General features: G+C 37.4%; 2 protein-coding genes, 2 long non-coding RNA genes and 3 pseudogenes across 13 annotated transcripts, besides 7 other annotated features; 3 read left to right on the top strand and 4 right to left on the bottom strand.

The window, feature by feature from the left end:
• On the top strand, positions 8,104–8,754 carry RPL13AP14 (ribosomal protein L13a pseudogene 14; annotated as a pseudogene).
• Positions 32,616–32,675: a silencer, noted in NCBI's record as "silent region_16156". NCBI's record gives its function as "represses an Ori minimal core promoter by ATAC-STARR-seq in GM12878 lymphoblastoid cells {active_cell/tissue: GM12878}" and the evidence as "EXISTENCE:reporter gene assay evidence [ECO:0000049][PMID:35858748]".
• HAPLN1 (hyaluronan and proteoglycan link protein 1) lies at positions 34,260–117,310 on the top strand. Of its 7 annotated transcripts, XM_017009051.2 has the most exons (6): positions 34,260–34,326; positions 79,778–79,827; positions 81,566–81,691; positions 102,291–102,662; positions 110,450–110,752; positions 113,330–117,310. In XM_017009051.2, the coding sequence occupies exons 3-6, from the start codon at positions 81,592–81,594 to the stop codon at positions 113,617–113,619; spliced, it is 1,065 nt and encodes a 354-aa protein (XP_016864540.1). In that variant the 5' UTR covers positions 34,260–34,326; positions 79,778–79,827; positions 81,566–81,591; the 3' UTR covers positions 113,620–117,310. The 7 variants fall into 7 exon arrangements, with proteins under 7 accessions (XP_016864540.1, XP_016864542.1, NP_001875.1 ...); XM_017009053.2 differs by lacking the exon at positions 79,778–79,827 and having other exon boundaries at positions 102,294–102,662; NM_001884.4 differs by lacking the exon at positions 79,778–79,827.
• Positions 51,572–51,667, bottom strand: RNU6-620P (RNA, U6 small nuclear 620, pseudogene; annotated as a pseudogene).
• Positions 69,097–69,249, bottom strand: RN7SKP295 (RN7SK pseudogene 295; annotated as a pseudogene).
• Positions 172,813–283,371, bottom strand: VCAN (versican). Of its 4 annotated transcripts, NM_004385.5 has the most exons (15): positions 283,092–283,371; positions 271,527–271,602; positions 264,643–265,017; positions 261,395–261,569; positions 261,184–261,311; positions 242,719–243,012; positions 232,806–235,766; positions 212,847–218,108; positions 209,465–209,578; positions 207,031–207,144; positions 201,593–201,751; positions 200,077–200,159; positions 182,555–182,699; positions 174,953–175,135; positions 172,813–174,808 (listed from the first exon to the last, which is right to left on the bottom strand). In NM_004385.5, the coding sequence occupies exons 2-15, from the start codon at positions 271,594–271,596 to the stop codon at positions 174,681–174,683; spliced, it is 10,191 nt and encodes a 3,396-aa protein (NP_004376.2). In that variant the 5' UTR covers positions 271,597–271,602; positions 283,092–283,371; the 3' UTR covers positions 172,813–174,680. The 4 variants fall into 4 exon arrangements, with proteins under 4 accessions (NP_004376.2, NP_001157570.1, NP_001157569.1 ...); NM_001164098.2 differs by lacking the exon at positions 212,847–218,108; NM_001164097.2 differs by lacking the exon at positions 232,806–235,766.
• On the bottom strand, positions 185,960–192,900 carry LOC124901021 (uncharacterized). Its single transcript, XR_007058847.1, has 2 exons — positions 191,683–192,900; positions 185,960–186,953 (listed from the first exon to the last, which is right to left on the bottom strand). It is a non-coding gene; the product is annotated as an uncharacterized LOC124901021 (long non-coding RNA).
• On the top strand, positions 192,801–223,763 carry VCAN-AS1 (VCAN antisense RNA 1). Its single transcript, NR_136215.1, has 3 exons — positions 192,801–193,084; positions 220,942–221,016; positions 223,699–223,763. It is a non-coding gene; the product is annotated as a VCAN antisense RNA 1 (long non-coding RNA).
• Positions 199,769–200,968: an enhancer, noted in NCBI's record as "BRD4-independent group 4 enhancer chr5:82849966-82851165 (GRCh37/hg19 assembly coordinates)". NCBI's record gives its function as "activates an origin of replication core promoter dependent on BRD2, P300/CBP, MED14 and CDK7 cofactors, and independent of BRD4, by STARR-seq in HCT116 cells {active_cell/tissue: HCT116}" and the evidence as "EXISTENCE:reporter gene assay evidence [ECO:0000049][PMID:35650434]".
• Positions 278,473–278,995: an enhancer, noted in NCBI's record as "OCT4-NANOG hESC enhancer chr5:82771939-82772461 (GRCh37/hg19 assembly coordinates)". NCBI's record gives its function as "activates a minimal SCP1, AML or CMV promoter by ChIP-STARR-seq in naive and primed H9 embryonic stem cells {active_cell/tissue: H9 hESC(naive and primed)}" and the evidence as "EXISTENCE:reporter gene assay evidence [ECO:0000049][PMID:30033119]".
• Positions 278,996–279,518: an enhancer, noted in NCBI's record as "OCT4-NANOG hESC enhancer chr5:82771416-82771938 (GRCh37/hg19 assembly coordinates)". NCBI's record gives its function as "activates a minimal SCP1, AML or CMV promoter by ChIP-STARR-seq in naive H9 embryonic stem cells {active_cell/tissue: H9 hESC(naive)}" and the evidence as "EXISTENCE:reporter gene assay evidence [ECO:0000049][PMID:30033119]".
• Positions 280,298–280,517: a silencer, noted in NCBI's record as "silent region_16155". NCBI's record gives its function as "represses an Ori minimal core promoter by ATAC-STARR-seq in GM12878 lymphoblastoid cells {active_cell/tissue: GM12878}" and the evidence as "EXISTENCE:reporter gene assay evidence [ECO:0000049][PMID:35858748]".
• Positions 280,548–280,637: a silencer, noted in NCBI's record as "silent region_16154". NCBI's record gives its function as "represses an Ori minimal core promoter by ATAC-STARR-seq in GM12878 lymphoblastoid cells {active_cell/tissue: GM12878}" and the evidence as "EXISTENCE:reporter gene assay evidence [ECO:0000049][PMID:35858748]".
• Positions 282,070–282,942: an enhancer, noted in NCBI's record as "H3K27ac hESC enhancer chr5:82767992-82768864 (GRCh37/hg19 assembly coordinates)". NCBI's record gives its function as "activates a minimal SCP1, AML or CMV promoter by ChIP-STARR-seq in naive H9 embryonic stem cells {active_cell/tissue: H9 hESC(naive)}" and the evidence as "EXISTENCE:reporter gene assay evidence [ECO:0000049][PMID:30033119]".

The raw sequence follows: 288,358 nt of genomic DNA, 5'->3' as shown, positions 1-288,358 counted from the left end.
CCTTTGTGGTCTTCTCTGTATTTCCTGAATTTGAATGTTGACCTGCCTTGCTAGGTTGGGGAAGGTCTCCTGGATAATATCCTGAAGTGTGTCTCCCAACTTGTCTCCATTCTCCCCGTCACTTTCAGGTACACCAATCAAGTGTAGGTTTGGCCTTTTCACATAGTCCCATATTTCTTGGAGGCTTTGTTCATTCCTTTTTATTCTTTTTTCTCTAATCTTGTCTTCACACTTTATTTCATTAAGTTCATCTTCAATCTCTGATATTCTTTCTTCCACTTGATGATTCTGTTATTCATACTTGTATCTGCTTCACAAAGTTCTCGTGCTGTGGCTTTCAGCTCCATCAGGTCATTTATGTTCTTCTCTAAACTGGTTATTCTAGTTAGCAGTTCCTGTAACCTTTTATTCAGGTTCTTAGCTTCCTTGCACTGGGTTAGAACATGCTCCTTTAGCTTGGAAGAGTTTGTTACTATCCTCCTTCTGTCAATTCATCAAACTCATTCTCTGTCCAGGTTTGTTCCCTTGCTGGCAAGGAGTTGTGATCCTTTGGAGGGGAAGAGGCATTCTGGTTTTTGGAATTTTTCAGCCTTTTTGTGCTGATTTTTCCTCATCTTTGTGGATTTACCTACCTTTGGTCTTTGATGTTGGTGACCTTCAGATAAGGTTTTTGCATGGTCATCCTTTTTGTTGATGTTGATGCCGTTGCTTTCTGTTTGTTAGTTTTCCTTCTAACAGTCAGGCCCCTCTTCTGCAGGTCTGCAGGAGTTTGCTGGAGGTCCACTCCAGACTCTGTTTGCTTGGGTATCACCAGTGGAGGCTGCAGAATAGCCAAGATGGCTGCCTGCTCCTTCCTCTGGAAGCTTCATCCCAGAGGGGCACCTGCCAGATGCCAGGTGGAGCTCTCCTGTATGAGGTGTCTGCTGACCCCTGCTGGGAGGTGTCTCCCCATCAGGATGAACGGGGGTCAGAGACCCACTTGAGGGGGCAGTCTGACCCTTAGCAGAGCTTGAACGCACTGCTGGGAGATCTGCTGCTCTCTTCTGAGCCAGCAGGCAGGAACATTTAAGTCTGCTGAAGCTGTGCCCAGAGCCACCCCTTCCCCCAGGTGCTCTGTCCCAGGGAAATGGGAGTTTTATCTATAAGCCCCTGACTAGGGCTGCTGCCTTTCTTTCAGAGATGCCCTGCCCAGAGTGGAGGAATCTAGAGAGGCAGTCTGGCTACAGTGGCTTTGCTGCACTATGGTGGGCTCTGCCCAATCCCAACTTCCCAGCAGCTTTGTTTACACTGTGAGGGGAAAACCGCTTACTCAAGTTTCAGTAATGGTGGATACCCCTCCCCCGACCAAGGTCAAGTGTCCCAAGTCAACTTCAGACTGCCAGAGGAAGGAATGGTTCTGTCTTGCTGGGGTTCCAGGTGCCACTGGGGTATGAAGAAAAACTCCTGCAGCTAGCTCGGTGTCTGCCCAAATGGCCACCCAGTTTTGTGCTCGAAACCCAGGGCCCTGGTGGTGTAGGCACCCAAGGGAATCTCCTGGTCTGCAGGTTGTGAAGACTGTGGGAAAAGTGTAGTATCTGGGCTGGATAGCACCATCCCTCATGGCACAGTCCCTCATGGCTTCCCTTGGCTAGGGGAGGGATTTCCCTGACCCCTTGTACTTCCCAGGTAAAGTGACACACCAACCTGCTTCTCCTCACCCTCTCTGGGCTGTACCCACTGTCTAACCAGTCCCAATAAGATGAACTGGGTACCTCAATTGGGAATGTTGAAATCATCTGCCTTCCGCATTGGTCTCACTAGGAGCTGCAGACCAGAGGTGTTCCTATTTGGCCATCTTGCCTGAACTCCGATGATTTTATTCTTAAGTACACAAAATACCATCACTACAATCACTGGGATAATACTGCAATTGCTGTATCAATAATCTTGCATATTAAATTTTTATATTTATAATTTAGCATACAATAGTCAATAAATAAATTTTTGAAAACGTTATTATCATTAATTGTTCCAAAAGGATATGTGTTAAGAATTCCTAATGATAGCATCCTTTGAAACCTTAAGGTCTGCTACAGTCTATAAAGCCAGGGATGTGAGAACCTAGGACTCTTCTGACATTTTCATAGTGTTTTCAGTTTTTGTAAGTAGTCATTTATGACAAAACGTAATAAACCATAAAAGCTGTGCTGTGGTGGCAGTGGTTTCATAAAACTGCCTCAACAATGAAATTAGTAATATACTGCACTGTTTGATAGCATGTCTTTTTCAGATGTTATCTAAATGCAACTTTCAAAACCCTGGGGAAAAAGACATTACATTTTAATTTTATGGGTGAACTACAGTAGGTTCAGTATACATTAATTGAAATTCCTTTGTGCTTGGTCAACATGATAGCCAATGATTATCCAAACTTAAATTTTTTTAAGCTTGTCTTTTTTTTTCTTTGTAAACCAAGGAAAGAAAAAATGAAAATATTATGTGAACAAAAACTTAGTTATAAGGATGATCATCAGATATTGCTTACACAGGAAAAAATGGAAAATATCATACATGCCTCATAATGGGACATGAGTTACATGAACTAGGGTACAGCCATATATTGAAATATACTATGCATCCATAAAACAAATGCTACAAAATATGTTTATCATCTCAAAAGGATGTAATTATTTACTGCTCAGTTTTAAAGGTCAGGTTAAGAAAATATTTGTGCTTATATACATAATAGGTTTATACGCTATAAGCCTTAAACATATTAAAAAAATTAATATGACTAACAAAAATAGTAGAAAGGTAGTTCATAGGAAGTGGGAAAATATATGTGCACCAACTTCCTAATCTTTTATAGCAGTATTTAATAGATACTTTTCAGAGTTAAAGTTTTCTGACTCGCACTGTTTTAAAAATATTTCACTTTTATTTTAGAAGCTTTTTGCAAAATTTGCAGGAATAAACTGCATAAAAACTCTTTTTATTAATCCCTCTCTGAAATATTGCTTACTTTTATACTCGAATCTTTTAAATTCATGTTTTCTTCTGATGTTTGTAATTCAACTCAAGGTAATATTGTACTGATATGCTGCTATACAATCCCTGCTAAAGCATTGGTCATAAAGCAATGAAAAAGACCAAAAGATAAAAGATAAATAAATGGACTGTAACTACATGCAGAAGTAGAGCTTCAAACTAGCATGAATGTACAGTTTAACAAGGAGATGACAGCTGAAGTCCTGAAAGGTGTGTAGACTGAGGACAGAGAAGTTTGAAGGTTGTTTAGTTAATAGGTGGAGAAACCCAGAAATAACTCTGCTAGCAGGAGCCAAATGTTTCTGTATTTCACCGAAGTAAGAAATGCCTTGATTCATTGATTATCCCCTGGTTTGGGCTAGAGGATAAAAAATAGTTTGCATAGTACCAATGAGAGAGCAGAAATAAAGGGAAGACAAATTCAGGAAATAATAAATGCTTAGAAACAAAACTCCGTATCACTTGCAATTCAAGGAAAAGTGAATGAAACAGCTTGGCTAAAGCTAAGCATGACTGAAAATCTGTAGGGAAGACAGGGGGTCTATTATGGAAGAAACTGAAAGCTAAGTAGAGTAGTAGACTTTAACAAATATGAATAATCATGGCTGATTTCTAAGTTAGATTTTGAAAATATTTAAATGGTATAAAATACATCAGAAGTATAAAAGAGGAAGTGAAGAAACAACCTTTCCAAACAGCCTACTATAGTCCGGGCACAGTGCTCAGTAATTTCTCATTTAATATTTATAACAACTCCATGAGGCATATATGACAATTTTCATTTTACAGATGAGGAAATTAGAGCTCAGAGATGTTATTAAAAAATAACATACCTGCTCCAAGTAGGGAAGAACAGACACTATTAAGGGACTGTTTAGGAGGCAGGCTTTTAGAATGATAGAGTAAGGAGATCCAAAAATTCACTTCTCCATAAAAGTAATTAAAACATTGACAAAATTGTCAAAATCAACTTTGTCAGAACCCTGGAAATGAACTAAAGGCTTGTAAGAATTTAAGGAGTGTTTACTCAAGGTAAATGCCTAAATTTTGGTAAGGACAGCAAGCTTCTGTGGTGTTTTAGCTTCCCCTATTTCCATTCCTTACTTCCCAATTCTACAAGAGTCATGAAAATCAGCAGCATTATAACCATGGCAACTGTGAAAACCATCAGCCTAGCAGCAACTTGAGGAAGCAGACTAGATTTGGATCTCCTTAAAAAGCACTATCCTTTGAAAATTGCTTCTAGTTTCTCTGTCTGCCAGCTCTCTGGAAAATCTCCATTCGCAGGGCTTTTCATTATTTGACTTGACTCAAAACTCCTTCAGTAGGAAAATCCCTATTCATAGAATCTTTGTCAAAAATAATTAGCCACAATTGCTAGCAGTGCAACTGCCTTAAGTAGTGATACCAGTTGAAGAAAAGAAGAGGCAGACCAAAAAAAACTTAAAAAGAGTATCTGGGTAATTAAATGTCCATAAGGGTCTTGGAAGACCTCCAACATATTTCTGGGAATCTAGAAGGCCATGTTTATGTACAGGGATTGATACATATCGAGGAAAAACACAGGTTCACCCCTGGCTGAACCTGAGATCCTGAACAAAAAGGAAATGAAGACTAAGGCAGAGTTGTAAACTGCCAAGGCACAGATAGCCCCTCAGCAGACTGGAAACTTATTGGATAAAGGCAATTAAGGAAATAACTGTGTAATCATTAGCTGATCATTAAGCTAACTTATCAATGACTTCGGTGGCTTATGATAGAGAATAGAGAGTAAGTCCAAGAAGGACATTCAACAAAAAAATAAGAACAACAACGATAAGAAACAGCAACAATGATCCAGCAAACGACCAATGACAGCAACAATAATCGTGTATGGTGATTTAGTTTCCAAAGATATCAAAGTATATTATTTAAAATATTTATTTTCCAACAAAAATTACAGGACACACAAAGAAACAGGAAAGTTTGGGTGTGGTAGTACAGTTCTGTAGTCTCAGCTACGTGACAGGCTGAAGCAGCAGGATTGTTTGAACTCAGGAGTTGAAGGCTGCAGAGAGCCATGATCATGCCACTACACTCTGGCCTGGGTGGCAAAGTGAGACCCTGTCAAAAAAAGAAAGAAGGAAGGAAGGAAGGAAAGGAAGGAAGGAAGGAAGGAAGGAAAGGAAGGAAGGAAAGGAAGGAAGAAAGAGGAAAGTATGCCTATAAATAGAGAAAAAGCCATCAATAGAAACTATCCATAACAAAGCATAGATGTTAGACTTATTAGACAAAGCTTTTAAATCAGCTATTATAAAAATGCATAAAATCTAAAGGAAGCCATATCTAAGGAATTGAAAAAAAAAGAACTGTAAACAATGTATCACCAAACAGAGAATATCAATAAAGAGATAGTAATTATTAAAAAGAACCAAAGATAAATTCTAGAGTTGAATAATACAACAACTAAAATAAAAAAATCATTCAAGGGACTTAACATTAGATTTGAGTTGGCAGAAGGAAGAATCAATGAACTGAAGATACGTCAATTGAGATTATTCAGTCAGAGGAACAGAAAAAGACATGAAGAAAAATTAGTAGAGCCTCAGAGAACTGTGAAACATCATCTACCATAACCACATTTTAAGAATGGGAGTTCAAAAGAAAAAAAGAGAGAGAGAAAGGAGCAAAAGGAATATTTGAAGAAATAATGGCCAAATATTTTATGGTCATATGTTAGATTATAAAACAAATTTGATGAGAAACATTAATCAAAATGTCCAGGAAGTTCAGCAAACTCTAGTAGGATAAACTCAAAAATGGCCATGATAATAGTCAAACTATCAAAAAACCAAAGATAAGAGAATATTTAGAGCAACTAGAGGAAAATTAATTGTCACCTACTAGGGATCTAAAATAAGTTTAACAACTGAATTCTCATCAGGAACCACGGAGATGAGAAGTAAGTAAGATGACATAGTCAAAGGGCTGAAAGAAAAAAAAGGTCAGCCAACAATCCCATATCCCTTAAAACTGACAGGGAAATTAAGATGTCCCTAGACAAACCAGATCTGAGAGAACTGTCACCAACATTCATGTCATGTAAGAAATAATATGCTGGGTGCAGTGGCTCACGCCTGTAATCCCAAAACTTTGTGAGGCTGAGGCAGGTGGATCACTTGAGGTCAGGAGTTTGAGACCATCCTGGCCAACATTGTGAAACCCCAACTCTACTAAAAATACAAAAAATTAGTTGGGCGTGGTGGCAGACACCTGTAATCCCAGCTACTTGGGAGGCTGAGGCAGCAGTGGAAGTTGCAATGAGCCAAAATCATGCCACTGCACTCCAGCCTGAGCAACAAGAGAGAGACTCTGTCTCAAAACAAAAAAGAAAGAAAGAAAGAAATAATAAAGGGAGTCATTCAGGTAACAATGACAGGATACCAGATGGAAATTCAAATCCACATTAAAAAAATAAAAAGATTAAGTAAAGGTAACTACATAAGTAAATATAAAGATAATATGAATGTATTTTTGTTTTTAACTCTCTCCTCCTATATGAGTTAAAAGATAACTGAATAAAGCAATAATCATAAAGCTATGTTGATAAGCTTATAATTCATAAAGATGCAATTCGTATAACAGTAATAGCAAAAAGGATTGGAGAGAGTGAATCTATTTTGGAGCAAAGTTTTTTTATACTATCCAAATTAATTTGATAGCGATCTAAACTAGACTGTTTTAAGTAAAGGTGTTAATTTGTAACTGTCTAGGCAAACATTAAGGAAATAACTAAAATGACATAAAGACTCAGCAAGGAAAAGAAAATGGTACACTAGAAAACATCTATTTAAAACAAAGGAAGGAAGAAATAAAAGGGTAGAGAAACAAAACTAAGACACATAGAATGCAAATAACAAAATGACCAGCATAAATCCTACTTTATCAGTAATTAAATAGGTTAAACACCCCAATCAAAAGGTAGAGATTAGAAGAGTAGATAAATGGCCTACCTATATGGAATACCTACAGAAACACACTTTATATTTAAATATACAAATAGATTGAAGTGAATTGATGTAAAAAATATATGTACCATGCAAACAGTAACTAAAAGAGAACTGGTGTGGCTATGCCAATATCAGACAAAATAGATTTTAAAACAAAATTTGTTACTAGAGAACAGGAGGGACATTTTATAATGTCAAAGAGTCAGTTGATAAGAAACACATAACAATTATAAATTTATAAGCACCTAAAAACAGTGTCCCAAAATAAATGAAGCAAAACTGACAAAATTAGAGGGAGAAACAGACAGTTCAACAATAAAACAGATGGAGACTTCAAGATACTACTTTCAAAGCATAGAATATCTAGCAGAAGTTCAACAAGGAAATAGAAAACTTTAATAACTACAAGCTAACCAGACCTAACAGACATCTATAAAACACTCCCCTAAGCAACGCATTCTTTTCAAATGCGCATTCTCCAGAATAGACCATATGCTGGACCACGAAACAAACCCCAGAACATTTGCTGGAATTAAAATTTTAAAATCATATTTTTTTAGCCATAATAGAATTAAATTAGAAATCAATAACAATGAAATTTAAGATATTCAAAAATGTGAAAATTCAACAACACTACTAAATAAGCAATGGGTCACAGATGAAATCACAAGGAAAATTTCACTGGAGAGGCATAAAGAAAAACACCGACACTACAGCTTATGTGACTCAGCTAATGCAAGTGCTTAGAGAGAAATTCTATGCTGTGAACACGTGTTAAAAAAAATAAATCATGGGAGGCCGAGACGGGTGGATCAGGAGGTCAGCAGATCGAGACCATTCCGGCTAAAACGGTGAAAGCCCGTCTCTACTGAAAAATACAAAAAATTAGCCGGGCGAGGTGGCGGGGGCCTGTAGTCCCAGCTACTCGGGAAGCTGAACGGCGTGAACCCAGGGGGCGGAGTCTTCAGTGAGCCGAGATCGCGCCACTGCACTCCAGCTTGGGTGACAGCGAGACTCCGTCTCAAAAATAAACAAATAAATAAATAAATAAATAACCAAGCTTTCACCTTAAGAAATTACAAAAAGACTTTCCCAAGCGGCTGCCGAAGATGGCGGAGGTGCAGGTCCTGGTGCTTGATGGTTGAGGCCATCTCCTGGGCCGCCTGGCGGCCATCGTGGCTAAACAGGTACTGCTGGGCCGGAAGGCGGTGGTCGTAAGCTGCGAAGGCATCAACATTTCTGGCAGTTTCTGCAGAAACAAGTTGAAGTACCTGGCTTTCCTCCACAAGCGGATGAACACCAACCCTTCTCGACGCCCCTACCACTTCCAGGTCCCCAGCCGCATCTTCTGGCGTACTGTGCAAGGCATGCTGCCCCACAAGACCAAGTGAGGCCAGGCTGCTCTGGACCGCCTCAAGGTGTTTGACGGCATCCCACCGCCCTAGGACAAGAAAAAGCAGATGGTGGTTCCTGCTGCCCTCAAGGTCATGCGTCTGAAGCCTACAAGAAAGTTTGCCTATCTGGGGCGCCTCACGAGGTTGGCTGGAAGTACCAGGCAGTGACAGCCACCCTGGAGGAAAAGAGGAAAGAGAAAGCCGAGATCCACTACCGGAAGAATAAACAGCTCATGAGGCTACAGAAACAGGCCGAGAAGAACATGAAGAAGAAAATTGACAAATACACAGAGGTCCTCAAGACCCAGGGACTCCTGAGCCCAATAAAGACTATTAATTCCTCAAAAAAAAAAAAAAATTACAAAAAGAACCGTAAACTCAAACTAAACAAAATAGAGAAAATAATAGAGGATAAAAATAAATGAAATAAAGGATAGAAAACATTAAAGAAAATCCAGATAATCAAAAGTTAATTATTTGAAAAGATCAACAAAATTGATAAACTTTTAGCTAGAATGACTAGTGTAAAAAGAAAGAAGATTCAAACGACTAAATTCAGTATGAGAGAATTATTAGCCTTACAGAAATAAAAGGAATTATGAAAGAATACTGACTAATATGGCAACAACTTAGATAATTTAAGTGTATAAATTCCTGGTAAGACAAAAATTACTGAAACTTACTCAAGAAGTAGGAGATCAGACTCAATCTATAGGAATTTAAATGACTAATTTTAACACTTTCCACAAAGAAAATCATAAGCCTGGATGGCCTCACTGGCAAATTCCTCCAAACATGTGAAGAAGAATTAATAAAAATCAAACCCTCTTCCAAAAAATAGAAGAGGAGGAAACACTTTCAAATGCATTCTGAGGCCCGTATTATTATCATACTAAGACCACGTAAAGACCTCATAAGAATAGAAACTACATGACAATGCCTCTTATAAAGATAGGCATAAAAATTCTCAACATAATACACGCAAACTGAATCCAACAACATATGCAACAGATTTTGCACTGTGACCAAGTGGGATTTATCCTAGGAATGAAAGGTAGCCTTAACACCAAAAAGCAATTAATGTAACATAACATATCAATAGATTAAACAAAGAAACTATATGATCATTTCAATCAATTCAGAAAAATCATTTGACAAATTCCAATGCCCTTTTTATATAAAACAAACTCTCAACATGATAAAAGAAACACTCAAAAAACTAGGAATAGAAGGGAACTTCCTCAATCCGATAAAGAGCATCTACAGAAATCCCAAAGCTAACCTCAGATTTAATGGTGAAAGACTAGAAAATTTCCCCTTAAGTTCAGGAAGAAGACAAGTATGTCCACTCTTGTCACCTCTACTCAACATTGTACTAGAGGGTCTAGTCAGGGAAATTAGGCAAGAAAAAGAAATAAGACACATTCAAATTGGAAAGGAAAAAGTATAACTATCTCGACTAGCAGATGACATAATATTGTATTTAAAGAATAGTTGCCAAGCTCATTCTTGTTGTTGGCATAATATAGTTCCTGGCAGTTGTAGAGAGGTTCCTGTTTTCTTGCAGGATTTCATCCAGAGACTGTTTTTACCTTCTAGAGGCCTCCCTCATTTCTTGCCGTGGGGCCCCTTCCTTTTTCAAGGCAACAACAGCACATCAAATCTTTTTCATGCTTTGAATTTCTTGACTTCCTCTTGCATGACAAGCTGGGAGAAACCTTCTGCTTCAAAAAAGGCTCATGTGATTAGGTCAGGCCTAACAAGGTAATTTCTCTATTTTAAGGTCAACTGATTTGGAACTTTAATAACATCTGCAAAATTCCTTCACAGCATGGAAGGAATTTTGGACCATGAGACAAACCCCAGTACATTTGCTGGAACTGAAATGTAAGGCAGTACCTAGATTCATGGTTGCTTGACTAACTGGGAGAAGGTGTGTGTACACCAAGGACCAGGAATCTGAGGAGGTGACCATCTTAAAATTCTTCCTGGCACATTAGACTTTCAACAAACTGTCTAAAGTGTTAGAGCATTTGTAAATGTGTGTTCAAAAAATTTATCAGTACAAGAACAGAGAAAATGAATGCCAAGCTGCATCGTGGATATGCAAAGATGAAGAGTTGATCATTGCTATAGTACAGTACATAATGTGTAATGTTAGAGTATGGTACAAACAGAAGGTGGCTAGAATATAGTGTGACGTGGAAAACAAGCGAAGGAGCACAGAAAGGTAAAGACCAGACTTTTATGCCATATTAAAGAGAGTAAGCTTTATTCTGCTGGCAATGGGCAGCCGAGAAACAACACAGATCATTTCCTTGTACACAGATTACTCTGATAAGAAGAATCCACCCGGTGCGGCGGCTCACACCTGTAATCCCAGCACTTTAGGAGGCCTGGGGGGGCGGATCACAAGGTCAGGAGTTCGAGACCAGCCTGGCCAATATGGTGAAACCCCATCTCTACTAAAAATACAAAATTAGCTGGGTGTGGTGGTGCACGCCTGTAGTTCCAGCTACTCGGGAGGCTGTTGCAGAAGGATCACTTGAACCCAGGAGGCAGAGTTTACAGTGAGCCAAGATCGTACCACTGCACTCTAGCCTGGGCCACAGAGTGAGACTCCGTCTCAAAAAAAAAAAAAAAAAAGAGTAAGGAAGAATGGATGCTGAAGCCTGGCTGCCTGGGTTTACATCATGCCTCTGTTCATTACTAGCTCTGTGATCTTAAGTAACGAGTTACTTAACCTCTCTGCACCACAAAGTCTTATCTATAAAAAGCATACAATAAGATTACCTACTTTATGGGGTTGTCTTGGGGATTAAATGAGTTGATAGGTAAAGCACTTAGAACAGAGGCCCATACAGAAATGCTACTTAAGGGTCTGCTATAATCATCATCATTGAAAGAGTAAGACTGGAAAATTGAGAGCATTTAGAAAGCTTTTGAAATAATAAATACATGATGAAGGCAGCAGCAGTAAAGACTGAAGCACCTAGCACAGATTGAGAAATACTAGGAAATAAATTTGACTGGACTTCGATATGGGGAAGATGCAATAGCAGTTGAAAATGATTCTTAGGCTTTCTGGTTGAAGTGAATGGGCAGATGGTGATTTCATAAGCCAAAGCAGAAAAAAAGAAGAACACATTTGTGATGGCGGTGGTTTGGGTGAAGATGTCCTCCTTGGACATACGGACAGATAGATGTCTGAAAATAAAAGGCTGAAATCTGAAGATCCAGCTTTAGGAGTGATTGACCTATAGATGGTAGATAAATGAGATCATCCAAAAAGAATATGGAAAAAGCAAAGAGAAACAGACCAAGGATCAAACCTTAGAAAGCATTAAAGGGATGGCAGAAGAGGGAAAACCTGCAAAAGAGACAAAGAAACGGCAGTCAGAGATTTATAACAAGGAGAGAATATCCTCATGAAAGCAAATAGAATAAATAATTTTAAAAACATATAATGTGATCCTTAGTACCAAAGCCTACAAATATGGACTGAAGAGTACCCATTGGTTTAGAGTTGACACTATAGATGCCATTAATATCCCCCATGAGAACAGTAAAGTGGATGAGGCAGCAGCCAGGCTGCAGCGGCTGAACATTAAAAGGGTACTGCTGAATGAAAGAAGCTACTGTAAGATTCTAGAGCAATATCTGGGAACGGTGATAGAATTTGGACCAAAAAACATATAAAGAAAGAGGTCTGTCTTAATGTGCAAGAAGGAAGCTCAAAAGCTGGGTATTTAATTAGTTCTGCCCAGCATAGCTTGTCTGTTAAGTAAATTATCTGGCACGTAGTACTTAAAATTCTCCACAATTATAGTTCAAAGAATTTCTCTAATAACGTAGCGTTAACTTCATGTGAAACATAAACTACTTATGATTCAAATCTTCTAGGAGAGAAATAGGCTCAATAAAATGTCACTTTTGTTATAGATCAAAGGTTTCCTTTTATAACATATTTGTGCCAGTGAGACAGATATCTCTTACTACAATTGGGAGCCCTCAGGGATTTTGCTTTTGTATAATTACCCATAGTTTAACACCTAGAAGGGTGTTAAACTGGTGTCTCCAAAGACATCTTAAGAATTTCTGGGTCATCATTAACTCTAAGATCATTCCTGCTTGATCAAGCTTTTGGGGAGGAAAGGGGTGTTCCCCTGATGAATAACGGCTGATATTTATTGAGCAGTTTGTCAACACGGTATGGGTTATGCTCTCTTCATGCATTAGTTCATTTAACCGTCACATAACCCAGCAGTCAGGAGCCATTATTGACTTCATTTTTATAGCGGATTACAGTTCAATTTAGGGAGGTTAAATAACCTGCCTGAGGATACAACTAGGGGTGGGGAGTGCCCAGATTTGAATAGAAATAGCCACAATCTGTACACTATGGTTTGTTCACCCTGGATTCTCCTCCACATGCACACCATTCATCCATTCAGTGGAGGAAATGTTTGGTTAAGAAAACAAACAGATGGTGATGGTCAAAGGGTACAAAGTTTCAGTTATACAGGATAAATAAGTTCTGGAGAACTACAACAGAGCAAACGCCTATAGCTAACAATATCGTATTGTAAGTACTTAAAATTTGCTAAGGGGGTAAATCTTAATAAAAATAACAGAAATTGACTCAAGTTCTAAGTGACTCAAGAGCCTGAATACTTATTATGGGAATAACTCAAGTCTATTATTTCATTTTCTTCTTTCCTGATTGTGCCTTCTAGCCACTGCAGAACACATTTTCACCTTTGCCAAAGAGAAAAAGGAAAATAGAAAAGGTGAACTCAAAATAAGAAAGTCAGCTGTAAGTAAAATTATGAAACAAGCGAAATCTGTGCCACTCCCAGCTCCATTTTCCTTTGCTTCCTGGCTTAGGTAAATGAGCAGATGGTGATCCCATAAGCCAAAGCATCTCTTCTGACAAGGTCTCATTGCTTTGGCGGCCTTTGGGTTGCTAAGCAACTCTCCTTCCTCAACCCTATGTCTGTCCCACACATCACTGCTCATCAAATTCTAGCCCTGTCATCATATTCACTCTATAATCAAAACACATAGAATATATTAATTTTCCATGTTCCGTGGGATCTTATGTATTTCAGGGATATTTCATTTTTTCTTTTCTTTTTCTTAAACTTTGCACATATATTCTAATCACTGATATTGTTTATTCCCCTCCTCTCTTACTCTCCCTGAAAAAGTACCTCCTAATCCTTACCTGAAGCTAAACAAATCTTCTTACAGGTTTATAAGTTTTTTTTTCTCTCAAATAGACCATCCTGGCTAACATGGTGAAACCCCTTCCCTAGTAAAAATACAAAAAATTAGCCGGGAATGGTGGCGGACGCCTGTAATCCCAGCTACTTGGGAGGCTGAGGCAGGAGAATTGCTTGAACCCGAGAGGCGGAGGTTGCAGTGCGTAGAGATCACGCTACAGCACTCTAGCCTGGGCAACAGAGTGAGACTCCATCTCAGAAAAACAAAACAAAACAAAACAAAACACACACAAAAAAACTCTGCCTATTCAACAAAATAATAGCACATTGTATGTTATTTTACTAATGAAAAGGTTATCTTTCATATGGTAACCCCTAACTACAAGTACTGCCCCATAAAGGGTAAGTCATTTTCTTTTTACAACTACCAAAATAAGTAATCTTAAAATGCCCCCCTACCCCCGAGTCACATTTAACAACAACAACAACAAAACAGCTCCAGTGACAGGCATTTAAAATACTGTGGTAGCTAGGTGGGAGCTATTTTTGAACAGGCAGATCTCTTTCGGTTCCTCAAATTATACACTAATGTTGCCTCCTATTCTGTTTATAAGTAGGATCATCCCAGTACAAACTAACTCAATACAATTTCTTATTAATAGATTTGAAAGAATATTTGTGAGGAGAAGTGTGGAGAAAATGAAAACTCTTCTTTCTCAAGTTTCAATGCCATTCAAAGTTTCAATTAAGGATATTCTGGACAGAAATTCAATTTTAATGATGGGGTTTTACCTTTTAGATTATTTTTGGACTTTTAAAGTAAAACTTTATTTTTTAAACAATTGCCAAATATTGTCAACAACTTATCATGCCTCAAGCACCAAAGACAAAGCAGTGAATTAAAATGGATTTACTAGCTTAAGCTCTACCAGAGAAGACAAATATCAAAGCAACAGTAAAAATAGGCCCTGCACAGTGGCTCATGCCTGTAATCCCAACACTTTGGGAAGCTGATGTGGGCAGATCATTCGAGGCCAGGAGTTCTATACCAGCCTTGCCAACATGTCAAAACACCATCTCTACTAAAAATACAAAAATTAGCCAGGTGTAGTGGCGCATGCCTGTAATCCCAGCTACTGGGAAGCTGAGGTACAAGAATCACTTGAACCTGGAAGGCAGAGGTTGCAGTGAGCTGAGATCGTGCCACTGCACTCCAGCCTGGGCAACAGAGCAAGACTCTGTCTCAAAAAAAAAAAAAAAAAGAAAGAAATATAGCTTCAGTTGTTCTGTCATATACTCCCTAAATATTTTGAACTTCTTGACATTGTATTTGTATTCATTCCTTTTTTTTTTTTTTTTTTTTTTTGAGATAGAGTCTTGCTCTGTTGCACAGGCTGGAGTGCAGTGGTGAGATCTTGGCTCACTGCAACCTTCACCTCCCAGGTTCAAGCGATTCTCCTGCCTCAGCCTCCCAAGTAGCTGGGACTGCAGGCATACACCACCAAACACAGCTAATTTTTTTATTTTTAGTAGAGATAGGGTTTCACCATATTGGTCAGGCTGGTCTGGAACCCCTGACCTCGTGATCCACCCACTTCGTCCTCCCAAAGTGCTGGGATTACAGGCATGAGCCATCATGCCAGGCCAAAGCTATATTTCTTAAGAGGAAAAATGTAGTTATCATTACCTCAAAATCTATTACAGTTTCCACAGTGTATTATTTCTCATATGAAAAATACTATAAGAAAATAACAGAGTAAAAGATAATTGAGAATCTTTTCTAGTTCTTGTTTATCCCTAACTGTACTCCTAATTATAAAAAAATGACTAGAATGAGGTAGGTAGTGATCTTATGTATTAAAAATATAATAGCTTAATTCAGTTTAAAATATAATTTTGTAGAGACAAATTCAGAGACAGCATAAGCAAAAGTTTTTTACTATCTTGACAGGTTAAGTGGATGATTTTTCCCAAAAGCTAGTTCTTTAGTGCAAATAAAACCAGAAATGATTACAGTTCTTTTTGCCTATGTACTGGAAAACACTTCTTAGGAGGACAGAATCAAATGATGTCTGAGAAAAATAAAAAAAAAAATTTATCTGGCAAGGCAATTAAGATTCTAAAATTACTGCCCCATTGTAACTTTCTCTAGCATCTATGATTCATGGATATAAAACTTCCCTTGAAAGGACATGTGTTGTACTGAAAAGGAAGATATAAAGACTTCTATAGTGAATGATTTTACCAATATATAAAAGAATACACACACACATGTTTCAAGTTTAATTATTAACTTTGTCTCCAATGCATGACAAAGAATGAATAAAGCAAATAAGCCCATAATTTTTTATGAATATTTTGATACAGGAATATAAGCTAAATTGACTTAAAACATTAAGAGATTATTGTTTATTTTATTGATCCATTAATCGTGGCTACCCAATTCATGGTTTGAGGTAAAATTAACTTTCATTTTGGAATGAAAACAACAAAAACCTTACCCAAAACAGTCCTCTCATCAAAACACTAAACAGAAACAAAGCTTTAGTCTATCAAAGGATCAGGTATATACTCCTAATACACCGAATTATTTTACTTCAAAACTTTTATTTATACCCTCTGTTTCTGCTGAGCTATATAGAAACTAGGGAATATAGTAAAATATATTTTTAATGAAATAGCATGTATTAAAAGCTCAAATTAAAAGTGAAAACTCAGTAAGGCAATGGACACATTTAGGGTTTTTTTTAATATAAGATACTCCAGTTGAGGGAAGGAGCTTCTAAATTCTCTGCACACCAATAATAATATCCAAATGATAAAAAATACTCAAATAACACTAAACCTAATAGCTGCAAGAAGATCCACAGTCATCAAACCATAATACAGAAGTTTCAAGTATATTTTTTACTCTGCAAATATTTGTCTATCATTTTATAATTTTAGATACACAGGAATGAAGCAGAGTGACTGACTATGAAATTGGAGTACAACATTCCATTAGGCAGAGGCCTATTTACTTAAGAAAGTTTTCTGCATAGTAATTTAGGTAATCAAAAAATGTATTTTAGGAGTTGCCAGAGCCTGGTGAACAACTATATTGAATCAAGTTGATCTAAAGGTAGTTTCTTCTGCCTCCAAACAACTTAATTAATTCAAAGAGCAAAGAATGCTATTCTCAGATCAAATATAGTAAAGCAGTGTAGATTTTAACATCTAGGTCACAAAATCAAATACACATCTTGGGTTTTTTGAGCTCAGCTCTCCAGAAAGCCTTGTCAAAAAAGTTTTTGATAAAAGAAATGCTATATTCAGAGCTAAGACAGTATGAAATAGCCTTATGGGCATGTGGATGTAGACCCCTGCAAAGGGGAGGAAGGGTCAGCGAAGGCAACCAAGATGCTACCACAAAAGAGTGAGATTCAAGTAAGAACAGGATATTTAAAATGAAAAAAAAAAAAAAGAAGACACAGGTGTGAGAAACATTCTAGATATCCTTCTGGAGACAGGATTCTGACACAGCAATTCCTAAGTAATAGGATAGGTTAAGCATTTGCATGGTGAAGCATGAAGATGTTAAAAGGAGAAATTAAGAGGAAAGAAGGAACGACTAAAGGCCATAAAATGAGTCGAGTCCCAAATCAAAACATATTGCGATTTCTTATAGAAGATAAACCTGACTTTTTAATGATCACCATTCTCAGGTGCTGGAGAGGACATGGAGAAATAGGAACAATTTTACACTATTGGTGGGACTGTAAACTACTTCAACCATTGTGGAAGACAGTGTGGCGATTCCTCAGGGATCTAGAACTAGAAATACCATTTGACCCAGCCATCCCATTACTGGGTATATACCCAAAGGAATATAAATCATGCTGCTCTAAAGACACATGCACACGTATGTTTATTGTGGCACTACTCACAATAGCAAAGACTTGGAACCAACCCAAATGTCCAACAATGATAGACTGGATTAAGAAAATATGGCATATATACACCTGGAATACTAGGCAGCCATAGAAAATGATGAGTCCATGTCCTTTGTAGGGACATGGATGAAGCTGGAAACCATCATTCTCAGCAAACTATCGCAAGGACAAAAAACCAAACACCGCTTGTTCTCACTCATAGGTGGGAATTGAACAATGAGAACATTTGGACACAGGAAGGGGAACATCACACACCGGGGCCTGTTGTGTGGTGGGGGGAGGGGGGAGGGATAGCATTAGGAGATATACCTAATGTAAATGACAAGTTAATGGGTGCAGCACACCAACATGGCACATGTATCCATATGTAACAAACCTGCACGTTGTGCACATGTACCCTAGAACTTAAAGTATTTTATATATATATATATTTTCTATATATATATATTTTCTATATATATACATATATTTTCTCTCTCTCTCTCTCTCTCTCTCTCTCTCTCTCTATATATATATATATATATATATATATGATAAACCTGGACATCTGACTTGAAGTCACTTCCCAATTTCTTCATGCTAACATATATACTCTACGGTTTTAACATGATTCAGCTCAACAAATTTGTTTCTACCTCTACTTGAATAAAGCACTGTGCTTGGGATGAGTTGGGAAGCAGTGTTGGAAGATCTAAGAATGAATTAGATATGAACAAGCAATATGCTCCTAGTGTAATGAAACAGGCCAATAAATACCTAGCTAATCAATTGAACTATACTAAGTTCCATAATATAGATATAATGACCGCTTAGGTAAAAAAATTAACTCCTAGCTACATTCTAGAAGACACACATCAATTGAAACTGCATTCTAAGTTTTCCAACGTGAAGAAATGGGTGGCTGGGAAACTTCACAGACCTATCAGGATACCAGAGTGACTTTGGAACAATTCTTTAATCTCATTAGACTCAGTTACTTTATTAATCCTTTCCCACGCTGCTAATAAAGACATACCCAAGACTAGGTAATTTATAAAGGAAAAAGGTTTGATTGACTCACAGTTCCACATGGCTGGGGAGGCCTCACAATCATGGTGGAAGGAGAACGAGAAGCAAAGTTACATCTTACATTGTGGCAGGCAAGAGAGCATATGCAGGGGACTTCCCCCTCATAAAACCATCAGATCTCATGAGACTTATTCTCTACTGCAAGAACAGTATGGGGGAAACCACTCCCTTGATTCAATTATCTCCACCTGGTCCTACCCTTGACACATGGGAATTATTACAATTCAAGGTGAGATTTGGATGGGGACACAGCCAAACCATATCATTCCTCCCCTGGCCCCTTTCAAATCTCATGTCCTCACATTTCAAAACAAATCATGCCTTCTCAACAGTCCCCCAAAGTCTTAACTCATTTCAGCATTAACTCAAAAGTCCACAGTCCAAAGTCTCATCTGAGACAAGGCAAATCCTTTCCATCTAGAAGCCTGTAAAATCACAAGCAAGTTAATTACTTCCTAGATACAACAGGGGTACAGGCATTGGGTAAATACACCCATTCCAAATGGGAGAAATTGCCCAGAATGAAGGAGCTACAGGCCTCATGCAAGTCAGAAATCCAGAGGGGCAGCCAAATCTTAAAGCTCTGAAATGATCTCCTTTGACTCCATGTCCCACATGCAGGTCACACTGATGCAAGAGGTGGGATCCCATGGCCTTGGGCAGCTCTGTCCCTATGGCTTTGCAGGGGTACAGCCTCTGCCTGGCTGCTTTCATGGGCTAATGTTGAATGTCTGCGGGTTTTCTAGGTCCACAGTGAAAGCCATCAGTAGATCGACCAGTCTGGGGTCTGGAGGTCAGAAGCCATCTTCTCACAGCTCCACTAGGCAGTGCACCAGTGGCGGCTCTGTGGGGGTGCTCCAATTCCACATTTCCCTTCTGCACTGCCTTAGCAGAGGTTCTCCATGAGGGCCCCGCCCCTGCAGCAAAATACTACGTGGACATCCAGGTGTTTCCATACATTCTCTGAAATCTAGGTGGAGGTTCCCAAACCTGAATTATTGACTTCTGTGAACCCACAGGCTCAATACCACATGGTAGCTGCCAAGACTTGGGGCTTGCACCCTCTGAAGCCACAGTCTGAGCTGTACCTTGGCCCCTTTTAGCCACAGTTGGAGCTGCTAGAAAGCAGGAAACCAAGTCCCTAGGCTGCACACAGAAGGAGGGGCCTAGATCTGGCCCAGGAAACTATTTTTTCCCTCCTAGACCTGTGATACAAGGGGCTGCCTTGAAGGTCTCTGACATGCCCTGGAGACATTTTCCCCATTGTCTTGGAGATTAACATTAGGCTGCTTGTTATCTATGCAAATCTCTTCAGCAGGCTTGAATTTCTCCCCAGAAAATGGGTTTTTCTTTTCTATTGCATCACCAGGCTGCAAATTTCCCAAACTTTTATGTTCTGCTTCCTCTTCAATGCTTTGCCTCTTAGAAATATTTTCCGCTAGATACCCTGAATTATCTCTCTCAAGTTCAAAGTTCCACAGATCTCTCAGTTCCACAGACTGGAGCAAAATGCTGCCAGTCTCTTTGCATAGCAAGAGTGACCTTTACTCTAGTTCCCAATAAGTTCCTCATCTCCATCTGAGACCACCTCAGCCTGGACTTCATCATTCATTTCACTATCAGCATTTTGGTCAAAGTCATTCAACAAGTCTCTAGGAAGTTCCAAACTTTCCCACATCTTCCTGTCTTCAGAGTCCTCCAAGTCTCTAGGAAGTCCCAAACTTTCCCACATTTTCCTTCTTCTGAGCCCTCCAAACTCTTCCAACCTCTGCCTGCTGCCCAGTTCCAAAGTCACTTCCACATTTTCAGGTATCTTTAGAGCACTGTCCCACTCTACTGTTACCAATTTACTGTATTAGTCTGTTCTTATGCTGCTAATAAGGACATACCTGAGACTGGGTAATTTATAAAGGAAAGAGGTTTAATTGACTCGCAGTTCCATATGGCTGGAGAGGCCTCACAATCATGGCAGAAGGGGAATAAGAAGGAAAGTCACATCTTACATGGTGGCAGGCAAGAGAGCTTGTGCAGGGGAACTCCCATTTATATAACCATCAGATTGGGGGTGGGGCCAAGATGGCTGACTACAAGCCACAGTGATGGCAGGCTCCCACTGAAGAAAACCATAATAAGCATGTGAATCCTTCACCGGCAACCAAGGTATCCTGGTTCTCTCATCAAAATTGACTAGAAGGCTGGCATGATCCATGGAGAGAAGGAAGAGCAGGGTGGTGTGGCGGCCCACCTGAGAGCCACACAGGGAAGGGGAGCCCCCTACGCCAGCCAAGGGAGGTGGTGAGTGAGCACACTACCCAACCAGGGAAACTGTGCTTTTTCCACAGAACCGTGCAACCCACAGATCAGAAGATCCTACTTGTGAACCTACACCACTGGGGACTAGTGTCCCAACCCCAGAATGCACAGATTCTTACAGCCTCTCAGAAGGAATCTCCTTAAGCCTACTGAACATTCTGGGGAGGCGCCATCAGCACAGGCTGCGGCTGGCTGCTGTCTAAGCCCTTTGAGCTCCTTGTGGGAGGGGCACCAGCCAGCACTGGGACTCACAGCTACCTAACATGCTAAGCTCCCTGGACAGGGGGAAGGGTGGCACCTATTTCTATAGCTCCAGGCTGTGCTTTTCCCCTGCTGGAGCCAGGGAGACTGAATGGCTTGGTCTTAAGTCTTGTCCCCACAGCCCAATACACCAGCTGTGGCAGTCTGCAGCCAGAGTGCCTCTTCAGGCCCAACACCAGCCCATCCTTCCTCAGTGGATGGGGCTTCCCTGCAGGATCTCCAATAACTCCAGCCAGAGGCTCAGGAACAGAATTCCGATCTCCCTGGGCCTAAGCCCCTAGCAGGAGGGGTGGCCGCAGTCTCTGCAGACCAGCAGACTTAGCCACTCTTCATAGATCTGAGGAATCTGGGAAGCCCAGATGAGTGGGTTTTCTCCAGTGAAACACATCTTCTCCACCAAGGGACAAAGTGCTTTGTTAAATGGGCCCTGCTCCCTGTGCCACCCAACTGGGTGAGACCCTCCAACTGGGGTTGTCAGACACCTTATACAGAAGCAATCCTACTGGCATCACGTTGGTGCCCCTCGAGGTCAGAGGTCCCATAAGAAGGAGCAGACACCCATCTTTGCTGCTCTCCAGCCTCCCTGAGTAACATCTCCAGGCACAGAGCGAGGTCAGTCAGAATGGCAATTATTAAAAAGTCAGGAAACAATAGATGCTAGCAAGGCTGTAGAGAAATAAGAACACTTTTACATTGTTGGTGGGAGTGTAAATTAGTTCAACCATTGTGGAAGACAGTGTGGCAATTCCTCAAGGATCTAGAACCAGAAATACCATTTGACCCAGAAATCCCATGACTAGGTATATAACCAAAGGAATATAAATCATTCTACTATAAAGACACATGCACAAGCATGTTTATTGCAGCACTATTTACATATTTATTGCAGCAAAGACATGGAACCAACCCAAATGCCAATCAATGATAGACTGGATGAAGAAAATGTGGTACATATACAGCATGGAGTACTGTGCAGCCATAAAAAGGAATGAGATCATGTCTTTTGCAGCGTCATGGATGAAGCTGGAAGCCATCATCCTCAGCAAACTAACACAGGAACAGAAAACCAAACACCACATGTTCTCACTCATAAGTGGGAGCTGAACATGAAGAACACATGGACACAGGGAGGGGAACATCACACACCAGGGCCTGTTGGGGGTAGGGGGTGAGGGGAGGGAACTTAGAGGACAGGTCAGTGGGGGCAGCAGACCACCATGGCACATGTATACCTGTGTAGCAAACCGGCATGTTCTGCACATATATCCCGTTTTTATTTTTAGCAGAAATAAAGAAAAAAATAAAAAATAAAACCGTCAGATCTCATGAGACTTATTCACTACCACAAGAACAGCTATTTATCAAAATACTAAAGCATTTACTTAGATCATTTTAACTTTTTTAAAATTTTTATTTATTCACTTATTTATTTTTGAGACAGTCTCACTCTGTCACCAGGCTGGAGTGCAGTGGCATTCTCAGCTCACTGCAAACTCTACCTCCTAGGTTCAAGGGATTCTCCTGCCTTAGACCCTCAAGTAGCTGGGATTACAGGCTCCTGCCACCACACCCAGCTAATTTTTGTATTTTAGTGGAGATGAGGTTTCACCATGTTGGCTAGGCCGATCGCCGACTTCTGACCTCAAGTGATTTGCCCACCTCGGCCTCCCAAATTGCTGGGATTACGGGTGTGAACCACTGGGCCCGGCAACTTATTTTTAATTCTAAAAAAATTATCCTTCTTTTTATTTGTTAGGAAAGAGATGAGGGGAGATAAGGAGAGCTTAGAGTAGAGGACATCAATAGGGAAAAACTTCATAGAGATCACAGATTCTAAAGTTACCAACAATTGTTTTCCTGAATGAGCTGAGAGACAGTCACTCCAACTTTGCCTCATTTCAGTAGTTTTCATGGACCCAAATTACCTGCTTTAAACTTACAAGATATTCAGCAGGTACTTGTACCAGCAAGCATTCTCTATCTGACATTTAGGTCAGTATTAGGGAAGAATTACTGTGTATTCAGCCGTGAGGGTAGCAGTAATTAGGCACAAATGGAGAAATACTTCCTCTTTTCTTCTGTTGCTCTTAGAGTCTTCCTTCCAGCTCAGCCTTTCATGTCTTAATTTAGCTATATGTTGGAACAGCTAGACCATGCAAAAAAAAAAAAAAGAAAAGAAAAGAAAAAAAAAAACCACACAGATTTCCAATTTACAGTATAAGCAATTGGCTGGACAAGTCTGTGAAACGAAGTGTTCAAGATAAATGTGTGTAAGGCTATTTCTACATCCACTATTGAAAGGCTCCTTCCAAAGTCCTTTTACTTTGTCAGTACTTAAAACAAACCAAAAGTGAGCCTTCTGGTGACCTCAATGCAAGAAAGATATACATATATGTATGTACATAGAGATGTAGATATGTACCTTAGCTATTCTTTTAAAAAAATACTATCTCGCCCCTGCCTAAAACTTGGATGTAAAGAGAGAATTGTGTATTTATGGAGATATTCAGAAAAATTAGATATTACCTATAAAGTTTAGCATAGACTTATATGTGAAATGTCAAAACCTTCTAGATATTTATAGCCAAACCACTTAATTCAAAGTTTACTAAGAGGTATGTTCTTTTAAGTATTTATGTTAATATTTTCTTCTAGTAGAACTGTTCATAAACTTGGAACTTTACTGTCTCCCTTTCAAAATTCTTCATCACAAACTTCTGATACATATATTTCTGTCTTTCTTTCTGCCTTTTTAACAACTCTGGACTATTTTCTATTACTTCCAAATAATCAAAGCCCTATCCTTCAGGCTTTCTGAGCAGTCTTGCCGTATGCCAACCTTGATGCATTAGCTAATTCACCCATTTTACCATAAGAAGATCTATATATAAATCACTCTAGCCCAATTAGACTTGACAAACTTTTCTCTGAAGGTTTTAAGAAAAAGGAGCAAAAAGAAAATGCAATGAGGACTAAATTTACTGATAGTTAGAACTACTTTAAATTTAGAAGAACTTTATAAATATAAGTGAAAAAAGTCAATATTCAAGTGGCTGATATTGTAATCCTAAAACAATAACCCAATTTTGTTGCTAACCTCAACCTAGCTTTTTAAAAGAATAAACATTTTACTTTTGTTGATTAACATTTATACAATCATATTTATCAGCCAAGCATGGAAGAAAAATATGTATTATATTTCTTTTAATTCTATGTGATCAATAACAATGGTAAAATTATTAATCAACTTCTGATGATTTATTATTTATGCCTTTGGCTGTTAGATGCAAAACGCTCTGAACTAGTTTGTTCAATAACTAGCTTTCTTCATTTATTTTTCTTTTCTCTCCTGAATATAAAGAATCTCATTGTCATCTTCAAAGATAGGAATAAACATTTTTTGATCAGCTTTTAACCACAAGGCTGTGTGCTACAAACTGCAGATGTAAAGATATAATATCTGCCCTCAGAGAGTTTATGGTGCACCCAATAAAATAACTAAATACATGAAAATACAAATAAAAATACAAGGCAGTATAAAAGTAGCAAATGGTGTTCTAGATAGTAATGTGAAATTGTGAGGGAGAAGAGGGAGAAAGAAGTTTCTTTTTTTTTTTTTTTTTTTTTTTTTTTTTGAGACGGAGTCTCACACTGTTGCCTGGGCTGGAGCGCAGTGGTGCCATCTCAGCTCACTGCAACCTCCGCCTCCCAGGTTCAAGCGATTCTCCTGCCTCAGCCTCCCAAGTAGCTGGGATTACAGGCACCTGCCACCACGCGCAGCTAATTTATTTTTATTTTTATTTCTCGTAGAGAAGGGGTTTCACTACGGTAGTCAGGCTGTTCTCGAATGCCTGACTTTGTGATCCACCCACCTTGGGCTCCCAAAGTGCTGGGATTACAGGATTGAGCCACCATGCCCAGCCAAGAAGTTTCTTAATATCAGGACAATCAAAGACAGCATGACATAAGCAAGTGGATTTTAAGTGTTCTCACCACAGAAAAAGGATGCTTCTGTGAGATAACCTGTGTATTCATTGGCTCAATTTAGCCCTTCTACATTGTAGACATATGTGAGGACATCATATTGTACACTATAAATAAGTACAATTTTTATCCTCTAAAAAATAGATGTTTAAAATACAAAACCTTTAGAAAGCAATGCACAATTAATATAGATTCAAATATTTAATACTCTATCTTATTCAAAGGTTGAATCTTATTCAAAGGTTGAATCTCCTGCAACATGAAGTGGGTTTCATGGCAATCTTATAGGTGCTTAATCCTTGTAAAGACAATAGTTCTTTCCTATCCAAAGGTCTCACTGGTGAAAGTAATCAGGAAGAGCAATAAACCAGCAATGGCTGAATGGAAAATAACTTATGAAACACTAGTTCAGAAATCACAGAAAGACATTTCACAAAACACAAAAATGCATAGACCAAAGCCACCATTAGCTCTTCTAAATCAGCCAGTAACTGCCTCTATGACACAATCCAACCAAGGGAGGAGTCAAGATAAAGACTCAGGCTGGGCACAGTGGCTCACGCCTGTAATCCCAGCACTTTGGGAGGCTGAGGCAGGAGTTCAAGACCAGCCTGACTAACATGGTGAAACCCTGTCTCTACTAAAAATACAAAAATTAGCTGGGCATGGTGGTGCACGACTGTAATCCCAGCTACTCAGCAGGGTGAGGCAGGAGAATTGCTTGAACCCAGGAGACAGAGGTTGCAGTGAGCCGAGATTGCGCCACTGCATTCCAGCCTGGGCGACAGAGTGAGACTCCTTCTCAAAATAAAATAAAATAAAATAAAGATAAGATAAGATAAAGACTTGGGCAGGAATGGGGAAAGATAGGTAAATGTGTTTTTAAAAAAACTACATGAGTTTTCAGGAATGAATACATATGGTGACGAGGGAAAAACGTTTATGTAAATTTTAGAAATTCCTTCAGTTAAATTGTATATTTCTTAAAATAGAAATAGTACTAAGCAAGACCAAGAGGTTGAAGATCACTATGGCATCACTAAGAACAAGGAGACTGTCCAAAGGAAGACAGTTATGCCCAACATTTACTAAAAGTGGGCCATTTCTAATTCTGAATCCTCAAAATGCAAGAGCCAAAGAGGTTGCCAAATTCTCGGGATTCTTCCTAACACAAATATAATTTGCCCCATTGACAGCATGAATTTTAAAATTTAGATCCTAAGACATTTCAAATTTCATCGAAGTTTAAAATGTGCCAGTCTGAACAGTCACCACTGAGAAAGCTCTTCAGATTCAGTGACTACAGTTTATCCTAAGCACTTTTTTGGCATATCTCATTTTTTGTTCTGGCTGCTCCTATGCATTAATCTGCATGAGTGTGTCAATAAGAAACACTGGATTTTATTGAATGAAACACCAAAAGTAACAGGAATAAGTCTTCGAAAATAATTTGGAGTCCCTCCCTAATGAGTAGACTTTTGCCCCAAATCTTCCCATAATAGTCCCAATTTTGTTAAGGGTTTCTTTCTTTCTTTCTTTTTTTTTTTTTTTTTAAATTATTATACTTTAAGTTCCGGGATACATGTGCAGAATGTGCAGGTTTGTTACATAGGTATACACGTACCATGGTGGTTTGCTGCACCCATCAATCCGTCATCTACATTAGGCATTTCTCCTAATGTTATCCCTCCTCTAGACCCCCACCCCCTGACAGGCCCCGGTGTGTGATGCTTCCCTCCCTGTGTCCATGTGTTCTCATTGTTCAGCTGCCACTTATGAGTGAGAACATGCAGTGTTTGGTTTTCTGTTCCTGTGTAAGTTTGCTGAGAATGATGGTTTCCAGCTTCATCCATGTCCCTGCAAAGGACTTTAACTCATCCTTTTTATGGCTGCATAGTATTCCATGCTGTATATGTGCCACATTTTCTTTATCCAGTCTATCATTTATAGGCATTTGGGTTGGTTTCAAGTCTTTGCTATTGTGAACAGTGCTGCAATAAACATATGTGTGCATGTGTCTTTAAAGTAGAATGATTTGTAATCCTTTGGGTATATACCCAGCAATGGGATTGCTGGGTCAAATGATATTTCTGGTTCTAGGTCCTTGAGGAATCACCATACTATTTTCCATAACAGTTGAACTAATTTACACTCCAGCCAACAGTGTAAAAGTGTTCTTCTTTCTCCACAGCCTTGCCAGCATCTGTTGTTTCCTGACTTTTTAATGATTGCCATACTAACTGGCATGAGACGGTATCTCATTGCAATTTTGATTTGCAATGCTCTAATGACCAGTGATGATGAGCTTTTTTTCATATGTTTGTTGACCCCATTAATGTCTTCTTTAGAGAAGTGTCTGTTCTATCCGTCACCCACATTTTCATGGGGTTTTTTCTCGTAAATTTGTTTCAGTTCTTTGTAGATTCTGGGTATTAGCCCTTTGTCAGATAGATAGATTGCAAAAATTTTTTCCCATTCTGTAGGTTGCCTGTTTACTCTGATGTTAGTTTCTTTTGCTGTGTAGAAGCTCTTTAGTTTAATTAGATCCCATTTGTCCATTTTGGCTTTTGTTGCCATTGCTTTTGGTTTCTTATCAATCTGCTCCCAAACAGACAGAAATGCATATAAGGATCACTTACTTGGATTGATTGTCATCAATAAGGGAACCATATTTGATGTTGTGAAAGAAAGATATTCATCTACAGTGATGATTCACGTTCCTAGAACCACTTTAAAAACTCTAAGTTAAGTAGAATTGGATTATTCTGCAAGCACACAGGAGAAGGGTTAATCATTTGCCAAATCACTCAAACTCTGCTACAGATGACCACAAAAATGAGGACAATTCACTTTGTGCACTAAACTGTGCGGGGCACTAGAAATGAGATAAGTAGGGAATTGAACATTGAAAACACATGGACACAGAAAGGGGAACAATACACACCAGGGCCTGTTGTGGGGTGGAAGATGAGGGTGAGGGGAGGGAACTTAGAGGATGGATCAATAGGTGCAGCAAACCACCTTGGCATATGCATACCTGTGTAACAAACCTGCACATTCTGCACATGTGTCTTGTTTTTATTTTTAGAAGAACTAAAAAAAAGTAAGAAATGAGGTAAGTATTAAAAGTTTGGCCCTTGAGAAGTTCATACACACAGAGGAAGTTTTACCTTCAAATCTCTACCGTTTCTGAGATTTGGAAGAATTTACGTAGTATTTGGTATATATAAGTTTTCATTGTCAACAACGCAGAGAAGCATGGATAGATCTGTGTTTTAAAAATACCAAAGGAATCGCTGGTCGCGGTGGCTCATGCCTGTAATCCCAGCACTTTGGAAGGCTGAGGCGGGCAGATCACGAGGTCAAGAGATTAAGACCATCTGGCAAATATGGTGAAACCCGGTCTCTACTAAAAATACAAACATTAGCTGGGCGTGGTGGCACGTGCCTGTAGTTCCAGCTACTGGGGAGGCTGAGGCAGGAGAATCGCTTGAACCCGGGAGGTGGAGGTTGTGGTGAGCCGAGATTGCACCACTACACTCCAGCCTGGTGACACAGCAAGACTCCGTCTCAAAAAAAAAAAAAAAACACTGAAGGATCTAGACTTTCTAGGTAACATGGGACAAGGAAAATATTCCAGACTTTAGGTTTGATCCCAGCTTTTTCACTCCCTACTTGTATGACCTTGCATCTCAACTTCTAAATAGTGACATGAGTGCCATAAACCTTCAAATCATATCTATGGGAGTACCTACTGAGTGCCAGGTACTGTTCTCAGTGCTTGTGATAGGCCAGTAAAACCAAACCAACCAAAGATGTCTGCCCTATGGAGCTGACATTCTGGTGACCCTTACTTATTTTTGTCTTCTTTTTTCCTATATCTTTTTTATTTATATATTTTTTCAGTTGTAATTTAAACAGAAAATAGAAAAAAAACCTGAGACCAGTGTTTTCAATCCTCAGATTTGAAAAATGTTAATATTTTGTCATTATGTCAGGTATTTTAAAAGAAATAAACTATTAGAAAGTTCTGTTTTAAAATTCATTGTAGCTACAAACAGAAACAAAAAGCTGACAAAGGAGATGGGACTGAATCTGGGTCCTATTGCAAAATTAGTAAAATCAGGACAATAATGAAATACTTATCAATTCATTGAAGAAATGAAGGAAGAGTTTGGATGTTCTGGACAAAAGAAACACACTGAGAGAACAATAAATTACAAGAAAGATAATGGATGATGCTGTGAACCCAGAACCAATTCAATAGACCAACATAGGGACAAGCAGGCGCTTACTTCTTAGGAGCCAAGGATATTTATCACTTGGTATGATGGACTCATTTGGCCTCAGTAGCTTCTGGAACAGCTCTGCTCTTAACATTTGAACAATTTATTGCCTAATTATTTAGCATGCCCTTTTGAAGAGTCTGTCTGCTGGACACTTTCTGAGAGTGAGCACAAAAAGTGGGCTCTTGGAAAGTCATCCCTCCCCCTCATTGCATTAAAAGCAAAATAACCTTTTATCAAATGCTTTGTGACCATTTAGAATATTGAATTTGTATTTTAATCATCGAGTTCAACAGGAATATAGCCAGTGGGAAGGACTTAATTACAAATGGTGTCTTTCTCATGGCTATGCCCACAATCCCAGGAGGTGCTTTAATGAAGTTCTGAGCCCTCAGACAGGAAAGGTCAAATGGCTTTCCTCCCCCCAGTACCTCCAAAGTGCACGAAGCTGAACCTTTATCCTAGCAGATGTTCAATCAGATATAATGTCAGCCTGAGGCAAAAATTCCAGGAAACAAGTGCTCAGAGGGAAGCAATTCTCTGGAATTTAGTGGATAACAGCAGCCTCTTTTGGAGTTTGAAGAGGAGATGAATTTAGATAATCCCCTTTTGAATATAAATGTATATTTTGTTACGAGTGTAATATGCCAGCAGGCATACTATTCTGCTTGGGAATTTATTACATATTAAATATTCATGATATTGCAGATCAATATTTTTTTAAAAGTTGAAAATGTTCCTGCTACACTTATGCTACACACATATTCAAATTTGTATAAGGTGAAACCAGCTGAAATTGCTTTTTGGTAGGTCAAAAAAGGTTGAATATTCCATTTTATCTGGTTCAACCTAATTACTCAAATTGTGTTACAATTAGCAAAAGAATGCAAAGTTACATTTTATAACACCATTTTTTAACCTGTTTTTCATTCTTATAAAATACTGTTGTATTACATTAAACATCATTTCAAAATATGCTGTATATATTATATATAGAATATTTTGATATATAATTTTATATAATATAAATACATCAGCATATTTTGAAATAATATTGTTTAACATCAGATTATTTAATAAGAATGAGAAATAGTTCAAAATATATTATTGAAAAATAAAAAAAAGTTTGGTTTTTCTTGAAACTTAAAAAAATGGCTTATTTGCCTTCTCTAAATTAAAAAAGCAAATAAAACAAACCTCAATATGCTATGTGTTAGGGAAAAAAAAAACTTTAGCAAAACTAAATTTAAAAGAGTTTGATTAAGCAAAGAACAATTCCAACAGTCTCCAGAGGCAGAGCAGGCTCAGAAACTCCAACACAGCCACGTGGTAGAAGGTTTATGGGCAGAAAAAGGAAAGTGAGGTACAGAAACCCCCGGACTGGTTATAGCTCCACCTTTGCCTTATTTGAACAGGGTTTGAACAGTTGGCCACATGTGATTGGCCAAAGCTCAGTGTTGCCACAAGAGCAGGCTACAGTCTGTTTACAATTCCATTCAGGTTATAGTTCACAATGTACAGAGAAACCTTTAGGCCAAACTTAAAATATGTAAGAAGACAGCTTTAGGCTAACCTTGATTTAACAAAGGAAAGATTTGAATTTCCACATGACTTACTAATGTTAATAAATACAGGAAATCTTCAAATACAGAATACTTTTTTGATATGGTTTTCTTTAAGAAGATATTTTGGTCTTCAAAAATTATTTTTACAATTTATATCTTTGTAAAATATTTAGTCATGAAAATAGAGTTGTATTTATTCCTGCATTTACTTGATTTGATTTTTTACCATGGCTTATTATAATGCCTGTGCCCTGATGAAAAACTATAAGGGCTAATCAAAGTAATGTATGCCTCCATAAAGCACAATTTGGCTGAACATTAATTAACTGAACATAAAAATCTTTTTAAAAGACTCTTAAAGCTAATTCCAATGTAAATTTAAATAACTAGAAAACCATGTGAACCCCAAAACGAATGGAAAAATGTATATAACGTCAATTAAATTAAGCCTGAATAACACTTCAAATACACACTATTGATAGGTTAAATATTTGTGATTAAAAAGACTGGGGATCTTTAACAAAGACTAGTAAGGAGGCAATGGGGAAGGGAAGGCTGGAAATAGGGGAGGATCAGGAGGGACAGGATGACTCAGAGGTAAGTACCTGTCATTATTTCTGGAAGTCTATCTCAATAGTTGCGGCTATACCTGAGATTGAAAAAAAATCTAGTGTAGCTCACCATGGTGTGACTAAGTTGCAAAATAGATTGTCTTGGGTGGTTATTAAACAATTTCAGAAGAGAATACATTAAATTATCTTAATGTTGTGCCGGAATAAGTGTATAGAGCAGACCACAAAATAGGGGAACAAGTGCCAGCCATGAGCCAGCTGATTTGATTTACGCTCCAGGCAATCGCCAGAAATTAGGTTGTTAAGCTGAGGGAACAAGATCGGTATTTAAACTGTCTTTATATGATATCATAGCCACACACCACCAGCCTTACCACCTTTATGGTGCTTTAATATAAAAATTGGATATTTGTTTATAAGTCTAATTCGTTTATGTTCTTTAAAATACACACCACCCTGAACGTTTACAAGAAATATGAATAGCATAAAAACCCTTTGCATAGTTGAAAAGCCGAGATGTATCTTATTTTTATTGGCAGTTAATGTAGAGGCCTATATAACAGCTGCCTCAATAGCCACTAGATTAGGGACATAAAACTGCAAAACCTGTTCCCTGTGCGGGAGGGGAAACAGAAAAATAAGAGAAGCGCCCTCACCCAGGTTTTGGAATTCCAAGAAAGGTGTTGAACGCCTGATGAAGAATTCATTTTGAATATAACTGTCTTCATTTAGGGAGGGTGTGTGAGTGTTCCGTTTGTCTTTGAAATGAAACCTTTCCAAGAGGCACGTGTTGATTTACCAAAGACAGAATGGCAAGGGGGAGCCCAGAGGCAAGAACTGGTGAAATCTCTCAGAAGACGCGGGAAGAAGCCTTTTTTCCCCTGCAATCTCTCCCGCCTCTCTCCAGAGTCCAGGAGGAGGCAGTCCCCGTGGCTTAGGCTTTATCTTTAAGACAATAGCGCCGCTCGCCGCCACCCGCGCGACTCGGATCGGGCATCCCGGCGGCCGCACCCCGCGCGCTGGCTCATCTGCACACCGGCCACCTGCATTGTCGGCCAGAGCCCCCGTCCCGGCGGCTTCCCCAGCAGCTTGGCTGCCCCTCAGGTCCTCCCATCCCACCTTGCACCTCCAGGACGCCCTGGACCCGCCCATCCTCCTGCCCCACTAGCTCATCGACTTACGACTCCCTCAGTCCCTACGGCCCACGGAACCCTCTCCCCAACCCGCGCCACAGCCCGAGCGGCGGCGGCGGCCTTAAGAAGCCCGCAGTCCCGCCCGCGCCGCCCCGCCGGGGCCGGAGGTTGGAGCCGGGAGCACGGCCGCGAATCCCCGCACGTCCCCAGCGCTCCGCGACACCGGGCCCTGCTCGCTGCAACTCGGGGACGGCCTGCGTCTCGCCTCCACCCTGGCCGCGGGCCCCTCGAGCTTGTTTGCTTGTCCTCAGTCCCAGGGCCAGCCCCGCTCCCTCCTCCCGGCTGCTCCAACAGCCGTTTGCTTCCTGCGGTGTGTTTCTTTTTTCCCCTTCCTAGACTCCATCAAAGGTGGCTCTGTTATTGAAATATGAAGCCATTTCCTCTCCAAAACCCTTGGTTACTCAAGGCGGGAATCAATGGACCTATATACTCTCCCAGAAGTTATAAATAAACGTCTATTTGTTCAGGAGGCGTTTTCCCGCGTGTCCCAGCATCTTCCCCACTGGTTATTTCAGGGGTGTGTGTGTCTGTGTGTGTGTGTGTGTGTGTGTGTGTGTGTGTGTGTGCGCGCGCGCGCCCTGTGCCCATCTGGTTCTAATCCTGGTTATGGATCCACAACCCAACCCCACCCATCCCGTCTCCCCCTCGCATTCCTCGTTCTATAAATAAATCCAGGTTCTTTGAGCTCTGTCATCCAAGGATACAATAGCAGTTGTTTGTTAAGAGAAATTTAAACTCAACACCAATACTGAGTCCAGTAAACCAGAAAATATGCTTCTGGTGATTTGGGTGGAAGGCCATCTCCAGTTTAAGAAGCTTTATGTGCCACTATCATCATTGTCTGTTATCCTTGATCTCCTTTGGTGAGGGGAAGGCGGGAAAGAGAGGACCTCTCCGACCCTTGGATTTTTCTTTTAAGCAGAGGCTAATAAAACAAAGCGCAAACTGACTGTCCTGAGGAGTCTGCTCACACCGCTGCCCCGCAGATCATTCCACAGACCCCTTGTCCCATCCCTTCTGGACAGACCCAGGACTGATGAGGGTTCGGGTTCGGGAGGTGTGGTGTGGTGGGGGCTTGTGTGGCTGTAGCGGCCGGCTTTCCTAAACCCCAGAGCGGGATACTCGGGATCTGAGCAGAGGGGAAAGTCATCTAAGAGGCTGCTGCTTTACAAGGTCTGGGCACAGAGCTGCCCCTCCCTTCCTCCCTGAAGTTTGCATGAAGTGCACATTAGGCTGTAATTAGGGGATTTGGGAGGAGAACTTTCCTGGTGACGCTTTGCTTTTCTTCTGCTCTTGGTGAGAAAGTGCCTCCTTCTTCCCAGGATCAGGACCTCTGCCATCCAGCGCCACAAAGAGACATTCTGCACACACACTCACACACGCACACACACACACACTCTCACACTCGCCCAGAGACAAACTTAAGGTGAGGAGAAAGAGCGCTAGCTTCACTTGATCTCCAGCTTCCAACTTAAGCAGAACTTGAGAGCATCCGAACTCCTGGATTTCAGGACAAGGTAAAACTTGCAAATTGTTTCCCCCTCTTTTGGTTATACCTTTGTGCCTTTAAGATTTCAGAGGGCAATACACATGCAATGTATATATACATTAAACAAATTTTATTCTTTTCTTTTGAGTTTAGTTTTCATTTGAATTTAATATGACACCTCAACTTTTAAAAAAGTTTCATATTGTCGGATAAAATATTTCACTACAATAAACAGGCTCAGTCTAAAAATGGAGAAAGAATTAACTCTAGTATCTTAGCTTCTGCTAGTGCTCCTGTAAATCTGGTAGGGTCATGGTTTCCAAGTGGTGACTTTTCTATCTGTATCTCAACAACCATTTTTATAGCACCTGAGATGAAACAAGGATAGTATAGGCTGAAGGGAAAGGTGAGGAATGGGAATGTCCAGCCAGGCTTATGAATTTTGTTTCAGAGAATATATAGGGTTATGTGAAAAAGAAAGTTACTTTAGGCATAGGTAATACCTGTTAGATTAATAATCTTAGAAATGTTGCCATTTTTGGCCCAGGCTTCCTTCTCCAGCTAATTATGAACTTAAGATCATAGAATGATGATGCATTTCATATATACAATGATGTTGATGGATAATTTGAATGCACTGAAGAGAATTTATAGTCATAGTTAAGATTACTGTTAAAAGTTGCTTAAAGAAATTATTTGTATGTTGAGACTGTTCCCCACCAAAAACAAACCTAAACTTGTTTGGGCTTCGATTAAGTAGTTTTCTTCCATTGAATGTGACTGTTGTGTTCAAAATAAGATGGCTTATTAATTTGAGAATAAGTTGCTTTATTTTCATTTATCACTGGAAAAATACACACAGTGGCCAGTACATTTGGGAATTTTTAGGGTGGAAAGTGTTCCTGTACATGTTCCAGTGTGATGTCATAAAATCAAACATACTGGCTGGCTTCTTGGAAGCTAATAGTTCTTAAGAAATTAAGGCTGTGGATTGATTTCTAAATGAATGTAATATTTATTCATTACAATTGTAGTTTCTGGTAACTATTTCTATGTGATTATTTCTGTGTACTAAATTTGCAGAGATTTTATACACATTTCAGTCATTTCAGTATTTTAATGGAATGGGAATATTGTTCTATCAAAAGTATATCATAGTAGTTATCTTTGGAGAATTTTTAATGTGATATGATTCATAATTCTTATATCAGTTAACAAATTCCATTTACCTACAAAAATGAAAGTTTCTCTTCCATTCAGTAAAATATAATGTATACCAAAGGACTCTTCAGATATTAGCTTTAGTCTTTAGTCACTTTTATACCACCCATTTTAAAAAATTTAATTGTTTCAGCTAAGAAATGAATTTATACTTTTGTTGATGACCTCTTCCACTAAATTGGAAACAGCTTAAAAACAGAACTAGATAAGAAGTAATTTTACTTAAGGCTAATTAAATGAACAAGAGATAACCAACAACCTCAACAGACCACTGCTCTACAGGAGGAATGTACCCAGAGGCCAGTATTCTCGACAGGAATGCCTTATGGGCCTGGGCTTTCTATGAGAAACAAGAAGGTGGGGAAACATTATGTACTTATTTATAAAATGAGCCATTTATTTTCAGCAAGGCCCTGTCTCTCAGAGGAATGACTGACACTGTAATTTAGAAGTACTGAAGAGACTTTCACAGAGAAGAATCAATTCATTATATCCCTAGTGGTTTCACTTCCTTTTCCTTCCTTTGGGAGCAAGTAACACATCCAGGATAAATACATTCAGAGTACACAGAAAGATACTTTATGAGTAAACGGTCTACTAAACAATCCTGCCTTTTAGCATCTTAGGTGTGGAATATTGGTATTTTCTGAACAGTTGAAGAAGTCCTTTGAATCTTAAGATAGCAATGCACTTCATCTTTGTAAAGATGAACAAAAGTTATATTCAGAAAATGACTCCCTTCCTTAGAAAATACTAGTTTTCTTTTTCATTTCTTTTTGCCCCATGCACATTTTATTTTTCAGATTGCATTTTTAAGATCATGATCTCTCACCAGTTAAAATTCTGACGAAATACCAGGCAAATTTGAAAATAATTTTGATAGTGCTTCAAATTAATTTTCTGACATCCTGCAGCCATGAGTAGTAACCATAGTACTTAGTCTATGTCATTTAAGTGTACTTAGCCTGTCATTTAAAGGTAGCAAAATGCTGTTGGAAGAAGTAGGAAAGGATGGAAACCTGAATATACTTAGGATTTTAATCAATAGTGTTTAAGGAGGATTAGAGGAAACAGCTGGTTAAACAATTATTAGGAGTAGAGAGGACGAGGTGGTATAAATTAATAATGCATCTCTTTATTTACACTGAATGGGAGGGTCTGTGGTGGTTAACTGTGTGAAGCATGGTCCCTGTGTGCCACCTAGTGGATAAGTCAAAGAAGGCTTTCTCACCGGCTTCTTAAAATACTCTGACTCCCTCGGTTGACGTTTGTTGAACATTAACTACACGCCAGACATTGGGATAGGTGCTCAGGGTAGAAACTAAAGCAAGTGATGTTTATATAAGTTAAAAATTAAGGTACAACTAAACAGTTTATGAAATCCCTACTGGTTGTATTTAAGATCACTTTACTCTTTGTTGGATACTTTACCATTAACTTTCCGCCTCCACAAGGATATAGCTTAATAACTGCAACTCACTTCTAATATAGGATTTGTTTTAGACAGACAGGTCATGGAATTGTTCAAGGACTGGTGGAAAGAGTTTGACCATCTTAAATCACTGTTCCTGAAATAGAAATAAATTTCTCTAAGGTTTAATGTTACTGAATTTAGTTGGGAAAATAACTACTAGCTTAAAAGGTTACCACACAGCTGCACATTTTGTTTCATATTCTTTGATTTTTTTATTAAATTGGAAAGGATAGTAGTACAAGTTGTTTTTGAGTAATGAGGTCTATTTTATAAAATATTGCTCTCAAACACTAATAATTAGCATGTAAAACAACTTCATCTATACTTGTTGTTCACTTGGAGTTTTGAAGCAGGAACCTGGCTTCCATGAAGTTGATCTAATAGAAAAAAAATTCTAGACAAAAACAATTACATGGAAAACCACCACTTGAAGGAAGCATTAAGATACCATAGAAGATTAGTCCATTTGAGTATTGCACTGAGAGCTTTAAAAACCTTTTCTTTAAAAGATATACGAATTATCACTCCAACTGGCTCTTTGCAAGTTATGTGACAATTGCAACAGTGATCAGGACAATCAGCATTAATCAATACAAGTTGTGAAATTCATATAGGAAGGTAAAATGCCTCAGTAGAAAAAAATGATGAATTTGTTACTTGGGGAGCTTTGTAGGTGTAATCCAAAAATAGAGTTAGGCGTGCTGTTGTGGAATGGAAGTTTCCTCTTTGGAAGAGTTTGGTTTTTGTATGGCAGGGAAACCTACACAGTGAAAGAAGGAGACCCGCTCATTAAGTTGTTTTTCATTAATATCACAAAATTATAACCTGTGCTGATTGGAGGTACTGTTTGGAATTAGCATCATCAATTATATAAAATAAAGCAGATTATCTTAATCTTTATTTCCAGTAGATCATTATCTACCAGGAAAAAAACACATTCTGTTAATAATTTCATTGGATCATCCTTGTGATTTAGAATGAATTGCATACTCATTCTAGTGAGAGAGCTAGTGAGAGACTGCCTAAAAGTCAGAGGTCCTTAAAGTAGAAGTTTAATCATAACTTTTCTAGTTTTTGTTTTTTTTTCCTTGAGATGGAGTCTTGCTCTGTCACCCAGGCTGGAGTACAATGGCGTGATCTTGGCTCACTGCAACCACCACTCCCCAGGTTCAAGCGATTCCCCTGCCTCAGCCTCTCGAGTAGCTGGGACTACAAGCATGTGTCACCATGCCCGGCTAATTTTTGTATTTTTAGTAGAGACAGGGTTTCACCATGTTGGCCAGGTTGGTCTCGAACTCCTGACCTCAGGTGATCCACCCGCCTCGGCCTCCCAAAGTACTGGGATTACAGGCATGAGCTACCATGCCCAGCCTTCTTTTAAAGTTTTCTGCCATGTTACAAGAAGTTTTAATGATTTCGGATGACTTAAGGATACTAGACAAGAACAAACTTTACAAGAGAAAACCAGCCAAGCTCTCTGAAATGGTCTGATGCTTATAGTTATATTGCCTTTGCTCCACATAATAACTTCTCCCACTGATAGAGACATGGAAGGAGATAGCTGTTATTAAGAGTTTTTAGCTATGTGTCTCAGAGATAGCCAGAATTTAAGTATCAAATGTTGCTGACTATTTTGAGACTCCACTGATTGTTTTACGGCTTAACAGGGGTGACACCTGAGATCAGGGTATTGCTACAAGACCAGGAGACTATTTACAAAACAAAAAGAAAAATTCAGAGTAAAAATAACTTGGAAAACTTACTAAAGTTAAAGGGCTGGTTCTCAATCTGTTTAAGACAACAGAAATTTTCCCTTCTGCCCAATCTAACATCCAAAAAGAACACAATTTACTCTACTGGTTACTAAATTCCAATTACTATAATATCCAATTAAATTAAATAATATTCAAATTATGTTTATGGTAAGTCTAGATTTCCCTAAGCCTTTCACAAAGTCTTATGGATATTCCTTGGTTTTGTCTTCATTCATACTCTGTGAATTTTTTTTCTCATTTTCGCTCTGTTATTTTGAATTTGGAGGATCACCTCATTTGATCATTCATTTATTCATTTGTTTATTCAACAAAAATGTATTGAGCACTGGCTATTTACCAGGCACTGTGCTAGTCCCATGTGATCCCCCTCATTTTACACTATGAAAATCCATTCTAAAATAATCAGAAAGTCAAAACTGATGTCATAAACCCGAAATGTTACAAGGTCCTGAAATGTACTTTGAGTAACAAAAATAACCAAAAAGTTCTGGCCTCATAGTTTTGGTATTAAGAAAATTTTGAGCATGCATTTTTAAAAATTATTTTCCCTTGTGTGCAAATGCTGAGCTGAGTGGATAACAGCTTTGTTTCTTGGCTGTGTGGACACAGATGGGCCTGGAAAGGCAGTTCTGACACTCCAAAACCCCAAGAGGACTAGGGTTCCAATAATATGTCTGCTTGGATGGACAGGAAACACAAAAATGCATTTGCACAGAATTGTTGTCCACCAGTATGAAACTAAAGTTCAGATTAAGCAAGAATGATTTAGTGCTTACCATTTGCACCAGGCAGGCACCACGCTAGGTGTTGCATAGTAATTGGCTCAAGGAGTTCACAAACCAGTGGAGGAGACAGATGGATACGCATCATGAATCACTAGTAAAATTTGCCAAGTAGGTGAAATTTGCCTTCCTAATTTCCTGGCTCCCTTTCTTTGCATTTACCCAAGCCTTCTAACCCCTCTATCTCATAAACCGAGACTCCTGCTCTCTACCCCTGCATCCCAGAGGATCTGATAGTTCTCTGGTTTATTGATTTCTTGACTACATTTAATTGTGAATGAGGTTCACTCATGCATTACACTTAAGTGTGAATGAGTTTCACTCATGCATTTACAATTTAAGTCCTTTATTTCTTTAAAGTAAATGTTTTGTTTTCTGTAAAAAGAATTTTAAACATCTGGGAGCCTTCCCATCCTTACACCAAAGGGTGTAATTAAGCCTCATTGAATCCCCCAAGGTCTTCAGTCTCTCAGTTATCTCCACTCCCTGTGTGAGAACAGATGGATTCCCTCAAGGCCTGTTTCCTTCCAGAAATGTGAAGGACCATGTTAACTACTGGCTCCTTTCAGCTGAGCCTGATCAACCTGTTCTTCCACCTCCCCTAGCGCTTTAGCCAGACAGATCTCTCTTCCCTTTGCCCCAAGGGGCATCCAACATCCATCCTGTTTTAACATTCCTGTTCACTTTGCCTTAATCTCTGCTCTTGATCCCCTCAGCCCTTCATGACAGTGCTTCAACTGTGGCCCCTGGACAGGTAGCGCATCCATAGCTTCTTAAGTTCTACAGTTTCGAGCCCTTATGCCACCCCAAATATCCAGGTTTAGTGGGAGGGAGCAGTGAGAATCCACATACTTGGTCCAAGAATTCCTCAAAGTCGTGGAGATGAAAAAGGAATATGCATAGGAGAAGCACAGGAATCAGCCATCATGTTGAAAATACGGGTCAAAGCCAACATCTTTTAAAAATATTTTCTCAGGTATGTAAGTACAGTAAAATTGGTTTCAGAGACATTTCAGTGTTGATGCTGATCATAGCTTCTGGAAAACTATGAAAAAAAAGAAAACAGTGAAAATCTGCTTTGGCTTTATAAAAGTGACATGAATCAGAGTCATTTGTTTAAATATCTTCTCAGTTTATGTTTAATTAGCATAATCATAGCCATATTTTATTAAGTATTTCATTAATTTATGTAGTTTTTTTTATTATACCCCATTAGATTATGCTACCATCGTTTGGTGCTCTTGTAAGCTATTGTTCTGGTCTTACAACATAAAGATGTGCTCACAGCCTATTAAATTTCTAGGACTGATGACCCTGATTTAGAGAGGTGATTTCCTTTCGTGTCTTTCCAGTAGCCTAGAGGAGAGGGGTCATTAGCCTGCATTATTCAGCTGGCTTGGAGATACGAATGCCTGACATCCTGTTGCCGCTGTTGGTGTCCAGCACAGTGCAGAACATGGGGCTTCGGGGGTGTCCTGACTTTCTATCCCAAGTGCCTATATTTCAGATGTCTGAATACCTCCAAACCCAAACCGTTCCCCAGCTCTGTTTTTGTTTCCTTATGTCTCTTCTTACCCAGCAATGTTGTTAAATTTATAAACTCTTTTAAGATGTAAATGATAATCACTACAGTATAAAATTAATCATGTAAATAAAATTAATTGTTAATCTCAGTAAATCTCTAAGGAAAGCAAGACTGGAGGTGGAAAACCCATTCAGAGGTCATCAAAACAGCGTAGGCATGACTGAATGGGATGCATTGACTGGATGTGGACGAGAAGTCTGAGATAGTGTGACTGTTTTAAGGATGGATGATTACCTGAGGAGGGATGCAATTGACTAAGATTAGGAATATAGGAAGAATAGAAGTTTCTGGGAGAAAATGATTAGTCTAATTTAGGAAGAAGTGCCAACAGGACAGCCAAAAACTCATAGGAGTTGAATGCACATTTCTTAAGTACATGGGAGAAGTCATGGCTGGAAATGGAGATTTGGAAGACTCTGGCATTAAAATGGTAGTTGAAAATCATCTGGAAGAGAGAAGGGATCGATCATCCCAGGGATATACTAAGGGAGAAGCAGTTAACCAAGAACTGAAACCCAGGGAAGAATTAGTAAGAATGAGTTTTGACATGATTAATGCATGAATTTAACTTTTTATTTTATTAACTATAAATATCCACTCAGTTGGATAACAGCAATGTTTATTAATCCTTACATCTCACAGTCCTAGTCAGTCCTCTGCATATAGAAGGTGCCAGACATGTTTGTTGAATTAAAGGAAATTAAAATGGTATTTCCGTGCCTTGAAGCTCTAATGACAGATTTTCATAATGATAACCCTGAGTAAGACCCCAAAATGTCTAGATTATAGTTGTTTATTACATTTTGTCCAATACCGAACTAACTTTAAATATATGTTGCTGCATTTTGTTGTTTAAAAATCAGTAATCAATGTGTGGTGTAGATGGTAATTCACCAGAGTACTTGATTAACCATAGCCCATGTTGTTTAGCTTACCATATAAATGAGTTTGCCACAGAATGCAGACTAATTCAAGTCTATTTATAATTCGTTTTCTAATTCCTTGATTCTGAAGGCTTCTAAATCTTAGGTCAGATTTGTAGTCCATAATCCTGGATTTCTCTGGACTTCTCAGCAACTTCCTTTTTTTTTTTTTGTCCAGGTTCTCCTCCCTCCCCTTATAGGACTGCTTGATAAAATACAAAAAAAAAATTCAATCATTCAATAACTTTAAGTATTACCCCAATATTTCATGGGACATATTTATACCAAAAAAAATTCTTGTTTTTCTAAAGTTCAATTTTAACTGGATATTCTGTATTTTTTTAACTAAACCTGACAACCCTATCCCCTACTTAAAGTTACTGTAACTAGAATATGCCAACAAAATTTTTTCATGAAATTTCTGAACACTCTCCTTCTACAGGCCAATGAAAAAAGTCACAGATTTTACTAGCGAGATAAATATATTAAAAAGATGATCTAAATAAAATTTTTGATCTAAAATATACTGATCAAGATGCAAACTTACAGAGCATTTATAACTATGACATTATATACACTATGTGCTAATAATTATCCTGAGAATGCCATCAATGTATATTCATGATCATGTTTTTTATTCTAGCTAAAATATTTTAAAATAATGTACATATTAGAAAATTAAACTTTTTATGTGCTCCATTTTCAAGTCAGCAATAACGATAAAACAAAATAATCATTTTTAAATTAAGGACCATACATTCAGAAAAAAATATATATAATATACAACAGGTATAAATTCTAACTGCAGAATACCTGAAAGGATCTTGACCCTTGTTAATTACATGTTATATTGTGCTTGTGCTGCCACCTTGTGACACTTTGAGGTATTACCCAATGTAAAAGTCCAGCTTGACCATTTGGTCAATGTTAACATGATTCCTCATCCTTACATGATTAATATTTTCACTTTACCTAAATTGCTGTATAATTTAATACAGAGAAAGTAACTTCAAGTATGTAATGCAAATATTTTCTGAGTCTGTCTGCAAATTAGTATATCATTCTTGAGTCAATCACTAAATTATAATTTATTCAGTACTGTCTGAATTTGTTTTATGGATAAATTTAGTTGTGTCTGTATGTGTGTTCAGTTTACTTGACCTTTCAATCTGAATTTCCCATAGCTTCATGAACTTAACATTTCCAGAATTGAGCTCATTATTTTCCTTTGACCAAGCCTAGTTCGTGTCATCTCTCTTTATATATATCAAGACAATAAAATGTGTTAGTCAAACCAGAACACTTTTAAGAGTCAAAGGGGATGGCTTACTAATCATGATAACAAAAAAGGCATAAACAAAGACCATCCCAAGGAAACTGGTCACTTACATATAATTTAAAAATAATTATAGTACCAATCACCCAAACTAGAAAATTTGTTGTTCTCAACTACGGGTCCAGGGCAGTGAACTGGAATCTTTATCTCAGATTTTCTTCATTCCTCCTACCTATTCATTCCCTTTCATCTTCACTTCTTTCTTTCTTGTCCATCATGCTTGCCAGCGTTCTCCATGTCCTTGTTCTGTTGTTTGCAAAGGGATCCAAAAAACAAAATCTTTTTTCATGATGAATCTAACTGCCCCCGTCCTCCACACTTGCTCCAATTTTCTGGGAACTGCTAAGAAAAGTAAATATCACCCTGCAGAATGGGACAACTTTAGAACTTTATGGTATTTGATGTCAGCTGTATCTTTCATGCTTTATGGCAGTTCTACCATATTTCTTAAAAGTCCATTGTTTCTTGAGCCCTGTAGCAGATGTGCAAGCCTCTCTAATTCACATGGAAAATAGAAGCCACCCTCTCACTGTCTTGCCTAAAACTAGCCTCTGGTCTGTACCCCCAATGCATTATCTCTTTTTTCCTTTTTGTAGAATAATATTTTTTTAAATCTCCTTTACCTCGAAGAGCCCAGTGTGGATGTTGCCCCCGAGCTCTGGATCTCATTTCCTCCAGTTTTCTTGGATAAATCTCTATTTATTAGATCTATTCTCTCTTGTATTATCAACCTCTCCCACTCTGGTTATTTTTCTTTTTTTTTCTTTTTTGAGACGGAATCTCTCTCTGTCGCCCAGGCTGGAGTGCCATGGCGTGATCACAGCTCATTGAAACCTCTGCCTCGTGGGCTCGAGCAGTTTTCCTGTCTCACCCTCCAGAGTAGCTGGGACTACAGGCGCCTGCCACCACACCTGGCTAATTTTTGTATTTTTAGTAGAGACGGGGTTTTGCCATGTTGGTCAGGCTGGTCTCGAAATCCTGACCTTGGGTCATCCACCCGCCTCTGCTTCCCAAAATGCTGGGATTACAGACATGAGGCACCGCCCTCAGCCTATTTTTCTTATTGGCATTTCATCACAGTCAAATCTTCTTTATCTTAAAAACATAAACCTTTTCTAATGTCACATACCTTCTGTCAATCTTTCTCCTTTTCATGAGAGCCACTTTTTTTTTTCCTGAACTACCTATGTTCACTGTCTATCCCCTCACCCCCATCCTCTCCTCAACTTACTGTAATGAGCTTTCTCCCACAGCTACTCCATTGAAATGCTCCTCAGCAAGGTCAACAATTACTTTTTTTCAGTGCTTTTTTTGTGGCATTTTAATACTGGTGACCATGTTCCCTTCACAACAATCTCTACCTTGGGCTTTGTGGCGTCATTCTTTCCTAGATTTCAGGCTTCTATGGTTAATCTATCTCAGTCTCCATTTCAGGCTTCTAAAGAGAAGTCTACCGGCCTCTTGGCTGTTTGTATTTCAATGGCTTCTGCCCAAGATGCTTGTCCCCACCCTACATATTCTCCCTGTGCACTTCCATCTACGTCCATGCATCACACTGCACTCAGCTATGTGCTGGCGACTCCCACATCTTTAGATCTATCCAGTGAGTGTCTAAACCACCTGCACTAGCACATCTCACAAACCTGTCAAATTCCACAAGTCCATAATGAAGTCTTTTTCTTTCTTCTGAATTTGAACCACCCCAATTTTATCTAGTTTAGTAAATAGCACCATTTTCTCTCCACTCCGTTTTCAAAAACAGGAACATAGGAGTCATCCTATGGATTCTGTCTCATAAATATCTCTCTCCATTAGCATAAATCCTGACCTTCCTTATCATCCTCTCTTACTGAATTCCTGCAAACCTCACCCATCAGTCTCTATGTCTCCCATCTTGTTACTTTCTAATTTATTCCCTCACACTGAAGCTAGAGTCACTGTTCTAAAGTGTAAATATGAAAATATCTCCCCACTTAAAGTGCTTCAATGTCTTTTCATTGCTGTGACAATTAGGTCCAAATTATTTTAAGTGATTTGCAAGGTTCTTAGTGACCTGGCTTGAGCTCTTAGCTGGAAAGCAGCCTCATCTAAACTTACCCAATACAGTATGTTCACTCTCTGGGTGATGGGATCAATAGAAGCCCAAACCTCAGCATCATGCAGCATACCCTTGCAACAAACCAGCACATGCACTCCCTGAATCTAAAATAAAAATGGAAATTTTGTAAAATAAATAAATTAATTAAATAAAATTACCCAATATACTAGCTGACAGGATTCAATGACCGAAAAAGCCAAGATAGTAAAACAGAAAATAGAAATAGACCAATAGGAGATGTAAATATTAGGCTTTTCAGACATAGGCTTTATGTGATTAATATGCTTAAGAAATTAGATTATTTTTAGGAGAGCATTTTGCCTTTTATTTACTGTGTAAAAAGAACATTTGCCCAATATGAAAATAGGCAATACAGAAAAATACAAGCACACTACTTACACATTTAGTTAGTTGAATTCCAGATATCTCTGTGAGTTTAGAGAAATACATGGCTAGAAAGATAAACTGGGCTGAGCACGGTGGCTCACGCCTGTAATCCCAGCACTTTGGGAGGTCTGGAGTTCAAGACCAGCCTGACCAACATGGTGAAAACCCGTCTTTGCTAAAAATACAAAAAAAATTATCAGGGCATGGTGGCACATGCCTGTAGTCCCAGCTACTCGGGAGACTGAGGCAGGAAAACAGCTTGAACCTTGGAGGGAAGGTTGTAGTGAGCTGAGATCACGCCGCTGCACTCCAGCCTGGGTGACAGAGACTGTGTCTCAAAAAAACAGAAAAAAAGAAAAGAAAAGAAAAGACAAAAGATAAACTGATAATTTTTAGATGTTTTATAGAAATGTTTTCATACTCCTCCTGCTGTTTCAAAGTGTAAATATTTTTAATGTAGCAGAAGGAAGAGTATCTACTATGTAAGTAAAATACTTATTCTAATTTAGAATCCTTTTTTTTAACTTTTAGTTTAGTGGATACATGTAAAAGTTTGTGATATAGGTACTGGTGTCATGGGGGTTAGTTGTACAGATTATTTCATCATCCACATACTAAGTCTAGTACCTAATAGTTACTTTTTCTGCTCTTTTCCCTCTTCCCAACCTCCACCCTCAACAGACCCCATTGTCTATTGTTCCCTTCTTATAGTTCATGAGTTCTCATCATTTAGCTCCTACTTATAAGTGAGAACATATAGTATTTGGTTTTCTTTTCCTGTGTTAGTTTGCTAAGGATAATGGCCTCCACCTCCATCCATATTCCCACAGAAGACATTATCTTGTTCTTTTTTATGGCTGCATAGTATTCCATGGTGTATATGTATCCCATTTTCTTTATTTAGTCTGTCATTAATGGGCATTTAGGTTGATTTCATGTCTTTGCTATTGTCAATAGAGCTGCAATGAATATACGTGTGCAGGTATCTTTATGGTAGAATGATTTATATTCCTCTGAGTATATCCCCAGTACTGGGATTGCTGGGTGGAATGGTAGTTCTGCTTTAGCTCTCTGAGGAGTCACCATACTGCTTTCCGCAATGTTTGAACTAACTTACATTCCCTCCAACAATGTATAAGTGTTCGCTTTCCTCCACAACCACACCAGCATCTGTTATTTTCTGACTTCTTAATTATAGCCATTCTGACTGTGTGAGATGGTGTCTCATTGTAGTTTTGATTTGCATTTCTGTAATGACCAGTGATATTGAGCTTTTATAACATATGCTTGTTGGCTGCATGTATGCCTTCTTCGGAAAATTCTGTTGACGTCCTTTGCCCACTTTTAAATGGGATTGGTTGTTATTCTCCTTTTTCTCCTGTAAATTTGCTTAAGTTCTTACAGATGTATAGTTTGCAAACATTTTCTCCCATTCTGCAGGTTGTTTACTCTGTTCACAGTTTATTTTGCTGTGCAGAAGCTCTTAAGTTTAATTGGATCCCATTTGTCAAATTTTGCTCTTGTCGTGATTGCTTTTGGTGTCTTTGTCATGATATCTTTGCCTGTTCCTGTTTCCAGGATGGTATTGCCTCGATTATCTTCCAGGGTTTTTACAGTTTTTAGTTTTACATTTAAGTTTTTAATTAATCTTGAGTTGATTTTTGTATATGGCTTAAGGAAGAGATCCAGCTTCAATCTTCTGCATATCGCTAGCCAATAATCCCAGCACCACTTATTGTATAGGGAGTCTTTTCCCCATTGCTTGTTTTTATCAGTTTTGTCAAAGATCAGACGGTCATAGGTGAGTGGTCTTGTTTGGGGACTTTCTATTCTGTTCCATTGCACTATGTGCCTGTTTTTGTACCAATACTATGCTGTTTTGGTTACTGTAGCCCTGTAGTATAGTTTGAAGGTGGGTAATGTGATTCTTCCAGCTTTCTTCCTTTTCCTTAGGACTGCCTTGGCTATTTGGGTTCTTTTGTGGTTCCATATGAATTTTAAAATAGTGTTTTCTAGTTCTGTGAAGACTGTCACTGGTAGTTTGATAGGAATAGCAATGAATCTATAAATTGCTTTGGGCAGTATGGTCATTTTAATGATATATGGATTCTTCCTATCCATAAGCATGTGAAGGATATTTTTCCATTTGTTTGTGTATTCTCTGATTTCGTTGAGCAGTGTCTTGTAATTCTCACCATAGGAATCTTTCACCTCCCTGGTTAGCCGTATTCCTAGGTACTTTGTTCTTTCTGTGGCAATTGTGAATGGGATTGTGTTCCTGATTTGGCTCTTGGCTTGGCTCCTGGTGGTGTATAGGAATGCTAGTGATTTTTGTATGTTTACTTTGCATCCTGAAACTTTGCTGAAGTTATCAGCTGAAGGAGATTTTGAGACAGAACTATAGGGTTTTCTAGACATAGAATCATGTCATCTGCAAACAGAGATAATTTGACTTCCTCTCTTCCTATTTGGATTCCCTGTATTTCTTTCTCTTGCCTGATTGCTGTGGCTAGGACTTCCAATACTATGTTAAATAAAAGTGGTGAGAGAGGGCATCCTTGTTTTGTGCTGGTTTTCAAAGGGAATGCTTCCAGCTTTTGCCCATTCAGTATAATGTTGACTGTGGGTTTGTTATAGATGGTTCTTACTATTTTGAGGTATGTTCCCTCAATACCTAGTTTATTGAGAGTTTTTAACATGAAGCGATGTTGAAATTTATTGAAAGCCTTTTCTGCATCTATTGAGATAATCATGTGGGTTTTGTCTTTAGTTCTGTTTATGTGATGAATCACATTTATTGATTTGTGTATGTTGAACCAGCCTTAAATCGTGGGTATAAAGCCTACTTGAACATGATGGATTAGCTCTTCATGTGCTGCTAGATTCAGTTTTCAAGTATTTTGTTAGGGATTTTTGCATCAATGTTCACCAAGGATATTGGCTTGAAGTTTTTTGATGTTGTTGTTGTGTCTGTCATATTTTGGTATCAGGATGATGCTGGCCTCATAGAATGAGTTGGGGAGGAGTCCCTCCTTCTTGATTTTTTGGAATGGTACAAGCTCTTTCTTGTACAACTGGTGGAATTTCACTGTGAATTCATTTGGCCCTGGGCTTTTGTTTTTTTTTTTTTTCGATTGGTAGGCTATTTATTACTGATTCAATTTTAGAGCTTATTTTTGGTCTTTTTCAGGGAATCAGTTTATTCCAGGTTTAGTTCTAGGAGGGTGCATGTTTCCAGAAATTTATCCATCTTTTCTAGGTTTTCTAGTTTGTGTGCATAGAGGTGTTCATAGTAGTTTCTGATGGTTGTTTTTATTAATATTTCTGTGGGGTCAGTGGTAACATCCTCTTTGTCATTTCTAATCATGTTTATTTGGATATTCTCTCTTTTCTTCTTTATTACCCTAGTTAGCAGTCTTTCGATCTTATTAATTTTTTCAAAAAACCAACTCCTGGATTTGTTTATCTTTTGAGTGTTTTTCTGTGTTTCAGTTTCCTTCCATTTAGCTCTGATTTTGATTGTTTTTTGTCTTCTGCTAGCTTTGGGGTTGATTTATTCTTGCTTCCCTAATTCTTTCAGTTGTGATGTTAGTCATTAATTTGAAATCTTTCCAACTTTTTGATGTGAGAAATTAGTGCTATGACTTTCCCTCTTAACACTGCCTTAGCTGTGTCCCAGAAATTCTGGTATGTTATGTCTTTGTTGTTATTAGTTTCAAAGAACTTAATGATTTCTGCCTTATGCATTATTTACCCAAAAGTCATTCATGAGCACGTTGTTTAATTTCCATGTAATTCCGTGGTTTTGAGCAATTTTCTTTCTTTCTTTTTTTTTTTTTTTTTTTTTTGTGACGTTTCACTCTTGTCACCCAGGCTGGAGTGTAATGGTGCGATCTCGGCTCACTGAAATCTCCGCCTCCCAGGTTCAAGTGGTTCTCCTGCCTCAGCCTCCTGAGTAGCTGGGATTACAGGTGCATGCCACCATGCCCAGCTAATTTTTGTATTTTTAACAGAGACAGGGTTTTGCCATGCTGGCCAGGCTGGTCTTAAACTCCTGACCTCAGGTAATCCAGCTGCCTCAGCCTCCCAAAGTGCTGGGATTACAGATGTGAGCCACTGCGCCTGGCCAAGCAATTTTCTTAGTCTTGACTTCTTTATTTATTGCAATATCGTCTGAGAGTGTGTTTGGTATGATTTTGCTTCTTTTGCATTTGCTGAGCATTGTTTTATGTCTAATTATTGGCTGAGTTTTAGAATGTGCCATCTGTTGATGAGAAAAAAATGTATATTCTGTTGTTTTCGGATGGACAGTTCTGTAGAGGTCTATCAGATCCATTTGCTCCAATGTTGAGTTCAGGTCCTAAATATCTTTGTTAATTTTCTGCCTTGATGATCTGTCTAATACTGTCAGTGGAATGTTGAACTGTCCCACTATTACTATGTTGGAGTCTTATGTCTCTTTGCAGGTCTCTAAGAATTTGCTTTATGAATCTGGGTGCTCCTATGTTGGGTGCATATAAATTTAGGATAGTCAGATCTTCTTGGTGAATTGAACACCTTATTATTATTTAATGCCCTTCTTCGTTAGTTTCTGATCTTTGTTAGTTTAAAGTCTGTTGTTCCAAAATTAGGATTGCAGCTCCTGCTTTTTTCTGGTTTCCATTTGCTTTGTAGATTTTCTTCCATCCCTTTATTTTGAGCTTATGGGTGTTGTTATGTGTGAGGTATCTCTCTTGAAGGCAGCATACCATTGAGTCTTGCTTTTTAATCTAGTTTGTCACTCTGTGCCTTTTAAGTGAGAAATTTATCCCATTTACATTCAAGGTTTGTATTGATATATGTGGATTTGATCCTGTCATGTTGTTAGCTGGTTATTATCCTGACTTGTTTGTGTGGTTGCTTTATAGTGTCACTTGCCTGTATATTTAAGTGTGCTTTTGTATTAACTAGTAGCAGTCTTTCCTTGCCATACTTAGTGCTCCTTTCAAGATCTCTTGTAAGACAGGTCTGGTGGTAACGAACTCCCTAAACATTTGCATATCTGAAAAAGATCTTATTTCTTCTTCACTTAGGAAGCTTAGTTCAGCTGGACATAAAATTCTTGGTTGAAGATTTTTTTTTTTTTTTTGAGACTGTTGCATATAGGCCCCCCAGTCTCTTTTGGCTTGTAAGGTTTCTGCTGACAGGTCTGCTGTTAGTTTGATGGGCTTCCCTTTTCTAGGTGACCTGCCCTTTCTCTCTAGTTGTCTTTAACATTCTTTTTTTTTCATTTTAATCTTCGAAAATCTGATGATCATGTGTCTTTAGGATGTTCTTTTTGTGTAGAAACTTGCAGGGGTTCTCTGTATTTCCTGAAGTCAACTATGGCCTCTCTGGGCCTTTCCCAAAACTTGCCAGAGAGGCCAACAGACAAGTTCAGGAAATACAGAGAACTCCTGCTAGATTCTAGGATGATATCCTGAAATCTGCTTTCCAAGTTGTTGGCTTTCTCCCCATCCCTTTCAGGAATGCCAGTGATTTGTAGATTTAGTTTTTTTACATAATCTCATACTTCTTGGAGGTTTTGTTCATTCTTCTTCGTTCTTTTTTCTTTATAAGTCCTCATAAGTCTGACTGTCTTATTTCAGAGAGACAGTATTCAAGTTCTGAGATTCTTCCCTCAGCTTGGTCTATCATGCTGATAATACTTATGAAAAATATGGAACACTTTACTAATTTGTGTGTCATCCTTGCGCAGGGGCCATGCTAATCATTCCAATTTTAGTGTGTGTGCTACTCAAGCAAGCACAGAAATTAGATATTAAAGTAGAGAATTTTAAAAAAGAACTGGAAACTACAAAAAAACATTCAAATGGAAATCCTAGAACTAAAAACAATGTAATGACTAAAATTAAAACTCAGTACATGAGTTTAGGAAAGTTTAGAAACATTGAGGAGATGATTAGTAAACTCGAAAATAGGTCTGACAAAAGTAACCAGGCTAAAATTGGAGAGAAAAATGAAACTTCCAGGAGCAGGGGGCAGTGGTAGTAAAAGACATGTGAGATATAGAAATAGGCATCTCAGATGGAGTTAACGCAAATGGGGCAGAAAAAATATTTTAGCAATAATGTCTGTGGCTGTCCAACAAGTCACAGATTCAGGAAGCACTGCAATGCCCCAACAGGATAAACACCAAAAAGTAAAACACCCACACCCAGGCATGGCATAAGAAAATTGCTGGAGGCCAGATATGGTGGTTCACACCTGCAATCCCAGCACTTTGAAAGGCTGAAGCAGGCATATCTCTTGAGGTCAAGAGTTCAAGACCAGCCTGGCCAACATGGCAAAACCCCATCTCTACTAAAAATGCAAAAATTAGTCAAGTGTGGTAGTGCATGCCTGTAGTCCCAGCTATTTGGGAGGTTGAGGCGGAGTCTTCAGTGAGTTGAAATTGCTCCGCTGCACTCCAGCCTGGGCAACAGGGCGAGACTGTCTCAAAAAAAAAAGGAAAACTGTTGGGGGAAAAAAAAAGAGGGCATATTGAAAGCTTCCAGAAACAAAAGACACTAGACAGACTAACGAGTAAGAAAATCAGCTAGTTGGAAAATTTCCTTTTCTTTCCACTTTAAGAAATGCCAAAAATCAGTGGGTTGGCTTGACTATGTTCTGAGTAACCCTTATCTTCATGGCCTTATTTCTCTGAGAGACCAAACCCTTCAAGCCTAGAGGGATTATCAGTGTGCCTAGCTCCCTGAAGATGCTGTGCTGAGATAAATTTTAGTGGGGACTCAGTTCCTGCGTCTTTTGTAGATGCTCTACAGTCTTATTGCTAACAAGACAAAATTCTGGAAGCAGTTTGAGATGTTCATATCCATCTTTATCACTATCTAATGTGATTTTAAGTTATAAAAAGAAAAATGATGACTGAAAAGTTTATAATTTATACCGGATATTTGACAATGTTATATCTATTTTTTTAAGCCATGAAAGGCAGGCCAAAGTAAAAGCCAAATTTATCACAAAGATTTCAATCATTAAAATCTCTCAGGATATCTAACTTCTCTTCCCAAACATTTATGCAGTTCTACTCCTCTAATTCTGAGCTTACACACTTCTCTCAAGCAGGAATCCCTTATCATTTTATCCCTCCCACCTGAAACATGGCTCATGCTTGCATCATTCATGTAACACTTCCTCCCGGTAACCTTGCATTGTGCCACTAGCTGGAATTAGTCACTTCTTTCTCATTTCTCTCTTAATATTTTATTCGTACCTCGATTACTTCATATAGATTTTGTGTGTGTGTGTGTGTGTGTGTGTGTGTGTTTTTGTCGAAGTCTCGCTCTGTCGCCCAAGGTGGAGAGCAGTGGAGCGATCTCGGCTCACCGCAACCTCCGTCTCCCGGGTTCAAGCAATTCTCCTGCCTCAGCCTCCCAAGCAGCTGGGACCACTGCATCTGGCTAATTTTTTGTACTTTTAGTAGAGACGGGGTTTCACCGTGTTGGCCAGGCTGGTCCTGATCTCCTGACCTCAGGTGATCCACCCGCCTCGGCCTCCCAAAGTGCTGGGATTACTGGCGTGAGTCACCGTGCCCCGCCTCATATACTTTTTCATGTGTTGAATATAATCAACTGTTAAAATGTCTTTTATTTATTTATAGTGTCTTTGTTAATGAGTTGTTTTATCCATCTTTACATCCTTCAAAATTCTGAGCTGAAAGGTCAGATTTGAAACTGTAGAGATCAAAGGACCAAATGTGTTCCAAACACCCACCTACTCTCAAATCCCCTGTGTAATACAATAGGCAGATGTTTGTTGATCTGCCTAAACACCTGCGGTAGCAGAAAGCACTGTGTACTTCACAGGGCAATTCATTTCACTTTTAGATGACTTATTAGGAAATTCTTCCTGACAGTGTGCAAAATTTGATTTCTTGACTTCCACCCACTTGGTCCAGTTTTGCCTTGTGAAGCTACACGAAATAAGTTTAATAGCTTTTCCATATTTGGGACGTCTATTTCTAAATGCAAAGCATTATGTTTTTCCTGCAAAATTTTGTTATTTTTGTCACATCGTTCCAAATTTTGCAGATGGTTCTATTCTAGCTCTCAAGTCACATTGCAATTAGTCTAGTATTAGCTTTACAATCCATATACAGGCTTTGAGCCTTGGAACTATAAGACTAAAAGGAAAACTCTCATTTATATTAACATCACTTGAAAGTAAACCTCTTGACTGATAGTGTAACAGAATTACAGAAATTAATAAGATAATGTCCTTGTCACTGGGAAGGTCTCCTTTTATTAAACTAATAGCTAGTGCACCAGAGATAAGGAAAATAAATGTTAATGCAGAGTTGAAAAACTTTATTTTGAAAATAGAAGGCATTAATCATCTGCACTCTTTTACTGTGTCCTTATTTCATTACATATGGTTACTCTTTCAAATTAATTTTCAGAGAGCAGAATGAGAGGAGCCTTGTGCCATCGTTGACTATCTGCACCCTTAAACTGATAGATCATAGCAAAAATTGAAACCTAGCTTAGTCTAATAGTCATTATGAATGGTAGTGCATTAGCTGCCTAAAAGTAAAAAAAAAAAAAAAAAGTTTGAAAGGAGAGTTTGAGACATAAACATTTAAAGGAAAATACCAATTTACTGTAATTGGTATAAAACAAAATGTGACCTTAATTTATATTACTATGTATTCTTGGCAATTTTTTCTCCTCATTTGCAAAATTTTCTCCTTTCTCTATTCCTCCTTGCCTGCACCAGATGACAGTGTCCATGGTGAGGATGAGAGGTGAACAGTATGTGACTTCTGCATAATAATATTCTAAATTTTGAATCATGATGGATATTGCTATAAGCCAGTAACTGTCACCTCAAACTGATGGGTGGGAAAAGGGTCCTTCAGGCATGACACATTGGCAATAATTGGAAATCCATTCTTTTCTCTTTTAAAAAGAAAAGTCTTTATTTGTATGCAGTATCAGAGTAGATACATGTAATTTTTGTTGTGGTGGTGGTGGTGGTTGTCTTTTTTTTTTTTTTTTTTTTGAGATGGAGTCTCACTCTGTCACCCAGGCTACAGTGCAGTGGCGCAATCTCAGCTCACTGTAACCTCCGCCTCCTGGGTTAAAGTGATTCTCCTGCCTCAGCCTCCCAAGTAACTGGGACTACAGGCATGAGCCACCATGCCCAGCTAATTTTTGTATTTTTAGTAGAGACGGGTTTTCACCATGTTGGCCAGGATGGTCTCCATCTCTTGACCTCATGATCCAACCACCTTGGCCTCCCACAGTGCTGAGATTACAGGTGTGAAGGTGTAGTTTTTAAATAAAACAATTGTTTCAGTTTACCAGCAGGAAGCATTTTGGTACTCTGCTTTTAATGTTAAAATAGAAGTGTTGTTTGCTTCATGCTCCTATTGTTATCAATAGTATAATTGGTTGTTAAGCTTATTATCAGAAACTATGGAACATGATTGATTTAATATTCAGTATATCAGAAATCAGGTATTTATTTGTTTACACATTTCATTTATGTAGCAGAATGTTCCCGTGAATCACAAATCTGAATTTTTGGCATATTGGTGAGCAGGACAGGAAAATTAGATCTGAATGGGTGGTAAAACCTTTTTTATCATCTGGGCTCTGATACACAATTGGAAAAACATGTAAGCATACATAAAATGCCTTATAGTATATTGACTGTGGAGTTTAGATCTTAACATAATTATATTCATGCTCTGGGGAACATTTATACCTTTTGATTAAAGATCTCTCAGTAGCAGAGCAGCTTTCTAACTAGCCCGCAAGATTTCTGCTAGAAGTAAAACAGTAGCATCCTAGGCCGTGGTGATTTACAATCTGAACTGTACATTTCCTTCTTAAGGACACCTTTGCTGGAAGGCGTCATTCAGGGTGAGCAGCCACTATGTACATTGCCCTAACAAAGTGGAGTCACTATATAGTTTTAACAAACATTCTGGACACATTTGAGAAAAATAATCTCCTTCAATAGTTGTTTGATGGTAAAGTACACTGCATTTAATATTTTATGTTTGTCTATTTACATTTTCAAAGCCTCTTCCTTTTATGTACTCTTTGAATGACAAAGCTCACTTTTTACTGCCTTAGCACCTTTTTTTCACCAGTGGTTAATAATTTATACACAACAGTGAATTTGATGTTAAATATCTTATATACTAAATGGGAATTAAAAACATATTTAACAAGTTTTTTAAAAATTTAAAATAGCATATTCTCTGCTAAAAATATTATACTTCTACTTAATCAAGAGATGCTGCTCTTTAAATAGAATTGAGTATCATGTATACGATACCGTATTCGAAAAATTTTGGAGAAACCTTCTATATCCATGCTGATGAAGTTCAAATTCATTTCACTTATTTTAGAGATTATACTATGGGGTCAAGTAGGCCTGAATTTAAATTCCAATTAAGATTTTTACTGTGTATCAGTTCTGCACCTTGTGCAAATTACTTAAGCCCTGAGTTTCATTATCCATTATAAAATAGAATTTTTGACAATATTTGCCTCATAGTGTTTGTAGCCAAGATACTGCCAAGATAATATATGTAAAGCACCATAGAAAGTAATGAACAATTGGCAGCTATTTATATTATTTTCATGAACTACTACTAGGGGAACTATAGGTGGATTTCTTATAATAATAATGGCAGAAGAATTCATTAAAGAAAACACTGATAGATTTAGTTTCATAAATTCTCATTAATTCTAGACATAAAAACCAAAAATCAAAATACAGGGAAATTTTTTAACATATGTCACAGAAAAAGAAGCAGTATCTTTAATATGCAAAGAGTTTTTAAAAATCGATAGCAGATTTTTGACAAGAGTACCAAGAAAATTCAGTGAGGAAAGTATACTCCTTACAAAGCAGGAAAAGAAAAAGAAAAAAATAACATACAATGGAGCTCCAGTATGTCTGGCAGCAGACTTCTCAGTGGAAAACTGAGATGCTGGGAGAAGTAGACAGACACAGACATAGAATGAAGTTGGACTCTACCTCACATCATAAACAAAAATTCTTTCAAAATAGATTGAAGACTAAATATAAGAACTAAAACTATAAAACTTTTGAAGACAACATAGGTGTAAATATTAATGACCTTTGATTAAGCAGTGGTTTCCTAGATGTGATACCAAAAGCCACGCAACCAAAGTGATATTAATAAATGAGGCCTCATTAGTACTTCAAAGGACAATATCAAGAAAATAAAAAGACATCCCAAAAGATTGGGAGAAAAATATTTGCAAATCTTATGCTAGTATATATCCAGAATATATAAAAAATTCTAATTCAACAATTAAAAAATAAACAGCCCAATTAAAAAATGGACAAAAGATCGGAATAGACATTTCTCCCAAAGAGATGTACAAATGGCCAATTAGCACATCAAGAGACAGTCAACATCATTAGTCATTAGGAAAATACGAGTTATACCCCTAATGAGATATCACTTCATACCCACTAGGATGGCTATAATGAAAAAGGCATACAATAATAAGTGTCAGTGAGGATGTGGAGAGTGGAGAAATTGGAACCCTCATGCATGGTTGCATGAACATAAAACAGTGCCGTGCTTTGGAATACAGTTTGGCAGTTTCTCAAAGAGCTCAACATATAGTTACCATATTCCATCGCTTGGTAGATAAGGCCCAGAATTCAAAAAATATGTTCATACAAAAACTTGTGCATGGGTGTTAATAGCAGCATTATTCATTAAAGCCCAAAAGTGGAAATAACTCAATTGTCCATCAACTGATGAACAGATAAATAAAATGTGGTATCTATATAGGTGGAATGGAATAGTATTCACACATAAAAAGAATGAAGTACTGATACTTGCTACAGAATGAACATTGAAAACATTACGCTAAGTGAAAGAAGCCAGGCATAAAAGGACCACAAATTATATGATTCAATTTACATCAGTCAATACATCTGTCTCTATGAATTTGCCTATTCTAGATGATTTGTTGAATCATCTAGAATAGACTCATTGAATCATCTAGAATATTCATTGAATATTCATTGAATCATTAAATTCATTGAAGTCATTGAATTCATTGAATCATTTAGAATCATTTAGAATGGCATCCATAGAGACAGAAAGTAGATTAGTGTTTGCCAGGAATCCTGGTGGGGGAGGGAATAGGGAATAACAGCTCATAGGTACACAGTTTCTTTTACGGGTGATGGAAATGTTCTGGAAACAGGTAGTGGTAATGGTTGCACAACTTGAGGAATGTACTAAAAACCACTGCACTGTATGCTTAAAGAGTGCATTTTATGATATACAAATTACATTAGTTTTTTAATGTTTCAAAACTCAGTAACAACTAATAGGCAACAGTTAAAATATGGCAATTCACAAAAGGAGAAATGTAAGTGACTGATGAGCATGGACAAAATTTTTTTATGTCATTTGTAATTAGAGCAAAGAAAATTAATACAAACATAAGCCTACCAAATTTTTGTCTATCAAATGTATATATTTAAAATTATACACAGGCAAGAGTATTTTCTTTATTCAATCTATTGGTAGAAATAAAACTTGAGAACTTTTCTGAAGAGCAGTTTGGCCATATGAATGAAATTCTTTTTAAAATTTTGTATCTGATCTTTTTGTATACCACATTGCAAATACCATACTCTCTTAATTACTATAACTTTATTATAAATCTTAAAGTCAGGTAGCACAACTCTTTGTGCTTTCAACTTTGTTCTTTCTTTTGTAAATTCCTTTTCTAAAACATTTTGGCTATTCCAGGGAATTTACATTTACATATGAATGTTAAAATTACCTTGTACCTTTCTACCAAATGTGGGCTAAAATTTTGATTTGAATGCATTGAATTTATGGGTCAGCTTGGGAAGACTGAATCTCTTAATAATATTGAGCCTGTTTTATGAAAATACCATATCTTGCCATTTATTTATGTCTCATTTAATTTATCTGAACATGTTTTTTAACTTTCAGAGTACAATTTGCATATTTGTTGGCTATTTTTCCCTAAATATTTTTATGCTTTGGTATATGGTATTCTTTAAATTTCAATTTTTGATTATTCATTGCCAGTGTATAAAAATATAATGATGTTTGCACATGGATCATATATCCAGCAACTTTTAAACTTAGTTTATATGTTACAGTAGCTTTTTTGTAGACTTTTTATGATTTTTCTGTGTAGACTGTCATGTTATCTGTAAATAAAAAGTTTTAATTCTTCCTTTCCAATCTGTTTGACTTCTATTTCTTTTTCTTGCCTTAATTCCACTCTCTGGGAACCTCCACTAGGATGTTTAAAGTAAATGGTAAAAACGTAAATGCTTGCCTTTTTTCTGGTTTTAGGAATAAATAATTTAGTCTTTTACCATTAAGTATGATGTTAGCTGTGGGTTGAACATAGATGCCCTTTATCAGATTGAGGAAGTTCCTTTTTATTCCTTTATTAAGAGTTTTTAGTTGGAGTGGATGTTGGATTATGTGAAATACTTTTCCTGTATCTATTGAGATGTTTATATAAATACATATAGATATATATTTATCTATATATAAATATATTTATCTATATAGATATATATCTATAGATATCTATATAGATATATATTTATCTCTATATATATTTATATAAACATCTCAATAGATACAGGAAAATAGATACACTAAATATGTATATATATATAAATCTATTTAGTGATCTATCTGTTTTATCTGTTGAGCAATCGATTGATTGTTGTGTCTGTCTTTCTATCTCTTAATGTAATGAATTATGGCTGGGTGTGGTGGCTCACACCTGTAATCCCAGCACTTTGGGAGGCCGAGGCAGGTAGATCTCCTGAGGTCAGGAGTTCGAGACCAGCCTGGCCAACATGGCGAAACCCCATCTCTACTAAAAATACAAAAATTAGCTGGGCGTGGTGGCATGTGCCTGTAATCCCAGCTACTCGGGAGGCTGAGGCAGGAGAATTGTTTGAACCCAGGAGGCAGAAGTTGCAGTGAGCCGAGATTGCGCCACTGCACCCCAGCCTGGGTGACAAGAGTGAGACTCCATTTCAAAAATATATGTATAATGAATTACATTGATTTTCTAATATAAAGAAAACCTTAAATTTCTGGGATAAACCCCATTTTGTATTAATCCATTTTATATCTTTTTGGATTAGATTTGCTAAAATTTTGTTAAAATTTTTACGTTTATGTTTGTGAAGGGTAATTGATTTGTAATCTACTTTTCTTGAAATGTTTTTGTCTGATTTTGGTATTGAAATAATGCTAGCCTCATAGAATAAATTGGGAAATATTCTCTCCTCTTCAATTTAATCTAAGAGTTTGTGTAAAGTTGATATTATTTCTTCTTTAAATGTTTGGTGAAATTCCGTGAAGTCACCCAGGCCTGGAATTGGTTTTGTTTATTTTTTTGTTCATTTTTGTTGTTATTCATGGGAATTTTTAAACTAAAAATTTGATTTTTAAAAAATAGATATAGGGCATTCAGGCTATTTGTTTCTTGTGTGAGTGGTGGCAATTTTTATCTTTCAAAGAATTTCACCATTTCATTTAACTCACTGAATTTATTAAAACAAAGTTTCATAATATTTTCTTATTGTTTATTTCTATAGAATTGATAGATATTATCTACTTCATTCATTATATTGATAATTCATATCTTTTATATTTTATCAGATTAGCTTGTATAGAGATTTATGAATTATATTGATCTTTTCAAAGAACCATCTTTTGTTTTTACTTATTTTACTCTGATATTATTATTTTTTTGTTCTGCTTACATTGGGTTTCATATTCTCTTCTTTTTCTAGTTTCTTAATGTGGAATCTGAAGTCATTGATTTGAAACTTTTCTTCTCTAATACGTGTTTAGGGGAATACTTTCTAAACTAAGTATTGCTTCACTGCATCCCAGAGATTTTGATATGCTATGTTTTAATTTTTATTCAGTTTAAAATAATTTTAATAGCCCTTTTGATTTTTTCACTGACCCTTGGGTTATTTAAAATTTTGTGCTTTAGTTTCCAAATAGATAGAAGTATTCCACATATCTTTTTGTTTTTGATTTCTACCTTAATTCTATACTTAGGGAATATATTTTGCCTCACGTAAATCCTTTTACATTTCTTGAGAATTGTCTTATGACCCAGAATATAGTTTATCTTGGTAAGTGGTTGGTATGCATTTGAAAAGAATGTGTACTTGCTCTTGTTGAGTAGAACATTTTATAAATATTAATTAGGTGAGGTTGGTTTACAGTATTCAAGTCTTCTATATATTTTCTGATTTTTCTGCTTACTTGTTCCATCAATTGTTGATAAAGGGATGCTCTAATATTTTACAATTCTATATCATTTTGCTTCAGGTATTTTTGAACCTCTGTTATTAGAAGCATACATTTTTAATGTTGTAATGTTCTCCTGATAATTGGACACTTTATCATTATGAAATTGCTCTCTTTTCCCCTGCTGATATTTTTTATCCTGAAATCTATTTTGTCTGATTTTAATATAGTGTCTCTATCTCCCTTTTGGTTAGTGTTAGCATATTATGTATTTTCCCATCCTTTTACTTGTCATATATTCTTGTCTTTCTTATTTAGATTATCTTAAAAAACATATAGTGGTTCTTTTAAATCCAACCTGACAATCTCTGCCTTTCAATGGAGGTTTATAGATGATTTACCCTTAATTAAAATATTGATATGCTTGGCTCTGAATCCACTATCTTGCTAATTTTTCTATTTGCCTCTTCTGTTCTTCATTCTCTTCCCTCTTCTTTTTCTATCTTCTTTTGAAATAATTTGAATATTTTCCAAAAATTCCATTCTGTCTCCTTTGTCGGTTTATTAGTTATGAGTCTTTGTTTACATTTCTACTGGCTGCTTTAGGTTTTATAGTATATACCTTAACTTTTCACAGTCTATTTTCAGGTGATATTTTACTACAGTAGTCCTGCTCATATCTGCAATTTTATTTTCTTTGGCTTCAGTTACCAGCAGTCAATGACAGTCAGAAAAGAGGTGAGTATAGTAAAACAAAATATTTTGAGAGAGAGAGGCCATACTCATATAACTTTTATGACAGTATATTGTTATAATTGCTCCATTTTATTATTGTTAATTTCTTACTGTGCCTAATTTATAAATTAAATTTTATCATAGGTATGTGTGCAGAGGAAAAAACACAACATATGTAAGATTTGGTACTATCCACAGTTTCAAACATCCACTGGGTGTCTTAGAATGTATCCCTTGAAGATAAGGGGGACTACTATACTTCATGTAAAGTATTAATATAAGAACCTTCCAATGACATATTTCTATTACCCTTAGACATGGTCTTTGTACAAATGTTGTTATGCAGTTGTCATGCATTTTGCTTCTAAATATAAAACCCCACCGTACATTCATATCATTTTTACCTTAAGGTTTCAATTATCTTTGAAAAACATTTACATAATGAGAAAAATGTGCTTACTTATAGTTAGTATAGTCAGTGCTCTTCATTCTTTGCATAAATCCAGTTTACCAACTGTTATCATTTTTCTTCTGCATGAAGAAGTTTCTTAAATATTTATTTCTGTGTAGGCTATTGATGAATTATTTTAGCTTTGTATGTCTAACAAAGTCTTTATTTGCCTTTGTCTATGAGACATATTTTTGCAGAGTAAAGAATTCTAGGTGGACAGTTTTCTTTCAGTACTTTAAAGATCTCATTCCACAGTCTTCTTGCTTGCTTTGTCTCAGACAAGAAATCAGCCTTCATCTTTACCTTTATTCCTCTGTGAATAATGGGTCTTTTTCTTCCTTTCTTTCAGATTTTCTCTTTACCACTGGTTTTAAGCAGTTTCATTATTGAGGGTTTTGGTTTAATTTTCTGCATGTTTCTTGTGCTAGAATATTTGCTGAAATTCTTGGGTCTGTAAGTTTGTAATTTTTATCAAATTTGAAAGTTTTCAGTCATTACTTCTTCAAATTTTTTTCTGCCCCTTCTCTCTTTTGGAGACTCCAATTACGTATGTTTTGGCCACTTAAGTTGTCCCACAGTTTAGTGATGCTCTTTTCCTTTTTAGTTTTCAGTCATTTTTCTTCTCCCTGCTTCATTTTGGACAGTTTTGATTATTGCAACATCTTCAACTTCACTCATCTTTTATCCTGAATTGTTTAACCTGCCATTAATCCCATTCAATTTTTTTTTATCTTAGACAATGTCATTTTCATCTCTAAATGTTTTATATAGGCTGGTTGTAAATGTCTTTTTCATGCCTCTATATGTAACATATTCAATAATTCTTCTAGCTTCTTGAACATTTGAAATATAGATATAATAGCATTTTAATGTTCTTATCTACTGTTTCTATCATCCGTATCTACTATCATTTTTATAATTTCTGGGTCTGCCCATTGACTAAGTTTTCTCTTTATTATTATTATTACTATTATTATTGGTATGCCCTGCTTCTTTGTAAGCCCAGTAGCTTTCTGTTGGATTCCGTATGTTTTAAATTTTACCTTGTTTAATTAAGGCTGGATACTACTTATTCCTACAAATATTACTATACGTTGTTCAGAGATATGGTTAAGGTACTTAGAAACAGTTTGATTCTTTCAGGTCACTCTTTTAAATTTTGTTAGGTGGTCCTAGAGCTGTCTTAAGTTTAGTATTACTTTTCCCTCCACTAGCGAGTAAAGATTCATCTTAAGATTTTAAACCTTCTCCAAGAATTATGAGGCTTTTTAGACTGCCTGTTGGAAACAGGTGCTATTCCAGTGCTGGGTGAAGACTAATCCTTTAGGATCATTTTTTCCTTAGACTTGGATAGATTTCTCACACATATGCACTGGTCAGTCCTTAACTGAATATTCTAGGAGAAAACTCTAAACATCCTAAGTTAACTCTGTGTCACTCTCTCCTTTCCTCTCATTTCTATTATTCTGCCTTGCAACCTCTAGGAACCGTCAATTTTCAGAACTCTTGGCTCTCAACGCCTCAGCTCAAGTTTTTGAACAGGCTCTAGGTAGGTTCCTTCTTCCTGTACTGTATGAAAACTTTCTTTCGGCAATAAATTATATGACTCACCTCATTTGTTTTCTAATAATCAGAAGTTACTGTTCTTTGCCTGATGTCCAATATCTTGAGTGTCTGGTTTTTTCTGTATTTTGTCCATTATCTTTTTAGTTGTTTGAGACAGAAGAGTAAATACTGCTCATCTTACTTCATCTTGATCAGAAACAGAAGTCCTAGGTGGTTTTATTTTCATAGTTTTGCTTTTCTTCATTTTTCTAGTTTCTCTAAAATAACACATGCATTCATATAAAACTAATAAAAATATGCGACTTATTTTAATAAAATACTCAGGATAGTATTAAAGGACTAGATTTGGTAATTGATCATAATAATATGCCTGAATATATAATCACCATATAAATAGTTTTCAATGTCTTTAACAATATTGAAATTATGTCAGATATTTTTTTCCCTAAGGAAGAGAAAATCAGGGGTGCGCAAATTCATAAATTAGCAGATAAAAATGGAAAGGCCTTATCTGAAAAGAAAAATATGTGACTCTTTAAATATATAAAACCCATTTAATAAACCATAGCATGTTACAATGAAATCTGTGAAAATAGAATTAACATATCTCCACATATAAATTACCCCAATCTTACTTATTCTAGATTCCAACATATTTCTCAAAGAATTGTTCATAAAACCTTTTAGTTCCCATTTACAGATGTTTCTCCCGTGACCAAACAGCTAATTCTGTGCCACTTCAAATAACATCTTACACTTTCAACAATCTCAGAAATACATCACACTACTAAAAAACCTGTTTCTACATCTGTAACTTTGGCTTTTATGATCGCCTTGGGTGGCTCATTTTTCCTGGAATTTTCAAAGCCCAGATTATAAAACAATCTTTCTGAAAAAGGTATCAGAAATTAACTATTTTTTGCTTTGGTTGTTTGATGGGGGGAAACAGTCTAGGGTATTTTCAGAATTTAACATTGTCCTTTGCATTATATCCAGCACAAACAGATATGACAGAGGAGTACTGATGCCAGGAATGTGTCCCACGTAGCCTTCCTATTTAAGTAAACTGAAGATTGCCTCCTCAATTAGTTGAAACTTCTGGGTGGTCTTCCAGAAAATAGCTCTTTGAAGAAAGCAGTGCACTAATAATACTGTAAATGTAAAATAACATTAGCTCTTTAGCTTTGAAGCTAAGAAAGAATGAATAGCAATGAGATATTTTGTTTGTTCATATAAAATTTCCTATCTCTGACCCTTCAGAAGGAAAAATTCTATATAAATCCAATGAAAAAATTTTAAGTTTATATATTTGGGTTTAGAATTAGCCATTAATTTGGGGCATGTGTGTGTAAACTATCTGATTTGTTTACTTTTATAGGTGCATGCACACACACACAAACTTCTATAGTAAAATCACTGTATAATAAATTTTAAATAACTGGGGGTATGTAGTAAATAAAAAAATCTCTCCCTTTCTGAGAAAATTGGCCATTATTTAGCCTATTCTGCACATTTGATTTCACTGTCAAGTCTAAAATCACCCCATATGTGCCCTTGATATTATCATTCCACTGCAGCCTGCCCCAGGCAAAATAGTGAAGTTATTGAAGTTGGTTTTGTGGGCACTCTAATTCCCTTCCAGAGACTCCTTTTTCCCTTGTATTCTTCTTGTCTGGGGAGTGAAAAAAAAGTTGTAGTTCAGTTATAAGGCCTTTTATTAATGAAAATGTTCATTTATGTAGCTGCCTATATTTCCAGGGAAACATAGGACAAGCCAGTAATATTAGTAATCTTCATTATGCAAATGTTCATAACTCTGATTTTCATTAATACACGAGCTATGTGTATGTAGCAGTTTGGCAAGGAGAACAGTCATTATTTAGGTGCTCAGCATATTCAACTTTGGTCTTAGCTAAATCCACCGATCCCTAACGCTCCTCACCCTACCCTTCCAAATAGGAAGAATAGCCAAAATAATTTTATCATGAAAAATGGAAATTTCCTACAAACAGGAGCCTAATACTTGGGATTGATTGGTCAATGGACTGAGTAAATTTAAATAAGGTAGACTATGCACCTATTGTAGGCTTTGCAAATCCTCCAGGCAAGTTCATTCTAAATGGAATTTTGCCTGTGCAAATACAATGCATGTACTAAGAATTGTACTTAAGCCTCAATACGGAGCATTGAATTTAAGTTCCCAAGGTTCTGCTCAGCCTCATCAAATATGGACCAAATGGGCATTGTTGACAAATGCATATTGACATGGTCTTCAGTTTAGTTTTCTTTGTTTATGGCTTTATTAGAGGAATTTTTAGTAGCTCTTTCTCACTGTACATAGCAGAGGGTGATAGAAGAGTTCGTTTTCTGTCCACCGTTTCCCTGAATGCATCATTTTCTAGAGTTATTGTCTCTTCTCTCTTCAGTCTGTATTAATGTCTTCCATTTAAATAAGCTTTCCTCAAATACTCATTCTCCAAAGTGAAAAAAAAAAAAAAAAAAAAAAAAAAAAAGAATCAAAAGCTGCATTTGGCAAATACTAGCACAGGAAATTTTCCAAAATCGTGAATGCCCACAAAAGAGGTCAACATCCATTTGCTTTTCATGTGCATTTAATTATTGGAAAGAATTTGATTTGGCAATTACGCTAGTGTTTTGAAGCAACTTCATTTTACGACTGAGAATGAGGACTTCTTAAAGTGGGGACTGTGCCAGTCAGCTCATGCCAGATCTATTGTGGGTATTGAAAAGTTTAACATGTGAAGAGAACTAAATAGAGAATGGCAGGAGCTCTGCTGCTACATCGGGATATGTGGAGCCTGGTGCCTCATGAGAGGCAGCCAAAGTGGATGGTGTGTCAGTGATCACTGGGATGACTCCTTGGACAAAATAGTTCTCCCATGCCTAAAATGTACACTATAGAAAATAAACCTTTAAGTCAAAGGCATTAGTGGAGAAGCAAGAGAGTATCAGAAGACTAAAGGCAAAGAAAATGATGGTTTCAATGGGAGAGGATCAGGAAGGAGCTAACACTTGGGTCTGACCAGAAATCCTGAAAGTGTAGATGCATGCATAGCTAGAATGTCCTGGATACCAGAGTGTTCTAAAAAGAGAAAAGACAAAAAGGTTGAGACAAAGGAAGGAATGGGCAGATATGAAAGCAAATTTACCTCATCCCACATGGCCTATTTTGTGTCATAGAAATTCTTGTCTATCCAATGCTTATATCTTAAGAAAACCAAGAGAGTCAAAACAGCCTTTTGATGTTTCAGTACAAGAACAATAACTCAGAATGTTCTATATAAATGCATTTCCAGAATTTAAATATGCTAACACCAAAGAGCAAAAACAATGGGATATTCCATCCTTCTGATACTCTCATTTTCCCCCCAATATGTAAATGAAGGAATAGGATATGTTAAAATGTTACAATTAACAGATATAACTTGCAAAACAGTTATGAAGAAATTTTTTCAGCATATGTGCTGGAGATACAAGGATTAATAATACAATGTGGACATTACTCTCGTCAAGTCAGTTGCATTTTAATTAGCAAAGTTGAGTATCTCATCACATTAGTGTGACACCAAATGCTGAGATTCAGATTTAAAGAGGTCATTCCTTGTTTAGATGCTATAATGGTGAGAGATATTCAGGGACACAGATTCCATTTTATGTACTTGCTCCTAAAACATTGTTGAATGAATGTTTTGAACATGATGCCAGCAAGTAGCTATTTATATTGTTTATGCATATGCCTGAACAGAAATTTATGCTCTTGCTGAGAGGCTTATTTTGAAAAGACCTTCCTAAACTATCACTAGAAAATGCAAATTGTGGTCAAGAGGTTCGTAACTGAAGACTACTGTATTCTCCTCCATGAGAGGAACGGCAGATGTTTCCTTAGGCCATTCACTATATACTGAGAGAAAATTTGCCATTTTTTGCAGTTTTTAAAAATTGATTTTGACTACACCAGCACTGAAATTAAATGAATCATTTTCTTTTCCTGATTTCCTGTGGATTTTGAGGAGAGGTTTGCTTTATAAATACCACTTGCTCTTCCTTATATCAGTTTTGTTTTACATATTTCGTAATTTTTGAGTGCATTTCCTTTTGTTTTATATTCCAAAATACCTGTCACCTTCACTTCCAAACAGCCAGTTCCACCTATTAACTTCTGTTATTGTTGTTTATTTTTAGCAATGGCATTTTTACAGAATAAAAATTCTTTCCTTGAAATTCAGGAATGGAGAAACAACACACCCTTCCAGATGTAGAGGAAATAAACCTTATCCTGCTCTTGAACTCCCTGAAATTTAAGTGACCTTCTTTTGTTTTCTGTCACTTTGCACCCCACCTGCTGTACTGTCTACTCCCACCCATTGGCCCAGCAGTGCAGATTTAGAGAACTTTTCTAAATTCACTTGCTGCCTCCAAAACGGCAGGTGGGCGGCAGGTGCTGGGGGCTATACAGTGAAGGGGATGAGATATGTGTGTGTGTTTGTGTTGAATTTGATGTATTACAATTTTAGTCAGCATTAGCAGAATGAAAAGGTGGCATGGCTGTCTCTGAATTAATTCATCACTAAAACATACTATCTGAAGTTTAGCGACATTGATCCTTCTTACTTTATTGTTGCTATCACTATTGCCAACTAAGATAAGAATGAACATATGTGGATTTCACTAACTTTGTCTCTCAGCCAAACCAAAGGAAGTTTCCATAAGCCTGGCAAGAAAGGACAAGCAGAATTCAGAAAGCCTCACTAGAACTGATTCTATTTGACAGGCTGGTCTTGTTCCCTCTTCTACCTTTTCACCTCTAGCAACAGCTGTTTCGTTGTTTTACCTGTCATAATTTTCTCCTTTTAAGACAGGTAGGTTAATTATGCCAGGAGTGGATCAACGGGCACAATTCTTAGGCAAATTTTAAATTAGCAAGTAGGAAGAAATGAGATCGGTAATTTGACCTCAAGTCTTGACATTTCTTTTTTTTTTTTTTTTTTTTTTGGCTACATTTTATATCTCTAATTGTTGTTTTGGCTCCGTCATTGGTGATAGTACAATTTCAAATAATCTCCAGTGTGCCAGGGTAGAGAAATTTAGCAGGAAATGACGGTGAAAATCAAAAGCACATATGCTTTATGTTCTCCTACAAATGGACTTCGAGAACTTGTGTGGAAATACTTGCAAGAAAGTATAGATAGTCATATGCTCTTGGCCAAAAATGGTCCTTTTCTATCAGAGTACGTTATTCTCTTCAAATAAGCAGCACATATTTGGAAGATTTGCCCTTGACAAGTTCAGATTGAGGCACCGACAAGAGAGAAAAGGTCACACCAATCAACTCCAATAATGGAGTAACTGAGTTCCCTTAGTAACTACTTCAGACAACTCCAGTTACCTCTAGTTCACTCTCATATACAGCTATGTTTAGAACTACAGAAACGCCAATCTCCTTATTCATTCATTGAACACTCACGAAAACTCAAGATTAGAAGGACCAATAAATCCAGGAGTATAAAGACTAATAAAATATGGTCCTTGTCCTCAGGAAGTTTACACTTTTGTAACATTAGCACGGGGTCAAAATGTTTTAGATGCTTCATTAATAGTTTGAGAATCAAATGATTTTTTTACAGTTGTATGAAATGTGATGATTTATTCAATGAGTTGTGTGTGTGTGTGTGATGTCTAATATCTAGAAGTTTGCAGCATATAGTTTTACAGGTTGTGTACTGAACAATATCTAGAAGTCTGCAGCATACGGTTGTGCAGGTTGTATACTGTGCAATTCTGGAGGCTTCCATTTATCCTGCAGTGTGCAGTGCAAAGCCACAGAGGCATACATAGCATCCCTGAGCTTCTACAGTGTGTCAGAGGACATAGTAGTAAACATAGTTTCTACCCTCCTGGAGCTTGCATTCTAGTAGTTACACATGCAGACAATGAGCTGGATTCTGCTATCAAATCCCATGCCATTTTTCCAGTACCATTTTAAAGTATGTGGCTTGACAATCTTTTGATATAACCAATTATGAAAATGTATTAATATTAAATGTAGAAATGATTACACTGATCACTGAATTTATAACAATAGCTATGTTAATCTGCCCTTACTAAAGAATGAGTGAGAATCCAATAGCTAAAGGCTAACCCATTGTATTTTGAAATCTTTATATTTTATCTCTATAAAAAATTGGAAGTCTTTAAAAGTGTGTTCTACATGCATCTTCCCTAGTAAACAGAGTATGCATGTCAGATTGAGAAGATCCCTCTTTGTACTGTGTACTTTGTACACAGTTATATCTTCTTATGAGGTATGTAAAGATAAAGTAAGTAACCTGCAGTGATGTGGCACTGGTTGGAATGCCTGATTGCACTAGGAAAAGTTCTCATTAATTTTATGTTCAAGGCCTTTTTGTCTTGCCCCTGACTCCCTGTCCAATCTCACCTCCAGCCACTCTACTATGATCACCCCACTCTCCAACTACACGAGCTCCATGTAGTCACACAAGCAGGCCAAGCTCCCTCACAGTTCATATGATTAAGCAGCAATATCCTTTCCCCTCTTCTCTATCTCCTGTTTGTCTTTCAGCCCAGCTGAACGATCACCTTTCTGAAACCGTTTCTATATCCTGCCAGCCAGGCTGGGTTAGGTGCCTGCCAAGCCTGCCACTCTGCACAGTTTTAGTGGGCACCATTCCGACTGCATGCTGGAGTGCCCCTCTTCTTTTTCCAATAGTATCCTGAGTATGCCTATATGCACTTGCCACCCTGTTCTTTTATATTGCTTCCCAGCCTATCTTGAGGGTACCTGCTTTGGGATCTGAAGCTGAGCCTTATTTCTACTTGCCTGGTGTAAGGTGGATTCTCAATGGATAATTGTTTGAATGACAGCTTCATTTGGCACAGTACATAATTTAGGTGCCCCTGAGATATGTAAGGCTGGAATTTCTCTCTTTGGATATGCTCAGATTGTTCACTTAGCCTATCTGGTGTTGTTTTTCCCTATTGTAATGCTTATCCTTCAAGTCATTGCTCCCATTCTCAGGGGCCATGCTGCTGGTCTCTTCGCAGATGTTCATTACCACTAAAGAACACTACTCCTTGGCCTCTTTTCAGTTGCTATCTTCCTCCTCCTTCTGCCCCCTCCTCCTCCCCGCAGTCTGCTTCTCCCTCTTTGTTTTGCTCTTGTTCTTTTCTGTTTGCTTCTCAGCAGTAGGGGCCCTGTTTTTTAAACAATTGCCTACTGAGAATGTACACTGTTAGAAGTCCATCTCAGATCTACATTCTATTTCCCATGACATTTATATGGTCAGTATTCTCTCAGTATTTGCAGTACTGTGCTCACTAAGACTTACTTTGAGGTGTGCAGTTATTACTAACCTCTGAGAGTGATGACTGGCAGCTGTGTATGTGAGGTTTTTCTACAATTTTTAGATAGCAGTTCCTTTTTGAAGAAGTGCACAATGTCACCACTTCCCTTGCTTTCCAGGTTCTGTATTTTTAGGATTACACTTCATCATCCAGATCTAAATGTATCTGTGTACCTGCTAAAGTTAACGAGGTATAAGAGATTATTCAAAGGTCACATTATCCTCAGCTGTAGGCACATTATCCTCAACTGTCATTTGCCCAACACTGATGAGAATTCCAGTCTTTTATGTAATTGCTCATGGCACTACCATTGCTTTCTGTGAAAATTATGGAAGAGAGAAGCTTAGTTTTTCGTAGCTGCTCGTTTCCTCTTAACTTTGTTAGTACTCACCCAGGAACTCTGCCACCTCTACACTGCCCTCACTACCATAATACTTCACAAAAACATGATCACATTTGAAATGGAAACAACCTTGGGGAACTTTATACTGGTAACTGTAATGATGGGAATTTGGAGACCAGGTTGAAAGGGAGGATCTGTGAGAGAGACGTGGAGCTGGTAATTTTGTAGTATTTAGAACAATGTAAAACCTGAGACTTTTTATACCCAGCTTCCCTCATTCTTAGGACAATAGTGCCCATATTGTTATGTATTTTACTCATGTATATTTATTTCATTCTGAGTCAATGGAAAGCTTTGATACTTATATAAAAGTTTTAAAATCTTTTGTTCTTCATAAAAGAAAGCTACAAATTATGTAGATATTTTTGAAGTCTACAGCAGTAGTTTCTAGCTAAGATTCCATGCCTATAAAGAAAGTTGATTAAATGATTTTATGTGTTTTCAGGATGAACAAATTCCTGAGCCAAAGAAGTTGTAAATGAGAATTATTTAGTTTTAAAAGCTTAAAAAACACCTTCAAAGATCATTATAATTTAAAAACCTATTAGGATGAATTATTGGGCTATATCCTGCATCACAAAACCAATTTGGAAACTCAATTTAATGAGCTTAGAGGTCAATATTTGCTAAATTAATTGGAAGATATTGTATTTTCCCTTTTTTGAGCTGTGTAGACACAGCCCTTTTGGCTGGAACACACTTTGTTACTTATATACCAATGAACTGAATTCTGATGAGGTCATGTTTTGACGTAGGATGGGGACAAATAGTAAACTTTCGTAAGGATCTTGGAAGATACCTGAAAAGACTCAGCCAACGGAGATGAGGATTGACTGCATGAAGTGCATTGGAGAGAACAGAAGTTTCTGCTGCTAAAAACCATTAATATATTATTTTTATTTTTATTATGACTTAGTATAACTAGGTACCACAGTAAATCGATGATCATAAAACTTTTCATTGTATGTAGTACAAAATCAGAATTGACACATATTTAAAAATCTTCCTATGCCTTCTCAGAGTCTGGTGACTTTTTAAAATATGTGTGAGTTGCCTGATTCTTGTTGTTCATTAACTACTTTAGAATGACACATGGGATGCAGTGGTGAGCTTAGTGTTTTTGCAATATGTAGAAAACTTTTTACATATTTGTGATGGCACCAAAGCTGTCATGTAGATGTTTTGCGGTTGTATTTTTAGATCCAACGTTAATGAAATGTTTAACTGACAGCTGTTGAAATTTTGAACTTTTAAAGAGATTTAAAATTTTAATGAAATGGAATCTTAAAATATTGTTTTGCTGGCTCAATTAAAAACAATTTCAAATGCATTTAGTTGAAACTGACGTAATGATCGATTTCCTACCCATATAAACCCTAGTGCTAGAAATCTTATTTTAAAAACTCTTGTTTCAAATTATAAAACCTGTAACTAGGAGGTTTGTATTCATTTAGTTGTGTGCATATGAGCACAAGAGTCTAAACTCATTTTTATATAACCTACATTTAAAAGCAGTCCTAAAAATTCTAAATTCTAAATTTCCTCCACCACGCCTGACCAATTCTGAATTTCCTAAAAATTCTTAATTTTGTTTGTACATTATAATATGAAGAGGAGAGTTATTCTATATATTTCAAATGATGTATAGCGTGGGCAAATAGGGAGACCTCCTCTCTACAAAAAGTCAAAAAATTATCCTGGTTTGGTGGCAGGTGGCTGTGGTCCCAGCTACTTGGCGAGCCGAGGTGGAAGAATCACTTGAGCCCAGGAGGTTGAGGGTGCAGTGAGACGTGATCTCACCACTGCACTCCAGCCTTTGTGACAGACAGACCTTGTCTCAAAAAAAAAATTCATTAATTAATTAATTAAAATAAAATGATGTAAAAAAGTAATTTTAAATGAGAGTTGTTTTATTTGTTTGTGTCCATTTTTTATTTGTGCTTGATAAGAAACAATGAGATAGCAATCTAAGCTGTTGATAATTCCCAGAACATTCCTTTAGAATGTTTCAGACAAAATTATACATAATTGGTTACAAGGGGCCTTCTGATGGCTTTAAAATGCCTCCGTTTAGGTTCCTTCTATTTAAATTCCAATTCACTAGGGAATAAGTCATGTATACATTTGTAGAGTTCTTAATTTAGTGCCAAATTCCTTGTCAAGATTCAAAATTCATTTACTATTACTGATCATAATAATGAGTCATTCGATTTTATACATTAAGAAAATATTTTAAAGGTCTAATTTTATATTATTTAATACAATGCTTTGTTATTGATGTTACTCAGATTTTTGATCACAGAATCAAGAATGAGTGAATTTATAAAATGTCTTTCCTATATGAGTATGTCTAACAAGCATACCCATTAAAGAGTATTTCTTATAAAGCCAATATATCATGGCAGCATTTAGCATATTAAACCACAAAGAAATTATGAGTTAGCCTGAGAAGTGGCAGTACTGCTTATTTATATTCTGACAGATTTAATTATCTTTTAATAATTGTTCATGAGGTGATTTTATTTTTGATGATCTTTGTGTATAATGATAGAATATAGATGTTTTCTTCTTCAGCCTATGAAGGCTGCATTTTTAATAGCATCACAACATAATATTCATATTGGTTGTCTAGTTTTTAGTGTTCTAGGGTAAAATTATGATTTTAGGGCATAAAAAATAGGATCAGTTTTCCAAAGATAAACACAGGGGAAGATAAGACGTTTATTTCCTTTTAATGTCACCATCATCATCAAAATTTATTGCTTAATATTTATTTATTGACTTCCTCAACTATCTGGTCCGGAAACAGACTATTAATTATGGAACACATGCCCATAAAAACCTATATGAAATCTCATGTAACTGAAAAATTTTTTAGTAGATAGTGAGAATACCTACAGAAACATGCTAAATACTATCTATAGGTATTCCAGACTTTTAGTTACTCAGAGGCAAGAAATATGTGGTCCCTGCATTTATTAGTATATATATGTACTGCTTTCCCCATATACCCTAAATATTTGATTAAAGGCTGTGGACATGAACATTATAAACACAAAATATGACATGTGCTTTTGCTCAGATAGGCCTTTTATATGTGTTTTAGAAAATCAACAAATAAACAAAACTATTGCAGAATCCACTTAAAAAGCTGGTTTTGGAGAAGTCTAACCCCCATCTCAAGCATTACCTAAAGCAGGTTCTAAGGGGCCAGTGAGCAGCCTGAGCAAATGCACTTCGATTAGGTGAAAGGTTGCTGAGTTTGTCTCAAACCCTGTCAATATTGTCTGAGAGAGAGAGCTAGCAAAGAGCAACAGCCAAAAACAGTAAGTAAATTGAATTGCTACTTAAACAAGCATTATTGATATTATCCCTTTAAAAATCCATGAATTTATCTGCTGATGAGGACAGTCCTAAAATGCAACATAAGTAGAAGAGACGATCTGATATCTCCAGTAAGAAAACATTAAATCATAATAATAACAACTAACATGGAGCTTGGACATTTGACGTCAACTCTTTTAATTGACAGATAAAAAATACTTGACCCTAAAGCAGTTGAATCACTTCTTCATGGGTCACACAGCTAAAAAGTGGTAGATAAAGAAATGAAACTAAATTCTACCTTTCCTCCATTGTACCCATTGCCATATTTCCCCATCTATCCAGGATAGCTCCAATTTACATGTTACTGTTTTCCTAGTATAGTTGTAAGTAGTTATCCTGCTTACTCTGTGCCTGGTTCGATGATAAGTAATCCTATGACCACGTCAAATATCATATAATGTAATAAATATGAAATATAGGGAAAAGAGAAAAGAATAAATTATGTAAGAGCGGGTCAGAAAGATTTGGAGGTGATGAATGGATAAACAAAAGCAAGAAAGTAAAACAGAGAAAGGTTAGAAAGAGAATAGAAAAGTTAGGGGAAAAACAGGATAGAAATAGACTGATTTCAAAACATCGAGGAGAAAAAGGAATATAAATTTTTCGTAAATTTAAGAATGCAGGTTCTGAGACATGAGGATCCTAAGTTCAGCCTCCCATGTTTTATACGCATGGTACAAATTCATGATTGAGATTTCTGAGATCTTTAATTAGAAAAGAAGCCACAAGTAAATTGTAGAAACATCTACAGCTAAGTGATACTCCAAAAAGCAGTCATTTTAAATGATTTGCTCTAAATCTAAGCAGTTTGTATGTAAGTGGCTAAGGTATTCTTAGAGATTCCTTTAGCAGTAACTGCAGGCATTGGCAAGCCTAATAAATATTAAACTGAAATATATGTCCTTATATCACTCAAATATGTTGGTATATATTGCTCCCATAAAAAACTGGGAAGTCTATGGCTGACTTGCTCATTTCTGTTTCTGCCACTGGATCTTTTTCTCCACACCCTGCCAAATCTTTGCAAGAAAAACTTGATATTAAACTCCATAACAAATATTGTTCTTAGAGAAGCCATGTTAAGAAATTCTTGGATCTGAGAACTATAGTTCAGTATCCATTTTGTGGTGACATTTTATTTCTTTAAACTTAGAAGCAGTATGCCAAATATTCACCATTTATTATTCATTTGCTACTTTTTTACTGCCCTTCCTCTTATTTTTGAGTGGCCTTTTCTTCCTCTTTATTTCACCTCTCTTACAATCCCCTCATATCTTCTTCCTGTTTTCTAATGCATTTCTACCCACTTTCCACCCATCGATAATTGAGCCCATAAGGGCAGTCGTATTGGCTTCAGAGAAGAGCAGTGGACCCAGAGTGATGCTTTGAGGGACCTGCACTGCCAGTCCTGCTGAAATCATCCAAAGTCCACAGCCAGTGTTAGATATTTCCTAGACCGTCAGTAAAATGACAACTATCGTAACCTTACAGAAAATAAACCACGGCAAATCATCTTTTATAATGACAAAATATATTGTTTAAATTGTTAACCATTTGTGGATGAGAATCTTTCTGATTATATATTTTTCGCCTTAATTCTTATAAATGTAGCAACAATATAAAGAGTTTGTAAAATAAAAGGAAAATACCCATCTGCCTATTATTTTTAGAAAATAACTAATATGTTATATGCATTCATTTCCAGTGTTTTAAAGTAACATTTTTAATTAAAACACACACACACACACACACACACACACACCCAAACTATAGATAAAAAGGAAAATGAGGAAAAGTAGAGAGGAAAAATGAACATAAGCATGGTGTTATTTCCAAGAATTGGGAAGTCTCAGAAGCTCAAACCCACACCCAGAAGAAGAACGCCCAGTAATCTTAAAAACTTAGCCCAGTGGGTCTCAAATTTGAGCATGCATCAGGATCACTGAGGGGGAAGGAGACTGCTAAATACTGATGGCTGGGCCCCATCCCCCAGAGTTTCTGATTCAGTGTATCAGGGGCCCAAGAATTTCCATTCTCTAACAGTTTCCAAGTGCTGCTGCTGCTGGGAAGTGACTCCTGAACTCATTCCAAATAGCAGTTTTATGGGAGGATTTATCTGTCTCTGAGATGGAGATGTCCTTGATTCACTATTTTTCTTACATTTATCCATAACGATCAATCAAGTTTGAGGCAGTCCTTCCCAATTTAATAACAATACCTTAGTGTTTGTGATTTGTATACTTGTTCAAGAATACTTTCAAACCAGGGAGACATTGTCATTATTTCTATTTTGTAGGTGAAGAAATTGAGACCTGTTGTACTGGTTGTGAGACCTGGAATAGAGCTCACTTTTCTTCCTTCTGGTCTATGATTTTTCTCAGTTTGTCAGGTTGCCAAAGGATCAGACCCAGGCTAAGGGAACAATAGGCTGCCCATGTCCAGACTGAAAGCTCACCACAATGAAAAGGTCTTGGCTGGACATCCAGTCCATGGCATCAGAAAAGCTTTTTAGCTGACTTGGTAGCTTGAACTTTCACAGAACTATGCAATATGACAAGGAAAATTCCAGCTTGCATGAAGCATTAAAGGAGGTGCAAGACTGGCTAAGAGAGAGCCGACAGCACTCGTCAGGGGACCCACGACAATGGTAATGGTAGTTGGGAATGCGTCTCTGGGGTAACACTGCCCAGACTACCAGCTCCTTGTTGTACATGCTGGGTACCTCACCACCCTAAGACTCCACTTCTAGAGCTGTAAAATGTGTCTAACAACATACTTACCTCAATTGAGTTGTTCTGAGAAATGGCAGTTCAGGAAATATGTAGTGTTAGCTCTCAAGGCACATGAAGTAGCACACATGCCTTTCACTTGGTTTGATCTCCCCATTACCTAATATGATAATGATAATGTAGTAGACACTTAAGAAATAGCAGTTGACCATCTTGGTATTAGACTGTTGATATTAGTATATCTGCATTTCTATCAAACTATTACTCTTTCACATTGGATAAGGTATATTGCTTCCAAATCATGCTTCAATTATCAACAAAGCAGGACTGTAAAATTACATTCCTATTATCTGTCTTTGACTATGAACATAGACATTTCAGTTTGGATTCATCTTGAAGCTGGCTGATCGAGCATTAAGATTTGTAAGGCTGTGAAAAGAGACCTTCAATGTGTGAATTGCAGGTGAACTGAGAGCACTAATTCAGGAGTTGATAATAGCTGGTTGTGGAAAAGTCTCCCCGATTGTCTAAATTTTAGCTCATATCAAAAACTGCAAATTTTTACCTAACATACCTAGACATTAAGAGGAGGCATGATTACAAAATGCAAACAAGCAGGACTCAGATTTATTTACTCACATGACCACCTACTATGTCTGAGGTGTCCTTTTCTACTGGGACCAGCACTTAGACCCGTGGCACAGCCCTTGACCTCAATGACCTCAGTCTGGTGTGCAGCACCTTGTTTTATATAGCTTATTGCTCAGACACCTGAAGACTGTGACCCTAAAGTATACTTTTCTAGTTTCATGTCTACTGGTGAGATGGTTGTTGTGCTTACCAGAGTAACAAAGATAATTTCCATTCTCACCTCCCTGGATTGTATTGAATCCAGCACAGGGTACTCTAAAGTATTCACTGATAGAGGCCTCTAATCACAAGTTACTGCAGATGTCCAATATACTTGAATTTTTCAAAGATGGTATGTATCTATCTTTCTGTGTGTGCGTATCTCTGTGTATGTGTGCGTATCTCTGTGTATGTGTGCGTATCTCTGTATATGTGTGCGTATCTCTGTGTATGTGTGCATATCTCTGTGTATGTGTGCACACATGTGAACCACCAAGACTTTGTTCATGGTACCAGAGTGATATAATTAATGAGGCAGGGCAAATCATGTTAAGAAAAATACCACCTGACTGCCTTCTCAATATGTAAGTCTTGGGAAAAATGTTTATATTCATATATAACACAAGTCAAAGTCTTAAGATCATAGTTGTAAGTTAAAGAGCTTGAATTTAAAAAGGCAACAAAAGACATAACAAATTAAATTTGCTTGAAGGCAAATACAGACTTTGCCACTTACTAGATGTGTACCTTCCAGCAAGATTACTGTCTGTATCCCAAGAAATGGAAATATTTGTCTCACATTATTGTTCTAAGGAATCCATGAGCCATTGCAGACAAAATGCTGCTTATAGTGCTGGCGAACAGTAGACATTCCATGAAAGGTGTTTTTATCATTGTTTATTCCCCATACTCCCTCACAAGCACTCAAGACGTTTACAATTTTAAATTAGGTTGTTGGATAGTCAGTACTTTAACACATTGGAATGAACCCTTAGTAGTATAATTTTAAATACTATGGTATGGAACTAAAGGAGATACATAGATAGATGTGTCATATATTTTTAAGACGAATGAAATTCAAGATGGTTGCAGTGGTAGGATAAACAACTCTAACCTAGTGTGTGTATCATATACAGCTCCCTATAAATTACACTATACATGACCACACTAACGTGAACATTAATTTAGCAAACTCTCCACCTTTGCTCATCTTGACTCCTCATCTAGAATGTCTCCTGTGTTTGATTGTTAAATTATACACCTTCTTTATACTCTCTCCTCCACAGCGCCCCTTCTCTGATTCCTGTAAACAAGCAGAGAGCACATCACAACTCTGGTACTGTTTGTCTGTTGTTTCATATTTGTGTTTACAGTTATCTCAATTATATTCCAAATTCCAAAAGGCCACCTTTATATTTGTTCACCCAAAGCACAATCCTGGGCTGAAAATAGGTAATATTTTAAACTGTAATTTTGTGGACAAAAGTTAGTGACTACAAACAACCAACAACAACAACAAAAATAAGCATTTCAAAAAAGTTCTTAGAGGAACAAGGAAGTGAACTTCTGAAAATAAGACTAGTAAATCAGGTAGAATTTTGAAGCTAACATTCTTGGTTTCCTTGACAAATAAATTTCACAATTTGTTTGCTTATCTACCATCTTCTTTATGTGATATAATGAAGAAAAAGAAAAGATTTAAAGCAAACGTGAAAGACTAAAGCCATCAGCATCACAGTAGTGCAAATCTTCACAGGGGAAAATACAGAGACATGTTTCAGTCTCAGAAGAGACTTGGGGACCTTCTGTGAATAAGTGAATTAGGTTCTGGAGTAGAGGCTCTCCTACAAGGACCTCCAGGAACAGACTCAGAGCTCTTTAATAAGTATCCCAGGGAGTCAGGCTTTCTTGGAAAAAACAAATTAGTGTGAGAAGCCAGTACTGTGCAATTTCAGTTTTAAAAATAGCCGGTATTGTCAAGGCTGCTGTGTGCATGAGAGAAATAGAAGGTCCTTGTTAATTTTCGTGTCAGCTTCCACATTAAAACCAAGAAGCTCCACTGAAATCCTTGCCTGGCAAATACTGCAAAGGTTATAAGGTTCGTATCACTTAGAATCACTTTTGGTTCTTCCAATGACAAACTTTTGGGAGGGAAGAGGTTATGTCCCCTTTTATCACATTGGTCTTTCAATAAAGGACAGGCAAGTGATGGCTCTGCCTTTTTCACTTAGGACCAGATCTGTGCCTCCCTGTCTGTTTCAGCTTTTCATTTGCCTAATTGCCCTGGGAGGCTGGCAGGGACGTTCCCTGCAGCCGTGGATCCGCTGACTGCAGAGACCCTACCTGGCACTCTAAGTTGGTGCGTCAGCATTTTAGGTTGAAATGAATGAAAAATCAATCAGGATGACTGCAGTGGTAGCGTGCACAACTCTAACCTAGTTTGTTCATAATTTTCAACTATTCACCGTAGACCCAAGCAGTATGTAAGATGGTAAGTGAATCTGTAACAAATGTGCTGCTTCTGCTTAATCGGGCACTTTTTTTTGGTCCTCTTTTCTATTTGGAACAAGCAAGTCTAACCTTCTTAGGAAGCCACATGTAAAATGAATGACGATGTCAAGTTTCATGCAAATATTATTTGCCCTGGCTTTAGATTCACTTTCTAATTAGACCAAGTGATACTCATATACAGACATAACACATTGCTGTTTTATTAACTTATGTTGCAAATTCAGAGGCTTACATTTTTTTAAGAGTGTGTATGTTTTTGCCACATCTCTTTGTTACTTGCTGTAATTCTCTATCCAAACTACAGTGTTTTAAATTTCTAGATTTACAATTCTGCAAAGATAGAGTTAAACACTATTTGGACTCTGGCTACATGATGGTAGCAGGAATTGTTCAAAGCTGCCGTCTTCGGCTCTTAAAGGCAGCTACAGTAACTTTCTGAACAGATTGGGTTAAATATTTTTACAGACCCATTCTATGATGATAAGGCGGTAATAAGTTGTGCAGTGCAACACTCCAAAGGGTTCCAAATCTCACAAGCCTCTTTGTATGTGATGCTCTCGCAGTGAAGAAGATTCTTTGGGCTATAAAGATGAAGAGTCTACTTCTTCTGGTGCTGATTTCAATCTGCTGGGCTGATCATCTTTCAGACAACTATACTCTGGATCATGACAGAGCTATTCACATCCAAGGTAAGGAAACACAGCTTCTCTTATCAAAGCCTAATTAATTTTAAGTTACTTAGAGTTGAGATGCTGGGCTAGTGTTTCTTAATTTTAGTTCTGCTGCATTGACTTTTTCTTTCCCTTTCTGCTAATTGGTGAACGTGTTCCCTGGCTTTTAAACACTATTGCATTACAGTAGAGTTAAGAATTGGGGACAATTAAAGTTGAGTAGCTTAAGAATGTCCAGCTGCAGTGAGTTGGTATAATCGTTCAAGGCTGTTAAGTGCAGTTGCTATCTTCAAGTAAAATGGAGGCCATAAAGTTCATTTAAATGCAAGTCAGAGAGAGAAAATAGGAAGTAAAACTTAGGATATAAGGTCATTCTGTTAGAGTAACTGTTTAATCATTAAGAGAAACAATATAAATAAAATGAAAATTAGACAAGCTATTGTCCAGGAAAAAGTAGTTTACCCTATTATAATCTGCTTCAGTTAAGCTTTAGCTCCTATAGACCAATACATTGCCCCTGCACATTTCTGTTCAGCTCAGCTGATTCCTAAGCCTGAGAGCTGTAGCAGGATTTGAGGCTGCAGTACAATGCAGCTATTTCCTCAGTCCCAGCTTCAGATGAGGGACATCCTGCATTAAGAAAGCTGAGACTTATGCAATAAGAGGAACAGTTCTTTCCTTGCCCTTGGATGCTGAATAATTAAAAAAGGAATTATAGAACTTAACAGTTTAAGCAGATGATGATAATTTTAGATAAACTCCATTGGGGTACCAGAGGCATGATAAGTTTGCTAAGAGACATAAAACTCTAAGTTACATCTTCAAGGTCAAAAGCGTAGCCTCAGTAAACTGCATTCACTGTGAAAAGTATGACTTGTGAAGGTCAAATGATAGTGTAAATCTGTCTAGAAGTATTTTCCTGTACGTATTATGACTACCAAAATAGAATTCTGAATTTGTCTATGTCTAGCTATTTTAGACACATCTCTTTTAGTTTTGTTTGCTTCCAACAGCTTTATTTTTTTCTCTGTTGAACTGAGAAAAGAAATTGTAATCATACATTTTACTCTGCAAGCTGCTGACTCAGCTGTTTCTGTAATATATAGTAGAATCAGAGCTGTTTCCCAAAGACCATATGATATTTACACATAGAGATTTCTAATGAGGAATAATACCCTTTTACCTTCTAGTGACAGAATTCTAGTGACAGAATTCAATTCAGCCAAAATAGTAATACCTAGTCGTTATTAATAATACCAGTTTTATACCCAATGCAATAGAAACTTAAGCCATGGTTTCAAGTTATTAGATGACAGATACCAAAGTTGTATTATGAATTGTGTACAAACCATTTAATGAAAATTGCACTCAGAGTATGAGAATAGTGTTTTAAAAATGTACTAACATTTGAAAAATTACTCCTATAAGTCAGACTCAAGTTATCTCAGGAAGGAAAACTTCTGTTACTCCAGCCTTTCCATTCCCATCTCCTCTGTTGAAACTTAGTGCAAGGGGATTTCTGACCCAGAGTATCAGGATTATCCAGATTATTTGCATACACTGTCCACATTTTTAAAAAGGCTTGATAGTCCACTTCATTTTAATTGTAAATTCATATTCTTAGAAAGTGCAGGCTTGCCTCGAAGAGTTGCTAAAGAGCTTTCAAGTAATAGAACTATATTTGGCTTGTGGAAATTTAATGCTGAAATGTGATTTGGGTCATAGGATTATGATGTTATGCCCGTAAATGAAATACCTGTTCTCATTACTTTTTTCCCAACAATTTTTTTGTGATAGCATTCAGATTGAATTTTCAAATCCCATAGTTCTTCAGAGAAACTGCTTCCAAGTGACCTTCCATAATTCCAGCTGTTTTTTATAATGCAAAAATAAATCAGGTAGCACAAGAATCAACAAAGCAGATTACTTACTTGCTTCGTTACTTACTTGAAATACTGCATATTTTCTTATATTTAAAACTTTTATTTATCAAACATAGCCCAGAAGGAATTTTAGGGAGCTGAAATCCTCACAAATTTTTTGAAGAATTTAGTCAGATGATTAAATTAGCTATCTCAATCTCAGATTCTTGAATGGTACTGATAAGCAGTATGAGCTTCTGTTAGTGATGGAAAATAGTTGAAAATTCACGTTGCTGTAAAAATATCATTACTCTCTCCTATTTTTGATTAGATTTCTATTTTTGTACTCCAAGTTCCCAAGGTCTGAACAACATTGGGAAAATTGTGCAAATCAGCCTCAACTTTTTGTTGGCTGCCTTGATGCAGAAGCTCAACATTTTAATGATACATTTTTGAGTTCCATGTGTATGGGTTAGCTAATTGTTTTTCTGAAGCCTCCTCATAATTTTGTTGTGGGAGGTTTTATAGAGATATAGACACACACAAAAAAGTTTAATCTGGATATTAAAAAAGAAAGAAAGAAAGAAAGCCAGGCATGGTGGCTCATACCTGTAATCCCAGCACTTTGGGAGGCCGAGGCGGGTGGATCACGAGGTCAGGGGTTTGAGACCAGCCTGACCAACATGGTGAAACCCCGTCTCTACTAAAAATACAAAAATTAGCCGGGCGTGGTGGCAGGTGCCTGTAATCCCAGCTACTCAGGAGGCTGAGGCAGGAGAATTGCCTGAACCCGGGAAGCAGAGGTTGCAGTGAGCCGAGATGGTGCCACTGCACTCCAGCCTGGGCAACAGAGCGAGACTCCATCACACACACACACACACACACACACAAAACAAAGGTAAAAAGGCAGATGGCCAGGAAAGAAAATAGCAAGTGTAGACCCCTATGCAAGGTATTTCTAGTGAAAAACATTTCTCTGGTAATGAGAAAGAAATCTCTCCCAGCTTCCCATGGAAAAAGACTTAGCTTTAGATAAAAATTTCACACACACTAATCCATTTCCTTTAATTTTTCATTGAAATAATTTGATCATACAGGAAAGCAAACTTCATTTGTCCACAAAGTCTACTAAAAATATGCAATCAAGATATTAGCTTGTATATAACATACTGTCCTCAATGTAGGCAATAGTTATGTTCTCAAATACCTCTACAGGAAGAGGGGCCACTGTTAATATCCTCTCTATACACTAAACTAATGGATTTTGTTCCTCATGTCACAATGTGGCTACTTTACTTTACTTTTAAATCCTTTGAAACTTGAGACCATTAGGAAGAGTTTTACATGGAGTATCAAATCACACAGAAAGAATAATATTTATAATATTTGTATCAGGTCCAAAAACTTTTGTGTAGCCTTTCAACTACCATAGAATTTTAGAGATGATGAATACACTCTTCAAAATACAACTTTTTAGAAGACATTTACAGATAACAGAGAAATTTTATGACCATTTGCCTATTAACCAATATGCAAAGCAAAATAGATGAACATGTAACTACTTGACCTTATCAAGGTCAGAGTCAGTGCTTCCTGCATTTGGTGTTCAAGCAGAGGTCTTCTGATGACAAGTTTCAGTCTTTCCTGTAATGCCACTAACTAGCTTAGACCTTGGAAAATTTACTTAATCTCTCCAAATCCCAGTTACCCCTCTGTAAAATCAGACCTAATGCCTGCTTATTCAATAGAGCTTTGTGAGAATTAAATGAGATAATATGTGGAAAGTGCTTAGTACAGTGCCTGGTTCCCAAGAGCCAATACTTATCCAGGTGGTTGTTATCATTATGTTTATTGCTTCCTCCCTGTTATGGAAAATTGATTTTTAAATAGAAAACAGACTACAAATACTGGTCAAAAAAATTCATGCTTTTCAAAGTACATTTGTTAACAGAACATATCATCACCTTAATTCTAATAAAGTAAACATTTTATAAGTTCTTTTCTTTGCCTTCTTTAATTTCACAATTTAAAATGTCCCCATTCATATTATTACTTTAATTTTTATTTATTTATTTATTTTTGAGACGGAGTCTTGCTCTCTCGCCCAGGCTGGAGTACAATGGCTCAATCTTGGCTCACTGCAACCTCTGCCTCCCAGGTTCAAGAGATTCTCCTACCTCAGCCTCCTAAGTAGCTGGGATTACAGGTGCCTGCCACAGTGCCCTGCTACTCTTTGTATTTTTAGTAGCAGCGGGGTTTTGCAATGTTGGCCAGGCTGGTAATTCCTGACCTCAGGTGATCAGCCCACATCAGCCTCCCAAAGTGTTAGAATTACAGGTGTGAGCCACCACGCCCAGCCTCCCCAGTCACATTAAATATTATCTGACCATTTTTACTTTCCTGGTAGAAACTAAAGTTCTCCAAACATAAGTAATATTTTCCCTTAATGTATTTACTATGTGAGCACAGATCCGCTACTTTAAATTTTTGTAAGGCAGAACAAGAGGAACTCCCAGAAATGAAAACTGTGTCCTTCTATTTAATAAGTAAAAGTAATTGTCACTTTTGTCAACAAATAAAACAAGTAGATTTACTTAATAAGGAATTGCCAGAAGTTTATGTCTGTAAGTAGAAAAAAATAAAGTCTATCCAGAACCGCTGGCAGAAGTGCACACTCCTCTCTCAGCTTCACTATTCCTCCTCCTGCTGCGTGTCCTGAACCTGCCTCCCCTTCTTCAAATCTGGTTCAGTCCTCACACGGACTTCCTGCTAACATGCCTCCCTCCCTCATCAGATTGTCTCTCAGCTTTGTAACTAACTCCAACTATAGAGCAGTGCCAGGCACATAGTAGGTGCTCAATGTATGTTTGTTGAATAAGTGAGTGAACAAATGAATGATGAAGGTAATGAGATACTTCTAAATTGTCACTACCATAATGAGCATTTGTTAAATGCTGTGACATCGCTGGCATTTAGCAGCATGTGACACATTGTGTGCACTTAATGAACATTAGCTAGATGACTGCTTTCACTCCGTAATGTTGGCATCAGCTAAATCATAGTTCACACAATTTAAGAACTTAAAAGGACTTTGGTAGCGATTGTCTAGACCAATCTTCCAATTCGCGAATGAAGAAGTCAAGACTCAGAGCTTTGCATTGCTTGTCCCAGGCTACCTGGCTGATAAAAGTCCGTTTATCTAGTTAACCCCTTCCTTTACTTCAAATCTGAGCTTATTTCTCACCTTTTTAATGAAGTCACCCTGACTATTGCAATCTGTCCCCCTCTGGTATCCTAATCTCTCTCACCCTTCTTTTCTTTCTCTCTGTAGCACTGGCTGTATACTCTACTTATTTTTATGTAATTGTTTGTCATCTGTCTCTACCACAAGAATATTGAACAGCTTCATGAAGGCAGGAATCTTTGTGTGATGCATCCCAGTCACATAAACCCAACAACTGGCACATAGTAGGTGATCAATACATGTTTGCTAAATAAATCCAGGACCAAAATCCAGTTGTTTTTTCTAATCAAGTTTTGGTTCAGCCTTTCCAAATCCCAGGGAAATATTTTCAATTCATGGAATGAGAAGCAGCAGATGAACAAGAGAATTATGAATTTGGGTTGCAAATTTTGTTTGGTCTTGTGCATGGCTCCCACATAACATGCAGCATCTGATACTCCATGAGAGTCCGCCAAAGACAAGTTGCAGCAATCTTCCTCATGCATGTATGCATCTTTGAAGAGTATTGGATTTACATTTGGTCACTGAAATGCTATCCTGTTCCTTATGTAATAACTGCAGATTTGGGATTTGGTGGTACAGAATGTATCACAAGGAGTGGGTGAATCTAATAATGTATGATCACAAACCATCTATAGAGCCAAAGTTTAATGGGAGAACTGGATACATGTTACTCTGTCTTAATTTTCTCTCTCCCACCTAAAACTTATTTAAACTATCTGAGTCTGTTTGGAAAAGCTACATCAATTCATTTTCGTCTTTTTGAGGCAGAATATCTTATTTGCAGCCACCAAAGCAAAATCTACAAATACCAGGAAAAATATCTACAAATATTTTATAAATCACAGGTGGAAATATACTTATATATATATAGTTAATAATTCTGTCTAAAAACTAATAGCTATAAAACATCAGAGAATTCCATCGTGGAATTATAAAAATTAGCACATCATCCATATTAGATGACTAAATCTTAAATTTCTTATCAATTTACAAGAGGGCATGAAACCAAAAATGAAAATAAGAACACACAGCATTAAACATAGGCTTGCCATTTGATCAAACTTGGAATATCACCATATTAATATAATAAATGAGCTCAAAAGTAAAGAACAAAAGTATATATGTAGGAGTATACATACATATGTAAAAATGCTCATATATTGCACCCATGCATATACACCTATAGACAACTTATTTATTCAACAAATGTGTTAGGTGCTTATGTAGTGGCATTAGGGATATGATGACAAAACATACAGTCTCTGCATTCAACAATTTATAGTCTAGTGAGAGAGACAGTCATTACTAAGAATAAAGAGCTATTAATCATGGTAACAGAAATATATATTTTCTTACCAACTTTGCTTCTGTCAGTAGGCATAATTGCTAGCCCATGTCCTTGTCTTCTTTGTATTTGTGTGTCCTTTTGAGAAAACAGAATTCAGCCATTTGCTGAACATTGGCCACCTCCATGCAAAACACTGGGTTATTCTCTGTGGAAATATAAACCATCTCCTCAGTGTGTTTACTGACAATATTATCAAGGCAACAAGCAAGCAAGAAAAAATAAAATAAGTGTTAAATAAAGGTGGAAATGTAGAGAAAAGAGTAAGTAGTTACCAAACTAAAAGAGCTTATTATTTAGAACTTTGAACTATATCCATTAAATTTTTAATCACTTAATAGAGCTGAACTCATAAAATACATCTTAAGAATATTTCTAAACTTGATATTGAAAAATCTAGAATGCTGAATTCTATGCTATTCTGTGAACTATTAAAACAATACAGTTCTATAATATTTCCAGGTATAAAAGCTTATATTGAATAATCTTTGCAGGTAGTAACAAATCCATACTAAACAGACATTGTTTTCTCTGTTTTATCCTTTGTGCTGAAATCAGCATAGTATGTGTGAAGCCAATGATTGTTTGGAAACTCTCCCAAATACCAAGAAAATCCTATTAAATAGTGACGCCTTTCTTTTTGGTTGCAGCTCTACAAGAACCTTGACTCAGCTAAAGCACTATAGCTTAATGGCTTAGTATTACAGTGATTTCAACATGTTGATTCTCTGATTTTACCAAATATCAAGAAATAATAGCTTTAGATTTCTTTATTGATTATGTTCTTTAAGTGGAAAGTGGAAAATTACCATTTTGGAAGAGTCTTTTGGAATACAAACACCAAAATGCTAAGAAATTAAAATATTCAATCAAGAGGTTATCAAACTAATAGTATCTAGGGAGAAAATGAAATCGTTTTTAAAGCAATATTCTTATTTCAAAATGAAAACATTAAAAACATAGGAAATTATTTGAAATAAAATTACTTCAAAAATATTTTGTGTATTTTGTGTTGCCACAATACACTAGCCCTAGACTTGTCTGCCTTCAAGAATGATTATCAAGTAGTCAGTACAAATAGTATCATTTTAATCTTGGTTTAATTCAACATGTTGGTTACTTGACTTCACTGTTAGTCAGTGACTAGTCACCATGTCTAAGGTGTGTGGAGTAATATTTACATGCTCAGGGATTGTGCTGTGGAGTATACTGAACAAAATAAGTTAAATAAGAATTCTCTCTACCTTTTCCAAACACTGTTGACTCAAAAGAAAAACAGACATTTTGGATTTAGAAAACCCAGAAAGGCCATAATCCATCATGTATAAAATGAATGAAGTATGTTAGAACAAGAAGCATTTTACTACAGTCAAGTATGGAGATTAGGTAAAAAAGTAGGAACAAAGGAGAGTCCTATCTTATTTCTAAAGAGGGATTGAAAGTTTAAAATAAAAACGCCTTTGAAAACATACCCTTGAAGGGAGGAGATTTCCACTTCTAGCTGATTCTATTTGAAATGCTGCTTCCCTCCCTGCTTTAGCTTGTTCCTGGAAAGCATTGGAAATTATGTTGTCTTTTTGGCTCAGAGTTACTGAAGGGTAGAGAAAGAGCAGGTGAAAGGAAAGACATGTAAGTCAAAGATATGTATAATGTAGCCTTATACATTACAAGATATATGACACGAATATATTTTCTTTCTAGATGACTATATTTGTTCAGAATGATTTCACGATTATCTATGACTAATAATATTGCTGGCAAAAAATAATGAACACTTTTATACAAGGCTTTTTATTCTCTTTTTTTTTCTTTTTGGTTTCTTCAGCACAGAAAGGTAAATTACAAATTTTTAAATTTTCAAATTTTCTTCTCCAGTATTATATGGGTTATGAACAATTCTTACTTTCTCTTGAAAAATGTTGTCAATTATGCTGTCAGGTTTTAAATCTCCAAAAATCTGCATATGATTATTTTCATATCCTCATTTTGATTTGTCTTTTATCACAGTCATTAACAAAGGGTCTTAATTAAGAGCTTAAAGTACCAAAGTACTAAAAAGCTGATTAGATAGATAATGCTTCCTTTAAATGTTTCCGTATAAACAGAATACCTTATTCTAAAAGATGCATATGGTAACAGCATTTTATAGACCTCCCACAATATATTAAAATCAAAGTGTGTTCTAAAATAAAGCTTCCTGAACTTCGGCCTTTTTTCTTATAACTCATTATTTGGCTTATGTACATAATTGAATAAATAAATGAAAGCAAAATTACATATAAATAATAAATATAAAAGTTTTTTTTGGAAGACACAGTGGCTCACATCTATAATCCCAGCACTTTGGGAGGCCGAGGGGAGCAGATCATTTGAGGTCAGGAGTTTAAGACCAGCCTGGCCAACATGGTGAAACCCTGTCTCTACTAAAAATACAAAAATTAGCCAGACCTGGTGTCTCATGCCTGTAGTCCCAGCTGCTTGGAAGGCCGAAGCAGGAAAATCGCTTGAACCCGGGAGGAGGAGATTGCAGTGAGCTGATATTGTGCCACTGCACTCCAGCCTGGGTGATAGAGTGAGACTAGGGCTCAAAAAAAAACAAATGTTTTTAAGGGAAAAAAAGGTTGTGAGAGAGCACTGAGGGGGCAGTGGGCCCAATGGCGTTCGTTTGCCATTGAGGACGAGTTTGGGAGGTGCCCTCTAAGCAAGGACATCAAGCTGAGATCTGAATAATGAGTGGGAGACGGTCACATAAAAAACCAGAGGCAGAGCATTCCAGGGAGAAAAAGTAGAAAATGCAAATTCTCTGAGATTAGAATAGGCTTGATGCTTTCAAACCGAAAGAAGCCCAAGAGACTGCAGCCTGTCAGAGGGGAGGTTGTGCTTTCAGAGAGTAGGCAGGAGGCAGACCACAGTACTTTATAAGTGGTCCAGAGTTCAGAGTTCAGACTTTATTCCAAAATCATTTGAAAATGTTTAAAAGGTTTGTTTGAGCAAAGGGTGACATAATGTGATTTACATTTATAAAAGACCATGTGAATAATGGATTACGGTGGGCCAAGAGTAAAGGTGAGGCTACCTTTTAGGAGGATCTTGAAAGTTCAGGTGAGAAATCATGGTGGCAGGGACCAGGATGGTAGCAGTAAAAAGGGATGGAGATGAACCAATTTGAAAAAAAAAAAAAAAAAAAAGTGAAGGAAGAAATGGCAGCAATTACTGATAGATTGGATGTAGGAATTAAGGGAAACAGACACCTCAAGCTCAGCTGCTAGAGTCTGGCATGAACCGAAGGATGGATGATGGAGGCATAAACTAAATTGAGAAAGACTGGGAGAACAGATTTGGGCGAGGGAGGAGGGACTCAAGTTAGTTATTTGTCATTCAATATAGGACCAACAGGAAGATGGGTTTACTAGTTTCATGCTCAGGAAGAAGTATAATGCAAGAATGTTTTGGAATCATCAGCACATAAGTGGTATTTATAACTATGGGACCAGATGAGATCACCTGGGGAGGGGGAATATGCAGATAAAGGGAAGGAGATGGACCTAGTATGAGTTTTGAAGACCCTCAATACCGACAGGTGGGATAAAGGAAAATGCAGAGGGCACATATTCACTTCCCAGAGTCTGAACCTTGATCACTGATGTGTGGAATTACTTTTCTCATATGATTTTTTAAAATTTTAAATTAGTTGCAAGCATTTGGACATAAGAGATTTTTGCATTAAAAATGTATTTCTAGCCTCTGTTGAAAAATCCAAAGGCCTGCTATTTTTCAGCCTTCATCCTCTTAAGACAGCATCACTGGGAACCTGTATCTGCTGACTGTTTAGAACGGGGCCTGTGCTCCCCACAATAGGTACAGTCTTTTCCACTCTTTATCATCCTCATCATGTCCAGGTGCTCTCTTCACTCCCCTCAGCCTTGCCCACCTGGGCATTTGTGTTTGACTTGCCTTTTGTTTTGTTTCAGCACTAAACTTATTACCTGACCCATTGTAGGCTGTTGATTCATGTTTATTAGATAAAAAAATCAAAGTTCCTTTTTATCCTCTGTTGCCTCTAGGATTGACTCCTGTGATGGGATTATTTCGACGTCTTCTTTACTAAGTGAAGACATTAGCCTTATCAGTATATACAACCAACAGTGTCATTCTACAAATTACAAATTACTTAACCTCACACTTTACCACAAAGTGGAAGTGGTCTGAATGGAGACAAGTAGAGTTGAGCTCTATGCCTTTACCACATCAAGGCACATTTCCAACAATTAAGGAGTGGTAGATAATTACAGCCTAATGAAGAAGAATGACTCATGCTAATGTTTTCGTTTCCCCATATCCTTTGAAACAAACCTCTAATATAGTTAAACTCCTAGAGAGTATGTTTATATTAAGAATGTCACTCAACATATTAGTAAAATATTCTAATTTTATTTCATTTTCTTGTGTTCTTTAATCACTCTATAATTATGATAACCTGGTTTGTGTTTTCTAGGTCTAAAACATAAGCATTAAATGCTAGTTATTTATCCATAAATCTTTGATAACACAGAAAAATTTAAATTCTGAAAATTATTAACCAGAGCAGACAACTCTAAGTTGACAAAGATACTAAGATTATTTTTACTTCTATAACAAGTTACATCAGAATTAACAATGATAACAACAGTAATAAATTAATATTAACATTTAAAATCACTTACTATGTGTATTTCTCATAAAAAGTTCATTACCTGGGTCATCTCATTTAGCACTCACCATAAGATGATATAAAGATGGTTAACCAGCTGGGCATGGTGGTTCACGCCTGTAATCCCAGCACTTTGGGAGGCCGAGGGGGGCAGATCACCTGAGGCCAGGAGTACAAGACCAGCCTGGCCAACATGGCAAAACCCCATCTCTACTAAAAATAGAAAAATTAACCGGACACGGTGGCGGGTGCCTATAATCCCAGCTAAAAGATGGTTAACTTCCGAAATTGAGAAAGGTTACATAGCTTGTCCCAGGTCACATGGTTGTTAGGTGCTGAGGATGAGATTAAATTCAGGCAGATTGGCTCTTGTGCTCCAAACCCATACATGAACACACAGCAACATCAAAGCCTTTTCATGGCATCTTTTGCATGATGCAATAGGTAAAAATGGTCCCCATTTTATTCCATTCAATTTATATAACTACGTTTAAGAAGAAATAAAATCACTAAGAGAAATAAAGTTTGGTCTTGGGCTTTAGAGAAGCTTTTCTGGGCCGGGTGCCGTTGCTCACGCCTGTAATCCCAACACTTTGGGAGGCCGAGGCGGGCGGATCACGAGGTCAGGGATCGAGACCATCCCGGCTAACACGGTGAAACCCCGTCTCTACTAAAAATACAAAAAATTAGCCGGGCGGGGTGGCAGACGCCTGTAGTCCCAGCTACTTGGGAGGCTGAGGCAGGACAATGGCGTGAACCCGGGAGGCAGAGCTTGCAGTGAGCTGAGATCGCGCCACTGCACTCCGGCCTTCGCAACAGAGCAGGACTCCGTCTCAAAAAAAAAAAAAAAAAAAAAAAAAAAGAAGCTTTTCTCACAGACCACCATTGTGATTCTTAACAGGGGTAAGAGGAACAAGGAATGGATGGCAACTGCAAATATACACATTCCACATCCACCCCAAATACAAACTGTCTGAAACCCCCAAGGAAATAGAGGAAGGGGCAGACAGGAATTGAATACTATAGATACAGGTAGATATAAATGTAGATATAGATGGATAGATATAGGCACAGGTATAGATATAGATATAGATATAGATGACAAAGACATAGGCATAGGTGGAAAGATAGTGATGTTTGTTTAAAAAGGCTTCTAGAATAGTAGTCCTGAAATGCACTCCTGTCTTGCTAAGAACCACTAGATTAGGCGATCCTCAAGAGTTGATGAGATGTGAATTTCTCAGGAACCAACACTTTCTAGGAACTGCCTTCTGGAAGAGCACGGTAAAGAAGACAGTGTAGAAGATAGACGCTGTTTTGTACACCAGGCACATTTTAGACATGTAAATATTTGCTAGTAAGAGTCTACACCAGCTGGGCACTCACTATAGGCCAGGCACCAAGCTAAGTTTTCAATGTGAATTACTTCCTTTAACCCTCACAAGAACCCAGGGATGAAGATGACTTACTTCCATTTACTGATGAGGAAACTGAGGTACAGAAAGGTTAAGTGACACAATGTAAGAGATATAGTCCATATGCTTAACTAATACTCTATAACTGCTGAGAAAAGAAATGAAATAATGAATGTGGAAAGGCAGAAGCCACAAACAACTTTATCAACAGAACAGAGTTAAACTTCCTCCTCACACTTTACTTCTTCCTGCTAGAAAAAAAAGATTAAGAAAAGAGAATTAAGAGGAGACAGAATATTTATCAGGATATTATCAGAGTTTCTGGTGTACATCTCAGAACAGTGATTTTTAAACTATGTTCAGTTGACTTCCTAGAGCTCCTTGGGGCCTCGTGATGCCCATCTCAAGCAGAGAGGCTCACGTTTATAAGATTACATGGAAAAGGTTTGTCTTAGATATCCTTTGCGGGGGCAAGGAATTCCACTGTTCTTGAAAAACTTTTTTTAAACATTGCCATAGATAAACCTCCAGGCTCCAAAATAGTGATAGAATTTATCTTCATTTTTTTACTATGAAACATGGATCATAACATAGTACCCATTCATGATCAGCATCACTCAAAACAGTACTATATTTTGGTATTGAGCAGTTTCCCATCACATAATCCATTTAGCTCTAAGGAAAGAGAAAATGATGGATTTGGTCAATACCTACCAAATCATAGCTTCCTGGCATATCACATGTGATAATGCAGATCTCAACAGGAAGGCAAAACATGCCATTTGAGAAATTATAAAAACACAATTTAGCTGTAGATTGATAGCAAAGAGCAGAGCATGAAGACTACACAGTGGGTGCAGAGAAGGTAGCCCCTGGCAGGGTTGGGAAGTGGGCTGGATGGGAGGAGTACAATCTCGTAGCCTGTGAGACCAAAAGGCAGGTCACAGATGATGAAAAACAGCACCAATCACTTTATATCAAAGATCTCCACTTATCCTATTTTCAGCATTAGATTTTTTTCCTTTATGGTTCAAAACCAGACAACAATTACTATCTTCAGCAATAGTATCTTTAAAAAATAGGGAAATGTGATACCATGTATTTCGTGTTTTAAATACATGTTTAAAGATAACATTTTTAGTAACACAGCAATAGGTATACTGAGAAAATATAATCCTTCAATTATAATAATATAGTATAATTATGGCTACCAGCTTCTTGTGTAGAGAGACTCTAGATAAAAGGTTCTTGTCTATTTGTTAAATTCCCTCAACTTCTACATTTATTTTTATAAGATTTTTATTTAGTTTATGCATGGGTGGTACATTCACATGGTTTAAAATTTTTTAAATATGGAAGTGTACATGTGAAAATCTCCCAAGCCTTCCTCTACACACTTTTCCCCACAACTTCTCATAGTCTACCAAGGCTGTTAGTTTCTTGTGAATACTTTCAGATATACTTTATGTCAAACTACACTACACAAACTTTTGAATTCTCATAAATGGTAAGAAGCACACATACTCCTTTGTATCTTCAGGTCAAAGTTTAAACTTCCAGGTGAAAGCAAAGATGTGCCAGAGAAAAATTCCAGATTTTTTTTTTTTTTAAGATGAAGTCTCGCTCTGTCACCCAGGCTGGAGTGCAGTGGTGCAATCTTGGCTCACTGCAACCTCCGCCTCCCAGATTCAAGCGATTCTCCTGCCTCGGCCTCCCAAGTAGCTGGGATTACAGGTGTGCACCACCATGCCTGGCTAATTTTTGTATTTTTAGTAGAGACGGGGTTTCACCATGTTGGCCAGGCTGGTCTCAAACACCTGACCTCAGGTGATCCACCTACCTCTGCCTCCCAAAGTGCTGGGATTACAGGCATGAGCCACTGCACCCAGCTCCAGGTTTCAAATTCAAATAAAGTAGGTGAGGGCACAAGGCAAGAATGAGATCATTTTTCTACTACCTTTCTTACCGTCTTCCTTTCTAGAGACTCAAGATCCTCTGCATTCAATAATAGCTGGGGAAGCAAGCTAAAACTTGGTCTCTGATAAAAGTAATGAACTCTTTGAAAGAACAGTAAAGGCTGGACGCGAAGGGAGAGGGTTAGCATGGATGGGGGTGGGCACCTGGAAAGGTTTCTGATGCGATCTGATTAGACACATTAGAATCATGACCAAAAGATAGGTTCTTCTGACTCCAGGTGAGCAGTTTCAGGAGAAATTAGATTTCTTCCAGTCTTAAGGAAACAAAATAATGATAAAGTTAAAGGTTAATAAGTGAGGCACTCTTTATTTTCTAAATTTTGTGTCCTACTCAAATGTAATGTGTAAAGTACGAGAGACAAATGTTTAAATTACGTATTCTACTTAAATATGGTGTCTTTAATGTACATAACTGTTTTTATAAAGTGTTTTCATTTTAGAGAGGTAGTGTGGTGTGAAGCAAGCTCAGATATCCATGTTTACTGCCATAGCCAGGCCCAAGCTGTATGCAGCACTAGTATATTTCAGTCATAGACACTTATTGCATCAAGCACTATGTTGATGCTGGAGAAACAACATAAACAAGGCAGAGTGATTGTTTGCAATAGACCATGGTAAGCACAGTGATGGACACAAATCCATCCTGGCTGCTCATTCTCCTGCAGGCTTTGGCTACCCTAAGGAAAATAACAGCTTCCAAAGTGTTAGTATTAAACATCCAAATCTGCCAAAGTGTTAACAAATGTCACAAAATAAAGAACTGTTTTTAAAACCTTGTGCATTTTTTTTTCAAATAATTCATTATGGAGCTGACAATTGAGTCTATGTCTATCAGTTTGGAATGTCAGAAAGAAATTAACTTTCTGTTTGGGATGATGAAAAAGTTTTGGAAAGGGGTAGTGGTGATGGTTGCGCAACAAGGTGAAAGTAATTAATGGCACTGAATTAAACATGGTTAAAATAGCAATTTTTTAAATATATATTTTACCACAATGGACAAAATTAAATGATGGTGGTAGAGTATTTTCTTGGAGAGATTATTTTTAATGTTCTTATTTAGCCATCTTAAATACATTCCCCAGTTGGGTTTTTTTTTTTTTTAATTATTATTGATCTAGGAAATCCAAAAGTCTCGAGTCTAGTTCATCCATACACCAGTGGAAAAAGTAACCAACATCAAGCCTGGCTAGCTTGCACCATCCTCAATTCATTTTAAAAAGACAAACTTGTTTTTTAACATTGAAATTTTGATTTGTATCAGGGAGGTTCCCAAGGGCTTCACTTTCAAAATGAGTGGTGTAAGGACCATGAGAATGGAGGGATGAAAAAGTCTTTCTAATGGGAAAGGCTTTCTAGAGAGGAGCGAGGAAGCCCCTGACAACCGATCATCCCTGTCTTTCTCCAGGAGGGCTCCCAATTTCATGTAATGTCATTGTTTCCCATGATGATTCATAAAATGTATAACTACAAATGACCTAAGTTTAAGATATGACTTTGTATGGATTAAAAACAGAAACTTTGTGGCTCACGCCTATAATCCCAGCACTTTGGGAGGCTGAGGCAGGTGGATCACCTGAGGTCAGGAGTTCTAGACCAGCCTGGCTAACATGGTGAAACCCCATCTCTACTAAAAAATACAAAAAATTAGCAGGGTGTGGTGGCACGCACCTGTAAACCCAGCTACTCGGGAGGCTGAGGCAGGAGAATGGCTTGAACCCGGGAGGCAGTGGTTGCAGTGAGCCAAGTTGGTGCCATTGCACTCCAGCCTGGGCAACAAGAGTGAAACTCTGTCTTAAAAAAAAAAAAAAAGAAAACCAAAAACACACACAAACTTTGATCCATAGCACCCTTTCCTTTTTTCTATCACCTAGATTTCTGCGGGTATAAACCGCCAAATAAATTTTTATGCTTTTAATAGGACTAAGAACAATAGGCAGTGGTCCAATGTCATAGTTTTAAATTGTTTTTCTCCAGTTGTGCTTGTCCTATTGTTTAAAAGTCTTCATCTAAATTTCATAGCAAGTGTAAAGATCAGTTGTTTGCTCATGCCATTGCTTTTATTATTTGGTGAAACTAAATGATGTCCTCTGGATTTCACAGCAGAATTTGTAAGATAATAACGAGGCCCCAGCGGTTCAGTGAGTCCCCATTAGTGTTCTCACCAGGCCCTGCAGTTTCCCCTGGAGACAACTCTGAGCTTTGAAGGGCATCAGATCTTTCAAGTCATTGTCACTAATGGAAATGGGGAATTTATTTACTTGTAAATTGCACTTTAAAAAATTTCAGTCCCCCACTGGACATCTTCAATTTCCCCAATTTCAACATACAGCCTCATTTATGGACAAAATTAAGCTCTTCAACACTATGCAAGTGTTTATGTGCACCTTTTCACACTGAAAGGAAAAGGGGAAATGGACACTTGTATGCTACATAGTTTTATTTATTTTGCCATGTTGTTTTTTTTTTTTTTAAAGCAATACTCATTCTAATGATCAAGGTTTATTTTTATCTTTTGCATTTCAATTGCTATGCCACAGCCTGCTAATCAAACAGTTCTTTTTTTTTTTTTTTTTTTTTTTGAGACGTAGTCTTTCTGTGTTGCCCAGGCTGGGGTACAGCGACACAATCTCAGCTCACTGCCACCTCCACTTCCCAGGTTCAGGCAATTCTCCTGCTTCAGCCTCCCGAGTAGCTGGGACTATAGGCACACGCCACCATGCCTGTCTAATTTTTGTACTTTTAGTTGAGACGGGGTTTCACCATGTTGACCAGGCTGATCTCGAACTCCTGACCTCAAGTGATCTGCCCACCTCAGCCTCCCAAAGTGCTGGGATTATAGGCGTGAGCCACTGCACCCAGCCCCAATCAAACAGTTTTGATTTAAACATTAATTTCAAACTGATCCAGGAGTTTAAATCCAATTATCAGATTCAAGACTTTCTCTAGGCAAAAGTGTGCAAAGTTTGTAATCAACGCCTGTGGTTCCCTTTCCTCTGTCTTCACTCCTTTCATTTCCCTGTCTAATTCAGTGTGTTTCCTGGCTGGTCTCTGTGACGACAACCTGTGACATAGCACCTGATGAGAACTGCAAGCTCAAGATTCTCATGAGGTAGACTTAGCAGAGTCCAACAGCTAAGGCATGGGAGAGCCTGCAATAGACCACTTCTCCAAAATGCTCAGAGCTGTGTAATCTGAAGTGTAGATCTTCTAAAAGCAAACAAACAAACAAAAACATTATTCTCAAGGCCATGTTGGAGGTTTAGCCTAAGGAACCTTAATGGCCTTAGTCACTAAATATGTTACATACCTTTGCTAGGGTTCTTTGAATTTCAGCCAGAGACTTCTGGCATCTATTACTTCAACACACACACACACACACACACACACACCCCAAAGTGAATGAGAATGGTAGAATTTTATACATTTCGATAGGCTTGTTAAAAAACTATTTTGGGTGAGGGTCAGTGGATGTTTGGTGCCTGCTTAATTTTCAACATTATACCACACAAGTCATCCTCTATTCACAATGCTGGAGTAGAAATAAAACAAAAACAAAATCAGAAACCTACACTTCTAAAATACTGCAAGATGGTTTACAGTTAACCACAGAAAAAAATTAGAAGTCTGAGTCCCTTATACCAGAGTTTTGATCTTTGCCTTAACCCTTTAATTTATAAAACATTTAGACCTTGTGTTCATTCTGGAACAGTTTATGATTAAACTAAACCTCCCAAATTTCCAACTCTCCTATTTCCAAGTCTCACAGGTGGCATTTTATGTATTTACTTTTTACTCCACATGATTCAAAACTTTATAAATAAGTGAAATTATGGAAGACTAATATATGACAAAATTATGCTCTATATTGGGCAGTATCTTAGTTGGAAAATACTGTGTAAAATCTATGCAGTAGGAACAGTTTAGTAGTTAGTGTACACCTCGTATTGGTCAGCCATTGTCCTAAGTGCTTTATGTGTATTAGGTTAATTGTATATTGTAGGTAATAGTATCTGTAATTCACATATAAGGAAATTAGGGCTTAGAGGCTGCACAACTTGCCCAAGGCTACAGAGCTAGTAAATTGAGGAAGTGAGGTTAGACCAAGGTCTATGTCACATTAGAGCCCTTGTTCACAACTGCTATGATATCCTCTATGCCAGTGCATTTAGGCATTATTTTTGATTTTGAACTAAACAACTGAAAGAATAATGAAACTGAGACCTATTTTAGCTATGTGTCATATCTAAACTATGTTTCAGTATGGGAAGGCCCAGCTCCTGGAGTGTTCCCACACACCACCCTTGCCCCCCACAAGATACTGGTGAGGAAATGTTCCCTATGACCCTCAGGCATTACTGAGAAATCTTAGTCAACAGCACTTTTTCCTCCTCCTAGAAAGAAGGCACTAGAGATGTTTCAGTAGAAGTTGGATGCAGGCATTGTGGACATTGTAAGGAAAAACTTATATGTAGGGTAGAATTACATAGAGTTATGTTTTATATCTTGAGATTCTATGGTCCTAAATAATGAGATCAAGAATGGAATATAAAGGAAATGCTTAATGAGCTGGATTTGTGATTCCTCTTAACTAAGTAATAAATGAAGCCATTATCCTCGCATTTCATTATCTATTCAAAGTGAGGGGCATTGATGGCTTTGCTAAACTTTTCAGCTTTTTGAGGCTTGGGACTCACTTATAAATGAAATGATATGCTCATTAAAAATATTAATTCTGATTGCTATATGATAAAAATAGAGATGCTGTGTCTATTTTTTGGATACTTTCTATTTTAAAATCCAAATCCTATATTTGCCATTCAATAACTGTGTGTCTCAACATGGCTACTCTTCCCAGTGATTTGGACATCTTAAATGATTCATGGCAAAGGATTATTCAACACCTATCTGCCCAAGGCAGGAGGTCTGCAGAGTTGTGTGAAGGGCAGCTTTGGTAGCTATTAAAAGCTGTGTATAGACACAAAGATATCCGTATCCAGGAGCTCTTATGTCACTTTCTCATTTTCATATCTTGCACATCCTCAAGAGACACTGTCAAGGTCAAAAGCACAATGTGCTAGCCAGGGGGAAACCCCAGAGAAAGCCAAAATCTGAAAATAACAGCTGGTATGTAGAAAACGGCAGACCTGCTGACTTGGCAGGCTCAGGATATTGTGGTGCTCTTTGGAAGGCAATAGAGTCCTTGGAGGAAGGACTTGGAGGAAAACAAAAGGACAAGGAAAGGAAAGGTGGAAGTAATAAGATAACTGCAAAACAAGACATAGCAGAAAGCAAAGAGAGAGAATAGAAGGATATTTAAGGGAGTAAAGAAGCAAATAAGTATTTGGTTAATCAGAAAAGAAGTATAACTTTGGATACGTTTTTAACATCCAAATTTTGAGGAATACATTTCAAAATCTTCTGGAATTTGTCGAAAGCATTTATTAAAATTACCTTTGTCTAAACTTCCTGTGAAAACAAAATACATATTTCCTGAAATATTTCAGAAGAGCCTAACACAGGTGTATATTTGACTAGAAGCCATAAATGTGAGGATATTCTGAGTTCTTTGGCCAGAACTGTACAATGAAAGTGAATCATGTTGCTTCATATTTTGCCTGTAAGTACAATATAAACTTCTTGTATTAGAAAGCCCAGCTGGGTTTACCTTACCTTGAAATGTTTGGGTTTATATTGACGAACCCATCATGCAACTCTCTCACTTCTCTTGGTCTTGTTTCTATATTTTTGATATTTAAATGTAGAAGAAAAAATTGAAACAATAATAAATAGAATTTATTATGAAATCATTGACCTTCAGATGACTATGGAGTTTTATATCCAACATTTCTTACTGACGATAATGTAACTTCCTCCCCTTTGGTTTAAAAATGACTACTTTAGAGATACCTTCTAGTTATTAGAGGTCCCTTTCTATATGGTTCAAAAGAGATTACGTAGAGAAGCTAACCACTCAAAGCTATCCTTTGTCAGATATCCTATATATGTGATATATTTCATTTTATGAAAATGTCTGAAAGTATATTAATAGTTATTTTCTTTTTTTTTTCCTTTTTAATTATAGCAGAAAATGGCCCCCATCTACTTGTGGAAGCAGAGCAAGCCAAGGTGTTTTCACACAGAGGTGGCAATGTTACACTGCCATGTAAATTTTATCGAGACCCTACAGCATTTGGCTCAGGAATCCATAAAATCCGAATTAAGTGGACCAAGCTAACTTCGGATTACCTCAAGGAAGTGGATGTTTTTGTTTCCATGGGATACCACAAAAAAACCTATGGAGGCTACCAGGGTAGAGTGTTTCTGAAGGGAGGCAGTGATAGTGATGCTTCTCTGGTCATCACAGACCTCACTCTGGAAGATTATGGGAGATATAAGTGTGAGGTGATTGAAGGATTAGAAGATGATACTGTTGTGGTAGCACTGGACTTACAAGGTATGTATCTATAAGTCATGTTCAACGTATAAATGGTCATTAATAGTTGCTTTTTTTTTCATGAAGAGTAATGTCTAGTGGTTAACACAGTAATAAAGTGAAAAACCAAAGTCCTTGCCTGGCATCTTATTCTTTTGTATTCTACAGTCTGCCTATGATTCCAGCTTTCATGTTTGAAATGCATACACAATGCTTATGTGCAAAATTGAAGCTATTTGTAACTAGGAGAAACGTGCAGTGGAACTGAATTAACAGTTTTCAGATACTGCCTTATGTTATTCAAAATCATCTAAATTCCATTATATGGTTATTGAGAAATTCAGACTGTGTACTTTTTTTATTTTGTTTCTAAAATTATCTCAGTTTCAAAATAATGGCATGTTTTGTAAAGGACATCTGCTAACTAAAATATATGTAATTGTATTCTGTAAAATGACTGCAAAACCTTAATTCAACAAAAAAGTAATCTCTAGCTTTCTTTAAATATTCTTCTAAAGAAGTGATTTTGTAATGGTTCAGAGTCGCTTAGCCATACGGTCGAGGCATTTTGTGGGAGAATTCTATTTCTTAAATATGTAGGCCATTCAATAGGTTCAATAACCAACATGTGTACAAACCTGTACAATAAAAAGTGTCCTTGCCATCCTTGCCTCCCCTCTGCCCAATGTCCACCCTCTAGAGACCCTCCTCTCCTTAGTTTCTCATGGATCACAGGACACCTTATTTTTCGTAAATTTCAGCATTATTTTATACTGAAGGGTGGATTTTGGCAGCATTGAGAGAATGCTTTCCTTCCTTATCTACATAAAACTCTAAGTGTACGCTTGCTAGAAGCTCCTTTTACCCCTGAGGACAGATTTGTGTCACTATTTGACCTTTTGAATCCCATACAATCCTATCACATATATGGAGATTTATTTGCTTTATACATCTAATAAATTGCACAACATCGTAAAGTACATTTTTGTGACCTTTCGTTGTCTCTCATAGGTAGTTCTTGGCCCCTGAGTACATGCCACTTTTGCTTTAAGTTTTTATTGATTCATATTAATATCCATGAACATTGGCATTATTCAGGATGGAAGGAGTTGACTTAGAGAAGACAGTAGGTCATCAAATATTAATTGAAACTATTTATCAAAGGGGCATGGAAGGTTGGAGAGAGCCTTGAGCTAGTAGTATTAAGAGGCTTAGGTTCGCCTCAGCTCTGCCAGTATCAGTTTTGTAACTGGGGCAGATCACTTATCCTTAAACAAGTTTGAATTCTATTATCTGTTGTTACATTTTCTTCTAAAACCCTATGTTTATATAGCAAAATATTTCCTAAACTTAAGTAATTCACATGCAATATTTACTGTCTATGTTTATTTTACAAAATTAAACTCTAAATAAAAAGAAACCAGTATAACTTACCAGAAATACAAGGAAATAATAAAAATAAATACAATAAAATAAGGTCACTGTTTTAAAGGAGCTTCAACCTATGTTACAGTATAACGCATTATAGGGTCAAATCAAGGCTCCTCCAAGACACAATTAGAGATGCTGAAAGGGGACTAAGAAAATAATTTTTGGCGGATCACAAGGTCAGAAGATTGATACCATCCTGGCTAACATGGTGAAACCCCGTCTCTACTAAAAATACAAAAAATTAGCCGGGCATGGTGGCAGGCGCCTGTAGTCCCAGCTACTCGGGAAGCTGAGGCAGGAAAATGGCGTGAACCCAGGAGGCAGAGCTTGCAGTGAGCCGAGATCACACCACTGCACTCCAGCCTGGGCGACAGAGCAAGACTCCATCTCAAAAAAAAAAAAAAAAAAAAGAAAAGAATTTTTTTCTCCTAGGCTCTGCACCATTGCAAATCTCCAGACTCTCCATGCTTAGGGAACATTCCCTGCCATATAGAATATATGCATATGAGCTAAGTAAATGTGGTCCAAGAAACCAATTTAATTGATACATATTTTTACAGGTGCTGTTTTGGTGCCATGAGATGGAAAGAATTCCAATCTTTGCTCTTTCATTCAACAATCTTATAGTCCATTAAAGATTCTCAAATAATTTAATGAAATAAGGCAGAAGTCAGTAAAATAAGTAGGCACAAACAAATTTCTATAATCATATGTTCTATTTATTTTGTTCATGTTCAGTCAATCTTCTTTATAGATGAAGCTTAAGACAAACACCTTTTCTAAGATAACATGGCTAGCTCTAGTAAGAGCTAGAGCTGGAATTTGATACCAAAGGTATTGCATGAAGCCTATGCTCTACTCCACTGTGATTTAAGGGTTTGTAAGAAGGAGAAATTTTCTTTTGGTAGAGGAGAGGCTTTAAAAAAACAGGAGCATTCAGCTGCTTCAGGCTTTAGAAAATTCTGAAAGTCTCAAAGTTATTGGAGCGATAAGCTAGGACCTGTCCTGTGCTCGTGGTAGCTGTTAAATCTGCCTCCTCCATGATGTTCTCATAGCACCTTATGTAGACTTCCATTATAGCTCTGATCACATTTTGTTTTGTAAATATTTGTAAACTTCTTTGTCTGTTAAACATGATCTACTTGAGGACATTCAAGTGCCAAGAACAGAATTCATGCTCAGTAAATAGTTTACAAGTAAAAGAATGTTTGATACAAAGTGTTTAAACTTTCAAATACAAAAAAGGGTGCATGCAATGTGGGAGTCATGGAAACCATTCTTAAGAAAGAGACACGGCCGGGCATGGTGGTTCACGCCTGTAATCCCAGCACTTTGGGAAGCCAAGGCGGGTTGATCACTTGGAGTCAGGAGTTTGCGACCAGCCTGGTCAACATGGTGAAACCCCATCTCTACTAAAAATACAAAAATTAGCCTGGCATGGTGGTACGTGCCTGTAATCCCAGCTACTCTGGAGGCTGAGGCAGGAGAATCGCTTGAATCCAGGAGGCGGAGATTGCAGTGAGCCGAGATCGCGCCATTGCACTCCAGCCTGGGTGACAGAGCGAGACTCCGTCTCAAAAAAACAAACAAACAAACAAAAAAAAACCAGATACTTGATTTGGACCATGAATGTAAGCCTTTCAAAAGGTAATGAGCATGAAAAAGCAGGAGAGAGGGCATCATAGATAAGAGAGAGAAATTACTCAAAGCAAAAATGTGAACAACAGATACCACCGACAGCATTCCAGCTTGCCTGCATTAAGTCTCACGTTGGTGGCAGGGTGGGATAAGAATGTTTAACTTTTCATTGTCGCTAATTTCAAACATTTGGAAAAGTAAAAGGAATAGTGTAATGAATCCATATATCATCATCCAGCTTCAAAAAGTATCATGATATAGCCAATCTTATTTTATTTTGCTTTCTTACTCCCACTACCACTGAATAATTTTCAAGAAAAACTCAGATGGGATATTATTTTGTCTAAATATACTTCAGAGTAAGATGAGGATTGATATTTCAAAGTAAATTTACAACAAATTCAGATAGCCACAAGAATAAAATAAAAGCCATAAAAATAAAATTTGAGAAAACTTGACATAAGCTAAGGACACTCTCCATGTATTCTGGGATAGAAACTCAAGATGCAGCAGATTATATGCATAAGAGTTTGAAATCTGTGCTGAACCACACACGGCAAAAGACATACCTTCTGGTTATCACTTATTAGCTCTCGTTCTCATTTTTAACCTTTTTCATTATCAATGACATCCTTACATGTGACTATCTACCAATCAGGCAGTGGTACTCAAACTCCCTGTCAGTCTTCTAACATGCACCAAAGGGCCAGGGAAGCATCTCATTTTAAATGCCTTGACTGAGCTGCTTTTCCAACTGTAATTGCACATTATCTTTAATTGAGTTGGTCCTTTAATACCAGCTTAAATGCTATTTACACTAAAGAATTTTACTAATTAGAAAAAAAAATTCTTCATGTAGCCTAAATTATATAGCTCCTATTTGTATTACAAGCTTTTATTCTGCCTTGGATTCAAGCCATATATATATCCAAACTACATATATTTATTCTGTCTTGGATTCAAACCATATATATATATATATATATATATATATATATATATATATATAGTCAAATATAGGAAGAGGCCACATCCATACCTATATCCTAGAGTACCAAGCACAGTGCCTTGCTGTTAGTTGTTAAGAACTGTCCATATAACCATACTGACAAAAAAAAAAATTGTAAATCCTCAACAAAGACTGACCTCCATGTGAGTTGGAATTAGATATGGAAACACGGCATTTTCATACAGAATCTTGGAGAGGGCAGAGCCCTCTGACTGCCACCAATTACCTACCTAGAAATAGCAGGCAACAAGCAACAAGCTTTATACAGATGTAACAAAAGAGTGTCACTAGGAATTTAGGAAGAAGCTTGGACTACAGAATCAGCAATTCAATTGAGCACAGCAATCAATAAATACACAAATAATGATATGAAAAACATGACATTTATGCTTCCAAACTTCCATTGTATTTATCTTCCATTGGTGAAAATGGGGCTAAATATACAAAATTATAGTCTGAGAACTATCAGAAATAGAAACGCAATTTCAGATATGTGCATAGCACTGATAAGCACTATGACAGGCACTAAGGAAGGTAATATTATTTATGCTACATGGTCGCTGCCTTTTTATGACTAGAAATATTTACTTTATGTAATTATTAAAGCTTACTTTAACTTTTATGTGTCCCTTTTGATTATATTTTGACATATAAGTATGGAGGATAAATTAGTCAGATATTCCTTGGACAATCATACCACCTTCTTTCCCATCCATAAAAGTTTAACTTTTTTTTATTTTTGCAACATTGGATAAAAGCAACCATTTGCTCCAGAATTCAGCTGTAAGAATTGCACATTTTTTCTACAGAGCCAAGAAGGTTTCTGCAATTGGATGTTAAAATCTTAACTAGCCAGAAGTATAATAAGTAAACAAATAAAATACTAACAATAATGAAGTTCCAAAAATGGCCCTGCTTGTAAGATACATCTTACTGTTGAAATGTGTATGTGAAATTTGTAGAATACAAGGAAAGTTTTAAAACTTTGAGTAAAGCATAGAGCTTTACCTTGATTTACTTGGAATATGTTCTTTCCAGCACATCAAACAGTAATTCAAATTTGTTAAGTAAATCTTTTGAGCTGATACAACACTTAGTTGACAATTCTTACAATTGAAAAATACTAAAATATTAACATAAGTTTCACTTTGACCCTAAAAAATGATTGTATGAAATTATGTTGAATTTGAAAACAACTCAAAAATATATAGCACTGGATGTGGAACTAAATCGTATTTAAGTAATGTTCAGTGGTTAATCAAGGACAAATTACTAGAGAAAAACTTGTCCCGATGTTTATGAGAGTCCACCAAAATACACTACAGTGAATTTAAACCTGAAAGATTTTCCAGGTCTTTAAAATTAGTATAAATTAAAATATTCTGCATTCTCCAATGTTACCATCTTCAGCCATTTTGGAAATGGAAGTCAACCCCACTGGTTTCTTTCTCTCCTCAGGTTGAGATACTTTGAGATTTTCTGTCACTTAAGATCTAGCTAAAAGGAATCTCTACTGAATAAATCAAATATTTTCCTTTTCATCAGCACTCCCAGGGTTGCTGAGGAAAGAGGATAAAAGATATGAGGGACCAGGGCACCATAATAGTTATTTCCCAGCACTCACTGGGTTCCCAGCTCAGTGCCTGGGCAGAGCCCTCCTTAGATAGAACCATCTCCAGGCCTTCCCTCACCCCTCACCACAGGAGTTAGTGGCAACCAAGAGAGGCTTTTACTCCTTCCTTTTGGCTCTGATTCAGCTTATAGATCCTTCAGCCAAGAACCTGAGAAGGCAGAATGAGATCAGGAAGCCTTCTTGGGTCTCTGCCTTTCATGGATGGTGCCAGCTGGATTGCCCTACAGAGACAAACGTGTCCTACCGAGGCCTTCAGTGGATGTGACTTGATTTAAGGCCATTGAAATTTCTTCTTGTAGAGTCTTCTAGGACAATTTATTAAAGAAATATTTCTGTGTACTGGTTATGCTATTAGTGAGTTTGTACATCATCTTGAATAGCGTCTGCAGTCTCATAAAATAGCACATGTGCTATAACTCACCAAATTACTGTGTCAGTGGGACAAATGTTTGCATTCCAGATGCCAAAATACTAGTTATTTCTAATTATATTAAAAAATTCAAGGCAAGCCCTTGAATAATGATTCAAAATTACTTATCTTTTAATAACCATGGGAGAAATACTTTGACACATTAGTCCTTTTCAAAGTCCAGCAAGTGATGCAACTTTGCTTTCTTATGTGGTAATCCTTAGCCTTTAAAGAAAATGGGCAGAGTGTTGTGAGACAGCTTGGTCACCTCCCATAATTATTTGACCAAAAGAAATGTTTTGGAAAGCCATACACCTTCCTAGGCAAAATCAAATACGAAGTCACACTGTTTACATTTGCTAAGGAACTTTTGTCCTCAAAATATTTAACTTAATTATTTGGCATTAGTCAATCAATGGATGTCTATTCTGTACCTACCTTTTACAGGACAAGCTTAGGGAAGTTTTTTTTTCCTGTTTATAATAAAAATGTTTCAAACCCCTTACTTTCAGTTTGCAATATATACATGTGGAAGTTGAAAAATAGTAATGGAAATACTTTTAAATGAAAGCCCTTGTTTTAGTCCTGCTATTTAAGGGCAGGGAAAAAAAATAAGATTAAGGGCTACATTAAAAGTAAACATGCAAGAGTACCATGATGCTTTCTATGGAGGCGTGCCTCACTGTACAGATCTGTCTTATTAATCTGAAATAAAGTTGTTTAATTATTTTCTTGTTAAATATGCAAAGGAGTCCACTTTAGCAGGGGTATCCAATATTTTGGCTTTCCTCGGCCACATTGGAAGAAGAACTGTCTTGGGCCACACATAAAATATACTAACACTAATGATAGCTGATGAGCTAAAAAAAAAAAAAAAAGAAAGAAAAAGAAAAAAGAAAATCACAAAAAATCTCACAATGTTTTAAGAGAGTTTACAGATTTTTGTTGGGCTGCATTTAGAGCTGTTCTGGGCCACATGTGGCTCATGGGCCATGGGTTGGACAAGCTTGTTTTCACATTTCTCCAAATAAGAGTCCCCCCTAAGTGAAGGTTACTTATCTGCAAGTTATTAGAAGAACATGTAAAAAGTTATATATCTACATTTGAATAATTTGTTAATATGCTTGTTTATACATTTAAAAGACTACATAAAACTAATTACTAATTATATAGGAAAAACACTAAGAAAAACATTGTGAATTTTGATAAGTACCTCTCTTGGAGCACTACATCCCCTCCGCTCTTAGTATTCAACAATGACTATTTCTATATTTGCCACCAACTCTTAGTATTCAATATTGACTTTTTCCCTAGGTGACAGAGCTCAGTAGTAACCCATTATAGTGTTAGTAACTGGCAGCAAATGGTAAGTTCCTGGGGAGGGCTATTTGGAAACTGTAAACTGTAGACAGATCTCTTCAGAAAGGAGAATTTTAAGACTTGAGTTGAACTCTTAGCTAAAGCAGTAAATCACTGAAGTTATAAAATTAAAAAGCTGATCATGAGATGCTCAGAACTGAGAGGCTGCTTGAAGGGGAAAGGGATCATGAGAAACAGTTGCTAGTTGACGAAAAACTACTGTCTCATCTGATGGAGGGTCTGTTAGGTTTTTCACCAACTAGGTGGCATTTGCTCAGAGTTGTTAGTTTTGGGGCTTCTAACAACTCCTTGCTTTCTCCTTTGGACAGGTGTGGTATTCCCTTACTTTCCACGACTGGGGCGCTACAATCTCAATTTTCACGAGGCGCAGCAGGCGTGTCTGGACCAGGATGCTGTGATCGCCTCCTTCGACCAGCTGTACGACGCCTGGCGGGGCGGGCTGGACTGGTGCAATGCCGGCTGGCTCAGTGATGGCTCTGTGCAATATCCCATCACAAAGCCCAGAGAGCCCTGTGGGGGGCAGAACACAGTGCCCGGAGTCAGGAACTACGGATTTTGGGATAAAGATAAAAGCAGATATGATGTTTTCTGTTTTACATCCAATTTCAATGGTAAGATAATAACTGTACTGCCTTCTTTCCTATCTCACAGACTATTCCATACTATAACACTACACTTGGCTTTTAATCTTATCTTCTTAGAAAAACAAACAAAAACAAGCTTTGAAGTTTTGCTGTAGTTTAAAAAGATATAAAAAGTTCTTGAGTGTCATAATTTTTAAATATCCACACAAGTCAAGCAAAAGTACATATTCCCAGTACTCCTACGTTTTATTTCATCCCATTTTTATATGAAATAATTGAAACTGTTATGTGGCTTGAGGTCTGTTACCTATTGTCAAAGATGATGCTGCCAGTGTGTGCCCTCCGTAGGATATGGTTCTGTCAATCAAAGTAAGCGTGCCTTCATTATTACCCATGCTCTCCCTCTCTCAATCACAATCACATATACACTTATTCATAGGTGATCAACAGAGCTCAGGACAAAGTGGGGAGTAAGCAAGAAAAAGAAAATAGAACTAACTCTCAAGGTGAAAGCAGAAGGAAAGGTTGCAGCAGTGTTGATGACTGATTCATTTTATTCATACACCTCTCAGCCCTTCTCTTGCTGTCTTCAGAACCAGCCACATCATTTGTGCAGCCCGGTGTAAAATGAAAATGTGGGCTGGGTGCTGTGGCTCACGCCTATAATCCCAGCACTTTGGGAGGCCTAGGCAGGGGCACTGCTTGGGCCCAGGAGTTTGAGACCAGACATGGCATCATAGTGAGACCCCATCTCTAAAAGAAAAAATAAATAAATAAAAAGAAAAAAAAAGGAAAGAAAATGTGGAGCTCCTTGTTCAAAACTGTTAAAAATTTTAAGATGGTGACAGCGGAACATTAAACTAAATGCAGAGCCCTTCTCCGTGTGGGGCCCTGTGTGGTGGCACAGGTCACACACCCATGAAGCAAGCCCTGGCTCCATTATTTATATTTGAGGTCCCTGGTGACATGCTTTGGGAAAAATAGAAAGAGATTATGGGTCAGGGGTCAATAATCTTTTTTTTTTTTTTTTTTTTTTAAGACAGGGTATCACCCTGTCTGTCACCCAGGCTGGAGTACAGTAGCATGACCTGGGCTCACTGCAACCTCCACCTCCCTGGTTCCCAAATGACTCTCCCTCCTCAGCCTCCTGAGTAGCTGGGACCATGGTGCATGCCACCACGCCTACTTAATTTTTGTTTTTTGGTTTTGTGAGTTTTCTTCTTTTTAATGTAGACATGGGGTTTCACTATGTTGGCCAGGCTGGTCTCCAACTCCTGACCTCACATGATCAGCCTGCCTCAGCCTCCTAAAGTGCTGGGATTACAGACGTGAGCCGCTGTGCCTGGCCGACAATCTTTTTCTGTAAAGGGCCATATAGTAAATATTTTTGGCTTTGCTGGCCATATGGTGTCTGCTGCAAAGGCTCATTGTAAATGTGTATGTTGTAGCACAAAAACAGCCATCAAAATACTAAACCCAGAGGGAGATGGCAGCATTCCAATAAAACTTCATTTACAAAAACAGGTAGGAGGCCAATTTTGACCCATGAGCTATAGTTTGCTGAACTCTGGTGTAGATGATTGTACTTAACCTCTAGTTAATATTCCAGTGGCCACTACCCTTTCTCCAAATCACATCATCTCAGTCTAGAAAGAACTGGCAAGCATTAATTTATACTTCAGTAACCTATATCTAATGAGGGTCAGGGGAACATCATATTACATGTCTAATCAGGCAAGAGAGTCTGATTAGATTCGACCTAAAACTAAGATGTATAAGAAAATCTTCAGTCCATGTGTATTTATCACTTTCAGTCAGTTGAAGTCATATTTTATACATTTTACACATACTTAATACATATTGAAGGAATCTCAGTAATTAACACTATTCAATAAGTGATCGGGACTAATTTGTCTTCCTAGTGAAATTGAGAAATAGTTAGGTGTCAGGGTTTCAACAAATGGAAGTTGAAAAAAATAAACAAATTTGTCTTCTTTGCTAGTGAACCAACACAGACTAGGTTTACATTCTAAGTACGTATTATCTGTGGCAAGTGACTTCCTGTATTTTACGCATTTTCATACGTAGTCTTTGAATGAGAATAATGTCTAATTGATACCTGTAATGAAAAGGACTTGAGGGCTTTTGATTTTTTTTTAAATGGACTTTTATGTCAGGAATGTGTTTTGATCCTTTCACATTCAAATTTTGCCTCTCCAGAAACTTGTGCTGGGGTTCAGTCTTGTACAGCTAGAATTTAAATAGCCCTTGCTTTTAACATGGAATTCTGTCTTCTCTAGTGCCACAGAAGGGCTCTTTTAGTCACTAATTAGCTAACAGAAACTGCATCTGCCATTTCCCTTTTCTTTTTAAAGCTATAAAAGGGGCATGTCTGGACACATATTAAGGGGCAAGGGAAAAAACTAATTTAATGGAAGTGACGTAGGGACACTATATTTAATTGACATTTCTATGTTCCCAAAATTTTACAAACATTGCTCTATATCCCCCTTCATTGAGAAACACTTCCGTTTTTGGCTCTTTCTATCTCTGTGTGGCTCAATTGAAGACCAGCCCATTGACTCTGTCTCCTTTTCTCTACAGGCCGTTTTTACTATCTGATCCACCCCACCAAACTGACCTATGATGAAGCGGTGCAAGCTTGTCTCAATGATGGTGCTCAGATTGCAAAAGTGGGCCAGATATTTGCTGCCTGGAAAATTCTCGGATATGACCGCTGTGATGCGGGCTGGTTGGCGGATGGCAGCGTCCGCTACCCCATCTCTAGGCCAAGAAGGCGCTGCAGTCCTACTGAGGCTGCAGTGCGCTTCGTGGGTTTCCCAGATAAAAAGCATAAGCTGTATGGTGTCTACTGCTTCAGAGCATACAACTGAATGTGCCCTTAGAGCGCATCAGTTTTAAAGTCATTAAGAACATGTGAAAGGTGTTTTTTTTTTCCAATATGAACTCATGCAAGTTACCAAAACTGTGATAACCCTTTTTTACTTACTGTAAAGAGTCATTTTCATAAAGATCAATTCATTGATTTGTTTTTTGTAAAGCTATCATTCAATATATATTATAAATTAATATAAATTTAAGGGAAGCTCTATGTAAGGAGACTTAGAGCCAAACTGTTTAAGCTGTATCATCCCAACAAAGTATCCTTTCATGAACGGGGCATGCAATAGCTTAAGAATTGCTAGGATTAAATTAAGGAAAGTAAAGCTACTCAGAGCAGCAGGTTCCACAAGCACAAACTTTACACATTTGTACAATTTTGAAATGCACTACAATAAACAAATTAGAGCAACACATTTGAAATACAGGCTTCTTTACATAAACTGAGAGGTTATACAAAACTCAGTTTCACAAGGGAACAATCTATACCTTTCTAAAAGTTAATATTTCAAGTCTCTAATAGGCAGAATATTTTACTCTTTAAAATCCTGCCTTTCTGACCAAAAAAAAAAAAAAAAATTCATATGGATTCCAATCCATAGTAACAAGCACAGTTAAAACTCCTCAATAATCCCATTTATATGAAGCATGACACATAAATAAGCAGATAATATTTAACCAATGAAAAAGACTTCTACCTTCTTATAATTAAAATTACACATGTCTAAGAGGAATTGTTTTATCTTTTGAGTAGCTTTACCGAGTTGTATTTAAATTCTAAGGGCCATTTGCTAAGCAGCATTTAGCATCTACTCAGGGCAGTTATATAGATAAACTGCTGGACAGAAAAATTGTAAAATTTAGCAGCTTGATTTTCTGTTAGCCTATGAAATGTTATTGTCCTATAAAAATAACTTTAAACTGATTTAATATTTCATATTTACATTATATGAAAATCAATTACATTATAAAAGGAATCCCTAATGCAGAAACAAAGATGCAACTTTCAAAATTCTTATTATTCCTATTTGTATATACACGAGAGAACCCAACCAGTGCCTGTGTTTGGGGGGAAAAGTCAACAGTGTAGTTCTAAACCTTATCCCAAACAGAAAATGTGGTTAATGATGTCACTTTCCTTGCTGGTCATCATTAGGCTTAAATTAAATGCTGAAGCTGTCATCAAAGAGTTTACACTAAAATCTTCAGGGCTTTAAATAAAAGGTTAAGTCCAGCTTCCAAACACAATTTTCCACATTAGCAGCTCCAATCTTCTTAAATAAAGCTCTGTTTTCCTATATTTTTATGACTGCTGAGACCCCACAGGGACCAATATTTGTATTCAAATTACATTTCATGGTTTCCCATTGTTTCACAATGAGTTCTAATAAATGGGATTTACTATAATAATCCAAGTATGACATAGCCGGTATGCTTTCATGAATGTTTTTATGTAGATTTTCCTCCCATGAACATGAGTAAATAAATCTGTTTCCTGAATGGATTGTGGTTGCATTTAAAGCTCTGTAATAATTCTAATAAATTTACTCTATAGAGTTCTGTGTGTGGAAGGTATAGAACAATTGGAAGTCCATGAAACCATAACTATAATCATATATTATTCAGACAAAATATTGTAATAAAAGTAGGTCCTTTCTTTCATCAAAAACATATCTGAAAATTTTCAGATGCTTTAATATTAAAAGATGACAATGTTATGTATGCACATTTTTAAGTTAGGTTGGATATGCAAACTGTACAAAACTATAAATCCAAAGAGTTTGTAAAGTTTAAACTCAAACACTGGTGGTATAAATAGAACTTGCACTTCTAAATTAAGGAAGATACCTAAATGGTCTAGGATGAGATGATATATTATTTAAAGAGGGGACTATCTCCCAAATAACAACTTTAACACCTCAAATATGGGGGCTAGCTCATTGAAAGAAGTCCATACTTGAACTATTATTATGTATGTTCCGATAATTTTGTTGAAAATACAAGTGGGAACAAATTTCTATTGAAGCAAACATCTAATTTTCAGTTATGTCCAGAACTCTACTTTATAATGTTAAATGTAGTAGTATTTCTTAACTTTTAAATACTTACTACTATAGGAATTGGTGCTGATCAAAATCTCTGGAGTGACTGTTAGCTGATTAAAATCTATACCACTTACACATCATTTTTCCATTCGTGTAAAAAACAAAAAATCTTAACACAGTGAATACTGCTGAGCAGAATTTTTTCTTCTCATTTTGCTCAAAGGACCAGAATTTCCATGCCCTTTATACTCATACTTGAATGAGTCTTTTTAATGTTCTCATTTTGCTGTTTTTCCACCAAATGTCTATTTTCCTACTTCATTCCCCAAGATGTCTCACTGAGCAGGTCTGAAAAAGAAAGGTTATTCTAATACAATTCCTAACAGAAAGTTGGTACAACACTGGCTAATTCAGAAATCGCTCCTCAGACTTAGATTCCAAGAGTATCAAAGAGATTAGATGGGAGGCTGGGCCAGGAACCCTTGTTTTAATGTATTTGTCCATAATTAACACTGGTGACCATATAAGGAACAAAGTATATCTGCACATTTCACTGAGACATCTACATTGGAAAACCCAAACAAAAAGAAGCAATTCAAATAAAAAGACAACATAAGAACGAAAATAAGTTGGTCACATTAACACTGGAAGCCATCTTTAAGTGAGTGCTGTCATATTGTGTCACAGTAATTTTTAGCCAAATATGGCGTTTGTAAATTTAAACTTTCTCTCATGGAAAGGGGGCTGGTACCTGTCAAAGTGTTATTTTATGCAACAATATAGTCACTTTTTATTTTGGCAATTAGAAGTAGACTCAAAGGAGATTACAATTTGGTTGCTGGCAGCCATTCTGGGTTTCTTGATTTTAGTACTCCAAAGAATATGGTGGTCTCATGGAGTAGCTGACCACTAAGGAGGGGAGGATTAAAAGGGAATCACTTATCAGTTTTTAGCATAGGATGCATTAAGAAATATCAACGGATAACTGACATCGTTTTGTTAAGAAGTTAACTGTATCGTAGCTCACTACTGCCAGAGCGGCAATGGATGTACAACGAAAGAGATGAAAAATACAAAAGTTATTAAGCCACCTGATTAAAAGAAAACCAATATTTAAAGGCATTTAATAGATATCAAGTATAACTTTGAGGAGAAGAATCAATCTGTATTACCAAAAAAAAAATGTTTTGATTTTCTGTAAGATACAATGAACTGGTACATTAAAAGTCAATTTTGTGTTACTGCAGTATCTTTTAATTCTTCTGAGTTGTAGAATCTTAGCTATTTTTCTTTGTGTCAAACTCTGTCAATACATTATTTCCAAGAAAGGCATTTAATTCATTCTTGTTCTGATACATTTGACTTCAAATTGTAAATACGTACAATTTTCATTTCCTAGTACTCTTGCAAAGTCAAAAAAAAAAAAAGAGCATTTATATGGTGTCGCTAAATCAACTATAGTATTATCCCAAAATATATTGACTTTTTTCTCTTTGTATATGACTCAAAGCATAATTAATTTTGCCCACCAGTTCAGCAATCCCAGAAATCTATTGTGTTGTTGATTAGATTAACACATTTTAAATGCTTTATAACTTAATCATGAGTGCTGAATTAAAAAAAGGTTTTTCTTTTCATACTTAAGTTCTTCTCTTTAGCACTTTACACTCCCAATAGCAAGGAATATATTTTGCAATATTTCCACCCCTACTCTGGATTTTCAACATAAAAAATAGTTTCTGGATTTTTCTGATATACAGAAATGAATTCTTGAATGCAAGGATCTATTGCTGGTGCAATGACTTGAACAGAAACACACCTAAATGAGTTTGTCATTGATATTCAAATAAAAATGTACCTTAAAATTTTTCCCATACTTACTTGCAATACATTAATTGCCTTGGAGAAGAAAAAAGTCCAAGGATAATATGAAATTAAATCATTTACTTTTAGTGTTTCAGTTCTTACATAGATGGACGATATCTTCACCTTGCCAGCAATTTTTGTATATTGTGGCCTGGTCATATACAAAACTTGCTTGATACTAATATTGAAGGATCTTACAGAGTTTCATAATGTTAAAATAAAACAAGTAAACTATTAAGATGTGATGTCCTTACTTTCCTACAGAGTGACAGAGCTTAATATTATAATAAGACTATTCTTGTGCAGAATGGACCCTGTCTATGATGGTAGATGTATAAGAGGAGTATAAAAGCCAAGACTATTGGAGAATATGAGGGAGAAAATGAACTAAGAAGAAACTGACACTGGAAGTGTAAGAAGATATTTCCTTTCCTATCTCTACTTCTTGGGCCCTCCATTTAGGATTATTTAGAGGCATGTCTTAAGATGGTTCCGTAGTCTTTGCTTCTCAGTAGGTGGTATATTCAGGAAGATAATAGCTTCATGCCTCAGCTATTAAAAGATGGCTCTTTAATTTAGTTGGTGTCAGACAGCAGCCTGAGCTCCATTTATTCAGGAGAGTACCCCCAGGGAGGAGAGAAAGCTCTGATTTTCTATTACCTGACAATGAAGCTATTGGCTTTAACAACAAATGTAAGATTCTTGGATAGAAATAGACTTCTAAGAATATTGTATCTTTATATTTTTCTTTCAAAGCAAGGGGCCCAATTGCCAGCTTTTCATCTGTTGGAAATATCTGGGATTTTTAAAACATTATTTGAAAAAAATGTTTCTTTGATTTTAATCAATGAAAATTCTGCCTGCCAAAATTCATATATATGCAGAGAGCAAAGAAAGATAAAAAACAAGTGAGTTTGAGACTTTAGAGACTATGAAAGGTCCTTCTTTGAAGATGCTGAGATTCTTGCATGTGAATCTAAAAACAAAACCATTTATTATTGTAATAAATAAACATGTTCATGTGTAATGATTGCCGCAAGCCCAGGGAAAAGATAAATAATGTCCTTCATGGTTCTTCCTGTGCTCAGAGTTCTGCCAAATTGAACATCCTTTCTCTATGGGAAGATGCTTGTTCCTGTGATGAGAGCCAAACTTCAAGTGGCTGAGAAGCAAATTCTGCTATTCTAATAGAATGCCTTTGAAGAGCCAAACTTTCAGTTCAGTGTACATGAACATTCAGTAATCTGTTAAAGCAATTGTAGTCAGCATATTGGAATCACTTCGGAATCTGCAGAAAAATGTGGTCTGAGTCCCTCCCCCACAGATTATAGTCAAGTGTGTAACGTGGACATCAGGATTTTTAACCCCCACGCCCTATTCTAACGTGACTCTAACGTGCAGTCAGGGGTGAGAACCACTGGATTTAACTATTTTAGGGACAAAAAACAAAGCTATTCCACAGATATATAATTAGGTTGATATTTATGACTCACAATTTAAACAATTTAAAAACTCTATAATTGGTTTAAATTTTATTGAACTTAGAATATTCTTCAAGCATAAATATTTAATTGCTTTGATTTGCTTTCTTTTCTAGTGATAGTTCCGATTACATTAGCAAATATGTATCTAATAAATTATGTGCCTACCCTATTATTGTTACTTCTTCAATAAAAACTACTTTAAACCATTTATACTATCAAACCCTTTCCCATCTAAAGTACTGAAATGTAAAGGCTATGACAATAATCATGTAAAATATTTTGGGATAAGAATTTGAACTCCACATTGAAGTCAATGGCTTCTGAGATTTCAATTATATCTCAGAGAAAAAGACTTGAATTCACTGTGAGGTTTCCATTACCAACACTGACCCTCAGACAAAAAACAAAAGCAACACAATGCTAGCTAGGTAGAAGATTGGGTGGGAGTGTGGAATGGAGAGGAAGACAGAGAGAGAGGGTAGAAGGAGGAGAGAGGAGAGAGAATTCTACCCTTGTCCTCAGTAAGGATATATGATTTGATTAAATTAGTTTACCAAATACCAGAGACAACTGTTTACTTCTTAAAACTCTAATACTATATGTTACATAGAAAATCACTATTGTTTTTCAAAAGCATATTTATTTTATGGCATCATGAAGACATGCATTACTTATTACTTAGCAGCAACTTATTCATAATGTTAAAGATATTGGACTGTTTATCATTGGAAGACACAGTTCAATAGAGTGGTTCCAAGCATAGACACTAGCGTGATAGTACCATAGTTCAAATCTAGCCCTGCCACCTACTGTCTCCGGGTAAATCATTTAACATTTCTTGGTCTTGATTTCTCCATCTAAAAGTAGACATATTAATATTAATGATATCATTAATGCTTGCCTGATACCATTATAAAATTTGAATGAGTTAATATATTGTGGTAATAGCTAACACAATACCACATTTGTGCTAAGTATTTTATGTATACCATTTATTTAATCCACTTGATACCCTGTAAGACATATTATTGCCTTAGTTTTCAAAATGAAGAAATTAAGGCCCAATCAGGATAAATGACTTGCCCAAGCTCACATGGCTTCTCTTAATAGCAAAGTGAAGACTTAAGTCAAGCAGAGGTTTCAAGGAATTGCCCTCTTAACCACTGTACCATACTTAACCTCATGGAAAACCATGGAACTGTTCCTGGCACATAATAAGCACCCTATAAATATTAGCTGTTATTATGTTGTAATCTATATATAGATTTACAAGTCAGATCAAAAAACAGTCCTCAGTTTTCTCACCCTAACAAAGAGGATCAAAATACATTATAAGGTTTATTTTCTAATAATTAAATAAGATTATTTAAAGATAGAAAATTCATTATCACTTATCATTACATACTACCTCAAAATATGTTGGGTTTTTTTACTATTTAAATCTTTAATATATAATTACTTAAATTTTTGTTTGCATATGTCCTTGGTCAATAAACCAAATTATAAGTTTCTAAAAGCATAGACTACATAATGTTATTTTAATAATTCTTCAACCTCACTGCAAGGGCGGCTAGCATAGTGCTGTCAATGTAGTTTGAAAATTTGTATTTTCTTATAACTGAATACATATTTATAGAAAAAATATTGAAAAAATCAGATAAGCACAAAAAGAAAATGAAAATTTATTATAATTCATAATCCAAATATTCAAGGGACAAAACGACACAAATTTTGTTTTAAAATATCATATTTACCATTATATATGTGAATAAATCATAGTTTTTAATCAAAATTAGATCATCATACCCAAAGTTTTAGGAATATCACTTATAGTTTTCTTAAAGACATAGTTTCATACATTTCATATTTTCCAGGATTGATTAATTAATTTAGCAAGTGTTTAATTAAACTGACCTGTGGATATGGTATGGCTATTGGAGTCTGCTATAACTCACCCTGATACAGGTGAAATATATGAACAGTAAAATTCAATAATAAACTTCTTTAAATGTTGGATGATCTCACTAGGAGGTATAGCCTAATAACTCCTTCAGCCATGACCTAGATTCCTGAATTCTGTGGCTCTCCTAGAGAGCACAGAGGCACAGGTTAAGGCCCGGCATTGGTGCCGGGAGACTAGGGCCTACCTTCTTCCTACTCTAGTTTTAGAGTACACAAAGAAAAGACACGTAGCTAAAGACGCAGAGGCTTCGGACAAGCACACTTCTATGCGGAAGAAATAAAGTCCTATTTTGTATCTTTTCCACTGGGAAGACTAATTCTAAAGAAAAGGGTAATAAGCAAGTATCTTACCAAATTAAAAAGGATAAATATTAATTAAAGAGGTGCACTAAAAATATAATAACAGTTGTCACCAAAATATAGAAAACTGATGAAGTATGACAAATTCACTGAGAGCTGACTTCATTCTAAGGGTCAGAGAAGAAATTTCAGACATCAGGGTTTTGATGTTTTGGCAGGAGAGCACTGTTCAGGATGTGCTCTGGAAACTTGAAAACTCTTGGGCAGGTAAGCAGCCGAACAGTGCCTAGAGACTGCAGCCTAATGCTGTAGAAAGTCCTTGGAGAAAAGCTATCTCTATGACAGCTGGTTTACGGAAATGCCTACATCATATTAATGTAAAGGCAGAAAGGTGTAATAGCTTTCCTTATCCATCATAAGGATCATGGCTGACACTCCTATAACAAAAGGCAATTTAACAAGGGAATAGCATAATACATTTATTTCATCAAAATTTTATGTGACATGGGAGCTTCCAGAAATAAAGATCCAAAGACCCAAGGGAAACTTATCATATGCTTAGGTTTGATAAAAAACGGATAACTGTATAGAAATGTGATTGGACAGAGGGTATGATCTAATGGTAACAGATCGAGGCTGGAAACCCTCAAGGCCTGTCTGTGCAGATTCTTCTGGCTGTGAAGCTTTCCTTCCTCCTGGGTATGGGGCAGGACCCCGCTGGAATGAGATTGTTGAGGGAGAAGGCACAGAGTGACCTTTTGAGGTTTTATGGTTTGCTTTAGGGAAGAGGAAGACGAATTCCAATTTCTATTACTCACTTCAAGTGAGAAAGAGGGACAGGAGACAGGAGGGCAGGAGGTCAGAGAGAGACTTTGCTTCTGAGGCTGTTTCTGAGGCCTTCTAATCTCCTTTAGTTCAAAGTACTTAGCATACCAAAGAATCATACTTTGGCTTATCATTTTCTGTAATATTAGCTAAAGCATTACTTCACAAGACAGTTTTGACATGTAGTATAAATAAATTCCCTCCCATTTTGTTTGGAATAACGCAAAGATAAATAGAACACTGGAAATATAATTAAAGCTTATTCCTTTAAATATTTAAAGAGAGGTAAATATTTAATGGTGCTTTACATACAGAAGCCTTAAAGAAGTCCAGAATTTATAAATATACACTATTGATTTGAGGCTCTGAAGGACTCCATTCTAATGCAAATAATCAAAATAGCAGTTTTAAAATATGTGTTGTCCCATGGAATACTATGAAGCATAAAAAAGGATGAGTTCATGTCCTTTGCAGGGACTTGGATGACGCTGGAAACCATCATTCTCAGCAAACTAACACAAGAAAAGAAAACCAAACACCCTATGTTCTCACTCATATGTGGGAGTTGAACAATGAGAACACATGGACACAGGGAGGGGAACATCACACACTGGGGCCTGTTGCGGGGTGGGTGGCTAGGGGAGGGACAGCATTAGGAGAAATACCTAATGTAGATGATGGGTTGATGGGTGCAGTAAACCACCATGACACGTGTATACCTATGTAACAAACCTGCACGTTCTGCACATGTATCCCAGAACTTAAAGTATAATAAATAAGTAAATAAATAGATAAATAAATAAAATACGCATTGTCTGTATGATCTCTACTATGCACAATCAATTAATATGCCTGAAGGCCGGGCACGGTGGCTCACACCTGTAATTCTAGCACTTCGGGAGGCCGAGGTGGGCAGGTTGCCTGAGCTCAGGAGTTCAAGACAAGCCTAGGCAACATGGCAAAACCCCATCTCTACTAAAAATACAAAATATTAGCTGGGTATGGTGGTGTGCACCTATAATCCCAGCTACTCAGGAGGCTGAGGCATGAGAAACGCTTGAACCCAGGAGGTGGAGGCTGCAGTGAGCCGATATTGCGCCACTGCACTCCAGCCTGGGTGATAGAGTGAGAATCTGTCTCAAAATAATAATAATAATAATGATAATGATAATAATAATAATATGCCTGGAAGGAAATTCATTCAATATATCCATCAAATATATTTCCCTCCTACTTCTAAAGTGTCCATTACAAAGATGTATTCTACAACAATTATTTAACAAATAAATGTACTGCAATACTAGAACATTCTCATTGCAGCCTAACAATTTTTTAAAAACTTGGGGGGAAATATTCCAGATTTGACTCTATAATTTCTTCCCTACCATATCCCATATAACTAACTTTCTTTCTTTCTTTCTTTCTTTCTTTCTTTCTTTCTTTCTTTCTTTCTTTCTTTCTTTCTTTCTTTCTTTCTTTCTTTCTTTCTTTCTTTCTTTCTTTCTCTCTTTCTTTTTTTTTTTTTTTTGAGTCTCCCTCTTTCGCCCAGGCGGGACGGCAGTGGCGCTCTCTCGGCTCACTGCAAGCTCCGCCTCCCGGGTTCACACCATTCTCCTGCCTCAGGCTCCCGAGTAGCTGGGACTACAGGCGCCCGCCACCGCGCCCAGTTAATTTTTTGTATTTTTAGTAGAGACGGGTTTCACTATGTTAGCCAGGATGGTCTCGATCTCCTGACCTCGTGATCCGCCCTCCTCGGCCTCCCAAAGTGCTGGGATTGCAGGCGTGAGCCACCGCGCCCGGCCTTTCCCTACCATATCATTTTCTATTCCAGTTCTACCACTGTAAAAGCCAGCCTAGATATCACTTGATTAGGACCTGAATCATCAACACTTTCTCAAAGGAGAGCCGTGGACATTTTGGACAAAATGATTCTTTACCATCTGAGACTGCCTTAGCTTTCAAGACACTTTAACATCCCTCACTCCTCCAGTAGCTCATTGCCAGTGATAACCGAATTCCAATCATTGTGACAACTCAAAACATAGGACACACATTTCCCTACATCCCCAAGATACAAAATAGCACTTTTCTGGAGAACTGCCTGAGTTTTTTTATTATAAAGTGAATGATGAAATAGAAGGGGACTAAAGAAGCTATGATGCACCCCAGTGGAGCTTTATTACATCCGCTATGAGGTGGCCACAACCAAGCTCCGGCCTTAATGTCACCAGAGCCAGATGGGCATACTCCTTCCTAAACCAACCACCCACTGTGGGCTCCATCAAGGTTGAGCTTCTCCAGGAAGTGCCTAGGTATTTTAGCTAACCCTAATTTCTTATTTATTAGCAGTTCTTTTACCAGTGCCAGAGATTCGGAGAGAAACTAGCTCATCTCAGCATTTACCTCATTGGTTAATATTATTTGCTGATTAAACTCATTAGTGTGTGTAAGTGCTTCTAAGAGTGCTTGGCACATAGTAAGTGTCTGATAATGCTATTTTCATCAGCAATCATGAATTATTATCATCATCATCATCTTCTTCATCATTATCACCTTCATTACTTGTGATTACCTTTGCAATCACAGTACATCAGATAGCAATTTTGTACACAGTATATCACATAGCGATTTTGCCCAAGCCTGGAAGCTTATAATAAGTATATCATGCTCCGCACAAAGCAAGGTATTTCTTCTTCAATAAGGTGACCAGCTTAAATAGTTCCTGCTCGACAGTCAAAATTTGAGGCACGGTAAAAGTTCACAAACATTCATTGAGTTGCAGAACAAAATATAATGTAAATTTCAAGTTACACATACTCCTTTGGAAATTTTCTGTATTGGCTAGATTAAAGTTTTTTAATATACAAGACCAGTAACATTTGAACTGAAAATATTTTCTTCCTAGCTTAGCAAATCCTCTTGTAGCAAGTGAAGCTTTTTTTCATTAAGATCCTCCCTCTAGGATTCAAAATTAGAGTCAATATCTCAAAATTATTCACTGTCAATTACATACTTGAAAAGTTTGAATTATCTTTAAATGCTAATCCTATAACACAGCATGTGGCCTGTGTTGGTATAGTCTGCAGTTCCTTAGTGAAGGTAAATGCAGTTTAGGTAATTAATGAGGTGGGGGAAGGTTCTTACCAATGGTTTTAACAAGATCTAAAATTGGTGTTTGCCAGACATCCTACTATAAACTGAAGGTGAGCTGTGTTCTGGCATAGGACTTGGTGACTTGCATTTTGATACATGACATCTCTGACATAGAAATGTTACTGGAAAGGGATCCTTATCCAGACCCCAAAAGAAGGTTTTTGGATCTCTCACAAGAAAGAATTCAAGATGAATCCATAAAGTAAAGTGAAAGCGAGTAAAGGAATAAAAGAATGGCTACTCCATAGGCATGGCAGAGCAGCACTGAGGGCTGCTGGTTGCCCATTTTTATGGTTATTTCTTGATTATATGCTAAACAAGGGATGAATTATTCATGCCTCCCCTTTTTAGACCATTTAGGGTAACTTCCTGATGTTGCCATGGCATTTGTGTGTTGTCATGGCGCCGGTGGGAGTCTAGCCCTGAGGACCACCAGAGATCAGTCTCTTTGCCATCTTGGTTCTGGTAGGTTTTGGCCAGCTTCTTTGTTCCAACCTGTTTTATCAGCAAGGATACAAGTCTTTATGGCCTGTATCTTGTGCCTCCCTCCTATCTCATCCTGCGACTAGGAATGCCTAACCATCTGGGAATGCAGCCCAGTAGGTCTTGGCCTTATTTTCTCCAGCTCCTATTCAAGATGGAGTTGTTCTTGTTCAAATGCCTCTGAAAGAAACATCACAAGTTTCTTGAGATGAAATATTGTACATAGTTCTCTATTTCCTTCATAGTTCCAGCAACATGTGCTCTCATTTACACTACTCACTGTAGACTTTCCATCAAGTTGCAGCTTGATAGCTGAAGAGGTGTGTCTGATGTAATTGTGAAAATAATTCCACAAGCAAAAATTAGGTTTGTTATTTGTCATCTCCAGACTAATCATAAAACACCTCAAGTTTCCTTTATAGGAGTTTCCTTTGCATGAGGAAATTAACTACTGTTTCCCTGCAAACTGGCAAATGAGAAAGATTACACACAATGCAATTCTTGTTTTTGATTTTGTTTTTGCTTCTTTCTGGCTAACCTTGGAGCAGAAGACTCTTTGGATAAATTTATAATACATTTTAGAGGTGGGAGAGTTTTAATTCAATTATTAACAAATATTTGCATCCTTTTAGTTATCTCTGAAGAAAAAATATCACAGAGCATAAGGCTCAAAATAAATCTATTAATTGGTCCTTTGTAAGTGTCTGTGCATAGTTTGGGTTACCACATTTTATGTCCCAGTTTAAAAGTCATTCAAGTTCAAATTCTTTTTGGTTGCAAATATGTTCAGGATTCCTGGGGAGTTTGTGACTGAACCAGATGGCCGGCAAATATGCAGACTTCCACCTAATCTAATATTTTTATCTTAAGATAATTGAGCTTCTCCTCTTCACGTAGCCTTCAATAGAAAGCAAATTGTGTAAGGAGAAAATATTATTGATGCTTATTCAGGTTTTATTGGGTGATTTAATATGAGTTAGCCTTAGCAAATATGGAAAGAAATTGGGATCATAAGATAAATTTCCAAGAACACAACTCAACTTGTCCCTAGCATTCTAAATAAATGGTTAAGTGGAAATGAGTGTAACCTGTTTTAGTGGAACCTGTGAAGGCCCACAGATTTTAAAACACACCAATACTTCAGACCAGCTTTGACTGAAATATTTCCTAATGGGTCTAGTTAAGTGATGTTATATATTTTGGCAGTTCTCAAATTATTTTCTGCCAACTCACAAAGAACAAACAATACAGCAATTCACATTGTGGTAGAATATTATTTTGAATTATTAGTTTGTGTCTTTTCTACCAAATACCGATTTTGTTCATTCACCTCTTAAGGGCTTCCTCCCCCAAGTTTTTACGGGCAGATACAAGTCACCCATGCAGAGCCTATGAAGGAAAGCTAAGATATTCAATTCTTCAACAGCCTTCCAGTCTAACAGGAGGTACATAGATTCAGATGCATGCTTGCAGAGGGAATTTACTGCTCTCCAGGACTAGAAAAATGATGCACTGAGTGAGAGGAGAGAGAACAGGGGGCTGCCGTGTGAACAGAACTCTGGATCCCCATCAGTGTTAGGGAGTGGTTTGTGTGCTGAAGCAGCACAGATTTGATGCCCTGTCAGGAGCACCAACTGCCAGCATTCAGCCCCCTGCCTACTCATCAACCATCTACCATGGTTTGTACCAAAAGACTCTGCCCAGCCCCTTAACCGACATATCCCGAACAGTGGAGAACTTGTATTCCTTGCAGGAGAGGAGGAAAGCCCCTTCTGAATTGTGAGGGAGCACACAGCCCCTGTTTTACTCTCTTTCTCAGTATACATATGTAGTTAAAAACAAACAACAAAATACACCAATAAGGGAGGCTCAAAATGTAATGAATACAGTTATTGGCTGCAAATGATGTCCACCCTGGCACTTATGGACTATAGCATAAATTTGGTTTTGTTTTTCTGTACAAGTTCTATGAAATCCAGTTCAATTCATTAAGCACTTTTTGAGTTTCTCCTATATGCCAAATGCTAAGGACACTGCTACAGCTGTGATACAGGGAGAAAACCACTGCCACAAATTGCAGCTGGCTCTTAATATTCATGAAAATTAGTGGCTAGAAACTGTAGCAGTGCATAAAAATCTCAATGTGTCCAAATGGTCCTTGCCAACAGAAAGTCAAAGAATCAGAAAAATAACTTTCTCCATACTTTCATCTTTTGAATCTTTTCAGTGGAACTGAAATTATATAGCAAAACACCATGGCAAGGAAGACTTGGAAATGCACCTGTAAAAAAAAATATTTCTAGTTTTCAATATACAGGAAGGCAACACAGGTGATTAAAATCAATATTGACTGCCAAACCACCATAGCCAAAGCAAGCCTTCCTTTTGACTACTCAACATAGATGTACACCCTTCTATGTATACTCAAGATGTATATTTGCATACCTGTTTAGAAAAACAACAACAAATAGCATCAACAACATGCTCCCACCAATATTATGCAAACAAATATGCACTCATTATGCTGTGGCTTCTTTCTGTTTCCCTATCTCTTACTGGTCAAAATTCACCATTTGAGGCATTAACTCCCCCACACTTCCAAGTTGTACTACTTAGCGCCTCTGGGCAGTCACTGGGGAGCCAGATATCATGCTCCAAAGCAGGTTGCTTCAATTTAGTTTGAATATGGCGGGAAAAGTAGGCTTCCCCTTTGCCCTCATTCAAGGAAGGGTGGAAAGCATGCAGGAGTTGAGATGAGACAATGGTAGTGATGACGAGACGGGAGCATTCCATTGAGCAAACAAGTGGGACGGGTGGGGCCAAGAAAATCTGAGGAAGTACATAAACTGGATACAACCCAATTATCTATTCCAGTGAGGATGAGTTGCTTCCCCCTCCATAATGGAACCAGGTTGCTGGTTGGTTCTAACAGCTTATAGTTTCTTATTAGCGGCTCAGTATTTCTCTCCACTGTTGACAGACTTAAATTCACAGTGATGATAGCCAGGCCAGGATTGGTGAAAGCCCAGGTTGTTGAACCCAGCATAATCTCCACTCTTGCCACCATGATGTCTTTGTTGATAAGTCATTGATCAGGCACCAGAATAGTAGGGGGAGGAAGCTAAATAATCTGAATAGAATGGGCTATCCTATCCACCTGGTTATTAAGAGCCTCCTTTGCAGTGAGTTTACTTTTGTGACATTCCCATGAACCACTTGTGAGAGGTTTATTCATATACTGATTTCCAAGATTCAGGGGCTATCTGGCCTCTGACTATCTTGACCTATTCATAGCCACAACCCATAAAGCAGTGTATGTTCATATGTGTGCTTATATTATCTTCCAGCAAAAAGGAAAACCAGAAAGATACATAGATGAACATTTGCCCACTGAAAGGATTTCGTTTCCCTTCTCTGCTTGGGAGCCACTCTTGAATAGGACTATAATACCATGACAGTCCACTTCTGTCTATTTCTGGTACAATCACCTATAAAACAGACATAAATATTTTCTTCCTTAGTAAATGTGTCACAAACATTGACTGAGGCAGGGGTGGTAATGCCAAACAAATGGTTGCACTGGGTGGCTGAGCCATCTACTTGTATAACTTTTTCATGCCTTCAAGACCTGTCTAAGCCCAATTTCCTATATACTCCTTTCATTTAATGATGGCTTGATCCAATTCTATGATTTGCTGAATCAGAAATACGCAGTTCATGAAGAGTATTTCAGGCCACATAGATACTTACAATCCATTAGTTATGAGTTCAGTCTCTACCAGGACTCTAAAACTTTATAGTTTTATGTACTTCTCATTAAGTGAATTGGAGCAATGCACCCAAATGTGGGATATATTGCTCCCACATGCTGTGTCCCTTTCGAATAATAAGGAGTCTAAGGTATAAGAACTCATGTTTCACTTTGGAGAGACTATCTTTTCATGCCTTGGCCACTGGACTATCCTGAAACTTCATTTCAGTGGCAGGTATCTGAATTTTTATGTGATTATATTTCACCCTCTGCTATGTAAATGTCTTACCAAGGGGTCTAGGATGTTTGTTACTCTCTGGCTTACCATGAATGTCAATAATGTCCTAGGAAGATGCCTCGTGTTATGGAGAGGTGATCAATGTCTCTGTGGACTGAAATATGACATGGACTCAGACTATTTGATGTAGCCCTGATGTAAAACGATGAAGATGCACAGTCTCTGTCAAATAAAAGAAAACTGCTCCGGCAAGCTCAGGTTAAAATAAATTGCGGGGAAGTCTTGCTAACTTGATAAGTGCTTATCAGGTGCAGGGTTCTGTTGATTATTCTAGTGAAGAAACTTGGAACATCAGCTGCATCTGAAGTCACTTATTTTATTAAGCTTACAATAATGCACTGTTATTTAACAGAATCATCTGTGAGCTTAATGAGCAAAACAGGTGAGTTAAATGGTAATGTGATAGGACTTACCATCCCAAAATCCGTCATACCTGGAGTTTCCTCTGGAAAGCTCCAGCTGGTGTGTTTTCTGTCCTTACCTAATACATCTACATAGCATGCCCACTTTAAGCCTTGGACCTCATCTTTTTCCACTAGTTGTTTCAGCAGTTCTGACACTTACACTTTACTTAGTGTGGGCCATTATTTTTCCCAAACTTGTAAGAGCTGTCGTTACAGAGTGTTGACAGTATCTCCCAGGTCATTGTCAGGGTGTTGAATCTTGTATCATAGGAGGCTGTTCCCGTGTTGAAAAAACTATCTCTTACTCAACTTCACATTCTACTCTCCTTATACAGCATGCTCAAAATCCTGCCCAATTCATCAGGTCCCAACTCCTACTGGTATATGTCAGCTAAGTCCCATAGCTTCTTCCAGGTACAGAGCTTTTCCTTCCATAGTACACCCCGCACTTTCCTAGCCAGGTTATGTTCTGACTCATCTTGGCAATTGATCCAATTTCCACTAGCAGAGGTAGAATTGATGAAAGTACATCATTTCATCAAACTCCACTCTCAAGACCCCATGCTTTCCCTGTGCTGGCCCAGACTTTGACACACAGACTTGCTGGGAGTAGAATTTCAACATATCTTCTCTGAAGCTTTGCTACTCTTCTAATTAAGTCCTGAGCCTGATCCTTAGCTTTTTCTGCCTTACAGTAACAGAAGTGAGAGTTTCTTTATGTGCTTCCAAGGATATCTCCTGAATTTCACAATTTACTTTTGATTGATGATTAATTACTCTCAGTTTTTCTTTGTCTTTCTCTAATTCATCAATGGCCCCCATCAGCAGCCATATCTTTTCATGGCCCTTATTAGAATTTCTCCCTGAATCTGAAACACCTAGATATTGTACCCACCAGTGCATTTCTTTCACCAAAATCCAACCCAATTCACCACAAATGAAAGTCAACAATGCCAGTATGACAAAAAGGTCAAGGTACCACCAGGCTTGGTGTCTGGTAACAGCCCAGTCTCTGTTTCCAGAATGGTGCCTTGAACGTTGTGTCCTTGGAAGGGGAGGAACGCTGTTCCTCACATAGCAGAATAGCAGAAGGGGGTGAACCCACTCCTAATGCCTTTTTATTGTGGCATTAGTACATTCATGAAGGCAGAGTCCTCATGACCTAAACATTTCCCATTAGGCCCTACCTCCCAGTGCTGTTGCATTGATGATTAAGTTTCAAGCACAGTAGTTTTGGAGGGGATGAACATTCAAGTCATAGTACTGGCTTCTTTCACTTAGCATAATATCCTCAAGGTTCATTCATGTTGTAGTATATGTCAGATGTTCCTTTCCTCTTAAGGCTGAATAATATTCTATTGTGTGGCTCTACCACACTTTGCTTATTCATTCATCTGTTGATGAACACTTGGGTTGCTTCTACATTTTAGCTATTGTGACTAATGTTCCTATGAATATGAGTGTACACATATCTTTTTGAGACCCTGCTTTAATTCTTTTGGGTAAATACTCAGAAGAGGAATGGCTGGAATAATCCAGCTGGAATAGAATGGCAATTCCTTTTTTTTTTTTGAGACAGAGTTTTGCTCTTGTTGCCCAGGCTGGAGTGCAATGGCGCAATCTTGGCTCACTGCAACCTCTGCCTCCTGGGTTCAAGCAAATTTCCTGCCTCAGTGTCCCGAGGAGCTGGGATTACAGGTGCCCAGCACCACACCCAGCTAATTTTTGTATTTTTAGTAGAGGCGGTGTTTCACCATATTGGCCAGGATGGTCTAGAACTCCTGACCTCAGATGATCCACCTGCCTTGGCCTCCCAAAGTGCTGGGAGGCAATTGCATTTTTTAATTTTTTGAGGACCTGCCATACTGTTTTCCATGGCAGCTGTATCATTTTACATTCCCACCAACTGTGCACAAGGGTTCCAATTTCTCTACTTCTTCATCAACACTTGTTATTTTCTTTCTTTCTCTTTTTGTTTTTTAATAGTAACCATCCTAATGAGTGGGAGGTGATATCTACCTTTTGGTTTTTTGATTACATGAACTGTCAAAATCTTGCAAGTCTTTTTGTCATCATTCTCCTCTCAAGTCACATTTTGTATTTCTTCCTGGGTCTTGCTGGAACCTGACTCTAGATATAGATTTGTGTAGGGGAGAAAAGTAGAATCTTTTCTCACCCGTCCAATGCAAGTTTCATGGCTGACACTCCTATAACAAAAGACAGATTAACAAGAGAATAGCATAACAAATCTATTTAATCAAAGTTTTATGTGACAAGAAATCCTATAGAAATGAAGACCCGAAGACCCAGGTGAAAGTATTTTTATGCGTCAGTTTGATAAAGAACAGACATTCTTGTATAAGTATGATTAGACAAAAAGGGGATATGATCTAGTGGTAAGAAATTGGGAGACCCTAGTCCGACTCTTCTTTGCCTCTGTATGTTAACATTCCTATCCTCCAGGTATAAGGCAGGACACCTGTCAGGCGGGAAGGAGTAGAAGGTCAGGGAAACATTTCTGCTTCTACATTTTCTCAGTTCCTTCAGCTTAAAATTCTCAGTATGCCAAGATGCCTTATTTGGGGGTAGGGCTTCCTGTACCCCATCATTTGGAAGCAATGAGAGATAGCAAAAGGTAGGCCGTGAGAAAAGTCAGCACTGCCTTTGCAGCATAACCATTTCAGATAAGGTTGTTTCAGGTTACCAGGCAAGCAGGACCAGCTTCATGCATCAAGAAAGGAGATGCTGCTGCTGCTGCTGGCAGAGGAGGTGCTGTGGGGACTGGGTTTGGGACACTCAGTATGACCCAAGCTAATATAAATGTTTCCTTCCAATCCTATTTTCCTCCTTCTCACCCACAGAAGAGATCCAGTAAATTTGTAAATTCAACTTTTTTAATCATCAGCAACTCCCTGGTCTTATGTTAGGTGCAACAGCCCTGTGGTTATCAGAGATAAAAAATATATTTTAAGATACTCCTGATCCTCTGACCATGCCTTGAGCCAAAAATTAAAAATTCTGGTTTATAAATTTTTTTCTCTGCAGCCCTGCAGAGAAATCAGAAGCAGCCAGCCCTGTATCATCATTCCTGTTATAAGGAATACTATACAATTACTGTAGTAATATCAAAAAAGCACATCTGCACCATCACTGTTCAGAAATGCAATGCCCAAATGAGGATTTTTGTGACTTCCACAGAGTTAATTTACCTTCATAATTCATTTTATAGGTCAAATGACTTGTTTTTCTAGATTCTGAAACAAATAAGCCATGATAATAAAATACCTTAAATTTTAACAGCTCTTTTTTATGCATTCTCTTCAAACAAAAATATAAAACTATGCATTTACTCAAATAGCTTCATGGAATAACTATCAACACCTTGAAGAAACAAGTATTTTAAGTAAACAATTTCTCTATCAACATTGATGAGAAAACTAATTTTTTTCATGTGTACACATTTTTTAAAGTGTTGAGAACAGGAATACTTCCTGCAGTTACAAATTACATTATAAACCTTTAGTGTTGACAACAACATCATGATAATATAGGACTGCTGCTCCTTGTGAAATGCTGAAAAAATGGGCTTATAAGGTTAGCAGTAATAGATACAAAACAAATTTGCTCAAGCAACTCAAGATTAGGCTACAAAGAAAACAATTTTTAAAAACCTGATATGTGCCAAGATGCATTGATTTAATCACTTTTAAAAATGTGACTACTTGGATAATTTTTATTTATTATATTTTACCTTTAAAACTCTTTTTTAGAGACAGGGTCTCACTCTGCTGCCCAGGCTGGAATGAAATGCAGTGGCTCAATCATAACTCACTGCAGCCTCGAACTCAAACTCCTAGGCTCAAAGGATTCTTCCACCTCAGTCTCCCAAGTAGCTTGGATTACAGGTGTGAGCCACAGAGCCCAGCTTTATACCATCTTTATGTAAAAAGTGTTTAGCATTGAGTGCCACATACCAACTGTCTAATTGATCTTTTTGAACTAACACTGACCTAGTCTTTGTCTTTAGGAGAAAAACATTTCTAAACAAGCTAGTAGGGTTCTTCTACAAGGCAATAGTTTTGATTATAACTAAATTTTGTTAGGGGAGGATGGTAATATTTTGAAATGTATAATATCCTATAATTTTATGTGATGAGGTTTATCCACAATTTAAGACAACTGTATTTCTACATAAGTAGTCCCTGGATAAAAGTATAAGTTATGATTTCATATTTAAACAAGAGAAAGCTTTGTAGAGAGTTAAACTGCTAACTGGTGACGTTTATGAACAAAATGTTTTTAGCTAACAAAGTAAGGGATACAACTTAACAATATAAGGGATACATAAAGTTTTAGAAATCACAGTAGAGCACCAGCATCCAAAGTTAATTGGTTATGACAAGGTGTAACGTTGAACTAATAAATTGCTTTTTAAATAGCAATCATAACTTGCTGTATAAAAGGTAGGATAAAGACACATTGAACCACTATGTGAAGTTATTTTTTTAAGTCCAGAAATGATTTCAAATGGATTACCAAAAAAGGAAAATAAAAACCAGAAAATCACAGTTGCAGAAAACCTCTAAATAGAATTCTTTAATCCTATGAAGCCTAGCTATTATATATATAATTTCTTTATTTAATTGCTTTTAAAATGTGACTCTATATGATAAACATTCTGATTAACATTTTAACATCATAAAACTGTACTTAAAGAGATAAAGTGTTCTTTATCAGTGTCAGAACACTTACATATATTTTTATTCTTTTATCTTTTGCATACACCTCCAATAACCAAAGAAAAGTTTTGTCTTAGCAATTACACAAAGGCTTGGGGGTACACAACAGACTCCATTAACCATCTTTGTGAGCTAGAAAGACATTCAAAGCATGACAACAAAACTTGAAAGTGAACCTTAGGAATATCTATTCTGAAATGTCTTTGCTATGTGTCCTTCATCCATGCCACTACTTTTCTATTGTGAATCTCTTCTCCCCTAAATCCCTGTTTATTCCTAATGCACAACCACTATGCCATTTTTTCAGTTGACTGGCTCCAAGCTCTCATCTTTTACCCCAAGCCATTTCACAGATTATTTCCCTAAATACAGACACCTTCCTCTTTAACAGAAATTCCACTGCCAGTGGCTACAATAATTTCTTCAACCCAGTACCCAAGCAAAAATCTATAAAGATCTACCTAAATCTAGTCAAGTTCTCTACACTTGGACCTTAAAGATATCCCTGTCCTTCAAGGAGATAGGTTTGGAGAAAGGTTCTGCCCAGGTTTTCTTCTGCCGTGACTTTAAAGTCTGGATTGTCTGCTTCTCCTCTTCTGTGTCACACACTAGCCTGCGCTGAATGTATTACATCTTTGTGTTAAGGTTTATATACCAAAGATGGAGAAATATCTTTCAGCCATTATTAACACGGTTCAGTTTTTCTGGTAAAAGTCTGTATCTAATATATCTAGAGGCCTGTGAAGGCCAGACTCTTAAGAGGTTTACTCTCTGGTAATTCTTATCTGCAAATGTACTTCCTGGGGCTTTCTGGAAGGCTTTTTCTCTCTGTGGCTCTACTGGTCACAATTTCTGCAGTGTATTGTAGGCTTTTGTAGGAGAAAAGCTACTTCCAGATGGTGGTTCCCTCAAAAACCTCCCCACATTTTTAATAAATCCTACATTCTGTCATTCTGTGATATCCTATAAAACATTAACACATATCCTGCTTCCTGCAAGACCCCTGGGGTTTCCTGATTTAAACCCATGCACCAGCCACATGCTCAGACAAAATCATCAAAGTAACAATGGAAGAAACAAGTGTCATCATGAAAGACAACTAGTAGATATTACTCGGCAGAGAAAAAGAAAAACAAAAACTAAAAGGCAAATAAAACATCAGCCTATAAAATTTTTAATCTTTATCATGAAAAGGGCCTTAGGTAAAACCCATTTTTAGAGCAAAAACCTTTCCACAGTTACTCTGCCCACTAAACTTAATTCAGTTTTATTTTATCTGCACCTCCCTAAAAATACTTCAGTTCTGCAAATTAAAACAATGATTCAAATGTAGCCCCTTGAACAGTGATAACAGACACATTTATCTTGCTCCAATAGCCAATTTTCGGATACCTGCAACCTTATCCTAAGGTTCTGATATAAACAGTATATTAGAAGTCCATTTAGTAACTTTATTTGACAGCTAAACTAGCTCTAAAAAGCCCTGGGCAAAGGCTTCTTTCACAGAGTGTTGTAACATACAAACAACTACGATGTTTAGTCTCAGAATTGGCCTGTAAGCTTTGCCCTCAGTACTGTGTTTATCAGTGAAAATAACATGTAGGCCTGTTTGCAAAAGCACTTAAGATGTGCTCAGAATGAAGTGTCTACTACCATGCTACTTATTAAAATATAATGGAATTATGTGAAAGTCACCTTTTCAAAAATAGTCATTTTACGTTTGACCTTTATCAGTGCATAATAGGGTTTCATTAAGAACATAATTACATGACTTAATCCATGTGCACTCTGCACAATGCTCTTCACAAAACTCAGGAATCTTCCTGACAAAATAAGCTGAAAGAGCCCAGTTTAAATAACAAACAGAAATGTTTAAGGATCTATATTCATGATGCCTTTTTAAATGTTCATAGAATTGAATAATGTATATAACAAATTTAATTTCTGGCAGATTCCTGTCCTCTCTCATGCCTCAGGGAACTGTTTCCATCTCCAACTTGAACTTGGACCTGTATTTCTAGGCCTCAGATGCTGTACTCCTCAGTTCCCGAATGGTCTGTTTCTGCTCAACTTCTGCCTTCCTGTCTTCCACAGCCTTGGAACTGCTTGGCAACTTAGCAGACTTCTACCCAAAGTATACTTTCTCTGCATAGGCACATAGATAAGGATGCAACACACACACCACACACACATGTGCACACACACACACACATGCCCATATATATGCGTATATGATTTGGCTTGATGTCCCAGGTCATTCAACTGGGATCGTTCACATGACTCCAGTGTGACCTTCCAGTCCCAGGTCCCACCACACCTACATTCACCTCAGGCCTCAGAGATACCAAAACTAACTGTTTGTATTAGTCCACTTTCACACTGCCATAAAGAAATACCTAAGACTGGGTAATTTATAAGGGAAAGAGGTTTAATTGACTGACAGTTCCACATGAACGGGGAGGCCTCAGGAAACTTACAATCATGGCAGAAGGTGAAGGGGAAGCAAGGTACGTCATACATGGTGGCAGGAGAGAGAGAGAGTAAAGGAGGAAGTGCCACTTTTAAGCCATCAGATTTCTTGAGGACTCACTATCACAAGAACAGCACAAGGGAAACCGCCCCCATGATCTAATGACCACCTGCTAGGTCCCTCCCTCAACACATGGGGATTACAATTCGAGATAAGATTTGGGTGGGGACACAGAGCAAAACTGTGTCACCGTTGCTTCCATTTCTGCCAGGAATGTTCTTTCCTACCTGTTTTCCCTATAAAACTCACCAAGGACTTTCCAGACACATTTGAATGTCACCTATTTCAACAGGTTTATCCTAACTTTCCTGGGCACATTTAGAACCTCCTCATCTATCCTTCTTATAACTCTCCATGTTTAATTCTTCATTGCTGCTACTGTAGTTGTTTTTCTTTAACATTATCTGCCTTCCTGTTATATTATAAGCTCCTGGACAGCAGAAGTCATGCCTAATTCTCTCTTGTATCACCAGGCATTGCACTGTTTGAAAATGTCATTTGAATTGAAATGCCTACTATATAGGCATTGAACTAAAAGATAATCCTCTCAGTCAGTAGTGAAAAAGAAAGAAATATTTCTGCTTTGAAATCTAAAATGCTTACATAGAACCATTAGTGTGTGAAAGTAGTGTAAGTGCAATGAGAAAAGCAGGAAGAAAACAAGTAAATGGAATTAAGAGTTGGATAAACCATCTAAGTCCTGCAAAGTATGACTTACTTTGGAGAGGCATCTGGGATTTTGCTGATAGATAGGATCCTTTTCCCAGAAAATATCTGCCTGTGCACACGAATACACACACACACACACACACACACACACACACACATCGTTAAAAGTTTTGAAATTCATGGACTCCAGGATGAAAGCTTTTGTGCTACTGTCCTCAGACCATTGATTAAGAACAATGCACCTATGGAAATGGTGTGAGAGGACAGAACTCTGCAACACAACAAGCAAAGAGCAAGCTGTAGGAGAAAGTGAAAGGAAAGCAGCGCCTTGGACCACAATGGCTCAAAGAGCTTTTGTCCCAGTGTTTTTTTTTATTTGTTTGAATTTTATTTTAAGTTGTATCTGGTTTCTAATTACAACTAGCTGTTGAGGCAGTGTGGTTTTGTTGTTATTGCTATTGCTTCCTTATGAGACAAGAAGATTCAACTGATTAAAGGCCTCTCCCTCTTTTACCTCTGAAGGTGAAAGAGCTGAGATCTTGAGGAGCAAGTCATTCTCAGGTGAAATGTCTAAGGTGTAAGGTAAGGAGCAGTACAGAAAGGGCAACGATTGTGAGAGAAAAGAGGTGGGATGTTAAGCTCATTTTCATCACTGAATTCAAATTTGGAGGAGTTTTACAGTCTTTATATTATTTTGATGGAAGGAAGATTGAGTAGAAGCAAGCATACAAGATGGAATATGGAAGAAAAAAAACTTAAGCTAATGAGATACAGAATAATGTTAAAATTATATGAAATGCTTAACATAAGAAACTACTATTTAGGGAAAATATGACATGTTTGCAGTTAGAAATAAAAATATGTTACGTCTGCAGATGACAGGAACCACTGCAAGGAGTAGAATGTTTTGATTCCAGTCACTGTAATTCAGTTAGCCCCAGGGGTTCTTCTTGGCTCCATCTAGTTTGCTAGGACACATAATTTTTCTTTGAGACTGCCAAGAATTCTGCTTGATTTTCATTATTCTAACAACATAAACAATAACAGGACGTTATCATTTATTTAGCACTCCCTCTTTGACAAAGGCTGAGCGGAGAGCTGCCTTCATACGTGATTTCACTTAATCCTCACAATCACTTCATGGGAGAGGTGCCATTATTACCTTAGTTTGCAGATGAAAAAAGCAGACCTTTGAAAAAGTGTTAACTTTCTCGAGGTCAAATAGCTGGTGAATTCAAAGATGAATGGATTCCTTCATTGTCCCAGACACACTGACCTGGAAGGCAGTTACAGACTTTAACTGATGGTTTACCTACTTAAATTGAGACATAGAGTCTGAAATGTAAAGTGATTTTGCTAACACTATGGCAGACAAAGAAAACATAGCCTAGCAATCAAAAGAAATTTCAAAGTAGCTCAGGTTCTATATTTGAGCAATGCTTCTTAAAAATCCCATTTCTCCCCTAGCCCTTCCTTCCCAACCTGTGGCCGCTTTGGTCCTTTCTCACCCGAACTCTCCTAAAAGACTCCTTTCTCAGTCCTAGCCGTCTGCTCCTCTAGCCCTTTCCCTTCTCTTCTCTCATTCAGACTTTTCACCATTCTCTTGATTGTGAATCAAAAAAAGCCAACTCTGCAGGACATCTGTGAGAAGATAGATATATCACCTTGAGACAGAACATCACCTCCTGGCACCAGACACACTGCTTGATAGGCTGAGCACATGCTGATACTCAGGACCACTTCCCCCTTACACCAGGTGTCTTTGGTAAGGATTTTTGGACAGATTTAAGTTGATAACTTTTCCATTGATTAAGAATCTCTAGTGATTTAGTCAGCCTACTTTTCCTGGTGCAGAAAGGGAGACACTCTTATATATGGAGATTTCCTGATAGATGTAAATTTCTCTAACCAAAGGATAACATTTTGGAACTACTCCTTAGTCAGCAATTTCTCAAAATAACTAGCTCAAAATAATCCATATGCCAAAGAGACTTATTTGGGGTGGCATATCAAAACTGGCTCAATTGTCCCATGGAACTAATGTTTATGTTTTTTTTTTAATAAACATAGAAATTGACTCTCCCTGGTTTTAAAACTTGAAACTTAAATTTGTCTTGCTCTATTTCCTTCCTCAGGAAACCAACCCTCCAGCAAAAACTGCAACTCCTCAAATCCAGACAATGAGAAGCCAGGCCCCTCATCCATCTTGATTGCTTTCTTACTTGTTTCTGATTCCTGTTTTCTCTGAACATAGCTATATTCCTTCCGTACCATATAAACCCCAAATTTAGTCAAGTGGGAGAGACAAATTTGAGGTTTGGCTCTCACTTCTTCAGCTGAAGTCCCCCAAATAAAAAGCCTTCTTCCCTGGCAATACTTGTTGCGCTGGTGATTGGCTTTCTGTGGGACAAGCAATGGGACCTAAACTAAACCCCTGGCTTTTTAGTAAAAATATTCTGGTCTCTTACAGTCATATTTTGGGTTAGTGTATTCTGAACCACATCACCAGAAAAAGTGAAGTTTTGACTTAATAACTATGTGGAAAACTAAGAGAAACACATTTGAGGGAATCATAATGGCATTGATTTGGGACATTGGTTGAGCTTTGGGGATGGAAGACTTTATTATTTCTGTGCTAATTAGCTACTCCCACACGTGGATGAAGAACTGAATTACAGTCCTTTATTTCTTCAACTAAAAATTATTGGTGTCTACTCTGGATCAGCTACTTTAATAAGGATCATACAGAGATGAAAAGGAGAGGGCAAAGATCAGCCGTAGTTAAGTTTGACATTAAGAACTCATAGTCTGGGAGTTAATACTATAAGGCAAGGCGGCTGATGTATGCCATAACTAAGGTATACACTGAGTCATAGTATAACAAGGTGTAAGGGAGTATATGTGTGTAAGTGTTGTGAGGGTAGAAAGGGGGAACGACTTTCCATGGATGGAAGGAGTATTTTGTTACTGACATCATTTAAAATTGTACAAGCACAGTGATAATACAAAGCAGGCTGACTTCTAGTCATTTTTATTATAGTTTTTAAATTCTCCACAGACAACGTACCCCTTTGTTACCTGCCCAGGACTGACTGCTCTTCTCCAAACCCCCTTCCATCTCCCATACCCTTGGTAAGACACTGGTATTAAGTGCTCTATGAGCAAAATAAAAGAAGAGATTGATTTTTTTCTGAGAAAGCTACAGATAAAATAACAGGGTCATGGACATTTAAACTGGATTTTGAAAAGAACTGAGTTCACCAAGTTAACTGGAATTAGAATATAATAAAACATTATTCCCTACTTTTGTTTTTGGAATCTACTGTTTTATGTACAGTAGCACTGTTTGTTTATACTTGTAACCAGTATTTCCTCCAGCTACATCAGCTAAAAGGTGTCCCAGTTTTGCTTCAAGATGAGAAGAAAAACCTTGAATGTTACTCAAGTGCAGGTTGGTTTCTCCAAGAAGCTGACTTTGAGGGAGAGCTTAGCACATGGACTGTTTATTAGGGAGCGCCCATGTAGGAGAGGAAAAGGAAAGAATTAGCAGAGGAGGAAGGCAGGCTATCATACAGGACAGGTAAGCAGCCTGTCTTTGTCTGTTTGGGCTGCTATAACAAAATACCTTAGACTGGGTAATTTATAAACAACAAAAAATTATCTCTTACAGTTCTGGAGATTGAGAAGCCCAAAATCAAGGCACCAGCAGATTTGGTATCTGGTAAGGGCTCTCTGCTTCGTGATGCTGTTCATAGATTCTTGCAGTGTCTTCACAAGGTATAAGGCCAAATGAGCTCTCTTGGGCCTCTTTTATAAAGGCACTAATCCCATTTGTAAGAGTGGAGCCCTCATGACCTAAGCACTTTTCAAAGACACCCACCTCTTAATTATTACATTGGGAATTAAATCTCAGCACATGAATTTGAGGGGATATATTCAGACCTTAATATTCTGACCCTGCACCTCCAAGTTCATGTCTTTCTCACATGAAAAATACATTCATTCCAACAGCCCCAAAGTCTTAACTCATTTCAGCATGAACTCAAAAGTCTGAAGTTCAGAATTTCACCTAAATATCAGCTAAATCAAATATAGGTGAGACTCAAGGTACAATTCACCCTGAGGTAAATTTCTCTCCATCAGTGAGCCTGGGAAATCAAACAAATTATGTGCTTCCAAAATACATACATGGTAGGACAGGCATAGAATAGACATTCCCATTTCAAAAGGAAGAAATTAGAAAAAAAGAGAAAAGGTTAATGGGTATCAAGCAAGTCCAAATCTCAATAGGACAAACATTAAATCTTAAGGCTGGAGAATAATGTTCTTTGACTTGATGTTCTATCTTTTGGACACACTAGGGCAGGAATTGGAACCTCAAGGCTCTAGGTGGCCCTGCTCCCATGGCTTTGCTGGGTGTGGCCAATACCACAACTCTCATGGGTTGAGTTTTGTGCATGTATCTCTCCCAGAGTGGAGTTGCACCCAGCTACCTCTACTGAGCTGGATTCTTGAGGGTGAGTCCACTTTCACAGCTCCACTAGGTATTGCCCTAGTAAGGAGTCTCTGCAGCGCCCCTGCCTCCACAGCTTCACTAGTCATTGCCCTAGTGGGGACTTTCTATGGTGACCCCATTCCTGTGTGCAGTTCTCCACCAGGGACCCAAGACTCAACAGGGCATCATTTGAAATCTAAATGGAGGTAGTAATGCTGAACAGCTTGTGCATTCCTCACATTTTTGGAGATGGCATTGAACATATGCAGCTAAGGTTTACCATCTCTGCCCTCTAGAGAGGTGGCCTGAGCTACACTTAAATCAGCTTGAACCACATGGTATGGTTAAGGAGTGCTGTGCCAGAATGAGGGGAGCAGACTTTAGGCAGCACAGGGTGAGCACCAAAGCCCCACAGGCACTGAAGTCTCCTTTTTTGACATAATTCTGTCCCCAAGGCCTTGGCACTCTGGGCCTGTGATGAAAGTGGCAAGCCCAGTGATCTCTGAAATGCATTCAGGGTTATTCTTCCATCATCTTGATAAGTAGCATCTGACTTCCTTCTATCTATACTAATCTCCTTATCAAAGGTTAGGTTGACTACACCCTTGGTATTCTGTCCTGAACATGTTTTTTGTTCTTTACAACATGGCCAGGCACAAGTTCTGCTTCATTTTTATTATAAATTTAATCTTCTCAAATTTTACAATAAGCAGTCAAGAGAAGCCATATTGTACCTCAACAATTTGCTTAGGTAGTTGTTCCACCAAATATCTTCTTTCATCAGTTAGTTCTACTTTCTACAAAGCACTAGGACATGAACACAATTCAACTAAATTCTTTGCCACTTTATAACAAGAATCACCTTTCCTCCAGTTTCTAATAACATATTTCTCATTTCCATCTTAGACCTCATCCAAATGGCTTTTACCATCCATAATTCCACCAACATCCTGCCTGCCATCTTTTAGGTAATCTCTAAAAAGACTGAGGCTTTCTCTACGTCTCCCCTCTTCTTCTGAGCCCTCACCAGAATCCACCTTTATGTTCCATGTATAACAATGCAGGCTTTTTGTAGCATGCAGCTCCAAATTCTTCCAGCCTGTATCCATTACCCTGTTCCCAAGATGCTTCCACATTTTTAGATATTTGTTACATCAGCACCCCACTCTTGATACCCCTTTTCTTCTTAGTCCATGTGGGCTGCTATAACAAAATACCTTAGACTGGGTAATTTATAAACAATAAGAATTTGTTACTCACAGTTCTGGAGGCTGGAAATTTAAAGATCAGGGCACCAGCAAATGTAATGTTTGCTGAGGGTTCTTTGCTGCATAGATAGCACCTTCTTGCTGTGTCCTCATGTAACAGAGGCTAAACAAGTTCTCTGAGGCCCCTTTTATAAGGGCATTAATCCCATTTATGAGGGTGGAGTCCTCATGATCTAATCACCTTCTAAAGGCTCCATCTCTTAATACTATTACATTGGGAATTAAGTTTCAAAATATAAATTTTGAAGGGACAAAAAGATTCAGACTAGCACAGCTTCAGCTGATTCCTTGAGGAGTCCTGGAGTTCAAATGGCCCTTCAGAGTAGTCCCACATTGTGGTGAAATGAGTCTGAGCCTTTATATAGCAGTCAGTCATTGGATGTGGGCTGCCCTAGGAAGGATGTGTCCTTGGGCAAGATGTGAACACCTGGAGCACAATCACTTCCTCAAGGGATGACACCTAAAGACCATCTTCTGAGCACTTCCAATAAGAGCCATTTCATGTCAATCACATATGTCTCCTTGTCTTGGGGAAATTGCTCTGTTCTTTTGGACACTTGTCCAGGTACACAGTGCTGTGCCTGTACTCGAATAATCTGTGCACCACCACCTTGCCAGCCCATGCCAACTCTGCTTCCTTTAGAATCCTCCAGTCAGGCCGGGCGCGGTGGCTCACGCCTGTAATCCCAGCACTTTGGGAGGCCGAGGCGGGCGGATCACGAGGTCAGGAGATCGAGACCATCCCGGCTAAAACGGTGAAACCCCGTCTCTACTAAAAATACAAAAAATTAGCCGGGCGTAGTGGCGGGCGCCTGTAGTCCCAGCTACTTGGGAGGCTGAGGCAGGAGAATGGCGTGAACCCGGGAGGCGGAGCTTGCAGTGAGCCGAGATCCCGCCACTGCACTCCAGCCTGGGCGACAGAGCGAGACTCCGTCTCAAAAAAAAAAAAAAAAAAAAAAAAGAATCCTCCAGTCAGGGAGAGCCCTGCTCTTCATCCAGCATTTTTCATGTTTGTAGGCACCAAGAAGATGCTTATCATGAAGTATTGTTTATCCTGGAGTATATCATAGCTGTCCTGAAGGGCTTAATTCTTTTCACTTTTTGTCCTGCTCACCATTCTAGAGAAAACAGCTATTTCCTCTCATTCATCCATATTCTTGATTTCTTCAACATTTGTTCCCAGTATAAAAGCAAGTTCTCTACCTGAGGACTATTGGTACATACACTAATATGGTCACATTTAGTTTTTGGATATTCATAGTTTTTTTTGTTTTTTGTTTTTTGTTTTTGAGATGGAGTCACGCACTGTTGCCCAGGCTGGAGTGCAGTGGCATGATCTCGGCTCACTGCAACCTCCACCTCCCAGGTTTAAGAGATTCTCCTGCCTCAGCCTCCCGAGTAGCTGGGACTAGAGGCACGCACCACCATGCCCAGCTAATTTTTGTGTTTTTAGTAGAGACAGGGTTTCACCATGTTGGCCAGGCTGGCCTGGAACTCCTGACCCCAGGTGATCCACCCACCTTGTCCTCCCAAAGTGCTGGGATTATAGGCACGAACCACCAGGCCTGGCTTGTAGATCATTTTTTTATTCTCATGGGCACTAACCAAACATCCTTTTGCAACAGGTTTGTCTATAGAGTCTCAAATGATCTGAGCCAAATGGACTATGATGGGAAAGGAGAACCTTGTGTTCATTTGATAGGGTCAGTTATTTTAGGTAGAGAGTTATCCAATCTGGTATCACTCCACCTCCTGGAACTGTTTACCAGAAAAATACTGGATAGGTTAAATTCCACTAGAGACCCTATTAAAAATAAAGTATGTTCTATAAAGCAATTTTAGAGATCCAAATTTAATATGTAGCAACAATCTTCTGGCAAAACCCTGTACTTTAGTAAAATTGTTTCCCTAGGGAAAGCTTTAATGCTATTCATTACCTAGTATATAATTCTATTTATTTTCAGCTTTATCTGAATTAATCTGGAGGGTGTTTCCTTCTACTTTCTCTGTTGGCTTCTCCAATGATACTGGTTGAGAAGAGGGTGTAATGAGGATAATAATCTGTAATGGGAGGCATCTTCAGTTCTGAGTATAGACATTTAGAGATGTCAGACACAAGGGCTCCCAGACTTGAAGACTTTAAAGACCAGAGAATTAAAAAAAAAAAAAAATTAGAACACCATAATAAAGCTGCCAAGTTTTAATTTTTCCAATAAGAATATTAAAATAAAAACTTCTTCCTACTAATATTATCATTTCATAAAATAAAAGACATTAACATAAAACAAATAATTTTGAAAGGCCAATTCTTCAAGGTAAATATCTTTAGCTACAGGAAAACTCACTACATGTCTTTGTGTTTCTGATTTCACTACAGTCCACCTTTCTGCATTCTGCCCTAACCCACTGTTTTTGTTTGTCATTTCTTTCCTAGGCCTTAGCACAGTCCCTCACATGTCATAGGTCACTATGGGAACCACTTATCAAGACAATACAAAAAATTCCTAAGGTGGTAATTCCGTAGTGTTTGCCTCAATTATATCATTTATCTTCCTCTTATCCTGGATAGCCAGTATTCCAAGTATATATATATATATATATATATATATATATATATATATATATATATAAAATAAGCACATATATTAAATATATAAGCACATATATTAAATAGATATCATATATATATATGTGAGTGTGGATAGAGAAGATGTATAGTCTTCCTGGCTATAAAGATGGACCACAGACATTCCCAGCCTGTCACTGGTATGACGCTGATGGTCACTCCAGCTGAAGAAGGAGTATAGGGTCTCACTGCCTCTCCTTGCAGGAGAAAACCGCAGAGAGCAGGGCAGAACACTTCCCCATTTGTGACATCTAGTGGCTCAGCTCCTGCATGACAACTTCTTAGAGAAGGAAAATCTGGCAAAGTCAACCCCAGCTCTGCCTGGATTTTGCCAGCTTCTGAAAAAGCACTAGAGCACACCTAATTCCTTAGAGGAGTGTTCAGTAGTGTTACAATTTAAGAGCCAGGCAGATTAAAATATAAAAATATTTTTCCGTCTGTAGCATATTCCCCTGGATACAGGAAAGACCAAGGGCCAAAGTGCACAAAAGCTCAAAAATAGAGATAATAGTGAATTGAAAATCTAGCTCTCATCATCAGGCTATTTCTCCCTTCACAAAAGGAAGAAAATTAAAGAGCCAGACATCTGCCATAGTAGCATCTTGCTTACTGGTGGGAAACCACATTCAACATGAATATTCAAACTCAATAGCCGGTGTCTTTATGGAGGGTTTATGGGTCTTCCTAAAGAACCACTTAGGAAGAACTGGGAAATCAGCTCAGTCTTAAATAATTTCTGCATCAATATTGGCTACGTGTTTTTTGTTTGTTTGTTTGTTTTTATGCTTCTGCTGAAAGGACACACTTTGTTGTTGTTGTTGTTTTTGAGACAGTGTCTCACTCTGTCACTTCTGCTCACTTGCAACCTCCACCTCCCAAGCTCAAGAGATTCTCTCACTTCAGCCTCTTGAGTAGCTAGAACTAGAGACACACGCCAACATGCACGCCTAATTTTTGTATGTTTTGTAGAGATGGGTTTTCATTATGTTGCCCAGGCTGCCCTTGAACTCCTGAGCTCAGGTGATCCGACCTCCTCAGCCTCCCAAAGTGTTGGGATTACAGGTGTGAGCCACCAAACCAGCCTGGGAGACACTTTGACTTTGCATATATTAACTCACTAAATTTAATCCTCGCAACAACTCTAGAAGATGGGGCTTTTAATTTCCCCATATGAGTAAATGGGAGTGCAAAGGCTGCAGAGATGAAATGTACTTTGCCCTAGTAAGCTAGAAAGTAGCATCATCGGTATCTGATTCCATGTCTCTTTGACATCACGACTGTATTTTTCTCCCATATCACATTTATTTAGAAAATAGTTTTGACTAATTAACCAATATTTTTTGGTTTTCCATCAGTATTTTTCACTTTCCTTCCCCTTCTCCCTTGTAGCAAATATTCTACAGTCATTGCCTCAGGGGAGGGATGTGACAAAACAGAAAACTGAAAAGGCAGTCGAATATTGGGGTTTTGTGGTCTTAAAGTCTAAGAAAGAGAATTCAGAGCATAGATAAAGAGTATAGGAAGAGTGCTAAGAAGTGGGGTTGGGGAAAACTGGATCTAATTATTTTTCATGATTGCAGAGGTAGGGTAAAGATGAGAGAAATACATAGTGGTCTTGGGAAGGGAGACTCAAAGCCTTCGTCCCTGGCAGATCTGTCATGACAACGAAACTCTCCCTGAGAAAATGTTTATACACCACAGCTAGGTGTACAGACGTGTAAACTGCCTGTCTGAGAATCTTGTACCCTGTGATATGCTGGAAGCTGCTAGGGCCATCGGACCTGTAGAGGTGAAGGGGACACAAACAACTGGGTGGGACAAGCGTGAAGGGTTTATAGCTTAACACCGCCTTTGGGGGAAGAAATGGGCAGGTGAACCTAAATTTTTTTTTTTTTTTTTGAGACAGAGTCTCAATCCATGTCCCAAGCTGGAGTGCAGCGGAGCAATCTTGGCTCACTGCAACCTCTGCCTCCTGGGTTCAAGCGATTCTCCTGCCTCAGCCTCCCAAGTAGCTGGGACTACAGGTGCATGCCACCACGCCCAGCTAATTTTTGTATTATTAGTAGAGACAGGGTTTCACCATGTGGCCAGGCTGGTCTTGAACTCCTGACCCAGTGATCCACCCACCTCGGACTCCTAAAGTGCTGAGATTACAGGCATGAGCCACCGTGCCCGGCCTGGTGAACCTAAATTGACCAAGCTTAAGTATCTACACACCCAGAAGAACTGAGGCAAAAATAAATGTTATGTTGAATTACAGAAAAATAAAATTATACTTAATAACCACATTGTATGTGTTTCCTAGGACTGCCATGACAAATAACCACAAACTGGGTGGGTTGAAACAGCAGAAATTTATTCTCTCATGGACTGAAAGCTAGAAGTTTAAAATAAGGTGGTGGCAGAGTCATGCTTTCTCCAAAGACTCTCAGGGAGACTCCCTCGTTGCCTCTTCCTAGCTTCTGGTGGTGGCCAGCAATCCTTAGCATTCCTTGGCTTGAGCGCATCACTCCAATCTCTGCCTCCATCTTCATATGGACTTCTGCGTGAGTCTCTTCATGTCCTCTCCTCTTCTCGTAAGCATTCCAGTCCATGAATTTTGGGTTCATCCTAATTTAATATGACCTTAGCTGGATTACATCAGAAAGAACCTATTTCCAAATAAGGTCATACTCACAGGTGCCAGGGGTGAAGACTTAAACGTATCTTTTTCAGAAACACAAAAGGTATGAATCCCAATCCACAGATTCGGTTTTGTAGTGGTTTGGGGGTGGAAGAGGCGACACTACTCACGGTTGAGAGCACTGGTGCCAGGGGAGCTGGTCCTAGTCAAATGTATAGTGACTGCTGGACCGTGGACAAGGCAATGAGCCCCTAGGGGCCTCTATGTCCTCATCTCTTTTGTGACTGGAATGCTGTGTGATCCTTTCTAGCACGAATATTTACTGATTCTACTGGCCCTGTGTGGAGGAGTAGATGAATCCCCACCCACCCCAACCAAACACAGTGTGATTAAGTAGATATCACAAAAGCCTGCTGGTCTAAAAACACACTACCCTGCCACCTTATCATCCTTTCCTTCTTCCTGTTCTGTTCTTCTTACCATCAGGATTGAAAAGGTATTAAATGATAAATGGACAAATACCTTGTCTCTTAAAGACCACTGTAAGGATAATCTGGATTCTGGATAACATGCAATTATATTGACAAACAGGATTCAGTTATGAAATGCTAAAACTATGGAGAGACCTGGTTTGTAAGAGGTTAATCTGCATGGTTGCCAAGGGAAACTAGGACATGATTCAGTGGAGAAAATGCTAAAGAGGTAACATAATGCTTAGAGTCTGCATGATTTCTTTGTTATAATTGCAAATATATCCTAGAAAGAAAGAAATGACAGAGATGAGCCAAAAATTGAGGAACAAAGGCCAGTCTAAGCTCCCATTATTCATCTCTAGAAGCAAATAGTGAGCTGCTGAATCAGGCTACACCCAAACTGCACTAGAAGGCAACAGAGATGTCTCACTCCAATAAGGGTCCCCTCACAATCTCAAAGACCACTATAGACAAAACTGCAGACAGTTTTCAAAGGCAGAGGCCTGACTGAAATCTGGGCTGCTTTCCAATGCCTAAAAGCTCTATTGGGGCCAGGCGCAGCGGCTCATGCCTGTAATCCCAGCACTTTGGGAGGCCGAGAGGGGCAGATCGCTTGAGGTCAGGAGTTCGAGACCAACCTGGCCAACGTGGCAAAACCCCTTCTCTACTAAAAATACAAAAATTAGCTGGGCATGGTGGCAGGCACCTATAGTCCCAGCTATTCAGGAGGCTGAGGCCAGAGAATTGCTTCAACCCGGGAGGTGGAGGTTGCAGTGAGCCAAGATCACGCCACAGCACTCCAGCCTGGGTGACAGAATGAGACTCCATCAACAACAACAACAACAAAATCTTTATTAGTCAAGGTCATTTAGAGTAACAGGGCCAATTTTAGATAGATAGATAGATAGATAGATAGATAGATAGATAGATAGATAGAGAAGTAGGCTAAGTCCCACAATCTGCCATCTACAACCTGGAGACACAGGGAAGCCAGTGGTATAAATACTAGTTGGAAGGCCTGAGAACCAAGAGCACCAATGGCGTAAATCTCAGCCCAAGGACAGGAGAAGAGCAACGTCTCAGCTCAAGCAGTCAGGCAAAGAGAGAGAATTCGACTTCTCTCTGCCTTTAACTTCTACTCAGGCCCCCAATGGTTTGGATGATGTTCACCTGCACAGCGGAGGGCTATCTGCATTACTCAGTTCACCAATTCAAATGCTAATGTCTTCCAGAACCACTCTTACAAATACATGCAGAAATAATGTTTAACCAGATATCTGGCACCATGAATTGAATGTTTCTGTTCCCTTCAAAGCTCATGTATTAGAAACTTAATCCCTAATGAAATGGTGTTGGGAGGTGGGCCCTAATGGAAAATTTAAAGGGCATAAATTAATGCTACTATAACAGGGGTTTGCAGGAGTGGGCTGTCTCTCTTCTGTCGTTTTGCTGTGTGAGGGACACCATTCTTCCCCTCCAGAGTGTGTAACATTCAAGGCATCATCTTGGAAATAGAAACCAGGACCTTACCAGACGCAAAAGTCTGTTGGCTCTTTGATATTGGACTTCTCAGCCTCTGGAACCATGAGAAATAAATTTCTGTTCTTTGTAAATTAGGCAGTCTCAGGTAATCTGTTACAGCAACACAAAACAGGTATCTGGGCATCCCACGGCCCAGTCAAGTTGACACATAAAATTAAGCATCACTCTCTGTAAGTAAGACATAAGCGCCCACTGGGGAAGAATGATCATGATCATCTCAGAGTGGTAGTCAGAAGCTTTGCATTCTGGAGACAGACAAACTGTCTGGATGCTACACTTACTAGCTGTGTGACTTTTGGCAAGTTATCTTCTCTAAGCCTCAGGTAAAATGAAGATGATTTTTTTTTACCTCATATCTAGAGGAATAGTTGTAAGAATGAAATCAGATGCAGGTCACTTCATAGAGTGCCTGCCACAAGGGAAATATCCACTGCTACTTATTGTTGCAGATGAAGAGCCATCGTGCTCACCATTTCATAAATGAGGAAAATGAAGCTGGAGGAGGTAAGTGGCCTGCTCAAGGTTACCCAGGGTCAGTGGGTCCTAGGCTGTATCTAGGGGTTCTAAAGCAATTTTACAAAAAATAAAAATATCGTTTTCTTTAGACCAAGCTTGTTCAACCTGTGGCCTGCAGGCCATATGCAGCCCAATACAAATTCGTAAACTTTCTTAAAACATAAGATATTTTTGTGATTTTTTTTTTTTAGCTCATCAGCTATCATTAGTGTTAGTGTATTTTATGTATGGCCCAAGACAATTCTTCTTTTTCCATTGTGGCCAAGGGAATCCAAAAGATTGGACACCCCCAATTCAGATCATTCTTTACGAACTCATTAGCTAAAATATACTGTTCTTTTTAATAAGCATTTTAATTTTTTAAGACATTTAATAGACTAGAGGCCATGCTAAATCTAAAGCTTTCAGTTATCTATGAGTGACAAAAGCCTAAAATTTCAGCCTGTAAAACATAAATTGATGATCCATCCAGTCAATAGAGTTTCAGAAATTGCAAATGCTGTTTCATGAAATGGTAACTATGTTCCATAAGACAAGCCTTATAGAATCTATCTTTACCCCACCGCTCTAGCTCTCAACATATCTAAAGCTCTTGGAAATTTTTTTAAAAAATTAATCCTAAATGTTCTAAACATCTAAAACACAGCATAGATGACATGAGTTAATATTTATTATTACTTTGGTCTAGCTTACAAATTTCTGTATCTATGCTGTGCTACAACACAGTGAGATTTCAGGGTTCATAGCCCCTATGCCCTCAAGTGCCCTAACAGAAAAGATTCTGAGGGCTCCAGAATTGTGGACTTGGTCCAGGGCAAAGCAACAGTCAGGTCATCAGCGAGCAAAGTTATGAGACTCTCATGAAGTTGAAAATCTGACCAAAATACAAGGCACTGAAATCTGGTGCATTTAGATGGGAGAGAAGAATCAAGGGTTAATTTCAAGTGTGGGGCAAGGGTCACAAGGGGAAGAAAGATGTCCTTTGCTGAGATGGGGAACTTGCCAAGGAAGTATGGCAGCGGGTCAGGGTAGAGCACAAAAATGTCCAGTTTTAGACCTGTTAAGTTTGGAAATCCTTATAAGTCATCCAAGTGGAGATCTCAAGTAGACCACTAGATAGATCTAAGTTGTGAAGCTTAGAAGTGGAGCCTGGGCTGGAAGTATAAACTTGAAAGTTTCAGCATATTGTGGCAATCATAAGAAGAGGTAAATTTAGGTCATGGATTTGAAAGGGATTACCTACGGAAGGATGGTAAAGTAGGACACAAGAGCACCTAAGACTCCTATTAGAGGGCTGTGGAAGTCCAGCATTAAAGCTGGGTAAAGGAGTGCTAACTCAATATAGGAGACTGAGAAAGAATGGCCACTGAAATAAAAGGAAAACCGAGGGTATATGGCATGAAATCCAAAAAAGAGAGAAAGTGGTCAACTGTGTCAAATGCTACTGAGATAGAGTAGGGTAAGGGCTGAAAGAACACACTGTATTGGCACCATGAAAGTCATTGGTAACCCTATCAAGAACAGCTTAAATGGAATAGTAGAATGGAAATCATAGTAAGTTGAAGAGTAAAGGGGAGTCAGTCCTGGCCATGATAGAGAATCTTGTCCTTGATTAATGAGACACACAAAACATATGCTTTGGGTAATATGTATAAAACAACTGCTTGATACTGGAGAGAAAGCAATACAGGTGCTGTAACCCTTGAGAGAAGCAAAACATACAAAGTGAGCTCCACATTTCCCCTTGCTTTTTCTCTAAAGCGTTTTTTTCCACATTCAAGCATGTGGAAGTTGGGTCCAAGTAGAAAGTATTGCAGGGATGAGGAGACAGATATTGGTGGTCAGGGCCCAGACTTATGCAGCAAATTTCCAGAGACTGAGTCAAACTCAGAAAAGAAGCTCAGATAACGATATATGTATTCCCCACAAGCTATTGGTCAGTACATGAGCTGCCCATGGTCTAGTGAGACTCTACAAAACCCAGAGCAGCTGGGAAGCTAGAAAGCTGTTCACAGATTTCTGCAGCATACAGAATTGAGAAAACAGAGGTTATAGAGGTTAAGCTCCACCAAAGCAGAGAGGCATCAGTAAACATCACAAAATTTTATTAGAGACTCAGATGGGGCAGGCACCAGAAGTGGGAAAAACTCACAAGAACTAACTGCAACACGTAAGATCAAATAAGGCAGAAAACTTTATAGCCTAACCCTAACAGAGCATATAAAATCACATCTTAACAAGATCTACTCGCCAGAAGAAAAAATAACTCTCTTTGGGAGAAATCAATAAGAGCCTCTACAGTTCTTTGTTTTTATTCACAATATCCAAACCTATAAGGCATGCCAATACCTAGGATACATTAGGTTTACTAAAAGCTAAGAGAGAGAGAGAGAGAGAGAGAGAGAAGTGATTTACACATTAGAGGGAAATTTGTTCAAATAGTAGAAAAGATCAAGAATTAAGCTGAAAATTGGAATATAAAAAAATCAAATGGATGCTTTAGAATAGAAAAAATATAATATTTGAAATTAACAAATTTGCCCGTACAAATATTTTATACTGTGCGTATTTTTTTGTTTTACCTAAAAGTACATTTGATAGAGAAATCAAATTTTTTTTTTATCCAGCATCACGTATTCTCACCCTGTGTGCTGGTTTGGCATTAGGAAGGATATTTAGTTAACATCAAGTGGACAATCCTAAAATCACTAGCCCATAAGAGATGTCCCCTTGTATGTTCTCGTCAAATAACTTTTGTAGATATCCAAATGCTTTACAAATTTCAATTGCTTTGCCTTTTAAAAACTACATGCTAGGCCAGGCACGGTGGCTCACGCCTATAATCCCAGCACTTTGGGAGGCCAAGACGAGCAGATTACCCGAGGTCCGGAGTTCGAGACCAGCCTGGCCAACATGGTGAAACCCCCGTCTCTACTAAAAATACAAAAAATTAGCTGGGCTTGGTGCTGGGTGCCTGTAATCCCAGCTACTTGGGAGGCTGAGGCAGGAGAATCACTTGAATCCAGCAGGCAGACATTGCAGTGAGCAGAGATCTCGCCACTGCACTCCAGCCCGGCGGCAGAGGGAGACTCTGTCTCAAACAAACAAACAAAAAACTTACATGCTGAGTAACCACTATGGCAAGGTATTCTGTCATATGTTTCATGGATGTCATCTCATCTAATCCTTACCACAGATCTGTGGAGCAGATGAAAAAAGTTAGCTGACTTGTCTAAGGTGAAACAAGTGATCAGCAATGGTCAAGAATTAAACCTGTGTCTTTAAAAAAAAGAAAAAGAAAGAAATTAACAAATCATTGGATGGGTTTTACAATGGACTGAACCCAATATAAAACAGGATCAGTAAACCAGAAAACAGAAGAAAAATAATATGCAGAAAAGAAGCATAAAGAGAAACAAAAATAGAAGAAACGACATAAAGTAAGAGATGTGCAAAGCATAATCAAAAGGTATACATCTGCTTAATTGGAGTACAGGAAGGAAAGGGGTGAAAGAATAGGGCAGAAGCAATATTTAAGGAAAAAAATGGCCTATTCTACAACCTTTTCTCTTTATTTCTGAATTGATTATTCTATCCCTCAGTGATAATTTCTGCCTCAAGTGTGATATCTGATAAATATTCTCTTCTATTTTTGAATGCCTGCTGTGTGTATTTAGTAAATGGAAGAGCTGAGCTTGAAGCACAGGTCTTGCTGATGCCGGAGTTTAAGGATTGCTCTTTCTCCTATACCATGCTGTATCCTTCTCACCCTCTGGCCCCCGCTCCAATGTTATATTCTCTCTCAGCTATATTCTTTTCATCTATGCAAATAGAAAGACATCTTTTCAGTTGCCACATTGCTTTCTTTTCTCTCAGGGATCACTGTCCTGTGCTGCCTGATGTTCAATATCTGAAAACCATTTTTTAATATACTTTGTTTTTCTAATTGCTGCTTAAAAGGATAAATCTGGTCTCTATTATTCTATCCTGGTGGGAAAGGTCCAAGTCCTTGTACATAATTTTTGTAACTACAAATGGTTGTTTATACTTTGTAAGGACTTCTTACAAATGGAGTATTTCACATAAAGGCAGTTCGTGTAGAATATTGTGTCCTTTCTCCACGTGTATTCCAGGCCCTTATTACCCTAAGTCAGTATCGTACTATTTTGGGATGCCATGCATAATATAGAAGATATATACATGCAAATTTAGAATGATCTACATACAATTTCCTTGTTCTTCCTTGTTCTTTCCCTAGGACTCATCTTTGTTATCTCAGATCTTGTTGGTTTAAGAAAAATGGTACAACTAGAGCAGATTGCAGAGTAGGTGCTTCTGGGGGACCCAAAGTGCAAGATGTGCCCTGATCCTCTGTGGTGATTTGGGCAATTCTTGCTTATTTGTCACTATACCAGATAGGTTGTTACAAATCTGACTGTTAGAAAAGGGAACATACAACGTAAGTGTCTGCAAGAATTTAACTATCTTAAGAGTCAACACAAGGTTTTTGTTGTAAAAAGAGGGCCCTCCCCTTCCCTCTGAAAATACATTTAAGTGCTAAAATTGGGTCGATGCAAAAATTTATTAAATAGATCTATAATTGGAAATTTGGAATATGTTTTACAACAATAAGAAACATTCTGTACAGAAAATCAGGCTTCTATTACATTGATTTCTAGGCAGAATATTTCAACTTAAATATCCCGGTATTGCCTTTCTATAAGACAAGTTAGATAATTAGATATGAATTCATCTACTAGCACTTAGAATTTCTATTTTCATTTAGAACAAAACAATTTTCTCTATCAGTTAGAATGCTGAAAATGGATGATTTTATTATAGCATAGAAAATGATGTGTTGCTTAGTCCTTTGTGTCATGAAAGGGAAACACATAAAGAACTTTGAAAAAGACTTTTTTGTTTGTAATTGTTCTAATATGTGTTGCCAATTCTGCATTCAGACCTGGTTTGCAGCCAATAAGTTGTGTATGGATAATCTTAATATATTTTTATTTTATTTATAGAAATAAGGCATGAAAAATATAATGATATCCTGGAAGCAAAAAAGAAAGCTAATTTAGACTGAACAACCAGTGCTAATGCAAATTGGTGATATCAACTAGTAAATTTTTTTTATTTTAGCAAAACAAGTTTTAGATGCAAATAGAATATTGAAAGTTATGTTCCACTTTACTGGGTTCACTCTAATGGCCTGGTGTAAGTGTTTAGCTTTTGGGTGCTAACTTGGATTAAAAGCTTTGTTGAAGTACTTTGGCTAATGAGTCAATGAGAAGACTTGACTTGTGAAAATCTTATTTACCAGAAATCTCTGGAAGACCTTGTTATTCATTGGGTAGGAAAGAAAGGGAGTATTTTGACAAATGTAAGGCCTTTGGGAAGTGATTAGGTCACGAGAGTGGAGCTCTCATGAATGGGATTAGTGCCCTTATAAAAGAGACTTCTTCCACCATGTGAGGACACAGGAAAAGGCAACTGGGAAACAGGTCCACACCAGACACTGATTTTGCCTGCACCTTGACCTTGGCCTTTCCAGCCTCTAGAACTATGAGGAATACATTTCTGTTTTTTCTAAGCTACCCAATTAATGATATTATGTTATAGCAGCTCACACAGACTAAGACACTATATTGCAGAAGATGTCCTAAGTACTTAGCATCCAATCACTAATTTGATAACACAATTACCATATAGGATAAGCATTATGGCTTCCTTTTACAGATGAGAAAACTAAAGCACGGAGTAAATAACTTGTCAAATATGACAGGCTATTAAGAGGTGAATCCTGAATTTGACCCAGGGAGTCTGCCTCTAGGGATCAAAGCCCTTAATCATTACACGATGTTGTAGAACTTATAGGAACTGCCAATCTCCCACTTTAATTACACTGGCTTTCTTTTGATTTCTCAAATATGCCATGTTTTTATTTTCTCAGAGCTTTCATACAGGATTGTTTTCTTTCCCTGAAATGTGTACTTCCCCCACCCAACCCAGTCTTTACATTTTGTTTTATTGGTTTCTTCTGGTTCTTCACAGCTCACCTTGGCTTCAATGTCACCTCCTTCGGGTGGCCTTCCCATCCCACCAAAGTAAATACCCTCCCTCCACTGTTATTGTTCCTCACAGTACATTGTTTCTGCCTTCACAACATCTTACAACAATTTATAATATTACATGTCTTTGTGTTTTGTATCCAATGTCTTTCTCTGATAATAAGGACAATGTTTGTTTCATTACTGTATTATTCAGCACCTAGCACAGGTCCAGCACATTGAAGTCAATCAATAAGTATTTATTGAATGAAAGAAATGGAAAATGGAAATCTGGCTTTTAGAACAAACAAGCAATGAGAAATATGGAGAAAGAGTATGGTAAGATACAGTTCTGTAAAAATGGGTCGCCCATTGCTCAAATGTTCAGAAGAATTATGTGTAGGGAGATAATCATGCATTCATTCAACAAATATTATTGAGTGCCTACTAAGGGCCAGGTGTTCTTGTTGTCAATGAAGATGGAAGTTGAACGAGGGGGTTGGAGTTTTAAATAGATGTTCAAGAAAGGTTTTACTGGCTGGGCACGGTGGCTCATGCCTGTAATCCCAGCACTTTGGGAGGCTGAAGCAGGCCAATCAACTGAGGTCAGGAGTTTGAGACCAGTCTGGCCAGCATGGTAAAACCCCGTCTCTACTAAAAATTAAAAAAAAAAAAAAATAGCGGGGCGTGGTGGCACGTGCCTGTAATCCCAGCTACGTGGAAGGCTGAGGCACAATAATCACTTGATCCTAAAAGACAGAGGTTACAGTGAGCCGAAATTGCACCACTGCACTCCAGCCTGGGTGACAGAGTGAGACTCTTTCAAAAAAAAAAAAAGTAAGTCTTTTCTGAGAAAGTGGCATTTTTTTTTAGTAAAGTTCTGTAGGAGGTGACAGAAAAAGCCAGTCACATATCTGAAAGATGACTGATCCAGGCAGACCAAAAAGCAAGTGCAAAACACTAAGTGAGTGGGCCTGGCATGTGCAGGAACAGCAAGAAGACCACTGAGGCCCTAGCAGAGTGAGTACAGGGAGAACAGCAGCAGAAGGAATCAGAGAGGGCTCAAGGAGCGGTGGCACAGGCACCCTACACAAATGGGGTCAATTGTGTCTTTTACTCTGAGATAGATGGGCACCCACTGGAGACATTCAATAATAAGTGACATACTCTGACTTGGGTTTGAATCGGCTCATTCTAGCTGCCCTGATAAAATTAAACCAAAGTGGAGAAAGGATGGACCCAATAGTCTAGTAGGCTATTAGTGCTTAACTCAAGCATAAGATAATGGTGACTTGGACCAGGGTGGTAGCAGTGGCGGTGCTGAAATAGGGAAGGTGATGGACAGAGCAAGCAGGAGGGAGATCAGGAGTTTGGATTTGGGTGTGTTAAGTTGAGATCCCTATTAACATACAAGTGGAGATGTACGGTAGGCTATATTTGGAGCTTGATATAGAGGTCTAGGCCAAGTCATAAACACATTTATGCTGTTTACAACCACAAGACTTGATAATATCAACAAGAGAGAAAGCACAAATAGAAAAGATGGGAGCAACCAGCAAGGAAGATGCCTAAGAAATAGAAGAAAATCCAGGAGAATTTGATCCTGGAAGTCAAGTGAAGAAAATGTTTACATGAGGAGTTTAAATGAAAGAGCAACTGAGTTAAATGCTACCACTGCCAGTGTGTCCACCTTGGCCAGGGGACCTTTAAGAAATCGTATCTTTACCAGTTTTTTTTTCCCTAAATATTGGATGAGGAAAATAATTTATGTTTTTTCAATAATCAACAAGAAGACCTGGGGGGCAGGAAAATCTGTCATTTCTATCTATACTAAACTTATAAATCCTCAAGGTAGCTAGCCTTGGAGATTGTTGCTCCTGAAGAAAACTAAGTATAGTTCTAAAGCCCCACAAGGATTTTAATGGGCAAGGATTTTAATTTTGCTCCCAATGCCCCAAGTTGCAGATAGGTGGCAGAGGAAGTTAGAGCTGCTTCTTCTTAGCACTATGGCATATTTGTACTGGAGAAATGTACACTTCTGGGATCTCTTCCGCAAATCACAGAAATATGTTTATCGATAGGTACTACTCCAACTATACTTTAAAAAATCTTCACTTTTTTCCCGCACTTACACAAGATACATCATCATACACTGCTGCAGGATACAAAGCTTCAGGTGGACAATTCCAGAAACAAAAACTAATAGGAAATTAGATACAATATTTATGTATATGATATAATATACAATGTATTATATAATATATAATAATATGATATATAATATATTAAAATATTTTATATTATAATGATATATAATGTATTAAAATATATTACATTATAATATATAATTATAATATATATAATATATAATATAATATGGTATATAATGTATTATAATATATTATATATCATAATATGTAACATATTATATTATATATGTAACATAATATATTATATATCATAATATATAGCATGATACATAATATCATATAATAATATATATCATAATGTTATATATTATTTATATAGCATATATTTTTACAGTGTATATACATAAACTATTGGGGATATGCATCCTATTGTTCTAATAAGATGTTCCATTTAGAAAAATTTGACTGATAAAATTTTATAAAATAATATCCCATTTGAAACTAAAATCCAATTTAATATTCTTTTAAAAGAATCACCATTTCCACTGAGGTTTGTGTTGGCAACCTTAGAGTATTAATTCAGCAAACAATTAAATATTAATACAAGTGTGGGATAGATTATTTTCTTCCTTTCTTGGATTTAGAACTTTTATTCTGCTTTTTGTCCTGAGAACATGAGGCAAATGTACATGGACCAAATAAATAAAATTAGGCTTATTATCATGTCATAATTAATACCAAATGACAAAAAATAATTTTTGCGGGCTACCTTGAAATGAGCTTTTTTGGACCCAAGTTAATTATCTGTAGTTTCAATTTTAATATTAACCACCAATTCCTGCAGCTGACTTCAATCAGCTTCATTTGTGTTTTAAATAATTAGTGCTTAATAATGTATTATGCATTACACAGACATTCATAGAGGACTGAAGTTTCGATTACCTGTCACTTCAAATTACAAGCTCCCAGTAATTAGCTTCTGCCACATAACCCATAATGGAACAGACCCAAGTTAATAGAAAGTGGGAGGAAAACAATATAGCTAGTTTGGCATGAGTAGATTCCAAAATCAACCAGTTTTGAACTCTTAATCTATTTCTCTACAGGAATTAAAGAATTGTCTGGCTAACAACATTTCTGAGTCTCCCTCACTTGTAATAAAAGAGATAATGGAGACAGTATCTACCTCATAGGGATTATTCAGATGAAATAATCTGCTGAAATAATACTCATCAGATAATATTCAGATGACATAATTCGTAGGGAACCAGATGAAAATGTATAGTTCAGGTGTTAGGATTTCATCAGTGATCTGTTTTAAAATATCTTTAATCCAGTCAAGAATTATTTTGAAAAGCAGAGACAATGAATATATAGTATGTATTTAGAATGAAATCTCAAGTCCTCATGTGACCTATAAGGCCTTATATCAATGGTTTGATTAGCATCAACAAGGGGCCTTTAAAGCAGATTCTGCTAGAGGCAGGGATGGAGCGTCAAGGGGAGTGGGGAGGGGTGGAGGTGCCAGGCATGAGTATACATTATGAGGTTGCCAAGTTCTGCCAGGTTTTGCAAATATTGCCCTACGTGATCACGCCCAGAGCTACATCACCCGTGAACATATTAGAAATGCAAATTGCCAGGCCCTATCATAGACCTACTGAATCCAACATTCTGAGAGCCAAGCACAATAATCGGTGTTTTAATAAGCACCCTATGAGATTTTTATGCCCACGAAAGTGAGAGAACCAGTGTTCCAAGACCTTGTTATTCAAAGTGTGTTTTACCTACCGGCAACATCAGAATCACCTGGGAGCTTGTTAGACTTGCAGAGCCTCAGACCCCATCCCAGACCTCCTGAATAGAAACCTGCATTTTAACAAGATCCCCAGGTGACTAGTAAGTACATTAATGTTTGAGAAGCATTTCTCTAAGGCAGTGGTCCTCCACCTTGGCTGCAAATTGGAAGCACTTAGGGAGCTGTAAGAAACATAGATGCCGGTTGAGCTAAGCGGGTAGCTCCAGGTTCTTACCATTTCAACACAGAGAGCTCTACTTCTATCTGTATTATGTATCTGTGTTCAGAATAAGCTTTCATTGTGAGTAGAAAGGGCTCTTTTACTACTAAATTAAAGTGTCTGAAACACTTTTAGCCTCATTTACCCCTGTCTTCACTAGAACAGCCTTGAAGTGATCATAATGGCTTAAATAACTAATCATCTGACTCTTGATTCCATCTGTGCAGAGGGTCTAACAGCATCCCCAGCTCCCAGAGCAGCCTCTGGTTCTGTCTGGGTGTCTAGACATTCCCACTGATGCCCTGGCATGTTCCCTGAAGCCCTCAGGTACCAGAGCCACACAATTTCCCTTGCCCCTTGCCATGTGACTACGGATCACATTCTGCCCCTCATGTTGTGAAGCATAGCACTGCATAAGTCTTGGTTTCAATCTCTAATAAAAATAGTTCCTTCGGCTTCGGCCTTAAGTGGTAGATATACATAGGATAGACCTCTGTTCTCTCACTTTTCCACTAAGAAAACAAAAAGGAAAAATATTTTTCTTTAGTTTTCAGCTAAACCAAAACCCCCCAAAAAATGTGTTCATAAAAATGATACCTAAGAATGACCTCTTCACAGTCAGACAGCACCAAATCCTAACCACCATCTTAGGTCCAGTTGGGAGCCAGCTACATTATCTGAGAAAACTAAATCTCAGGGGCTGGGTGTCAAAAGTCCCTAAGTTACTGGATGGACATGTTGGGGTCTGATCCTACATTTTCTTTTTTGAGACAGAGTCTCGTTCTCTCACCCAGGCTGGAGTGCAGTGGCACGACCTCAGCTCACTGCAACCTCCACCTCCCAGGTTCAAGCAATTCTCCTGCCTCAGCCTCCCGAGTAGCTGAGATTACAGGTGCCCGCCACCATGCCCAGCTTATTTTTGTATTTTTAGTAGAGGTGGGGTTTCATCACATTGGTCAGGCTGATCTTGAACTCCTGACCTCAAGTGATCCACCTACCTCGGCCTCCCAAAGTGCTGGGATCACAGGTGTGAGCCACCACGCCGGCCTAATCCTACATTTTCTGATTTCAGGCCCATCTGCTTTCTACCACACCTGCTCTGCCTTTGTTGGCTGTGGTCTGACAATCCTGCCTTGCCCCAATCACCCTCCACAGGTCAACTCGGCATCTTTCAGTGGCATTCAGGATATTCAAGGGGGCTTTCCTGTCTATTTCGAGTGTAAGTAACCAGTTCCCAACTCCTAAACAAGGAACTGAGAGACACAAGCAAAGAAAGTTCAGCTAAAACATTGTTTGGCATTGTCTCAGTACATTTTAAATCAACTTACAAGATGGCATAAGACATGACATTGAATGAAATATTTGAGGCAATATTTTCAAATACAGAGTCCCTATTTGGCACAGAATTATTACAAACTTGTTATTACAACTACTTGTTGCTTGAGTGCAAATCTTCCTTCCTGCCTTCAAACATTTTTTTCCAACCTGAACTCACAGGCTATTTCTAGTTTCCAACAAAGCTTGCTTCACTTTGTAATGTCTTTAATACTGAAACAGATAACATATCTTTTCAGTGTGCTAGTATAAGTGTTGGATGTTGTCAGATCGTTTCTGGAGGGTTAAATGTTTCATGTTTCAGGGGCAATTACTAAAACCCAGAAGAGTCTTGTCCTACTGTAATAACAATGTAATAAAGTCTGAAATGAATCTCAGAAATAAAATAATACCTGAAATGTAGTTTGTGCTTAAAAAACATTGTGAATGAATGAAAAAATAAATGAACAAAGGAATGAATTTGTGCTCTTACATTTGTAGCCTAATTCGAAGTACATTCTTAAGGGTAATCAAAACTTAGAACACATTGTCATTTTTTTCTGCTACATTTTCTTTGAAATCAAAAGTTGGGTTGTTTTATTTAATCTCCATTCACTTCAGAAATTCACAGACTTATATGCTTATGTGAATTAGGATATGTCATAGGCATGTCAGTGACTCCTGTGAATGCTAAAATGTAAACTGTATTTGAAAATTCATGCAAGCATTTCTTGATCTCCAGGATCATGCAAAATGGCTGCTTGGAGATTTGTCCACAGCTCGCTGGAAAACAACTTTCGATTCTGTTCCAGACATTCCCACTGATGCCCTGGCATGTTCCCAGCATCACAAAATAACTGGCAAATATTTATTTTGGTAAAATAGGCAACAATAAAAGTCACGATGTGCTGAAATCCAGAATGAAATGACTCTGACGTTCACTCTGACTCCGCAGTCTTAAATAGACACAAATTGTACCTATATTTTTTTCTAAACATTCATTTATGTGAAATTCTAGAAATCCCAACAGGCTGTGTGATTCTTATTTGTTAAACCATTCAGCCACTAATTTAGGTGCCAGACAACCATGGATGGCATATTTCTGGAGCAGAGTGGTGAGAGACAAATGGCTTTACATTTTTCTTTTTCTGTCCTCAGCTTCTGATGCTGCTGGTTGACAGAACTGCTCAACAAATAATGTAATAAGTTATTGACAACATCTGTCTTATGGAGGTAAGGGGTTTCTGTTTTAGTTTCAGTGTGATGTTAGTTGTTTTTTTTTTGTTAGTTTTTTTTTTTTTTTTTTTTTTTTTTTTTTTTTTTTGAGACAGAGTCTTGCTTCCTCACCAGGATGGAGCGTAGTGGCACCATCTCGGCTCGCTGCAACCTCCGCCTCCCAGGTTCAAGTGATTCTCCTGCCTCAGCCTCCGGAGTAGCTGGAACTACAGGTGCGTGCCACCATGCCTAGCTAATTTTTTGTATTTTTAGTACAGACGGGGTTTCACCATGTTAGCCAGGATGGTCTTGATCTCCTGACCTCATCATCTGCCCGCCTCGGCCTCCCAAAGTGCTGGGATTACAGGCGTGAGCCACAGCGCCCGGCCCAGTGTGATGTTATTAATATCATCACATTGACCTTATTTTCTACCGGCTCCCCACTACCCACGGAGTAATAACCAAATGTGTTAATGAGCTCCGGAATCAAACTTTCTAGGTGTACATCCCAGCTCTACCTCCCATCACTAAGCAGCTTTGGGAAGTCAGCATAATCTCTCTGTACCTCTGTTTCCTCATCAGCAAATAGGCATGACAATAAAATCTATGGGAACACTAGAAGAGGTGATTTAGTCCTTCATTTAACAAATATTTATTGAGTGCCTCCTGCATGCCAGGCCCTATTGCAGGTGTTAGGAACATGGTGATGAACAAGACAGAACAGGTTTTGTGCTCACGGAGTTTACTTTCTTGTGAAAAGAAACAGATGGCAAAACACTTAGGAGAGTGACTAGCACCCAATAAATAGTTCCCTCTACATATAGTTATTGAGAACTCTTTGGATCCCTGTGGGTTAAAAATAGTGATCTGAAGCAAACAGTCTCTTGAGTATTTACTTTCCTATTTGTGCTTTTATGTATTTTCCCACAAGTTTACAATGAACAGGTGTTACTCAGCTAATAAATTAACAATAACAACAAAGGAGCAAGGACATAATTTAGCACATATCTAAAGTGTTTTCATGGTGTGTAATGGAGAGAGTTATGATTTAGGTAATATTCAATAAGTAGTAATTGCCTATGCTATTTTCAGCCTAGATGCATATTTTCCAGTTTTAGCACAATGGTCCATTCATTCTCAGTTGTTTCAGCATCTCTCGTCCTTTGGTCTAATCTCTATCCTGAACTTCCTCCTTTGTGGATAAGCAGGGCTGTTATTTTTGTATTTTCAAACCTTCATTTAAATAAAAATAATTCTAAGTTTGTTTCCTTCTTATAAAATCAGAAATTCCCAAGCCCCTCACTAACATTTGTCCTTTTGGTAGCGAGCTTCCAATGTTTCTTGGTGTTCCATGTAACCTATCTACTGTGTTGACGTGAATGCTTTATAGTATTTCTATTTTCCTCAACTCTGTACGCTAAATGTTGCACTTACCATTCTCTTCTTTCCTCCTTTCATAATCAGAGCATCACTGAATCCCAAAGCCTGCTTTTTAATGGTATGTTTTGGCTCAACCTAGATTAGTATAGCCTCTAAAATCCCTGTTTCTTTCCTCAATCTTTTTCCAAAACAATGATATTGTTGTTTTACTCTCATTCTTCTGGAATTACTTTACTAATTTTCTATTCTATTTTTTCCCCATCATTGGAACTAACTTTCTTCTACTTCTTTTGCTGCGTTACTTTTATTTTCTTTGCTTATTATGTTCATTAACAATTTTCCTAATCACTTTTTTGAACGACATATCCTTATCCAAAATGAAATTATCTGTTAATTTACCTCATGTTTAAGGAGAAGATACTCAAAGTTAAAAGTCAAAATATTGCCACATATTAAGCAATGAAGATACTACTTATAAGAAAGCCTGAATAATATAGATATTCCCAAATTTAGTTTTAAGAAGTTGCACTTCCCTTTATCACTAAAACAGCATTCCCCAAAACACACGTTACCTGCCAAAAATTTAAAAATCATATCAGGCCCCTCTCACAAAATATTCTTGGCACATTTTGTTGAGGAACGCTGCCCTACTCCATCAATTGCCCTGCATATCACTCTGACCCCAGCCAGCCTTCGCATACCAGGCATGTGATTCCCAACCATCTTTATCTGGCTTACCAAGACTGCTGCTGATCTATTATTGCTCTACCCTACACAGATGAAGCCATGGTCCATGTCTTAGTTCTGAAAAGCATAGTCAAGACTTAACCAAATTATCCTGAGAATTTAAGGAAATGTAAAGAATTCTAACACAACCAAGCCACACTTAATACAGTGTACTTTATTGGACTACTTCCAGAGTTTATAGGCCTCTGCACAGATCTCTAGGAGAGGTTTCTCTTGATTTCAGCACATCTGCCACCATGTTGCTGGAATCAGCTTTCCTCTTCAACACAGAAAGCCTCTGCCAAGAATTTTTCATGCCCTGGAATCAAGACCCCAGAGAAAACGAACAGAATATGTATTAAAGTTTAATCTAAAAGATACAACACTTTGTATGAGAAGAAAACAACATCTACTTTTTAATGCAGAGCAGCTCAGCTTCTCCTTTTACCAATTCATCCCGAAGTATGAGCTTGGTCTTAAATTTGTGTAACTTGAAGACGTCCCCCGGAATGACTTCTCCAAAAACCAGAGGGAAAAATTCATCTCTGAAAGATAAAGGCATACTTCTATCCAAAGAAACGAAATCTGTTGGCAGGTTTAAAATAGCAATGTCTTCCTCCCTTCTCATCCTACTTTCTCAGTGGGTAACCAAAAAGTTTCAAAGATATTGGGGTTTAGTCTCAGAGAAACTTGTTATGCACCTATATAACTTCACTCCTACTCTTTTTTTTTCCTCCTAAGTATAAAACAAGCATTGAAAGCTGACCTTGATTGTGAACTCAAGTTGAGGAGTAATACATTTTGTTTTGGAAATTTAAGCCAGAAAACACAAAGTTCAGACCAAGAAGTCTGTAGTGTGGCCATGTTTATGCATAGCCGAGGCAGAAAAATGGCTGGCAGTTGCAACAATCACATGCTTTGTGTTTAATGGTTACAAGAAAGGAATTAAGGCTATAACCTCATATAAGTACACAATAAGATGCCATAGAAGCAACCCAAGGGAACCAGTGTGCAAGCTTCCAGACTGCAATGTAGCATGCCTATCCTATGAATGAAATGAATGGGGTTACTTCCATAATTTCCCCTGAAGAAATGCATCAAATAACACTGTCAGCCAAGAATCCAACAGGAAACAGATGACACAATCAAATAAAATTAGTCAAAGAGTGTTTAATAAAGGGATTTACAAAAGCGAGAAGCTTAAGGAAATCACAGTTCATAATACAGTATCTATGGAGCCAAAAACAGTGGAGAGCTCTTGCTAGACCGGTCCTGAAAGGTCTTATGAGGAGCTGTGGAACCAGGAGGCAAAGAGGGCTCTGTGGAGACTGCTGCCCAGGAGGATCTAATAACTTTATTATAGAGTACCACCAGCCCATGGCAATCCCACAGGATTGGGAGGAGCCAAGTGGCTACACACTGATATAGAGTTATCCTCTCTGGTTCTGATTTCCTGCAATGCTCTCTATGGCTGAACCCAATAGGAGCAATCTATACAGTCAGTATCTCAGAGCACAGAGCAGAAGGGTGTAGAGTGTACCTGGAAAGACACACCTATGTCTTACTCAGTCAAATAGCAGTTTTAATCTTCCATTTTTGCCTCCCATACAATTGCTACAAAGAGAGTCTGACATTTGATCAGAGACTTAACAGGAAACCAAACTGATCTAATTAAATAAAAACATTAGAACTTAAATTTGATAGTTGTTCCACTTACGATTTCTAAATCAAGACCTGAAATCAAATAGTTTGGTTTTTTTTTTTTCACAGCATTTTGCAGAATATTAGATTGGACAAGTAGGTAAGGTCTCTGCATATGAAATTAGATTCTATTTTGTAGGCATTAAGTTCTGAAGAATTCTGTGCTGGGGAATGCCAAGCTCTGATTTGCACATTTTAAAGAATACTCTGCAGTAGTTTGAAAGGTAATTTGGAAAGCAGTGTGTCTAGAGATAGTAAAGCTATTTAAGATATTGGATAGAGAGAAGAGAATGGATATGAGAAGGCTTTGGAGGTAGAATTATAGAATTTGGCAATTGATTGAATATGGGCATTAAATTAGAAGCCAGAATGACTCTTAGACTACTAGTTATAAAAAAAATGGTTGGGGGAGAGAGAGAGATAATAGTTCAACTTGAAAGATAAAGCTCTTTATGTGCCTATAGAATCCAACCAACTGGACATGGAAGTAATCCTGTAGGGATTTAAGCCAGTTATGAATGGAATCAGGCAAAGATGGAGAGTGGAAAAAAAAGAGATGGTCAAGAGCAGAGGCTTTTGCATTTTGAGAAATCAGACTGCTCCTACTTTAATGCCATTGCTAATCTTTCTCATCAGACTGTAAGCTCCCTAAAAACAGAAACTCAGCTAATCTTGTTTATAACAGTATCCCCAGCACCTAACAGAGTGCCCTGGAACCTGATAAGTGCTCAATATGTATTATTATATGAAAAATGGGTTTAATCTGGCTAATGAACATAGGAGAGGGTGAGATGTTCTGGGAACTGAAGCAATGTAGAGATCAATCCACTCCAAAGGATTCTCCCACCTAGGCCTCTTTTAGGGCTCATCATTGAATTTGAGGTTCCTTTTCCTGGTTTGCTCTTGAAGAGAAATTACAATATATCTTCTTTGCTTTTATTTCTGTTTTTAAATTTCTCTTAATTCCTACACTTAAAACTTTGTATCAGGTCTTTAAGAAATTAATATTTTTAATCATGCTGCTTTATTCGTTTTTTCCTGTAAAGAAAACCTTTCTCATTTTTTTCTTTAAAACCAGAGGCCCATTAAAAGGTTGGAAAGTAATCACCACCAGACTGGTAGAACACATGCTCACAAATATGGACAGATGATGTACTAAAAATCAGAAAGCACTTTAAGGACTCTGTATCTTAAAGCAGCTTTCTCCAAACCAGGGGAAAACTTAATGTACTCCTAGGGTAGTATGCCTACTGTGTGAGTGCCCTAAGACTTTCCAAGGGATACATAAAAGTGAAGCCATTTCCAGAACTTTAATTTCCACCTAGAGGCTTTTCTAAAACTCATCTGCCTAGGGAGGTGTCTGTGGTGGAGGCTCCTGCTTCTGCTTTTGCATCCCCCTTTATGCCAGTTCTCATACACCTTAGAATGCATGAGAAGCACCGGAGTGCCTGCGAAAACCCATACTGCTGTCCCCACTCCCATAATCTCTCATTCAGTAGGGTAAGGTCTGAGGATTTGCATTTTTCACAAGTTCCTGGGTGAAACTAATGCTGTTGTTCCAAGGAACAAAGTTTGAGGACCAATACTTCAGACAATTGCTCCTTTTCTACTTTATTTAAAAAAAAAAAACAACCACTAAATGAAACATCTCTTATCCATTCTGAGTCTTAGGATACATTGCCATGGAATGCAAGAATTAGGACAAGTAAGAGACAATTCACACTGAATAATTCTGATGCCAGTGTGACAAATCCTTTTTCAAACCAAGTGTTTATTTAAAAAAAAAATTAAGGAGGACTTGACATGTCAGCTGAGAGGTAATTTGAAAATAACTTTTGATAGATCACTGTGATTTTTGGCATATAACAGAAATTGCTTTAAAAATTGAGTAGCAGTGCACAATAAAACTATCATTTTCATCTACTTATGTAAACAGATTTTCTCGGTATTTACATCTATCAAACAAAATGAGAGTGAAATGTGCTAAGCCATGCCACATTCTAGTTTTAAGGAATATTTCCCTACGGAAATGTGAATTGGGAAAAACAGCCCTAATCATCTCATTAAGACATATTTCCAACAAAATTTTTACAATTTGTATAATCTTTCACATGTTACGATAGCTTTATATTGTTTTGATCAATTGTATATTAGTAAACTACAAAAATAACTTGGTCCAGGAAAATTTTAGTTTATAGGATTATGTTCACAAGGAAAAAAGAATTTAAACTTTAAAGTACAAATTTTGATGTACTTAAGTTTGATGGCTTAATCAATAGAAGACTTCTAAGCATATAACTATATAATTTTTGATAACATTCCGTAAGAGGAACTTAAATTTTAGAATTAGTCCAACGAAAACAAAAATATAAAATTTTTGACTCTTAATAAAAGACTACTTTTAAAAGAATGATGTAAGAGGTCAAACCACTATGATATTTAGATTCCACTGAATATATCCTGAAAGTGATATTACATGCTTATTTTAGAATGACAATATTTAAAATAGGTCAAAAATTACATCCTCTATAGTTGTATAACTTTATGATGAAAAAAAATTTTGTTGACAACTTAAAATGTGAGAGGTACATAGTTTTTAAAATTTTTAAATAAATACTATCAAAAATAATTTAAGACTTACTGCCTAAGGCAGTAAACTTTTAATCTTCAACAGGGATCATTTGATGGACTCAGACAGAACTCTGAATTAAATTCCAATTAAAACCCAGGCTTTGCTTATTCTGTAAACACCTCAACAAAACCATTCTTGTTCTATTTTGGCATTTGCTCTTTCTTGTCCAGCTGGGATCTAAACATACAGAAATGAGTAATAATGGGAAAAGATTATACAATCTTGAATGACTCACTCAAGGACCTTTATAAATGTTCTGTTTAGACTTGTTTCAGAAAAGAATCATTTGGATGAATTCTGATTTGTTTAGAGAAAATGCAAGTTGCAATACAGTAAAAAGAAAGATGCACCAATATCAGTGCTAACATATCACTGCCAACCTTTTTTTTTTCAGAAACAATTTCACTGCATTTCTAATATTAAGAAACATAAAAGGAAACACTTTACAAATGTTGTATTCATCACTGAGTCTTTAGCCACTTGATAATAACATCTTTTTCCCTTATCTAGAATATATTCTCTCATAGATCCTTTTCATGGGAAATAGTCATGCACAAAATTAACCCGGAACTTTTTTACAACTACTTTATTTTTTTCTGTTTATTTGCAAACTCTGTGAGTTTATTGTACATGATATATGATTTCCGGGCAAATAGCTTGTGGCTAATTCAGTTCCTACTCTTGGTACTTTATTGAAAATTTACTTAAGATCAGCAAAGGTCTACTTACCATCACATTAAAATGATGCACCTCTCCCTATACAATCTCTCTTACCTCTTTAGTAATACAGCTACCCTGGAAGACCACCTCTTCTTAAATAGCCCCCAACGCAGGGGCACATTCTTCCCTCTGATATGCCACTTAACCTTTAAAAATGGACAAAGAACCACTTCTTGCTGCCTTTGACTAGTGTAAGTCTTTTTTAATGTCTCACTCTGTCCCAGTATTCTGTTCATCCCACAGATTCTGTTATTTGTACCTAGATCCACCAATAATCTCAGAAGGCTATATATGCACAATTATTATAAATTCTTATATATTCCCTTGGATCATATTTAAATTCTATGTAAAAGATATGACAGAGTGCACACTAAAAGGACAAGCTCAGAAAGGAAAATAATCTCTTCTCTTCCACACTTATTCATGCCAAACTCCCTGTATATTTTTGACATTTCTAGAAAGAACCTTAAAATAATTTTCAGCTCACCTTTGACCTTTATATCTTTGATATAACTTTGGAGCATAAAATGTATTGGTTCTTCCAGATTATCAATAAAGATACTGAATAGAATGGGTTCTATGATAATTTCCATGGGATGCAGCCAGTATAAAAACTTTATGTGGGCAGAAACCTGTCTACCGCATCCACTGGTGAATCTTCAGAGCCTATTACGGTGCCTGGCACACATTAAATCCTTAAATAATGAATGAATGAAAACTGAAGGAACGGATGGATATCTGAATGGGTGATAACCTCTTAAATGCATAACAATCAGGGATATAATATTTTACATTTTTCTTGGAAATTCTGTGTGGGCTGTAGGGATTACCTGCTTCTGCTACACACTAACTGCATGATTTTGGACAAATAACGAGCCCTCTATGCCCGATCCCTTATCAGTCAGTAATGATGACCCCTGTTTCATAAGCTTGTTATGATATATTACATGTAAAATACTTGCCTTGGTTCATAGGAAGATTTCTGTGATGTGAGCTATCACTTTTCCCATTGCATAGTTTCCATATTTGAAATTAATACATAGTATTCAGATGAAAACATTATCAGAATTATTATCGCAACTTTTACGGGTAAATATATAATCATTTCTTTGCTTGCCACAAAATCATTTCATCCAGGTTAGAAGCTTGCTCTCCATGATGGAACCAGAATGTAAAAATGTTGGTGCACATAAGGATTTAAAGTTGTAAATAACCAGACCAGTCACAGTGTAGTAAAAGAAGGATTTTAGGTTTCTTTGGTGAAACAAAAGCAGATATAAAAAGTTACAAAGATTTTAGATTTTCATTCACAAAAAAAGTCATTCACATTTTACACTATACACGTTATGATATAAATACAGGAAAGTATTATGTGCATTGTAAAGAGAAAGGAAAAATAGAAACCTACTAGATCAACACAGTGTTGTTCTGTGCTCTAAAATACCTAAAGGTGGATTACATTTAATGCAACAACCAAGGGAACCTGCTTAAACATACTGTGTATTATTGTAGCTAGAGTCATTCCTTCTAAGCCAAAGGAGGTTTTATAAAAAAAGAATCAATATTGGGCCAATCCCTTTGTGCCCTTTTTCTCTTTTTCTATGTGCATTTTATTTTTTGTCTACTCTTCTTCAAGTTGCTCTAAACTGAAATTAGGGAAGGAGTCTTACTTTCCATTACAGGTTTTTCTTTAAACATTAAATTAAGTGGATAAGGATTCAAAGTCATCTTCAGCAGTCACTTTATTCAAATAATGGGGAGAAAACAGAGTGGGAAGAGATGGGGAGAAATGTCAACACATACACTCCACCTAACAGGAAGAAATGCCCACACTATTTCTATATATTCGCTCATTTCTTAGAATGGGCAAACACCTTTTGCTAAAAGCTATATACTTTTCCACTCTTTTCATAATAAACACTTGATGCATTCTATCCGTCACATTATTTAATCAGGGACAAAGTACCTATATTATATGATTCCAAATTGTGTGAGGAAAGTAAAAGGCTAACACTGAAAAATAACTAGCATACTATGTTCATTTTCAGGTCTTAGGGAAAATAACATCCAATAAATTAAATCAGTATGGCTTACTTCATTTATTTATGTATGCTTCACAGCTGCAGCATTCATACATGAACATTCAAAACTTTATAAAAGATTAAAATGGTTATATATACAAAATTTCTTTTTTTTTTTTTTTTTTTTTTTTTGCATGTGTTTTAACAATCCCCCACCCTCCAGAGCCCTAGGTCTATATCCGTATGAAATGCATTGATCGGTAACCTTATGAGTTAGTGTTATGAAAGCCATTAAAAAGTAGACCTGGTTGAGTTAATTATTAGCACTTTGACCCCTAAAAAATGTTCCTGGTTACAGAAAAGTCCTCCATTCAGGCCTTTCTTGTAAGTGAAGAAAAAGGAATGCAGCAAAGAAGAGTTCGACATTGGAGTCCTTAGTTCCATCAGGATCCCATTCGCAGCCTTTAGCATCATGTAGAAGCAAACTGCACCTATGGCTGAGATAGGTGCAATGACCTACAAGATTTTGTGTTTTCTAGCTGTCCAGGAAAAGCCATCTTCAGTCTTGCTGACAGTCAAAGAGCAAGTGAAACCATTTCCAGCCTAAACTACATAAAAGCAGCCGAACCAATGATTAAAGACCTCTAAGGCTCCATAATCATCATTAAATATGCCCAAACTCATTGTGACTTTTTATTTTATATACAGGATTAAAATCAACATTAAATCATCTTATTTACATGGCCATCGGTGCTGAAATTGAGCATTTTAAATAGTACAGTAGGCTGGTATACATTAGGAAATGGACTGCACTGGAGGCAAATAGAAAACTAAAGAAATTAGATAGGCTGGAAATGCTTACTTTCTGCTCTCATTTTCTTTCATTTTGTCTGCTGTCTTTTTGAATGCCAATACTTTCATTTAAAATGTTTTGGGAGCACGGCAACCCAAAATGACTGAACGGTGGTCCAAAAATCCAAACCAACTGATAATTACTTCTCGAGGTGATAGGAAAGGCACAGGAAGTTAGGACTTTGGCTGAAATGATGAAAACACATGTTCGCCATTTTAGGGATCAGCGCCTCGACTCCTGCCACCTCCGGCTCCAACGATGATCATGTTTGGATGTATTTATTGAATTGTCCTTTGCTGATGAGGAATTTTTAAAGTATTTCATAGAATAAGTCCTTTGGTATGCAGATGCTACATGGAAGGAAAGAAAGAAAAAAAGAAAACACACAATATTACTTGCTCCATACCCTAAACTGCCGATACCACAGCCGTAAAATGAAGGTGTCTAGTAGTTGTTATAGCACGGTAGTCCATTCTTTCTAAAGGACCACTTACGGTTCATGCAGGTAATTTTAGGTATAGCCCATCTTCCATTTCCTAAGCACCGGATAGTTGGAAGGTGACGTTGAATGAAACCATCTTTGCAGTGGTATCTAATCAGGGAGTTGATTTCATAACGAGGTTTCATCTTTCCAAAGGTCTTGGCATTTTCTACAACAGGGGGCTGGCCGCAAGCGACTAAAGGAAAGCAAATTGGGTTATTTCCAAATAATCTAAGTATTTCAACTAATATGAGTCTCTTATTTTTCTCTCTTTCTTTATGGTACCAAAGTAAGCAACTTCATCAAAGGCAATCTTTTAGAATTAAGAATATGAAATTTTTCAAAAAGAAAATGTAATGTTGAGGCTCTGGGCCTACTTTGAATCTCAGATTATGCCATCTTGAAATTTGTTTTATTAAAACAACCATAGGACTAAATGGTCATACATTCATCTACCCCTCTGGAAGGGCCACTATTCTGACAAAATTTCCAAATTAAAAAGCATACTGTCTTCATCACCGTCCCTAAGTTTTTATTTCTTAATTACCTTCACTTGGGACAATAATGAATTTAACTATTACTATTACCTCCTTATAAAAACGTACAATCTACAGGCCAGGCACAGTGGCTTATGCCTGTAATCCCAGCACTTTGGGAGGCCAAGCGGGGTGGATCACGAGATCAAGAGATTAAGACCATCCTGGCCAACATGGTGAAACCCTGTTTCTACTAAAAATACAAAAAATTAGCCAGGCATGGTGGTGGGCACCTGTAGTCCCAGCTACTCGGGAGGCTTAGGCAGGAGAATCACTTGAACCTGGGAGGCGGAGGTTGCAGTGAGCCGAGATTGCACCACTGCACTCCAGCCTCGTGACAGAGCAAGACTGTGTCTCAAAAACAAAACAAAACAAAACAAAACAAACAAACAAACAAACAAACAAAAAACCTTACAATCTACAATAACATCATAGTTTTGAAATATGGACAAAGTCTCCTAAATACAAATATCTTTTGGTTCCATTTATATTTATTTGCTCTTTTTTGTCTTCTGTATTGAGACAAGAAAAAGAGACCATAATATTCATGCCTGAGTTTCATAAATACCTTAATGAATATAAATTAAAACTCCTGAGACAGGCAAATGAGGGTAAAGCTTGGAATTCTTAACCATCATTTTAAATTTACAATGAAAAATTTTGTAATTTTGAATTTTAAAAAAATCCAAAAGCTTGGAAAATTGATTTAATTGAATTTGTGTTAACATAGTTTTATTCAACATTAGCACACTTATTTTAAATGATATGCTTTAAAAAAATGAACTTTGATTAAATTATTATATTTACCTATATATCTTTAATACAAATGTAACTTAAATATAATTTTCCCTAAGTGGAAATTTCTATTGCTTAAGAATTCTTACACCACAGGCCCACAAAAACATGCCACATTCTCTCATGAAATATTGCAAATATTCAGTGGGAAAATGATTACCAGAAACCTTGGTACCAAATATTTGAATGTCAACATCCTAATATTAAAAGTTTACAATTATTAAATTTATTACATATTCAGAGGACTGTTTACAACCATATCCTTCTGCAATGACAAATTTTGGTTTAATTTAAATGTTTGGTTCTTCTAATTTACTTCTGCTTGACCTCAATCTGGATACCTGCACACTTTTTTTTTTAACTTTTAAGTTCAGGGGTAAATGTGTAGGCTTGTTATATAGCTAAACTCATGTCACAGGGGTTTGTTTTACAGATTATTTTGTCACCCAGGTACTAAGCCTAATACCCAACAGTTATTTTTCTAATCTTCTCCCTCCTCCCATCCTCCACCCTCAAGTAGGCCCCAGTGTCTGTTTTTCCCCTCTTTGTGTCCTTATGTTCTCAGTGTTTAGCTCTCACTTATAAGTGAAAATACGCAGTATTTGGTTTTCTGTTCCTGTGTTAGTTTGCTAAGGATGATGACCTCCAGCTCCATCCATGTTCCTGCAAGGGACATGATCTCATTCCTTTTTATGGCTGCATCGTATTCCATGGTGCACACTTCTTTTATTGCAATATGGAAAGCCTATACTAGGGTCCAGACAATAGCAAGTATCAGATGGAATAAGACCAAAGTGATAGGGAAGGTTAAAAATGATCAATTCAATAATTCAATGTACTTGATTTGGTGCTATGCTAACAAATTTGAACTCATTTTTATAATTTTGAGGAAATAATTGTATAGATTTCTTCTAAAACTAAATATGAAGACTTATTAAAAAGCTATAATAATTCAGTGAGTGTGGTATTGGCAAGGACAGGAAAATAGACCAGAAAGAGATTTACACACATATGCTTGATATTTGAAAGAGGCAACATGGCAGAGCAGAGGGAAAGTGTAGTCTTTTCATTTGAACACTTGTGTATTCATACAGAAATAATAAACTTGGTTCCATACTTCAGAAAAGACATTAAAAATCAATTCTAGATGGTTGAAATATATAAATATAAGAGGCAAAACTATAAAACATTTAGAAACTATAGAATATCTTTATGACTTCAGGATAGTGTCAACCAAAATTAAGGCTGTTGAGGCAGAAATAATTTGATAAAGGCTTATTGGAAGCCAAATGCCAGGATCTACCTGGGAAGACACACCACAAATTTGGGCATATTCCAGAATCTGCTACAAGTTGGAAGGTTTTTATGGGGAAGTTCAGAAGGGAGGGCAACTCCTCAGACCCGAGTTGTGATTTTCATTGGAGGGTACAATACAGAGGTTATAATCATTGGCTACGATTTACAAAATACAAGCTAAAATGCTCTATGTGCAAAACAATCAGTAAAACTTCAGGATTCAGAAACAAATCAGTGTTTTTCCACTGTCAGTAGGCTACATATTAATCAGTATGTCAACAGTTTAAGGAATTCATGATAAGATTTGAGGAACTCACGATAAAATTGTTTACTCAGGGACAGGATGTAAGCCATGAATCATAAGACCTCCCCCAGGCGGATTAATTTGGAAGCCTGCCAATGTGACCTGTAGGTTATCAGTAGGTAAAGATTTCTTAAAACACAAAAAAGATTAGATCATAAAGGAAAAAAAATAAATAAAATTAAGGATTCTGTTCATCAGAAAATATCATAAGGTAAGGGTGAAGTCAAGCAACAAACTGGGAGAAGATATTTGCAACATATAAAATTGTCAAGGGATTAGTAACCAGAATATAAAAAGAACTCCTACAAATTAGTATGTATAAGATTATAAGTAAACAATTTTCAAAAATAACCAAAAGATATGAACAGAAACTTTACAAAAGCAGAGCTTCAAGTGATTGATAAATATATGAAAAGATATTCAGAGAGACGTATCAAAAAATGTGAATTAAGTCACAAGAGATTACATTTTATACCCACCAGATTGGCAAAAATTTCAAAGTCCAATAGTGCCAAATGTTGGAGAAGATGTAGAGCAACAGGATCTATCACAGATTGTTGGTGGGAGTGAAAATTGGTACCACCACTTTGGAAAAAAATTTGGCTTTTTAAAGTAGATTTTATGGTACATATATCCTATGACTCAGCAACTTCACTCCTGGAAATATATCCTACAGAAACTCACAAAAGTTGACCAAGAACAAGTTCAAGAATGCTCATAGAAACATTGTTTATAAAAGCAAAAACACCGAATATGACTCAAGCGTCCACTGACAGGAGAATTGATAAGTAAAATGTTGTATAGTTATACAAGAAATACAATACAGAAACAAAAACAAAGAACATGCCATTACATGCATCAACATGAATAAATCTCACAAACATAATGCTGAACAAAAAAAAGAGCAAAGCACAGAATATATACAGTATGATCCCACTTATTTAAAGTTCAAAAATGTACAACACTAAATAATTTATTGTTTAGTGAAACAAGTGTATATCATAATAGAAAAGGGAAAAGCAAGGGAATTAAGTCATTATCTCTGGTGGGAGTTGAGAAGTAAATAGATAGGATTGAGAGGAACCCACAGGATACTCCACAGATACATGGGCAGTATGCATTGAGGTGTTCTTTTAAAAAATATGCCTTTTGTATATATTATAAATCGTTACAAGTATGTAATAGTTAATTAAAAGGAAAACTACTTAGGTCTGTAGGTTTAAAATATCTAAAAAGAGAAAAGGGTATCTTTTTTAAAAGCCTATAAACATTTAAAAACTTCCCCAGAGTTCTGATTAGTAAAGAATTGACTGCACAAATATAAAAATCAGCGAGTAGGGGAGATAAAATGCAAAAATAGGGTTTTTTTCCTTCTTCTTCTTTAATGAGGTAGAACCAGTATTTTATAAAACTTGTTATCCATTGGGAAATGTAAACAATCATGGTGTTTTTGTGAATCTTTTTTGGTATAGGGCAGTGGTTCTCAACGTGGGACAGTTTGCCTCTTCTGGAGACATATGGCAATGTCTAGAGACATGTTTGCTTTTTACAATGCAGAAAGGATGTAAAGGTGCTACTGACATGTAGTATACAAAGGGCAGGGATTATGCTAAACATGCTTTAATGCACAGGATAGCCTCTCAAAATAAAGAATTATCTGACCAAAAATGTCAATAGCTCTGCTGTTGAGAAACCCTGCTATAGGAGAAAATAAAATAGGAAATGTAAGAATGTTTAAATCATAAAATGAAAAGTATGACTCCAGGGACCATTGGAGACATAAGAGGGCAAACATGACATTTGGATAGAGACGAATAATTTAGTAAAGATTCCTACACCGGAAAAAGAAAAATAGAAAATACTTGATTTGCTAGTTTTACAAATCTCATCGCAGAGGTGCTGAAGTAAGGGACATGGTCAGGAAAGCTTCTCATGTAGAAAAGGTATTGAGAATACATTCTACCTTGGGTGAGAAAACAGCAGACTAACGTACTTATTGCTAACAGCTGACTTTCATATGAGACTCGGGCTTGATGTATGTTAGTGTTCTCTTTCTTCTAATAGAATTTCTCATTATTGGGGTTTAAATCTTTCCTAAAATATTTATAGAGTATGGTTTTTAGTTTTATTATTTTTGTATTCAAAGACAAATTAATCAAATAGGTTTATATTTTACATGTGTACTTCGTACTCTTATTTGAGATGGGTAAAAGTCTGGGTCTAGGGATTAAATATTCATGTGATAACACCATTATTAATTGCAAATAGGTTAAAATATTTTACAGAATTTCTATTTGTTTAGGGAAAAAGTCTGTACAGCGTGCTTTAGAAATTGGCCAATGATAAACACACCTTTTAAAAAATTCGCTTTTAAAATATTTCTTGTTTAATGTTAACTAAACAATTCTCATAAAATTTATATTACACATGTTCTTATTTTATTATATCTTGTAAATATTCAACTACAGATATAAGGATGGCATTTGTGATCCATAGTTTATAAGCATAAAATAAACTTCTAAGGGAATGGTTAAAAAGCTCAAATGCCTACAGAGACCAGGCAGTTGGCAAAAACCGGTGACAATTATAATCCCAAAAGACATAATCTCAAAAGTCATAATCCCAAATTTTGAAATTCCTAAAGACCAAAATCCCTAGAGGTTAAAATCCCTAACATCTAAAGTCCCCAAAATCATAATTCTGAAATATTAAAATCCCAAATGTTGAAATCCTGAAAGCCAAATTCTAGGGAAGGGATTAGTGCATTTTTGGTTGTATGCAGGATAGTTATATCATGTCAGGAGAAATTATTATATTACCTTGTTATTGTCTTTATTTGGAAATTTAAATACGGTTTAAAAACATGCATATGGGTGCCAAGTTGCAAGGGGTAGACCTGTAGACTTAATTTTAGGTGTCAACATGACTGGATTAAGGAATACCTAGAAACCTAATAGAGCATTATTTGGGGCACGTCTCAGAGTGTTTCTAGAGAAGATTAATGTGTCAGCGTGAGTGGATGAGGTGGGGAAGATCTGCCCTCATTGTTGATGGGCACCATCCAATCAGCCAGGGGCCCAGAGAGAACAGATACAGAAGGCAAGCTGGTCTTTCTCTGAGAGCTGGGACAGACTTCTGCCACCATGGACATCAGAACTCCAGGCTCACTAGCCTTTGGATTCCAGGACTTACACACCAGAGGCCCCCCAGGTCTTGAGGCTTTCGGTCTCAGACTGAGAGTTACAGTACTGGCTTCAGCTTCCTTGGTTCTCAATATAAAAATATTGAAACTTCCTCAATAAATGAAGAGATGTTCTTTTATACATCTCCATTTATGAAAGATAAAATTTCTCAAGATCTCAGCTCTTTGAGTGACTGAATATGCGGTGGTAACCCATCTCAGTTCTTCATCAATCTTGTGAAAAGATTTATGTTGTTCATCATGGTATTTCAGATGACCACCGTTATAAAGCTGGTGCACACAATTACAACCAGAGTGATGTGCATTCATACATTTTGGTTTTTCCCCAACTGCCATTAGTATACCTGAGTGCTTATGCTTGAAAATATATGTATGTTTTTATTGTCTATTTATTTTATTGTCTAAAGTGGCTTATGAAGCACGCTGTCATGTTTTTATATGTTTCTCTAATAAATCATCATTTTAAAATGTAAATAAATGTCTTTAAAATTTGTTTTTTTCCAGAATTCTATTTTTGGGATTTTAATCCTTTGAGATTTCAACATTTAGGATTATGGCATTTGGGATTGTGTCTTTCAGGATTGGGACACGGACTCACATAAAACAAAGGAAGGACTCAATGAGGACTGCAATAAATGGAGATTGCAGCCCCAACCAAGGGAGGGCAGTGGTTCTCAGCTCTAGTACTTCAAACCACCGACAAATCTGAATATGGGCCACATGGTACCAGGTCTTCTTATTTCTTAAAAAAGCTGAAAATCCAGATTTAAAAAATATAGCCTAATTTTTAACTGTTGACAACTATTTTATTTTGTAATGTTCTCATCAAAATAAAAAAAGAAGTCGGTCAGGAGCGGTGGCTCAAGCCTGTAATCCCAGCACTTTGGGAGGCTGAGGCTGGCAGATTACAAGGTCAAGAGATTGAGACCATCCTGGCTAACACGGTGAAACCCCATCTCTACTAAAAATACAAAAATTAGCTGGGTGTGATGGTGCACGCCTGTAGTCCCAGCTACTTGGGAGGCTGAGGCAGGAGAATTGCTTGAACCCAGAGGCGGAGGTTGCCGTGAGCCAAGATCACACCACTGTAGTCCAGCCTGGTGACAGAGCGAGACTCCATCTCAAAAAACAATAATAATAATAAATAAATAAATAAATAAATAAATAAATAAATAAATAAAAATAAAAAGGTCTATTGGCCTTTGGACTGGCAGTTGTTCTTCTTAAAGATATTACCAGGCAGCATTCCTACGTTAATGTCACATTGTTATCTTAAGGACCTGAAATCTAAGGTGAGAACATTGTTGAAAACAAACTTTTCAATTGTTTTGGAAGAGTGAAATATTCCAGAGCAACGAGAGATGACATACATGGACATATCCAGTTTGTGTCTCAAACAATGAATTTGAGACACAAATTCCTGAATTATCTTTATAATTGAAATGAAGATTAAGTACACATTATTAACAGGGTGATCATTACCTGTTCCTTTCTTGCACGTATAGGTGAGATGGTAATTGCAGGGAACATCATTCCACTGGCCATTCTCATGCCAAATGATTACAACACAGTCTTCTCCAGCAGAAAAGAAGCTGTCTGGCTGGTTGGGTCTCCAATTCTCGTATTGCTGTAAAAATGGAGGGAGAAGGTAACTACTTGCTAGTCAAAAAGTAACGTAAGAGCAACGACGGTATTATATCACAATCTAATTGGAATAGACTCAACAATTTCTGTTGTTTCATATAGCTGAAATTATTTTGGTGGTACAGAAAAAGACTGTTAAACTGTGAGTAGAAAATATATGTGTCTCAAAGTCTTTATTGAACGAATGTCTACTATTTGGCAATGAGATATCATGGACAAATTTTGGCCTAGTTATTCTAGATTTCTAAATATATCATCAACCTTCAATTTAGGAATTTCATCATATTATTAATTCAATAAAATTAATGGAAGTAGAACTAGAGAAAAAATAATCTCATCACTCTAATCATTGTTTTCTTCTACCTCTTATGTGCACATATAAATTTATATAATTGTGATGATACCTCAATCGAATTTTCAGCCTGTCTTGTCTTATCTGTACTACTATAAAGTAACTTTGTCTCATTTATTGTAATTGCTTTTCACCCAAATTCATCTATTTGGTTAAAAAAGTTGAGATAGTTGCAATATTTATCTTTTGTATTTATCTGACATACCTATGCTAATCATTTTATATACAACCTTTCAAAGCTAGTTTGTTTTAGATGTGATTCTTATTTGCACCATACAGTTGAGTTGTGCTTTATGATTTAATATGAAATGTTTTCTTTTTAGTAGAAACATTTATGACATTTATGCATATTGATATAAAAAATACACCTTCAAAAGTATATCTTATTACAGATTTTTTTTGTGTGTAATGTATGTTGAGATCATTGAAAAGGACTTTATGGGTTTGACATTTCTCTGCTGGTTACCTTTATATATACACGTATATATATATATCCTACTCTGAGCAATAATATACAATTGAAAATATCTTTTGCCTTCCATCATATGTGTCATTTATTTAGCATCTATAATAGATGAAGCCCTTTTCTAGGTACTTGATATGCATTGTCTCTTACAACAATGCAGCATAATAGGGAATTATTTGGACCTTAGAGATGTTATGCACCCAGAACTCTCCGGTTTAGGTTCATTTCTTTGTTACTTAAAATATTGCCTTCCTGGCAACAATAATTATGTAAAAAACATAGTCGCTGTGCCTATTCAAGAATAACAAACTTTGATAAGATGAAAATAATATTGGCCTATAAATAAGAGACCAGTTTCCTAGTCTTGAGTCCTCTTAACTAGAATGTGGTATGAGACAAGTTTGTTTGTTCAGCGCCTTTCTGGGTCAATTTGAGCATCACTTTCCCACCATGCTTTGGCTACTCTCATGCTTTATCATGTCTAGTATGACAACATTAGTGGTGACAAACTTCCAAAATATGCTAGAAATACAGATTTAGATTTATGTGACAATGGCTAATATGACTGTCTTTTCTGGGCCTACAGATCTGTTAGTCTTTCCTTGAATTAAGTTTAAAATAAGTTTATGGTTTGAGACAATGAGTTAAGTGAATTTATTTGGCAAAGAGAAAGAGAATAAAGTGTATATAAGATTTAAGGCAATTGTTTTCAATTCAGAGCATCAGTGAATGCAAAAATTAAAAAAAAAAAAAAAGGGAAGGTCCAATTACTCTACTACCTACTTACTCCCAACAGTACTATCACTATTTTTAAGTCTTTTAAAATATATGTCTGATCCATTTTACTGTATTTACCAAAGTACTATACTTAGCTATCTGCAGTGTTTTCAATACCAAATGTTTCTTCTGTGTTTTATATCTCTAATACTTGGCACAATAAAAAACTTAAAAGGTATTCTCCTACCTATGAAATTGGATTTGTATACCAATAAGCTCTAGTTTACAAACAAAAAGAGTATAATTAATATACTAGAGGATGTCTGTAATTTTTCTTCTCAGAAAAAGTGGTTTTCAAAACTTTTAAATATGGTAAAAAAAATTTAGATCTTTCATAAAATAATTTGTGAAAAGATCTAAAGTTTGAAAACCTACTTTTGTTTCAGTCTTTTAGCTTTACTTTAAAGTCCTCCTCAATCCTGCCAAAATTAAGATATGAGACAAGAGATCACTGCTATGTAAAAAAGACTGTTTGAAGAGTGATAAACTTGCAAAAAACCAAGAGACCCTTAAGGAAGTTGTTTTTTTGTCAAAATACAGCATGAAGGGTGGTTTTATTTCTCGGGGGAAAAACCTAATCCAGAAGTGAGGCAAATTTAAATCCAACTCGTAGCCTAAATGGCCCCACTGTGTTACTCTCCAAATGGCCTGGAAAAGATGCTCAAGGGACCACACTCACTGAAGTACTCCTTGACTGGTAGGTCTCCCTGCAACCAGGAACTCACATTGGCTCTGCACTGGGTTTCTAATTATTTCCCTTTTTTTTTCTTTGCTCATTTCCCTTATCATCCCTCACCCTCCACTCGCCAAGCCTCCTTTTTACATTTTTGATACTCTCCTTTAATAGATAATCAACATTTCAGAGATATGTCATGTTCTGCCTGTTGCTGATACAGAACTAAGTTGTTTGTAATGAATGAGTTAAAGTAGGATAAAAATTAAAAACCAAAGAATAAGAATCCATTAAAACTAACAAAAATCTATATTTGGTACTCTCTATGGTCAAAGATTCCAGAGTTCGCCAAATATTAAATTTGGATTTAGGAGCTCAATATTTTCTAGCTTACTTTCCAACTAGTCTCTTACAGGAAACCAGTAATGTCCTCAAAGGTGGAAAATTTTCCAACATCCTAATACTATGTGTACACTGTGCATTACTCTCTCATTTTTTGTCCCTACCTACACTGTCCCATCTCCCTTTCTTAATTTCTTTTTCTTCATAACATTTATCATATTCTACCATCCTACATAATTTACTCATTAATTGCATTTTTTTCTCCTAGTAGAATGTAAATTCATTGAGGACAGGGCTTTGGTTTCTTTTGCTCATTACTGTATCCTCAGTGCCAGAAACTATGTTTGGCACATACTTATGTTGTTTAATAAATAGTTTTTGATATTTAGAGACAATGAACCACAGAGGGTGTTTCATTCTTCCCAACCCACACCAATACCTAATCAAAGATCCTGCTTGCTGCTAGCAAATAGGTGAGACAGACAATTACAGACATAGCCAGTGGAAGTAAATAACCTTTCTGGAAAACAGGTGGCAATGCATATCAGGAGCCTCAAAAAGTTCTTGCTTTTGGACCCCAAAATTCCACTTCTAAAATTCTATACTAAAAAATAATCACAGATGTGAATGACATTTTATATGAAATACTACGTTTATTAGCAGTAAAGGGAAAACAATTTATAGAGTAAACATATGTTCAATAAATTATGATATAGCCAGACAAATAGAATATTATATCACCATTTAAAATTTTCTTTGAAGAATAAATAAAGAAATGGGGGGTAGTAAAACAAGTGTTAAATTATTACATTATAATGATCCAAATTTTACTCATACTCTCAGATACAGCTGGGTGTATGGATGTATGTGTGTGTGTTTGTGTTTGCGTGTGTGTCTGTGTATATAAAAGACCAAAAGCAAATGCAATAAAATCTTCCAGAGTTTATGTCTGAGTGATATGAGACTGAGATAATATTTTATTCTATATATTCTTACTTATGATATTTTCCAAGTTCTCTAGAGTGAGCATTATTTTTCTAATTGCTAAAAATGAACTTTATAAAATGATATGTGCATTTCTCACAAAAAATACAAATTTCTTAACTAACCCTTTTTAAATCTAATCTTAACAAATATCACCGCAAGTTACTAAAGTCACTTGACTGCCCTATATTTTGCAGCTGACACTTCCTCCTGATCTGAACAATAACCATCTCATTTTCACACTGAAATGAGATTCGGACTCCATGCCACTAAAGTGATTCTCGGGGCTCAAACTGCCCAGATTCAGGCCTCTGTTAAAAGATTTAATTGTTTTGGGTGAGAATTACATTTGGCTTGCAGCAATGACTTAAAATGAGTGTTCCTGTTGTTGCTTGGCAGAGCTGTAGTTTAATGGTGCAGTACCAAATTTTAGCTCTGTGGTTTTTACAAGAATGTCTGATACCCACAGGCATGTCACACTATTACCTCATATCTGATCATTCCATTGTGCAGATTTATCTTGGCTAGGATGCTTTGATTTTGCTTCATGTTATTGCCAAACTGACTTAGCAAAGAAAACTCCAGTTTTCTTAACAACTTCCTTTGTGTCTTTCTGAATTCTTTACAGCCTTATTTAACATTACTTGTAGGGAGAAAATATAAAAAAAAAATTAACTTTAGCTTCAATAACGTACTTTTCTTTTCACTAAAGTTAAATGTTAAGAAGAAATCCCTTCTCAGGGAATCAATTCTAAGTTATAAGAAGGTAATAGATCTTCTTGCACAATATGGTGTCTCATATATACAGGAATACAGATTCTTGGAATTAGCAGGGAAAAACTCAGTACCTCCCATTTGGATTTCTTTATTTTTCACTTTGAATTATGAGCAAACATCCTGAGCGATCTATCTTGGATCAACCCTCTTCTAGAGCTGAATGTGCAAACTAAGAATTATTCCCAGAAGCCAGCATGGGTTGGGGAAATTCATTTTAACCCCTTAGGGAAAAATAAATGCTGGTCATTCCCCTGCATGTTTGTCTGTGCCTCAGGGACTCAAGTTCATGCAACACACCTCAAACGCTTGTTGCCTCCCCAGGGACAAGAATTAGATCACTACTACACCTGAAAGAGAACCCTAAAATTACTTTGCATTTTCACTCTCTTCTGATGGCAGAGGAAATTGTGACATAAAAATCAAAGAGTTGCCGGGTGCAGTGTCTCATGCCTGTTATCCCAGCACTTTGGGAGGCTGAGGCGGGTGGATCACGAGGTCAGGAGTTCGAGACCAGCCTGGCCAACATAGTGAAACCCCGTCTCTACTAAAAATACAAAAAATTAGCCGGACGTAGTGGCAGCCACCTGTAATCCCAGCTACTCGGGAGGCTGAGGCAGGAAAATCACTTGAACCTGGGAGGTGGAGGTTGCAGTGAGCCAAGATCGCACCATTGCACTCCAGCCTAGGGGGTCAGGTGAGACTCCGTCTCAAAACAAACAAACAAACAAAAACGCAAATAGTTGATGTAGAGGAAAGCCAACTCAGATGTAAATTTTTCTTGCATTTTATTAAGAGATAATTATTTTATATCTAGTATATAACTGCTTAATGCTGGATAATATATGATAAAATTGCTTTATTTTTAGAGTCCAATTAAATAACTAGTTCTCCAGGTCTGTAATAACATGCCAAAAAGGGCTACCATTTCGATTAAGCTGGAATCAGTCACTTTTCAGTTATTGTTTTTCTTTCTTTTTCCCCTAATTGAATTCAAGCAAATCAGCTGCCAAAATAATAAAATGATTCAAAAAACCCTGGACAAAATCTAACAGCTAATAAGTATGTTTCTCTTCACAAACTAGAGAACTCATTGTGAACCATTCCTAACAGGGTGAAAACTCAGAGCAGACTGAAGCTATTCATTGAAGTCTATCGAACTCTAAATGTTTCGATTATTTTGTTCCAAATAATCTGTACTTGTCAAAAATTTATTTCTGTCTCACAATAACACAAAAGAGAAGACTCATCCTGCAGGTCTTCTGCAGTGCACATGACTTCTGTGCATGCCAGCATCCTTAACCCTCAGAGAGTGACCTCAATTCCATGTATCTCAGAGTGATTTGACTATTTTTCTCACTCAGAATGGTTGGAGAGCTATTTCTCTCCTTCCCAGTTCTTTGCAAAGTCTCCAACTTAATTCAGTCAACATACCAGGAAAAAAAAAGATGATGGTGGGTGGGGAGAGGTCTCTGCTTTTGAAAGTTACCAACAATCTACCAAATTCAGATGGGGTTTACACTGTTCAAGGTGAATTTCTGATTACATAGTGTCTAGGAAATCCCAACTGTCATTCAGAGATATCTTTTATCATTTAAAACACACACCAGGTGGCCATGATCAATGACCTAAAATCTCAGCAGATAACTAGCATCACAAGCATGAACAAAACAAACTGATGATAAAAATGTAATGTACACTAATAGCCCTTTTCCTTATGCAGTGATGGATAACTGCCTTTTTGCAAAGGTTAAAAAAGCAGTTTTTCAGGGCCAGGTGTGGTGGCTCACGACTACAATCCCAGCATTTTGGGAGGCTGAGGCAGTTGGATCACCTGAGGTCGGGAGTTCAAGACCAGCCTGGCCAACATGGTGATGAAATCCTGTCTCTACTAAAAATAAAAAAAATTGGCCAGGCATGGTGGCAGGCACCTGTAATTCCTCGGAAGGCTGAGGCAGGAGAATCACTTAACCCGGGAGGCGGAGGTTGCAGTGAGCAAAGATCACGCCATTGCACTCCAGCCTGGGCAACAAGAGTGAGACACCGTCTCAAAAAAAAAAGAAAAAAAAAAGCAGTTTTTCAGAAATAGATAAGACTTAGAAATAAACCAGGAGGTTTTTTTTTCCTTGTGTTAAAAAATGAGTTTTCTTGGGTTCATCTTTAGTACTACTTTCAGTTGAAGAAAGGAAACCAGACCATCCAGTATCAGTTACTGCTGTCACAGTCAAGTCCCAGCTGATCCCTGCACATCACATACAGAAGCAAATTCATCTATGAGCAAAAGACTAAGAAGTTTTAAGAGCAATCGTTCTTATCAAAACCTAATCAATAACTAGGGTTTCTTTATAATACTCAACCCATTTCAAGTCATTTTCACTGAGATTCTCTAACTTGGTCAAATAACTACAAAGAATAATCAATGAGCACTGGTTCTCTAGAAGAGTCAGACACTGTTTAGAATCTTTCTATTTCTTTTCCTCTCTACTGGCTTCTAAATCATACAATATAAATAAAAAGAGACAGAATTTTCATAGACACTAGACAAAATTCAAGTTCATATTTTTGTGAGTCATAAATTTGAGACTCTGTCTCTCTCTCACACATACACACACACACACACACACACACACACACACACACCCTTACACATACAATACTTCTTGGCATTAAAGAAGTGCCTAAGACCTAAGACTTGGTAATGCTTCCATTCATACACATCTGTGTAGCAGATAATTTCCTGCCATAAATACAGTAGAGAACAAACAAAATGGTCAGCAGAGTAGACAGCAACCTACTTCTTGTGATGGGAAAACTGAGCTGTCCAATACACAGACTTGAGAGCTCACTGAGAGTTTTTACACACTAGCCAGTCATTGGGTACAGTTCAAATTTGTGCCTGAGCAAAAAGTACAAATGTTTTCATACTGCAGACCTTCAGGATCTCATGTATAACTGGGGCGGCAAATCTTGAATCTGTAACTGCCAAGGGCCTACTTTCCAACTCTCTCTCTCTATCTATCCATATATTATCTATAATTTTTCAGCTTAGGTGCAGTCACCTTTTGTTTTTTAAAATTCGCCATAGTTTAGATTACCTTAAATGGCCAATTAAAGATGATGTTTTATAGATTTTATGAATTTTGCCAAGCACATCCCTTTGAGAAAAACCATTCTTGACATGTGTGTAGTCAAGCCATTCACAATACATTATTTTAATTGTTGGGAGAACTTACTGAACTTCAAACTATAATTTGGGAGTTTTTCTCTTGAACGGTTCAGTCACTGCTCTTCACTTACTCTGTTTTCCTCCAAACATTGCTAATTTAGTTCACAGTGAAAAAAAAAAAAACATCTAAAAAACCCTGCAAAAGCCCTCTCTGTTCACCTCCCAAGGAAACTAGCCAAAGAAAACTTTCTCCAGCGTTCTACTATTGTGTATAAAGTGAAAACACAGGACAGATAGGTCCTAATATTTGCCTTAGTTGCTAGGATTTTACTAAGTATTTGACTACATGTGTTAGCTTCATGCTGCATTTGAAAAATCCTCTCATTTCACATTTAACTTTCAGGATCACAGTATCATGCAATTTATACTAGAATTAAGAAACTATTCAAAACTACAGGAACTTGATTTACAGATAGTATTATTCTTGTGTGTATCTGGGTGTAGTTCTGTGAATGTGGTTTTGAAACACAAAATACAATACGACCACTAGGTGGTGATATATATCCATTCTTACATTATGAATTAACGGCTACACCACTTAACAAAAGAGAACTTGGAATATGTCCCCCAAAATCGTAATTATGTACTCCATGTGGCAAAAATAAAAAAATAAAAATAAAAAATAAAAGATTGTCTGGGATATGTTCTCTCAGTTTTGTGAGTGAAAACACAAAGAGAACACTTTGCAAGAAGACAGACCTCGGTGAACCAGTATTTACCAACCTGACTGCATTCTATTCTGTTGCAAGCCATTCTATCCATAATCTGAATTTTCTTTCTGTCTAAAATGTTCACCTACGGTAGTTTCTTCTTTTCCACTCTGTCTTTTAAAATTATCCGATGATTTACATCAATGGTGAAATTGCATCAGAACCAAAGCCAAATGTGCAACATCCACCTAAAATCCTTAGGAGAGGTCAGATCATAGATAAACACCTAAGCACACAAATGCAATGTCTGCAGCGTGAGTCACAGTTAGTTTGTTTTTCCGTAAAAATTTATCTAGATTAGCTATGAAAACATGACACCTGCAGTAAGAGCTGACTTCTTTGTGCGCAAACTCTTTTCATCACCTGGGGCCCATATTGCCACTGCTGTACTCCCAGAGCTACAAAATTCAATCCAAACGCACTGGATACCAAGGGCAAGCAGATAACCACCGAAGTAGGAAAGCAAATTCCAAACAGAAAACACTTTCCCAAGAGGACAGGTACCTGTTTGAAACATATGCCGATAAGAAACCATCTTTTCACTAAATAACAAACAGAATAACCACTTGGGGTTAGCCTCAGCCTTTCAGAACACAGGTCAAATGGTTATCTGAAAAGAGGCTATGAGGACTACTTATTACAGAAATCAAAACATTTGGTACCTTTAAAATGACTTTTTTATCCCTAGATGGCTGGTGTACACAATAGGCATTTGTTTGCAGTCTGGAGGGGGAGTGGTGCATTTAACTTTGTCTTGTTTGTTAGGGGCAAATGACTTCCCTGCAAGGTAAAGATAAACCTTCTTCTGATCCTTGTACTTGCTTAAGGTTAGTCTAGTCTGGGTCCTTCTTTATTTATGTTTTAAGGGAGGTTATGGTTTTGCTGCTGTCTTTTAGTTGAACAGGGTAATTCGTTGACCGACAACTGAAAAGAAAAGAGCAGCTTTGTTTTAAAGGAGAAAGAGACGTTTGTTTTGGTGTCACTACCCTATGCTGGCAGCCTGGAGTTGGATCCTACAAACATGAATATGCTGAAGGGAAGAAAAACTAACTTGGGGTCTCCTGATAGTTGTTAAAGTGGCAATATGCCCATTATTTTCCTAGCTGGCAAACCTCTGTGCGGGAAAGACAATCTGGCCAGCTCTTGAGAACAGCACTAATCTTGTGTAATAGTGTGAGCTCACTGCCCTACAAAGCAGCAATTATCAACAGCATTTTCAGAAGGATGTGAGTTACTCGCACTGTGAGACCACTGTGAGAGAGGGGGCCTCAGGCAGAGGCCCAGAGAGCAACTTGCATTTAATCCATAGAATGAATGGTGCCAGTAGGCTCCTTTACCCCAAGCTTATTTGCACAGGTCTCCAGTCATGAAGGGCTGACGATCCAAATGTAAGGAGAGACTGCCAAAGCTCATTCAATATATTTTTTTTTTTTGGCCTTTTCCATGGTTATGCATTGCCTTAAACTAATTAGCAATTAGATTTAAATATCTGCATGAGATTTTAAAGTTGCACAGAAGACTGTTGGAAAAGCATCTGTGAGATGCTACTGCACTAAATCTCCTTTTCTTATTCTTTATAATAATCTTGTCAATTATAAAATGATTTTCCAGTAGTGAGTAAATATGGTTCTTCCAGCTGTTCAACCCACCACTAGCTATCTGAACTGAAAGACAAGGCAGAGAGCAGAGTTGCGTTCTAGAACTACTCTATGACTCATAATATCTCACATTTAGAATCAGAAGAATCAGTTCTTGATTCCAAATCAAATTAAACTACAACACAAGTCAAAATTTTCATTAAGAACTCAGTAGTCTTTCACAGAAGGGAATCTGAGAATTCTTCCACTCATGAGTAATGTGTTAAAGAATGAGAAAAGAGCATGTTTTCCTTGGCTTTTGGATTAATACAATAAAGCCTGTGAAGTTTAACATAATTAAATTAATGTTGATATGCAGTGTGACTTGTTCACAGAGAAATGGTATTTGACTTAGAGCTAATGCCACATCACAGCTGACATACATCCATCTGCAAATGTTGTATAGAAAGTCTTCTAAGATCTTCAGGTAGGAAAAGGAAAACTTAAATTTTTGTTGTGGGGATTGTGTTTTGCATTGTTTTTCTGTCAAATCATGTGAAATCCTTTCAAATGAGCAGAAATCTACAACAAGCTTAGAAAGCACTGGAATTAATGAATACTCCGTATTCTCTTTTCAATGTCCAAGACATCTGGGAGAGGAAGGGGAATAAGAACCTTTGTGTTTATGAAAGGGTAATAATGATACATTGCTGCAGAAAAACAATAATGGTTTATGGTCCGTGATTTGTTACTCCATTTTTTCTGCCCCTTTTAAGTGTCTCTTCCTGGGTAAGGGCTATTTCTTTATTGTTTCTACCTTTTTCAAAGCTGGCTTTTCTCACAATACTTTGCTTGACAGACTGATGTGTTTATTTATGAAAGAAGAAGAAGGAGCCTCTGGATTTAAAGTCAAATCCACACATCTGGACATTCTTGTGCATCAACTCGAATCAACTGGTGAAGGGGGACAAGTGGGTGTTGGAAATTGTAGGTATTAAGTTGCCAAAGCTGAACTATGCTTACCAAAATGAAAAACAAAATGCAAAATTGAGTTATCTTCCAGAAATATTTTTAAGAAGAATTTAAGTAATGAAGGTTAATTGTACAATTAATTGTACTAATTGTCCTATCAATTAGTTTTTTTTTTAGTTTATATCACAACTATCATAGCAAGATGAGTTGGTTAGAGCTAGAAAATAAGATATTTATGAATCTGTGATTTAGTAACTTGTTCTAGAACTTCCTGACCAGATTTGGACAAATGTAGAAGAGAGAAAGTCTCTCTGTTTTCTCCCAACTGTAGAATGGAAAGTGAGAAGAAGGAAGCTGTGATAATTTCCCAGGAAGCAGGGAAGCCAGCAGCCTCACGGGGTGTGACATTTGAGTCCTGACAATGTAGAGATGACAGAAGTAAAAAAAGTGAAGGAGATGCAGAAAATGTTTTTTAAAATGTTTAGGAATAAAGTCAGGGCTTTTTCTGCAGAACAAACTAAATATTCCAAAAACTCCCCAATATTTTAAAAATGGAATGGCAATGTCAGTTTTATTCAGTCCTCGGCCTCTATACATGGCCATCTAAAGTGATGGTTCCCTTTGAAGTAAATGCGTCTGATCCACTGAAGACACCAGTGTCCAGTGGGGAAGGGTCAGCTTTGATGGTGCTGGGGGGAATCATTGAAGAAAGGAACAATGTGGAGCCCAGAGAATCGCCTCGTGAGAATCTTACTCCAGAGGGTCCAAGAGAGAAGGAAGCAATATGACAGCTTTAAATCTCTGAGCTCCACAATTTGATTTTAAACCACTTGTTGGAGAGGTTTGTCAGACAGAACAGTATGATGAAAGCATGTAAGAGTTTCTGATAGCTCCTTAATTGGGCTGTCCCATAGACACTATAGTCTTTAGTTGAAAACAGTGTTGTGAAAATCATTTTGCCAGGAGGTATACTGACAGATAAATATAAATGATTCCATAACGTTCCCTGCCTGTCTGGCTTCCTCTGCACTTGAATAAACAGCCTCAGATAGTGGATTTACAAATGAAGCCCTATCCCACCTTATGCAACCAAATCACCCTTAGCCAAAGCATCTATAAAAAGTAAAATGAGCTGATAATATTTGGGAGTGATATTTCCTTTTGTTTGTTTCACTCCATTTTGGATATAAATAATAAGGTTTCTAAAACTCATTTTTCTTCAGAAAGTATACCTACGGAATATGTGCCTATCTGGAAAAAAAAATCCTCCTCCAAAGTTTTGAGTAATTGTTGGTTTCTTAAAGTTTCATGGAAAACCTGCCCTGATATAACTCAAACCTGCAGGGGTGGCAGAGGTTGAAAGTTTACTTTCCATTTTTAATTCCCAAAGTTTATTGCAAAGGTGTTTCTAGGACAACCATGGACAAAATTGTCATCATTTCTAGTAAAAACACTTGTTTTCCTTTGGGTTGATACATTTATAAGATGCAGTATGTTCAACTATATACTTCTATTTTTAAGGAATATCTTTTTTTTTTTTTGGTCTTTTCACCGTAAAACCCATCTATTATGTTTTGATGTTTTTCATACTGGTACAACTTTAAATAAAATCTTTAATTTAGGCAAAAAATGTCACAAAGAGATTCAGCTGAAAGACATAATGTGTTCATTTCAGGATTCAAAAGATAGAGTTGGCTGAGCAATGTGTGTATACTGATGATCATTTGTTCATTCAAATATTTATTAAATACCTGTTCTATGTCAACTACTCTGCTAGTTGCTGAAAAAACAGAGACGAAAGTTAATTCCTATCTCAGAAGACTCAGTGTCAGGAAGTTGATTTCACAGGAGCCTGAGTTAGGATGGGTGGAGGACAAAAAAGATGTGGGAGCACAGAAGAGGAGCTCTTAGTCATTCCCAGCAAGGAAGGCTTCCTGGAAGGAGACCCTTGGCTATGCAGGGTATTTGACTGTTTGTGAGATGAAATGAGGATAAGACGTGAGAATATGCTAAACACTAGGGCCAGTACAGGCAAAGCCGCCCAGGAGTGAGAACCCATGGCTTATTCCAGGAGCTGAGAGTATTTTGAGATGCTATAGCTCAGGAAGTGGCAGACGGAGTGGATTGGTTTTGTCTGCCATACTAATAATTAACATTTTATACTGAAGGCAATGAGCAGACACTGAAGAATTTTAAGGGAGCGACAAGAGTTCATAGCCAGGGAAGGGAAAGGTCATTAGCACTGGAAAACAGATCTGAAAGAAAACACTCTGACTAGTCATTCATTTAACAGTTGGTTTAAGAAAGAACTTTAAAGTCAGCTAACAGTATATAAGCTAGATAAGAAAAGTTTGTTTAAGTTTGCCAGCTTTAATGTATATTTAACTTGGATGGTTTAACTGAGTGTCTTTGAAGATATTACTTGGGTGACAAGCAAAGCAATTCATTAGTGAAGTTATTTGTTAGGGTTTCCAATAAAGCAGTAGGCACATTTTGCTATAGAGAACAATCGTCAAGTTAACAATAGTCAAGTTAAAGAATAACTAGGTTAGGAGAAAGCCAAGTGACAAAGTAAAAACTGAAATGTATTAAAAGAAATAATCTTAATATAAATCACAAGGGTAAGGCTAGGCACAATTTTATTCATGAATTCACTTTTGTGAAATTTATTGGGCAAACACCCCAAATAAAAAAAGTAATAGATTTTAAAAATATAACAGAAATGAGAATTTGGCATTTCATCAATGATAACAACATCCTATTATAGAGGCCAGTAATGTGGAATGAATCCATCAGAATCTCAAGAATAAGGGCAATTTAGATAACTTAGCCAAATAACATCATTAATTTAGTATACTAGTTGAATTAGTCTAGCTGTATAGCATAACATTAAATATGATACATTTATACTGTAAGTTTATTGAAAGCAAAGTTTAATTATTTGAGTAAAATGGATCATTGAAATTGAGACCTAATATAAACTTGTTTCTTCTTACTGGATTGTAAGGCTAAATATCAAAAGACACTTTAAGGTAAATATGAAAGGTTCTTTTTGTTTTAATACTGTTCTACCACCCAAGACGGAGAAGCTCTAATAAATCTTTCAAAGAAAAAAATGGAGATAGAGAGGGTGTGGAAGAGGAGAGAAATCACTCCAAAACATAAACAAAGTCCTTAAAACTGCACACAGTCAAGTTAACACCATTCCAAGTATAAGCAGATACTGATCCCCCTGACCAAGACTTTACTGTTAGGGATATTTTCAAAAGCAAAAACCTTGGAGTAAACAGCGAAACAAAGCAGAAGGATTTTATTCAAAGGCCTGCACACATATGGAACCCGTTAAGGGGATGGTGACTGTAGAAAAAACTACAAACGAGTTTAAGGGACACCTAGGCTGTTTCAGAGAGGAAAAGGATAGAGGAAAGGGTGGTTACAAAAGCAAGAAAGTGGGCAGGAGATCAGTTGAATGCGAGGGAGACCGGCTCTAAGACAGATGGTCTGTTCTGTTCCAGTATTTTCAAAGTTAAGGGACATTCCTTAGCACACTTTTATTTTACACAGAGAGTGAATTAAGAAGAAACCGAGGGTCTGTCAGAGTTTTTTCTGGATTTACTTGTGTCATTTCTTTGATAAACTTTGCTTGTTAATACATTTCATCATGTGTCTTCTTCAAACTGAGGCCCTCAGTGCATTCTCCATAATCCTTACGTTTCAAGTGAAAGTGCCAACTAATTAAGAGTAGGGTTCTTGTTTATGTTGTACAGTTATCTATGTTAGCTTATGTTATCTTCCTCTGGAAGTTTCAGAGCAAAATTTCAGAGGGAAATCAATATTTCTTTTTTGACAAGGTGCGATGCTCACTAATTTACCACGTTTAGGACCTTTCTAGACTATGGAAATAGTCACTGTTATGTTTTTCAGAGTATTTGTGTACCTACATTAAAAATTAATGGACACAGACAAAAACTAGTTGAGTTGCCTTGCTTTGGCATAGGGGAATAATGACATATGATGAATCAAGCTCACCTGTATGGCACTTGGCAGGGAAGATAATTTTCCTAAGATACTCTACAGAATCCACATAGCTGCCAGATATAGGCCAATATGAAGTCTCTTTAACCAAGCACACAGGAATAAAGGATAACACTTTATTTCAGACACCACGAGAAATAAAAAGCAGGGGAAAGAATTACTTCTTTGAAGAGGTGAACTGCTAAGGGAGAGACCAGAATAAACATCTAGTAACACACATACATGCTAAGAATAAAAACACACACATCAAATCTATGTAACCAATGACAGATTAGAAATAGATGGGACTTGGTTCAGTCAGGTAAGTGTGTAGGAAAAAAAGATTTTTCGTACACTCCACCTGGCCAAATGCAGCTATTCTAGGCTCAGGGCTGGAATCTACAGGAACCCAGACAACAGGTACACTTTGGGATAAGTCATGGGCTGCATCTGCCAGGCACAAATAAGCAGTAACTAGATAGAAATGGCCAGCTGAGTCCTGGGCATGCCAGCTTCTGTATACATGATGGGGGCTCACAAAACCCTGCACTTTTCACTGGGCTATAAATAAGGGAAATTCGTGGGAGGTAGACTTAATAGTGGGCACCCTAAAACCCAATGTATTCCATGAGAATGAAGTACACATTTAACAAGGAAAACTCATTAAATGCATTCACTGTATGATATACATTAATAAAATTATAAAAACAGCTTATAATATATAGAAACAATCTCTGAATCATATGTTCACTTAGAAATTAAATTAATAGGATCAAAATTATCTTCAATTAAAATTAATGTAATATAAAGATTCATGCTATACCAATCGCTATTAATCTAATAGGCCAGTATTATCCCCCTAAGTACAGCAAAATGAAAACATAAAGAGGCAACAATTGCAGATACAGATCCAATACATCCAGCCAGGACAATTATTAATAGAAGAAGATGAGCCTATTGATTCTAAGGTTGTGTTTCCTATTGCTTACTGGGAACATATTTTAAGAACAACCTATTTTTCCCTATTTTTCTCACATCTTGCCAAATAACCTACTTAAGAACTTGAATGACAAACAGTGAAACAGTGCTGATTAAACATAAACAGTGGTGACAGAGAGAGAAACTCAGGTCTTATTTTGGGTTGCTCAAAGCGAAAATGTAACAAGGGATACACTCTTTTTAAAGCCGAGGAGGTACCGGTCAGAAGAAACTGTGGCTTTGGAGACAAGCCTAAGTTCAAATTCTGGCTTCATCAGTTAACAGCTTTGTGATTCCAGGCAAATAGCTCAACCTAACTGACCTTCCCTTTCTTTACCTGTAAAACAGGTGAAGGAAAACCCATTGCCTCTCTTAAAAGTTATTGTGGGGAATAAACATAAGCAAGTGCTTAATACAGTGGCTGGCACATAGATAAAGTGAGTAGTGTGTCCATGATGGAGCAGCTTCTCTTAAGACAGAGCAGAACTTCCAAAAGCAGAGATTACTTTGACATCTGTTTTTGAATGAATTTTATATTTTGCCAAACTCATTGAATCCAAACAAGTGGCAGATAATGAATGAAACTGAATACCTAAGTAATAAAAACACAAAAAGGCCTTTAAAATTATCTTCAATATTTTACACTTTGTTTCTAATTTAGAATTTAATTTACACTTACTATCTAGCCCAGTGGATCCCAACTTTGCGTTTAAGAATTACCTGTGGAACACTGAGAAAATACAGCGGCTAGAGGTTTTGCTGTAATGGACCTGGGATAAGGCCTAAGCACCAGTTTTTAATTACATATTCCAGGTGATTCTAATGAACAGCCAGCACTGAGTACCACTAGTATAGACAATCATATTTGAACTCTTTATAAAAATTAGATTTATTTGAGTTTAGTAAGAGTGACTCAAAACAGCTTCACCTGTTCTAAGAACCTATTACAGTCTACTCAAAGTTGTGGCCAGCATTTCCAAGTCACTTCTTTCTTCAAAAAATAGAAAACAAGTTGAAATATGTAATTAGTTGGCAGAAATTCACAAGATCATATCAACAGTCTTCTTTAAGATAAAAATAAATGGATATTTTTGCTTGGAAATGAGTCATGCCTTATAGCGGATTTCCAGTGAATTATTTAAGACGGAAAGGTATTTTTTTAAAATGACTTTTTCTGCTACATTTTATTCTTCTCTTTTTGCTCTGAAGCTAGAAAAAGCAAAGATAACCATCTGAAAGACAGACCCAAGGCAATTCTACTAATTGTCTGGTTTTCTGGTTTGATAGAAATCTGGTACACTCCTCTTTTGAAGAGAACCACAACTATTGAAGAGAGGACTGGATGTTGGATCAGGTAGCTTGGAACTCTTCTAACCCTTCTCTGTTTCACTGAGTGACCTTGAGCAAGTCATTTAACTTGCCTCCAGTCTAATGCACCCTCTGTAATGCACAATCAGTGCACAGTACCAAATTTCCAGAAGGTAGAACTTGACATCATTTTCAAGGGCATCTTACCAGTGTGCTGCCATCAGTCCAACGGAAGTCATGCTCAAACATCTTGTCATTGAGGCCTATCCACTGATAATCATGGCCCACACCTAAGGGATAGGAAACCACACAGATATTTGTACTACTTTTCCATATATGGATGAAAATATATCAAAGAAAATTATTTTCAGCATGAATCATGCATCCTCTTTACTGGCTGGATTTTTATTTAGTTGCTCATAAAAATCTCTCCTAGTCTACCTTTTGTTCTTCTGCCCAATGTGCTTTAAATGAAAAGGTTAATGTGCAAACCCTGTGAAGCATTAAAATATCAAGACATAGACAATAATTCCCCTAGCAATTTACTATAATTAAATTTTTTCCCACCCTCACTCATGATAGAAATTTTCTTTTTTTTATGATAGAAATTTTCTATTTTTTTGTTGTTGTTGTTTTTAAGCGATGCCATTGGCAAAAATTCAGTGACCCAATAAAATGTGCCAGATCTTATCCACGCTACCCTCATTTTGGAAGCCACTTGTTCCTTTTTTTCAAAACATTTTAATTAGTGAACACCTAGATTAGACAGTTCTACAGATTTATCCTCAAAAATATTTACTTTTACCATGAGGTGAGTCACTGGCAAGGATATCACGCAGTAAAGTTAAATGAACCTCTATCCAGATTACAAATTAACAAACTTCTAAACGATAGTAGGCATCACGAGAAAATATTTAATAGAACATCAAACAACGCTTCATGAGGCTGGGAATGGTGGCTCACGCCTATGATCCCAGCACTTTGGGAAGCAGAGGTGGGAGGATTACTTGAGGCCAGTAGTTCAAGTCAAGCCTGGACAGCATGGCAAGACACTACCTCTTAAGAAAATGCTTTATGAGCAACAAATTTCTACATATTGCTACATGAAAACTAGTTGCCCTCCTTTTTGCTGCAGTTGAAGGAGTTATTAAACAGCTCTGATATTAAGTTTCATTAGCTTTCAATCTCCACCTATTCAAGTTCTTAGGATGTAGCTCACTTTCCACAATTTAAAATATTTAGAAACTTGAATGAGAATCAATATGCCCAAAAGGTAAGATTAGGGTGCTATTATTAACAATTCAATTTTAATTAGCAGGACAAAAATAACTGAAAACAACTGTAATTTTAGACAGGCATATAAATATTCAAAATAGAGACTATGAAAGTATAACCATAGTAAGAATTCTATTGAGCCATAAGAAATAGCTGTTTTTGTATATTTAAAAATGATCAAATAGCAACTGCTTATGATTCAACCTACAGCAAGTGTTTCAACTATTACTGCTGGCAGACAAACCAATGCCTACCTATATTATAGTTGAATGTTTCCCCAAATGGGGGACTTAACATAGGTGAGATGATTTTAAGTAATTCACAGATGAGGGATTTGATAAGTTGTATTATGATTGAAAAAGCTACTTCTTTTCACTTGCACACAGACAAAACTAAGAGAGTGATGAGAAGTGAAGTTCCTGGAAACTCGTATCTATTTGGTACATACGATTAACAAACATTTGTTCTTCGTGAGACAGGATGCTTGTGAGATGGGCACCCTGCAGACGGCATTCCCGTTCAGCTGCATCCCATGTGCGTCGATGGGCAAAGTATTTGTAGCACTGCCCTTGGAATTTGTGCCAGCCATAGTCACATGTCTCGGTATCTGAGAAGAAACAGGCAGGAGCTTATTAAACGCACATACGTCATTCAAACTTGGCACCCCCAACCAAGTGTTAGTAGGATACCCAAGCCAGTATCTGTGCAATGTCCCTGAAGTAACTGATTCATAAAATTTGGTCACGATGACAAAGAAATTATTATGAAGTGAGCCCAACTGATTCGTGCCAAGTGGATGGCTATATATCTTTGGATTGCAAAGGCAGCATCTAACAGCAACTTCCTTGATTAAAGCCAGAGAAAACTGGAAGAGGGGCCAGCCAAAATCTCTTGGGCTGCTATAGCACTGGCTGACTTACTTGTGAAGCAACTGGGGCTAATTCCTTACCAACACAACTTTTCTAAGAGACTCATTCAAGTGATAGATAAGAGTTCCGGCTAATAGAATTATGAATGCCCTATTTGCATAACAACTTCAAAGGTTCTGGAAGTAGTCCTCTCCCATTTCCCAAAGAGATATCTGAGAAGTCACAGGCTCTTGTCATGTAAAACTGACAAAGAGAAAAAAATCCTTTATGAATAGGTACGTTTTGGGATACAGCTAGAACTGTATGCCTTCTTCCTAAAAAGAAGGGTAAGATAGGTAATGCCCAATGAAAATGCATCAAGATTTTAAGTTTATTAAAAATGAAATAAATTAAATTATTTAACTCACCCCCCCATTCCACCAGGTCATATACATATGTGTGTGTGTGTGTCTGTGTGTGTGTTTCACAATAAGCACACTATAACTGATATTCCAGTGGGACAATAATATTTTTCAAATATATCTAAATTTTACACTGGCAGTATCAGCTACACTTTCTAGGTTGCCAATTTTTACATAATTCCACAAGAAAGTGGCATTGTTCATAGCACTGTATTCTTCATTGGCAATCTTCCCACAGAATTGCTCATCCACAGGTGGGGTTGACTTTCACAAAATACACCCCACAATTATATTGAAGTAGTTACATGTAAAAACTAACAAAACTGCAGTTTATAGAATTTCAGGCACCAACAAAACCTTCCAGATGACCTAGTAAGTATCTCCCCCCACCCAAATTTGCTGATTAATAGAAGAAAACACAACCCTACTAAATTAAATAAATGTTTGCTTTATACGTTAGTTTTGGTGGCCAAATTGAAACTCAGATTGTCTCTTGACTCTTATTCCTGTTACTCCTCTTTCTATAACTGTGGGAAAGTATGAATTCTGAAAGATTTCATTTCTTTCCTGGCTTCAGTGATTAAAACCATACTCACACAACAGATGCAGCTTATCTGAGAGCAGTATTTATTTCAGTTTAGTCTATCAGGCCTGTTGTTTAGTTGCAGCCAGCTGACTAATTCTTTTGAGTAATGTGCACTGGAAGCTTTGCGTTTATTAAAGTGTTGTTTGGAGATCACCAAGTCTCATAGGAAAGGACTCAAGACACAGCTAGATGGTTTGGTATAAAAGTAGCACTCAGTGCCTCAAAATGAAGCAAATTTTGGCTACTTGGATGTAGTATTTCTGCTTTGGGGAAGTTCATTTGTAAGAATTTAGAGGTAAGGTGAGAGGGCTAGGAAGAACACAGCTCTTCCTATATGAGGGGGTTAGTTTACAGAGGAGGAGAATCAAAAAAACTTTTAGAACATTCTTACTGCCAAAGTAAATAATGTGATTTATAATGGCATAACTTTCCTTAACCATGGACATTAATTTAAGATACATGATGTAAAATTATGGAGGATCTTAACCCCTTGAATAATACATCAGAAAAAACTTTTCTACATACCCTTTTTTATCTGCTATTAACCCAATTGGTTTTAGTTTGGTTTCCCCTTTTTTGTCTTTTTTATTTTTTATTTTTTTTGTGGTGGAGTCTCGCTTTGTCACCCAGGCTGGAGTGCAGTGGCATGATCTTGGCTCACTGCAACCTCTGCTTCTCGGGTTCAAGTGAGTCTCCTGCCTCAGCCTCCCTAGTAGCTGGGACTACAGGCGTGCACCACCATGCCTGGCTAATTTTTGTATTTTTTGGTGGAGACAGGCTTTCACCATGTTGCCCAGGCTGGTCTTGAACACCTGACCTCAGGTGATCCACCTGCCTTGGCCTCCCAGAGTGCTGGGATTATAGGCGTGAGCTATCGCACCCAGCCCCTTTTTGTCTTCTAAATAGTTTATCATTAAGTATTTTTCCTCCTAAACAAGAAAACCCAGATGATCACAAAATTTAGATATGTGACCACTTCACTACTAACAGTGCCTGTCTCAGTTAGCAGATGCATACATTCCAATCAGAACACAGGTCCAAAAAATAGAGGCGGGGTTTCTGTTAAAACCAAACTGGGAAAATGCATTTATTTGTACTATCTAAATCATAGCTTCCCAATGACTATAAATATATCTGCAAAAACCACTTAGAGTGGTTTTTGTGTAAAAAAAAAAAAAACAAAGCCAACTATCCACATTGATTCACTTTTTTTTTTTTTTTTTTTTTGAGATGGAGTCTCACTCTTGTCACCCAGGCTGGAGTGCGGTGGCATGATCTCTGCTCACTGCAACCTCTGCCTCCCAGGTTCAAGCTATTCTCCTGCCTCTGCCTCCTGATTAGCTGAGATTACAGGCACCCGCCACCACACCCGGCTAATTTTTGTACTTTTAGTAGAGATGGGGTTTCGCCATGTTGGCCAGGCTGGTCTCGAACTTCTGACCTCAGGTGATCCGCCCGCCTTGACCTCCCAAAGTGCTGGGATTACAGGCGTAAGCCACCATGCCTGGCCACTTAAATTTTATTATTCATGAATTCAACAAATATGTAATGAAGGATCATTTGTCAAGCTGCATCTCCCAGGATGCTATTCTGATAGGAGATACTATTCATAGAAATAGTCTATTTGTTTTTTCAACCTTACCTAAAAATTATGTGAAACTCTTTTTATTTATTAAAAGGCAACCTTTGTGGATGACATTTTCTTAAAAATCATTCAATGCATGGAAAGACATCTTATGCTTTAAAACTCCTATAGGTTTTAAAGAGGTTACAAAAAAATAGGTTGTTTCAATGGGTTACAATACAAACCCAGATTTGTAGTGTGCACAGCTCCTGTTCATGAACATAGAAGGTGAAACTATCACAAACAAATTCACCAAAAATTTATTCTTTTGATGCTGTACAGGTAATGTTTTCAACCTCTCTGACATATAGCTGTCAAGTCCTAAGAAAGTGCCCATCCTCCACACTTCTCACTAGGCAAGCTGTATCACTGACTTTGGCAAGGGCAGTTTGTGCAGCCAGAACTGCCTCTCTACTGTTCCAATAGCCCTTTCTAGATTTTGTATCTGTAATTATTGCACCAAAATGTGTCCCCTATTTCGGAGTAACTGTGACTTGGGAAGTTACTAGTCAGAGAACAGAAAACGTCAGCTGAAGGAACACTGACACGGTCATCACCAAACTTTGGATAGAAAATTGTTTAGACAACAAAGCTGCTGTTAATGAAGAAAACATTTGTTCTTAGGCAACCTGAAAAGAGGAAAAAAATCTTTCAGTATCCTGGCAATAAATCACAGGAGCACAGCTGCACTGCGTAAACAGACTGAGATCGATGTTTCTCAGCAAAAAAATGTGCATGAAAATCAAACTTGCTTGAAAATACAATAAAAAGTACCTGAAAGTCAGGTGGCACCAGAAATAAAATTAATTAACACTTTTTACTTTCAATATTCTTTTGAAAAGAAAGAGAAAAGGTCAATGGCACCAAAGTCCCTTCCAAAAATCTGTTGCCACTCAATGCATCAGATAAACATATAAATAAAGTGTTTATCTTTGAGAGTTACTTTAGAAGTGTGAAGATATTCAGAGAAACTTGGGCTGTAGAGTTAAGCCATTTAGGTTCACTTTTCCCATTGTACGATTTACTAGCTGTGTGACATTAAACACATCACTTTTTTTCTCTGAGCCTTAATTTCTAGCCCACTGAATGCATAGAAATGCTATGCCAACCAAATGAAACAATGTGCCAGGATGCATTTGATAGTCTGTAAAGAACTAAATTTTATTCTCTGCCAAGAGTTATGCTAAGTCACCAGGATCAGAGACTTTGTTTTGTTCATATTTCTATCTCCAATGCCCAGAACAGTGCCTGGAAGACAGTAAATGCACATTGAAAAAACGATTTTTTGAATTGCTTCTTGTACTTGGAACTAACAGAAGCCAGAATCATGTTTAACATATTGGAATGTCTCAACTGTCTCAGGCTTTTGTTTTCTTCAACAAATGCCATCTTTCTAATGTTTTTACTTTAAGAAGAGGATCTTGCTTGGTCTATCTTTATATTCAAAATCTAAAACAAACAGATTTACCCTATGCAATAAAAAAAGAAAAAAACCAACACCTAAAAATGTAGCCATCATCCATCCACTTGGAACAGCAATTCAATACATGCTCCTTTTGGATTTGCATTCATCGCAGTGACATCCAGATTAACACCATGAAGCAGAATGTGGGACCAGACCAATGTGCCTGAGTGTCTAATGCATTTTCAGTTTGTCTGGTGGAATGGAAGTTTGGCACTGAACACTTTTATCAAAGCCAAACCACTGTACGAGTTTAAGTAGAGGAAATCGACATTCCAAAGCTGAGTGTGCTTAGCATGCAATCTGTTTCTTATTGATGGACCAAGAAATGCTCCCATTAACCACCTAAAATACACCCTCAGGTTGGCCGTAAAATGCAAATTACAGGGATCATGAGATTCAAGCCATCATGAACATAGGGCTTTCTTTCATTCAGAAAAAGTCAATCCTTCTTTAGTAGGAAAATTTCCTGGTGAGCAGATTCACAATATCTTCTACTTAGCATGTGCCAAAGCAAATGTATTCTAACAACTATATCAACTCATTCTCCAGATATGATTGACTATGAAAAATAAGTCCATTGAGTCTCAAGTGCTTAGGAGGAGAAAATAAAAACAGCTAATATTGAATTCAGTACTCCTTCGTACATGAGCCACAGTAAGGTCAGTGCTTAGTTTGTCCCCAAGAAAAATACATACGATAATATTCCTTTTATTGGCTGGATGTCTTTAAATTCAGCTCAGTTTGCCTGCCTGCAATTCCAATCTATCAGCTAAACAACCATAATCAAGTCAACACTATGATTCAGATGTTTTGAGCTATCCCTGAATAAGGAAACCTAAGGAAATGTGAATTTCCACTGCAGGAAAGATTATGCATTGAGGCCAAAATTGCTAAAAAAAAATCAATAATGTTCATCATACAAATGTTGCAATAGCTCTTACCTTGCTCACAAAGTGCACCAACATAACTTGGAAGGCAGAGGCACCTGAATGTGTTAAAACCATCAACACAAGTGGCTCCATTACGACAGGGATTAGAGTGACATTCATCAAAATCTGAAACAAAATAGTAAAAGCTCACAAAATACTTTCAAAAAGTATCAAAGAATTCCATTTAGTGTGAGGTTGCAAGATAACATACAAGACAGCCAGTTAAATTTGAATTTCAGATTTTAAAAAAAGTATAATTTGTTAGCATAAGTATGTCCGTGCCATATTTAGGGCAAACCTATACTACAAAGTTATTTCGTTTTTACTTGAAACTCAAATATAAGTGGCCATCCTGAATTGTTATTTCCTAAATTTGGCAACCCTAAGAAAATGTCAAAGGTATTCAGAGTAGGGCCATTGTCTCCATTGCTGATAAATGAATCAGATAAGCCCTAAAACGAATGAAGAATCAACAGCCCCAGCCTTCCCACCTCCAATCATGGCTCATTCTCTGATTACCTCACACATGGACTACTCAAAGTATCTAACTGGCCTCACCATCCCTAGGCCCTTTCCTCTCCAATATATCCATCACTCTGCTAAATGTCATCTTTTTTAGACACAGTCATGATAATTTTATTCTTTTACTTCCAAACATTCCATGGATCCCAATTGCCCAGGGCAGCAGTCTTCAACGTGAGCTCCCTGGACCACAAACAACATCAGCATCACCTAAGAATGTTAAAAATCCACAATTCCAATTCCACCCCAAATCTACTGAATCACATACTTTGAGGTGGAGACAACAATCTGTTTTACCAGCCCTCTGATGCATGCTAAGGTCTCAGAATCACTTGACTAGAGTGTGAAGTAACACTATTCAGTATCCTGAACTCAGGACCTTCTTAGACTGTCAGGGCTTTCTAGACCCAACCTGCCTTCTGGTACTGTCTCCCAATACGTCTCCCTCTCCCAAACCCCTAAGTAGGCATACCTGGATCGAGGCTGTCATTCAAATGCCTTCTGTAGTTTTTGGCCTCTGTGCTTTTGTTTGTTGTGTCCATATCTCCCTCCACCACCTGTCAAATCTTCCCAACTTTAAAATCTATGTCAAATAAAATCTTTCTACACAGATTCTAATCTTTCTACATATGATCTCCCCTGATGAAATTAGTGACTTTATTTCCATAGCATTTTGCAATTACACTAAAAATTTAATGTTTAAGAATATTTTTAAATGAATATACAAAGCAAGTTAAATTTCTTAGTCATATAATGTATTCTTACCTAAAGAAATGGTCTTAGTAAACATGATATTATATAGTAATAATACCAAACATGTTTATGGTGCTTGCTGAGTGCCAGACACTTTGTCACCCAGCCTGGAGTGCAGTAGCGTGAACACAGCTCACTGCAGCCTCGACCTTCTGGGCTTAAGCAATCTTTCCACCTCAGCCTCCCAAGTAGCTGGGACTACAGGCACGGTTAATTTTTTTTTTTTTTTGCAGAGGTGAGGTTCTGCCATGTTGCCCAGGCTGGTCTCGAACTTCTGGGATCAAGCGATTCGCCCACCTCGCCCTCCCAAAGTGCTGGGGTTATAGGCTTGAACCACCGCGCTGGCCTCGTTGACTTTTTTTAAGTACTCTTTTAATATGAATGTTGGGATTGTATCGCAATATTGATGTATAATTTAAAGTGCTATTGGTGAGCTTTCTTTACTCAATCATTGTAAGCAAATTAAGCAAACCTTCATGATATCTCTAAAAGGGACATCTGGACAACATATTTCATCATTCTTTTCTCAGAAGTGAGGTCTATATGTAGCCAAATCAACACTGGTGCCTTTTTTTTTTTCTTTAAAGAGAAGGATGCCTAAATAAGAATATGGGAGTGTGAGGGTCAATTATATTCCTTGGAACCAAAAGAGAGGCAGGGAACAGCAATTGCACAGCTCCCTGAGGCCGAGGCACGTTGGGCTGGTTGCTGGGAGTCAGGGAAGGGTCTTTCCCATTCCAAATGAGAAGAAAAATTATCCCAAAACTAAGGACAAAGCTCTCTAACTTTTATTATTTTCCTAATTTTTAAGTCTAGCTTTCTAAAAAGATTTTTATACTGAAATTGATTTTTATTTATATGCAGATTTGGGGGATAAATGTACATTTTTGTTAATATTTATGCATTTTTACATTTGTAAATTCTACCTGTAAAAAACACAAGAAGACTCAGCAGGCCTCACTGAGTCTTGGTTACGTTAACAGAATTCACTGAATATCTGTACCCATTTTCCAGCCCCTAGTTAATTACCCTCAGATTTTAACTTCATTTAACATATAATTAATCTTCATATGGGTTTCTTTGAAATCTCTGATTGATTCGACAACATAAATTCTCCCCCAATATATCTTCTGTGAAAGAACTGCACCTTTTCAGCCAAGTACCATCTTACCAAGTTCACACTGGTCTCCGCTGTATCCTGGCACACAGGTGCATACGTAGGAAGTTTCAGTAGGATAACAGGTGCCTCCGTTAAGGCACGGGTTCATTTTGCAGCGATCAGGTCCTACCATATTCAGGAAAGTAAGAAAAGCAGTTAGGCTCGTCTCTAATGTTTGCGTGTATTTTAGCATAAAACGCCCCATATTGCTACCATATTATAGGCTTTACCATAGCAATTTAGAGTTACTACATATAAAAATTAACATTAACTTTACTCTCTGGAGTGTTTCTTGGCATTATAACTAATTGTTACAAATTGCATCTATTCATTTCTGGGATTCAATCACGATTACTCTTAAATGATATTTTTTGTACTGTATCTGGCAACTAATATATTCTACTGCAGATTTAGTTGGCATGATAATGGCAATTGATTTTAGTCAAAAATGATTACACATATGTGCACAGTGAATGGAAAATGTATTCTTTTAAATGGGGTTAGTTCATGTGAAATGGCTGGATACACAGAACATGCATTCTTTTTAGCAGGTTGGCTTGTTATCATCATTTGAATTATTATTGCCTTTTACCACTTAATGCTCAGAAACTGTTTTTCTTCGAAAGTGTGCACTGAAGTCTCTTCTGCTACATTAACATGCTTTTTCCAAAAACACGTTCCAAATGTACTCCTTTAAACTATACTTGAAGAAAAGCAACACATGGATTAAACTCTACTGTAGAAAAACAAACCCAAATACAAAAACCTCACCTAAAATGAAACCCCAAGTTTTTATTATAATTTTCTTATTAAAATACAAATAAAACCGACACTCCTGGGAGATAAATATGAAGGCCGAAGACATAAATTTATGAGGACAAACAGTTTAAATATATTTTCTAAGTGCAAACACTTTTACACCACTTGAAGCATATATTTTATATTGCAATATTGCTTGGATAAGTGTATTTTCATTGAGTTTATACTTATTCTTTGTATATTGTTTCAGACTTGCTTACATTTCTAAATCTTCAAAGATCCAAATGAGAGTTGAAAGTTTTACAAAATAATTGAAATAAAATAGATTATCTATGGAATACACCCATACTTTCAAGAATCTTAAGTCCTGAAACCCTGAAATAATTACACATGAAAGAAGAAAGATGTCTAACTTCTTATGAAACATTAGCTTAAAGAATATCAGGATAAACAAGGTACTGCTATAAAAGATAACTGAGACTTCCCCACACCAGAAAGTCAAACTCAAACTTTCTGAGTGTTAAGTAAATTCTGAATGACTATAAACCTGGATAGGTACACATTCCCATGTTTGGGATTCACGTTAAAATTAGGTTAATTCAGATGAGTACATCAACTTCTCCAAAAACTCCCCCGAGTTTTCTAAGACACTTTTTCCTATAGTTCCAAAACTATTTGAAATCTCCCTAACAATTTTAGCTTTCTGAATTTTAAAGTACAAGTACGCTCGCTGCCAGGATGACAAGGCTGCAGTTAACACACGCCATAGCCACATGCTGCCCTCTGTGCTGAATCCAAATGACACTAGGTGAAAGTGCTTTATCAGACTGTGATGTGCCACACAAATGTGAAGAAGTACTATTACTATTCCTACCACTGACACTAGACACCATGCTGAGACCATGAAACAAGGACTGAGTGAGTGAGTCTTCCTGTGAACTGGAAGTCGTTCCAATTAACAGGAAACTTCAGTTTTTATGAATGTTATTCTCCCCTAAACAGTTCGTATTAACCTCTGAAAGTTGAATCTGCAACAGATAGACCAGGTAATCCCATATGAGCTGCTGTTTACTGAATTAAGCTAAAGTGACCATTTGTTTTGCAATGAAGACGCAAACTATAAATCTTGGTAAATATTGTAAACTGGAAAATTGGTACATATTTCTCATTCATCAAACTTAACTCTATATGTACCTAGTTATTACCAGTTATTTTTACATCATATTTTTAACAAACTGAAGTATATTAAACTAAATTAAAAAACAATAAATATTAGCCAAATTACTAGATTATCATTTACAGATTTAACACACAGTGATAACAAAAAACCCAATGTCAACTACCTTTGATCAATTTTCCTCAAAATATTTCAAGCCATTTATTAAAAATTGTACTTTCTATTTTACTCTTTCTGAAGCACATCAAAATAAAGCATTGGTGGCACAAAAGGTAATATTGATATGATCAGAAGAATAATTTTAACGATAGTCATGGCATAAAACATATTAAAATAAAACATATATTCTCAACCAAGACAGACATTAAAGTACTGATTTTTCTTCCTCTTTTTGCAGGTAGCAGCTAGGTGGTGATGTCTATTTGTGGATTCCACTGACATTGTTAATTTAAATAATAACATTATGGGAAAACACCATTAGAGCTGATTTCTTAACATTCTCAGGCTAGATTAAGAGGAAAATAAATTCTACAAAGTAAATATTCCAAGATTCCTGGTTCATATATTATTCAATATCAATTGTTTATTTTTATACTATACTGAAACCAGCAAAGAGCAGTGAAAAGACTATGGACTTTAGAGTGGAGCTAAGCTGGGTTCAAATCCTACTTTTACCACAATGTGGCTGTGCCACCTTGGGCAAGTTGCTGAACCTCTCTGAACCTTCACCTCTTACCCTTTCACACAGGGCTTTTATAGCCTTTTCGTGGCAATCAGAAGAGATGGCTTATATGAATCAGTATCAAATTCATGCTTTCCATACATTCAGTAAATACACAGAAAACTTCTCTCAACAGGCAGTATGTTTATATAATAAATGACTACTCACTACTGGTAGGCACTGTGTTTGATGCATTATGTAGACTGTCTTAAACAAGGACATTGCATATAAGTATGAGCTGATATTGATACTGCACAAACTCTGAAATAATTATTAGAGCTACGTACTACTCCCAAATGTTAAAGGCCTGACAGATTTTGATACTACAGCAATAGCATCCATCAATGGGAGGGTTTTTAAAAATAGGACTTTTTTTCTACTTTTAAACCTAACATGTATAACTATGAGACATATGACAAAGCAATACTCTAGTTGTGAGTAAAAACAAATTGAATTTTTATAACATTAATAATTTCATCTTTTCCATGTTGTAATTGTATATTATTTCTAAAACCCAGAAAAATACAAAGTCTACTTCTAAAGTCCAAAACTAATCTATACTTACTGTCATTTCATCTCATTATGAACTCAATACTGTGGCCTGGCCTGCTGTTATGTGAATAATATGAAACTCTCCATTGATTTAACATCACAATAAAAATTACATACATATAAACGTTAGCACCAAGGGACTGTTTCCAGGTTTGGAAACAGATTTATCAATGTTGTGATCTTACCTGGTAAATAGATTGCCGTGCCTTCCACTGACTCTTCATTAATGCCAATCAGGAAATCTGTTTCATTAGAAGTCTCCAGAAGGGAAAATGGTGGTGTTGCAACCTCAGTATTAAATTCCACAGGGTTTACTGTTGCCTGATCATTGGAATCAAGAATTCTCGCTGCCACTTGCTGTTCTGATGCTGCTATCGTGGAATCCTGCCCTCTGATTAAAGCTGCTTGAGTTTCAGGGTTTATTTCTGGAGAAGAAGAAAGCGTGGGCCTCTCAGAAGTCTGTGGACTTAGCCAAGGCACCACACCTGCCTCGACCCCATAGGTGGCAGAAGCAGAAGTAGAGTGTGGCCACTGTGTAGCACCTTCTAATTCAATTTCATCGGCAGTTGTAATAACAGTTCCAGCCTCAGGTGTTTTAATGGTGGGAAACATCTTGATTGCTTCTCCAGAAACTTGACCATCGGTTTTGTTTTGGAAATCTTGGAGAATCTCAGTTCCTTCCACAGCAATAAGTTCTGTGGGAGAAGCTTCCATTTCTTCTAATAACTCAGGTTTACCATCATCTTCTGAAGGTTCTAATTTTGTGTCAGGAGATAAAGAGGGAGGCTCAGTTATGTGAAGGTATTCCTCACTTGATGGTTTGAAAGTCGCTTCAATATTTACATGAATTTCCTTAAAAGAATCCTGTGGGGACATTACAGATGAGCCGACGTCTATTCCTGGCAGAGCACTGGGCTGGGGGATCTCTGTGTGTCCAGAGGCTTCACTGCCTGAGTAGATAGTGAGGGGAGATGATGGTGTCTGAGAAGACAACTTCGCAAATGTTGAAACTGCTAATGTTGTATCAGTGTAATATGGGGGATTGGATCCTTCCATCACATCAGGCACCTCTGTTACACTCTGATCCATAAGGTGGGTAGTAGCAATACTTAGATAGGGAGTATGGTCTACTAATGCCTCCTCAGCTCCTGAAGAGAATTCTGGCTGAAAAGAAGGACCAGCATGTTTTTTGTCTTCATACTCCTCCTGAGTCCTTTCAAATTGGCCCAATGTTGGTATTATTTCACTTTGGTCTGCAATAGCTTGACCATCAGACAAAGTGCTTGATTCAAACATGTCATCCAGGGCTTTTGCTTCAGCTTTTATTCCTTCAATCTCTGGAATAACTGTGGCAGACTTACGAGGAATTGGCAGGGATGTTGCCGTGGGAAGTAAAACGTCTAATTCTGTTTCTGTGCTAGGAGCAGGGATCCCAGTTGTGAAGTGAAAGCCCATGTGATCTAGTTGGCTTCTATCTTCATAAGTCATTGATTCATCATGTGTTGCCTGAGTGTAGCTAGCCAGAACATCAGCAGAGCCCTCAAATGTTTCCTCAGTTAAAGAAAGGTTGACAGCTGCCTCATAGATCTCTTGAACTTGAGTGCTGTCATCATTACTTTCATCATTACTGTCATGTGGTTCTGATGGTACCTCTGTATCTATATCTGTTTGCATTCCAAGAATGTCTTCATACACAGGTTTAGTATGATCAATATCTATGATAGTATTTTTATCCGATGTCAGCTCAGGTAGAATTTCAAGGATGGTACTCTCTGTAATTGTCAATATTAAATCCTTGTCCTCTTTGTCCAGGTCTATGATAATATTTTCAGTGGGTTTTTTTCTGTTAGGTTTTAAGGTGGAATCCTCGAATTCCCTGAAACGGTCTTGGAAACTACCGTCTGTGGACCTCTCATATGACACTGTATTTGACAGTGTGCTAGTTGGATCAGGGGAGCTTTTGTTCTGCTCTGAATGAAGAGGCAGCATCACTGAAACTGTTGGGAATCCATCAGCAGTAACAGCTTTAGCGCTTGGCACCTCAGGATGTTTTTCCAGGGACCCATCAGAAACAAATGTGGTGCTGCTTTCTTGTCTGGTTGCCTGAGTAGTTGCAGAAGTGTGAAATGAATCAACAATATCCACTTCTCCAGATCCTTCTCCAGAAGGTTCATAATACAAGTCAGATGGTTTTGGTGCTGATGTAACAAATTCTTTGGCCATTTCAAAACCATAAGCTCTAGCCAGAAAATCAGTAGATGAGGTTGTTGTTTCGTTAATTTCTGCTGTTGAAGAATTCTTGTTAGAGTCTTGTTCAGTTATGGTTTGTGGTCTACTAGTCTGGATTTCTTCTGCCCACCTGACAGTCTGATTTTGAGGATGTCCGATGTCCGTGGAGAAAGGGAGAGGTGCCACCGTGGGTCCTTCTGCTCCAGTGTCACTTAAAATTTCTATTAATGTTGTGCTGGTTACTGACCCACTACCTTCAAAGATGTCTGTTTGAGATACGAGTGGTCCAACTTCTTTTGCCACATTTTCCATTCTGTTAAAGTCTTCAATTTTGTCACTTGAGGTACTTTCCACTTGAGAAGTGTGGGGATATAATGTGTTATTGATTTGTTCCACTTCAGTAAAATTCACTGACTCTGTTGGTAGAGTAGGTAAAACTTCTTCTCCTGATCCCAGTCCAGAGAATAAGAGCTCAGTATCTGACTCTTGAATTGTTGGTCTCATGCCTTTCGGAAAATGTTTTGTACTTTCTTCCTTTTTGATTGGTGAATCTGTGACTACATGTTCAGCTGGTATAGATTCAGTTACTAATGCAGTAGCTAAGAAAAAATGTGACTTTTCAGTAGCTTCAGGGAGAGTTGTGTAAGATTCCAAGCCATTTGCATCTGGATCTGGAGTAGACATGTTAACTAAAGAAGTGTCTTCCTCCTTCATTTCTTTATCATCACTGTAAGTTTTCTTTGTTGTTAGTACAGAATAATCTGTGGTTTTGAGTTCAGTTTCAGTAAATGTCTGTGAATCAAAGATTGTTTGTTCTGTTGCAGGAGAGTTTTGAGGGGATTCAAATGACTTTTCTTCTTGAATTTGTTCCTCTGATGTTGTTTCACTTTCAATTTCTTGTCTTACAGGGTTGACTTCTTGCCTAGACCATAATTTGGCTGGCTCTATAGTTTGGGGAAAGTTTGTTGAAACTGTGCCACTGACCTTTACTTCCTCCTTCTCTACTGGAGCTTTCGTACCTTCCACTTCTGCTGTTGGTAAAATGGTGGATCTTCTATCAATTTCATTGACAGTACCCACTTCTCCCAATCCTTCGTCGATAATGGAGGAAGCTGTACCAGAAAACTTTTGCACAGCACTGGGAAGCACTGGAACAACAGAGCTGCTGACTGTGACCAGTTGCTCACCTGAGCCCTCAGCTGAGGATGTAAACTCTTCCCAGGGGAAGGCTGAAGTGCTGACCATGGTGCTACTGGGTCCTTCTGAGTCAGATATGTGACTGATGTGAACTGAAGTAGGTACTGTAGATGGTGAAGTCTGGGTGTCCCTAAATGCTGCATCTCCAGAGCCTTCCATCATTACCGTTTCTTCTTTTGCTATGGGATGAGACACTGTTGAGTATTCTCTAAAGTCACCACTGAAATCTTCCTCCAAAGGAAAACCTGTGGAAAAGCCCCTTATTTCTGCCCCATAATTTGGTTCTCCTAATCGCTCTGAAATCACTATTTCCCTGGATGTTTGGGTTATATTTTCAGCAACTACTCTGTCCATTACTGTACTCAAAACCAGTCCTGTTGGCTCAGTGGAGAATGTAGTTTCCACATGCGGAGACAAAGTGCCAGCTACTTCCTTTTCGGCTTGAATTGCATACTCTACGTTTAATGAAAATGAAGAAACAGTGGTGGTTTCTGGGTCGGCAGCAGCTTCTCCAGAGCCCTGCTCCATAAAGACAGAGGCAGGACTACGTGGGAGAGTGGTCAGCCCTTCCTGAACCCCAGGTTGATGGATACTGCTGTGCTCAGTGGTCTGTGCCCCCAAATTTTCTAATGTATTTGTTTCTGTAAAGACAGGAGTAGAATCTGTCATTTCCCTTTCAGACTGTGTTGGTGTTGTCAAGGACATAAAACTTTTCCTGGTACCTGAATCACTAGATGTAGCTACATTTGGACTTTCTAATTCAAAGGGTAAAATTAATTGATCCGATCTCTGTGTAGATGAATATACCTCAAATGTAGAAGCCGTACCTGTAGTTCCCTCCTCCTCCTTCCTTTTCTTTTCCTCAACAGTGGTACTGGAAATCCACTCAGAAGTGTCTGTTTCACTTACAAACTTGGTAGGCACCACTTTTGCAGAAGGTTGTTCAGAAACTGGATAAATGGTGGTTGCAGGAACCTCAAAAAAGCTTTCTGTGATTATCCTGCTAGTGTCTAAAGTAATGAGTGTATCAGTAGTATTTCTCTGTGATAAATCAGTTACCATGGTGAACATTGTATCTTCATCTTCTTCTGCTTCTCCAGAGCCTTCTGTAATTGGAATCGAAGAACTCCCTGAGAGCTCTACAACTTGTCTAGGAGTTGCTTCTACCCAGCTTTCTTTGGTAGACAACAGGTCATCTGGCCAAGGATTTCCTATTAGGGTAACTGCTTCTTCCTCTGAAACATATGCTGATGCAGAACTTGGAACTATAGTGGGAGTGTATGTGACAGAAGTACTTTTTTCTACCTCTTCACCAAATGTTACTTCTGTAGCCCTTGCAAAGGCTATTTTCTGAGATTCTTGGTCAATGGCAATCTCTCCTGAAGACTCTTCAGGAAACAGAGATACAGGTTCAGTATGTTCATGTGCCTGATGACCAACTTCAGTATCTCTCTCTGTGACTGATTCTGCCCCTTTTTTGGCTGTTCCACTTTCAAATTCCTCATGGAATGGGACTGTGGGGAAAACATCAGGCTCACCACCTGAAAAATGTTCTGATGTTTCAGGGTAAGTCTCAGGCTTCCATGTAACTTCAAGAGACTCAGTTGTTTCTGTAGATTCATTAGGTTGCACAGCAGTAGACAATTCCGTTTTGGCTATTACAAATGGATGAGTATCACTTTCAGAGCTGTCCGAGAAATTCTGAGAAGGTGCAACACTTTCAAACTGGCCACGCCTAGCTTCTGCAGCTTCTGGGTCCTTGGGCACAGTGGTAACGAGATGCTTCCCATTTATGTACTGCACAGATGGGGTGGTTGTCACATCAGTAGCATTTGCACACTCTTCTTCTTCTTCTTCATTTTCTTCACTGTGGTATAGGTCTATTTCAATTATGTCAGGGAATTCAGGTAAAATTTCAGCCATTAGATCATGCACTGGATCTGTTTCTTCACTACAAGGTTCATCTTCTTTAGATTCTGAATCTATTGGATGACCAATTACACTCAAATCACTCATTCGACCTGAAAAAAACAGAGTTTTCACAATACTTAAATAGAAAATTTGGCAGTGTATGACAGAAGAAATTGATAGCAAGGCTGGTCACACCCACACACACAAAGAAGGATTCAAATCTTTTCATAATAAGTGCAATCACCCTCTTATATGGTTCTCAGTCTTCAAATTTACTGTTTTTGTATTAACAATAAGAAAAATGAATTCAATTTAACATTATTAAAACAGGTTATAAAGACTCATCAACACATTTAAGAAAACAACATAGTCCTTAAAATGAAGCAAGGAATCACATATACAATGTAATCTTGAAGTGCAGGAATTCATCTTTGTGTGAACTGCAAAAAGAGTAAAATTAAGACTATTTCATATAAAAACAATTTAAAAATTAAAAATTGAGGCCATATCATATAGAATTAATTACTTTTTCTATAGCTCTATTTCTATATATGATCTATATAGAAAAAGTAATTGTCCTTTATGTAAGGGAATAATTTATACACTCTCTATTCAATAAGAAAATGAGAAGAGATTCCTTCTGGCCCCTTTATAATCTGTTCTAGAGCAGACTGTTTTATGGAAAAACAAGAGAGCTTTATTTATAGCCCTTTTACATTGCAATGGCATCCTCTACCTACTGTGGCACTGAGACATGAGCTTAACCACATCCTATGCACAAGAGTGGGAAGCTCTGGATAGGCGGGCTCTATTGGAAATAGCTCACTGAAAGGACCAGAAAGAGCCTTCCACACCTATAGACCTTTATCCTTCCTGGGATGTGACCCAGATTAGGCTGATTTTAGTTCTTGTCATCAACATCTTCTCAAAGAAAGTTCAGGAGTCCTATCTAAATATTCTAACTAGCATTCCTCGAAAAGTATGTATCATCAGAATATTTCCCAGATTGTAAATTGCCATATGGTACCAACCACTAAGCTCAATGGCCTTTTCTGCTATCAGAAATACATCAGCAAAGCTCCTTGTCTTGGGCACTAGGAAAGAGGAAATTCTGAGGTCTCATCATAGAGGCATTCAACTGTCCTAGAACAGGGTCCTGCCACTGCAGCTGCCTTACTTTCAGTGACAAAGCAGTATGAAAATGTGCCTGTGGATATACTGACCCATAAAGAAGACAAAGAATTTACACACTACTCACCACCCTGCCCATAGGAATAATACTACAGAATGAGTTTTCAAACTATCCCCAATCTATAACACACATGCATAGGCCAAACCTGAGAAGTGTTTAGGAGAAATCATTATGACGGAGCCAACCCTGCTTCCCAACCTATCATCTAAAGGGGAGAAAACAACTGTTTTCTCCTGAATTGTTCCTGTTGCAAGAAGCTATTTCCTTCTATGTATAGAAGAAACAATATCTAGCTTTTGCTGTTTCATCAGAGAAGAAAAAACCCTATTGAAGAGGAATCAGTGTTGCTTATATTCTAATCTATTTTATGAATCAAGACAAATATAGAAGTGTAGGAACTACCAAGACAAATTCCACAGAAGCTCCTTGAATTTTTTTTAAATTAAAAAACCCAGACAATAAGACTTTTATGTAATGCAAAGACATATACATTTATCCCTTTTATTCTAATAGAAACAAGAAAGAAAACTCTCTTTTGTATCCCACCACATCTTCACTAAATTATTTCACTAAAATACTTCTGTGTAGGACTGGGTTATTCTTATCCTAACTAAACACCCTTCCTATTGAAATTTTACACACTACAGTTCATTTCTTCTCTCTCCATTCCATTCCATTCTGTATATTCAGCTTTTCAACTACTTAAACTACAGCATATGGGTATTCAAATAAATGAGAAAATATTTCTACCACAAAGAGAAGCGAGATAAATACATAACTCTAGTGTGTTATAAAAACATAAAATGAATACAGATTATTTCTGACACAGATGTTGCAATTGTTACTAATTGCTCAGTGCAGGAAAATGATTAAATGCCTTGTCATTTAAAAATATAGGTAACTAAAAAGACTAGGTTTCTTCAATATTAGGTCACTAAAGTTGTTACTCGGATCTTATATATAGTACCCATGGTGTATATGTTTTAAAATAGGACACCATAAAATATTCAGATGATAACATCCTCTTAATTCAGTTTGCATTGAAGGTAAACTTTGTGCTATGAAAACAGAATGTGAAGAAAATGTTTAAACTATATGAGCAGAAGCATTTAAAATGCCTTCTGTACAAAAGAATCTCTTGAAATATTCACATCAATAATTTTATCCAAGCCAGGAGTCTCTCATTGCTAAAACTATTTGAATATAGTTGAATTAAGCCAGACTCAGTTAAACTATTCAGTACAACTTCATGGGATTTAACTGGAGTTTAAAAATGTGCATATCTTAAACTGCTCACACTACCATTTTACATGCAAGCAACTCTTTTATTTTGCTTCATTAACTTAAATAAAACTAGAATTCATGATTAAGAAATATTAGACAAAGGTACACTAAATTCTTACTTACCCTGTTTGGTGACACCAAAACTTTCATTTAAGTACAGAGAAAAGATTTTAAATAAGAAACATGGGTCAGTGTCAAGCATATAAAGAACCTCTACCATATTTTGTACCCTTTTGTAAATAATGAAGTTAAAACGAGCCATTCAGCTGGGTTTCTCCAGCAAAACACAAGGATAAATAAGGAAATATCTGATTAATATTGTATATTTACAAACTCCTAGGCCAAGAATAGGGTAAGAACACTCATTGCTATTATAGATTTACTTGAATTTCTAAGTAAATTCTTTACTTCAAAAAAATAAGACTGATACAAACATATCTCATGATCTTCTTATTGAGTAATTACAGATGGAAGTTCTGTCAAGTATGTTGGTGGCTCTAAAAAAAGTGGGGTGGAGAAAAGCAGAGAAAGAAGACACAAAGGTATGCCAACATGTCACATGTCAATATGGTAAGAAACTGATGGATGGTCATAATGCTCACTGAAATTTTTTGTTTTCCTCTGGGAAAGAAAATAAAGAAGAACTCTAATTGTAAATCAGTACTGTATAATAATTTAGCTAACTATCAACTCATATTAAGAATACTTAATTCTACTAAAGACCATGGCATTCACTTTATAGTTTCTGATTTTAGCTCCAATTAACAAAGTATAATATTCTTTTAGGTCATATTTCTCTCAGATCAAGAACTCTAACACTTCCAATTGCTCATAGATCTATAAGGACTTCCTTGCCATTTTAGACTATCATATCAGAATTTCTCACCAAAAACCAACTCAGATGTAGTAAATTCCATTTTCTAACCTAAATAAATATGATAATGTTTCAATCACAGCAGTATAAGCATTTCAGAGACAGAATCTTTGCATACATTTCACAAACACAGCATTGCTTCATATCGGTTTTTGCACACAAAATTAAATTCACTACCACCACAACCATGCATGCTGCCCAGAATGTAATATCTCTTCAGATGCTCATTGATTTCTCAAAATTTACTGAGTACCTGTTATGTATCAGACCCTAGGGCAAACACTCTCTTGTCAACTTCAGAGAGACCTAACTATACTTTCCAAGTCTCTCCTTGCCCCCTTCCTCTCTCTCTCTCTGAAACAAATGTTCCTGCCAGTAAGTTAGAGAACTGGCCTTACTAAACTCTTTTCTCCTATTTTAATGGGAAACTTTTGGAATGTACTTATTGCAAATGTACTAATCATTAAATTTAGATTAGGATTCCTTTCTCCACCCACCTCGCAACTATTTGATCTGACTTGCCTTCAAAATGATAGAAAACAGAAATGTATTATGCAGTTTCATCTTATGTTTCTCATCATGAAGCTGGCAGCACATCAAAATAAATTAAGTAATTGAGAAGAAAATCTACATATAAATAAAATAATATGCTCATTTAATAAGTATGATAGAAATTTTCTTTTTCTAAAATAAACTCTATTGTGTATTTGAGGTTTACAATATGATGTTATGGGATGCATATAGATGGTAAAAGGAAGCAGATTAACATATATACCATCTTTTTGTGAGAAGAGCAACTGAAATTTACTTTTTTAACAAAATCTCTAATACAATGCAATTTTATTAACTACAGTCTTAATTTTGTATATTAGATCCCCAGAAAAAAAATTGTCTACTAAATGGGAATTCTTTAATTTCAAAAAATATGCAAAATGGGAGTTGAAATTATTTTGTTTCCTTTTTCTGAAAGTAATAGTCTCACAATTAAGCAACTATTATTATTCTTTAAATAAGTTCGCGACAACTTGCAAATGGTTTTATTGAATTTTTTTTTAGACAGGTTGTTGATCTGTTACCCAGGCTAGAGTGCAGGGGTACCATTACAGGCAGCCTCAAACTCTTGAGTTTGAGCAATCCTCCTGCCTCAGCCTCCCAAAGTGCTGGGATTACAGTGTGTACCGCTGCACCTGGCTGGATTTCTTAATATCAGTTTGAAGGAGAGAGAAATGTTAATTACCCAGGGCTTTCAAGTTAAAATTTTCTGCTGACATTTCCTATACATACAATCTAAATTTTATTCTGTCAGTATAATTTCTTCCCATACTTTTAACATCTCATAGCAGGGAGAGGTGGGGTATAAAACCTATCTACTATTAATATATGCAGATAAATTTTTCCCTGCCCTATCACCCAAATATTTGTCACTAACTCCTTGCATCTCACCAAATCCTACTTGCCCCCTCTTAGTTTATTCTTCCTCTGAAATTACCTCTTCATCCCCATTTCCTGTCACCACCTCCACCCACCACACACGTTATTAGAGAATCTCAACAGAGATTATTGCAAACCAGAAAAGTTTCTTTGCGGTGTATAGTAAGGGGGTTGGGGGGTACACCTGTGCTACTGTGAGAGGAGGTATCTCATTCCGAAATGGAGATGTGCTCTATTTCATAGGAACAGAGCAACCCAATGGTGTAATTGACATTTCAAGCTCTTAGATGAAGCTCTTAGTCTTATAAAAGACTGCTCTATTCTAGAATTTTACTCAAAAGGCAATATAACTTTTGTTTGGATTTCAAGAATCAAACCACAGAACTCTACAGGGTGTATGCATAATCTTTTCTATGTTTATATGAATGTATTTTAACAGCTTGACTTGAATATAACAGTACCATGGTTAATAGGCTTTTTTTAATGACATTTCACACAAAGCTTTATTGCTAGCTGACCTCAAATTATTCACAAGTATTTTTAAGTACTTCATAACAAAGTTTTGTAGACAGAGCACAAGTCTTCCAGTCATACTGTTACCAGACACAAAACATAGTTGCTAAGATGCATAGGCAGCTGGTTAAAGTTCACGTTCTCTTTGGGGAATTTTACAATTTAAGTTTAAGAGCTTTTAATTAAACGTAAATGTACACCAATCTACTCAGCAGAGATATATTAGGATCACATTTCTTTTTTAAAATGGATTTTATTTTAATGTGTAACAAAAAGATTTTGTTTTCCTATTTAAAAAATACAATAGACAGCCGTCCCGAAGTGCAGCATAGTGAAAATGATGATTATACTATATTCCAATATACTCTCCAGAAATATACATTACCTTTTCACTCTCTCATCTTAGAAAAAACAAAACCTCCAGAAACCTACTATGTGAAGCATATGGCCAAAGTAAGTAAACTAGCCTTGTGAGACACCAGGGAGACTGTACTACAAGGTAAAAAGATAAAATCACTAAAAGCCACTCATGGTACTTACTGTGTACTGGTTATACATGTGTATAAACAAGTTTGGGTATACCACAGTGACACCGTATATCAACTTTTCATAGACATAGATACTGAAATACAATTAAACTTTTCCTCTCACTCCAGAGATTCCTTCCTTCTAGTTTAAAATCTCCTTTTTAATACTTACATTATTTATGGAGAAGCAAAAGCTGTATACATTACCCAATCATTCTAGCAGTTACTTAGAAGGTCCACCAGAATTTATTTTCCTCCAAAGGATCAAATCACTCTTTTTAAAAATAATTATATCCATCTTCTTGTCAATGGATGTGTGTTTCCCTCCTGATTCACACTCAAAAAGTCTAAATACTGGCACTCTCTCTCTAAGGAACACGATTTTTAATGTAATCAAATGAGCTCTCAGATGACCACATGATGCCCCAGGATGAAGGAATATTCTTATATTTTGTATCACCTCAATTAGGTTGTAAAAAAAGTTCAAATACTTCTATAGAAATGAAAAAATAGTTTCTACTAAAACGCATCACCACTCCCTCATCCATCCCACCCTCACCAACCTGGGCCCCATTCTTGGAGCTATTCGCTTAACAAAGCCACTTAAAAACTAACATTTTTGTACATGAAACACTGACCTCAATGAAAAGTAATGTTATACATTTTCTAAAGTGACAAAAATAGGCAATGTCTTTTTTAAAGCATAAATTTTTCAGCTTTACCTCATTAAAATGGAACCTCAGCCAGCATTTCTTTCTCCTTTTCTTTTATTCCTATTGCTCCTCTCACTAGGCATGTCTCTCCCCTTAGCTACGCCCCTCACCCACCAAAAAAGTTCTGAACACTGTCTGGACCTGTGAGTACATTTTTTATTCATTGCACAAATGAACGATCTAAGAGCTATTAAGAAAGAAGAATGTAATCCCTGTGTAGAGAACTGGGGGTTTCCTTGACAACAACAAAAAGACAGCAGGGAATGTCCATTCATTCTATAAATATGCAAGAAGCTAGGCTCAATACCTGGGGAAATGTATCAAGAATTTGTAAAATGATGTTTATGAGAAAAAAATTAAATTGGTAGTTATCAAAATCATAAGCCCAACTTTCACAACTGAGGAAAAGCAAAAAGCTAATAAATTCTACTCTTAGGTCCTATAGAGCCAATACTATATTTAAATTTTAAGTAAGGGCTGCAGCTGCTTCTGATTTGCACCCAAAATGGCACCACCCAAAAAAACACAACCTATGTCGGGTTCGGATTTTTAAGAAGTTATTTCAGTTAAGCAGACACTAAAGTACAATTATACTTGGCTTCTTGTGGCATAAATGATCTTGAATTTTAAGATCATTTGGCTTTTACCTATTTAGAACAAAACAGTCTATATTTTCCTGTACTTAGAAGTTGGAAATGAAATAATTTTTAAAGCCCACAGGAGATTAATTTGTACTAAGTCATTACTATGTATCAGGCATTGTGCTTGGTGCTTTCTAGTCACTGAAGGAGTATTAAATATGTGAAATGCCTGTCACAGTGACTTGCATGTGGCAATCACTCAAAGATCCCCTTCTTTAACCAATGTGGTGAGGTTGTAGTATTATTATAAATTTTTAATTATATAACAACTGAGGCCTGTGGAGGTTAAGTAATTTATACAAGACCAAACAGACTGTAAATATAGTTATCCCTCAGTAGCCATGGGGGATTGGTTCTAGGAGGATACAAAAATCCATGGTACTCAAGTCCTTTTTTATAGAATGGCATAGTATTTGCAGGAATCCTACGCATACATTCATATACATATACTTTAAATCAGGTATTATAAGTAATCATTTAAATTACTTATAATAACTAATACAATGTAAATGCTATATAGTTATTATAGTGTGTTGGGTTTTTATTTGTGTTATTTTTTATTGCTGTATTGTTCTTTTTTATTGTGGTGCTTTTTTTTTTTTTTTCAAATATTCTTTATCCATGTTTGGTCAAATCAGAGGATGCAGAATTGTGGATACAGAGTGCCTCCTGTAACAATGTTGACAGTGAACCCAGGTCTCTTTCCAAAGGCTCTTTCTATCACAATAACTGCCTCTTCCATGTATCCTACAAAGCAAACTAACTACATCTCCATGTTGGTTCAGAATATTAACCAGAATGTACTTCAAAAAAATCCAGTTCTAATGTAGTTAGTATATTGTAATTATTTGACTGTTGAATAAATTAGAAAAAATATATCTGTATATTACCTGTATATATGTGTGTATACATATATGTGTGTGTGTGTGTGTGTGTGTGTGTGTGTGTGTGTATCTTTGTTTCATAAACCCTGTGATTTGGAGAAAGAGTATGTGTCAGAGCTTAGGAAATATCATTCCATATAATAATAGCCATTTTACCATGTTAAAAATTCTGACAGAGAAATTGAGAAATCCCTGGGTCCACATTGCACATAAGCAAAGGAGAGACTGACTCCAGATTCCCTAACTTAGAGCACCTGCTCTATAATCCTACTGATTCAGTATTCACTTGAATTAAGATGTCATAAACCTTTAAATCACCTTTTAGAGTGTAGGCACTTTTTACAAAGTAGTTTTATGCCATTTAACTTTGTAAGTGTGTAATTCTGAACCATGATACTTCATGGGAGTATATTTTGAAAAGGTAAATGTACTTAACCCACAGAACATGCTGTCTTATCAAAATGTGTGAATCACTGAAGCTCAGAAAAGTGTGACAACACTGCTTCCTCAAGAAGCTGGCAGAGTATCTCGGGTTTTCATGAACTGTACTAGTTTCTGCGTGAGGCCTAAGAAGGTATTCAGCTTCTGAAGCAGGCCATGTCAAACAGCACTGGGATGACATGGCCTCCTTCAGAAGCTGTTTAGAAACTCTATTTAGAAAAACAGCTGTTTATACTTGGGGCTCCTTAACCCCACTGGTGAGCCTAAGTTGGGAAGCAATTGGCTAATAACTGGCCTCTCATAATTGGATTGTAATCTATCCCTCCAACAGAGACTGACGTAAGTCTCCTCTTTCTCATGAAATATTCTGTAACTTCCTGCCTTTCTTGATTCCTTCTTTTTCTGACCTCACCTACCATTCACAATCTGTCACACCATACACCTACTGTGTAACTATATGTTTAGTATGACAACTGTATTTGATTGTGTTAATGTTAGCTGGCCAATATGCCTTTGGAGCACAGCCTATGGTTTATGTTTCTTTTATGACCACCTTTAATATCTGTCAAACGACTAGACATGCTATAGCTTTACCCGAAGGTAATTTGATTGACTGTGCTCTGCTAGAAGATGGTGTATGGGTCTCTCTCGAGGTAACTGCCAATAAATGATAAGTGGTATTTGTTTTAGATAATGCCTCTACCTCAGTGGTAGCTTTGATAATGGCAAATTGTAATTGCAAGTGCCATTTTCAGAATAGGCATTGGTTTATTTTAGGAAGAGGATAATAAAGTTCCTTTTAGTTATCAAAGTAACACCTTTTATTGTTAAATCTCAACTTTTGAAGAAAACACTTTCAATTTCTTAACTTTTTCCTCAGGGTTAGTGAGTTAGTACAACTACCCAAAGAAGTGTTAAAATATTGAGATTCTATATGTGTGTGTTTATATGTGCATCTATGTATTACGTATACAAAATATTTCACCTCAAAGGACTTTTTGAAAAGGTAATCTTTGGTCTATAGTACAGTGTTAAGCTCACTGATAATTTAGAATCATTAAGTTCGTTTATTTTCTTAACACTACAGAAAGGAAAGGAAGACAAACATTCTCTTCCCTTTTATTTGACTAATAGAAGAGGAACTCAATTCTTTTCTAGACTTGGGACAGTCCGTGAGAGATGGGGGAAGCCATTCTAATTATCTGCAGAAAAATGTGCTTCTCTGACAGACAGCCACAGCTGGAGCTCAGGAAAAGGAACCACGGAGGTGTGCAGGCACCAGACCCATCCACTTTCAGAGATGTGCTCCAAAACTCTACAGGAAAGAAGCTGCCCAGAACTGCAGAATAACGTACTACCAATTTCAGCACACTCTTTCCTTGCTATGTCAGGTATCTGAAGAGCATGCATACTGCCCCATATTAGCAGCAACCAAATCTAAATTATATACTCTTAACAAACCACTAGAATGCCAATGAGAAACCAGTCTTCCCAGAGTTTGCTCTTTCAGGAATTGACAGACAGGGCAGTACCTAAGCCATTGGGCAGGGGGTTGTTGTTTTCTCAGAGCTCATCAGGAGAGAGAATCACTTCATGGCAAAAATGCTCCAAAGAGGGCCAGGGCTGCTAGACCCAATGCCAAGAATGTCAGACTCAGTGTACCTTCGTTTGACTATCTGCTTTCCCTAGTTGTCTCACAAATTATCTTTGAAGTTTAAACATGATAATATATAGAAAAAGTGGTCTGAAAGTATGAAGCCCGAAGTGTGAGTTTGATGATGACTTAGTTTTGCACATACATGTGAGACTCTGACATACCATTATATATTATCTTGATGACACATAGGCATCAATAAGATTGAAACAATATTTGTTTAATGTGTTTTATTCAGCACCATGCATAGTGCTATTCAAAGGTAAATGTTAAATGTGTATCATTGTAATGAGATAAAGATATAGATAATCAGACCAATTTTTGAAACATTTTTACTTTTAAGAACTTAATTCTCTCAGGAATGAGTAACTGTTTTTGCTTTATTTTGAATGGTCTAGATATCATTCTTTTTCTAGCTGTGTTGTGAGGTACATGTTATTTTAAAAACCACCACAGGAGATGAGGAGGTCCCAAGGGAGTGAGGTTCTCGATGTCCCCCTCAAACATTAACCAACACAGCTACTCTTTTGTCTGTTCAAGATACAGGGGCTCTCAATAACATTTTGTTTGAAGAAAGGACCTGGATCTTATAATAACAAATCAGAAAGTAATTTTTCTATAATTAAAATGTTCTTTAAAATTCTGTAAGAACAGAAAATGTGTGATTTTAAAAAATTATATGAGATTATCTTAAATAAACATTACCTTTTAAAAAGTGATGACTTGGCTGGGCGCAGTGGCTCATGCCTGTAATCCCAACACTTTGGGAGGCCGTGGCAGGTGGATCATGAGGTCAGGAGTTCAAGCCCAGCCTGGCCAAGATGGTGAAACCCTGTCTCTACTAAAAATACAAAAATTCGCCAGGCATGGTGGCAGGCGCCTGTAATCCCAGCTACTCGGGAGGCTGAGGCAGGAGAATCGCTTGAACCCAGGAGGCAGAGATTGCAGTGAGCCGAGATCACTCCACTGTACTCCAGCCTGGGCAACAGAGCAAGACTCCGTCGCAAAAAAAAAAAAGTGATGACTCTGCAATCAATGATGTAAATATGGGTATCTGCCCAGATGGCTCCTGCCCTCAGAGCCAATGTTCCTTGTTCTTTATCCTCTCCATAACACCATATTTAGACAATAAGCCTTTAGCTTTTTGTATATTTCTCAAAATGTAATTAATCTTTAATAGCATTACATTAATAATTTTACCAACATCTTAATCTTTCTATCATTTAATTTAATATTGCTTTTCACCTGCACACATACATTTGGGTAGATACAAATTACAAAACCAGTAGGAAAAAGAACACCTAACAAGACAGCATCAAGCAGGCCTGACACATAATAAGTAGTATATATGAATTTGTTTGTTAAAAAAGGTAATAAGCTGCCTATTTTAAGGTTATAACTAAGAGCATTTGCATAATAATGTTGGTATTTAATATCCATACATTTCTAAATTATTCTTTGATTTAAAAATACCTGTTTGTCAGTTTTTAAAAACATTCACAGTTCTGTTCCACTACCTTGTAACATTTCAGGTGATTTAGAGGAGTGCTCTTTTAAAAAAAATCTGGAGTTGAAGAAACTCTTCCTACAGCTTCAAATTCTGGCCTTCATGCATGTTCACAAAGAAAGCCTTTCAATAATTTTTCAAAATGCAGGTGTGCAAATTACTCCTGAAATAGACAGGAGTAAAGTTTTCAGTATCCCCTGAACCACTGTTAAACACACCCCATAGCATTTTTCAGCTCATAAAACTTTTATGAGCTGAAAAGTTCTTTCAGATTTTTTTAACTGCTAACTACAGTTGCCCTCTAGCTAGAGCACCGTAAGTTGCTATTAAGATCCATTTGAGCAAGTATAACATAAGTGTGTCCTGAGTAGCATGTTTTGTTTCATAGTAGTAAAAAAAAAAAAAAAAACAAGATTTATATGACTCGCTGAGTGCAGCAAAAAATTATTGAATGCCTTGGTTTAGAATAGCATGGGTGGTATTTTTGCTTACTTGGATATACAGTATATATAAAGGTGTATTCTATTCCTGTGAATAGATTTATACAAGTTCACACATGCACCAAGGACTTTCCAGTCTGGAAAATTGTGCCTTGATACATAAAAAGGTTGGTTCTCCAGGCACATATGCACTTTTCCTTATTAAGGTATACACCTGCCTTGAAATTCATTAATTGAACATCTGCTTTAGGATTTTCCCTTGCCAAAGCTCAAAATGTTGGAGGATAAAATTTCTCATAGAAAATAAATAATATTAGTATAGGTGAGCAGTTAGAGGTGAGTAAACTTCATTGTCTTATGAAGACAATAAACAATGCTTTTAGTTAAGGAGAACAGCATATACAGAACACACAAAAATACAGATGATGACAGGTAGGTAGGTAGGTAGGTAGGTAGGTAGGTAGGTAGGTAGGTAGGTACGCAGGTAGGTAGGTAGGAAGGTAGGTAGGTAGGTAGATACATAATTATTCCACAGATACATCCCCTTGTTGTACACACATATACACACTCTCACATTAGAATTCTGCCTGATGGAAGTAACCAAGTATTGCACGGTTTTCTGACCTAATATTATTATGCAAAACAAAATTAATTTCAAGGTGGATTATAGTCTCACATTTTAGAAGCAGAAGGAGAAGAAACACCTATATACGTCTCCCAGGTCTAGCTGAATCAAGTCCACAACTCACTTATAAATGTACACCTTTGTATAAATTGTTTCAGGTTTAGCTTACTCAGACCCTCCACTTCCAGCAACCATTTATAACTTAGTTCTTTTTTTTTGATGACTGCCAATTCTTTCAGAGAGATCAAGTTTCACTTTTTCCATTTTGTAATTTGACTTCCTAACTGGCAGTTTCCCACTTGGAAGAGTTTTTAAATGCAGAACATTTTTACTGGGTTTTATATTATTCAACTCAACTTATTAGCTACACTAACAGAGTAGTATCAATTGAAAAACAATCTGCATATCCATTCAAGCATTTTTTTAAATTATGAAACTAAGTGTTGGTAGTCATTTACTTTTTGCTTCCTTTTACCTCTTTTTTGTTTTTCTTTCACCGTTATATTCCTGTCTCTTTTCCAGCCTAACGCAATCCTCATTCCGACTTACTGGCAATTCATTTTCTTTTTCCTACACCAGTTCCGAGAGATGGAAAAGGATGTAGAAAAGAGGAAATATGTTATGATTTCCAAGAAACAATATCATTAGCAAGAAAATCATGATCAAATCCTGTCCTTTTTAAACTGCATTGGGAAGTGGAGGTTAATTTTAATACTCTGTGGGTGTGTTCTCTTCTCTACTATTCACTGACAAGCAAAAGCTTTCACACAGAAAATTCTGGAGAGTAGAAACCTATAGAAGCCATGAAGTGTCCACCAACAGCACTACATGCAAACATACTTGACAATAACGCTACTTGTTTGTTTCCAATAGGTGCACTCCTGAGCACTCTAATGAGGATAGCATCAGTCTTCAGAAAAATGATACTCGAAAGGGAATATTCCAACAGTAAGAGAGAACCCTGCTTAAAAAAAAAAAAAAAAATCTTCTATCCTGTCTTCTCAGAGCCAGGTCAAGAAAACAACGAATACTCATTCATTTAATTCTTATATGAAAATGAAAATATAGCAAATTAACTAAAATCCATGATCGTAATTTCTAAACTAGAAAGAGACAAACCTGAATTGATTTATTGAACTGCATTTGCTATATATTCTCAACTCAGCTTATCAAATGTAAAAGATGGTGTGGGCTCACCTTTAGACAGCAATAAATCGTATTTGATCATGACAACTCCAAGTATTAATCAATGTAAACAAACAGCTTTTAAGAGTTCTGTCAGAGAGCTAAAATATTTGAGTGGAATAGAAGGCATCACAAATATTCCTAGCGGTAAAACAATTAAATCATAAAATGAACAACACTACAGCCTGGTTTTTAGGAAGCAAGGATAATGAATATATAGCCACCTTCTGAAATTATATTTAATACAATAAACTGTAATACTCCCTACAACTAAGCTAGGTTGTACTTGCTCTAAATAGATAAAACCACAGTAAAATACCCCAAAACAATAGCATAAGAATATGTTGCATTTACATTAAAATAACACTTACATTAGAGACCTATTACCCACCACACAAGTCATATAATAAACCTGTAAAATCCTGGAAGAGAAAAACCAAAGCAAACCTTTAAATATCTTTCTGTCAACCTTAGGGATATGCAAAACGATTTTAGCCGTCCACATTGTAAGTACTGAAGGTTAATAGTTAAAGACCAATGGAATGTTAACACAGTCTAGTGCTACACTTGAGTAGTAATGTATGAAAAGACACTGAAATTAAAACACTTTGTTCTGCATGTTTTGAAGTGATGTAACAGTGATGATTTGGTTATATTAGATGACAAAGCAGGGCTTCTTATGACTTTTAACATAAAATTGTATCTAACATTCTTCCACATTGTTTAACATATTCTTCCAATTCTTGTACAAATATATGAAGCTAAAACATTTATTTTTCACACTCCAGTTATCTTCTAATAGCAGCATTTGGTATGTTGACTTTTTTTCCCCAAAAGTAACTTTCAAGATAAAATGAGGATTGCCTTCAATGCTAGTCTAGAAAGCAAAGACTTACCTGTCTTATTTTCTCTGACCTCAATAATATAAACATTAATGTCAGGGTGAAATTTTGTGCTTGCTGGGGGCTGTGGCGTAGAAAGCGCCTGAGGTCCAAAGGCCTCTTTGTCTTCCACAGTGGGTGGTCTTGTTGGCTGTGTAGCAGGAGGACTTGAAGTCGTGAAATACTCTCTATCAATATCGGTTTCTGTTTCCTTGGCTACAATATCTTCAAGGGTAGTGGGAGGAACATGAGATGTTGATTCTCCAATGATTACCATGTCACTGGTTGTTTCTTCACCAGGTTCCCTGTCGATGAGAGGTGGTTTCTTAGTGATCGCGGAAGATGGCTTGAATGCTGAAGTTGTGTGAAGTCTGTCTACTGAACTGAAGGCAGTGGTAATATCACTTGGAACTGTGACTTTGATTGTTGAAAATTCTATGAGTTCTGTGGCTTTGGGCTTTTCAAATAATCCTGAGCCTAAATCAATATCCTCTAGGGATGTTTTCTCAGTAGTGGTTTCTTCCATAAGCTGGGTAATGTGGGTACTAAAAGGACTCAAAGATGATGTAAATCCTGTTGTACTACTACCTTCTGTTTCATATTTTTGTTCAGGCCCTGGACTTAAAGATACTTTTGGCCCAATGCGTGGTGTTAGTGTTACCACTTCATCTGTTTTCACTTTGTGCTCAGTTACAGCACCTGGTGGATAAGACACACTGTGATCAATTTTTCCAACTGGAGTTGTTTCTAAAACTGGGACCCTCTCAGAACCTGTCAACAATTCATCTTCAGAGACTGTATATGCTGATCCATCGCCCTCTTGTTCATCCAGTGGTGTTACTGCCTCCTTGGGAGTCCAAGCTGTAGAACTGAGAGCAGGAACTGGTTTCTCTGCAGTCTGTTCTTTCCAAGGGAATTCTTCCTGAGTTGTTCCCTCTGTGATTTTTGTTGTTCTCATAGTTTCTGGAGAAATAGTCGCTTCAAGGCGAGTCTGATCAATGACAAGTATGTCTTGAGAGGGTTCACCTAGAACTTCATCTTCTGATGGAACAGAAGGTACTAACACTCCCCAGTCTGTCTTGGGAATTACAGAAAGAGGAATGGTATGGGAAGAGTCTACATAAGTAGTAGGCTCTTGGGTGCTACTATAACTAACAAATGCTAATCCTTCCACCTCTGAAGTGTGTGCAAATTGGGGAACAGTAGATACTGGCTTAGAGAGGTCCACATCTTCTACTTCACCCAAAGCACTTCCTTCCATGGTTGCATAAACTTGGCCTTCAGTGCTTGTGATAGGTGGAACTTTTTCTTCAGTTGTAGAATCTCTCAAAGTTGACTTTTCTGCAATACCAGTTGATGTAGTTGGCTGAAATCTAATTGTGAATTTTCCATGGGCTGCTATGTCTTCATCAGTAACCTCCTCTAACTGCTTTTGAGTACTATCTGGAATAAGAGTAAATTCATCTGCTCCATCTTCAGTGAAACTTGGGATGTCTTTATCCTTTCCATTCATCCCCACAGTTGTGAGTAAGGCAGGGGGCAATTTTGAAGAGGCTGAAGGTTCTGTAGACTCTAAAGGCTTGGATGTTGTATTATCTTCATCCCATGACCATTTTGATACAGTGGCTGCTTCAACACTTAAAGTACCATGGGCCAAAAGCACTGTTGTAATATTTTCATCATATTTTGTAGTACCTGGAGTTGCTGTAAAGTCTTCCTCCATATCTCTTACTTCTGTTGGCTCTGCACTTAACTTTGTTATCAATGTTGGGAAATCAAAAGACTTGGTCATTTCCACAGAAGACTCTGTAACATGAATTGGCTCTGAGAGAGATGTAGAGAGTTTCATCCCAGAGAAGACTTCTTCTTCTGTTTTTCCCATAAATGGACTTTTAGTGATCTCTTCTTGTATTTCATCTGTATAAGTATCTGTTCTCATCTCTGGTATTAGTGTTTCTGTTCTTTCTCTTCTATGTGTCATTTCTGTTTGTAGAGAAGGATAAATAACTGTGGAAATTCCCTCTACTAATATTTTATCACCAGAATAAGGAAACAATTCTATTTCTGTACGATGCTGTGATGGAAAAGGTGTAGTAGACAGATATTTGCCAAGAAACTCTTCCGTTATCCTACCACTAGTTTGTCTCTCTTCCCAGTCATCCATGGATGATCCATTATTATCAGGCATAATTAAAGGGGAAACAGTTGTGGATGCTGAGACTGACTCCAAGTCTTCTAAATGAGTGTGGATGGTGTCTTCTGAAGTCTTTGACACCGTAATGACTTCAGGAATTTGGTCAAAGATCAAGGTGCTCTCATCAGATCCAACTGTAAGTGTTCTGTCTTCATCATCCTCTTCTCCCAAGGTGAATCCATAGTGACCTGTGGTTACCAATTCAGAAACAGTGCTTACCATTTTCTTTTCAGTTTTGGATTCCAGGATCATTCTTGCAGTTACCAATGGTGTTTCAGTTACAGGGAATTCCTTGGAAGGAATGTGCTTTAAGATTTCCATAGATGTTACCAAAGGACCCACTTCTATTTGTTCAATCTGTGTAACCGATTCTTGTGTTTGTTTATCTTCCACGACACCATCCCATGAATCCGTAGCATAATGAGAGACGCCAGTTGTACTCTGGAGCACTTCTTCCTTAATTTCTGATATGTCTAGCTTTCCAAGAGGTCCTGAAGCAGAAGGTGAGTAGTCATCCATATCCCAGGGCTTCTTGGTACTGCCAGTAGGTGTGGGTAATTTGGTGGCTAAACTATCTGTGATAGCCTGAGGTTGGACTGTGGCTTTCTGTTCAAAACTGACAATATTTCCCACGGGAGGGAACTCTGTTGGAATGACAGGTAATTCATCAACTAAAGGGATGATTGGTGTAGTTCTATCAGAAACCATTTGTGGTTCTTTGGATAAACTGGGTGATGCAGTTTCTGCGAGGATACTCAAATCGATGGTTGTAGCCTCTTTAGCTAGAAAAATAATTTCAAAGAGTTGATTAGACAAGTCACTAATAAAAACTTGTATGCCCAGTGTTTGTTAAGTGCTCCTGAGTATTTTGTAGGGAGTATTTTTGGGTGGCCCAGAAATGTTCTGTGATGGAGAGGAGTCTTAAAACTATACTTGAATTAACCCAAGGACAGATAATTGAACACTTAATAGTCATAAATTGATCAGTTGTTTTACGTTATAAGGGTTATCACTGCTTTTACCTAAAAGTATGCATGACTGTTACCAGTTGAGGAAAATTAATATTATGTAGTTTTAAGATAAGGAAAAGCTCCCAAAAATATAAATGCAGATTTTAGATACAGTAGATTGTTTATTTACCAGAAACTACAGCGTCAACTTGAAGCCTCGCAGGAGAATTTAGTACTATTCTTCTGGAGGCTTCTGTACCCTGTCTCCAGCTTTCTCCACATGCTCCCTTCTTTTCAAGTTGCTGCATATTATCTCAGGGGAGAGGGTGTGTCTCAGATTGCAAAACAACAAAAAAGCCACATGAAATGTATCCAAGTTACATATAAACCATTACATTGTCCATAATGTGGAGACTTTCATAAAAACAGGATATTAAAACTTTTTAATACCACTCTTCACTTGATCCCAGGTGTTGGACATTTGTCTTCATCCTTCTTTCAACTTCATGGTGTAGATTTGTTTCTAATAAATTATAAAATGTGCCTGGCAGAGGCTAGTCGGCATTTGTTGTAGTTCTACATTTTGTTCTATGTTCTACACACTCTGTTTGTATCTCCTAAGGATCTTGTTTCCAGGCTTACTTTAGCCTGAAACACAAATGTAGAACAGGAAGTAAAGTACCCACATAATGTATTTTAGGTCTGTAATTACAAATCACTGGGAACAACCCTAAGCATCAGAAAGAACAGGCTCAGGCAATATAAAGTAACCTGTCATCATAAAATGCTGCATTATAATGGCTCCAGATTTACAGAGAATGGCCTGGCCTGTTGAAAGAAATTTAAATTGTGTATAAAAGCAACAGTTTGTAAACAAGATTCTTTCTCAACACAGGGAAAAGGCAGCAGCCTACTATATAATGATTGTTTTTTTAAAATAAAAATCAGTATTTTTAAAAATAAAAACCTATTAATAGTTGCCACTGAACTCAAAAGAACTGTCCTGAAGAAACCTGTAGTTATTGTTTTGCTACATCCTATAGGACTTAAAGCTAGTTTTATGAGTAAATGCTTGTTTGCCCTGAAAAGAGGTGTAATAGCCATAGTATCTATAGTATCTTCTTTTTTATTTTTAATAATTCCAGAACAGGAGCCCTCAAAAAACAAAACAGGCTACCTTTTAGCTCCATTTGCTCTGTAAAAACTTAATCATAAAATGATGTGATTTTATTGTAAATCAGACTAGGGCTGTAACAGGTTCCTTATTTTTTGTCTGGCACGAGCTGTTATTAGTTGTGGTCATTCCCCAGACCATTTTAAAGCTCAGCTTCACTGATTTTATCATGAACATTTGAGGGCTATTTACATTATGATACATTTAAATATTCTTTAAAGTCTGTCATTATTTATCTTTCTAATATTAAAACAAAACTAACCAAAAAAGAGTTGGAGTTTAAAAACATTAAATAACCTTTTCCTCCCCTTTTTAAAGAAAAGCTTTTTCTACATTCATTTCCTGGAAGAAGCGTTGTTCTATTTTGATTGACATGAACAACTTAAAAACCCAAAATGTGGATGACTATTTTAATTCAATTCTCTATCCTCTGAAATTCCATAACCATTACTTCATTTAACTGCCAAATTTCATGTTTGTCTTATAACTGCATTCTTTGGGGAAATAGTAAAAAGATACATACAGAAAAAGTTCCCATGGAAACATAATATAAATACTTAGCAAACAGCATATTAGAGAAAATTTAATCATATTATTATTAATAACAACAAAAAAGCTAAATTTACTTTTTCCCTCTGAGTATTTCCTTGGCTGATGAAATTAACTTAGAAACAGGTACAATTGCATTAGGGCCAAAGGGGCTGTGAATCCAGGCTTCCTATGTTCCAATCCAAGCTCTCTGCTAGCAACTTTCTACAATGCTATGAAAATATGTTTATAGTGTTTTAAAAGTTGACTCATATTTTTAAAACTAAATAACTAGATTTCATTGTCAATTATTACTATGGAGTTTGCTGTTGCATTCCTTCCTCTAGTCCTGCTGTGTAATAAAGTGGTAGCAATATGTCCTAGAGAATCTGTTCTAGAAAGCCAGTATTTATGTGACTTTGTTTCCAAAAACAAGGGTTTTCAATAATTTTAGAGCCCTATTTTAAAAAAGAAAAGGTCTGCTTATAATTAAGTTAATTAATTCTACTACTTGGAATGGAAAACCTCAGACTTCCTTTTCAGTTTGGGTGGCTTTTTCATCAACTTAACAGCTGATTTTGATCACAAGTCAGTGTATCTGAGGATTTGTGCCATTTGTTTCAACCATTCCACAAAAGGAAATAATTTTATAAAGCACAATATCTACGAAGAGATATTTTAAGAATAAATACCACTGTATTCTGATGACTATTGTAAAGGTAAAAACAATTCCAGATTATTCTAACAGTGTCCTTCCAATAGGTGCATTCACATGGAGAAGTTTTGGCTCTGGAAAACTACCAGTATTCCTTCAACTTTATTATTGAGGAAGCCAACATAAATCAACACGATTCTTTTCCCACAAAAGTTCCTTTCCAACCTTTGCAGCTGTCTGCCCACAGATGTTTCACATCACTGTACTTATGGCATTTTTGTCCTATGGGCCATCTTCTCTGCTTCTGTTGCGAGACATGAGACAGATTTTCCTAATAAAACTTAAAACCCCCATTAGCAGCATGATAGTCAATTTAACTTATTCCCATGCTCTCTACATTATTGAGAAATGACTAATTTTAACTTGGTTCTTCTATATTAAATTTGTTATACATAACTAAATGTAAACATGGTTATAAAACTGTAAAGATTGGAGCAGTGAAATTACAATTCAAACTCTATATATATAATTTTTTTTTTTGAGACAGAGTCTTGCTCTGTAGTCCAGGCTGGAGTGCAGTGGCACAATCTTGTCTCACTGCAAGCTCCACCTCCCAGGTTCACGCCATTCTCCTGCCTCAGCCTCCCGACTGGGACTACAGGCTAGGGATAGGGTTAGGGTTAGGGTTAGGGTTTGGGTTAGGGACTGGGACTACAGGCGCCCGCCACCATGCCCGGCTAATTTTTTGTATTTTTAGTAGAGATGGGGTTTCACCGTGTTAGCCAGGATGGTCTCGATCTCCTGACCTCATGATCCGCCCACCTTGGCCTCCCAAAATGCTGGGATTACAGGCGTGAGCGACCGCGCCCGGCCAATTCAAACTATCTTTTTAAAGTTATATGAGTGATGGAATGCTAACAAATTCAAATTCAATAAACAGGAAACATTTGTAATATACCAATCGGGGAAAGGTTAGTTTTGGCACATGTGGTCAGATTATGAACTAGGGCACACACAAAAAAGATAATGAACTAACCAAAGGTTAGAAGGGCAGGCAAATTTTAACAGTGAATGAGTATATAAGATAGGATAGAAAGTGGTGGGAATTAATTTAGCCTTCTCTGGACCACCATCTTGATTTCTAAACTTAAGCATAAATAGAGGAATGTGCTAAACAATGATGAAACTTCAAAGCAAGAACATATCAATAATTAGAAATTTGGAGATTGAAACTGTAAAACAAGAAAACTGTTTCAGTTGGAGAAGATGCTGAGGGATAAATAAACAATTGTGATCAACAATAGAAATGGCTGTTATTCAGATTTTGGTCTCCAACTCAAAAATGAAAACATGGGTTCAAATTCAAATGCAAAGTACTTAATTAGAAAAATTATCTGAGAGTGAAGGTCATGGAATATTAGAATGAGTTTTCTAGGAAACATGTTCCATCTCCCTCTCCTGGAGATAATTAATCACATTCTGTGAGAGATTATCATGAGTTTTGAATGGTTTTGATTCACTTAAGTTTGGGGATGTATGAAATGATCTTTCAAAGCCTTGTATAACTCTCCAACTTTCACAGAACTTGCTAAATTCTGAAGTAAAAAACTAAATATGCAAAATTGTTTAATCATTAAGAGAAGATATACAGGAAAACTTTATCTTACAAAGACATTACTTTGCTTACTTTTCAAATTTATTTGAAAAGAATAAAGCCTAATTTTATGTCTTTTATCTGTCTTTGTGAATGTTTTAGTCAGTGACTTTGTGAGGCAAAGGGAATTAAAGCAAGGTACGATTTGGCATTGTTTATTCACCAAGTGACTTAAAAAACACTTTCTACGTTTGGTAGAAGCAAACAAGAAAAATATGGTTATATTTCTAAATTCCTCTACATAACCAGCCAGCTGTATATCTCTGAAATCACTTTGGAACTGTAGCTGAGGCCATGACTCTTATGAATTTTACCCTACAGAATTTAGTCACTACTTGACTATGTGGGAAAGGTGGACATCAATTAAGTCATTTTGAAAATATTTTTCAAATTCTTTAAAAATATATACTAGGCCAGGAGCAGTGGCTCACTCCTGTAATCCCAGCACTTTGGGAAGCCAAAATGGGTGGATCACCTGAGGTCAGGAGTTCGAGACCAACCTGACCAACATGATGAAACCCCATCTCTACTAAAAACACAAAATTAGCCGGGCACGGTGGCGCATGCCTATAACCCAGCTACTTGGGTGGCTGAGGCAGGAGAAGGCAGGAGAATCACTTGAACCTGGAAGGTGAAGCTTGCAGTGAGCTGAGATGGCACCATTGCACTCCAGCCTGGGCAACAAGAGCGAAACTCCACCTCAAAAAAAAAAAAAAATACACACACACACACACACACACATATACACTAAAAAATTTTTTGAAAAATAAATTAGAAATTTTGGAAAACTATTGGCATTATGTGTGGTTTAAGAAAGGCTTCTATATGGCTAAATGCTTTTAACCTTCTACGCACTAAATGAATTCTGAATATAATAACGTCTTAAGTAGGAAATAAATAAGAATCTAGCCACATGCTTAGGTGGGAAGGAAAGCAAAATAATGAGTCCATTATATTTACAAGTTACATACATGTAAATGAATTAGAGAGATAAAAATGAATATAAACTTTTAAACATTTTTTGAATTTTGTGCAGATTTTGGTTACTCTATTTAAACATAAGTACCTTGTTATTTCATGTGTATTTTTCAATTAAATAAATAATTTAAAACACATCAGGATGAATTCTTTAATAATAGTCTTTGTGGCTACAGACAGGCTTTGATTTAAATTTTACCCACAGAGAGACGAAAAATGTTGTTTAAAAGTTTTCCAGTGCCAGTTTTATTAATAAAGCACAAGAAAATATCAAATAAGGAAGTCAGGCTGGATAATTCTATTCGTTCCCTAATTTAACCTCTCCAATGCCTTCCCCACAGCATACCAATCTGATTTTGCTCCTTAATTATATCAGTCACGTAATGTAAAACTGATTTTAGAGCCTGAAGTACTTGAAAAATCATTGTTGTGACAATGTAGCTTAAAGGAATGTACATCTGTCTACTTTTAGAGATAAGGTTTATGCTATTGTTGTTTTCCTGAAAATGATTAAGGAAGAATTCTGTTGTTTCAGGGCCTGAGAACAAAAGCCAGCATTTTCTACAGTCTTTATGGAGCGACCAGCTTGTGGCAAGCTAATACAGAACACATGGCTTTAACACTCAGAAAGTTGAGTCTAAGGGAGGAGATCAGAGCAGAGGCTTCTTAGCTAGGAGATAAAAGTGTGAAAACAAACCTTTTGGTTGCATTAACATCCATTCTACTGACTACCTAGAACATCACAGTCTGTGTATTTTTGGTTGCTTAAAAATGCCTGTGTATTTCACTCTAGAAATCAATTATATAATAAGCTAGTACATTTTGTACTCGTTTTAGAGACATATTGCTATAACAAGATACATTGGAAATTTAGTCAAAGTTGTTTACAAATTTGTTTCAACATAACCTAACTCTGTCTTGGATATTACCCAAGGTCACCAAAATTCTGGGAGATCTTTGTTTAGCTAGCATAGTATAGATGGTTCAGTAAATATTCCAATGAGATGCTAGATTACTTGCTTGTTTAATTTGCATTCTACAACTATGATACTATATCATGTGACTACTACTGCTAAAATTACTTGAGGACATCTGGAAAATTAAAATAATTATATCATGAATGTTGAGAAATGTTATTTAAAAAAAAATGTTAATTAGTAAACCTAACTAAAGATACTCTGTTATAGGTTGCAAAGAACACATATTGTACGTCAATATGATACTACAGAATTAATGATTAGAAGGCATGTATTTCCATTACTTGACATAAATGGAGATTTTTATTGATAGTATGGTTCATTTTTAGTTATGACTTGAACATTTTGAGTATCCATGTCAGCTTCAAATACTCACCTGTAATTACTGAAATTTAAATTCTTTGCCATCTCAAAGAAACAGAGTGATACCGAAGACAAAATCAACAATCTTAAGGATTTAACTCAGCCTCAGTTGGCCTTGGCATTGTAACACCAATAAACAAATTGCAAAACTTAAGGACTGCAATTAATATAAAATACTTAGAAAAATGCTCTGTGGCTCTGGACACAACAGAGCACAGTTACAGCTTAACCTGATATTTCCTCACCCCTCTAAAAATCCATTTGCCAAAATTCCTGTGGTTTTAACCATATCACTGCTGTTCAGTTTGCTTGCTTTTGAAAATCACTGAACTGTTTCCATTCCGTGCACACACTGCAAGACATGGAATCCACTCCAACGGCTAGTTGAACATCAATGCATGCTTCGAAGCATTTTTTTTAAAACTGTAATTTTTAAAAAGGTATCAAACACTTACGTTTAAAGCAGTAGGCATCAAATCTGCTATCAGGGGGAGGGAAGCCTGTCTGGTTCTCAAAACGATACAGGGTTCTCACCCCAAGTAGACCACCTCCACACTGGGCCCTGGCCACAGTCACAGGGTGGCGCACGCTGGCATCCGACAGCCACCCGTAATCGCACTGGTCAAAGCCGTTCCTCCATGCCGCCTGGAGTTCCCCCACTGTTGCCAGCCTGGCATCCTGGTTTTCACACTCTTTTGCAGCCTCCTCGAAGGTGAATTTACTGGGGACAGTGAGGTGGAACACATCACCTGGAAAAAAAAGAAGGGAAAAAAAGCCCAAAGTTTTATTATTCATTCCTTTCCTGTTGGATAAATATGGTGGGGAAGGAATTGGAGGAGCATGTAATACTTTTTCATGGCAAGGTAGCAGCTTCTGATACTTTAAAGCAGAAAAGATAATGGTGACTTAGCTTCGTTATAATTATGAATACATAATCATAAATAACACATACCCGAGAAGTTTTATTCTATACGTGTATGTGTGTGTGTACATTGGCCATAGAATCAGTCATTTAATAACATTTTATAATACATTCTTTAAAATGAACAAATCCTTCTGAGTGATTCTTTAGATTACTATCCAGGTTTTTGTTTTTTTAAGGAAAAAGTCTGCTATGTGCTTCCTAACATTGCATATTGGAAGGGAAACCTTGCATTGAACTGCCACCACGGTTATTCCACTTTGTTTATCCTAAAATCAAATAGTAATTCTCTGGCCTTCCTTCTCATTTATAACTACCGACAAAGTGGATTAACGCCATTAAATAAAAAAAAAAAAAAATAAGAAAACCTCCAGAAATGTGAAGATGGGAAGGGCTCAGAAGTGGTACAGAATTCTACTTCCTGCCTTCCCGTATCAGGCACAGGGCTGCCATGATGGTTACGAAGGTCGCGGCCTGCACAGGAGCACCAGGCCCAGTGTGTAGGGAAGGCCTAGGTCGCCTCCCACTCAGCCAGCCAAAGGAACTCCAGCCTCTTTGGATAAAGCCTTTGTTTTACTTGCTCTGTGCAGAGGGAGCACTTTTTGCTAATTCTTACAAAGACACCCCAAGTGCTAGTAGGGGCTTTAACTAGGTTCAAGAGACTTCTTTTTTTTTTAGGAGAATCGCTTGAACCCGGGAGGCAGAGGTTGCAGTGAGCTGAGATTGCACCACCACACTCCAGCCTGGGCGACACAGCGAGACTCCGTCTCGAAAAAAAAAAGAGAGAAAGACTCCCCCAACACCCCACTCACTCGGGCCCCAGATGGAGGCTCAGTAGCCCAGGCTGCAGTGCAGTGGCACGATCTGGGCTCACTGCAACCTACACCTCCCGGGTTCAAGCGATTCTCCTGCCTCAGCCTCCCAAGTAGCTGGGATTACAGGCACCTGCCACCACGCCCAGCTAATTTTTGTATTTTTAGTGGAGACGGGGTTTTGCCATGTTGGCCAGGCTGGCCTCAAACTCCTGACCTCGTGATCCACCCGCCTCGGCCTCCCAAAGTGGTGAGATTGGTTAAAGAGGTTTTTTAATTTGCTGATTGATTAACAAGAAAAGGCTGGACAGTTGCTTTGTTTATTACCAAGTCTAATTAGCAGAGGGTATATTCATTATCATTTAACATGTTACAATGAAAGATTCTGGAAACTTCAGAGTTTGTTAAGTTGGAATTTTACTTAGCTAACTAACATAACAGTTTGCTGAAATAAATTCCACACAAATTAAATTATGTTTTTCACATGTGAGCAAAAGTAACCAAAGACAGAAGCAGAATTATAGAATACCTAAGCCAATATCACAGTCAGGAGGAGAAATGAAAACTGAAACAGAAAGTTAAAATGTTGATAGCCCACTATTGTAGCTGAGAGTACTGTTTCCATCTCACTGAAGCTGATCTCTGATTCTATGATATATTAGACAACTGGGATCCAAAGAGCTGTCATGATTTGGATCTTCACCTGACTAAATCCAGATGTATCAAGCAATTGTTTAAAATGAATAGTGCTATTACTTTCTCTGAGTGGGTGATAGCACTATAAAACAAGAAAAATTAGTCATGGGGAAAATGGCCAAAGCACACATATCGGCTTTTCTCACTATATATCTAAAATTGCTATTGAGGAAAGTAGGCCAAATTTCAATGAGAGCTATTTGAAGAAGGGAGAGAGAAATTACTTTCACCTGACTGAAAGAAGTGGTAGAGGTGTACATAGCTTTTTATTCTTAATTATCTAGTCTGGCAAAAGACAGTAATCTCAAATACAACAATACACTCTAAGAAAAAGTTCCCCTCCCGGCTCTCACAACGTCTCCCTTCCTAATAAATTTTAAAAGCATAAGGGTCACAGGGCCAGTTACATAGTATGTATTCAATAAGATTTGTTAAATGAATGGCACTTCAAGTTCTTATTAAGAAGCTAGGTCTCTTTTTTCCCCCTATCCTTCCCAACAGCACATTAAATAAAGCTAACTCTGCTACAAAGCTTTGGAGAGATGGCTGCTGCCTGAAACAGGCATTTTATCTCACAATAGACTTGGCTCAAAGCAACATGGAGAAAGGCAGACAGAGAAATTACGTCATCCTGAACAGCCTCCTTCACCTCAGAATAACACTTGCCTGAGGCCTGAAAGGGCTGCAAGTGTAAAGAAGGCAGCGTGCCAACAGTTTTCCCTGAGAGGTAGAACCCTTGGACTTGTTATTACAGCTGGAATATTAGTTGTGTTGCCTTAGTTTCCTGCATTTCCTGAGATACTCCTACCTTAAGGCGAAACTACCATTCCTCTTAAGTAACAAGTGTTATCAGCCAACCACGGAAGGGCAAAGAAATATAATTAATTGAGTAAAACTCTGCTTCTCCAACTGCACTGTTAGTCTATCTATTGAGGAACATCAACTTCTCCAAGGAAGACCAGACCAAAGGGCTAATGAGGAAAAAATGGCAGCATGATTTCATGGGTAGCTGGTTTCCCTATTTTAAACAGCAAACATGTTTGCAGTATTAAAAGAAAGAAAGGCTTCAGTAGGTGCTGGCCTGTTACAAAGAGAATTCTCTTAGTAGTAGTTAATCAGTTCAGACCTACTTATAGAACTTTTCATGTAGAAACTCTTGTTAAATCTGACTTTATATCAGACTATCAATTATTTAACTCACTTGTTTGAAGTATACGATATTCATTTATTTGTTTGATACCCATAGAATGATCATTTTACTACTTTGATTAAATTCTGTTATCCCTAATGCCATTTCTTTCTTTCTTTCTTTCCTTCCTTCCTTCCTTCTTTCTTTCTCTTTCTTTCTTTCTTTCTTTTCTTTCTTTCTCTTTCTTTCTTTCTTTCTTTTCAAAAAAGATAGAGTCTTGCTAAATTGTCCAGGCAGGAGTGCAGTGGCTATTCACAGGCATGATCATAGCACACTCTGTCCTCAACTTCCTTGCCTCCAGCAATCCTCCTTGCCTCAGCTTCCTGAGTAGCTGGGACTACACGCAGGCACCACTGTGCCCAACTTATCCTTTTCAATTATGTGTAGAAATTTTTCAAACTTTCCAAATAAAATTTTTATAAAACATATTGCAAGAAACATTACCATTGGGTTTCTTGTAATTCAGATGAAAAAAAGGAAGATTTAACCAGAATCAATTGAGTTTACTTTAAGGTGAGGATTAAAAGAATTAATCTGTTAAGATAACGTGCAGTCAGTTATTTTATTCAGCAATAATTACTTTATTTCAGAATAATGAGAAAAGGAAAAAAGTGACTTAAATTCTGTTCTAAAAAATAACTATTTAAGCCTTCCTAAATCATAATTGTTTAGTGTGAACATTTCCTTGCTCACCTCAAAAACCTAATGATATAGTGAAGCATTTACACTATAGAATTGAGTATGTCTTTAATCTCTTATAACTAACACCCAATCTATACCAAACGTGATAAGTTAAATGTCCAAACTTCTGTCCTTTCCATGTATCAACCCTCTATTATTAAGGCAGGGACATCTGTACATAAATTTGTTTTGTGGAATATTTTGGAAAACACTGTTCTAAAGACCTATATTTTAATCAAGAAGAGGACTCTCAATTAACTTACAACACACATAACTTAGTACTAAGTTTCTGGTATGTGTCAACCTGTTTAAGATAGAAGCAAAGTGAGCAGACTGGGTACCCAGTCAGAATCAAAGCAGGAGATTACAAAGCAAAATATGTATGATGCCAATTGCCTCCCAGGATTATGTCAAAGGCTGCAAGTGAGCAAAAAGGGGAATGAGGCAGAGCAGGGAACCCTGATGAAGTGTCTAAGACAGCAATTTAAGCTGAACATGGAAAGAGCTCATTACTTAAAAAGAAGCTCATTTTGCACAAAGTAAACCAAGGTATGGCAGATAGCAACAGGCTTTCTCCAGAACAATAAATTCCAGGAATAAGTCTTTCAACCCCGTATCTCATTAAAAACATGCAGTTTTTAAGCTAAACATTGTCCATTTCTACACTGAGAAAAGCAATCAAGATGTTAACATTTTCAAAGTTTCTATTGATCCATTTTCAGTCTTTAAACCCATAGTCAGGAATTATTTATAAGTCAAATTATATGTTGTAAACTATAGCACAGTGGAATGAAATTGGATAGAAATGAAGTCTGGGCCAGTAATAGAATTGTAAATCCAGGCTTGGTCCAAAAATGAATGCTCATAGAAGGATGCCTCCAAAGATAACATCTAATGCCTAGAGGCAAAGCCAAATCAGGAATCCAAGGAACAGACAAAAGAGAAAGCCACTGATCACAGCAAACATGGGAAATCAAGCAAATCAAATAGGCACGTTTGCTTAGTTGCTCTCTCTCAACATGATTTAATTGGCCCAACTGTGTAAGCTCCTACCCAGAGGGTATCATAAAGCCACCTTTTTATCTCTGATGTGAATAATAAAAGTTCTTTCTGAGTTTTTAATCACAGTACAACCTTTAGAGTTAGACAGGGAATGCACAGCCTTCAGTGAGAGAAAATGACTATTTTAGTAGCATAGAACAAAGTTGTGTTCTATCTCTGCTCCTGGATACTTGTACCTGAACAATTTAATGTATTCTTAGATTTAACGGATAGTTGCTTTCCTGGAAAACAAGCATCTTTTTTGTAGTTTGACAAGAAGCCTGTTAATAAGTTCCAGGAGTAGCCTCATCAAAGCAGCTAAATTGATAGGACAATTATCAAAGTTGTAATTAGAGCACAGATTTGGAACATGTTTCTAAATGTTACCTATCCATGAGAAAATGTTTTATTTTTCTCTAATTGAAAACAGTAAATAAAATGTCAAGTGATATGATTTGGCTGTGTCCCCACCCAAATCTCAGCTTGAATTGTATCTCCCAAAATTCCCATGTGTTGTGGAAGGGACCCACGGGAAGGTACTTGAATAATGGGGGCCAGTCTTCCCCGTGCTATTCTCATGATAGTTAATAAGTCTCAAAAGATCTCATGGGTTTATCAGGGGCTTTCTGCTTTTGCTTCTTCCTCATTTTCTCTTGCCGCTGCCATGTAAGAAGTGCCTTTCACCTCTCGCCAAGATTCTGAGGCCTCCCCAACCATGTGGAAATATAAGTCCAATTAAACCTCTTTTTCTTCTCAGTCTCGGGTATGCCTTTATCAGCAGTGTGAAAATAAACTAATACAGTAAATTGGTACCAGTACAGTGGGGTGTTGCTGAAAAGATACCCGAAAATGTGGAAGCAATGTTGGAACTGGGTAACAGGCAGGGGTTAGAAGAGTTTGGAGGGCTCAGAAGAAGAGAGGAAAATGTGGGAAAGTTTGGAACTTCCTAGAGGCTTGTTGAATGGCTTTGCCCAAAATGCTGATGATATTGACAATAAGGTCCAGGCTGGGTTGGTCTCAGATGGAGATGAAGGACTTGGGGACTGGAAGAAAGGTGACTCTTGTTATGTTTTAGCAAAGAGACTGGTGGCATTTTGCCCCTGCCCTAGAGATTTGTGGAACTTTGAACTTGAGAAAGATGATTTACAGTATGTGGTGGAAGAAATTTCTAAGCACCAAAGCATTCAAGAGGTGACTTGGGTTCTGTTAAAGGCATTCAGTTTTATAAGGGAAGCAGAGCAAAAAAGTTTTGAAAAATTGCAGCCTGACTATGCAGTAGAAAAGGAAAACCCATTTTCTGCGGGGGAATTCAAGCCGGCTGCAGAAATTTGCATAAGTAGCAAGGAGCCTAACGTTAATCCCCAAGACCGTGGATAAAATGTCTTCAGGCCATGTCAGAGACCTTCACAGCAGCCACTCCCATCATAGGCCTGGAGGCCCAGGAGGAAAAAGTGGTTTCATGGGCCAGGCCCAGGGTCCCCGTGCTGTATGCAGCTTGGGGAATTGGTACCCTGTGCCCCAGCCACTCAAACCGTGGCTGAGTGGGGCCAGTGTACAGCTTGGGCTGTGGCTTCAGAGGGTGGAAGCCCCAAACCTTGGCAGCTTCCATGTGGTGTTGAGCCTGTGGGTGCACAGAAGTCAAGAACTGAGGTTGGGGAACCTCTGCCTAGATTTCATAAGATGTATGGAAATGCCTAGCTGCCCAGGCAGAAGTTTGCTGTAGGGGTGGGGCCCTCATGGAGAACCTCTGCTAGGGCAGTGCAGAAGGGAAATGTGGGGTTGGAGCCCCCAGACAGAGTCCCTACAGGGGCACTCCCTACTGGAGCTGTGAAAAGAGGGCCACCATCTTCCAGAACCCAGAATGGTAGATCCACTGACAGCTTGCACTGTGTGCCCGGGAAAGCTGCAGACACTCAATACTAGCCCATGAAAGCAGGCAGGAGGGAGGCTGTACCCTGCAAAGCCACAGGGGCTGAGCTGCCCGAGACCATAAGAACCTACCTCTTGCATCAGCGTGACCTGGGTGTGAGACCTGCAGTCAAAGGAGATCATTTTGGAGCTTTAAAATGTGGCTGCTCCACTGGATTTTGGACTTGCATGGGCCCTGTAACCCCTTTGTTTTTGGCCAAATTCTCCCATTTGGAATGGGTGTATTTACCCAATACCTGTATCCCCATTGTATCTAGGAAGTAACTAGTTTGCTTTTGATTTTTACAGGCTCCTAGGCGGAAGGGACTTGCCTTGTCTCAAATGAGACTTTGGACTGTGGACTTTTGGGTTAATGCTGAAATGAGTTAAGACTTTGGGGAACTGTTGGGAAGGCATGATTGGTTTTGAAATGTGAGGACATGAGATTTGGAGGGGCCAGGGGCAGAACAATATGGTTTGGCTGTGTCCCCACCCAAATCTCAACTTGAACTGTATCTCGCAGAATTCCCATGTGTTGTGGGAGGGACCCAGGGGGAGGTAATGGAATCATGGGGGTTGGTCTTCCCCATGCTATTCTCATAATAGTTAATAAGTCTCATGAGATCTAATGGGTTTATCAGGGGTTTCTGCTTTTGCTTCTTCCTCATTTTTTCTTGCTGCCACCATCTAAGTAGTCCCCTTCACCTCCCGCCACGATTCTGAGGCCTCCCCAGCCACGTGGAACTGTAAGTCCAATTAAACCTCTTTTTCTTCCCAGTCTTGGGTATGTCTTTATCAGCAGCATGAAAATGGACTAATACATCAGGAAATATACCAAATATATTTTATATAAACAAAGTGATGCATTACTTAAGATGTCAGGTTTACAGTAAGTTAAATTGTTATAATAAGAATTCATCAGGCTGGGCGCAGTGGCTCATGCCTGTAATCCTAGAACTTTGGGAGGACAAGGCAGGTGGATCATCTGAGGTCAGGAGTTTGAGACCAGACTGGCCAACATGGTGAAACCCCATGTTTACTAAAAATACAAAAATTAGCCAGGCATGGTGGTGCATGCCTGTAATCCCAGCTACTGGGGATCTGAGGCAGGAGGATCGCTTGAACCCAGGAGGCAGAGGTTGCAGTGAGCTGAGATCATGCCACTGAACTCCAGCCTGGGCAACAGAGAGACTCCGTCTCAAAAAAAAAAAAAAAAAATTCATCAAGGTATATACATATACATTCAGATTAGTGTACATGTAAAATATGATATACAACAGAGCCTTTCATGAATAGGATAATTTGCATATTCATATGGAAAACATATGCAGTATCTTAAGCCATAGTTTTCCAAAATTTCAAATTAAATACTTATAGCTTTGACATATTCCTGTTACTTCAACTTTCCAGGGATGCTCTAGAAGAAACGGGAGACATGTTGTAAGACTTTAATGACATTCCACAAACTAAATTTATTGTGGGAATTAACATCAGAAATTAAGGGAAAAAATACTCTAATTTGATCACTAGCTGCTACAAGACTCCCTAGAAAGTGGACCATGTATATTTTTTTCACAATTCTGTTTGCTAAGTGGAAAAGCTGCTTCTTGGCAGACTCAAACATGACACATACTGAAATGGCAAGCAATGATGAAAACAAATCAAAACATTAAAAATGACCCAAAGTGTTCAAAAGCTAGAGTTTATACTCAGGAGTCACTCAACAATATGATTAAAGAGCCTGAGTCTAGAGTAAAACTAGGATAGGATATTTCTCCCCCACTGACAATTCTTGCAATCACCAAGGTGAAAGGAGGACTTAATCACAGATAATTACACAATTCTTTCCTGACTGCAGCAGATGGGCTGCTCTCTGTGGCAGTCAAAGCTGAGATCTTACCAGTTTTGTAGCAGAGTATATTTGCTGGGTGATGTGATACATGATTATGTTTCTTCTGTTCATTAGTGCTTATAGCTCTACTATACTGCACTGTTTGGTCTGAAAATCAGTTCTTATAAACTAATTCATAATTTCCTTTGTCCATTTGGGAGCAGCACTCCCTGCTCTTTTGGTTTTTTGTTCTTGTTGTTGTTGTTATTTTACTACAAAAGTTCAACATTTGTAAATGTTTTCACATTACCTTGCTATCTGGGTCAAAATGGTGTATAAGTAATAAATGTATGCAAAAGTAAATGGGATGAGTAAGCTGGAAGTAGTTACATGAAATGAGCTTCTAAATACCCATACGATAAAATCACTAACAGAATATATCAAGTATCAAGGTGATAGCAACAATTCAACAAAATGATTAGCTTTGAAATGTTGGACTTTTAAGCTTTTTCAACACTTTCTTTTTCTTTTCTCTCTCTCTCTCTATCTCTCTCTCCATCGTTTTTTTGTTTTTCTGTATGGATATACATAAGATCAAAGCAGGAAAAACTAATGCTTATTATCCACTGAATCACAAAGTCCATCAGCTGCACATGGATTGGTTAACATAATATATACTGCTATATAATCTTTTAAGGGCTAATATTTGTAGATAATTTAAAAGCATGTCAATTTCCTCTAAGATTTGATTATTTAACCTGCACAAAGGCCAATCTTCAGTTATCAATGACAAGAAAACTCTAGGGCTGCCAAAATAACTTCATTTTAGACCCCAGAGTTAGTGTTAGGCTGGTAATGTTTCTAATTTGGGAATAATGAGACTAGAAAGCTAGGAGGGCCCCCTCCAAATTTCTCCCTTGTATTAGGCTGAAGTAGAACATAACGTGGCTTAAAGCATAAACTTAAAGCATATGCTTTGAGTTTTAAAAATGTTAACCTGTAATTAATTATTAGAGTATTATCCATAGTCTACTATGATAGTCAGTTAATATTCTCTAAATCAGATTATATTCATTTGAAAATGCATCTGCATATTTGCAAATGTGTTATTACACAAGATCTTACCTATGTCAATTTAAAGAGGTTAAAGATGCAGGAAGCCCCCACTAAAATGTAAACACATTTGTACGGTTTTCAGAATGTTTGGACTCATTCTTTCCCATTGACAGAGCAGTAGGTTTTAATTAGAGTGAGAAAGAGGTTCTAAAAATTTCTGGGTTTCTGAGTCTTCAAAATATACAAAAGATTGAATGTGTTATTTGGTTTGACAGGCACAGAATGACCTCAGGTCAACACAGGAGTATCAGCCTAGTTTGGGTTTTTTTGGCTTTTCACAGCTGGGAGGTAAATGGTGACTGTATTTCCAAAGAAGCTCTTTTGATTCAGAACTCCAGGAGACCCTGACATGAAAACCTTAAAGCAAATGACTGTCACATGCTTCAAGGAGTTTATGTCAAGACAGTTCTACTTATGTAAAGTAAGATTATAAAATGAAAGAGAGTGTATAAAGAAAATCCTAAGGAATCCACTAAAAAACAATTAGAACGAAGAGGCAAGTTCAGCAAGGTTGCAAGATACAAGACCTATATATAAAAATCAATTGCATTTCTGTACACTTGTAATAAACAATCAAAAAAATTAAGAAAATTACATTTGCATTTGCATCAAAAATAGTAAAATATTTACAAGTAAATTTAACAAAAGAACTGCAAAACTTATACTCTGAAAAGAACAAAATATTGTTGAATAAAATGAAAGAATATCTAAAAAATAGCAGAAAGACATCTCAGGTTCACAGATCAGAAGACATAATATTTCTAAGAGGGCAATATACCCCAAGTTGATCTAGAGATTCATTGCAATCTATATCAGAATCCTAGCTGGCTTCTTTGCAGAAATTGACAAGCCAATTTTAAAATTCATGTGGGAACTCAAGAAACCCAGAATACTAAAACAATTTTGAAAAAGAAGAACACAGTTGGAAGCCTCACACTTTCCATTTTCAAAATTTACTACAAAGCAATTGTAATAAAGACATTGTGGTACTGGCATAAAGATAGACATACAGATCAATGGAATATAATTGAGAGTCTAGAAATAAATGCATCTACCTATGGTCAATTGATTTTCAACAGGGTGCCAAGGTCATTAAATGGAGAAATAATTATCTTTTCAACAAATGGTGCTGGGACCACATCCAAAAGAATGAATTTGGACTCCAACCTCACACCATATACAAAAGCTAACTCCAAATGGATCAAAATAAAAGCAAAAGAGTTAAAACTTATAAATCTCTTAGACTAAAACACAGAGATAAATCTTCATGACTGGGGATTTGGCAATGTTTTCTTAGATATGACACCAAAAGCACAAAAATTTTAAAAATAGACAAATTGGACTTTTCATCTAAATTAAACACTTTTGTGCTTCAAAGGGCCTTATCAAGAAAGTAAAAAGACAACTCACTGAATGGGAGAAACTATTTGTAAATCATTTACATGAGAAGACATGCAAATCTAGAATATACAAAGAGCACTCAAAATTTAATAGTAAAGACAACACAATTATAAGTGGGCAAAGTTTCAGAGTAGACAGTTCTACCAAGAAGATTGATAAATAACTAGCAAGCACATAAAAAGATGTTGGAGCTCATTAGCCATCAGAGAAATGCAATTCAAAACCACAGAGATACTACTTTACACTCATTAAGATGGCTACACAAAAGGTCAGATAATAGCAAGTGTTGACAAGACTGTGGAGGAATCAGGACCCTAATACACTGCTGATGAGAATGTAAAATGGTACAGCCACATTGAAAAACAGCCTAGCATTTCCTCAAAAAGTTCAAAGTAGTTACCATTTGACCCAGCAATCCCAATCATTGTAATCCAATCTGTAATGCAATCATTGCTCAAATAAGAATTATGATTTTTTCTAATGAGATATCAGAGATTTGAGGGAGCTTTGAGGGTACTTTTTATCTTCTTGGCTTGCAAGACTGCCTGCTGCTCTACTGGGGAATCTTTAGTGGCCCTGTGAGTTTATGGCAGTAGAAGAAGAAAAAAGGCATATCTAATCACTTAACCTGTCTGTGCCTCAGTTTTCTTATAGGCAAAAGTGAGGTTTCTTTTAAAAAGTGCCTGACAAAGGTTTCATAAGATTTAAGTTAAATAATACTCCCACCACACAGTAGATGTTTTCCTTCCTCATTCTACTCATGAAACTACCTCACACTCAATCTTACTGGAGTCACTACACTGTATAAGGACATCATCTTCCAGAGGTGCTCCCACCATGCTGTGCCTGATTGCTTTCCTCATTGGCTCTTAGGTAGACTGTTCAAACACTGTACACAGAAGCAACTCCAAGCAAGGTGTGTTAATCTCCAAAGTCTATATAGGAAGCTACGGATAATTAAAAAGTTTTTAGCATCTTCTAGGGCCAACTGCAACAAATGTGAAGAGATTCTGAAATCAAGAATCACTACTTTAACCATCGGCGGAATCATAGTGTGCAAGAGGCTCTTCAAGCTGATATGTGGCTTTTTAACTGAATAAGCCCAGTAAGGACGCAAATCACTAATTCTTAAATAACCTTCATCAGTGAAGTATTCTGTAGATTACATACTGTAAATCTCATTAAAATTAATAGGCAATCTGAGAATCTATAGGAAAGAAATTACACAATCTCCAGATGCGATATCTGATTTTGGTCCAACCAAAACCTTTAAAAAGCTAGAACTAACCCTGCTCTAAGACCTACTTGATGATGTTTATCTAAATGTTTAGATTTTCATATCTAAAGGAGCTCATAAAGTAACAAAAATGGAAAAGTTGTTTTTGGTTCTAGGTGAGGCACAAGAATGATATGGAGGCATTAGATAAGTCACAGAGGTGACAAAGCCATCCTGGACTCTGACACCAAGAAACAGTAAAAATAATAACCTATAATTGATGAATAGGTATTAATACAAGAAAAGCAATCCCAGAGAGGACAATTTGCTGGGAAGGAGTGGAAGGCAAGGAAAATAATTTACCATGAGAGGCCAGAAAGGAGTATCTCTGGGAAGGAGTAATTTCTAAGAGACATCAAAGAAAAGAGTGAGAGGAGAAAAGAGTGAGAGGAGAAATACAAAGAGGAAAAAATAGTATCATGGTGATTAAATAATGGTAAAAAGTAGATCTTTTTGAATTTGGTAAATAAAGCAAAGCATTTTTTCAAGTGTTATAGATAAATGGAAAGGTGGTGGTGGAAGGCAGTTTCCAGAAGAGACAAAGGTTGGAAAAATACTATAATTACCACCAACTATTTATTGGATAACTATTACGTGTCTGCAATTGGAACAGGCTCTTGATTGCAGTTGGGAAACATATAGAAGTTTATGGTCTTATCTCTACTAGGAGCTTACAATAATTTTGCTGAAATAAAACAAACATATAACATTTTATATTTTATGAACACAAAGAAACCAGAAAACAATTAAGCAATAAATCACATGGAACTAACTCTAAGTAAAGTAGAAGTTCAGAGTCAAGAAATTTCAGTGTGAGCTGCAATAGCCAAAAGGGGGATCCTGGAAGCAGTAAGTCTTCAAGCACAGGCAAAATCACAATGTTGAAGAGATGAAGGGTGTGTGTTCCCTGAGAGGAACAGAGCAGACTTGCAAGCAGGAGCAAGCAAAGGGTCTGTGCAGGGCGAGATGCACGTGTGTGGGGTCACATTGAAGAGTGTGGGAATGAAGGGTGAATAGATTGCAGTAGAGCAGGTATAGGTTTTGAAGACCAGGCAGAGTATGTGCTTGTGGAAGAAGCCAACAAAACCAACACACAACGTTAAGTAGGAGAATTACATGGCAATGGTGTTTAACTGTTTTGATGGTAGTAAAACAGATCCCCTGAAGGACTCTTAAAGTGATGGGGACTATTTGTGACAACCAAAACCAAAAATGAAACTCAAAAGTGATTCACAAACTAGAAATATGGGTATGAAATTCAGAAAAGAATTCAGGAGCTAAACATGCAAAACTAGAAATTAACATCTTCATTGTTCACGTATTTGTTCTTTTGGTATTCTTTCATGCCCCATATGTCCCACAAGACTTTTGGCTTACAAGTTATGTACAAGAGAACAAAAATGAAATTAAACAAACTAATAAGAAAATTAAAGCAATAAAAAAATCAGGAAGCAGATAGTATACTGATGGATCCTGGAGAAGTGTGAAACTATCCAGAAAGCAATTGTAAATCAAGGTGAGTAGGGAGGCATTAATGGTTTAGAAGTTAATTCATTAATTCACTCATTTATTCAGCTCTACCTATGGAGCACCTACTATATGCTAAGGACATATTGGGCATACAAAAATGAATTTGTATGTTTCCTTCTTTCCCCCAATCCATAGTTTAGTAGGAGAGAAAGAAGTATAAGCAAATATTTGCAAGAGGGTAATTATAGTCATACATTCAAGGTTCAGAGATGGTAAAGATGAGAAGAATCACCTAGGTCTTCAGGAGGGAATATGAGATGAAAGAGAGTGCCCACAGTATAGGCCTGTCAAAGTGCTGGAAGCTTGTGTAAAAAAACAGAGAATTGGAATAGTAGGGTAGTAGTTAACCCAGGTGAAGTAAATACCAAAAGGCAGGGCTACATAGAAAATGCAGGCCATAAGAGGATAGGCCTATGTCACAGGGGAGAGAAGCTCCTGAACCAACCATTTGTCAGGTCTGGGGACAAGACTGGAAGTATTGACTCATTTGCAAGGAAACTAAGTGGGTCAACAATGAAAGAAGGTAATAGGACCTCATCTGCAATCCTCCAATTTATCTGCAGGATAAATTAAATGCCTAAAAAAGAAACTTATTTTTTAAAGTATCTGCTACCATCAGGAAACCAAATAAATAGTCAGTCTATTAATTTCGTTCTTAAATAATTCCGATCCTTTACCTAATTTCTTGAGCCATTTAATCATCTCAACTCTACCTTAAAACCCTCCCAATGTTTTCCAAATCTGTCTTACTGGGAAACAAAGATTAAAATTCCTAATAAGGATTATTTTGTGGATCTTAATTTCTAGATTCCCATTTTAAAATTTTAATTCCATTAATTTCTTAATAATAGCATTCTATTACTGATTGAATCATCTCTAATAAGCCATCATAATTTCCAGACCATTTCTAAGAACACGAGCTGATATTGAAATGTTTACTAGTGAATATAGCTAATGTAATTACTCTTTAAAACTTAATAGGTTATTTTGAAAAGCAGAATTGAATATTCATTGAATATGCATAACTGTTATAATCACCACCTTAGAAAAAGAACCCTACTAGATTTTTCTCCCAAAACTAGCAGGATTTAATTTAGTGCAATTATTCAAATTTTATAGAGAAACACATATGTCAGGAAGATATGACATTATAAAACAAGAAAGGAGAAAAAAACAGGTCAACATACTGTCAACTATATATCTTTCACAATAAATAATTAAATTAAAACGGAAAATTAATTGCCTTTTTGAGCAAGTTTTCATTTTATACTTAATTGGCTTTTTCATCAGACCATCTGGAATATATGGCTTCTGATCTAAATTAATTGCACCTTGGTTCATAACTCCTATGTGTGTGTTCCATCACATGCATTCTGAATATACCAAATCTTTTACTGTCCCCACCATTTCTCATACACACACACTTGACTCCCCCAAATATAATAAAATATAGGTGGGAATTATTTGACTCATGAATTTAGCAATGCCTCTTACAAGGAATCTTGACTCACCTTCAAATAATCTTTTATCAACGTGACAATTGAAATACCAGACGTAATTTTATGTAGTCAACTTTCCACAAGAATTTTTTATTAATTCACTCATTAGCCATGGTCTGTACTTCAAAAGGGAAGACATATACTTCAGTTAAGAAATGAGAGAAGCCTTACAAGAATGATTTTGTGATCTTCCTCTTACCTCATCAGCCATAAAAGTTACCTTTCACCCCCATTCCTGCTCACTTTCAAGCCAAGAAAGAAAAGAACAGTGTCCAAAGATTTGATACTTAGTCCAAGAGCCAATAAACAAGGAGGAAAAAAATGTCAGGAACAGTGTTATTGTAAACATGCTGAATATCCTCCAGAATTGTCAAGTTTCTTCTATGAAACAAATAAATGCCTTGTTACTTTGCTGACACTGATTTCAGCCAGTGCTTGAATTAATATTTGAACTGACTCTTTTATATTTCTCTTCCAATTTTTACATATTAAAACAAAAAGATGAAAATTCTGTTGATTTGGTATAAAGAGCCTAAGTAAAGTTATGCTATATTCCACATTACAAGTTTTCAGTCACCAAGTATGTAGATTTATCCAAAATAACTTTATAAAATACAGTTGGGTTACATTGGGACACAAACTGGCTTCTTTAGAAGTGATTGTGTTTATGGAAGTGGGAGAGGACGTCTATAAGACTAGTAAATCCCTCGTCATGGGAGATATGCATACATCCTCAGAGCTCCTCTTCTGACAGAGTCCAGTTCCTGAACACTGGTTATGATACTATGAGCAGACTGTGGGGAGCCATCGTTCAATGAAGACAGTGTGGCTAGGAAATCCCTGGAAGGACTCCCACCACTAAGACTTGTCAAAAATTCTTCAAACAGTACTTGCAGAGGCCCTGAAATTTCTGGGACTTCTATAAAATCCCTCCCTGGGCTTGAAAAAATAATTTTGAATTTGGGCAGTCTAGAGCCTTAGAGAGCTAAGAGCTGATAGTAGCTCTATCAGAGTAAACTCAAAAACAAACACACGGGGGGTCTCTAGGGCTCTCTGGCTGGTGGCTTCATGGGTACATAAGCCTGTCTTTCCACCAAGGAATCTGGCTTGGGATGCTTATTCATATTTGAATCACGAAAGCCCACCATTTAAATAATATTTGGTAAAGATCTTTTAGGTTAATTAGATCTTACATATACTTTTGCAAAAGCTACCTCTGGATCATTTCTAGTATTACTAGCATTTCAGATATTGTTTATAACTATCACCCTTGTAGATATTACACTAAATTAAAACAATAGTGATACAAATTCCCACCTTACCAAAATAGCAATAATCCAATTTATTTCCTAGTTTATTTAATCAGATTCTCCTACCAACCATCTCCTCTTCTATTTTTTAAATCAATTAAAATAAAGGCAAGAGAAAAGCTCTAGTTTTATGTATTTCAACCATAGCTTGGATGTTATGTTTTCCCTTTTCCTATATACAAAAATAAAATTTGCTCACATCTGCACTTTTGGTTTAGAAAATACATCTGGCAATCTTCAGTGATAGTGAAAATAAGAATGCTAAGATACTAGAGAACCACACCTAAGCACCCTTTTTGAAAGCAGGCCTTCCGATGCAAATTTAGTCAAGGCATTAGGAAAATATAAGCTGCTTATATTCTAGCTTTCGGGCTCTAAGATTGCTTATTCAATTCACAGAATCAGGGAATCACAGAATTTTAATGTTGAAAGAGACCATAGAAATTATCTAGTCCAGCCTCCTCATTTTAAACATAAGAAAATTCAGATCATTCTTTTTATATGCACCTACTCAAAATTAAAAGTATAATTTAATTTAACACTATTATCTATACTTTAGGATTCTAATAATAGCTGTTAATACAAATGAAAATCCATTTCAAAAGTTGTAGAAACTTCTATTCCATGTGCCTTTATTTTACTTATATTTATGTATTTGTTGAGACAAGATCTCACTCTGTCACCTAGGCTGGAGTGCTGTGGCGCAATCTCCTCAGCTCGCTACAGCCTCCACACCCTGGCTCATGTAATCCTCCCACCTCAGGACCCCCCACCCCCACACTTCTCTCACTTCCTAAGTAACTGTGACTACAGGCATATGCCACAACACCTAGCTAAGTTTTGGCATTATGTAGAGACATGGTTTCACCACGTTACCCAGGCTGGTCTCAAACTCCTGAACTGAAGCTATCTTCCCACCTAGCTCTCCCAAAGTGCTGGGACTACAGGCGTGAGCCACTGTGCCCACCTCCCTGTGCCTTTATAATAAAGCTGCACCATGCTCTTTAGATAATGTCGGTACTATTGAACTCAAATTTGTCTTTAAGAATCTCTAACTCAGGCAAAGGAGAAATGACAGTGCTGAAATCAGACTGTAAGCGACTTGAAAGGAAGGGCTATATCTTAACTGATTTCATATCTCTAACAACCAGCAGAGTACCTACAAAAATCACAGTAGGTGATTTTTAATGTGTTAACTGGTTTAACGTATTGACTGGTTGAATGAAGGAAGGATTGCTCTGAATATTAGTGTAACAAAATAAACAGGAAGTCAAACTTGAAAATTCCTGCTGGGCTAGTTTATGGAGTTATTTAGTTAGCTCTGGGGTGTTTATCAGTACTTGGATTCACAGTGGATTGTCATCACATGATTTTTATCTTATGCTCTCACCAGAATAGGTACCACCCTTACAGCTTTCTATTCTCAATGATCTAAAAGTGTATTGGAAACAGTCCAAGAGCAGCATGACTGTAAGAAAACCTGCCATTAACTGAAGACATTTCTAACCTGCATAACCATTTACACACTCCTCCTTGCCTTTCCACTTTAATTTCGGCTTATTTTACCACAAAATCATACAGTCGTATAAACAAAATGCCACCGTTTGGAATCCAAACAAGCACGAAGACTTGCTCTATTCCAATGAACTTCTGGTCTTCCCTCAGTTTTCTCAGTTCATACGAAGATATAGAAACTCAAACATCTTACCATCCAGATGATCCACATAACAATACACATCGTAAGTTTCCTGGGGAGAACGGAATCCATAAGTCCTGACTCCTGCCTTTCCCATCTTATCTCCATAACAGCCTACTCTGGGAGCCCGGATGGGATATCTGGGGAAATAAATGGCTAGTTAGTGGCACTTTCTTCTCACTCTCAAGTTAATAATGAAGCCTGTGGCCCCCAGACCTCTTACCTGACAGTCTGATCAGCCAGCCAGCCTGCGTCACACTGCTCAAATCCATCTTCATAGGCAGCAAAGAGCTGCTCTGGAGTTGCTATGACTGCCCCAACGTCCAAACAAGCCTTCTGAGCAGCCTCAAAATTCAGTGTGTACCTGCTGGTTGCCGCCCTGTAGTGAAACACAACCCCTGCAAAAACAACAGCAAACAATTGCCAGCCTGTTCAAATCTCCCACTGCACTGTGCAAAATTTCTCATTGGAGCAATGTATCAACTTAGTTGGATACATAGTAATAATATCATAATAATTATTTACTTTTACTTCATGCAGCATTATGCAAAATCATGTTGATTTGAGGGGCTCCAAAAATGCCATTCATCTAGACATCCCATTCTGCTCCACCAGAAAATTTCCTAGGGGATCTCCTAGATCAAGGAAGAGATTTAAGTCACTGAATCCCAATAGTTGTCCTGATTGCAGGCAGTATTCACGCAATCATGGGAACACCAGATACCTAAAGGGAGTAGATTCTGCAGAAGATACAAAGACCTAAGGGGACCACAAGATCAACTTCTACTTCAGGACTTTATCCGGGGTCAACCCAATATTTATGCATGAAACACTCACCTGTCTCATAAAAATATTCACTAACACCACTTCTTCCAAATGTAAAACAATGAGATATTTACCTTCAGAGACAATGTACTAGAGTGGAAAAGACACTGGACTATTTATGAGTGAGAAGACTTGTTCCAATCCCTAATTTACTCCTTACTTTTATACAAGTCAGTTTCTCTGAGCTTTAATTTCCTGTCCCATAAGGTGGAACTAAAAATATGTATGTTACTTGATTGGTGTGAAGGTCAAATTAGGTAAAGGATTTTAAAATGTTGAGTAGACCACCATGTACCATTCAAATGTTTATCATATTCTTTACCTGACCAGCATAACGTAGGGTCTCTGCTATGACAGATAACATGTATAATTTTTATCCAAAGAAAGCCTGAAATAAATTCTCAAATTCTTCCTAGTAGAAGCTCCTGATACTTGCCTCAAATTCCACTTTGTTGTATTTTAGGGGTGGTATAAACTAGTGGTTTTGAACTGTGCTCCAGGGCTCAAGAAATTTTCAAAGGGATAAGGATAGAGCAAGCAAGGGGGTGGAGCTCTGGATCCTCTCTTGCCATGTCAACAAGAGTCTCTCCATTTTTAGCTGGGGTAAATATGATGACTCATTTCTGCAAGACATCAAAGTGGATTGAACTAATATGCCAGAGAAGTCACTGAAAAATAGAAATTGAGGCAACTGGGTCTTATGAATGAGATTTTATTAAGAGTCATCCCATTTAAGAACACTTTGTTGTTGTTGTTATTTGGGATAAACTGTGGTTTCCAAGATACGTGCCACTCTTCTTATCCCTAGTAATTTCCTGGGATGGACAACAGTTTATCTTCTGCAGCCTGACTTCTAGTTATAAGACTGTCTCCCATGTGTTCATCCTTAGATCATCTCTGTCTTCCAGAGTTATATTACTGTAGTAATATGACTACAGGGGAAAAGACTACCCATCTCATAGATAAGTGCCTCAGATCAGTGCCAACGCAAAAAGACCTGCACGGGCACTAAGTAGATGCAATGACAACTGGCATTCATTTTCTCATTTCTGATATTTTATGACTCAAATAGGAGATTTTGCCAAAAAAAAAAATCAAACGCCAATTTGTACCTTTATAGAACCTCTCTAAAATTGCCAGAAAATATATATGGTGCTATCTGGTGAATATAAGAGATAGCTTAAAATGATCTCTAAGGCTTAAGCAAGAATTTGAATAGATTTAGATTAGTTTAATGTTGATCAAAGCTTCAAATAGTCTTCTTGGTAATTAAAAATCTTCCATGTGCACTGAAGATTGGCAGTAAAGGGGCACAAAGAGGCCTCCTCGACCAAGGCAGGGAACTTCAATCTGTATAAGTATCTGCAGTTGCTGGAATAATTTGAAGACCCCATGGAGCTAAGGAGATTAAGTGGAGGATTTTCATTGTTTCAGAGGGGCAAGGGGCAAATCCATTGCTAATTCTTTAATGATGAAAAATGGTAAGAAGTTGTTAAACTCCTTTGGGGATTTTAAAAAGTGATACGTAAACAGAAGAGAGAGAGAGAGAGAGAAATCACAGTAGTGAGGCTAACAAAAATAATGATAAAAAGGTTAGAAGAACCCAGGATACTTAGTGGATGCCTAGACAACATAAAAATAGATTTATAGAAGGAAGCAATGGAATTTGAATATAAAAGGGTATCAGAAAGTTAATGTGTTGCATCTGAAATTCAAAGTATTTCCTTTTGGCTACACAAGAAAGACTTTTAATAAAACCCTTTGTATATATTTCTGAAAGGTAAATATTTTATAGGGAAATGGAGGATTGGAAGAAAATCTGTTCCATCATGTCTGGGTATTAGAATTTTGCTTAATAACTTGCCAAAATATTACGCTTCCAAGGGCTATGGCATTATGTGTGTACCCAATTAAAGCAATTTTTCTTTGCTTTGTCTCCTAACTTAAATTCAAATGACATATAAACCACCCCTGAAAAGAGGGTGAAACTAAAATGTCTCACTGCAATACTTAACGGATAACAACTAGGATATTAATCTTAAAAAATATACTAAATTTCTGTTTGATCGAATTCAAATATTTATTAAGTCTTGGCCTTTTTAAGACTCTGATATGTACCATGGTTTTTATTAAATACCTTATTTCTTCGGTATAAGTTAAGATAGAATTTCCTAAAAGCAAACTCAAATATTTTAATAATCATATTAAGAGAGAAAAAAGGGGGAAAGGTTTTTCATGTGTATATGTGTATATATGTGTGTATATGTATGTACATGTGCATACACACATATGTAATAATTTTTAAAATGTAGATTCGCCTTCAGAGTCTTGAAAAAGAATCACTGATAAGACTCAACACTGAAGTAATGATTATTAAATTATGTGTCATGCCTTGAGGTATTCGTTATTTTCAGTATACAATACTTTCCTTCATGGAATCAATGAAGTGGCTGCCAAAAATGCACCTGCCTTGACTTTTGAATGAGTACCAGTTCATTTTTGGTGAAAGACGTGGACTACTGGATTGACAGGTGTTTTTCCGCTCATCCAAACCCCAAACAACAGTTACTTCTGAGTGCTATTTCTCAATGCTTCTGAACCAGGTGTCATGTTATACTACCTTCTTGCAGATAATAAAAGCCTTACCATCCACAGTCAGTGACACCGTGTCTTGTGTGTCTTCAATCCCGTACATGACGTCACAGCGGTAAAGACCCGCATCACTTGCCAGCAGCTTGACCACAGTGAGGGAGGCATCGCCCACAGCCTCGGGATGTGTGGGCACAGACACTCTCCCTTTGTAGTCCTGACCAATCTTGATATTTCCATTTTGGGCCACAAGGACAGTAGTCTCTTTCAAATCTTTTCCATTTTTGTCCACTTCAATCTTAGACCATTTGATGCGGAGAAATTCACTGGTGTTGTAACTGGGTGGCAAAGTAGGCATCGTTGAAAAATGACAAGGTAGGCTGACTTTTCCAGAGAGGGAGCCCCTCACCGGTGGGCTTTTTCCCACTTTGACTAGAGGAAAGAGAAAATAACAAATTAACAATCTTAAAAAACCCAAACTTAATCTATTCAATATGTGAATGGATAAGCAGCCTTTATAATAGTTTGGTTACATCTTCAACATGTGACATAATTAGAATGACTTTATATAAAGAGAATAGCATACAATTTCAATGATGTTTTACAACAACAGGGATTAATAATGCTCATTTCTTTATATAGAAATGTGGCATCATTCATTTTAAAATTTTTTAACTTAGTGTTTAACATGAACAAAATAAGTGATAAAAAAAAAAAAGGCAAGCATAAGAGGTCAAGCAATTAAGGGCAAAGAAGGGCAGACTAGAATCCGTAGGGCAGGTTTAAAGGACTGGACCAACATTAGGAAGAGCAGCTGAAAGATGAAAATTATGTCTACAGGTCGAAAGACAAAAAATGTTTGTTACAATAACTGCCACATTACCTTAGAGGAAATGAAAACAAAATTCAAAGATGAAGTGAAAATAAAAAAGTGCTTCATAGGACTGGAACCAGGGAAAGCCTAACATTTGAAGGATGCACTTTGGTCCTGTGTTGGAACCAAAGGCTTTCATAATTATAACAAATCCAGCTACCATCACTTTGCAGTGAGACATTACCTTCAATTATATAATGGGGAAAGGTTGGTTTCTGTTCACCTAACCGTCCTAAAATATTTATCTGCAGAATGTCCTTCTGTTTAAACTTTTAAACTTTTAATGATAAAGAATATATTGACTACAGTTTAACACCATTACCTGCAAAATAAATGTTTTTTCACTCTTAGAGGAATCCATCCCTTTCTCTCCCACTCTCCTCTCTATCTTCCAGCCTCTATTAATTAGGCTAGACAATATGTTAGTAATAATGGAAGTTGTTGATAATGCACAAACAATGCTTACTTCATGAAAATATGGTCAACAAGTTAATAGTAGCCTCTAGGTGAAATGAAATAATGATTTTTTAACCAACAAAATGATGTATATCTAACACTCTGCTAGTGGTCAAACATATTGGAAACACACATCTCAACATGGGCATGCATTGGAAATGATATCACTCTCAATGTAAACACTGTGGATTCTCAATGTAAACACAGTTGGAGAAAAGCATTTTGAAAATTGCAAGAAGATACTATGGAGATATATCCTTTAAGAAAAAAATACTGTCTTGCTAAAGATTAAAATTTTAACCTAAAAAGAGATTGGCCTATAAAACATTTCATGTGATGCAAATAAATCCAAAATAATTAATATAGTATCATATTTAATGTACTTACAATATAAATCACTAATTTATTTCAAATGTATAATAACCATTGCTGTTATGCATTTGTTTATTATTTTATTAATCTACATGTAGCTTATCCAAAGCAGACTTAAGGCACTTAATGAAATTAAATAAAAACAAAGTGAAGTGTGCTATTAGCTATACTAAATTATCCTTTGAAATATTGCTAAGACTATTATCATTTTGGAATAAAATTGCAAGGGAATAATTCCACTTTTAATGGCCTCCTTGGCTTACAAAGTAAATTCTCTAACTTAGCTCAACCTTAAAGTAAAACTGGTCGAATTCCTTACAAAGGATCCTCCACTGAGAGGAAGGATAAGCTCCCAGATGGCTGGTGAGAGACCTGAGTCAGAACACATGTCTCCTGACACCTAATCAAGGAATCTTTTAGCTCTGGTGTGCTTCCTCTGCCCCTAAATGAAGTAAAAGAAGTGTTCTTTTCAGTTCCTTTTCAAAGTCTAGATGCATCCTATTTCTATAAGTATTTAATTACTATCTGAACTGAAATATTTTAGTAATTTCATGATCTTTTTAATAAATCCGTAAGGTTCACAGAGGACTCTCTGAAAGTACCTTCTACCTATTTCACATTCCTTTAATTTGGACCTAATTAGGGAGATGATGATAACACAAAGATATTGTTCTGAGAAGAGAAAGGGTGAGAATTTTGTGCTCTAAAAATCTCCAAATTTATATTCATCATATGTTCCAGAAAATCTCATCTTCCTTCCTGAAGAATTATTTAGATGACTAACTTTGCCACAAATAAAGTACTATTTTCAAATGCAAAAATAAACAGCTTTATCATCAACTTTAATTCTGGTATGAATTTTGAAACTCTTTATCATGTCTTTTAAAATTAGTTTAAAATATATGTCTTCCAATTCTTCAATATTTCTTACAAATTATATTTCTCTTCACAATTTGAAGTATATAGGGACAGACATGAGATTCAACCCAATCTATCCAATAGGGAGGTTTCTGAAACATAGAGCATTGCTAAACAGCTGTGCTGTAAAGAAAAGGTATGTTGGAAAAAAATAACTTTAAAAAGCAATTTCCCAAGGGTTGTTTACTGTTCTAGATGTTTATATATATAAGAAAATTAAAAGCTTTGGTTGGATATAAATAATATATTGATGTGAATACAAACTTAACAAGATTAACAAAAAGCTGTGTGGTCAAATCTTTTGTGTATTAAATCTTCGGTCTTAATGCACTGGGTCACAAAAACGAAATTCACTAAATCTAAATATTTTAAGAAAGAAATTCAGTAGTTCAGAGTATAATGTTTACAGAGTATGCATGTTTAAAAGAAATCTGCTACCTACAGGAATTTGTCTGAAATGCTGACAATTCAAGTAATAAAAATGAATCCTAACAAAACATTGGCTGTTACCAGATGGTTTGTGGTCCAAATGAGTACAGTGAGGGAGAAATCACTAAATAATGAATAACCAATTACCCCTCATTCTCTGTCAGCAGATTCCTTAGAGTAAAGATGATGTAAATTCCATCTGCACAATTTGAGCAAACACACACACACAGACCTTGGCCAAATAAATGTCAAATTGAGAATATGGGAATTTATCACTCTTTCAAGTGACAAATATCACTATCTAGTTCATTCACTTATTCACGACTGTGCATGACTCCTTTTCCTACTATAAGGGGAACATCAAAATAACTAGGCCAATGGTAGATAATCAACGATTAGGACAGTTTGTAAGATAATATAATGTGTATTGTTAAAGGAAATAGTTCTTCTTGGGTTAAAATAAAGCCCATAACAATAGACAAGGTGTTCATTTATGTTAGTCGTTGACCTCATCAGTGACTGGGAATAAACAGAAAAAAACCTTAAGATGAAAGTACTTGTCTTGACTCAACAAGTTACTACTGTGTTTTCCACTATAAATCCAGAAAATCTGTTTTATGTGGATCGTATATTTGTAACTTTCACCTCTGATATAAAAAAATTCTCCTGAAATTAGCCCCAAACTAATTACATCTAATAATAGTGATCATGGATTTACAAAGAATAGGTAAAGACATGCAGAAATTACTCAATGTTGTTGGCTATCAAAATTATTGTTGTAAATACTGTAAAGGAGGTACAACACAAGTTGTTTTTCATTGCATGAGTTCTTTCTTTAAGTGGAAAGTCTAAATTTCAGCTGAAGGATGGTCGCCTACTACTTTCCCTGTAAATTCCCTTCCAATACAGCCCATCCAAATACCACTCCCCTTTTCATATCCCTTTCTCCATCTTCACTGGTTGCTGTTGTCCTTTCCTCTCTGTGACCTTCACCTTCACCTCCCAAAAACTTTGAGGAAGACAGCTCCTAGGCTTCACCATCTGATTAGCATGTCTTCATGATCCAATTGGTGGAACCTAGACTCTAAAAACTATCCAGGTGGTCCACTGTGGCATTTATTTATTTATTCACTCATTTAGTCAACACACAAAATGACTAAGTGCTGTCAGTGTGTCAGGCACTTTGCTAGAAGATGAAAGGCCTTTTTGCAGCTTATAGTAGCCTACTTGGGAAGAAAAACAATAACTTATCCCAAGAGCATGGAAGATGTTATTATATCTGCAACAGCACAGGGGACAAGGGGAACATGGAGGAGGAATTTATTTATTTATTTATTTACCAGTTATTGAGATAGGATCTCACTTTGACATCCAGGCTGGAGTGCAGTGGTGCGATCATGACTCACTGCAGCCTCGACCCCCTGTGATCAACAATTCTCCTGCCTCAGCCCTCCCAGTAGGTGGAGTTCCAGCTACTGGGCTACTACAGGCCCAAGCTACTACAGGCCCAAGCCACCACCCCCGGCTAATTTTTTAAAATGTTTGTAGAGATAGGGTCTCACTGTGTTGCCCAGACTGGTCTTGAACTACTGGGCTCAATCACTCCTCCGACCTTGGCCTCCCAAAGTCCTGGGATTACAGGCATGATCCACTGCACCCACCCAAGGAGGAGCTTTTAAATTGGTTAGAAAGGGGAATCTGGAGGTGAAAAGGGGAAAGAGAGCCATCCCAGGAGTCAATTTATTCTTGACTCCTCTCATGTCCTCACTACACACCCCATCCAATCCATCAGTGGATGGACTGACTCCTCCATCTCCACATATCCAATTCACTTCTCTTCATCTCCACTGCTACCTGATCTAAACTACTCCCCACCCCATTTCATGCACAGGCTACTACAATAACCTCCTAAATGATATCTCTGCTGCTACCCTTGCTTTCCTACAATCAAATCTGCATAGATTATCAAAAACTGAATTTTCAAAACATTCATCAACTCATATCTTTCTTTGCTGAAACCCTTCAATACTTCCTACTGCACTTGGAATAAAATCTAGACTTTTTTTTTTTTTTTTTGACATGGAGTTTAGCTCTTGTTGCCCAGGCTAGAGTGCAATGATGCAATCCCGGCTCACCACAACCTCCACCTCCCGGGTTCAAACAATTCTCCTGTCTCAGCCTCCTGAGTAAAAATTCTAGACTTTTTAAAGCCTACAGTGTTCCATGTAGATAAGAAGTATAACATGGTGGTAAAGAGCACACACTCCTATGAATTGGTTCATCTCCAAGCTTTGCTTCTTACTGGGTATGGGCGTTCGAGCAAGCTGCTTAGCCTCTCTTGGTACCACAGTTTCCTCAATAGAATACAGGGGTAATGGATGTTTCAGTGAGTTAGTGTTAAGCACTTAAAACAGTTCCTGGATCATAGGGAGTTCTATTCAAGTTTTGGGTGTTATTATTATTTAGATGAGCTGGTTTCTGCTAATCTCTCTGTTCATGTCTCCTACTTTCCCCTTGATCACTGCTCTCCAACTATAGTGACCTTTCTGCTATTCAAACACACGATGTTTCTTCCTAACTTACAGACAGGTCTTGGCTGGCTGGTTCCTCATTATCATTCTCATCTCACTTTAAATTTCACTTTCTCAAGGAGGTCTTATCAACTTCCCCCAACTCAAGCCACTCTCTATGATGTCACTCTGTTTTATGTTCATCAATTTGAAAGTACCTGGATTGTTTGTTTACTTGTTTATTGCTGGTCTCCCATAACTAGAGAAGTAAGTTTAAAGAACGATAGGCCAGTTATGAGTCATCCATGGGTATATTCCCAGACACCCAGAATAATATCTGGCACAAAGAAGGTATTCAAAAAATATCATCAATGGGTGAACAGATGAATGGGTGAGTGGGAAAAATGGATGGATGAATGGATGGATGGATGGATGGATGGATGGATGGATGGATGGATGGAAGGATGGATGGATGGATGAATACATGGATAGATGTTGATAAGCAAACAGATGGAAAGATTTTGGACAGATGGAAGGATGGATGGATGGATGAATACACGGATAGATGTTGATAAGCAAACAGATGGAAAGATTTTGGACAGATGAATGGATGGCTGGAGGTATGGATGGATGAATAGATAGATGATGGATGGATGGAGGGGTAATGAATAGATGGATGACTTAAACTTTAGCAAAAGGAATTCATCTGGAAAATCATAAAAGGTGAGTCTGATGCATAATATAAGTGTGAGGAAGAAATGGAATCTGAGTCTGGAGAGGTACACTAGACAGACAGAAGCAGATGAGTGAAACTCTTGGATAGCATCTTTCTTCAAATTCCTTGAATATATTAAATAATAAATTTGGAATTATAGAGCCCTCATTGGAAGAATATAAAATTTCAAATTAAAAAACTAGGGCATATGCATATCCAACTGCTTTTTTAAAAAAGAAAAGAAAAGGAACTAAGGGCAAAAACATGGCTGTCAGCTTTCTCTTTATCTTCTCAATTCTTTTCAAATTCTAGCCCACTGGGTGTTTAATAGTGTTTCTTTTTTTGCATAGGAAAGTTTTTGAGAAATAGTGTTAGAATTTTAAAATATGCCCAATACCATATATGAGCTTTTTTGCAAAGCCTGAAAGTAATCAGGGAAGTTACTAAAAGCTCACTTGCATCTTTAGCATCCTACTTATTATTTTGTTTTGACTTATTTATTTAAAACTAATGTTTTTGGTCCAATAATATTTTAACTGATAGTTTTCAGCACTTAATAGATTTTAAAAATCAATCTTTTATTCCAGTGATTCCACATTGCCATTTCATCCTCCAGCACTTACATTTTTATTTCAATTAACACCAAAGAAATTGTTAGCACACTCACCTTTATGTAGCGCATGGGTTACTATTAAGGTTGAACACATCCATAAGATGCTCTTTATATTTATGAACATCTTGGCCTAGAAATGAAGAAAAACACAAAGTAAATCACAAGCATTCAGGTTTAAAGTGGGTCATAAATCACATGCTTTTTGTGCATTGTATGTAATAAGGGTAGTATTAAGCATTAAGTAATAAGAGTAGAAGAAGTAGCTCCTCTTGGACTATAAAAACAGGAGTAAACTTGTAATAGCAGAAGCTATCTCAATGCTTTAATTATTAGTTTGAATCTCATCCAATGCAGCCATTACCAAAATCATTCCAGAATACAGTTTGGGAACATATAACAATGTGGATGTGTGTGACAACCACAAGTGAGTAGGCTGTATGAAGAACAACAGAGACCACAGTTCAAGTAACTAGTGGATAGGAGCTGGCACAAAAAGAAATGGGTGACCACAAAGTCTATTTAGAAACAGACAGCTGATCATAAATAGAGCAAGAGAAGATGGGGAGCAATAGAGAAAGATGTTGAAAGAAAGACATCTTCATCAAGTGTAAGGTGAGAAGGAACCAATTGGTGGTTCATGCACATAATACCAAAACAGAGAATAAGGACTTCGGCAGGCTTTTTAAAGCACAGACTCCATGTAGTTTCTAGCTGGCTAAGCAAACAAAACAAATGTATTATAAGGAGGTGTTAATTACAAAAGTGACCAGTTCTTGCCATGAATTTTAAAGCAGTACCAACAGTTCTAACGTCTCAAGAGTAAAGAATGAAAGAAAATACCCTGTACTGAGTCAAGAAACTGCCCTGGCTTTGCCATTTAATTTATTGCATGACTTTGGAAAAGACATTTAACAATCTGGGTCTCAGAATGTTCCCTTCCAGCTCAAATTTCAAGGCAGCTATAATGATGAGGAGGAGAAGAACCTGTGTTGGGGAACCATCTAGAAATCAAAGTGCCAACTTCAAAAGAATGGCAAAAGATTATTTGGTTTTTACAGTTGTGCCCTCCTCGGTAGCATTTAGAACTATTCTATAATAGCCATGCGTTTCTCCTTTCTAACACAACTCTGGTTCCATTCTAGTGCCTACCCTCAGTCACATACTTTGGAGAATCCTGGGTCAAACCCCAGCCCAAGGGATGATCTTGATATCCTAAGTCAATTATAGAGGTACCATTCCCTTTTCCAATGATTGGATTTGGAACAGTATATAATATAGTTTTGGCCAGTGAGATGTGAGGGGATCTCTTCCTCCAGTGAAGGGTCCCTGGGAAAGATAGATTCATCCTGAGAAGAGAACAAAGGAAGAGGTGGTCAGTTTTCTTCCCTGGACATTATCATGCTGGAATCTTTCTGCTGGAACTGTTGTAGGGATTTTGCATCCATGAGTAAGTGAGATACCTCTGGAAATGAAGCTGAGAAAGAATCAGCAAAGGCAAGGCGTAAGTCCTTAAGGATTAGACCTAGAGTGGACCATGCCTTTGAACTTCATTTTATATGAGATTATAAATGTCATTATTGTTTAAACCCAATAAAATCGTGACTTTTTGTTCCTTACAGTTGAAAGCATCCTAACTGGTATATATTTTTCAGCTGGGACCCTGAAAAACTTCATTGGAAAAGAAATTCTATATTATTTAGCAAACCTAGATTGAAAACAAGCTAATGCTGAAATTAGTCATAAATTACAAAACTGATCTTGAACATAAATAGGGCTTGGAGTTGTACAGCATTTAATTAATTAAGACCTTTTCTCTTAATTTTTTTGCATTTGATTTCTTTATATATTTTGAAATAAGAATTAGACCTTTTCAAAACAAAATTTTTAAATTCTATAATTCTAGACACTCTCTGAAGAGCATTTTTTAAGCTAATACATTATACATCTTATATTTTCCATCTATAGACCAACTGATAATTCACAATGAAAAACATATGGTTGATAATCCTAAATTAACCCTGATAATTAAGTTTGTTATTTATCCTATAATCACTAGGATCTGCTAATAGACTTTGTTAAACACTAACTGGGAAATGCCATAATGTTTCTATGTTTCTGGATTTCTTATAAGACAGCACAGCAAGCAGGAAGTATATACCATATATCTATGCTATTACAATATTTTAAGGAAAAATAAAGGTATCAATTGCACAGCCAAAGTAAAAGATTGTATTTTATGATAAAAAGGTGTTAAAGAAAATGCATTCCATGAGTATTAGCTGAATCCAAATAAGAAACCTTTCTTTATGGCATGAACCCGGGAGGTGGAGGTTGCAGTGAGCTGAGATTGCGCCTGGGCGACAGAGCGAGACTCCGTCTCAAAAAAAAAAAAAAAAAAGAAATTAAAGATCTCTCTTTAATTATACTTATAAATAATAATTTCCTACTTTTCTTCAGGAAAATTTGTTCTCTATTTTTTATTTTTCTTTTTTTCCAGGAAATCTTTATAAGCCTAATTTTAAAAGTCTGGGCTCCACTGTCAAATAGCCCAGAATGCAAGTTCTGCATTCTCTACTTATATTCTGTGACTTTGGGTAAAATACTATATCTCTCTAAACCTCATTTTCTGTCACTACTTAGTTGTGAAAATTAGTACTTACCGAAGTGATCATAGGAATTGATAAAATAATGTATATAAAATAAATCTCAGTGATATACAATATATCAGTACTCAATATTTATTATTAAAATTACTAATTCAGACTTTCTGCAGATGTTCTAACATAGTTTCATATCACTAAGAGTAAAAAGAATAGTATTTGGGGCTCTTACATTTGAAAATTATAACCTAGGTTACCACTATAGTAGCAATATACACTTTATGCTTGGAATAAATCATCCTATAATTTATTGCTATGTACTTCAAATTATCTGTAAACATGTCTAATCTCCTCTGTAGAACAGTAGGCTTCTGGAAGGCAGAGCTAGTACTTTATTCAACTTAATAATTCCCACAATATTTCTTCATTGCCAGGTTCAGGGTATATCCTTGAGGAATGTTTGTAGATCAAATACATGATCAACGCCTCTATTTCTTATGCAGAAACACCTTTGAAACTCCGTGCCAACAATTCCTTAACACCTGAAATACTTTTGAACACTTTTGAATCAGTCCACTTGAAGATTTACCATGACCCAATAATATGATGTTTGTCAATATCTAGAGAGTCAAATCTCATTTAAAAAAACCAAAGGTGTGACCCAGGAAAGGATCTTCTGTATTTGAGTTTCCTACTCAATTTAAATACTAAAAATCGAACTCTTTGTGCCACACTCAATCCTTATAAAAGTGTCTTTTGTTGGGGAGAGGAGAATGGTCCTCCATCTACATAGGTACAACAAGTATACGCATCACTTTCCTTAAGATTACCCCTAAGACTAGGTAAGAATACAAGGAGGAGATCAGACATGCTCTAAATACATTTGAATAAGTTGCATAAATATGTTTGAATAAGTTACTCAATTTAAAAATTAGACTGTTTACACTAAATATAAGATCTCTAACTTCTTTCAAAAAATCAGAAGGTCTAGCAACACTAAGTCTATATTTCAGCTGGCTGATCATGAGCATTAACCAAGCAGCAGTCTCTCCCCTTAAGTCTGTGTGCTCAAGGCCATTACTGCCCCCACTTAGTCTCTTACCCATTTCCACTCCATGCCTCGCCCCTGTAGTCACCTAAGTTTGCAAACCTTGAATTAAAAGATGATCATTTATTTCTACAGTAAATATATCAGAGGGCTTTATTGACTTTAGCTGCCTCAGAACTACATTTCCATTCCCTCTTCTTTGGAGTCCAAGACGTTCATTCCACTTCTGTAATTTTCTCAAGGCTATGTCCCTATCCTTGGTCATTAAGTTACATCTTTTGTCTTCTATGTTTGATCATATTAAATGGAAAGCTTTCAGAAGCCTCTTTCTTTGTTTTTAGCACCACTCCAAATCCCTATTTCCATTCTTCCACTTTTCCATGTCTCTCTTATAAGCACCGTCTACTAGTGATAACAACTCTGTCTGCATGGAAAGACCTGAGAGATATGAGAGTGAATGCCTATATTTAGCCTTCTACTCCAGTGAAGTCAATGAGAAGGGAAGAAAGTCATTGAACAATCCAGGTACAGGGTACTGAGACTGTTTAATTGCCTGGGAGACATAAAAGACAAGGTCAATGGAACTCCTATCCATGAGAAATGTCTGCAGGGAGGATAAGGGACACACCAGGGATGGGCAGCCTCCGAGAGAAAGCCAAGATTCTATTAAATAGATATTTAGTATTCTCCCTTGATTTTGGGGAAGCTCAGCTGACAAGGGGTGACTTAAGGACAGAGACACGGTGGTTTTGTCCACCATTCTGCTAATTAGGTACCCTAGACAACCAACTTTCTAGGATACTTCAGCTACAAAGTGGATGTAATGAGCATCACATATCATATTGCTCACTGGTTCTTTCTCACAGAAAGAATCATTGTACAGCAGAGAGAAATCACGTGATTTAGGTGTGAAATTTCATGAATTTACTTCATACAAGTAATAGCATCATGTGAATTCCTGAACCTGGACTTGGCTAAGCTTTTTCACATTGTCGCCCCTTAGCACTCCTCTGTTCTCTGCCTGGTGAACTCCTTTCTCATTACTCTACCTAAGACATACTGTACTCTATTCCCTTTCCCATGCTCTATTTTCATCCTAGCACATATCACCATTTTGCATATGTGATTGGGAATTGCCTTTCTCTACCTACCATAGTAAAAGTTCCAACAGAGCAGTCTTTGATGTTTTGTTCACTCCTGTATCCACAATGCCTAGAACACTCAGTAAATATTTGTTAAAAGAATGAATATACACCCATTTTACATAATTAGATGTATAATATATACTCAGTTTTATCTATCAATTTTTTCACTTAGAATACAATATATTTTGGAGAATGTTCCAAATCAGCAAATACAATTTTTCCATGTTATTTTTGACAGCTGCATAGTTTTCCATTAGGTGGATACAGCAACTTTTATTTAAATGGTTCCCTATGATGAGCCTTTACACTGTTTCCAGATATTTGCTCTTAGAAGCAATGCTGCAAAGAACATCCTTGTCCATTTGTCTTGGGTGATATTGGTACCAATATCCATCCATATAATAATGTCGAGAAGTGGAATTGCTGAATCAAAGAGTATATACATCTTTTAAAAACTTTTGATAAAGAATCAAAAAAAAGTGATTGCCAAATTATTTTTTGAAGTAGAGGAACCTATTTACTTTCATACAACAGTATATGAGAGACCCAGTTTCTCCACAACCTGGCCAACACAAACTTGCATCAAACTTTTTAATTTTATTTTTGCCAGGCACAGTGGCTCATGCCTGTAATCCCAGCACTTTGGGAGGCTGAGGTGGGTGAATCACTTGAGGTCAGGAGTTCAAGATCAACTGCCATGGCCAACATGGTGAAACCCCACTCTACTAAAAACACGAAAATTAGCCAAGCATGGTGGTGGGTGCCCATAATCCCAGCTACTAGGGAGGCTGACACAGGAGAATTGCTTGAACCTGGAAGGCGGAGGTTGCAGTGAGCTGAGATCGTGCCACTGCACTCCAACCTGAGTAACAGACTCCATCTCAAAAAAAAAAAAAAAGAAAAAAATTATTTTTTTTTGTTACTCCTCTGATTGGTGAAAAAATGGTGTAGCATATCATTGGTGTTTTAATTACTATTTATTTAATTACAGATGAGGCTGAGCGATTTTTTCTATAATTTTAAAACTCTATGTCTCTTTCTGCCACTACCTGTACATAATTTTTGCTCATATTTTGATAGATGTGGACTTTTCAAAGTTATTCATAAAAGTCCATGGAATATCAAGAGTTATTAGCTTTTTGTCTCTCAAATGTCGTAGATGTTTTCCAAATATATTATTTGCTTTTGTGTAATTTTTACTTAGTCAGACCTATCAGTATTTCCTAGAATGGCACTGGGTTTTATGTTTTGCTTAGAACAGGTTTCTCTATTCCTAACTTATTTTTTTTAATCCCATGATTTTCTTTTATCATTTTGTAAAAAGTTATTCCCTACATTTCATATTTGATTCATCTTATATTTCTTTTAGGATGAGAAATCAGGTAGAGACTGATTCTTATTTTGCATGGACCCATCAATTGTCCTGAAACCATTTATTGAATAATTCTTCCTTTCCACTGAATGTCCAACTTCATTGGAGTCAATTTCTGTAACCTGTCTTCTGATTAATGAAACTAAACAATTTTTAAAACAATATGCCCCTCTCTGATTTATTTTATAGATTCAGTAGAAACTACATGGCTTGGGTAATGCAGTTATTATTAAAATTATAGAATTAGATCAATATGAATCCCAAGACATAATATATTATCATCCCTTTTTTGTATAGTTTTTCAAAGTACTTACTCTTTTGATCTTTATAACTGCATATTCATTTAATAGATTATGACACTAAAGGTCCAAAAGTAATATCTTTGCTTGGTTTTCTCAGCTAGTGAGTCCAACTCAAACTTTCTGATTCCAAGTCTAGTGCTCATTCCACTATACCTCAAGTAATATCAAATCAATAATTTAATAATAAAAAGATTATAATTTATCAAATATGTTTATTGTAAAATATGTAATCTCATTTTATAGACATAAACACCTCTTAAAATCCTTAGAAGAATGAGGTAGGATGTATACAGATGTGGAAAGTATATACATTTGTATCCTTTTATAGTTGGTAAATCTACCCAGAGGTGTGTTTCAGGAAACAGAACTGACACATTAAACAAAGATTCTCTGTACTGACCTCTGAAATACAACCACCTCTAACACATTCAATGGTAAGAACTTAGCAGTGTTTAAAAACCCTGTATACATACACACACACACGCACCCCCCACACACACACAGACTTTATATATATGTAATTTACCAAGTCTAGGCTACAAGAGGAAACTGGCAAAAATTCACTAATTGAAATGGAGCTTGGCCAAGACATCCATATCTAATCCCCCTTTTCTGATTCCAAATCAGGGAGAGTACATGCTTTGTGTTTTCTGGTAAAATACAGACCTATGTAACAATCAGCATATTTTCTCAGACCAGAGCAAGTAACTCCCAACAATGAGTGTTTGTCAGTCCTAACTGGTTTCTCTACGTGGGTGGTGAAAAAATACCTTACTACAGTCATTAATTCTTTCTTTCAAAAGAACCATGTGTCTTGAGAAGTTCTGCTCCATCACAGGGCAATATCCCATTTTAAATACAGTGTTTACCGATGTTTGTCCATGAATGACGTCAACAAAAATGTTTAAATCTCACCAGGAAAGGAGGGCTTAGTTGCCAGACTTTGGGAGACAGAGTTAGTTGATCTTTGCGCTCTCAAAGGCTCTGTTACTCAATTAAGTGACCAATCATTAACTCCAAAGTATTTAAGCCTAATAATACAACAAAAGAGAGAACAATGGGTAGTATCTTTAACATTAATCATGGTCACCTTTGGTTTAGCTGTTTAGGTCCTTTCCTAGCAGAATTTACAAGTGTATAGATACAGGTATTCTGGAATATCAAAGGCATCTCCCTCCAGTTTGCAAACACAGGGAAAAAGAAGAAACTTACATCTGTAAACCTATGTAAATCTAGGGGGATTCCTTTCAAACCTCGTTTTTTTGAAAGCAGGAAATACAATTTAAAACCAACTCTGTTTTTATCTACCAAAAGAATCAAAACTTTGAATTCTGACATAAATCCTAAATGATTGTCTTGAATCTCATCCCGCTTCCTACCTAATCTTCTCACAAGAAGATTAAGGACTGTGGACTTGGTGCTGGAGGAAGTAATTGCTCAATCACATTGGAATCCATTGGAACCCTTTACAATATTACTGCGGGCAGACAATACAATTCTAACATATTTCTTTCTTTACTCAGAGCTCAGAACAAGAAGTCAGACTCTTGGAGACCTTCTCCCTGATGTACTGCTCTTAACATTTCCAAGTTACAAACTGGGAACCGCTTCTATCTCAGAACACTAATTGTTGCTTCCATTGGTACCTTCCTATTTTTATATTACACTCACAACATCCTATTTTAGGACTTTATGTGAATATTTTCAGGATGGGTTTGGCGAAATTGTCAAGAAGTGCTTAAAACAATTAGGTCACAGCTTTCAGCAGACAAAAAGAAAAAGACGTGGCTGTTAGCTACAGAATCTGAGGTGATGGAAAAGATCTTTAAAATCCAGTTCTTCCAATATGCAGCAAAATGGGAGGACTTAAAATGCAGCTCTAAGAAGCACCGTCTCGTCTGCACCAAGCTTCTCCAGGTTTCCAGCTCAGTCACTCCCTAAATAGGTGCTGAGCTTCCAGTCCCCGCCAGGTCCCCGCTAAGGTTCCTCATTGAGGCACAGGAACCTCAGTTACACTCGCAGCCCTTCCATGTTTGCCCCCATGAAATTCTATTAGTCTTGTCGAATGGCAGTATTTGCCATTCCAGGCGAACTCTTTATGACAGTCTGGAACGAAATTAATCTGTTAATTGACTAAGAATGGGCTTTAGAGTGACCTGAATGTATTTAAAAAGTCAACAAATGGAATACGGTATAAAGTCTCATTTTTCTGACAAAAAGTTTGCTTGGAGTAAATTTTAACCTCTCCCCTGCCTCAAAACAAAAGCACGATGCCCCTCCTACCACTCCCAAGAAGCAAGCAAAAATAAAATAAAATAAAATAAAACTTAAATAGCCTTTTAATAAGAGTGTTCAGCGCTGTCTGGATGGAACTCGGGTCAGCTCCAGAAGCAGCCGGCCCCGAATCCTGGGGGCGAGGCCACTCGGCTCTCTCGGTTAAGCTGGGCCCTGCCTTCCCCGCCCCGCCCCCATTGGCCTCGGTGGGTGGGGGCCTCGGCTGCGCCGGCCGCCTGTGCGGCTGTACTGCAGTCTCTGAGCCCAGGAAGTCACACCCGTCTCGGCTGGGAGCCGAAGCGCCAACCCACGTGGCGGCTGGCTAACCCAGCCGCTGCGGGGAGCGCCCGTTGCGGGTCCTCCCTTGGCGCGAGGTGAGCGAGTGGGGGCGGGCCCCAGACCCAGCCCCTTTGGGCGGGGCTGGACCACCTCCGCTTGTCTAGTTCTTTCCCACCCTTCCATCCCGGCACGCCTCTGCAGTCACATTTGTTGCCGCTGGGAAAGGGAAAAGAGTATCCTAAAACGAGTCTCGAAATTCAGACCCAAACCCCGAAACGAACCCTTCCGGTCCGTTCCTGGCTGTTTGAATGCCATCTGCCCCATCTCCGTTCCTTTCTCCTTTTCCTCCCCTCCACGGTCCTCTTTCCTTCCACTTCCCTTCCTTCCCTTTCTTTTTTCCTCCCACTGCCCGCCTTCTCTCCACTTTCCCGTCCGACGCCCGCCCTGAAGTTGAGGAAGTTTAAGTTTTGGATTAGGAGCCCTTCTTTTGCAATATCCTGGGGCGGGGCCCTAGCGTTGGGTTCAAGTGGTCATGGGTTTTGAGAGCACGGTATGTGTATTATCTTTCTTAAAGACGCCCAGGGTGGCGCGTCTAGACCTCCGAAACCTGGCTCCACCCTGGCCATGTGCGTTCGTCCACTAAGCGGCGAACTGGACCCAGGGCGCCGCGTGCGTTCCAGCCGACTCGCGAGAAGGCATCTCTGCACTTTGCACAGACCAAGACCTTTTTTCAGGGTCCTCCAAACTCCTAGATGTACGCCGCAGATTGTGGAGTGCAAAATGAATGACTTAAGGGAAAACTAGGGCCTTCCATCCTTGAACACAAGGTTGTGAAAGATGCTCGCTTGGTCTGGGGGGCTTGTTTTTCTCCGCCTGTGCGGGACTTCTCCATCAGGGGGCGCCCACACCCGCCGCAAAACTCCCAATTCCTAGACATCTAGGTTCTGCAAGTCTTGTGAGCTGAACTGGGGGCAGATCCGAAGGAGCGCACCGCCTCCCTCGCTCCTCCCTCCCTGCTGCCTTGGAGCACGGGAAAGGCAGGGATTTCACACTAGCCATTCATTTGTCAGCTGTGGGGGAGGGGACGCAGAAGCTAGAGAGAGAGAACAGAGGCTGGGAGAGGGGAAGGGAGGCAGAGAAGATGGAGACAGAGGGAGACACAAAGATGAGGAACGCGACCCAGAGAGACTCTGCCGCGGGTGTGCGCGCGGCAGGACAACTCTCCAGGCGCCGTGTAGATTTCTCCCCCTTCCCGCAGCATCTCCCAGGGACATGCAGGACTTGCCGAGACGCAGTTGGATTGGAGAGCAAATAGTTTAGGCTATGACACTATTTTTCTACCCCGCTCTCCTCTGCCTAACACCCAGACCGCTCCACGCCCAGTGACACAGACCGCGGGCCAGAACAACCCGGATGCCCTAGGTCTGCACGCACCAGGGATGTCGCCCTACAGCGCCCACGCCTCTGCAGGACGGTGGGGCGCTCCAGCCGAGGACGTCCCCCGGGGCTCCCGGCACACGCGCGCGCCGCTGCCGCTAGACCTGCCAGTAAAGTTGCTCAACTAGAGCGGAGAACTAGGAGAGGGTGGGGAATATGTAAGGAAACGGAGGACTCCTGTAGTCTGGGCGAGAGGACTGACCCAGAGGCCCCTGATTCGGGTCCCCGAGCCACCTTTGTCTGCAGTGCGCTCTGGGTGCCGGTTTGCTTGTTGAGATGGGAGCGACAGACCCTATTTCACTCTTCAGGGTGAGAAAAATTGTTGCACATCCCTGCCGATTCAGAACAGGCTTTTCCCGCCCAGGGGCCTCCCAGACCTCCGCGGGGCTCCAACAACCCCACCCCCCATCCTCTGCTCCTTCCCTGCTGGCCCCTTCGCACCGCGTGCAGGACAAAAGAACCCAGGGGCGCCGGGAGAGAACCGTGACAGTCCCCAAGTCGTCAAAGAGACACGGCGGGGATCCTGCACCTCCCCCGGCCGGACCTCCTCCCAGACTGCCTGCGGTCTGAAGGGGTCAGGTCCGCGCAAGGTCCCAGGCTGCTTGGGCGCCGGGTCGCACTGTCAGGAGCTGCCCGGGAGTGGCTTTCCAGGAACACCAGGCACTGACCACACACCAGGGGCTGGGAAACCAGGTGGCCTGCACCAAGGCGGCTTCGGGGACTTGTCTGTGGCAAGTCTTGGTAGTCCCCATTCAAACTTTTGCCTCGAGCGTGTTAAGAACAACAACAACAAAAAAATCAAAGTGCCAAAGGTCCCTCTCTTCTCTCCAGCTCAAGAACCCACCACTTTTCTATGATTTCTTTACAATTTATTCCCTCCCTTCCCCCAATTCCGTTAGTCATTTTACCCCCCACCCCACCCTGGGTTTCTTTTGTCTGAATCTTTTTCAACACCAAGGTCCCTCTGTATGCCTCTCCCCAAAAGCCCTTATGAAAGTTACCTGCATTTTTTAAGTGCCTACATTTTCTTAACTTCGCCTTACAGCTCTTTGCCTTAATTAAAGCCTTCTACCAATTGCTTCTTTTTTCTAAGCTCGCGGGTTTTTTTCTATAAGTTTTTTGTTTTTGTTTTTTAAGGGGGGAACAAAAGAAACGTGATTACCTTGGAAGGCGGCTTATTGCAGTTTGGGGGGAAAATTCACTGCAGCGCTGCGCGACTGGGTTCGGCGTTGCCCAGGCGGGTCACATAGGAAGCGTGGTGGCCCGGGGAAGGATGCGGAGGGTGCGGGACGGTGCTGGAAGATGCGGGAGGATGCGGGGCTGGCCGAAGATCTTGGTCCCAGCTCCTGTCCACAACACCTAATGTTCTCGGCTGTTGCGTCCGCACGCCTGGAGTTCTTCCCCAGAAAGGCTCGGGGCAGCTCGCCTGCAAGTTCAAATGCGGGTTGTGACACCCATCATCATTATATCACTGTACCGTCAGAGCCGAGGAGGAGACTCAGCGAGAAGAAGGAGGAGGGAGAGGAGGAGGGTTCATTCACAGGCTCCAAAAGCGCTCCGCAGCTTCAGCCACTCCTAAGAGTCCAGGCTTGGAAAGCAGGCGGAGGGGCGGAAAGGCAGCTCCCCGCGCCTGCGGTAGGGACCGCCTGCCTCCCTCCCCAGGCACTCCCACCTCTTGGCGTTTCTTCCTGACAAGAAGTACCAATCGGCTTGGGGACAGCAGCGCTCCCCATTCAGGGACTCACTCAGTAACATCGCTCTGCTCGCGGAAACCACTGCCCTCCCACTCCTTCCCCACCCCCATTTCCCCGCCCCCCGTGCAGCTAGTTCTGGGTTAGGGGAAAGGAGCCCCCAGGCTCTTAGGGGGCAGGCCAGCAATAGACAATTGAGTACGATCACTTCTTCTCGGGAGCACACAAAACTGTAAAATCAGCAAAGAACTTGGTTACAGCGTGTTTACGCGCCCACAGAGCTTGCCTGTCCCATCAAAGGGAAGTGTCAGGCTCAAGGCTCCTGCCAACCTGAAAGAGACACTGAGAAAACGAGATCCTTCGGGGACCTAGAGGGAAAGTGTAAGAATTCCCCACTGCACTCCCAGGGAACTGCCCAATGGGGAGCCCGGCTTCAAAAGACCCTGGTAATAAAAGGCTGGACAGGAAATTCCCCCAGGCAAATCCCTTGTCGGATTCAAAGAGAATACTTTTCCTCTGCCACAAATCTCTCCCCACATAAGTCTAGATTCTGCTTTCTTCGTTCTTCCTTTCCTTCAGTCTTTCCAAGTATCTCTGAGTAGAATATTTGATAATTTTCCTGAGTAACAGGGACTTCTTGGAAGTATCAATCACCTTTCATGCTTTCCGGAAATAAGACCATAATCTTTCATGCGTATATGCGATTTTTTTTCTTCAGTCAGGCCCACCCCACTGTGTAAACAGCATCAACACATGGAAGAGTCCCCTGCATTGTGTTACAAAAGATTTCCAATAGGACCTTACAGAGAAAAGGGTCAAACAGTTGACACAAAGGATTTCTGTCCCCTTAGAAAAGAGGGACTTTGGATTTTCCTTTTCTTTGAAGTCAAGTATGAGTTTATACAATAGGAACAAAATAAATCCAAGGTGCACATCAGTATAACACTAGGGATACTAGAATGGATGGCAAACTTTTCCTTCTACACAAATATGAAAGTATCCTCACAACTCTTCTCTCTGAAGCCTCTACTTAGAAAATTATATTAAACATAGGACCTCAAAACAGTAGTGATTAAAGATGAAAGCCAATTTTTCCTCTCAACTTCTTTGATTAGTTTGGTTTAAACTTATGCTTTAAAACTTTTAGTAACTTAGACTCCTGTACATGCGCATTTATAAGATTTCTTTTATATTTTGTAATTTGTAGGCATTCAGCATGGTCATTGATTTTAAGTGATAAACAGGTAGAAGACTTGTCAGGATAATTTCAGTTCTCACCATGTGCATCTTTCATTTCTTTTGTTATTTATCAGCCCTCTGCAGTAATATAACTGTCAGTTACATCATTTGGAAATCAATGTGTTTTTGCAGTGAATTATTTATTCTTAGTAAATTTATTGTACTACCATTCCAAACACTGAAATTTGATTTCATCAGATGTTTAGAATGATAGTCACAGAGCAGAATCAGACTTCAACCTTCATGTATAACATGTAAACAAACTAAGGTGCAGAAAGTTACTGTCCCAAAGTCACACAATTAATAGTCCAGTGGTCTTTTCAGTGCTAATCATAGCAACTTTAGATTCAAGATTGCTTGATTCAGGAATGGAGAGAAATAAAATAAAATGAATGTTCATTGAAATATATACTCCAGACATTAAGATAGACCTTTCTGTGAAACACTTCAAGATGTGGATTTGTATTCTCATTCTTAAATTTGAGTAAATCTAGTTGAGTTTCAAAGAGTTCAAGTAACCTGCCCAAGGCCATTTTGTAAGTGACAGATCTGCCAGTCTGAAAAGCTTATTATCTTTTACCCTTTTGTCCCTTTATGATACAGTTAAGTAAAACCTTTCAACAAAGGAGAACTAGATCAGAAACAAGCAACTAATAGCAGATTAATGCCCATTTTTAGGGAAATGTTAATAGTTAACATTCACTATAAATAATGCCATCTGTATATAATGGAACATGATTGAAAGTGATGGGTTAGATACTTTTTACATTCTGAGATGTTTTCATTTATGTTGCCAAATTTGATTCTCTAATCCTCCAAAATTTTTAGTTTCTTTTAATGCCAATAGACTTCACAACACTTGACCAAATACTTCTACAGGACAAAGGCACTTTCTCAGGGCTGACTTAAGGAATTAGAATATGCACAATGTTGAAAAGCTTTAAACTGCCTGTCTTTTCTCTTCTTTGACTTGTAACATTATTATTCAGAAAATTAAATACTTCTTCAGGCTATCAGATAACTAAAATGAAATTATACCCCATGGATATCTTCTTTCTATCTCTAGGGCAGACTTTCCCCTCTAGCTGTCTAAAATGGAGAATGGATAAAAAAGAAAAAGGAAAACATACCAGCTATATTTAGAATAGAGTCTACAGTTGTATTATTATTTCTATGTAACTGTTTTTAATGACTTTCCTTCATCAAGAGAAAGAAAATGAGAGAGCATTTATTTCTGATTCTCCAATGCCTGACAAAACTATCAGAAGTTTTTGAATGGGAAAATATATATTTTTCAGGTTTTATAACTAAAATTGTATTTATTTGTCCATTACACTCAAGTATGAATCAAACAGTAATTAAAATATTATTCTGTGAGTCCCCCTTTAAATCACATCCTTGTACTGGGGATATTCTTTGTGAAAACTCCAAGATCCCAGGTATAAATAAAGCAAGATCTTCATTCACAATGCTTGTGTCTAAAAGAAACCATAAGCCAGAAGCTATGTGCCTTGCTTCCTTGCTTTGATCTTGTCTTTGGGAATTTGGCTGAGCTCAGGGGCAGCAAGCCAATGACTTGGAGAGGAAAGGTGTAGATGGCAGATGTGTCTCCAGGGAATTTTATTATCTTCATCTAAACCTCCTTCTGAGGTTCTTTAGGATTACATTTCAGACTTCTCCTTTTTTATTGATCAGGTGAAGTGTTCTTAGACATGGCATCATCTATTGCTGCTCTAGGGATGACAAGATTCCAGTCCCATTCAAATTCAGAAAGAGCTTAGTTTCAACTCCTTGATCTGACTGGTCCTAGGCACAACTAAGCAAATTATCCTCACTGGATGATACAGTAATGCTACAGATTAAAAATGTACTTTTAACTTTCAAAGACCCTGGAAAAAGGAAGCCTATCCTCTAAGATTGTGTCATAATTTTTTTTTTAAATAAAACACTGCAAATTAGGGACAGACATTTCATCCAGCACTTTGAATTCTCTTTGGCTTTCTAGGAAAGGCAGAAATACAAGGTCTTTATTGCCTTCTTTTTATTCTTAAAAAAGAAATCTTGCAAAAGGCAAAGTGATGGTGGCAATCTCATTGTGCTTTAACCCGAAGTATATAAATTGCTCTGATAAATTAAACACAGACAAATTTCCTTAGAAAGCCATAAAACATTAGATTTTTCCCAGACATCAGATATTGAGTTTTTGCTCTCCAACCCCCAAATCAAAATGTTACAGTAAAATATTTGTTTTAATAAATTTTTTTTTCTCCTGTGCTGTAAATGTCCTGTTCATGGTTGAGCAGATTTCTCTAGAACTTAACTGAAAGACCATCTACATCACGACAGAACTATGCAAGCCAAAGCCAAGTTCCAACATGGAGTGATGGGAGAGGCCGGGCTGCCGAGAGGAGATGACTTCATTAGTGAGAAGAGAGGCTCTCTGAGCCGGTCCTCAAGGCAGCCAAATGGCTCAGCACATCTGCACTCACCCTGGGAGGCTGCCTGGAGCAGAGCATCAAAAACGCTATCTTTTTTATAAAGAAAAAGATGAAGGCATAAAGAACACAGTCCAACTAAATTGAATCAAAGATTGTATCACTCTTACTCCCTCCTTAGTCACTTTCTCAAAGTCTTTTTCTTCTCTCCCCACAGTCTGAAAAATATAGGTCATTTTTATAAAGCATTTGTCTGACTGAAGCAAGACAAACTGAAGAGTCTGGTTTCTGAACACAAGGAAGCGGTAGAGATCTTAGAATCAATGAGGCAGGGCGGAATACAATGCAGAAGGTTTCTTAAGAGGCAAAACTTTTGCAGTTGCTGTTTATTTTCAGTGACTACCCGTTTCCATTTATTTAATTAGACTACAGTGGGACCGAGACAAGGAGCATAATGAAAGCTGCTGCACTGATGGTGCAAAAAGACACATGGCATCATTAATGTCTCTGTGGTGAGCAAAGGTAGAACGCAAGACAGAAAACAAGGAAACCTCTGTGTTGTAAGAAAAGTGTTCAGCATGGGTATCAACCGGCATGTAGAAGCAGCAAGCATACATTCCATTTTTATTCTATTGACAAAAAGAATTGCAGGACTAATGCTTGCTCCTATTAAAATATGAGAAATCACATTTTAATCCTACAAATCAAAGGTCAAATATTTGTTGCAATAATTCCAAAAAAAAGAGAAGATCTGTAAGACTTAGCAAATACTTATTACAAACAGACTGCTTTCAATTTTTTATATTTTCTCTCAATTCAACAAAAGTTTATTGAGCAGCTTTTATGTGCATTGTTTTAGATAGTAGGCATTATTCAAAAAAGTAACAATTATTTTCCATCTTTAAGGAGTTTATAATGTCTCTAGAAAGAAATTAACTCATTGGAGTAGCCAAAGTTATAACTGATCTATAAAATGACTAGTGAACTTAGAGGAAAATTATATATAAATATTTTTGTCTCCATTGGCTGGTTCAGCTAGACATCATTTTAAAAAACATCCCATT

This window comes from Homo sapiens, chromosome 5 (genome assembly GCF_000001405.40).
Source record: "Homo sapiens chromosome 5, GRCh38.p14 Primary Assembly".
In the NCBI taxonomy this organism is placed as follows: domain Eukaryota; kingdom Metazoa; phylum Chordata; class Mammalia; order Primates; family Hominidae; genus Homo; species Homo sapiens.
Note: the sequence above shows the minus strand (reverse complement) of the source record. Positions and strands in the feature narration are given on the sequence as shown.

Bases quoted from the DNA above. Each gene is read 5' to 3' on its own strand.
- HAPLN1 (NM_001884.4), top strand. From the start codon at position 81,592: ATGAAGAGTCTACTTCTTCTGGTGCTGATTTCAATCTGCTGGGCTGAT. The intron at 81,692-102,290 runs GTAAGGAAACAC...TTTTAATTATAG, and splicing joins CAGAGCTATTCACATCCAAG to CAGAAAATGGCCCCCATCTA. The intron at 102,663-110,449 runs GTATGTATCTAT...TCCTTTGGACAG, and splicing joins GGTAGCACTGGACTTACAAG to GTGTGGTATTCCCTTACTTT.
- VCAN (NM_004385.5), bottom strand. From the start codon at position 271,596: ATGTTCATAAATATAAAGAGCATCTTATGGATGTGTTCAACCTTAATA. The intron at 261,312-261,394 runs GTAAGAGGTCTG...TTATTTCCCCAG, and splicing joins CTGGCTGATCAGACTGTCAG to ATATCCCATCCGGGCTCCCA. The intron at 182,700-200,076 runs GTAAGATGCCCT...CCATTTTTACAG, and splicing joins GGACTGATGGCAGCACACTG to CAATACGAGAATTGGAGACC.